The 231,510-nt window shown below is 34.8% G+C and overlaps 1 protein-coding gene and 2 long non-coding RNA genes across 4 annotated transcripts; 1 reads left to right on the top strand and 2 right to left on the bottom strand.

The window, feature by feature from the left end:
- The first annotated feature begins 12,768 nt into the window (after nt 1-12,768).
- LOC145683292 (uncharacterized) lies at nt 12,769-224,612 on the top strand. Its single transcript, XR_014131004.1, has 4 exons — nt 12,769-12,850; nt 112,062-112,146; nt 140,231-140,254; nt 224,586-224,612. It is a non-coding gene; the product is annotated as an uncharacterized LOC145683292 (long non-coding RNA).
- Nucleotides 124,266-131,284, bottom strand: LOC145683581 (uncharacterized). Its single transcript, XM_081754928.1, has 5 exons — nt 131,256-131,284; nt 128,777-128,843; nt 127,659-127,845; nt 126,714-126,904; nt 124,266-125,058 (listed from the first exon to the last, which is right to left on the bottom strand). The coding sequence occupies exons 1-5, from the start codon at nt 131,282-131,284 to the stop codon at nt 124,867-124,869; spliced, it is 666 nt and encodes a 221-aa protein (XP_081611054.1). The 3' UTR covers nt 124,266-124,866.
- Nucleotides 131,638-138,892, bottom strand: LOC145683291 (uncharacterized). Of its 2 annotated transcripts, none has more exons than XR_014131003.1 (3): nt 138,244-138,321; nt 132,266-132,458; nt 131,638-131,835 (listed from the first exon to the last, which is right to left on the bottom strand). It is a non-coding gene; the product is annotated as an uncharacterized LOC145683291 (long non-coding RNA). The 2 variants fall into 2 exon arrangements; XR_014131002.1 differs by lacking the exon at nt 138,244-138,321 and adding an exon at nt 138,817-138,892 and having other exon boundaries at nt 131,639-131,835.
- Nucleotides 224,613-231,510: the final 6,898 nt, after the last annotated feature.

Here is a 231,510-nt window from a genome sequence, read left to right as displayed (position 1 = left end):
CGAGTATGGGTTGTTTCTAAAGTGGACGCATAATGTTACCTGAATCGTTGATATTTTCATAGTTTGGTAGACAGTTCCCGTCAACATACGAAAATTCGTGATACATTCCCAAGAAGTCTGATTTCCTAAAATGGTTTTCTATATATACGCATCTTTTCCATTTTACCTCCTCGCTCTACTACTGTATCATATTTATTACTATAGATGGATGGCTTACGTCTTCTGGAATTAGAGATCGTCGTTGTCTACTGATTTCTTTATTACTTATATTAGATAGAATCAGATCTAATGTACGATTATTTTCCTTCGTCATATGAATCAGTTATTTTACATTATAATAAGACGTAAATTCAAATAAATGCTTTGATTCAGAGAAACGTGTTTCCAAATTAAATCCTGTATTATTGACTTTCCCGTGTAGAGTAGGTTCCTATCACCACGGCATGGCGCGTCCTCAGGTGGCGGATCGAGGAGAAGGCCTCTAGATACAGAGGTTAGCTGCGAATATACTGAATAAGCAGTCGCGGACAGCCGACTAGGAGTGGTCCTCCAGCTTTTGCGTTTGGGTAAGACAAACAACCTCATCCTGTAAAAGAGCACTTGTTAAGAAATATTCACACAAAAAGCCTCGGACAAGGACTGATAACTTTGAACGGCCTCAGCAAAAGAAAATGGTCATGAGATTTGGAACATAGCATATTAGAAGTCTTTGTAGGGCAGGCGCGTTAAAATCCGTAACGAGTGAGTAAGAGAAATACAAGATAGACCTAGTAGGAATTCAAGAATTTAGGTGGGAAGGAAATGGATCTGTAAATTCCGGAAATTTAACGTTCTTTTACGGGAAAGGAAATAAAAATCACCAGTTAGGAACAGAATTTCTTGTTCACAAACGAATATTACCAGCAATTAAATGGGTTGAATTTGTTACTGACAGACTTTCTTTTATTACTCTTTGCGACGGTAGTTTGAATTATTGTTTTGAATGTACATGTATAAGGATGACGATACCATATGAAAATTCTATTAGGGGATTTCGTTTTTCTCATTGTAGGAATTGTTGGGGGATGTGAAATTTTTTTGTTGGTTTTAGTGAGAGTAGTAGGTGTCATACATGTAGTAAACATATCCCTATGTACTCTAGTATGAATAATAAGGCACCGGGGTAAAAATTTGGCGGGACAGCTTTACCCCCCTTGTGTTTCTCATTGTTGGATTTATGGGGAGGTGAAATTATATTGTTGGTTTTAGTGTGGGATGTAGGTATCATATATGTAGTAAACTTTTACCTATGTAAGGTAGTATGAATTATATTGCACGGGGTAAAAGTTTCCCGGAACAGTTTACCCCCCTTGTTTTTCTCATTGTTGGAATTTTTCGGGGAGGTGAAATTTTGTTGTTTGTTTTAGTGAGGAATGTAGGTGTCATATATGTGCTAAACTTTTACCTGTCTACGCTAGTATGAATAATAACTCAGGGGGTAAAAATTTCAAGGGACAGTTGTACCTCCTTTGTGTTTCTCATTGTTAGAATTCTTGGGGGAGTTGAAATTTTGTTGCTGGTTTTAGTGTGGGATGTAGGTGTTATATATGTATTAAACTTGTACCTATGTATGCTAATATGAATAATATGGCACCGGGGTAAACATTTGCCGGGACAGCTCTACCCATTCTTTCTCATTGTTGGAATTTTCGGGGCAGGTGAAATTATATTGCTGGTTTTAGTGAGGGATGTAGGTGTCATATATTTAATTAACTTTTACCTACGAACGATAGTATGAATAATAACTCAGGGGCTAAAAATTTCTCGGGTCAGTTTCACCCCTTTGCGTTTCTCAATTTCGGAATTTTGGGAGGAGCTGATATTTTGTTGTTGGTTTTAGTGAGGGATGTATGTGTCATATATGTGGTAAACTTTTACCTATGTACGATAGTATGAATAATATGGAAAGGGGTAAAAATTTCCAGGAACAATTTACACACCTTTGTGTTTCTTATTGTAGAAATAGTTGGCGGATATGAATTTTTTTGTTGGTTTTAGTGAGTGATGTAGGTGTCATGTATGTAGTAAACATGTATCTATGTACGCTAGTATGAATAATATGGCACCGGGGTAAAAATTTGCCGGGACAGCTCTACCCCATTTTTTTCTCATTGTTGGAATTTTTTGGGCAGGTGAAATTATATTGCTGGTTTTAGTGAGGGATGTTGGTGTCATATATTTAACTAACTTTTACCTACGAACGATAGTATGAATAATATGGCAGGGGGTACAAAATTCCCGGTACAGTTTTACCCCCCTTGAGTTTCTCATTGGAGGAATTTTTGGGGCAGGTGAAATTATATTGTTGGTTTTAGTGTGGTATGTAGGTATCATATAGGTAGTAAACTTTTACCTGGGTACGATAGTATGAATAATATGGTGGGGGGGTAAAAATTCCACGGCACAGTTTAAGCCCCTTGTGTTTCTCATTGTAGTAATTGTTGGTTGAGGTAAAATTTTGCTGTTGGTTTTAGTGAGGGATGTTGGTTTCATATATGTAGTAAACTTTCCCCTATGGACTCTAGTATGAATAAGATGGCGGGGGTAAAAATTTCACGGGTCAGCTTTACCCCCCTTGTGTTTACCATTGTTGGAGTTGATGGAAGAAGTTAAATTTTGTTGTTGCTTATAGTGTTCGATGTAGGTGTCATATAAGTAGTAAACTTTTACTTATATACGCTAGTATGAATTATATCGCAAGGGGTAAAAATTTGCCGGGACAGTTTTACCCCTCTTGTGTTTTTCATTGCAGGTATTGTTGGGGGAGGCGAAATTTTGTTTTTGGTTGTAGCGAGAGATGTTTGTGTCATATATGTAGTAAACGATAACCTATGGACGCTAGTATGAATAATATGGTAGGGGGGAAAATTTCTAGTGACCGATTACCCCCCTTGTGTTTATCATTGTTGGAATTGTAGGGGGAGGTGAAATTTGGTTGTTGCATTTAGTGATTGATGTAGGTGTCATGTATATAGTAAACCTTTACCTTTCTATGTTAGTATGAATTATATCGCAAGGGGTAAAATTTTCCTCTACACTTTTACCCCATTGTTTTTTTTTTCATTGTTGGAATTGTTGGGTAAGGTGAAATTTTGTTGTTTCTTTTAGTGAGGGATGCAGGTTTTACTTACGTACGCTAGTGTGAATAATATGGCATGGGGTAAAAATTTCCAGGGGCAGTTTTATCCACCTGAGTTCCTCAATGTTGGAATTTTGGGGAGGTGAAATCTTGTTGTTGGTCTTAGTGAGGAATGTAGGTGTCACATATGTGGTTAATTTTACCTGTGGACGCTAGTGTGTGGTAGGGGGTAAAAATTTCAAAGAACAGTTTTACCTCACTTGTGTTTCTCATTTTTGGAATTCTTGGAGGAGTTGAAATTTTGTTTTTGGTTTTAGTGTGGGATGCAAGTGTCATATATGTAATGAACTTTTACCTATTTTCGCTAGTATTAATGATATGGCAGGGAGTAAAAATTTACCGGGACAGATTTCCACCCTTGTGTTTCTCATTGTAGGAATGGTTGGGGGAGCTGAAATTTTGTTGTTGGTTTTAGTGAGGGATGTAGATGTCATATATGTAGTAAACTTTTAGCTATGTACGCTAGTATGGATAATATGGAAAGGGATAAAACATTCCCGGTACAAATTTACTCCCTTTTGTCTCTCGTTGTTGAAATTGTAGGGGGATCTGAAATTTTGTTGTTGATTTTAGTGGTGATCTAGATGTCATATATGTAGTATCCTTTAACTATGTACACTAGTATGAATAATATAGCAAAGGGTAGAAATTTCCCGGGACAGTTTCACCCTTTTGCGTTTCTCATTTTTGGAATTGTTGGGGGATATAACATTTTTTGCTGGTTTTAGTGAGGGATGTAAATGTCATATTTGTAGTGAACTTTTACGTATGTACGCTAGTATGAATAATATGACAAGGGGTAAAAATTTCCCTGCACAGTTTTACCCCCTTGTTTTTTTATTGGTGGAATTTTTGGAGCAGGTGAATTTTTTTTGTTTGTTTTAGTGAGGGATGCAAGTGTCATATATGTAGTAAAGTTCCTCAATGTTGGAATTTTGGGGAGGTGAAATCTTGTTGTTGGTCTTAGTGAGGAATGTAGGTGTCATATATGTGGTTAATTTTACCTATGTATGCTAGTATGAAAAATATGGGCAAGGGGGTAAAAATTTCCAGGGACAGTTTTCACACCTTTCATGTTTCTCATTGTAAGAATTGTTGTGTGATGTGAAATTTTGTTGTTGCTTTTAGTGATTAATGTAGGTGTCATATATGTAGTAAACTTTCTTACCTATGTACGTTAGTATGAATTATACCGCAAGGGGTAAAAATTTCACTGGACATTTCTACCCCATTGTGTTTCTCATTGTTGGAATTGTTGGGTAAGGTGAAATTTTTTGTGAGTGATGCAGGTGTGATATATGTAGTAAGATTGTACTTATGTACGCTAGTATGAAAAATATGGGCAAGGGGGTAAAAATTTACCGGGACAGATTTCCCCCCTTGTCTTTCTCATTGTAGGAATGGGTGAGGGAAGTGAAATTTTGTTGTTGGTTTTAGTGAGGGATGTAGGTGTCATATATGTAGTAAACTTTTGCCTATGTACGCTAGTATGAATAATATGGAAAGGGGTAAAAATTTGGCGGGACAGCTTTACCCCCTTGTGTTTCTCATTGTGGGAATTTTTGGGGGATGTGAAATTATATTGGTGGTTTTAGTGAGGGATGTAGTTATAATATTACTAGTAAACTTTTACCTATGTACGATAGTATGAATAATATGGCAGGGGGCAAAAATTCCCCGGGAGAGATTCACCCCCTTGTGTTTCTCATTGTACGAATTGTTGAGGGAGGTGAAATTTTGCTGTTGGTTTTCGTGAGGGATGTTGTTGTCATATACGTAGTAAACTTTCACCTATGGACTCGAGTATTAATAATATGGCGGGGGTAAAAATTTCTCGGCACAGCTTTACCCCCTTGTGATTATCATTGTTGGAATTGATGGGGGAAGTAAAATGTTGTTGTTGCTTTTAGTGTTTGATGTAGGTGTCATATACGTAGTAAACTTTCTTACCTATGTACGTTAGTATGAATTATACCGCAAGGGGTAAAAGTTTCCCGGGACAGTTTTACTTCCATTGATTTTCTCATTGTAGGTATTGTTGGGTAAGTGAATTTTTTTTAGTTTCGTTTACTGAGGGATGCAGGTTTCATATATGTAGTAAACTTTTACTTATGTACGCCAGTATGTGCTCCCGCCGGATATCGAACCCTGTTCTCCCACGAGAGAGACGCGTGCGCTAACCGCTTTTCCACGACAAAGTTCTATCTAACTTTTGGGTAAGAGCAGTGAGTGGTATAGCACTTTGCACACTTCTATTCATATGTCACGATTTCAAATAGGTTTGTTATAAGACTATTTTCAGGAAAAGTGTTAATTTTCGAATTTGTGATTAATTTCTTCACAAGTTTCCTCTCTTACCGAATACAGTGCCTCGGCATGTCTTCATTTACTTTAAGACAGTTGTACTAAAATTCTTAGATGCTGATAAGACAACACAATTCATTCAAATCTACTACTGACTTCAATTAGGATTTATAATCCGTCCGGCATTTGTACCTGACGACACACCCGAGTCGAAAAGAAAAGCATTCAACAAAAAATATCTTCCATGAACTTATCCTTTATTATTATTATTATTATTATTATTATTATTATTATTATTATTATTATTATTATTATTATTATTGAAGAATCACATACATTTTCTTATTTATCCTTCAGCTACACCTAAGGTAGTATAACTTCTTTTAACAGTGCGGGTAATTTTTTAATGTGCTGTATGTTATTAAATTTTGATATATGGTTTTCGGTGTACGAATTAAATCTTTTTGTTTTTTGTCCAAATCCAAGTTAACCTAGAAGCTTGAGAATAATTAGGAAAAAAAAAATATATCCCGAGAAATAGTTTCAATTTTTATTTATTATTTTTACGTAAATTTCTGTATATGGTTACCTCAATTGGACGATTATTGAAATTATGCATTTAATTCAATGCAAATCATAGGTTAGCAATTTTGTAGAATTTTCTGTATTTCTTCTTCACTCTAATATTGGGTAGAATATTTTGAACCCCCTTTGTTCTTCTGAGATGCCTATATGCTGCTAAAATTCGGTTTGATCCAGTTTTCACTACTTTTCATTCGCTATATTTTTTCCGCGAAAATCCCCTTGCTGTGATTGGGAACTATGTTCTGCCTTAGTATACTGGCGCGATTTACCACGTCTTTGTTCTAGTAGCGGCCGTCGGAAAAACCTCGTAGATTGCCGAAATGCAGTGAAATTCATTAAAAAGACATGATTTTATGAAATGAGCAGGTAAAATTAGTTACAGTTAAGAAAGTAATAATTTGGAAGCTGATTGGAGTCCTGGAACATTGGAATTATATCGGAAAACAGCAAAATATGGAATTTGATTCAGTGGACGCCATTTTTTGAATACAGATAGCTATGGATGCTTTATGGTCATATATTGTACTCTTAAATTTAAATCTTGAAACTCATTATATGCAAAATAGTTTTGTAAGTGTTCCTCTCCGTTCCGGAAAGGGATCTTTAACCTTAATACTTTCGATATGTCCCTTTTGTGATATAAACAATATTCTGATAATTGCAACGAATAGATTAGTTTGAGTGCAAGTGATACCTTACATGGCTATTTCTCTTCAATCTTTTTTTTTTCCAGAGCCGTATGAAAACGAGGTGAATTTAGGGATTTGATAGCATGGATATGTAGAATTTAGATTTCAGTACTGATATGTATTAGTGTGTGTAGTTTTGACTTTTTGTGATGTAGTATGTATGTGTGTACTGATGTATGTGTGAAAGTGTTATTAACTTGCTTAAGGATAGTGTATTGATGATTCGAAACTATTCATTTCTTCTGGCCTAACATAATAAGTAAATTTGTCTGGTAATTAAAGCTATCGTGATTTTATATCGTTATTTCATAATATACAATTTGTAGTTAGCTTCTAATACCTAGGTAGAGTACAAAGTAAGATATTCCAAAAGAAAATCTATTGAAGCGTCCTCTCATTTCCAGCGAAGATTCGCGCATCTAGAACCGTTTGTTATGAACATAGTTAAGACGATTAGTAAAGTAAGAATTGCTTATTTTTCGTCAATATTTGAAATGAAATGAAATGAAATCTTTAAGTTTTTGTCCCATCGTTATGCCGGTTAGGATAATGAGAGATGAGTGAAATGGTGGAATGACGAAAGCGGGAGGAAACAGGAGAACCCGGAGAAAACAATCCTCTCTGGGCTCCCTTATGGAAAATGAGAGTGTAAAATTTGCTACAATTAACGTCGTACAATTTTTATCGTAGAATCAATAGTGTGAATGAAATAGTCCTTGGAAATTGATATTTCTACTTCTTCCGTATCTACAGAAATTCTGTTCTTTAAGTTTATATGTCATTTATTTTCTGTATCTGCGAGATAGTACCACTTTCCTTTCTGCATACAACTTCAACTTAATATTTGTCACATTTTGCAATAATCCTGTGATAGCTTGTTGCAATAATCTTATTTCCACACCACTCTTTGAGGTAAAGATTGCGGCGTTTATTGTTTGTTCTGCTTTTTTTGTCTTTTTTACGTGGTATCCCCATTAGGCCTGCTCCTTAGTAAAAATACAGATCAATTCTTTTCCAAAACATCTTGTTTTTATTACAGATGATGACGGAATATAATCGTTAAAATCATAAGAATTCCGGTAAAACGACTGGAGCCTAGGAGAACTTACAAACAGAAGAAAAATATGAAAATGTTTTTGTAGAAAAGGTACTTGACAATATATATTATAGTGATTATTGTTTACACAACATTGGCTTCAAAGCTCTAAATTATAAAAAGTGCAATTTTAGTCCCTCTACACTGAAAATGTGAAATTTTAAGAAAGTGACTTAACCTTTTACGTGATTTGAGTTTATTCTTGTTTGTTCGTTTCTAAGCATATTGAATCTGAAAAGTTTTAAGATGCTTTTTATATTTATTTATAGAAAATATACTTATTTCTCTCATAATGGGTCTGAGGAAGGCTTTGTTACATAGCCGAAACTGTAAAACATATTATTAATATATATACAAGGGTCGTTCTCTTAATATATACTCTTAATATATATAGGTATTCTTAATATATCTAGAAGGTTGACCTGGACTTTAATTTCTTCAGAGGAAACAGATAGCAATAAACTATGTCAGCTTCTCAAAGTATTCTCCGTGCGCGTCGAGACGCCCTGCCTTTGTTGTGGCAGCTCCCTGATTCTTTTGGAGCAGAAAAAACTTGGTTGTTGTGGTAACCACAGGAGGACATCGTTCGGCAGTGCTGCATGTGTCATGAATTTCGTCCCTCCAAAATGGTCTTTGAGTGGTGCAAAGAAATGATAATGTAACTAACTAACTAACTAACTAACTCTATGGCCTATGGAACCCGGAGGTTCAGTGCCGCGTTCACAAAAGCTCTCCACTGACTTGTATCCTTAGCTAATTGGATCCAGTTTCTACTTTGTATTCCTATCTCTGCAAGATCCATCTAAATATTATCCTCCCATCTGCGCCTAGGTCTTCCTAATGGTCGTTTTCCTATGGGTCTACCAGTCAAGACTTTGAAAGCGTTTCTACTTTCTTCCATTCTAGCTACATGACCTGCCCACCTAAGCCTCCTAGACTTGACGACCCTAACAATGTTGGGTAAACCGTATAAACTATGTAGTTCCTCGTTATGAAGCTTCCGCCATTCTCCATTCTCGTTCCTCTTGGGTCCGAATATTCTTCTCAGGATCCTGTTCTCAAATACTTTCAGTCTATGTTCTTTCCTCAGAGTAAGCGACCATGTTTCGCAACCATACAGAACAAATGGCATGATTATCGTTTTATACATGATAATCACTGGGGCTAAATATGGATTGTATGGGTGATGGACAGAACTTCCCAGCGTATTGCGGATAGAGTAGTTGTTGTCACATTGGCAGCGTCAGGACGGGCATTATCACGGAGAAGAATGACAGTTCCAGACCACATACCATTTTATTCATGAGAATGGATTTCCGTCCACTACCACTTAACAATGTGGAGGAACACTGGATAGTAATTTTGCTCGTTTTGTCCATGAAATCCACATGATAACACTTTTAATGTTCCAGAACTCTCATGACATGATCTGCCCAGCGGACACCTGCGTTTTCGTTTTCTTGGGCGGTAGGGAACCTTTATCTCTCCACTCCATCCAGGAGAACACTACGCCAACAGGTCTTCGGATAATTAAGAAAGGATTGATTTATCAATCAGTGTGATATAAAAAGCAAATTAAGAACGTCGAAAAGCAGCTGACGTGGGATAACATAAGAAGGAGAATTAAAGGGGTGGAAGACAGGGAGAAAGAGACTAAAAAAAAGGGAAAATTAAAGACAAGATATCTACATTTGTGAGAGAAGTGATGAGACATCTGGACCATTGGCAAAAGAAATTTGATGTGAAATAGAGAGAAAGTTTGAAGAAAACGAAAAGAAACTAGGATGGACTGAGCAGAAACAAAAGTGCAAATAGCGTAACAGCAGAAGGAAATGTAAAATTAGCAGACAAAATAAAGACATGTTTGGAATTAACCTAGAGGTTTAAGCTATCGGTGGAAACAGAAGAGAAAGAACCATATTGTTCAGTGTTGTTGAAAAGGGAATGTTCTCGATCATTAAAAGATAGTGCATCTTTAAACAATAGAAGAAAAAGTGGAAAATAACATTAAAAGAAAATGGAAAAAGCAGAAAGTGTTGAAGTCCCTAAAGCTGATATGGGAGAATATGTATGCATGATTGGTGAGTATAAAAGAGCTGCTAAGCATAGCTTACAGACTGAGCCCGGTACTAACAGAGGTTGTAATGAACAGGTAGGAACAGAAAGTATAAGGAGGAGGAAAAATCTAACAACATTTTGAATAATATTGAAATATTGCCTTGGAATATTGAAATTGTCTATGAGACAGCTGGAGAAATTTTCAAAAACAACTAAGGACGAAAAAAGAGATTTGGCTAGAAATGAAAATAGACGGAGAAAGAAAAATCAACTTCATGGACATGGCATTAGAGAAAGTTGGAGGAAAGTTCGAGAACAGGTAGTACAGGAAAGAACCCGACGCAAGGATATACTTCATAAGACGTAGACATAAGGACCGAGAAGAATGTTATACTGAACATGAGAAAGAGAAGAAATATTATAGATAGCGACGAAGATAGAAACAAACAAAGAAAGTAGACATATAAATACTGTGCCAGCTATTAAAGAGAAACAGATACAGAAGAAAAGCTTTAAAAGAAGAAACGTTGAAGATGCGAAGAAAGACGGAAAGAATGGTTTAGAATTGAAAGTTTAGGCGAGAAGGAAGAAAAAAGGAGAAAAACGTCGAAAAAGTAAGAGATTAAAACTTATATAAAAGAAGAAAAGAGGATAATATAATTAGTGAGAGAAAAAGGAAAGACGAAAGAAAGGAAGGCAACATCAAAAGAGGAAGGAGTATTGTACCAAGTTAATTGTAACTAGTGCTAGATGAAGTACGTAGGAAAAAGAGGAAAGAGATTAGAACAAAGGACTAGATGATGCTAGACTAAAAAGAAAAAATGAAATGATTTTTTTTAAATTTTACATCGCACGAATATCGAGGCTAGGCTAATCATGAGAAATGAATCGAGTTGTGCAATGAATAGTTGGAAGAAACGGGAGAACTCAAAGAAAACCGACTCACACGGCTCTTCTCCACAACAAAGTCCACTACGCCCAACCTCGGGTGAAACGAGGGACGCCAAACACCAAATGTGAACGCTCTATCACGGAGTTAATACTACAAAGACGGAAGAACGCAATATGTAAACACATTAAAGAAACGGGACATGATATAAATTGGGAAGGAGTAAAGAATTAGAAAGGGAAAAAGGAATTTGATAAGGAAATGGAAAATAACCTAGTATATTAAGACATATGGGAAGGAGAAAATTTATGACAAAAACACTAAAAATTATCTTATTGTATTTACGGAAGAAGAATTTTCGGATTCCTAGGGATGTTTCATTTAAGCTATTGATTCTACGAAAAAGTATAGGACCTTGTTGCGTTTAGTAAAATAATAAAAATTTTTGTTAGAAAATATTGTTAATAAAATCTCCACTTTAAATGACAATAAGAGAAATAGCTTTAAATGTTTTACCAGATGTCCTTGATTCATCTATCCCTGGCAGTTCTCATACTTTCCGCTGCATGCCGCTGGTTCCGATTCTGGCAAAATCTAACCACTAAATTAGTATTATTTTTAAATCAAATTTTTGAGATAAAAAGCGAAAAAGGAAAGAAAAGAAAATGATTGATTTGTGCTGCTTTGTATGGTAGATTTAAGTCTCTCTAGAATACTATTAGACTTATGTTTCCTACTTCATATGATATTGCCTTGACAAGAAAGAAAAATTATGAGAATTAATTTTGAATTAGGTCATATCGTTTGACTTAACAGCTATTTAAGTGCCGGGGTTGCTGCTTGCTAACGTATGTGACGTAACCAGTTAATTTTAACTACTAAAAGAAGCAAAAAACACATAAAGAAATTAATTGCTTTAAATATATTATTTTATGAGTTTAACAACCCTTATTGTTCTTTGGTCTGGGGATTTTATACTCCTTTCGTTCTTTGTCAAACAAAACCTTAAAGAAAGAGCTGAAAACTACTTGTTACCTACTGTTGAGATGTATTTAAAATATTTAAGTGAAGTCGAATATTATTTCAATTTCATATGTATTTCTTGTTATTGAATTTGTTCGTATTACAATAAAGTTTGTAATCTGTTTTGGGAAATAGGTGGTTGTAATTGCCACTATAACAGGTAACCTTCTATACCGCTTACAATCATAAGACGTCACTGTTGTCATTAATTTTCTGTTTTTTTTATGTGTGTGTATGATAGTTTTGGATTTATCTCTTTAATACCAAATAATTCAGTACTGAGAATTTCCGGTGGCATATAATTATATGTGTGTGTTTATTCAGCAACAACCTTATGTACAGCAAATTTTAATAATTTCTTTTTTTCGATAATAATCTATTTTTTTATTTATTTTAAGCTAGAATGTAAGGGAGTCGAGTTTTTCAAAAACATTATAACGCTATTTTAAGAGAATTCTGCATTAGGTACCATTTTACCAAGATTGTGGCACCAGCGGAAATCTGACTAGGGTACAAATTTAGTATGCTATTTAGATTATCGTAATACACAGGTTTATCAAGTTTTTAAAACTACCTCACTTAATGCAACCAAAACCTAATTATTCACTGAACTACTCGTTTTAAATCCTTGTTCTTGGGAGAAAAGAAGCATGCCAAGGATGACTTTTGTTTTCTAAATCTTTGATTTGCATTTTAAGTTTTCTTAATACTGAATGTAACATTTTCTGTTTTATGGATTTCTCGTTTACAGAGAAGAGTTACCAAATATTTTTTTCTAATTAAACAAGATTTGCAAAGTAATCACAAAATATAATTTACATTAGAGAAATGTAAATTACAATATATGTAACAATAGAATTGAATTGAAGTTTTGTTTCGTATTTTCAAAATATTTGTGTTTGAACTGAGCTTGTTTGTAATTTCCTTTTGTAACACCATTGAATGCCTTACAGAAACACATCACTTGCTTAGTTGGAACATAGATTGGAAGAAACTTTGTGTATAATTTACAGCGTTTCGTGATTTTGGTAAAGCAATTTTTATATTTCTTTTCGTAGAAAACTTGAATATTATTGAAAATATTTATAAGTTCCATTACGTCATCACTAGGATTACTTTATGTTGAAATTATGTATAGTAATTATAATCCACTGAAACTTTGTTCCATATCAGGAAAATTTGATTAACATGCTTTACTGAATTTAGCTATTAGTCTTTTAACTTTTGCCTAGGTTTACTTTATTCTTAGGATTTTATCCATACATTCTTTACGTTTTACCCTTTAGAAAAGTCATCTCACCATTGTTTCGCTTCTCAAAATTTAGTAAAAGAACTCTAATATTCCTTAGAGTACCCAAGGTTGGAAATCCTAAAATGTAAATATGTCATACTGTAAAATATGTGCTAAGATGTGCTATTGAAAAGATATTTACCCTACGTGATAAATTCACATAATTTTGTCAGAAGGGCTAAGTGAAGAAACACCATTTCGTGATAGAACTTGAGGTTAAATATAACTTCCATTCCAGCGGTGGAAGGTTGCCAAGCACTCTCGTTTATCCCTCAGCAAAGAAGGATATTTTTTTCTAACTCATGTTCTGTAGATGTAGACAGTCTTGATCTTTTGCTTGCTTTGATGTTTTGCTTGTTAGAAGGAATTATTCTGACTTTTTGTTAAACAATAATTGCTCTGAAGGAGGCTGACTATTTGAACCTATAGTTTTCTGAATATTCATTAAGTGATTGTTCAAAAGAATGGCAATAATGCATGGAACACTAGTAAGATTGTCACTTGATTCAATATCAATGTTTTCTTCAATTACTCGTTCTTTAGTATGTTTCATGTTTAATTATCCTACGTAATTTGGCGGTCTTATTTTCAGATTTTATTACGCGTGATGAGTAATATCGTGGTTTTGCCAATTTAAGTCTTTTTATAGCTTATATAGTACCCTGTCATGTTACTTGGTAACTCTACTCTCTTATATGATAAATTTGAAGACCTTAGATAAATTTGAAGTTTTTACTAGAAACTTTTATTTTTATAGCTATCCAAGATTTGTTCTTTGTTATTGAAATTGGGCGAAGTTCTCTAGGAAGTGCCTAATTGAAGTAACGAGTGTATGTGTCATGTAAAATGTTAGAAGCCTCTTTTAAAGATTTTTTGTCGTATATTTCATCCGAGCTTTCATGACTAGGTATAAAATTGAAATGGGAGATATTCGATTCATTAAAAATTCTTGGGTATGCGAATTTGACATTCGAGTGTGTTTTGATTAGCTTTTTGTACAATGAAAATATTTAAATGATATAATTGAGCTTCGTGATCCGAGAAACCACTCTTTATGACTGTAATTGTGCTGTTTTATATATTTGTTATAAAGTAATTCATTACGCTACGACTATGATAAGTTATTCTTGTAGGTACATTGACCATTCGTGTTAAATTATACGTAATTAGGAATAGCTTGAGTAAATCGTCGATATCAGTTACAAGGAAATTTACATTCAGACCACCTACTAGAGCAGGATGTTTATTAGACTGAGCAAAATAGTCCATAGTTAATTCAATGTTTCAGATCGCTGTAAGGAGTTCTATAGACACATATTAAAAACAGATCATGAGTCTTATTGAATACATAATTATAACGTAATTCGAAACTAAGGTATCTATACAGGTAAGAATGTGCTTTCTTCTTGATTTCATCTTCGTAGCTGATAGAACAATGGAAGCAGGTACAACGAACAAATGAAATGATCCATCCATGCTGGATCGAGAAAAAATAAAAATAAAACGGAGTTGAATGCCATTGTCTTTGAAAGTCAGTTATATTCCAACAGATTTAACTCTCAACGAGTGCTCATATTAGCTTGTAGGTTAACCACTAGACTTCTAATCGTAATATGGTCATTTCGATTACAACATCGTTTATTCTTTTTAGTTTTTAATGATATTATCCTTAGTGCATAGCTATTTCCTTTAAATAATTATAATTCAAGAACTCAATTGTATATGTATATATATTCAACGAATCAGTCGCAGATATAAGTTTGTTTTAATAATAACATTTTAAATGGGGCGTGTAGACGGAACGTCGGTAAATTATATATGAATGTTAAATACTAATTAAGCAAAACTTCAAATTGCAATACAACTCGTTTCATGTAGCTTACAGGCTATAAAGGGCGCTGAACTCCAGAATAATCAACCAAATAAGATTCAAACTGTTTAACTAACGACGATTTATTAGCTTTTCTATTATTAGTTTGTGTTTCGAGTACAAATTGGAACTGTTTAGCTTTTCCATTAAAAATAACCTGCAGTATATACTTGTAAATTCGTAACTATGATGAAAATTCCGCACATTCTTGTACCATTTAGAATAAGACTGATACTGTCATAGAAAGATAAAGTGATAACATTCCTTATTGTTTTATGAAAAACGAGAACACATTTTCAAATACCTCATTCAACATTTTCAAATAATTTCAATACGTAGTGGATATGACGTAGTCACTACCATACGCCTATTAATATATAGGTACTAACATCAAAATGAGATGACGACCCTCTTGAAACAAGGTCGAGTAGAAGGGACTATACTGTTAGCCGAGGAATGTTCCGGAATTCTTACCAGATTCGCAGCTTTTGTATTACGATTAATTTATATAGAAACATAGTATTCATAAATAGTTATCGTTCATTTTATCATAATGTACTGCAATCTTTACTTAAGATAACAAAAAGCATACAGCCTTTATAAAAGACTGTGGCCTCTTTTCTCAAACCCGTTATATATATATTTATTTAACTTAGACTATATTACATTCTATAGAGCCTCTTTTGGACATGAACTGTTTTTGTCGGAAGTCAAAGGACGAATATTTAACCCTGCATAACTTGTGCAATAGATTAAAATTAAGAACTAAATTGAACCTTGACCTCAAAAATCAAATATCAAACCAGTTGTGAAGGACGAAACATATTAAAATTCAGTTTATATATTTAGTGTAGAGGTCTAAAGTGAAGTATTTTACTGTGACAATTTCCTATACGGTACAACACTTTAAAATATGTTTTCACATTAGTCAATATATCATCGACTACTATATAACACAAAAGTTGTGACCTCGATGTCAAAGGTCAAATATTTAATTATGTATAGCCCATAAAACTATATACATATTAAAATTCTGTATCCAGACAAAGAAATTGTCATTGAGTATTATATACGGCAGAAATTGTGAAAGATCAAATATCTAACCTTGTATAACTCGAAATTGTTACGATATATTATATTATATTTTCTAACTTAGCAATGTTACATTGACTACTATATACACCAAAAGTTGTGAACCTCGAGGTAAAAGGTTAAATATTTACTTGTTACAACATGTTAAAATTTTGTTTGCTGTTTCATTGTAAGGACCGCATAGATTTGATATGAAAAAAGCTGAGATCTCAAGTCAACTCTTATGGACAAGATAAATTTGTCAAACCCTATTTAACATACCGGGAATTTCTTCTTTAAAGTTTCTATGTCAGTGTATATTTCTCTCTTTTTTCATCCTCTTTCAAGACTCTTTTTATCCCATGTTCGTGAAGTAGATCTATGTAGAAGCAAGTAGTTCAACCATTAAATTTAAAAATTTCTTTCCTTTATTTCCTTCTAAATTTTCTTCCTTTTAGGCGGCATTTAGATTTGATGATAAATCATCAGGGGTAGAGATTTTTTTATCATATGCAAGAGAGATAGTTTCTATTCACACACGGCGATATCGTTCAGAGATATCTCTCGCAGAGGTCAATAGATTCTGACATCTTTGGGAGGTTATGCGAATTATTTCAGAAAAAAACATCTTTAGATACTATGACGTAAGTGTTGTCTTTGACCGCTTATTTAGGTTCTATAACAGGTATTTAGATGGTCAACTTGGTGACACCAGATGGTCAACTTGGTGACGCCAAGTGGGGACGGAGGGAAGTGACTTATCCTTAAGGAAATTTCAAAACTTTTTCAAACCTTTAGTTTCCAACATACCAGATTGAAACCTTGCATACGGATTGTGTGCACCTTTGAGTATTTCTCATTTTTTTAAAATCCCTATGTGTACTCGGGCCCGAGCCTGAGGGTCGCAACTATTCCAAGAAGGTTATTTTTTTCTTTTTTTTAAATTTCCAATTTTTCCCATTTTTTCTTCTTTAGGTATACGATACGCACATGTGAGTCATACCATTGGAAAGGGCCTGTTATATTGAAGAAAATAGTGTTTGAGCCATGACTCTAGGGCAATTAGTAACGACTTTAGTATATGACTTTATATAATATGACTTTAGTATAAACTTTCAAACATATATAAATAATAAATATTTTTTTCACTCAAAAAACTGGGGTCCTAGGCAGGGCTGGATTTAGAGGGGTGCAAAGGTGCACGTGCACCCCCGCTTCGTTGTAAATATATCGGCCGCGGTGGCTCAGTGGTAGAGTGTTCACCTATACTGCATGGGGTTCCGAGTTCAAACCCTGCTCTCGGCAAGTGAACTTTGTGGTGGACAAACACCGTGTGCCACCCACTTTCTTTATTCCACCATTTCATTCATTTCTCATTCTCACCGTCTCCTTTAGCCTAGCCGGCATAACCGTGGGACTTAAAACTCAAAAATGTCATCTTATTTCGTTGTAAATATACACTATCTAAAGTGAGAAGCTGGCAGTGAGTTTTGCAAAATAAATAGTTTAAGTCAATTTTCTGAAGCTCGAAGGAAAAGAATTCATCGAGACCAGACACTTAGCATATCCAAAGGTATTTCTCATTCACATCACAGATGCCTAAAGTATTTTTAAAAAACTCAAATTTAATTCAAATGTACTGGTAGTTATTGGTGCACCCCCTCAGAGAATCCTGGACCTAGGTCTCCCGGCCCCGGGCTAGATCCGCCACTGGCCAAAGTGGTGAAGTGTTTCGTGGGGATTCTTTTAAAAAATCCGGGTTTTCTCGAATTTTCCGGTTCAGGTGTATGATACGGGCATATGAGTGGTACCGTTGGAAAGGTTTCGTTATACTGAAGAAAATGGCGTTTGAGCCATGACTCCAGGCCAAATAGTAACGATGCAGTAAATTAAATATATAATTTAAATTTTGCACACGTACTGTGTGCATAACTCGTATTTTATTTAAAAAAATCATATCCCTACGTGAACCCATGCCCGGATCAAAGGGACGCAAAAATTTCGAAAAATCGTAAAATCTCCCGGTTTTCTTCGATTTTCCAGTTTCTGGTATATAATACGGACAAAGGAGTGGTGCCGTTGGAAAGGATGCTTTACTCTGAAGAAAATGAGGTATAAACCACGATCCTATGATAAATGGTCCCATGATCTTTACATATTTCAGATTCTATCGAGAATCAAATTCATGGTGTATATTCAGGGGTGTAGCCAAGGGGGGGCCAACCGGGGCCGCCCCCCCAAATGGTTTCCTGGCCCCCAAATGACCAGCTTTTAAAAAATCATAGTAAAATTCTCTCTCTTCATTCATTTAAAAGTAACAAAGTTCATTGACAATTAATAATTTATGGTAACATAGTAAGGAGAAATATTGTTTTTTTCCATACCGATCGAAAAATAGTATAGTATCTCTTCCTTATTACGATCGAAAAATAAGATACTTTTTTTTTTCGTGACAGCAGATTACACAATTTACTGCGATTTATATTTGACAGTTTGAAGACAAACGTTTTAACAAGGTACTACAAAAAAGCCGTAAAACAAAGGTATTAAACTTATTTGTAAATACTGTATAATTTTATATGCTTTAACAAGTGTTTTAAAAGACATAAGAGGATGGAAAATTTGGCGAGAAACAATGGTTTTATTCAATTTGGATTCCATTCGTTCTCTTTTATTTCTATTCAGTGTAATAAAATAATTATGTTTTTTTTTGTCACGAATAATAAATATTTTTGTCAGGAAACTGTAAAGAAATTAAGTGAAATTTCAAAGAAAATCAATCTTGTGTAGATAGGTTCTGTATACAAGGTCTTAAATTTAAATATAAAGGCAACCAAGAAAAGTTTTGTTGCTCTTTCTCCCACCACCTTCGAACATTGATATGTCACCTAACCTGGAAGATCAAAAATAGTCCCCATCAGCATCGAAGACCTTCTGAAAACGTTCTGGAAGGCCAGGGAATCCATCGCGGTAGAACGTGGTGGGCCGTGAAATGAAGAAAGTATCAGGTGCATTTTGGACTTTTACTAGGGATTGACGTCCTCTAAGGTGATTGTTCAAAGAATGGAACATGTAATAATCGGACGGTGCAATATCCGGGGAAATATAGTAGTTGCAATATTGTTTCCCATCCAAGGCAGAAAATGGTGTCCTGAGTCATCCTAGCCACGTGGGACTTAGCGTTCTCCCGTAAACGAGGACCCATTTGCAATTCAGAAGTGATGGCTCCAGAGTTTTGAGTTTTTTCTTGAGCACAGCTCAACTGCTGACACTACAGAGTTGCATTGATATTCTGACTAGCTGGTAGCAGTTTCCGATGTACGATGAACCAAACACACAGAAGGACCTTCTTATGGTACAGTGCTGGTTTCGGCTGTTTTGAAATCGGTTCATGGGATGCTAACCAATGATGACGGCACCATGGAACTTCGTATAGGACACACTTTTTATCACATGTCAACGCCCTGTCCAGAAATGGCTCCGAAACAGAAAATAAACACAGGCGACTGCCGCGTTGCCTTCTGGCCCGGAGTCAAAATATGTGAGACCCATTGACCCAACTTGTAGTGCTTCACAAGTTGATGGATGTGCTGCCGAATGGTTTCTCCACACACTGAATTGTAGTCCCAGTTCCTTTTGTACATGTGTTGGTCTTCTGGCACGTGGTGTTTTCGGCTGTTTTGTCATCGTCCTTAAACTTGTTAAACCATCGCTGCAATGTCCGCGTCGTCACGACACAATCACCAAAGGCCTGGCATATCGTCTGTCCCGCTACAGCGGCGTTTGACCTCCATTTGAACTCGTTCAGCATACATGCTCTTATGACGCTCTGTGGATGTACCATGTTCCCTCTGTCTTTACGCAAGTTCACGGTGTGTCTGAATTGCCACAACCAGGTAGTATGTTGGATATACCCACACCAACAGCTGACGTTCGCCTTATCTCCACTCGCATTCAAATCACGGTGTGCGGTCCAATTGAACACAGACTTCCACGAAAAGGGACAGAACTTTCTTGGTTACCTTTATAGTTATGCACAAAAGTATAGCGTTTGGTCCCGGGCAGTAGTTCTTGATTAAGCATAATAAAAAGTATCTTGAATATAATTTATGGATAATAATAATAATAATAATAATAATAATAATAATAATAATAATAATAATAATAATAATAATAATAATAAGCTAAAATAGAGTTTTTAGTTTTCCACTAGAAAACCAAAATTTTCTTTTCTTTCAGACCTCAAAAACACTAGCAGCAACACTTTTTTGGCTTTGTACATTGTAGCTGCCCCCCCTCAAGAACGACGCCCCCGCTACACTAACCTGCTGGCTACACCCCTGTGTATATTTTAAAGTGAAGTTTCCCTATCTATTCAAGAAATTTGTATTTCAGCATATAGAGGCAAATATTTTTGCTAACTTCATATACCCTGCATTTAATTGCAGTTTATTTCATTGCTTAATTCTATTATGGAATTTCTCATAATATTTGTCAAATTATTTTCGACATTTTCAAATATAAATGTATTATTTTTTCATTTCTTTATATAACGAAATGTAATGCCATAGTGACATTTTGCACTATGCTCTTTGTTTTCTTAAAAGCTAAAGGTGACTTATTTCTAAACGAAAAATAACATTAGTTATATTTAGTTCCCGAATTAAAGATGATGGAAGCCAATGTGCTGACCACACACAAAACAACTTAAATCCATCTTCTTGACCATAGCTAATTATGGACTACAATTGAAGAGAATTCAATTTATTTTTGAGCTGTAAACTTATTCATAGTTTTTAATAATAGGAAAATCTAGAACAGTTTTATGCTTGTAAAATTCTACTTCATTTTGTTCGCTTGACAATAAATATATAAATAAATACTAGTAGAATATCGAATCACACCTTCTACTGTAACAATATTTCCTCTTTACTGGAGTCCTATCTGATTGATGAAAAAATAAAAATAAAAAAAAGTAGTAAAAAGAGACTCGAATACCGGTCGCGGGAATGGGAATTTTGTACGGATCCAATGAGCTACGGAATAAGACACACAAGTCATTTACTATTTATATGGTAATAACCCTAAGCTTCACGCTGTGAAAGAACGTTGTGTCGCTTTTTTTTAAGAAGAAATTCAAACCTTATAAATCGTTATGACAAGTGCCTCAATTTGAATGGTGAATATGTTGAAAAGTAATGTAATGTGATATTTTTCCCATGTGTCTAATAAACATTTTGTATCTGCGAGTGTGTGCCATTGATATCAAACGGCAGTCCTTTTCCGAAATGACCTCATAGTATTTAGTACATTGATCTTAATATCAATGTGATTGATTACTCAAGCGACTCTCCGAAATCAGGAGTGGAAATCAAATTTATCATGACATAAATTTGATTTCTCCAGCCATACAAACAAATGGCACAACCGAACAGTGGCGTAACTAAAAGCTTGGGCTCTCCCGCAGACAGCGTGGAGTGGGACCCCTTCTCTACGTCCCACTTTACAATTTTGTGCTCCGTGCTGGTGTGGGGCCCCCACACTGCAGGGTCCGCGGGGCCCTTATTTACGCCCCTGCAACCAAGTACTGGAACTACGATAAGCGCATTAATTAGATTAATAATCTTGTAATTTATAATGTAGATAGATATAGATATAATATATTTAAAACAAAACAGTTTGCTTGCTTTTTCATTTCCGAAGTTTAGAATTTTGCAGTATTAGGTTCTCAATGAATAACTGCAAATTAGAACATTAACTTTTAGCATAGAAATGAACTATGACTATTCATTTCTATGAACTATGAACTATGTAAAGCTTCAAACGTTGTGAAATAAAGTTGTAAAATAACCATCAGCAGTGTTTTGTCTAATTTTGTTAATTTTGAGGAGAATCTAACACTCTAGAGGATATTCATGACTTTTTAACTTTTGTTGCAGGTATTTTCAAAAATCTTTGGAGGAATTCTACAACTTTGGGGGGTCGTCTAGAAAACACTGTACTGTAATATATTTGCAAATTAGGTAGGCTATAAGCAATGGCAATAGATTTTTATTCATAGGTTATTTTATACTAGATGGAAAATTAATCTAACAACTCTGTTTAATTTGAATTATCTGTATTATCTGGGGAATCAAAAATATATAAAATCATGATAACTATTGTTTGCAAGCGTTGTCAGTCAATCCAATGTTTGATAAAGATCTTTCAACATTTCTGCAGAACATTCCCTCTTGGGTAACCCTCTTTCAAATCATTCCTCAGTGTTTTTTAATTTTACCATACCATATAAGGGCCTCTTCTAGGTCACTTCTTATCATTTACACAGTAAATAACAGAACATATTATTGAAAGTGGTCAAAAGAGCAGGAAATATTTCAGACCAAACTAATGGAGGAAGTGGCTAGTGGACATGTTGACAGAGGATGAAATGGCAGATGGATATAATGCTGGGTTTATAATTACAAATGCATTGCTATTTAATTGAATTTTACATTATAAAATTTCTAATTTATTGTATGCGCACATTTAATTATATATATATATATATATATATATATATATATATATATATATATATATATATATGTGTGTGTGTGTGTGTGTGTATGTGTGTATGTTATTACATATAATCTTAGAAGTTCTAGGGAGAAGATTAACTCGACTAACATAATGGTTTGTCACCGTCCTGCAGCTCATTTTTTGCGATTTAAAAGAAACATTGAGAAAATAGATTTATTCTGAACTTTATTAACCAACCCTCGTATAAATCCAAATGTTCTAGAAACTCTTTTGTCATCGCTTTGGTACGTCTCTTCGTCTGTGTTGGTGAACCCGAACAAGATTTTGTAACCATATATGGGCATACGTTGCAGAGACAGTGATTTCCTTTGTGAACGTTCTCTAACTCCGGAAGATCGGGAAAGTCGCAAAAACACTTTACTTCTTGTCATTGCTCAACGCTGATTTGATTATTTAAAATGTCCGCACTTTTTCAGCCAAAGAGTGTGAGTTTGTTATTATACGTCATCACCAGAGAGCTCCACACCCGAAAACATGTATATGATAGTGAATTCAAAAGGGCAGTCAGTCTGCAGTGGACAGTTTGAGGGAGTCTTCTTACTCCCAGTTTTCGCGTCGTAGCGCGCCCTCCTCCGAAGAGCAGCGTACCTTGCTGCTTAGAATGTAGCCCGTTCGTTTTGAGTTGTAGCTCGTTTGTGATGAAGAGGCCTGAACTATCAGTTTAATAATTCATACATTAGTGTTGAAAGTTAAACGTAATAGGTATTTACGAAAACATTGTCATATCACTAATCAAGTGGAATATCCTTTATTATTGTGAATGTAAGCGGAGCTTTAAAACACAATTTGATTGAGGTCATAAAGTTGACAAAACACGCATAGCGTCATTCGGAATAATTAGTGGAGAAGACACGATTCGGACTCAACCTTGGAACTTCAGTTTCAGAAGTAGTGCATATGCTCGAGTACAGGTCATCAAAGACGCAGCATCAACAGGCTAGCCGAAGACACACGTGAGTCTACTAACATTTTAAGCCACCACTTTATTCATTATTAAAGCCACGCCACCATAGTGTTGTTAGTACTAAATTGTTAATTGTGCATATTGGAAGTGTGAATGCATGTAATATTTGTGCTAATATAATAATATTATATTTCTTTTATCGGAAAGTGATTTTATAATTTGTCTTCTATTTAATATTAAATTTTCTTTATACGTTTAGCTTAACAACAAACATTACGTTGCTTACATTTTCATTTGCCATGCCCCCAGTCATCGTGAGTGGAAACTGTAGGCATGGGCAGTAGTCGTATATGTCATGGCGTAACTGGGGATCACAACTAAGAAACGGGGAAGATATGAGAAATAAAAAATTACTCCGAACCAGGACGTAAATAACGATTACAGGTTAACGCGGTGACTTTTTGTCCAAATATTTTAATACGATATTTTAAATTAAGATACAATTTATATAGAAGTAAAGTAAGTATGAAATAACTATAGAATAAATTCAAAATTCGAAATTTTAATTATGAAGTATCTATATACAATTTTGGAATTCGAAATTGATTATAATAACATGAGATAAGCACTAAAGCGCTTGATTGACAAACCAGAGTAAGAACTGAAAATATTGAATAGGTTTACAACAGGGGTGGCTAGGCTTTCTTAGGTTTGAGGTCTACTTCTCATTTCTGAAATCTCTAGTGATCTACTAATCAAAATATAGATTAATAATGAGGACGTGATGGACAGTAAAGAACAAGTAAATACGAACAATAAAATTAAGATTAATTAAATATTTTTTAAAAAAACTAATTAATTCATTTTTATTTTCTCAGAAACGTTCATTCGTTATCAGAAACTAGAAAACAGTCCATCGAGACTGATTGATACAGATAGTGTGACACAGACCACCGCGGGCTACCTCTCACGATTGCCGGTAGGCTCGTAGAGACTATGGTTGATGTGTTGGCCATCTCTGGTCGGTTATAATGAGTTGTTTCGAAGACATGAAAAGGGTTTCAATCAAGGAAGCGTCGCTTCTGATGAATGTGGTACAGGTTTCAATTCCCGGTGTTAGTCGGTTTTATCTCATTTTAAACAATGGATCTACCTTTGCTTTAGCCGAGGTTAAACTTCAGATATCAAAGCAAACCAAATTGAACCGGTTAGTTTGTTGTAGCTTTCGTAGTTTGGAAGGCTCCTCGCATTTCATGAACAGAAACTGGGGAAAAGATATTTCTTTCCTTTTTGTCAACAGAACAAACCACTGGGCGACAGGTATAAACAAATTCTTAACAAAACCTGTTTTTAACCAGATATTTCCCGCTTTCCTTCCAAGAAACTGGCAGTCAAGAAGGGTTGGAAGAGGTGACCTATTCATTCCTTTGTTTCTCTACGGGGGGCTATACCTGGCTTGCATGCGATAAGTTGAACATGTCAAACTTATCGCACCGTATCATATGCAGGAGAGATATTATGAGATAAACTAATTTAGACACGATTATTTCTTAAATTTATCTCTACCCTTGATGATTTATCATAACGTCTAAAAAGGGCCTTACTTATTTAATATCTTGATTTTTTAAATATTTTTGTACCTTACACAATTACAAGCATTAACATTACCACTAAATCTACTAGTTCCAAGTTCCTTTGATATTGACACATTTAGTTTCTTTGCAGCATCTTGGAACTTCGTACTAGTTCGTACATTTTTGTCCTACCAGACAAAATAATATATCACTCAAATAAACCAAGAGGGGTCATTTCAGAATGTTCAAAAATTTTCAATTTGTACAAAAAAAATTAAATTCATTTTAAATATTTTAAATTTTTAACACTTCAATTGCCTGTATTGCGACAGTTTCTAATTTGAAATTTAATTAGCTCATAATTCTGTATTTTTCTACTCCGAAGACATATTTTACCAATTTAAGAAACGAAGGATGATCATCTAAAATTTGAATTGCTTATTCACTTGCGCTGCTAAATCTTCAATTTTGTATTTTAACTAACACAGAATTTTTTACAATTGTCTGATATGTCAGTAGCATAGAGGACAAATGTACTATTCGAATTAGAGAGGAAGAGTCATTACAAAATTTGCGTATCAATTTTGTATTCCAAATTTTAATATCAAAATTTAACTAGCTTAAAATTGTTTACCAGTATCATATCTTTTTATACATATAATGAAAAGAAAATGTACCATTTAAATAGGTGAAGAAGAGCAATATTAAACTTTGTAGTTTCATTTAGTTTAGTGTGATCTTTTCAAATTCAAACTTTAAGTAACTAACTCAGTACCTTCATACTGAATACGTTTGTTCTATGAATTTCTAATTACACATATTTAATAATCTATATAAAGCGTATCCAAAATAGGGCCCTTAGAATGTATTTTATACAGAGTAAATCTATTTTGTAAGGTTTAAAAATCAGATTATTATATTTTATAATGGATGTATAATTTCTGCTATGATAAATATTCGAAAAATATTGTAATAAAATAAAGCAATCTGCTATGCAAAATAAGCGTTAAAATGTGTGGTTTATCCTTTCGTAACAGAGTCTGCATTTAACATAATTGGTACTATGTCATTTAGGAGTTGAAAACGTGTTGTACTCCTTCATAAAAACTTAACCACAAATCTATAGTTATAGTGTAAACTCTGCTATGGTAAAAATTGGTTGACGAAATGTTTTAGTAATTTCTATTATTATTAATAGGGTTATTTAAGACAGTTTTCTTAGCCTGTACAAATTCCTTGCCTTTAAATAGTGGTTGAAAACGTGCTCGTGCACTTGCCTAAGTTTATGTTGGTAACATGGGGTTGAAATTATGCTCGTGCTTTTGCGAAACATTGGTAAAGATATTCTTGTACCATTTCATAATATCGAGTAGGGAAATGCGCTTAATTCCTTTTACTGTTATTATGCTCAATTTTTGAATGTAAACGGATGAAAGGTGCTCATAATATTTTATTAGATTCTTATATAATTTTTGTTATACTAAAATAATAGGTTGGTATATGTGTTTATATTCTCTGACTATCATTTCTGCTGTGTTAAGTGTTTAAAAATGTGCTTAGGGATGAAAAACAAGCCGTAATCCTTTGTCAACATATCAGGAAGTACAACGGCCCATTTTAGCATACATTATGATGGGTAAATTCCCAGGAAGATATCTTTCGGGAATATTCACGGGAAAATTCCCCACAATGGGAATTTTCCGGGAGTTTATGTACACTCACGTCCAAGATTATTGTCGAATGTCTATAAATATTTTGTTATAGAAATATAATCTGATAACGAATTCGCCCGGTATTTCTTATAATGTTAGTATGTGTATAATCGGCGAAAACATGTACGTGGAAAATTTAATGTAAAAAGAGCAGTAAATAAGAACAATAAAATGAAAATAAAACTTTCTTGAACATTAGCAACATTTTGTTTTACTCATTCTAATTTTCGTATTTATATTTTTTTCTTATGAAATTCATCACAAATATACATTTTCTGATTATACACATACTATCAGTATTAAAAGTACCCTGCAAAATCATTATCGAATTATATTTTTACAAGAAAACAGTTATAGATATGAGCCAATCATTTTGGACATGAGTCCACAAAGAAAATTGCATTCTATTACTATATTATGATTTCAAAGTTAAATATCGCTTTCATATCACAGTATTACTGTTGTCCCCATAGGAGTCTTCTAAATGTATATTCTAAACGGTATTGTGTTATTTTATTAACACTTTATTATATTTAGAGAGTACGCATAAATGTAAATTTACTTACAATATGTTCTATTGAAGTAAACATGTGTGAAAAATGGTATACTTAGTACACATACATAACCAATAAAAAGTATAAATTTATATTAACTGGATTTTCTAAACTTGACCCTACTACTGATATAAACATGTTAAATTTTTAAATGTTATAAAAAATTAAGTTGGTTAACTGCCAGAAGACACATGTCTCAAAATTAATCAACATTTGCGAATACATATTTATATTCACAATATTTCCAAGGCACTGATATATCTTTATAATTTTGCACACACACTGCCACACACAACCTTTATTCCTACCAATTTCTCAAAATTTTATGGTGTATTTCACATGTAAGGGATATCTGAGTTTTTTTCAGACATTCGAGTCAGCAACAAGAGACACGCCAAGGTCTATTTCAAACAGTGGTTCTGGTGTATTAATAGTACCTATTTCATATCTATTTCTACATAATTTCTACATTACTTTAAAAAGTAGTTCCTTTTCAACATTTGTAAGTTAGTACTTTGCTACTTTTTAGTACAAATGGACATACAACTTAGAAGATCATTATTAGTTATATAAAGTACAAGCAACGAATTTAGTTTTTTTTAACCTCCAAATTATTTATTTAAAACCTACAAGTAAATCATAATAAATGAAAATAAAGCAATTAGTCACATGGATCTTATAATTTGGAAGACAAAGTAAAGAAATCGAAATAAATTCCTTCCCGGAAATTTATATGCCAGGGGAAAAACCCGAGAGTATTCCCGCTGCCCGTAACTAGGCATACCTGGTCGATACTTGTGGGCGAACAGGTCTCGCCTCCGAAAACCAAAACCCCCACACTCAGAAAATGTCAAAACGCAAATACAAACGGTCATAATCCGCACACAAATGGACAAATCTCCTAAATCCACTAACGATCATAACTTCCATAGCCAAAACTCCCTCACAGGTAAGATGTCATAACCCTCAACGGTCGTAACTTCCACAGAAATGGACAACACTCCAACACATAATAACGGTCACAATCACCACATAAATGGATAAAACTATTACAAAAATGAACAAAACTCCCACATAGTCGGACAAATACCCAACAATTTAAAATGGTACTAGTAGTACTTCTTTTATGTTTACACGCTGAAAATAATAAAACGAATTCGAAAAAATGCATCAAACTGATAACAATTATCTTAACTATAATAGAAATTTATGAATCCATGTTACATTGGTCGATTTCGATATTTTACGGTCACAAATCGACACAACTGAGTGCAAATAATAGCTTATATGGTTGTAACAGCACAGATTTACGCGACCCCGAAAACAATGCATTCCACTCTAGTATCGAAAGTTTTCCATCGCTTTTATATGTTGCTCCCTTCTGATACCAATTGGTGTGCTAGGAAAATTACCCAAGCAACACTCCTTTCCAAATTGTACTCCTTTCGAAATCCAATGTGTACGATTTACGGTTGAAACAACTTAAATCATACCAAATGTAAGTAGGAACGCACGCACACACACACAGCACACACACACACAAACACACACAAACGCACACACACACACACACACACATACATACATACATACTGTTCCATAACTCGTGTAATTTTCTACAGAACTGGGAGAAGATGAAGTTTTCACACTATTAATATAACATTTGGCACTCTTATTGCGAAATTTCTACATTTTTCGATTTTCTAAATGTAATAGGAGAAAATTGCAGTTTAGCGCCCCTTTTGGCAGGGCCGGATTTCCCGATAGGCCCCCTAGGCCCGCGCCTATGGGCGCAAGCTCCCAGGGGGCGCACGGCTGAGAGAAAAAAATAAAAAATATCTAGAAATAAAAATAAATAGACATAACTTAACATATTTTTTGAATTATTTAAAAAAATCAAGCTAATAAAGCATTCTGATTTTGAAGTTCATTGGAACAAATAATTGTTGGTAAAGTTCACCAATCTTTTGTTAATACATTAACGGTATTTTGTTAAGCCCAGAACCAAGTAAATTCCTCAAAAAACTTGCAATGATAAAATTGCATCGTGGATTGGTGTTTAAGCAATTAACATATAGGTCTGATATATTTTTTTAATAAAGGGTTTTTAGGAAAGTAACTTTACCAGACTAGGGGGCGGAAAAAATTATTGGGCCTAGGGGCGCCAAAATGCTAAATCCGGCCCTGCTTTTAGGGGTGTAACACAAAAGTTCATTTTCCTTATGGGAGATTCAATGTTTAATTTTGGGAGCAGTTTTCTCAAATAGTTATTCTTAAAGATTTTGGAGCAAATGAGATGTACTTGTTACAAAATGCAAAAATACACATTCACAAAGCTAGTAAAGCCGTCTCAAACTTTAATTTGGGAAGGCCCTCCTTTTGGGGGCCAAGGGGCGAAAAAAGGTAGGTGATGTGTTACCAAATTCCCAAAATTTATTTTCGGAGTGCCAGTAAACATCACATTAGTCACGAATGTCACAGAATTAACGCCTCAATGCTTTTTACATGTAAAAGTGACTGATAATGGGGCTAGAACCCTCTTTCAAAAATAAGAAAATCACAATATATATCCTGAGTAGGGACATACGATAAGAATTTATTTTTTATTTTTTTATTGTGAACTTTGGCGTCATTTTAGCAAAGGAGTATGCGTTTTTGAAATCTGGAATGCTATTTTGGTAACGCAGCGCCTTAGGGGGCACAGGGAGCAAAGCATTAGATGATGGATATTTATAAAAGTTCAAAATTTGTTCCCGAAATGCCAGTGAGCTTCAGATTTTTCGCAAATATCACTGAATTAATATTCTAATGCTCCGTGCGTGGGCAGTGTCTTATGTAGGGCTATAGTCTCCTTTGAAAAATAAAAAAGGACGATAAATGTCCTTAGTAGGGACATACGAGAAGAAGGTATTTTTTTGTCAATTAATGTGAAATTTTGCGTCAATGAAGCAAAAGAGTATGTGCTTTTCATAGCTGGAATATTATTTCGTTAATGTACTGGCTTAGGGGGGCACAGGGGGTGAAGCATAAGTTATTGGATCTTTATAAAACTTTCAAATTTTATTTTGGAAAATCCGATGTGTGTCAGATTATTCACGATGTCACAGAACTAATATTCTAATGCTCCTTGCATGTGCCAGTGACTGATATTGGGCTACAGCCACCCTTCCAAAAACAAATAATTTACGGAAGATATATTTAACAGGGACATACGGGAAGGAGATAAATATGCTTTACGATTAATGTGCAATTTGCCATTATTGTAGAAGAATGTTTTGATTTTTTAAAAAAAATTTCGAATCTAGTGTAAATGAATATCGTCTGTCAGTGTAACAAATTGAGGATATAGCTTTGTTGTTTGGCATCACTGGAATACAAATTGTGTGTGTGTGTGTGTGTTTTAATCTCCGCTTCGTTCTTTTAGTCGTAGAAGAGAATGACTAAAACGAATTGACTTTTTATGTTATTTGTGCGCTGCTTCTGCATTTCTGCATGCTGTCACAGCTTTTATAGATTTGCAGTTGGAATATATGTTCATTGTATTCCTCTCTATAGTTGCGAAATATACCATAGGTTTCTGCATGTTGTCAAGCGGCTGATGCTACTGTGTTCAACTGGAATCGTAACTGGGAGTTGGAACTGCAATTTTTCTGCGCACTCGTGTAATTTCTAATAAACTGAAAGCGCGCATTCGTCAGCAAGTGTTCCGTAAACCATGCGTCAGTGTGTGTGTGAGAGAGAGACGAAATGCAATCTTTAAATTTTACGTCCCACCAAATGCCGGATAAGCTGAAAAATACATTCGAAGTGAGAGCGAACCACTGAGAAACCGTAGTTTTACTCTAAGGCCTAGATAAAAGCGAAGACTATATTCGTATTTAACATGTCCAAAAACACCTACTTACCGAGTTCCATCCAAATCGTTTAAAATTGTCATAAAAAGGGTGTATCCCACATAAACCGTAAGGCCTCGGTAAAATAATATAGTATTCGTAATCAGCATGTCTGAAAAACTCTATATGTCGAGTTTTATTCCAATCGTTTAAATTGTCCTTTAAAGGGCGCATCCCATATAAACTATAAGAGCTAGAAAAATTGATGGCAGTCGGAATCAGCATGTTCGAAAATCCCTATTTACGAAGATTAATACAAATCGGCTGAAATTGTCATAAAAAGGGCGTATCTCACATAAACCACTTGGCTGAAGTAAAACTAAATATGATATTTGTAATCAGCATGTTCGTAAACACATATATACCGAGTTTCATCCGAATCGGTTAAAATTGCCATACAAAGTGCGTATCCCACATAACTGTAAGACCTAGGTCAAAAACATATATATGATATTTGTAATCAGCATGTTCGGAAACCCCAATACACTGAATTTCATTCAAATTGGTTAAAATTGTTACAAAAGGGCGTACCCGACATAAACTGTAAGGTAATAACTTCACTATACACCATAGTCATATAAAAACGCAAAAACACCGCCGTCAATGTCATACTCGTGCTGCTCCTGTGTGTTATCGAAACCGGAACTGGAACAGTAGTCCGAATCGGAATTGTAATGTTTCTGTGCATGGTTGTTATTTCCACAAAATTGGAACTGCAATTTTATTTTGGCCATTTTCCGGTACCATCAGTTTTTAAGCCTGCAGGAACTTCGTTGAAACCACCTAGGCCTCCTGGCCGAATTTTTGGAAAGATCCCAACAATTATAGAAAAATACGAGAATGTGTGTATACCGTGTGTATGCTCTTCCGAATTAGCTGCCTCCTTATGGTCTCACACTTTAATAAAAAAACGTACGGCGCATAAAGCATCTATTGGTACTGCCCTGTATACGGGATATAGAAACTAAGGTAAGTAGAAAGAGGTGGTGATATGTGCGGGGGAATAAACACACAAGTAAATGTGCACAGTGCTTGTTGGTACAGATACAGCCTTGGAATTTTCATTTGCGCAGTCGTGTCGACTCTCTGTATCCTTCCTGTCACATGACATAAGTAAAGGAGAAGGTGTATTGATATCAGGGGAGGTGTTGATCGCAATTGGAGTAACGTGTATGCATATGTATAAAACTCATACTTCAAGGAACGATGGGAAGACAAACAAAGATTGTGATATCTGCATGGAACGGAGCCTAGCCTAAAACATATACACAGCACATGATCGTATCGGGATACGATTATTGTTTCTATATGCACACGAATTTCGACTTTCTGTTCCACCAGATAAAAAGGTCTGCGACCAGTGTCTGGAAGAAAAGTTTATTCATTTTGACAAGCCTAAGACTGAATATATGCTTGGGGGCAGCGGTGGCTCAGTGGTAGAGCGTTCACCTCTGGTGCTTGGGGTCCCGGGTTCGATCCCAGCCCCCGCCAAGTGAACTTTATGGTGGACAAACACCGTGTGCGTGGGTTTTCTCGGTGTTCTCCCGTTTCCTCCCACTTTCTTCATTCCACCATTTCATTCATTACTCATCATCACCGTCTCCTTTAGCCTCACCGGCATAATCGTGGGACGTAAAACTCACAAATTTCGTTTCATTTCATTTTGAATATATGCTTAGATGTATGCTATAATGGTCTTAGATTGAAGACATACAAGTATACCAGCAAATCACAGATTCATACATATCTACATACGGTGTTCCAACTTTCACACTATTTTATTTCCTTCTTTTGTGAAACAACTCATTAGTTTAAAGATAATAATATTCTAAATATTCATTTTAACCTTTAACAAATAAAAAGCTCAAAAACGTAGTTTACCAATTAGCAATATACGGATTTGTTCATTAATTGAAACATGTAATTGGAAACACGTAAGATATCTGTGTTGGCAAGGGACATGCAGCGACTGGAGCTCGTGATTGTTGCTGGGGATGATAGGGCTGAATACGTATTCTGTGAGTCTCAGTAGAATAGCAGTGTGCTTGTATCGAGCAAACGGTTATAAAGTAACATACGTTAAGTCGAATTTCGATAGAGGAAATATTAAATCTCGGCTCTATGGTGTGAGCGTGGTGAAGGTGGTAAGTGTGTTGAGTGTCGTGAGTAACAACATTCAGGTGACTTTCAAAGTGATGAAATCCTACAAAATTTACGGGGAAACCACATCCTCGAAGACAAAAAGTGGTCAAAAGAAAATCCATGGTGACACGTCCCACCTACAGCTGTGCGATATTTCGATATGTGGATACATAGATATTTTTAAGTATCGAAAACTTTTAAAATGGATGTATTTAATATTTCGTTATTTCAAAATTTTTCAATATTTCGGTTTTTTTCACTATCAAGATATTACGATTCTTCTATAATTTTATTGCTTTAATATGTTCATGTTTAGCAGTATTTCGATATTTTCAAGTTAACCTCTTTAATCCCAGATACTTATCTGCAATCGTACAAATTTATATAGTTGTGGATTTGTATCGTAGAAAAATGATATTTGTATATTTTTAAATTGGAGTGCTATAAAACATACATATGACGCTTTTTGCTACGTATATTTATGTTTATAACTCCAAGCTGCATAATGGAAAAAATGAAGAAAACCTGTGAATTTCAGTATATTTATTATCTAGTGCACTATATATATTAGTATCCTTCAACTATCACAATATGACTAAAATATGTTAAAGGTGTCAACCAAATGCGGTTCGTAAGGTAAATTATGACAGTTAAGAATAAGTGTTATTGCTTCAAAGAAACAGACGTAAAATTTTCTCTTGTTCTGACTGTTGAGAACATAAACAAAAACAGTTAGTAAGATTTCTTCTCTCAGTTTGATATCACAAAACTTTTAACTTTAAGGACATGACTTACCTCCCGAGAGGGGTCCGGTGTCTAAATGGTAATATTTATTATGTCCCTTCTTTCTCCTGCATATTATATCTGTTTCAGTTAGTATGCAAATCATCAGGACGGTTTCTTTTTTTCTCAATACAGAAAAACATCCTTCACTTAGCTCATTTGAAACGTTTTGATTTCGAACACCCAACTTAACTTCATCTCTGGTAGTTTTTGTCTTCAGCTTTCCTTTCTTTCTTTACATAATTGCATCATATTCATCCTTTTCTTCAGATCCTTACGTAAGATTTGTTGGTTGATTTTTGTGTTAGCATCCAGCACAGTGCCGTGGCTATAGTTGTTTTAGCAGACAGACACGGGAGATGATATATTTTCTTGATACTTAATCCATTCTACAAAGCCACTTGCCTTATATATTACCGCTTTTATTCTATAGCGAGTAATCTTGAAACTGCTGACGGTTGACTTCTACCACTTCCGGTTTGAATAGAGAGTTATCAGAGCGAATTAAATATATTCTTCAGCAGCATAACAGATTCCAGAAATCGCTTCTTTCTCTTACTTTCGCTCTCTCTATCTCTCTTTATATATATATAAACTGTAGTAAGATATTACAATTTCGTTTTGTAATAAAGAAATACAGATACTTTTTGACACACTGAGTCGATTTGTGGAAACTATTTATCAATATGTCGTACAGATTTCTTTTATGTTAATCAATGACACCAGAAACGTATAATTTCAACAATTTCTGTTTGAACAGGATATTAACGGAGTAAAAAGGAATCTATCTTCGGAGGTTGAATCGATTAAAAACTCATTTTCGATATATCTTACCGTTTTTTTTCTATGGATATCAATATTGCGACCGGAAGTAATAGTAAATTTATAATGCCTTCGGTTTTAATACCATGTGGATGAAGATTCTGTAATCGTTCAAACAGTGAATTGATTCCTGAAAACAGCAACGTGTTCTACAGCTCTTTTGAAGTGAGAAGTTACATGAGTTGTAGCCAACGATGCTAGATGTTTTAAGGTAGCTCATCTGGCATTGACAATAATCATAGTAGTGCGAAAAGTCTTTATGTCTATATATCTGCCCCAAAATGATAACAACGCTTCACTGTTATTGGGTGCAGCATAAAGTCCGCTCAAGACCACGTAACTTATCATTTGGAAAGATTTTTGATTATTACTGTTATTACTGTGTTAGTTTTAATGCGATGAAAGCTGAGACTTCATAAGGTTGACTATTACCACGTAAGACTCGACTAGCGGTATAACGGGGGATTAAATGGTGCCTACTGTTGAGACGCTGAATATATTTTCGGAAACCACTGATCGATATATCTCACCATTTTTGCTCTAATCCCCGTCGACAAACGGAAGGACAGTTATAGGCGTTTTGTAAGGCTTCCGATACTTATGTATAGCATAGTTTAAAAGTCTGAAAAATTGAAACTCACTAATTTTTATCTCAAATAGCCATCATACCATTTATCATAAATTTAGTTAAGCCGACAAGCATTATAATTCTTTTATTGTATACAACAATTATAACGTTCAGTAGAGGCCCCTTATTGTATCGACTTATCCAGTAAACTTTTGTTTCTTTTGAGGAGTTATTTTTATTTTATTTTTTATACATTTACATATTTCTTGTCTGAGTAGTCTAGAGCTTCAGCGGAACCCGTGTCACGACGCGCTAACACGTTCCCTCATTTTAGTGTTTACAGGAATGCTTCCCTATATAATAAAATGTTAGTCCATTATGAATAATTCAATTATTTTGAAACATAAGAATACCTAAGGAAAAGGTATTTAAAACTTTTGTTGGTCATTTCGTTTTGGATAAAATTTCAGTTGTCTCTTTATCATAACTTTATGAAGTGAGGTATCAGCATATTTATCTTCGTATCATGAATAAAAGTATTCTATAAATATTTCTCGCTCTATGTTGTCCTATATTTTTAAAAGGAGACTAAGGCTACTCTCATCATTAATAACATGTAAACGAGAATAATAATAAATGTTATCTATTAAGAATGTCAAATGTTTAAGTAACTTTATTAAAATTTAAGTTTCCTAAAAAAACGAAGATTTAGAAGGCAAAAATCCTCACCATCAGGAACGACGTTTTGGGAGAGTATAGAGGGTATTTGTCACTCCTAGTTTTTTACAAATATAGACCATTTAATAAATCGTATACTGATATACTATATAAAACATGAAATTCTAATGTCGATGAACGATCTTACTCAACCTCTGCCCGCTAAAATCTAACATGATCTGAAATGTCGCCCGCTGCTCACAAGATGTGAATATATCGATGTATAGGAAAAGAGAGGTAAGCCTAGTTCCTAATTTTACAAAGGATGGCGATTTGGTGTATTGCAGTGACACTCCATCGCTTATGGGACAACTGAAGTAGAACTACGACACTGAAGATTTGAGGCTATTCGTAGATTTCTCTATGATAAATCTCTAGGCAGTGTTATTACACATTGACAATGAAAAGAGAGTCACTACTCCTTATTGCTCATGCTGTACATGTGAAAGAAATAGACGAGAACATGCGAAACCTGTTGCAAATAATAAAGTACGAACCGTTCCAGTGGTCTGTAGGCGCTGACCTTAAGATTATTGCCATCCTTACCGTTTTACAAGGAGGTTACACAACGCAGTGCTGCTTCTGGTGTAATTGGGATAGGCGAGCCAAAGATCAGTACACCATCAAAAAATGGCCGCCAAGGAACCAACTGGTCCCAGGGGAGATGAACGTGACTAATGAACGTCTTGTGGATCCGAACCAAATATTCTTACCACACCTTCATATCAAATTATTGCTCATGAAGTTGTTCTTCCAGGCTCTGAACAGGGATGGTGAAGCATTTAATAGTCTCAGAAAACTTTCCCGAGACTCAGCGAGCTAAAGCTGAAATAAGGTGTTTTTACGGCACCTCAAATGAGAGACGTTTTTAAGGATACTACATTTTCTTCTAAGCTTAATGAAGTGGAAAGTGAGGCTTGAGAGGCCTTTCTAGAAGTGTGCAGTAACTTCTATGGAATCATAAGTCACCTGATTACAAAGACATTGTGGGCAGGTTAGTTACTTCATTCCGTAACATGGGATGTAATATGTCCCTTAAGTTACACTTCCTGCATTGCCACCTGGACTTCTTCCCTGAAATGTAAAGCTTGGGGGAGGTCTCTGACGAACACGGGGAAAGGTTTCACCAGCAAATAGCTACCAAGGAGAGGCGATACAGTGGTAAATGGAGTTTGAATATGCAGGCAGACTTCTATTGGAATGCGACAGGCGAGGCACCCTGTAGCAATTTCAAGAGGAGTAGGAAAGCTAACTGCAACGTAAGTGTTTAATTTCTTATGCAATTTTATCTGCATAATTTATGTTGATATTTAAATTATAACGTGCAGATTATTATGAGGGGAGAATAGCATCTTTGGGCGAATATTGAAACATCCCTCTCCTCCCTGATAATTGTATCGGATCTAGTTAGATAGAACGGTGAGAATCAAAATCGGGATGCCATAATGGTTCTCTGTTGTGTTTCTTGATAAGAACTGCTTTTTAACTCAGTGGTGCCCACCCCCTTATGTTCATGAGGCACCCTCCAATTGTCTATCCGTAGGTGTCCTTCCATGAAATCTTTTTTTCGATTAATTTTTACACCCTTCAAACTTATTTATATAGATTTTTAACCCCCCACATATTTCAATGACGCACTTTGCGTCATATCTCCCCTTTGTGGGCACCCCTGTCGTAGCTGTTATATAATGGCCCAACCTTTTTTTAATCCACAATGTTTTTAATTCGATAAATTTGTGTTCTTCTATCGCAAGCATGCATACTATTAAGTGAGCCGACAGTGCTAATAATATTATTAAGCAAGCAGATGATCGTGCAGACCCCTGGAGGAGAGGTGTATTTCGAAACTTTTGCACCGGGCTTGGGTGTTATTCCAGTGATGATAAAACTTATTTAGGAATTGGCAAAAATAAAAAATAAAAACACTTTGGCGGGACAATATTTAAACAAAAACAATTAGGTGGCCTATACATTCTCTTTAAAAAACTTCTTGTAATACTAAGCTCTATGATTGAAAGACTATAAACTGGAAGTGGTAAATGAAATTTGTACAGCATTTCTACAAGTTTCTCACAATATTGCTTAAGTGGAATTCATGGATTTTCTGAAGCGAAGCTAATTCTGTAGATAAGGACTAATATTGCGGACCTGATAGAATTCATCAGCCTCGGGCATCTGGTCCGTGGGCCGTAGTTTGCTAGTCTGTCTATACTATATCACTGTTCTAGTCTATAGCTGGAAAAGACTAAACAGGCCCGGCACTAGTAAGCCAAGATGATGGATAATTAATATAGTAAGACACAAATGACGTTGTGTATGAACACTAATATTTACGTGGCGCTAGGGTCAGTTAGGCATTCCGAATACTCCCCGCTTTCTCTCTGACAAACAGGTGTTGCCATGTTCTCACCCTACCCTCCCTCTCCAACCTTCGTTCTTCCTTTTACCCAAACGCTATAAATTAGAAGGGCGAAAGATGTTGTTCACTCAGGATCATTTCACATTGTGTTTGTAGTGAATACAAAATTTAATTTCAGTTTGTTTTGTAAAACTCTTTGCAAATTGCATGTGTCTGTTAGTATTTAGGAGCTGTATGAGTTTTTTGCACGTTAAGTATATATACCGAAACATTTAGTTATATATTCTGCTATTTTTTATTATAATAATGAATTTAAATTCTTGTGCACTTTCATTTCTTAACACAATAATCACTGTAGATAAAATACTACGAAAGACGTACTAATGATACAATAAACTGAGCTTTCTCATCTCATTTTAAATCACGACTCCTTTTATCACATCCTCTTGTCAGTAATCCCCATAATTAATTTCCGATTTCCAATAAGTTTTTCATTATTGCTGCCAATCGGTTACCGTTGTAAGTTGTATTTTTTGCTTCTGGTATTTCATTGCAGTTTTTCATCAGTTTTTCCTTCTTTTAGTCCAAATGTTTTTAAGTTATCTTTATTTGTTTAATATTCTTTGCTGTATTTGGTAACAAATTATAGAAATAAAAATATGTCTATCAAAACAAGAAGTTTAAAATATATAAAAAACATATGCCCTTTAGGCTAAAACAAATAGATGATTGATTAAAATAAATATTAGACAAATTATTTTTTTGCTGTCCCCCGGAAATGGAATCAGGGGCTACGTGCACCAAAGCCATACGCGCTAACCACTAGACCAGCGGGAAGGGCTAATTTATGATATAAAGTAAAACGAATTATGTTTGCAAGATAACTTTCAAAAGGTATAGCCTTATTTGTTTAGTTTCTGTAGTGGTGATAAAGAATCAATCTGAGGAAGGAATGGAGAAATTGTTACTCTAGGGCAACACAATATGGATGCCGATTTTCTTCATACAATACAATATGATTGCACGACATGATTTTTATTAATATTAACGTGTTACAAGAGAAATGCAGTAGAGCAATGTTTTTGTAAAAAAAGTTATGTTTTCAAATAAAATAGTAGTAGTAGTTACATACGGAAAACAAATGTTATAATACTACGACCCCACGATAAAAACAAATATTACGAAAACGCTTCTATCTAACTTTTCTAACCTCAATTTTCACACTGGTCTGTCTAGACCAAAATTCAAGTGGGAAGTCCTGAGGAATTTTCTCTGTAGAAGCAAAGTTCTGGACTATAATTTGAACACTGAAATTAATAATACGGAAGAAATAATACATATATACATGAAAAACCTTATCTTGCTCGAGGAAAAAATGTTTCAATGATTTTGTGATTGGTTTTAGATACAACTGCCAACTGACGTACACAGAATTTCGTTAACGGCATCCAATCTTAAATAGTTTCAAATTTCAGTATACGCTTGTTTTTGTATGACTAAGTACATATCTTGATATGGTATATATTTTTTCATATGACCTTATTGAGGTGGGTATTAAAATTGGAGAATCACCTTAATCAACTATATGCGACTGTGCAAGAACATTGAAAATCACGCGTATGATCAATCTGTATTTCAAATCAGAGTTTTGTTACAAGGATGGAATGTAAATATTGCGATCCTTTGTCCTCTCCAACCATAAAATTCACTTTATTGCTACAAAGATATGAAAATATGAACATGAAATCAAATCATGACTTATCTTGGTTGATGTTATTCCTTCGGTAAAGGTCGGCTTCAAACCCTGCTCCCGCCAAGTGAACTTTGTGGTGGACAAACACCGTGTGCGTGGGTTTTCTCGGGGTTCTCCCGTTTCCTCCCACTTTCTTCATTCCACCATTTCATTCATTACTCAATATCACCGTCTCCTTTAGCCTAACCGGCATAACCGTGGGACGTAAAACTCAAAATTTCATTTCATTTTCCTTCGGTAAAGGGCTGATACCTGACAAGTCACATCCTGAGTCATCTTCTCCATCATCTTCTGTGGATCTCGCCCTCACTCCCGAATCAGCACCAAGTTCAATTACAATATTTTCGACGGCTTCTTCAACCAGTCTGTCTCGTTCCCAGTATTCGTCTTCAAGTCTCCTCACGTGGCTGCATTGTTTTCTCCACTCATTTGGCGTAATGGACTTAAACACATTTTCTGTTATATCTTTAACATTTGCACCCGATTGTTCAACGTTTCTTTCCGCCGCTCGTTTTTTCACCGAACTCCAAATTAATTCGATTGGTGACAAGTCACAGTGGTACGATGGCAATCGAACAACAGTATGTCCGTGGTATTTTAAGACATTATCATTCACATATTCTGGTTCCCGGCGGTAACACTTCACTAAAGTCAATAGTTTATTTTTCGAAAATGACTTCCAAAGGTAATGTTATTTGTACGTAACCAATTTTGAATATCAGTTTTAAGAGCAGATGATGTTGGAGGTTTGTTTGTTTGCACTGAGTGGTATGACGCATTGTTAAAGCAGACTATACTGTGAGGTGGTAAGCCTGGAATTAACTGCTCACGAACCCATCTAAACAAATCTGTCCATTCGTTTCGTCGTGGTAGTCGCTGGATTTAGTTCTTGCTTTGAATATGCAAAGAGCACCCGGCACAAATCCGCTTTCTCCTCCAGCATGTACAATGACCCACCTTTGTCCAACACATTCAGTGGTTTGAATGCCATCTACATCATCTGATTGCCAGCATGTCTTAACTCTGTAATTTGGATGAATGTATGTCTCATCCAAATACACAACTGGCTTTCCGATTGCTCTATTAGCACCCATTTGCGTAAGAAAGTATGCTCTTTTGGCAACTATGTCCTCCCTTTCTATAAGCAAGTGCCTGTTCTTTTTGCACTAAGCGAAGCGAAATACTATCTCTTTGAGAAGTCTTCGTAGGGTTTCATTGCTTCCAGTAAACCCAATAGCTTCTCGAACAAGGGGAAGCAATGATCGTAAGGTCGGTACAGTTTTACGGAAACAAAAACTCGTTCATTTTTCTTCTTATGATGCATTTGTCTACATCATCTAATTGGAATTTTTCAGGCTTACCTGTGCTTGAGTTTCGCGGATTTAATATCTATTCACCGCTTACTTCGGCTCTTCGTCCTTCCGCTCTTATTCCTTGAATTGTTCCTTCTCATTTTCCAGTCGCTGCTGCATCACGTTTCGTAGCCTGATATATTGGGAAAAGCAAGTGTCCCGCTTTTTTCTCCTCCTTACAAAATTTAATTAAGTTATTAATCATTTTTCTTCCTTTGGAAAGAATTACAGGCTTTTTCATACTTGCTATTACAAGTGCCTCTGGTGCTTGGGGTCCTGGGTTCGATCCCACCTCCCGCCAAGTGAACTTTGTAGTGGACAAACACCGTGTGCGTGGATTTTCTCGGGGTTCTCCCGTTTCCTCGCACTTTCTTCATTCCAACATTTAATTCATTACTCATCATCACCGTCTCCTTTAGCCTAACCGGCATAACCGCGGGACGTGAAACTCAAAGATTTCATTTGCTATTACATGTAGTGAACGCACACATACACACACAGACAAGAAACAACACTTAGCACTTACACAAACAAAATAAACTCCTTCAACATCAGTTGTTAAACTACTGTACTAAAGCAGGCCAAAGAGCAAACATCGGAACTGTTTCCAGAGGTCATGAGCCATGAGTCGGTTTTAAGCGAATAGAATGTCCAGAAACAGCGGAGGTTATCGAAATGCCCCGTGTGTTTTCTAGACGAATATATATGGTGGGGGTTACCAAAACGTCAAAAAATTGAAGGGGAGAAGAATCATAGAAGAGGACATAGGGTAGGTAAATAGGGAAAAATAGTTACATAAAATTAGAAAGCAGAGATGTCCCGATGATGTTGATAAATACACGGCAAGCTTTGTTCACCTAATGTATTTAGGTCATTTACGTTTCTTAGACAAATCATAAATAAAGATAGATCAGTATTTTGTATTTTCTTAATTTCATGGAGAAGTTATTAGAACCCTTCTGCGTTATAAGAGGTCACCAAAGAGTTGAGTTGATTTTAGTTTATCGTCCCTTTCATCAACGAGGCTATATGAGACGTGGACCTATTGATTAACGTGGAATCCGAAGCACATGAGCTCCCGCCGGGAATCGAACCCGGGCCTCCCACGCCAAAGATGCGGACGCTAACCGCTTAGCCACGAAGGAGCTCTTAGGTCAACAAAGAGTGTAATATAACAACATTTCTTCTTTTAGTATATTGTTTAACACATTGACTGCCATGTGTATGCTATTTCATACACATGGCGTCTTGCTTTTGCGCCGCGTGTATGCTATTCCATACACAAGGAATATCTTCATTCTAGGCCTTGTGTATAAAAATGTATACACAGTTCAAGTAAAACTATATGATCGTTAAACAGTTATGGCGTACAGCTAAGACGGGGCAGTAAGAATTTTAAGTTCTTTCCTTTCGCAAGAGATAAAAAATGTTGAAAACTTTATTTACTATTACAAATTGTTGTATTTACTATTGACAATTGAAAGAGATATTTTGGTCGCAAAACACAATGTGTTTCAAGTTCGATTTCACAAGTTTATACATTATGTACCTCATCAATCATACATCTAAACTCCTCTTCAATATATAATCATTTTGGCACTTTAGTCTTCGGTTTTTTTCTAAATAACCTATAATGATTTATGATTTATTGGGTAAGTACTTTTGAAACTTCAGTGATTTTTATTAAAATACTCTCGGCACATAAAAGGTTTCTTGGGGCACTTGTCACATACTGTCTTCACCAACTTACCAATTTTTTTCCTGTCGAGTCAGATTTTCCACGTCTTCCATAAATTTTGTAGCAATGAACACAGCGTCTTTGCTTTTCTTTTTTCATTATCCCCTACTTTGTCTACCAAATAATGAGTTGGAATTTTTCTTCCTTGTTGCACAGGTGAAGAAAGGTCTTGTGCTGGAGGCAGTTGTCCTGATAATAGACTTAGAATTATACGTTCCCGGAACTCGTTTATATGTAGGTTATCGAGATGGATACACTCAGTATAGAGAATATAGGCACTCACGAGCGACGTTCCCCATATCAATTCTAGAATCACTTTCTTATATCATTTTGTAGTCTTTCGTAGAGATTTGCCATACGAAGCTCAACAATTGCAGTAGGCTTTCTAATTTCTAATTCACGTTTATCGTCACAATTACTTCTTCAGCAGAATGAGCTCTAGATAACACTAATACATCTCTACTGTCTTTCCACTTCAAAACCGTCACACCTTCCTGGATTTCCTTACCCACAATATCACCCTTCTTCAGTTTCTCTTGAACAACATCGGATGGCAAATATTTACGGTTAGACCAAATTGTACCGATTAGGTGTGTATTATTGTCAATTGCAAGGTAAGCAAGAGGAAAACTAGTGTAATAATTGTCGGTGTATATTCGCCGTCCTTCACCAAAAAGATCTTTTACAAGATCGACAACAACTGTTTCAGGAACTGACATGTTATGGACATATTTATAATTCCAACATACAGCGAAATGTTCCACGTATAGCCCTTGCTGGCACACACTTTGAAAAGTTTCACACCATATTTATTCTTTTTTGAAGGAATGTACTGCCTAAACGAAAGTCTTCCTCGCCATGGTATCATCGTTTCGTCAACACAATTTTTTTCTCCTGGTGTATATATTTCCTGGAATCGTGAATTTAATTTTTCAATCACGTCCCTAATTTTGCATAACCTATCATTTGGAACAGCACGTGAATTGTCTGCGAAGTGCCACAGTCGTAGGAGTAATTTGAATCTGTTTCTACTCATTACTCCGACTAGTGCTTCAGTAGTCGAACAATTTTGGTACTTGTACCAAGCCCAACCACCCTAACAGACCAAGGAATTTTTTCAGTTCTTCACTGGTGGTAGGCTCCCAATTGTGAATTCTAGAATGCGGGCTCACATTACTCTCCAACATAACTTGTGTTGCATAAAGGTTTGTTTGATCGACCATTACTTCTATTATGTCATATTTTATGAAGAACCGAGAAAAATCTTGAGGTTCATCTAATGATAACGTTGCTGCCAAATCTGGATTTATTCCCGCTCTTCCGTTGAATTGAATATTGGCTTGCTTACCCCTTGGAATGTCCCAGAATAAGTTACTGAATTCACGGCGAGTGTTCTGAGAAGTATCCGCTTGCTGGACTATAGCTTCTTCTTCATTATTATCACTGTCTTGATGAACACCACAAGGCGATTGACTCGAAGGTGATGTGATTTCTAGTCTCTGGTTGTAGGAAGATGAACAGTCATCACAATCCTCGCTTGGAAGATACTCAGGATCCTGATCAGAATCGTAATGTAGATCCTCACCACTCATATCACTCAATTCTTCATCGTCGTGAAGGTAAAGTCTAATCTGGTCCTCATCCATTTCTCACAGGAAATATAGAACAATAATATTCACGACTCACAAAATTCCAGCATACATATAGCATTCAGTTGTTATTATCACTGTTGCAAAGCCATGTCATACAATAGTTTTCATTGTTGGAAAATAATAAATCTTTCTATAATAATTGTCAGAGTTCGAATTTTTTAAACTTTTTTTTTTGTGACAAAGCACAGGGAGTGGGTGCGGACAACATTTATTTCACCAAAATTCGAAATTAATTTGATACAAACAAAACTGGGAAAATATGCTCAAAATAATACAAACCTTTCTGTGTATGAAATCGAATACACGTGGCATACAAGGTAAAATTTCAACCCTGCGCCGCGTGTATAAGAATGCATACACATTCAAAAACCGTCAACAATGAGCTTACCGTTCATTGATTTGAAACGTTATGTATATATAATTACTTTACATTTGGTCTGAATGAAGAAAATCGTATTGGCCCAGAAGAGGTATATTTTCAGTAACACAGTGGTAGTCAATGATTTGTATATATTTGAACGTTGATAAATGTTCTTCGCTATATTCGCACAGTCACTTTAACAATTTATAGTTTTTATACTATAACTCATGTAACACTAAAACATTTTTTGCAATCTAAGCCTAGGGTGAACTAGTTTTCCATTAGATTTGACAGATGTCTCGTCTTAATAACCATACAAGGATCATTATTTGTATGCTTCTCGCCTCGTCTTTCATTTGAAATTGCACTCGTTTCGTGCGTATCACAGGCCCCCAACCAGACTCAGATGTTTGGGGGGGCATGGATATGTTAGGGTTGGCAAGTCATTAAAATTCTCTTATACATAGGTAAATTGTGTTTTTTGTATTAATAATAGCATTTGGTGTTACGTTCTAGGGGGACACGAAACGTTTGGGGGCAGGTTCCTAACCCCCTCTAGCTTTGGGCCTGGCGCAACACTATTTACAATCGTACTTAAAACTGTCATATCGATGCAATTGATATGATAAGGGTGCATATAAAGAGTTATGTAACACGAAAGAAAACTAATTTTGCAGTAAAGAATGTCGAAAATCTTTGTTATGATGCAATAGACAAAGTTGACCATTTATTCTCGAATAATGTAATGAAACATGCATGGGACTTAATAAAAAAGGCTTGGAGAACTCGTGGAATTTTTAAAAAATGTCAACAAACGTGTCACACTGTTAGGGAAAAGTGACAGCAGGAATGATGATGATGATGATGATAATGATATCAATATTAGCTCTCCATGATAGAAAAGAAGAATGTGATTAATATGTACCAAGTGTTTCAATATAGCCAGGTCCAAATAGCATGTTAAGCGAAGTACAACCAATGTCGTAGTCAGTCACTGAGCTCTCTGTATTTCAGTGACAGTGATATTGAAATAATCATTTGTCCTCGCGGCATTTTATTTTTAATTTCTCAAAAATAAAAATGTCGTTTGTTAAAATTGCATGTTCTTTCCTATATCATTATAAGGCATTTTGTTCAAATGATGATAGTAAAAAGTTTAAATTAATATTCTTCGCGAAAGCGTATTTATAGTTACGCAGTACTTTTCTCCGCCTTTCTTCCCATTGGATGTTGTTTGGACAGCAGGATGTTCTTCACCACAAGCTTACCTGCCCGGGCATCGAACCAGGACCTCACACACTATACGTAAGCGCTCTACCACTGAGCCACCGTGCCCCCTTGTTTACTCAAAGAATTAATACAAACAAAACTTAAACAATTCTACTAACTATTTGACGCCATAGATCAGGATCAATTCCCATGGAAGGTTATGTAATATTGATTCTATGCTAAATTGTAGGTTCACGTTTCACTTATTTATGGTGCTGAAAAGGACGCTAAACTCAAATCACCACCAATAGCAATATGTAATAGATAGGTGAACATTTTGTTGAGTATGCTCTTACTTTAAAATGCGCTTTAAATAAAGTAAATTTTTGTTGACCGTAATACCTTATATCTTTTTGCATACATTAATCTTATATCGAATACTAATGTTTATTTATATAATTAATCAAGTGATTGATACATTCTGAGACGGTCATTTATTTTGGGAAAAGCAACAATCAACAGCATAAAACGACGTGGAATAAAGTTTGTCACTAGTTACAGTCAAACGTTTCATTAACTTCATCAAATGAAGTTTGAAGAAAACATCTTAAAAACCTCAGACACAAGAAACGAATTTGAAACTTCGATCATCAGATTAAGGACCAAGAATGATAATAAATATATATTCTAAATGGTGCAATATTGGAATGGTGCATGTATTGGAATGAGGCTGGAAATGAAAATAAAATCTTTCAGTTTAACGCCCCACGTTTATGCCCGGTAGGTCAGAGGAAACGGTGCTTTAGGCAAGTGAATAACGATAGAAGAATTGGTGGAATGAGAATCTAAGAGGAAGAGGAAGTAATCCGACAAAAGCTACGGACACGATGTTGTCCACCACAAATTTACTAGGCCTGGGGATCGGAAAAGAGACCCCATGATTCAGAGATAAACGCTCTACCACTGATCCACCGTGCTCCTCCTGACATAAAGCTGAAAATAAAATAATACTCTACTCAGAAGAAAATCATTATAATACACAGGTTATTTTATATCTATTAGCTGCATATTTTTTTAATTTTTAGTTTAATGGTCTCATTCCACGATAGTTTAGTGGTGGTTCCACGATTATGGCCTGACACTAAGGAAGAAATTGATAAAAATTAAGAAAATTATCAAATATAGAAAGTGGGAGGAAGCAGGATGGCATGAGAAAACCCCGCATATGTTGTTTTCAGTGTTTCCTACACAAAACAATCTTGGTGCGAATTGGAGACGAACTAGGAACGAGAGATGCGGTAACTTAAGTAATTCTTTCAGAGAAGAAGCATACTCCATCATTGTTATATGGTTGTATCTTCTCACATTTTTAATATGCCTGGGTTCGATTTCCAGTGGAAGCTTATGTTTCTACTTCTACGTTAAACTGCCTTACGTCGCAAACGCTCGCTTAGTTCCCTCTCCAGCAACTGAATTACGAATCAAGTATTGTTCAAACATACTCAGCGAAATTTGAAAAAAGTTATTAATAGATCAAGAGATATTAAATAGACAAGGAAATAATTTTATTCATAACTCGGTCCATTTATATTCCTTATATGACATATGGGTATGCACATTATTCAACCGAAAAGCAAAAGGATATATTTCTCGAGTACGACTCGAAAATGAAGGGGAAGGGTATAAAATGAACAAACAAACTGAACATTTTTTTTCTTTCTGCATTAATAGCACAATATAGTTCTTATAACAACAGTAACTACTAGACTCCATAAATTTGTAACACTGTTTTTAGTTCGCATATTTTCCTTCGAACTTGTCATCTGTGGCGCAGTACATCGGCGCCAGACCTTAGTGATGCGCTGGAAACTTTTGTTTACTTTGTAAGGTGTTGGCATGTGTGCACTCTTATTCTTTTCGGTCTTTGGTCATAGAATGTTTTGTTTCTCTAACTGCAGTCACCAAGGCACGTAGCCAAGGGAGGGGGTCCGGACCCCCCCCTTCAAGACCAGAAATGAAAAAAATTAAGTGAGGATGTAACAAAATGAAACGAGGAAAAGAAGGATCACCGTTAAAAATAAACTAAGGGAAGCTTTGGGTTTCACTTCTTATGAGGAAATTTGTATTACTTGCAATACATGGTTGCGAGGTGAATGATATATCCTGGAAGAGTCAAGGAGTTTGAAATTTCTAGACAAATTGAGGAATTCTCAGAATTTCTGCTACAGGTAGAGGAACTGTTTGAATGGCGGGACAATATATCGAAAAGGTAGGCACATCCTTCTGTTCGTTTATTAACCAATGCAGCGAGCACTGGTGGTCATTGCAAACCTCAAACTGTCTCTCGTCCCGTTTACGAAAACGTTTTTTTACCGGTAGAATTTTTTTAGATACCGACTTCTAACTCGATAAATCGAAATGGAGAACAAACCTACAGTCTCCCGGTTTAACTTCATGGCCAGATTTAAGGAGTAGTTGCTATCACTTGATGAAGGAGGTCGCGTGAATTAGCCTTGCACTACCCAATTTACGTTGTTCTTCGGGCAAATATTTCCTGGCCGTAAGAATCCAAGTGTTATAGGTGTTTGGGGTAGGGTTCCATATTCTTATTCTGGCCATGGAGTGGGAACCAATACTCTGACCATTATGTGGGTCCCATAATTGAACAAAATGATTATTACCAGTAACTAAGGACAAATATACGGTCCACGAAAGATTTCAAAGAACTTCGTGATTTCTTTCACAACAAGGCTACTCACGTTTCGTTACCGGACAAACACTAGGTCTTCCTTAACAACTAGTCTTTTTCCATGTTGGGCTTGATTCCACTTTTCATTACGTGCGGCAATCTTTCGTTTACTGCGTAAATCAGCCATGACAAGCTTATTACTGCAATTGATTGAATCCTCGGATTTAATTGCTTCCTGAACGTTTATCCCAAAATGGGTAAATATGGGTCTTGATGAATTGATATTTTAATGTAAACTGGCAGGTGAGACACCAAGACTTAGAGATGGAGTAATTGTACAAAAGTACTGCTTGGGTTAAGAATTGTGCCCACTCTTTGCGGGATGACGAACACAAAGTTGTAAGAGTTTGTAGCAAATGTTTATTGACACTTTCAACTAATGATGCCATGGGATCTTACGGAGTATTATGGCGCACAACTACGGGATGCATTGTCTTTAATAATAACTCGGAGGAATCCTAACATGGGGAAATAGAATTCTTCCAAACAACTGCCTACAGACTTTGCTGTTGAAGTGCGTAACGCAAATGCCGTACAATAACGAGTGCAAAGATCCTTTATTACTAAAGGAAATATTTTCTGAGTTTGACCGGTGGGATAACTTCCTAGGAAATCTATGCTAATTGAATCTCCAATTGCATTTACAGAGATTGTGTCCATCAATTTGGCGGGTGGACGTTTTTCAGGTTTCATACGTTGCCAGACAATACAATCACAAATGAAGTTCTTAACGTATATTCGCAAACCTTTCCAATGGTATGCTTTGGAAGTTATTGAAAATTTTCTTTCAACGCCTGGGTGATGAATGTCTGTATGGAACGCAACCAAAATATTCTGTATAAGTGTTGGGGGAAGAGAAATCTTCCACTGATCCGTTTGGTGAAATTCTCAAACTAACAAGATGTGATTATCTAGCTTGTAAAACTTTTTTCACGACTTACAATACTTAAACTCAGTTTCATTTACATTAGCCTCTAAAACGTTAATAACATTAATGTAATCAGGGCATTCACGTTGGAGTGCAGCTAACCTTTCAGGAGTTATGTTCATAATTTCTTCCTGCAATACTTGGAAGGTATGAACTTTTAGTAGGCGATGTTCATGGGTGGGGAATATCCTGTTTAAGGTGTCACTTTAAGTGTTTTCAGATCCTGGCATAAATTTTACCTCGTAATTTAAATCTTGTAACTCAACAGCCCATCTTGTAAACGGTTGTTCCAAGATTTAACTCGATCTACGTAAGATAAAGCCGTTATTGTCATGTGATCGGTGACAATAATCACATGGTTGCTCAACAACATTGATTTCCATTTTCTAATCGCAAAGATGACCCCAAGACATTCGGCTTCAGTGGTAGAATACCTGTACTCTGTAGGTGTTAACGTTCTACACTGTATTATGCGTTTCTCGTCACCGATTTTCTGCCATAAGACGCTTCCTGTTCCACATTGCGCGGTATCTGATTGAACGTAAAATGGTTTGTAAAGTCCGGGTGAGCTAACATGATATTCTTGCAAATATCCTGTTTGATTTGATTAACATCTGCTTCACATTGTTCGTTCCATTGCCATTTCTTTTTCTCTTTCAACAAATTATACCACGTAGCAGCTTTCATAGCAAAATTCGGAACAAATGATCTTGACCAAGAAAACAATCATAACACTGAACGTAAAGTTTTAACCCTTAATAGGGCGCATAAGGAAAAGTTACGTAATAGGGCGCGTGGCGTACAAAGTACCACATACACTCATTTGGTCCCTAAAGACATATTTACTGTACTTTTTCAGTCCTAAGTTGTTTTTTAAACTATTTATATGTTAAAAAATTTCAAATTTGACAATTTTTTAAACAACATTTATTTAAACATCATTTTAAGCAGTTACAGATAAAAAAAACAAAAGTTAGGAAAACTTGACTTTATTACAAAAAATTAATATAAAATGGAACGTTTGACTGACATTGTGGAACGAAAGTACTCAATTCCTAGTCCATCGTTTGCCTATATATCTTCCATACGTGTATGCGAGGACCGCAACACATCGGCAAGAAATAAGAAACTCATAACAGCATGGATTTCTAATCGGTCAGTCTCTTTAGCGTCCCTTTCAAGAGCATAATTTGCTTTATTTGTCCGTATCCAAACATTGGTGTACTCAACAATTTCGTCAATGAGCGAGTCAGGGAAAAGTAGCTTCCAAGTTTCGTATGGGGTCTTCGTTGCCAAAGCTTCACCTTTTGGTGTAGGAATACGCACTCCTATTCTTTTCGCTCGAATAATATTTTGTCTTCGCACTCTTCCACGTAAATTAGCATCGTTCATGTGAGCATTCCATTCAGTTTCCTTGTCTTTTCCAATTAACACATTCCGGTTTACTGTTCCATCACTATCATCTTCTATTGCAGTTTCTTCATTAGCAGACATTTTTGACTCCGTATCGTGACCACTGTGTTCCAATTCATCTTCGGTCTGATCAGATCCTTCCCCTTCGATGATATCTTCTTGCTCAGGTTCATTACTTCTACTATCATCTTCGTAATTTGCAGACAAATGTCTACGCAAAGTCTCTACACCAGGTTCAGCATTTCTTTCTTCTTCTTGGATTACATTTTTAACGCTATCAAGTAAAGAAAGCAAACGATTTCTTTCTTCATTTTCCATTGTAGCCAATATATCTTTACCACAAAATTCTACAAAGTAATAGGCCTATTTACAGATTCAAATTATAATACATTACAAACACACAAGACACGGCGACATGAAACGCAAAACAAGACGATTTCACTAAAACAAGTACGTAAAATGTTTGTAAAAACAATGGCGGTGTAGGGCGCGCGGCGTACAAGTGTCCGCACAAAAACTCACACAACAGGGCGCGCGGCGTACAAATGACAACACTTCTTCCTAAAACGCCTAACCTAGCCAGAGCTGAGCGTCAAACTGGTTCTCTTTCTAAGGGTCAGGTAGAGGGGTAGTGGGGGGTAGATAAGGTGGGAGGTGAGCGGCGGGGGTGCCGCATTGTGTCTCATACAATACTAAAAGTATTTGCTGCGGAACTTTGTACACCGTGCGCCCTATTACGGGTTAATATTGGTTAGTTTTGGTAAATATCGAACTACTGTAATACTACCTTCATCTTTACTTATTCCTTGCTTACTAACCACATAACCTAAAATCGGAACTTCTTTGGCGCCAAATAAGCATTTATTAATGTTTAAGATGATGCCGTATTCTTTGAATTTCTTATAAATTTATTCTAACAACTGTAAATATTCTTCAAAACTATTCGTCATTACTAAATTATCATCCACATATCGGATAACTTTGCTATGTAATTGTGGCCCCCAAACATATGCCATCATCGCATTCAAAGCAGATGATCCGTTACGATGTCCGAATGCTACTCGATGGTGTTGGTAACATAAACCCTCAAAATTAAAAGCAAAGTATGGCTGAGAATCCGAATGTAATTCGGTTTGTAGATAACTGTGTTGTAAATCAAGAACCGTAGTGAATTTCTTCCTTGTGATTTCGCAAGTAAATCCTCAATTTGCTCGGCGTTAACCTGTCGTAATACGGAGTGCTTATTCACCATACGTAAATGAATATAAAAACGAAACTGATTGTTCTCTTTAGGTACTACTAAGATTGGGTTACTGTGTATACTCTGACTCGGTTTTATGATTTGCAACTGTAACAACTTTTGAAGCTCGTTTCTGACAAATAGAATGGCCTTGTAGGGAATAGGATATTGTTTTCTTACTAACGCGTTCGAAGTATTGATTTCTGCCTTATATACGAATCATTTGCATTTCTTTGGGTAGTTAGTGAATATTCATGTACATTTAAATAACAAATATAGCAGCTAATTTTGCTGGTGCTTATTTAACCCATCTGCGTCTTGGATTGCGGCAATCATTTGCTCATCCGTGGCACACTGTTTTTGAAAAATCTCTGACTCGCTAACTCCAAAGCGATTAATATGTTGTCGTTCTATGACGTTAGTACTATCAGTTTGTTCCTCATCGCTTTCCTCCAAGGTTGATTGCACAGGGACGGAAGCAAAGATATGACGACCCTTATATTTTCATGCTCCAACGAAAACGTTCCCTGACTAAAATCAAAGATACTTTGTAATTGTGAAAGTGCATTAACACCAAGATTAGAACGCTCTTTTAAATCTTGAACAACGTATAACTCAAGCGAAAAAGTCAATACATCGATTTGGACTGGTACTATTGTTTTACCCTTGCACTTTCTTTTGAAACGAACACTATTGTCAACTAAATGGACATCGTCAGCTGATTGAGCCTAGGTGTGAAAATATCCTTACTTATTTCTTTCCAAAATTCATATGAGATTAGCGAGGCATCTGCTTCCGTATGAAGGAGTGTTTAAGTGAGATCTCATTAACTTTGGTTTCTATATACGCTTAGTAATCCCGGTCATAGGCCGTAACGAATTCTCTCACTTCGTTATCTTCCTCTACGTCACTCTTTCCATCACTATCTAGTGCATCGTCTGTGTCGGAAGTATAATTTCTGACTCGTATAAATTTCGGGGAATTTATAAATGAACTACCCTCGATGGACGCGCTCCTTCGTGCCCATCATATCTTCGTTTCCCTGCTGACTGTGTTCTGACGTGTGCCCACCCTCTCGCTCGGGCGTGCGCTTCGCCAATTCTGCCGTTTATTATAAGAGTGAAAATTGAAATGAAGTTTGTTGTTATTATTTCTGTTGTTTCCCCTTCGCCGATTATTACGATTCCCTAAACTGTGGTTATTGCTATAATTGTGTTGTCTTCTGGGGCCACTGTTCGACCGTTCACTATCTGTACGAGCATCATCCGTAAAATGCTGTACACACCTATTTTCTCGATTGTTTCTTCCGATTTTTTTGTCTTAATTTCTGCTTTGTTGAGCATTATTATTATTGTTATTATTGGTCATATCTCTTGTTGACCTAGTGTAATGTACCCTGACCGACTGATACGGTTTACTTCGATTCTCATAATTATTATCTTCCTGCCCGTAACCTTTTTCATTGGGCTTTCGTAAATACTCAAGACGTTTAACACTGGCAATAAATTGCCCGAAATCTGTGCACGGGTAAAATGCAAACATTTCTCAATGTTTATATGGCAGCGTAGGCACAATGCTGGCTAGTATTTTTGCTGGCGAACTTTCTGGATTTAAATCACGTAATGCACGATATTGAGTGGTTGCAAATTTTAAAACTGATTCGTCTACTCTCGGATCGAACGAGGTATTTCGCAAAGCGGTCAATCTGCTCACTACGATGGCTTCAGATTCAAAGGCATTAACTAAAGCGTGACTAAATTCTTTAAAAGTAGTAAACGTGCTGGCGTGCTCGGAACCACTCTGAACACGGGTTCTCTAACAAACTCGGCAATACTGGCAACACCGCATCTTCATGTACATTCAAAGGATCTAATTTGTGTTGGAGATTACGTAAATACGAACGGGCTGTCCCTTTATCTAGCATTCCACTCTACGTCGGTAAATCTCGAATTATTTGAATGGTAATACGTGGTTTGCGCGTTTTGGGAAAAGATGTATTACCCTTTAACTTAGTCTCCGAATGGTCGGATTTATAACCTTCACTGCTATGCTCGTGCTCACTGCTATCGTCAGCTTCTTACGTAAAAATATCTGAGTCGCGGTTGAATTTCTTATCACTCGTTTGCTTAATAATATTTTGTAAATTGCTCTTTACTCGTTCCAATTTAAAAACTCTACGCTTTACTTCCTGATCTACTTTCGATTTAACAGCTAATCGAGTGGGAATATTTTGCACCTGTTGGATAACGTCCTGAATCGTGTGGTTTTCTAATCTATCTACTCGCATTCTTGCCTGCCTAATGTTATCTGTGTTTTCGAAAGCTACCATTTTAATTTCCGCGATATCATCCTGCATTTGTCTTACTTTGCAACGTTGTTCCACAAACCTGTCATCGTTTCCAGTATATACGTATTTCGGGTGCCTATAGTTTCCTCGAATTCTAAAATCTGGTTATCTACTCGTGTACGATGTGTGTTGACGTTAAATTCTAACACCGCTTGCAATCCCTTTAGTCCTCTGAATTTTTCTTGGATTGTTTCACGATCCTGTGTGACTTCGGCATGGTAATTTTCGATCTGCACCTTCGCGGACTCCAAGTTCTACACTAATCCGTATATTCTTCTATTTTCCTCTATGGCCTGAACATGCGTGGTAAGGTTAGCAACATATTTATTAGTCCGCACTATATCTTTAATTGTTCTCTCTAACTTAAAATCTAATTCTTCAAATTTAGTACCCAGATCTTCCCTTAAACTAGCAATTTTATCACTATTTTCTTCCAACATTACACTTAATTGTTCTGATTCTTTTTGAGCAATGTGGTAAGCATTTCCTTTAACTCCTCAGAATCTGCCATTGTGAATGATTCTGTTAACTGACACTAAGTATTCTAATAGAAGACTCTAATAGAATTCCTCTAAAATAAACTAATATTTTCTCTAAATGCAACTAAATTCCTTTCTAGAGTAACATTAATCGAATTAACGCACATACAAAAGCACTAAAGAAAACATATATTTCACACTGGTAATGCACAAATAAAAATATATTATTATTATTTTCGTTTTAATACCGGTAACAATGATAACATTTTCGTGTTATTGTAAAGGAGTCCTGGGAATTGTGCTATCGCTTGATGAAGTAGGTCGCGTGAATTAGCCTTGCACTTCCGATTTACCTTAACCACGAAGTAAAGCTCTTCCAATCATCTCCTTCGTCAGGATGCATAAACATGCTTTGCCAACCTCAATCTAAGCTTGGAAAGACTTGAATGACAAGATTGGTTGCAATGTTGTTGGTTACGTATGGACTATTCTAATTTAAGAAGCAAAAAGAAAAAAATGAATATTAACTTTACATCCTTTCTTTACCTGCAATTGTCTACCGCGAGGAATAAGTCACTACTTCCATATCAAAGCGAAGTACATGCCGCAACCTAAACTCTCGCGTTGGAATTAGGCTTTACACTCAAAGAAAGTTAAATAACAAATCGAACACCGGGAATTTGTTTTAAACACTCTTATTTGCCCATAAATTGCCAAAAATTAGTTATAAAACAATACACTATGCGCATTAATTTTCTTGCCTCGCGGAGCATCTAATAGTCAACAGCTTAGGGTAGAAAATACAATTGTCAAATATCTGGTAATTTAAATATAAACAACTATTTAGTTTTTTCTACTTACTTCAAATTCTTGTAGATTTATTTCCACAAAACTGCGCGTACTTTTTTACTTTGTGCTATTATTTTGCAGAATAGGTGACTGAAATATTGAAACACATTAGAGGTTCTCATAACGCCTGTAATTCTGTAGAAGAATGTTAGAAGTGTTTATATGTGTAAGATTAGATAATCCAGATATATTATTCGTACCGGTACCATTCGTACCTTGCAGGTGATATTGCCAGCAGGATCCAATAAATATAGTAAAGCACCACACGCATTTTCCAAGAAACTGCCAGCAATAGCGACATAAATATTTTTTCACCTCAAATTTGAATTAAATCATGGATTTTTCATCTGACTCTTGTTTTTCTATCTCTTTTAGTTTTGTTATGCCCATTTCGTTCCAACAAGTCGGTTTTCAACTCGGAGCTAACAAGTATACAAATACGTGTATAGGTGAACCATATGCAAGCGGAGAGCGAACCACTGCTCTACTATGTTCAATAGGAGTTACAATATGTGCTCATAGTCTTATGTTGTAGCATTTAGACTCTGGTCTGCTGCTGCTGTGTTCAATCGCAAACCGGAAGTGGAAGTTGGAACTGCAATTTCTACTAAATTGGAACTGCGCATGCGTAAACAACTGTGTGTGTGTGTTTGTGTGTGTGGATGAAAAATAGATGATAGTCTTTTATATCGTTTCAAAAACAGGGATCGTAAGAGCCTAGTCGTTGCGTAGTCTGCTCGGAAACCGTCACTAGATCTTGAGAAGGAACAGGAAGGGGAACAGCTTGCGCATATAGGTGTTCGGAGCTATTCTTGTGTAGCAGCTACAATAGGTAATCGTTGCGTAGTCGGTTCCGTAACCAGAACTGGCACTGCAAGCGGGCACTGACTCATGCAGTACCAAGTGCTTCGTAAACAATATATATATATATATATATATATATATATGTGTGTGTGTGTGTGTGTGTGTGTGTGTGAACCACACGCAAACGGGCAGGGAACCAATGCTCTACTATATTCAATAGGAATTTTAATATGTGCTCATAGCCTTATATTGTACCCTTCGTAGTCTGTGGTCATAATCAGCTATGTTGTAGTCTGCTGCTAGTGGTGGTGAATTTAACTGGAACCGGAAGTAGGAGATGGAACTGTAATTTTTCTGCGCATGCGTGTAATTTCTACTAAATTAGAACTACGCTAGAGCAACCAAGTGTGTGTGTGTGTGCGTGAATAACCAAACTCTGTATAGATTGTTAAGTGCTGTTGTTATATTATAATCTCTGTTTACTCTGTTATCACTGATCAAAAACTGCTCGTAAAAGAGAACGAGCACATCCCTGATATTATGTAATGGTTGAAAAAAACACTACCGGTTACAAGCTTGTTCTACTATTTACATAGTCGTGCTGTTTGTGTAATGTTTCTGCGCATGCGTTGTCCGGTGTGGTGCTCACTGTCGTAAATGGCTACTTGTTGCGCTTAGTCTGCTTCGGGGGAACCAGAACAGATACTGGAACATCAGTCGGAAAAGGGGTCGGAACATGAATCGCAACTGCAATCGGAACCAGAACAGGAATCGGTACCGGAACTGGAACATTTGCAGTAGGTCAAAAAACACCATGAAATGCCACCAACCTACTTATATCTATCTATCTATCTATCTATCTATCTATCTATCTATCTATCTATATATCTAACTCTCTCTCTCTCTCTCTCTCTCTCTCTCTCTCTCGCTATATATATATATATATATATATATATATATATATATATATATATATATACGGTGTTTCTGATAAAAAAACAGTGCTTATAAATCAGAAATGGCTGGGAATAAAATGATAAAACAAAACCTGAGATAGTAAAATGTCATAGGGAATACCACATGGTGTAGTTGTGGTGACTCCCAAGGCCACTCCTTAAACGGAGCCCAGTGGCCAACTTCAAATTTTCAAATGAGAACATGTATTGAGTCATACCTCATTCGGTAGCCCTTTAAAAACGAAACAACTTTTGTAGGAAACAATTTTCTATTTGCGCCATCGTTTTCAAAATGGCCGCAAAATGTGGGTCTTGTATCAGATAAAACGTCCAGTGCTTATAAATCAGAAACGGCTGAGAATAAAAAGATGAAACAAAAACTGAGATAGTAAAATGTCATAGGGCACATCAGATGAACCCACAAGACCCTCTTTTTGCGGCCATTTTGGAAACGGTGGCCCAAGTCGAAAGTTGTTTCCAACAAAAGTTGTTTCGTTTTTAAAGGGCTATCGAATGAGGTATGATTCAGTAATGATACGATTTAAAAATTTGAAGTAGGACCCTGGGCCCCTTCAAGGAAGACCATGGGCGCATCACAACAACACCATCTGATGTGCCCTATAACAGTTTATATATCTCAGTTTTTGTTTCATCTTTTTATTGCCAGCCGTTTCTGATTTATAAACACTGGACGTATTATCAGAAACACCTTGTAAATATCGAATATATGAAACAAACGGTCCTTCTTCCACAAAACATATAACAGAATAACCTCATTCCACAGTGTTCGAGACACCCTTCAAACCTTGCGAAAACCTCAAATTGTGAAATTATCAAAAATATGAGACCTTTCACCTTTAATTAGGAAAGATATAACGTTTGTTGAAATAGTAAATTTTCCTGCAGCTTCTAAGGGTTGAGCCTAGAGTCAGTACTAATGTGAAAGATTGAATTCGGTTGAAGAAGACCATGTATCTACACCGGTAACAAACGCAAAGTTCATGGTGTGAGAACAAAATAATGTTTCGTTGATAGGCATCAACAATGATTGTGCAGAACATTGTTATACATTCATCAGTCACGACACACACATGAACTGTAATATACTTTCATGTACCAGTCAATATGTGGAAGAATAAAATTAGATCGGAAAAACAATTTGTATATTTGAAATTGAATTTCATGTAGAGTTTTATTTTGAGTCCAGCAGAGTCCAGCAGAGTTCTACTGTGTGCTGGATGTGATAGTAGATGATGTTAACAGTTGGAGGGAAAGACCGATTGTTACCCGTTTTTGCCTAATCTGGTTTAAAAGGCATATTTGTACGTGAGTAGTGTAATAGTTTTGCGATTAATATTTAGGTTTTTCCTTGCCATTCTCGAAATGTCGTACAAAACAGCATGAAGGAGGCTCCTACAAATAAGCGTAATGTACAAGGATACAAAGACACCAAAAGGCAACGTAGTTTGGTTTTCAAGATAAATGAACGTCCACCAAATTGATTAGTACAATATATTGCACTAGTCAATTTGTACTAGGCAATTCGGTGGACGTTTCTTTCTACATTCCGCAGAACTTGAAGAAGTCTCTTCATGTTGGTTTGTCTGACATTTCGAGACTTAGAAGGAAAATCAGTCATTAGCCTATATATTACTCGCAAAAATATTACCCTACTCACATGCAAGTATGTCTTTCAATGCAGATTGGGCAGAAACGAGCAACGATCGGTCCTTTTCTCTAACAGATAGCATTCTCTACTATCACAGTAGCAGACAGTAGAACTGGACTCTGCTGGACTCAAATTAAAACCCCAAATGAAATTCAACATCAAGTATACCAATTTTGGTTTCTGATCTAATTTAAATCTTTATTACATATAGACTGATACATGAAAGTATATTAGAATTGTATGTGCGTGTCGAGAACGATGAACGTATAACAATGCTTTGCACAATCATTGTTGATGCCTAAGAGGGAAACATTTTTTTTTGTTTTTATACCATGAACTTTGCGTCTGCTACCGGCCTAGATACATACATAGCCTTCTTTCAACGAATTGAACCTTTCACATTGGTACTAACTGTAGACCCAACCCTGAGGAGCTGCAGGAAAATCTACCTATTTCTGCAATATGGTGGAGCGTTTGCATTTTTGTTCGAAATTCGATGACGTTAATGGTGGGCGTTAGTAGTTGGGGAAAATGTGCAAATAGCGGCAACGAGCGTATTCACTTTTTTTAAAATTTTTGCGGACAACCTCTTACCTTGTCCCAACGAAATTAAAGATCTTTAAGCATTTTGTTAAGCAACACGCACAACACCAAGGACAGAAAAGAATCTTGTGGTCGTTATTAGAGTTTCCTGTTGTCTATACTACAATTATTTTATTAAAAGAAACTTGTGGCAATGCCACCAAATAATTTAAAATGTTTATGAGTCAAGTAAAGTCATATTAGCTCAGTTGTTGGAATTAAGTTCCATATTTTGTTTGGAATGCCACTTTAACGATGATTATAGGCGTAGCTCTTGATATAACACAATTTTCGTTGAGCAACTATTCGCTTATTTTGCTCTGTACGCAAAATAACACAGAACTCACTACAGCGAGGTGTGAGGCATACGTTGACATTTGATCTTAGGTCACGTATTTTTGTTTGGTCTCGAGGCGGGGCATTCATGTTCTAGACTTCAGTTTGGCTCTAACGTAGATATATCTTGTGTTAGGCCGCACTTTTTCGACGCTTCCATTTGACACCAGTTTCAGTTTGCGTTCCACACTTTGACTATGGTAAAGGAACGTTGTTGTTAGAGTAACTGAAGTTCGGATGTTTTCTTCGAGCTGCTGATCCGTTATCTTTCGTGTGATTGCCAGCTCTGTTGGTCAATTATGCCAATTAGATATGTCGTAGTAATTTTCAGTTGTAATATTTAATTTCGGAACAATGAAGTCACGTGGGCAGCTTGATCTCGGAGTCTTCTTATCCTTTTTATCCTTCTCCAGCCTAACGTTCGAATATCCGGATTTTCATCTGCTGTCATCGCTGCAAGCATGCTTTCATGATAATCGTAGTATCTGTTTGTTTGTAGAACAGAATTAACTGTATGTTGTAGATTTTCTAGCAGAAAACGTGATAGTTTAAGCTTGCTAAACAGATGCATGGTGCCAATTTCGCTTGAAGGATTTCGCCGTATTGAAAACCAGACCAAAGCGTATACTTTAACAATGTACTGGCAATATAGACACAAACTTGAACTAGGTATATCTGCACTGGTATAGGGGCGAAATATCCTACAGGCCAATGTAAGCCACGGTGAATGTTAAAATGGTCTTTTTTTTCTGTTTGCTAAATCAGTAGTACATATTCCTGTAGCAACAACCTTACAAATTTAAAAGAGATAATTCTGGTTGCTGCTTAAGCCATCTGGTTTCTCCATTTCAGACATTAATCCAACGGGAATGGGTGTCAAGGAGACTATCGGTGAACGTTCTCAATCCTTCAATTTTTTCCGATGGGGCCGGAAATGCGTTGGGTCCAGTCGTCCCACCATGTAATTCGGTAACCAGGTGTCGAAATGGCAACTCGTCGATGTGAAGAAGGCAAATGACATGCTGCAGTTCCTTTCCTAAGGATGTTTTATCTTAATTATCACGTCCTTATCCAATCCTGTGTCCGTGGCGTCACCGTCTCTGCCAACTGCCTCGAACTAGACACGTGATACTGGTTCTTTTCTAAAAGCTCCAATATAGTGTCGGCAATATTGTTGCCGCGGCCTGATAAAGATGTAGCATGATCCAAGTACTTTGAACCGGGCTCCGATAGAACTGTGATATGCATTTCTGTAAGCTCTCGCCTTTGTAGTCTGCCGTGAATTTTTTCTTGCACAAGAGTTGCATATTTTTTTCCGTCAAAGTAGATATTGTAATCGCCCGTCCTAGGTGAGTTTTCTTTGTGTATCTTCATACCCAGTATATTTTTTCTTCCTCGTATCTTAGATTGGTCAACAACAAGATTTTTGTTCTCTGGCGTTATGAGTCAAGCTTCCTGAGGTACGGCAGAAGCGTTTAAAGTACCCTGTCTGTCTAAAGCTCCAGTTGTAAAGCCGGTTCCGCGTTTTAGGCTGTGTTCCTTCTTGACCGTGCCTCGAAGTCAGATCGCTACGTGCTTCCCGATTCAACATCTTCGCTAGATTCCTCTTACGACGCCAGTATCTTTGACCTGTGTTTATGCCTAATCCTACTAGTTAATGGACTTGCTTCAACACTTTAACCGTCTTTCTTGGTTCTCTGCCCCTTAAATCTGCTCACTTTACTTGAAAACATCCTTGACAAAGATTTGCTTGTTCAGATGTCAATGTTACCAATGCTCATTTTCCCTGATGTTCTCTGGTCCAAAAGAAACTTGAATTCTCGTTTTGGAATCTTGCGTGTCACGTCACAGTTGTAGTCTTGGAATGTTTCACATTTTCAAGACGCAATATTCAAAATAGACTATTCAACTTCTATAACGAAACCTGCCTTGTAGACTGAAATGTCTTTCCTTGGTACTGCACTAATTATAGAATATTTTCAGCATGTCACAAACTCTCTTTTCTGAAACCTCAGGAATGCTTGCTTTACTCCAAAATGTACGACTCTTTGTCCAACTAATTTACAAATATCAGTCACTAGTAATTTAGTTATTCCTTTGCCAACACTTAAACCACTTCGAAACCACTGATAAAGTCACATAACGTCAGCGTACGTGGGTAACTGCAATTCAATCATTTCACTTGGAGTGCCAAAATGATCCTCGTACCACATTTTCCCGCGTTGGTCTGCTACAAGGCTTTTTCCTCGTCTTGCTTTCCATTGCTTCCGAACTTGGAAACCAAAATATACAAAATGTATCTGAATCGTATCGCACTCGAAAGACTGTAACATTAGGTACAATGCACAAACTCTCTGTCTTAACAGAAACAGCAGAGCACTAAAGAGCTTAAGTTGCAATAAACTGGCCTATTGGATTGGTTGCCGCAATATTTATACCACCGCCGAACTTGGAGCGAGAATATTCTAGAAACGTTAGCGTAGGTTCTTTAGCCAACGAGGCGAGCGGAAGGTGCGCGAATCTTCTGGACGGAGCCGGATGTTGCGACGACGGTCCGAGAGCAAGAGCAAAGTAAGCAACCACGAAGTTGTGTAGCCTGCCGCTAGATGGCATTTGCTGTCGGTGTACATAACAAGCGAAGAGTTGCCAGAAACGAATCGTGTTATATCAAGGGCTATGCCTATAATCATCGTTAACGTGACATTCCAAACAAAATCTGGACATTTATTCCAACAACTCCTCGAATATGGTTGTACTTTTTTCATTTTTATCATCAGTGAACAAATAAGCTAAATCTAACTTCTTCAATTCTATAATAAATATCCATATCGTTCAAATTTTCTGTTTCAAGACAGCGCTAATACGTTTATTATGCAATCATATATTTTATATAACCTTAGTAAATATTTTGTTTATTATTTAGAGATGAGCGACGTTGTTCTCCAGCCCAAGGTACACATGCATTTCAACGTTAATCGTCTGCGTAGCACCGTATGTTAAGGCTTCTAAATCAGGATAGGCTCTATTCGTATCATTTTCGGGAAAATATAATCCGTCTGAATTATTCTTATCAGAGCTTGTGCTTAATATTATTCTAGGAAGGACACTCAAATAAAGGTTGCAACTATGAAATGTATCGCATTATTCGATATGTAGGTATATACAAATAAAAGACAGAGGCAGAGAGAGAGAGCGAGAGAGAGAGAGAGAGAGAGAGTCGTCAATAAATGTCATCACTTTCAAGTACAAAAGAAAATTCATGTATTGAGCTGGAAACCTAGGTAAAGAAATTCTGTTCTGTCTTCCTTAATGGCGCATAATTTAGAATTTTAAAGTCACTTGGGGAAATGGTGAATTTCTTTCGGTGGTTTGGCCATGTGAATTTTTTTGTCTGAAACCACTATCCTTTTTTCTTCTGTAATTTGTTTCAATCCGCATGTTCTCTACGACTCTGATTACATTTTAAGAGGGTAGACGCATACTGTAATTCGAATATTGCGAACTAACTTTCAGTATGACAAATTGGTGCAAATGAACACACTCCACAAGTTATTCGGTACTATTACTTGATTTTTAACCTCTATTAAATATTTTTATATAATATACTGATTGTTTTATGTAGTTATCGTAAATCGAGAAAAATAAGATTACACACTGATAGCATTACACTTAAACGAGAATCCAACTCACTTATTTACGTTTTGAGGCACCGCAGTTTTGCATGAGGTGGCATGACTACTCCAAGGGATCTCCTTCAGATGGAAAATTCATTAATTTCCCTAACAATGCCATTCATTTCGTTGCAAATGTTGCTATTTGATACTTTGCCTTTTATTTTTTTCTAAAAATGCAAGAAGTATATTTGCTCTATTTAATTTCATTGAAAATGTTTTTGTAATTTTGGAGTTTGTACGGTTATGAATACATAGTTTCGAATTAGTGTATTACTAAGTATTTTTATTTATGTTGGTTTCTGAATTCTTCATTAAATTTCAACATGTCTGATTATACTTAAGAAGCGGCAAAAAACTAACATGTACATTTTTCCAGTTGGAAAGTTTCGCTTGTTGGTTTGACAATCGCGGTTTTCATTTACTGTTTTCCAAAGAAAACTGAAGTAGGACTTCGAAAATTATACGCCCAAAATAGAAATCAATAACCTCAAGTAGAGGCAAAAGTACGGACCTGGAAAATAAGAGGCCAATCCAGGTCCCACCTGGTGCGAAGTACTCGGTAGTGAAGTGTCGCACGATACGCCATGACACAGGTACCGTCCAACCATGGAAAATCGAACACCCCGAAAACTCGTTTTCTTTTATGAGCACTTTTTGGGGGTTTATTCGTTCCAATTATGACTACACTTTTCAACCTTATTTTAATATAGCCGAAACAACATAAGACTATGTAACATAGCATATGACAAACGTAATATTCAACCATGGAAAATCGATCACCTACAAAACTCGTCTCTTTTACGACACCATTATAAGGGTGTATCCGTTCCCTTTTGACAACTTTTTCAACCCCTATTTTCACATAGCAGAAATTACATAATACGATGTAACACAGCAGAAAAGCCACTAATATAATAGAGGTGTACTCGTTCCATTTTTCAACACCTATTTTAACATAGCGAACCCGATAAAAGAATATGAATACATTTTCCAACCCCTGTGTAACAGCAGAAATTACATGAGGCTACGAACACGTAGCAGAGCTAATAAAAGAGTTTGGCTTATTTTCCATGTCTATTTTAACAAAGCAAGAGTTACATAAGACTATGAGCAAGCAACTACGAAAGCATGTTTTAGCAGCACTGCTATGTAACATATAAGAGAATACTAACATAAAAGAGAATAATTGGGGGTGTATTAGTTCTCTTTCATGACCACTTTTTTCAATCCCTATTTTAACACAGAGACTACAGAAATCTATTTTCGCAGCCCTTTACATTTTACAAAAGAGTATGACATATTTTTAAACAACTATTTAACAACTCCTATTTAATACAACAGATTATATGAGTACTCGTTCCCTTCTTTCAACACCTATGTAACATAGCAGAAATTACACAAGCATTCATCTAGCACTGCATGCCCCAAAAGCATTGGACATCGAGGTCAAGCGCAAATATTTGAACTCGAATAACTCGTAAACGGAGCAACGTATTGAGAACTGTTTCCACATTTAGTAATGGGTCGTCAACTACTACATGTTCCAAAAGTTCTGACCATCGGGGTCAAATGTCAAATATTTAGCCCGAATAACTCATAAACGGAGTAACGTATTGAGGTGCTGTTTCCACATTTTGTAACGGGTCATCAACTACTATATGTTCGAAAAGTACTGGCTATCGGGGACAAAGGTCAAATATTTACACCCGAAAAACTCGTAAACGGAGCAACGTATGGGAGGACATGTTTCCACATTTTGTAATAGGTCACACACTACTACACCTCCCAAAGGTACTGACCATCGAGGTCAGAGTTCAAACGTTTAAAAGTATATAATTCGTAAATTGAACAACGGATAAAACTGTATAAGTTATTCAATTTTGTACTAAGCAGAAAAAGCGCAGAAGGCTTATTTGCTTTTGTATTAACGAGAAAAAAGCCAAGAAAGTCTATTTTAAGTAGTTGAGGCCTTTTAGGCTATTCAAATAAAGGAAAAATAAATTTATTCCAAGCTGAAAAACAAAGGTATGCCATTTTAACTAGCAGAGACTTTTATATCATCATGTACTATTTAAAGAAACGAAAGAATAAATTTGAGTGTCCTATTCAATTTTGTACTAGCGAAAAAGACTATTTTAGCAAGTTCAGAATTTATCTACTTTTTAGTACTAAACGAAAAATTCTAGGAAGGTTCATTTTAGTAGCTGAGAATGTTATATCTTCTTGTGCTATTTATATAAACAAAGTAACATATTTGAGTGGTCTCTTCAATTTCCTACCAATGAGATATATCATTTTTATGCTAGCTCAGAATTTCAAGACCATTTTGCACTATTTAAACAAACGAAGGGATAAAATTGAGTTACCTATTCAATTTTGTACCAACGAGAAATTTCATTTTAACTACCTCAGAATTTTATTGATTTTTTGCTATCCGATTTAACGAAGAAATAAATGTGGGTGCCCTACTTATTGTTATAAGAACCAGAAAATTATTATTTAAATGAACAATGAAATGCAATTTTACATAGCTGTTAATTTAAACCATTTTGTACTATTTACATAAAGTAAAGGATATATTTGTACTAACCAGAAAAAGCGAAAACGGACTCAGAATTTATATATATATATATATATATATAACTTTGTGCTGCTGAAATAAACGAAAGGTGTCCTACTTTTATACCAACGAGAAATGCCAATTATACTAACCAGAAAAAAACGAAAAAGTATCATTTTAACTAGCTAAGAATTTATGTATCTTTTGTACTATTCCAATAAACAAAAGATTAAATATATGTGCTCTACGTTCTATTCCCACGAGAAAAAAAATGTACGTCCATTTTAACTAACTGAGTATTTTATATTATTTTGTAAAATCTAAATAAACAAAAGAATAAATTTGTATTAACCAGAAAAAGCTAAGAAATACCATTTTAACTAACTCAGAATTTTATATCATTTTGTATTACTCAAACGAAGAAATAAATTTGGATGGAATATTTAGTTTTGTTCCAACCAGATAAAAGTGAATAATGGATAAACTTTGAGTGGATTATTTCCTTTAGTACCAACTGAAAAAATGAAGAGCGGTTATATATTTTGTATTATTCAAATAAACGAAGGAATAAAGATGTACTCACCGAAAAGGCGAAGGAGGAGCTATTTAACTAACTCAGCATTTTACACAATTTTGAGCTATTCAAATAATCGAAGGAACAAATTTGAGTGGTCTATTTTATTTTTGTACCAATCAGAAGAAAAGTAAAAGGTTCCATTTTAACAATCTGAGCATTTTATACCCCTTTGTACCATTTAAAAAGCTGAGGATAATTTAAGTGGGCTATTTTATTTGTGTACCAATCATAAGAAAAGCAAAGAAGGTCCCTTTTAACTATCTCACCACTTATTCCTTTGATGCTATTCAAATAAACGAAGAGATACATTTGTACCAACCAGAAGAAAAAGGGAAGAAATGCCATTTAACTAACTAATATTTTTATGCTACACAAAAAAACAAAACAATAAATTTGTACTAACCAGAAAAAGCGAACAAAGACCATTAAAATAGCTCAGCATGTTATACGTTTTTGATGTACTCAAACAAACGAAGGAATAAATTTGAGTGGTCTATTCTATTTTGTGCCAACGGGAAATGCCATTTTTAAGTAGCTCATAATTCCTAGACCACGTTGCACTATTTTAACAAACGAAGGGATATATTGAGTGATCCATTCAATTTTGTACCTATCAGAAATGCTATTATAACTAGCTCAGAATGTATATAGGTTTTGTAGTGTTTAAACAAAACAAACGAATAAATTTGTACTAACCAGAAAAAGGGAAGAAGTTTCAGTTTAACTAACTCAAAATTTTATATCATTTTGTAATAAAAACATGAAGCAATAAATTTGTGTTGTCTTTCAGTTTTTAGCAAGCTGAAAAAAGAGTATTAAAAAGTGATATACAATTTTGAGTTAGTTAAAATGAAACTTCTTCAGTTTTTCTGGTTAGAACAAGGTTATTCGTTTGTTTTGTTTAAACAATACAAGAAGTTATAAATATTATGAGCTAATTAAAATCTCATTTCTCATTGGTACAAAATTGAATGGGTCACACAATTTATCCCTTCGTTTGTTTAAAAAGTTGAACATGGTCAACAAATTCTGAGGTAGTTAAAAATGATATTTCCCGTTAGTACAAATTTGAATAGCCCAAAGAGGTAAAAAACTCTCAACGAATTAAAACTTGCTTTCTTGTTTTTTTTATCGTTAACACAAAAGTAAATAAGCTACTCTTTTATTTCTTCTTTGATTTTCTGCTTGGTCACAAAAATTTATCCGTCGCTCCGTTCACGAGCTATTTACGTTTAAATGTTTGACGTTTGACCGCGATAGTTAGTACTTTTGGGTCATATAGTAGGTAGTAGTATAACTAAACGTAGAAACACGTCCTCAATGTATTGCTCCGTTTATGAGTTTTTCGAGTTTAAATATTTTACCTTTCACCTCGATGTTCTGTACTTTTGGAAAATATAGTAGTTGATGACCCATTACTGAATGTGGAGACAGCAGCTTAATACGTTGTTCGGTTTATTAGTTATTCCGTTTTAAATATTAGACTTTGACCTCGATGGTCAGTACTTTTGGAACATGTGGTAGTTGACGACTTGTTACTAAATGAGGAAACAACACCTCAATACTTTGCTAAGTTTGCGAGTTATTCGGGTTGAAATATTTGACCTTTGACCTCGTTGGTCAGTAGTTTTGGGATATTCAACAGTTGCCGAATTTTTACTAAATTTGCAAACAGCACCTTAATACGTTGCTCCGTTTAGGAGTTATTCGGATTTAAATATTTGACCTTAGACCTGGATGGCCTGTACTTCTGCGGCATGTAGTAGTTGAGGACCTGTTACTAAACGTGGGAACAGCACCTCAATATGTGGCTCCGTTCATGAGTTATTCGAGTTTAAATATTTGACTTTGACCTCGATGTTCAATTCTTTTGGGACATGCAGTGCTATATGGATGCTTGTGTAATTTCTGCTGTGTTACATACGTGTTGATAAAAGGGAACGAGTACTCATATTCTCTGCTGTATTAAATAGGGGTTGTTAAATAGTGGTTTAAAAAATGAGTTATACTCTTTTATACATAGAGGGTTGCGAAAATAAGTTTTCATAGTCTCTGTGTTAAAATACGGGTTGATATAAGTATTCATAAAGGAGGACAAATAAACTCCCCATTATTCACTGCTATGTCAGTAGTCGTTAATAGGTAACATAGAAGTGCTTGTAAAATATGCGTTCGTAGTCTCTGTGCTGATAGTCTTATGTAACTCTTGCTATGTTGAAATAGGGGTGAAAAATAAGCCAAGCTCTTTTATTATTTCTGCTACGTGTCCGTAGTTTGCTATGTTAAAATAAGGGTTGTGAAAGAGGACTCGTGCACCTTTACTATGTTAGTATCCTTTCTGTTATGTTACGTAATCTTATGTAGTATGTGCTATGTTAAATAGGAGTTTAGGAATAAGTCATTTTTATCAGATCTGCTATGATACATAGGAGTTGAAAAAATAGGCCATACTCTTTTATACATAGGGGTTGCGTAAATATGTGTCCATAGTCTCTGTGTAATTTCTGCTTTGTTAAAATAGGTGTTGAAAAAAGTGGTCATAAAAGCGAACGAATACACGCTTAAAATGGGGTCGTCAAAAAACGAGTTTTCGAGGTGTCCGATTTTCAATGGTTGGATGGTACGTGTGTTATGGGCTACGTTACATAGTCTTATGTAATTTCTGCTATGTTAAATAGGTGTTGAAAAAAGTTGCCATAAAAGGGAACTAATATACCCCCAAAAAGAGCTCATAAAAGGGAACGATTTTTCGGGGTGTTCGATTTTGCATGGTTGGACGGTACGCGGGCATAGCGTATCGTGCGACACTGGACTATCGAGTACTTCGGATCAGGCGGCACCCAACTCTTATATTCCAGATCGGTAATTTATCCTCTACTACCTTATTAAATATTTACCTATACATTTTTCAAGAACATGGATTTAGCAAACACTAATACCTACAGATAAAATTCGAGATGAGTATTTGACGAAACAAGCCGGGAGTACTAATCGTCAATTAGAAACAAATATGTAACTTATAACTTATTTTTAGAAAGGTAATGTAACATAACATTTTACATTTGCTATGGAAGAGAATCACCGTACCAATCCAGATGAGACTATTTCTATATTGATTTCAGTTCATGTGTGAAATTTAGCTAACAAGACGATTTAATTAACGTTCCTTCCTATTACAAAAACAAATTGTGACAAGGATTATTAAATTTAATAATCGTTACACTTCAGAACAATGGAAGAAAACTCATTTTTTTATCACGATAAATGGATGTGTTATTTTTGTAATTTTTCCTGGATTGTATGCTTTTTAGTTCATTAGTGAGCACTATTTTTTCTCCAGGTTATTGAATAAATGAATTTCGGCCCGCTCTCTGCTCTAAATATCATTACAACAAGCACATTACAGGTTCATTCGAAGAATCGATTTTTGGTTGATGATTCTAAGTGGTAAAATAGAGTAGGGACAACCTACTATACTTGTCACTAATATTGCTAATCAACATAATTTCAAAAGCTTTTCAAGACAATTATTTTTACAAAGCTATCGCGAAGAATGGAAGACTGACTTCTTATGCTAAATGAACGTTCCTTAAAAGGGGTGGAAGGAAGGTATCAGAGAGGATTTTCAAATGTTGGTTGGGAAAGGACAAATATACCCCAGGATTACCAATGCAGTTCAGAACTTCATTGATCTGAAGTATCTTCTTTTTATTTTACTGTTCTTGGAACGAAACTCTGTGTTGCTATTCATGTAAACCCTGTCCCACCCGGTGAATCAGTGCTTTTATCATATATTAAGAAAATGTACTTAGTATGAGAAACAAATTACTTGAATGGTCATAGAACCTAGGTCAGATAAGGGAAGAGGATTGTTATGCGTGATCGAATAGTGGCTGAATGATTCTTTGAACGACAGTGAAATTAACCTTACAAATAATTTCTCCATTTATCATAAACGCCGCATATCTCGTGGACGTGGAGTGATGATTTGTATTAATGGTATACACCAATATTGTATACACTACACCACTAATATTGTATCTTTTTGAAAATTATTTTATATTTTAAGTCAAGCATGAAATGCGATTTACACATGAAATCTTCTAGTAAAATTTGAAAAATTCCTTTGCTTTCCGACAAATAAGAGGTCTTACTTCCCAAAAAACATCGGATAAATTAGCAAATAAAGACATAGCAGAAAACAAAACTTAATTTTACGAGATAATTTAAATCTGTTAAATAATATTATAGGCAGAAAAATAATCAATAATCCAAGAGTAAAAATTATCTTTTATAATGCAAACTTATAAACTTAAACAGCGTAAACAAGGTCAAACAGTTGAAACAAATCTAACTTTTTACTTTTTAGAAAAATTAATTTAATCACACACTCGGAATATTTTTCTCGGAATCGACATTATATAAAAATAAGAATAATAAACCGTAATTTTCAATTTTAGGAACATTAAACCTGTAAGGGAATCAAATTAACCAACAAGTAACCAATTATATTACTAAGGCTTTGGGTACAATCCTGCTGCCTTTTTCTCTCCCCTGGATTTTCAAATATTAATCGCGTCAATTCTTGCAATTTAATTCTAATCGATTGTGGAAACCAAATCACAACCCACATTAACACTTATGAACGAGGACAATACACGCTGCAGTCAAGATAAAGAAAGTTCAACTCACCTTTAATCATTTTTCTTAAAGTTTTACCTCGAGTTCGAGTAAATTACAAATAAATTACAAATAAGTAAATTACAAATTACAAATATTTATAAATAAACAAACAACACTTACAATTCAAAAACTTTATTACAATAATATTACAATTTATGAAGTTCTCTGCTCTGCAAAATTCAGGACTAAATCCCATCAGTCGCTCATAACAACTCCAAGATTGAAGTTAGTTAAAGATTTTGTCAATCCTCAGGCGAAAATTAAAAAAAATGTTCAAAGCTTTATTCCAAATAAGCAATCGTAGTTTAACTTTCAATGGCCAATCAAGGACCTTACCACTACACTACTAATATTGTATCTTTTTGCAAAGTATTTTATATTTTAAGTCAAGAATCAAATGGATGCGAATGAACTCTTCTAGTAAAATTTGAAAAATTATTTGCATTCCGACAAATAAGAGGTCTTACCTCCCAAAAACCTATCAAACATAAACAGCGCATACAAGACCAAACAGTTCAAACAAGTCTAACTTTTTTAGTTTTAGAAAAAATAATTTAATCACACGCCCGGAATATTTATCATGGAATTGACCTTATAAAAAATAAGAATAATAAACCCGAATATTCAATTTTAGGAGCATTAAACCTGTAAGGAAACAAGTAATCAATTATATTACTAAGGCTTTGGGTACAATCCTGCTGCCTTTTTCTCTCCCCTGGATTTTCAAACATTAATCGCGTCAATTCTTGCAATTTAATTCTAATCGATTGTGGAAACAAAATCACAACCCACATTAACACTTATGAACGAGGACGATACACGCTACAGTCAAAATAAAGAAAATTCAACTCACCTTTAATCATTTTTTTAAAGTTTTAACTCGAATTCCTCCAAATTCCTGGCCGTAATTTGCTCCAGACACAATAAGAAAGAAAATGAGAATAAACCAAGGTCTAGTGAGCTTCACTTTCTTCCATATTAACCGATCCCATTTTTCTCACTAACACAAAGTGAAAAATAGGACGTTAATCCTAAATTTCTCTCGTGCAAAAATTTAAAAGATCTTTTAGTTACTGCCGTTTCATACTTGAGTTTAAAAAATGTGATTTTCTTTTATTCTCTTGAAACTATTAATAACCAAAGGGAAATAATAAATCAAAACTCCCCTTCCGTCTCTTAACAAGACTTCAGTTAACTCTGAATTCACACAAACTTGAAAAATCACATATACGGAGCAAAGCACCAAACTTATTTTCTGAAGCAACATAATTCTCACTACAGTTGATTATTCTCATTTCAGTTTCTCGAGACACTCATTTGTACATGATAGCAACTCAAACATGATAGCAATCAAAAGACGAAAATTTGAACGGCTTCCATTCAAGGGCTGCCCACTTAAATCCAGCAAAACAATATTGATGCATCTAGTATCACGATTCTACCACAAGTTAGGTTGCTGATGCGAGCTGCTCCCAGTGGTCGAAAACCGAGCACGCGCAATGGCCTACCAGCGCGGACGCAAACGACTTTGGCAGAGCTTGACAGAAAGCAAAGGAAATCTTCTCGTTTTCGATATCACTATTTAATCTTTCTTTCTCTCGCTCAATTCATTTTTTATCTTTCTTTATTTTTTGACAAGTTTTTATCTTTCTTTTTTAATGATGAATTGATACATAATTGAACAGATAATATATCTAAATATACAATACTTATTATTTTTTTATAACGAGTCTATTACAATTTCCTCAAGTCCACTACTACAAAGCAGTTCACCAAAAGTAGGTCACAACTTATTTGGACGAAAGCCCCATGGGTTGACATCTGCCGGGCTGAACTGTTTCTTTGGTTTTGTTAGAGGGAGAAATTATTGACGACACTGTGAACTTATTTACATCTGTTGTCCACCACAGGTCACAGATAGAAAGGACTTTGTGCCGGTAAAAGCATATAAAATCGAACAGGTTTTCGATAGGTTAGGACAGTGAGGTACGCCATCTTCTTTAAACGAAAAAGCTTGCATGTACTATATGGAAATCACATCCGAGTGACTGCACATACAACTATTTTGCTAAAATTACAAACCTTACCAAGAAGATACAGCGGGGTAAGTATCTTGAATAGATTGATTCAATTGGTGATTTTACTTTTAGTAACACTGAAGTCTTTTGGTATGGAATTAAGTCTAGTTCAAAATCTCCGGGCATACCAAAGCCAGTTCAGAATGAGAATACCGAAGCGAGTGATGATCAAAGACCCGGCATCTTTAATAACTACTTCAGCAAAACGTTTACTTCTCATTCTAATAACTACTCCTTTCTACAACCTATCTTCCCCTTTTCCGCCCCATCTGTCTGAACACCATATCCAACCTCTCTGCCATCCGTTCGAAGTTCTGGCTCTCTTTCAATCATTATCTTCACATATATCACTTGGTGCAGACAACGTTGCTTCTCTTTTTCTCAACAAATTTGCTTCAGTTATTGCGGTTCCACTATATCTTTTTCAATAGGTACTTTAATGAATGGTATGGAATGAATGGATACTTTAATGGAAACTAGCTCCTGTGACTCCAATATATATATCATAACTTAACGATCATCTATCCTCGTATAGGAAAATATATCTTCTTTCTAAATATCAATTATCTGCGAAAATAGAATCAAAGACAGGCTAGTTAAATTCACCTCACCTTACATTAGCAGATGTTAGCACAGCTTTCTAATGAAAAGCACAAGTCCTACAAACTTAAGTACTCTTATTTCTCGTGCAGTCAAAGGTATGAATAACATACTCAATTGGATGCTATCTACTTCGATCGCTTGAAGGCCTTTGAGTCTGTCAGTCACATTTGTCTTCTTTATAAGCTTCCTAATAGGATTGAAATACGTGCTGTTAAATAAAGAAAAATATCACTCTTTATTGCTGTTTTCAGGTAAAAATTTTCTAAGTCCAACTTCTGTTATCTTCGGAAAAAATGGAACCAGGTTAGAACCTAAAAGTCAACATTTGTATTCGGGAAAAAATGTGCACATGTGTTTCTCTTATTTTAAAAATCAATAGACGTTTTACCAAATGTAGAAAAAAGCAACATTGATTTAAATACTTAAGAAGATATCTACCCATCATCAGAGGCTTCAGAATCTCCATAAGGTACCATGTAAAATTTAATTAATAATATCTCACAAAATACTGCACTTAGAAACTTACAATTTTCTATACGAATGCTAAAGAGTAATACAAAAGAAATGGTTATCACAATTTGAAACTTAATGACTTAGATTAATTGTAATAATTACTTCCATAATGAGATAATCACTATGCAGATAAATGATCAAAAGACCACTTTCATACCTCAGAAATTACTACGGGTGACATTCTTTGAAGAAAAAATGATGCAGATGAATGCATTTTGGCAATTTTCGGACCTAAACTCATATCCACCACAATTTTCATAATTATTTACGCCTTGCACAGTTTCCCTTTCCACCCCAACCTCACTTCCCTACTGAGTTATTACAACTTTTCGACCGCAGCTATCAGAATTTGCTTCTTGTGTGAAAGCTGGAGTCACTCATGTGTCAAGAAAATACTTCGTAGAATAAAGATAATCATCTTTAAAATCTCAGTATCCAACATATGATTCCGATTGTTTTTCTACATCTTTTGTTACTTGAAGGGATGGGTTCTCTTTCCAAGCAGTGGCTTTCACTTCTGCCACTCACAACTATACAACCAAGAAAAGTCTAAATGTGTCTTATTTATCTATTTTCTGTTTTCTGGATGGATATGTTTCATTTCATTTTATATTATTTATCATAGAAAACAGACAGTACAAGGTTTCTGTTGTAAGAACGGATTAATTGTATGCAGGGGTGGCAAAAACCAAGTTTTCCGTGTTTGTTTTTATAAACAGAATTTGGCTGGTTGAACAGGTTTGGTCCTTTTTGTATTTATCATGCCAGTCTTGCATGTATGTGAAAAAAAGAAAGAAAAATAAAAAAATAAAGAACCGCTTGGCAGACCGTTACTAATTTTGTTCAGAACATAGTCAAGAATTAGGATTTGAAATTGTTATTAAAACCACCTATTCAAACCGGAAGTGATTTAAACTAACCCTTTCTGCTTTGATCGTTGATCACCATAGATCAAAAATCGTAATATGTAGTGTGATCTGGTTTTCTGATTTGTAAGAACATATTTAATCTCTACTATTAACTCTCTACTAAAAAACCAAAATGGCTCAAATCAACTATAATTTATGGTTTTAAAAAATATTGATCTACATAGAGCGAAAATGGTAAATAAAACAGAAAGCAAAACAGCTCGGTTCCCTTCAATCGAGCAGCACTCAAACTTTTCAAGTGTACATTTCATATCCTTTTTTTTATCTTCAATTGAAACCGGAAGTCGTATAAGTTTCAATATTAATTTAAAAAATCGTACCACAGAAACCAAACTCCTAGGTTTGGTGTACAGTGGGCAACATAAATTCTTGATGCAAAAACTCCGAAAAGATAGGCAACTCAACTAACGCATGATCCAAGATTAATTACGCCTGGTAGTAGCTAGCACAGCTGCTTGAAGTTGCCCCCAACTGTTAAAAGCACAAATCGTAAAGAGTGTTTTTCTGTAGGAGTGAGAAAAAACGCTGAGTGACCAAATGACAAAAGGAAGTATTTGAATACTTGTGCTCACAGTAAACAGCACAATATCAGAAAAAAATATACGCACACCAGATGAGAAGATAACAGTCACGGGACTTAAATAATCATATAATTAACTCAAATGAGGGGTTATGAACAAGATGACTTACTTCAAATCTCTATACATATATGCGTATCAAATAATATACGGATTGATTATGCGGTATATGTACAAGGTTATTTTCTTTAAGTAGACACAAGGTGTTGCGCTGAATTTTGAAACTATTAACAATAGTACTACCTGCAAATCATTTAAAATATGGATCGATCATTCAGGGAAAGACCCCAGTCTCCAATGAAAATTTTGGGGGTCTAACAGCTCCTGAGCTCCTTGGTTCCGGCGCCACTGATTGTTACATAATACTATTCCGAAAGACGAACTGGTCCGATTTCATTATTCGTGAAATGAGTTTGACAATGCTAAATATTGGTACGCGCTAATTTATTTGTAAATATTAAAAACGCAAAATTCAATAACTCTCAAATGAGTTGGAAAACTTATCCGTCTTTAGGTTCCAAATATAGCTGAAGGTTCCTGAGTTGTATAATGTTTGTGAAAATCTACACATTGAGACACAAAGAAAAAGGGGGAGAATATAGTGTCAATTAAAAACAAAATTCACGAAATTAACGGATATTATCAAATATAGAACCATTAAAAGAATGACTCTGTAGATATTTCACTTCCATTATGTTGCATAAAAGGTTCTCTTCGGCATATAAAATATCACGATCTTCGTGGTACAAATTTCAATTACATCTTCTTCTAATTCGCCGTCACTTATAGGCAGACGAAACCATTGTAAGTTCGTCATTGACGTACAACACAATAAAATGTTAGAAACAAAGTTACATTCTCTTACACAATTTTATACTTCGATGCCAGATATATTGAATTATTTAAACACTAAATATCTATGCAACTTAATAAAGTATGTCTGAGAGGGCAAACTCAATACGTAGTACTATCATGAAGTTTGTAAAGCAATCTGACGCGCGTCTTTTGCGAGCGTCAGTTCGTAGCCTATTGAGTAGCGCAAGAATACACTATCAAGACAAAACAGTTCATAGAAAACACTTAATTTTCACTTCACTGCTCCACTGCTAAGGAATAATAAATCAATCGTTTCTCAATTGAACTTGTATAGGAAATATTGATGCGTCCATTAATATGAAAAAAGTTAATGATTATGAATAAAACTATATTATAACGTTGAATTTGTTGTGGTTGCTCATGTCTATTTTCCGCGGGCGTCAGTAAAGAGAGTAGCAAAATTCCTCACCGTATTTGGCCTGACGGGGGTCATTTTTGCCGATCCCAAACGTTTCAGCATTTTTGCCAATTTAATGTCGAGAACATAATCCAAACAACCCCTGCGGGGCTTCTAACCCGTTCCTACTACTACTACTACATTTGCTGTAGATCTATATAGTACAAGGGCAAACTTATTTTAACACGTCGTTACACGCACCCGCGGCAAATTGCCGCAGTTTTGCAAAAACACCTGCACTTTCGTTATTCTAAGACAATAGGGGCGGAGGGGCCGAGTTATCTCCTATCCACCCCACCTCTACCTGACACTGACCGGTTTTGCCAGTCACGCGCATGGTTCGGGGGTTGAAGGGTGTGTATTGGTCACCGTGAGCAAATTGCTAACGGCGCGTGTAACCGCGTAAAGATTGTTGTGAGCAGGGTGCTAACGGGCGTGTTCTAGTGTAAAGTGGTTTATTTTAAGGGCCGTTTGCTCATTCTTTAAACGTATTGTTTGAAAAGCAGAACAACAGGTAGCACTAGTATCGTACAAAGCTGCAAAGAACAAGTATATTGTATTACTTTCCACATGGCACGAGGACGATGAGTTTGGTGAAAGTACAGGTGATGCATGCAAACCATCAATTACCTTCTACAACAAAAACAAATGTGGTGTAGATGTCAGTGACGCCATGCAAAAAGAGTATAGCGTATCGAGTGTATCAAATTGCTGGCCACTAACAATGTTTTTCTTTGAATTGAATGTTGGTGGAATAAATTCGTTTGTTATTTGGAAAGCCAACAACATGGGAGATAACGAATTCAACAAGCCTACAAGAAAAGACTTCTTGAAATCACTTGGCCGACAGCTTATTTTGGATCATGCGCAAAGAAGAATAGCTGCAAACTATCCAATCGCAAGGTCAATAAAGGATCGGCTAGTTGAAATATTCCAACTTCAGCCAACTAGACAAGAACCTCAAGCAGCATCTGATCAGGTAGGTCACAATAGAGTTTGCGGTATCTGACCTCGTAGAAAGAACAGAAAAATTACTGTCTTATGCATCAACTGCAACACTCCGAAATGCAAGAAACATAAGACAATCATGTACAAACTGCACAGAGGGTGGCCAAGGACTAGCTGCAAACTATAAGGACGGAGAAGGTGACATGTAAATATACGTTCTAAATTTCACTGGGCAAGTTTCATAACGTCACTGTTCTAGTACATCAATGATGTTTTTGTACTTTTTTTGTATTGGTAATAATAAAACATGTGTCAATATGACGGAGAAAATTTCCTATGGCTCAAATAGCTGATGCGGCAATTTGCTCACAGCGCGTGTTCTGGCGTTACTTTGTAAATCAAAGAGTGCAGCAATATGCTAACGTGGCGTGTTCTCGTGTAGTAATAGAAAATTCAAAAACTGTGAAAACATAACAAAAATTTTCTCAAAATCTTTAGGTTAATCTTTTTTAGGTACTGAAAGTGTCTATAATAAGCTAAGAAGCCAAACTTTCATTGAATAAATTTCTCACTCTCAATAAAAATGTACAAATACTGAAATTAACTATCAAAACTTGCGTGAGCAAATTGCCGTCATGGCGTGTCCTCACGTTACAATTGGGGGGCGTGTAATGACGTGTTAATGAAAGAAGTTTAATGAAAATTTTAAAACAATGATTGTTAAATCACTTTTTGAATATTATTTTTAATCTTATTTTAACGAAAGAAATGTTATAAACATTTTTAAAAGTAGTAAAAAAAATGTCCGTAGGCAGGATTCGAACCCTAGCCAAAAGCATTTTCGTTATTAGCATGTAATGCTAGACCATTCGGCTACCCGAACCGACAACATTTCTTGTTTACTTTGTGCTATATGTAGATCATGTCTTGTGATATCGCATCTGTATCGACCAATCAGATCAGAGGATATGCTGAAACGTTTGGGATCCGCAAATATGCTGACGGGGGATGCAGGGCTGTCTGGAAAAGTGAGGCACCTTTTGGGTAAAAGATTCCTGTGCTTCGCTCTCCTCCGAATGTTTGCTGGTTGCGTTTTATTTCCAAGAATTGGCGTTAGGAAATACGAGGTTGAATTAAATTCTCCGTCTATCTATACCGTTATAATGGTTCGATCGGTAGCTTTGCTACAAAAACAATTGGATATCTTTCCGAACCTCTCATATATATAAAAGTCATTCTCTTGAGGCGGGGAACAATTTAGTGATTCGAATAGCAGGAGAGACAGTTTTGTTTTTCTCTGGTTCCATTTCAGGGGATGATAATTCTTTGGTTAAAATAGTCTAAATGATGACTGTCGTGAGGTTATTTTCAGAATTAGCCGAAAAGTTCATGTACAGTATAGCGAGTGGGCAAATGAGTCCACCGGTAGCGTAGAGCTTTGTTTGTTTTACTTCTCAATCTAAGGAAATAAATAAATATATTTTTATTTTGGATAATGTGTAGCTCGCGATTTCTCTTTAAGCACTTTAACAAGGAAATTTAGTGGTTGTAATTTACATTAGAGTGCGCCTTGGCTCCTTGCTTGGGTCTAGTGTATAGGCTTATTGCTTTTGAATTGGAGAGCTCCAGGTTCGAGTCTGGCCGACGTATTGCTATGTAAGGCCAGGCTGATAGTTTGCTTTTAAAATACACATGTAGTTCCGCTCTAGAATGCTAGGAGACTGGAATGGGTGAATTTAACCTATCTCTATAGATCTGAGTGCAGATCTAGAAAGGCCTCTTATTAGGATCTATTTATATATCCTCTCTGAACGAATTCCTAGTAAATTGTTAGATAGCATCCCTCTTGACGAAGGTCTGGTTCCGGGCTTTTCCTCGCTTATGTTGAGGCCAGGTGCTGGATAAGTGGTGAAGGCACCTTTAGTAATGTAAATTGGTTTACTTTGTCAGCTTGGAAGAGAACGTTTCCTGAGTGGACCCTGATTAATTAGAGTATTAGTTTATGTAATTTTGTCTTAAGGACTGAAGTAGGAAATTCTTAGATCTATTATAATAGAAACTAATTCCCTATTCTTTACGGATTAGGATAGAGGTATACTAAAGCCCCTCTCAGTCTCAGGAGGGCAAATAGAGACAAGTAAATATTTTATCTAGAGATCATAGACTATTCTCAGCTATAATTCGCTCTTTATAGAAATAAAGAAATCAAAAAGAGGAAATTTGATGAGTTTTCATTATAATTTGAGTCTGGTATGCTAGTGGTAGTAAGAACTACCCTAGAGTCTTGCAAACAGAGTGAATAAAAAGGTTCATCTAGAATTGGTCGACAAGAAATATTGTACTAGGATATTTAAAGAATTAAGAGATATTTAACCCATCTTTTCTCTCTGCCTCCCTTAAGTAAGTTAAAGCAAATAAGGGAAAAAGGGGATCTTTAACCGATCTGGTCCCAAAACAAACTTTGTGAAGTTAATTATTTGAAGTTAGTGGTTGTATCATTCCTCCTCCAGAGGAAATGAACTGAATTAAATGAAATCTTTGCTTTACGTCCCACGATTATGCCGGTTAGGCTAAAGGAGACGGCGATTATGAGAAATGAATGAATTGGTGAAATGAAGAAAGTGCGAGGTAACGGTAGAACCCCGAGAAAACCCACGCACAGGGTGTTTGTCCAACACAAAGTTCACTTGGCGGGGGCTAGGATCGAACCCGGGACCGCAAGCACCAGAGGTGAGCGCTCTACCCCTGAGCCACCGCGTCCCCCACCTCCAGAGGAGTATTATATTTGGAAATTTAGCTGTTAACTGGTCGGTGAGGAAATAACTTTAGATACTGGGAGTCTAGTAATAGCACTCGCACGCAGAGAGGTACGCCCATAATCGTTACAACTGAGGGCTCGTAGTTGGAGCCATTGCAAACAGTGGGCACGAAGACAGCGTTTACACTCCACCCATTTTTTCATGAAAATACGTATTCCCTCATTTTATGCCTACAATATCTGTGCACAATCTCATTCACTTCGGTCGATTTCTTCTTGCCTTTCGTCCGTCTACTTTCACACTTTTGGATGGGGGCGTCTGCAGAAAGTAAAAAAGAACGTATTCGTTTATGTGTGATATCAACCTCCTACATTTTATCAAAATTGGAGTGTTACACTTGGGAAGTGTTACATGTAAATCAATTGGTCTTCTTCCTCTGGAAAACTACCAGTAAAATATCTTACTCTATATTAAACTATATGCTCTTTTACATCCAGAAACCGGATTTACTTTCTGATTCACACTCAGATGTCTCTCACCGAAGACGAGTATGCTAATAATTTTTGACATACTTGCTCCTTGGCCTTATATTTGCTTTGATACTTCTGCCCCAGTATATACTTTTATTACAACACATTAGAAAAAAGTAATTTTAAAGATCCTCTCCACATGTCCGATTCAAACCAACAACAGTCACAGCGTGTTCTTTATCCGAAATTGTATATCGGTAGGGTTATATCAGGATATGAGTTGAATTGATTTTGAGTTTAAAGTCCATTTCAGCTGCGAGGCTATTCGTAAGAAGTGAAAGAATATTAGAAAACTTGACTATCACTGATTGTTAGTATTGCGTTTTAAATCCATATTGAGAAGTAGGAATTTGGTATTTGGAATGATTTTGTAAATTGACATAGTTATGAATTACACTTGCAACTTTTAATGGAAAACACAAGCAATATATATGTGAGTGTGTCTTCATAGTCCCGGACGATCAATTATCTCGTAAAAAAAATACAGATCAGGAAAACTAAAACAACATGTGTTAAGTAGTTTTGAAAAAGCTATCCAATGATACCAAACGCAACTTCTATCCCTATCTCCTTTTTGCATATTGGGGATAATTGTAACCACATTTCTTATTGCATATTTGGAATCTCTAGAAAAAAATATCAATGATTTGGTGGTGACAAGAATTGAAGACAGGATGTTCACGGATGGCGCTTGAATCGACACACACACAAAACCGAGCAAGAAAACGTTACAAAAATATTAGATAAGAATCCCGTATTCTGTCATCAGATGGTTAGCGTACTGGAGTCCAGCCTCAGAGGTCTTGAGTTCGATTCCCGCGCAAGGCAACCTCTTTATCTGTTTTCCCAAATATTAATTTTATACAGTTTCATGTTTCTTGCTATAAAGTATAAAATAACTAAACATTTGATGTAAATAAATGAGAAACCTAATATATTGCAGAGTACTAAAATTGCGATTTAATTCAATTCTGAGCATTATACATCTATATGATTGTCTAAGTTGCTTTACAAAGATGCAGATTATGAATTGCACTAATGTCTTCGATGAATGAATTAAACCTTTACCTAACCATGCTTATGTCGGTTAGGTAAAGGAGACGGTGATGATGAGGAATGAATGATAATTATCGAATGAAGGAACAATGAGATTCCTTAGAAACCCACGCACACGGTGTTTATCCACCACAAATCTCACTTTGGGCTATATGAGATCGAACCAAGGACCCTTTAAACCAGAGATGAACGCTCCACCGCTAAGCTAACGCGGCTCTATGAAAAATACAACCGTACTTTTCTACTCCCTTTCTGTCTCTCTCTCTATATATATTAGGAGTGTGAATAATTTTCAATTTGTACGTATGGTTTCAAGTCGGTACTTAACACACAACTATTCTCTTAATGGGTTGAGTGAAATTGCAGTTCAATGTTCCATTCAACAACAAGACTATATGAGACGTGAACGTATTGGTTAACGTAAAAACCGAACCACGTGATCTTGCGCCGGATGGTGATGATAATGATTTTGACGCAACGTTCATTAATGACAAACATGATCTTCGGAACACAGCACCCGATATTAAGGAACGTTTTGATATCAGCAATCATATGCTAAAATGTGGACGTCTACCTCTATTTGAAAACATAACACTTTGTACCAGGATGGCAACAAAGTCAAGCCAATAAGCTGAAATGTTGATTACGTCCATTCTCCATGTTCGTATAAATATATTTGCAGAGGCATAATTCCACTTATTGTAATATTCTTGTAATATTGAAGATTTCCTTTTACTTTCTCACGGTGAGCTATTGTAGGAACTCGACACGTGAACACCCTGTGAATTTTCTAGAATGTTACTTACGTATGTTTATTCAAGGGTTTCGATCCATCGTTTGTGTTTAATGTATCCTGAAGTAAAGTTGATTTCTTTTATTACTTTCAAAAAATATTTAAATAACTAACGTTGCCAAAAAGCAGAAGTAAGTACCCTCCAAGAATTTCAAATCCCAGTTACTAGAAGTGATTCTGTAGTTTGGATGCATGCAAACGTCTCATAGAAACTTACTGCTGCAAAGGAAAGCTTAATTTCCACCATAATCTATATCAAATTGTTGATCCTATTCACCAAAGTAATATTGTATTACCTCCCTTATTTTCTACTGTTGATGCATTGTTATTACAAAGAGTTGGAACTTACTAATATGAAATTAGTTGTTATCAATTATTATCTGACTAGAATTATTAGTAATTAAGAATATGACGTTCTCTAGCCGATCTTACCTTTCGCAGTATCTATCGTACAGTAAGAGCAAATATTTCAAATTGTCTTGGAAGCAAATCTTCTTCATTTGTGACGTTTACCGGAAATCTTCTGTCCGCTCTGCAGAAACGAAGGAAAGAAATGGGATTATGGTGGCACTCCTCAGCGTTCTACTACACCCATTGGAGAAGTATTTAACAGGGGGAGTGAAATCCCTACCAGTCAGTACATCTGTTTTTGAAGATCAAATTTGAACACATAATCTTCAATATATAGTCCCTTACAATTAATTTTAAAAAGTTCATCACTTTTGATCTATTTCGTTAAGTGTGAAATTGAAACAACTATTTCTTTTCTATTGCTTTTCTGTACACATAAGAAAACTTTTGAGTTGTTACGTACCATATGTTGCTAGAGAACGTAATGAAATAAAATTTACGTGTTATCTTACGAAGCCTGAGAAAACAGTGGTAAAAGGTACAACATCACATTTATAATACAATATTTCGAAACATTTTATAAACATCAGCAAGTATTTGTTTGTCATTTAGCTTTCCATACGCAATAGATCATTTACATGTTTAAATCAAAATTTCCATGTGTAAAAGGAGAATGGAGAAAGGAAATCGAACATAATAATGTGTAGTAACATAAAAGAAAAATAGAAGAAAACTGCGGTTTAAAAAGATATAAATGTAATTGTCTTGAAAAGCGCATTATACCTCGTTGGAAGATGGTAGTCAAGAGTCTACGTGTTAGCTCAGTGGTAAACTGTTGGATTCAAACCCTAATGTCGTGGGTTCGATTTCCATCAGAATCCATTCCCTTTTTCTTGTATGAAAGTTTTTTCCGCAATGCATGAAAAATTGCATAAAACAAGTACATTGAACACATCAGTTGGATATATCAGTATATAATCATTATAGAACAGAATTAATTTAATGTTTAAAATATAACGTCTAAGATAGGTTGATCATAGTACGTTTTTATTATATATGTGAATGTTAAATACAAATTAACGAAATCGTGTAATAGTAACTAATAAGGTACTGTATTTATTTGCAATTATTTCTCATAAAGAGGTTACTCCTCAGCATTCTCCTCACAGCATTTCATTTATGATCCGCGGGATAAAGTGAGGGTATGGACAGAGCCTATCCAAAGTCGGAACGCACCTAAGAAATTTCTGAACTCCACAGGTCACCTAACATACAAGAATTGTCCTTATAAAATATGCCACAACAGAAACTCTTTACATATGTTTTCAATTCAATTCCTTATATGCTTTTGCAATATAGAAATGGTGGTGCTTCTGTCACTGTCTCTCTCTTTCTCTCTCGCTCGCTCGCCCGCTTTCTCATCCCTATATATATATATATATATATATATATATATATATATATATATATATATATATTCTTTCAAATGGATGTATGTGTGTGTTTCAACATAATTCTGATATGCCTAGAGCAATTTTAACCATACTTCTTACAGTCTGGTAAAGAATGGTGTCGGGATACATACACAAAAATGTTAGAAAATTATCAATAATAGTATCGAATCCAAAGTTTGGTGGTCACTTAGGTAAACAATTCGACTTTCAGTTTCTCTTAACTGCAATTAAGTTCCCATTAGCATTCATAGTTGTTACGTACGAACGCAAAGTAACGAAATTAAGCGTATTAGTGTCGAACTGTAAGTTTTCAACGACAGTAAGAGTTCCGCATTTCTCATTACGTTAAACTAGGCCCTTATCTAAAAACTGCATTTGCGCGTTAGCGTTTTTAACAGCGCTAACTTTAAAAAATTTAATAATATCTGGGAAGAGAAAGAGAGCACAATAAACCCCCGTGAGTTTGAGGAATACATATACTTTAATCAATTGTCTATTAATATACTAGTACAAAACGTGAAACTATTATGTCGGTGATGCTCTTGCCCCCGTCATCCGAAGTCTCAAATGATGCTTCTTTCGTAGCATATATCCAGCATCACCAAAGGGGATTTTCCCCTGATATCCCTTGTACTTCGCACTTTCCACAGATATGGATACGAAGCGTCAAGAACAATCAATATACAGTGGCGTATTTAAGAATTTGTTTCGTGGAGGCACCATGCACATCACGTGAATAAGCACTTACATTTTTCCTTTTGGGTGCCGACAAATTTTCGTGAAATTGTGCATATATGAAATTTATTTCGGGGGTGCACATATAAAGTATTCATATTACAAACTGGAAGAGCGCAAAGGCCTAATATAGCAGACAAAAAGCATTGTCAAGTTTTTGTCTCGACGCATATTTCGCACGTTACACAAAGCTATAAATTGACGGTGTGGTAGATTCAGTGGTCTCGGGTGCGATTTCCGATAGAGTCAAGATATTTTGCTTCAATCAATAAAGTAACCACTTGTAGCTGCAAGCAAAATGTTCATATGCATTTAATGAATTAAAGCAATAGAAATATTCAAATCAGTTGTAAAATCTGTCAATGTTCCATCTTAACTAGAAACGAAATATAATCAATTTCCTAAATATATTGATATCATGAGTTATATTATGGATACCACAGTCATTGTGTAAAAAATATTCTTGACGCTTCTTGTCTACATCTATTGACAGTGTAAGAATTACAAGGGGTATGAGAAAAATGTCCTCTTTATTAATACTAGATGTTATTGTAATCAAAGGAGAATTCCTACTTATTCCATTTGTATTAAGCGGCGAAAATCTGTCTCCAACATTGGGGAGGATGGGTAAGATATTTCCCATATATTTAAGATGATGTTGAAAATATTTATGAAGGTGAGAAACAATACTGTGGAAGATCAGGGGAGGGAGTTATCTTCAACATCGAGAGGCGGAAAGATTTGAGTCTTCTCCCCCCACAAAAACACATTTCAAATCGAATTATTCGGAGGGACAGTACTTCAGTCCCAAGTTTGGAGGAGACAAGTCCGCTCTCATCCCCCGTGGCATTTGCGCCAGTTCTTCTAATGCAAACTCTGCCAACAGATATAGACACGAAGCGTAAGAACATTATATACACAACGACTACGGTAACCATAATATAACTCGTGATATCAATACATTTTATTTGCTAGTTAACATGGAACATTGAAAGATTTTAAACATGATTTGAATATTTCTACTGTTATAATTCATTACAAACATAATTAAATTAATATTTTACTTGTAGTTACAAGTGGCTATTTTATTGGTTGAAGCAAAAGAAGAGATAAGTTAACTCCAGCGGGAATCGAAGCCGGGACCTTTTACACGTGACTTACAGATGCTACTGATAATACCACGCTTTAACTTAATGAACTTGCGGATTGTACGATATGTTCTGCGAGTCGAACACTTTAAGATGCTTTTCTCCCCTTCAATTAGGCTAATGCGATCTGCCAGTTTTTAATATGAATACCTTAAATTTGCATTTTTCACCCTACAACAAATGGTCACGAAGTTAATTTAACAAAGTCTGCTTTCTCCTTGTGAGCTTTGAAACGCAACGAAACTAGTTGATTTTGTTTTTAAAAGCATTTCAAAAGAGAACTTTATATTTAAGGAAATGTTTCCATATATTAAAAAAAAAAACTCCCATTTAGGTTAGAGGTTGAGAGCGTTGACCACTGAACCGCGATTACTATGCGTTGATTTGTCTTTAGTTTGGGGTCGCGGTGACTCAGTGGTAGAGCGTTTTCCTCTGCTTCATGGGGTCCCGGGTTCAATGATTGCTCCCGCCAAGTGCACTTTGTGGTGGACAATCAGCGTGTGCGTGCGTTTCCTCGGTGTTCTCCCGTTTCCTCCCACTTTCTTCATTCCAAAATTTCATTCGTTTCTTATCGCCACCGTATCTTTAGCCTAACCTGCATGATCGTGGGACGTAAAACTCAAAGATTTCATTTCACTGTAGAGTTTAACGTCCCTTTCAGCAGCGAGGGTATATGAGACAGAACCTACTGATTAACGTGGAATCCGAACCACATGACCTCACGCCAGGAATGGAATACCGACGGATTCTGTAACAGGTGGTGACTATTTTCATTAATACATGTATCATATAAAATCTCCTCAAGTCTGATACTAAAATATTATTATTGTTACTATTAGTATAATAATAATAATAATAATAATAATAATAATAATAATAATTATTATTATTATTATTATTATTATTATTATTATTATTATTATTATTATTATTATTATTATTATTATTATTATTATTATTATTATTAACTATTGTGAATGGTTAACCACTTTTCTAATAACAAGAAATTGTAACCTCATAGTTTTAGGTGATTTTAACGTAGGTGGAATAGATTGGGCTACTGGAACTATAACCACATATAACTACTACACTATGAAAAAAGCTGACAAAGTAATTGAACTAAGTAACATACTTAATCTAAAACAATTGAATAGGTCGTATGATCCTAATAGAAAAGATAAAGTTCTTGACCTGTTGCTAACCAACATGGATAATAGTTCCATTGTGTATGATGTCCCACCTTTAATAAAAATTGACCGCTTCCATCCACCTTTTGTTTTTGAATGGGAAATAATTAAAAGTAGTAATAACAATCAAGACAATATCTCTAACCAAACAAAAGTTTTTGATTTTAAGAATGCTGATTTCTTAGGTGTATATCGGGGTATCAAGGCAATTAATGAATTGAATATAGATACAATTGATATTAATACTATGACCAACAGTTTTTATGATAGTATATATAATGTTCTAGATATTGTGTACCTAAGAAAGTAGTCATTAATAAACCTAAGTTTAAAGACCCCTGGATGAATAGGGAACTGAAAACTTTAATAAATAAGAAAACTAAATGTTTCGTCAAAGCAAGACAAACCAATGACAGTATGTGGTACCATAGGTATTCTGCATTACGTAAAATTGTAAAAAAGAAATATCTAGAAGCGAGAAAGGCCTATTATCTTAGTTTAGAAAACAGCATTGTTAGTGACAATAAGGTCTTTTGGAAAGTATTTAAAAACTCAGATGACAAAAAATTACCTAATGAAATGAAATATAATGATACAGTCGCTACTGCACAGACTGATGTTGTGGAGCTGTTTAAAGACATGTTCAGTGAAAATTTTAATTTGGGACTGTCATGTAAATGGCCATAACATGTATTCTACATTACCTATTTGTAGCGGAGATATAATTAATATACCTAATATTTCTGAATCGGATGTCCTTAGTGCAATTAAACAGATCAATGGAAGTACCTCTCCTGGTCCAGATAACATACCGTACTATATAATAAAAGCATGTGGTACTGAGTTGTCATCCATTCTAGCAAATATATTCAATGAATCACTCAGATGTGGAGAGTTTCCATCGACATGGAAACAAGTATATATTGTACCTGTACATAAAACAGAAGATAAAAATAATATGAAAAATTATAGGCCAATCACATTAGTTAATGCATTTAGTAAGATATTTGAAATAATAATACACAACCATATATACTTTAATGTAAAAAATAAACTAACTGAATTTCAGCATGGGTTTTATAAAGGTAGATCAATTGCTACGAATCTTGTACATTTTACAGATTTTACGTACTTAGCTCTTAAAAATAGACTACAGGTTGACACTATATATATTGATATGTCAAAGGCTTTTGACTCTATAGAACATGCACTTCTAGTTCGTAAATTATCCAATGTTGGTCTATCTTCTCAGTATATTCGATGGTTCCAAAGTTATTTATCAAACAGAACATATAGAGTGAAAATTGGTCATGTAATTTCCAGTATTGGCTGTATAAAGAATGGTATACCTCAGGGATCTCCTTTAGGACCACTTCTTTTTTCATTATTTATTAATGACCTGACGGAAAAGGTTAAATTCTCAAATATATTATTATATGCTGATGATTTGAAGTTATTTAGAATAGTGAAAAGCGAATACGATAACTACTTACTCCAAAAAGACTTGGATAGTATTAGTATATGGTGTAAAAATAATCTACTGAAAATAAACTGTAATAAAACTAAGTTTATTTCATATACCAATAAGACGCAATACTATGTTAGCAAATATGTCATAGATGGAATATCCCTGCAGAAAGTCGAAATGATTAAAGATCTAGGCATAATATTTGACATGAATATGAAATTCAATTATCATATTAATGACATAGTAAATAAAACACGAAAGACTATAGGGTTTGTTTTTAGACAGTGGCCTGAGTTTAAAAATGCAAATACATATGTCTACCTATTTAAGGTACTTGTAAGACCCAGATTAGAATTTGGTGCAATTATATGGAATAATATATCCACAACATTATGTAGCAAAATTGAATCGGTTCAAAAATGTTTCATTAGGCTATTGTGTAGAAATAAGAAAAAAGATTACTACTCTCATAGTTATGATTACTGGAACAAATATTGGAGGTTGCAAGAATTACATGTCAGAAGAAAAATGATAGAGAAAAACTTTATTCAGAAAATTTTAGATAATAGATATAGTAGTGAATACTGCCTACATAATATAGGTATAAGGGTACCAACATATAATTTTAGAAGAGCATCGAAAGTGGTTCCCATGAATAAAAATTCTATAATCTTAAGAAAACTGACAAGTTCTTTTAATATATTATCGGGATAATTGTATTTATTGAACAGACGTATAGATTTTAATAGGTATGTATATTTTTTATTGTATATTTGTATGTTTGACGGTATCCTTGTTTTAAGGACAATTTTAAGATAATTGACTAACTATTTTAAAGAAGAATGAAATAATTATGTTTGTCCAGACAGATAAAAATTCTATAATCTTAAGAAAACTGACAAAGTCCTTTTAATATATTATCGGGATAATTGTATTTATTGAACAGACGTATAGATTTTAATAGGTATGCATATTTTTTATAGTATATTTGTATGTTTGACGGTATCCTTGTTTTAAGGACAATTTTAAGATAATTGACGAGCTATTTTAATTAAGAATGAAGTAATTATGTTTGTTCAGACAAGACACAAGTCTTAAAATTATGTGTACATTATAGGATAAACAATGACCTCCTATCGTCGAAACAAATGTATTATTAATATTAAAAGGAATATAAGATGTGTGTTATAACCCTTAGTTCTATGACTAAGTGCTGTATTTTTGCTATCTGGCTGTTCATGGCACTAAAAATAAATATATTATTATTATTATTATTATTATTATTATTATTATTATTATTATTATTATTATGTTAGATTTTACTTCAGATCCAGACTATAATTGCAGTATTTTAAAGGAATATTATTTAATTGATAATGCTCATGAGAATTTTTATGTTTTTTTAATTATGGATCAGTTCTCTCCGCCCTGGGAAAGCAGAAATCACGTAAATTTATCTTCCTCTGTACAAATAAAACACTGATTAGCATAAAAAAAAGGTTTAATTTTAAACACGAAAGTAAAATTTTCCATATTTTTTTCTGTATAACAGATGATTGTTTAGCTTTAGTGGATAACCATTAAAAAAAAGAAAAAAACAGTATTGAAACGAATTAATTCCTTTATACGGAACAGGACAAAAAGCTGTCATTTTTAAAGACATCAGAAACATACCAAAAAAACATGTATCGAAACTTCTGCTGAGCTAATACTCTCAGAACAATATATTAATATTTTGATTTTGTATTATGCTTAGAAGCATTTACAATGTCACTACAATATTGTCTGCTAACGTGTAAAAATTGCCTGAAGGAAAGTGAAAGAGAATATTAAACAGTTGTGCACTGCTCACTTTTCATTCAAACAATATATATAAAAATAAAAGGAGTGGATCCCTGCTGTTAGCAAATAAATACTATCTTGTTGTGAAGAAGTAGAAGCTACTGTTAGAAACAGAAGAGATCTAATTGCTTCAGCAAAGTAAAAATATGCTTCGTAGCTATTAAATCTAGACTATGAGAAATTACAACTGCCGCGAGATTCGTACACTTAGTCCATGACTTCGTTAGTAGTCCATGACTTCACTGTCTGACCAGGGACTATTAGCTTGCTTTTGTTTGGTATATCAATACATTTCGGTCAACACTTTGGAACGTGAATATTGAAGTGAAAAAATTATTATGGTAGGATTGTCAGTTTAAACTGTCCACTATTGCAACACTAGTTGGGCATTACAACATTACGCAAACTCTATTTTATATAAATCATTATTATACATTCCATTTTCATAAACTTACTCTTATGATAACACTAACAATTTCCTAATTAAATTCATTGTATAGATAATTCTTTAGTAGAGTTAATTTTGAATTTAGTCTATATAGATAATTGTTTAGTAGAGTTAATTTTGAACTTATATGAGACGGGACCTAGTGATTAACATGAAATCCGAAGCACATGAGCTCCCGCCAGAATCGAACCAGGGTCTCCCACACCAAAGGTATAGATTGGGTTTTATATAGCAGCTAATATCTATTTTGTGGTAGACAAACACCGTGCTCGTGGGTTTTATTGGCGTTCTCCCGTTTCCTCCCACTTTCTTCATTCGACCATTTCTTCACTTCTCATCATCACCGCCTCCTTTAGCCTAAACGGTATAAACGTTGGACGTAAAACTAAAGATTTCATTTCATGTTTCTTGCTATAAGGTATAAAATAACTAAACATTTGATGTAAATAAATGAGAAACCTAATATATTGCGATTTAATTAGATTCTGAGCATTAACATCTATATGATTGTCTAAGTTGCTTTACAAAGATGCAGATTATGAATTGTACTAATTTCTTCGATGAATGAATTAAATCTTTACGTTAGACGTCCCATACTTATGTCGGTCAGGTAAAGGAGACGGTGATGATGAGCAATGAATGATAATTATCGAATGAAGAAAGTGAGTGGAAACAAGGAGATTCCTTAGAAACCCACGCACACGGTGTTTATCCACCACAAATCACACATTGGGCTATATGAGATCGAACCAAGGACCCTTTGAACCAGAGATGAACGCTCCACCGCTAAGCTAGCGCGGCTCTATGAAAAATACAACCGTATTTTTTCTACTCCCTTTCTGTCTCTCTCTGTATATATATTAGGAGTATGAATAATTTTCAATTTGTACGTATGGTTTCAAGTCGGTATTTAACACAGAAATATGTTCTTAATGGGTTGCGTGAAATTGGAGTTTAATGTTCCATTAAACAGCAAGACTATATGAGACGTGAACGTATTGGTTAACGTAAAAACCGAACCACGTGATCTTCCGCCGGATGGTGATGATAATGATTTTGACGCAGCGTTCATTAATGCCACACATGATCTTCGGAACACAGCACCCAATATTAAGGAACGTTTTGATATCAGCAATCATATGCTAAAATGTGGACGTCTATTTCTATTTAAAAATATAACACTTTCTATTAGGATGGCAACAAAGTCAAGCCAATAAGCTCAAATGTTGATTACGTTCATTCTCCATGTTCGTATAAATGTATTTTCACAGGCATAATTCCACTTATTGCAATATTCTTGTAATACTGAAGATTCCCATTTACTTTCTCACGGTGAGCTATTGTAGGAACTCGATACGTGAACACCCTGTGAATTTTCTAGAATGTTACTTACGTATGTTTATTCAAGGGTTTCGATCCATCGTTTGTGTTTAATGTATCCTGAAGTAAAGTTGATTTCTTTTATTACTTTCAAAAAATATTTAAATAACTAACGTTGCCAAAAAGCAGAAGTAAGTACCCTCCAAGAATTTCAAATCCCAGTTACTAGAAGTGATTCTGTAGTTTGGATCCATGCAAACGTCTCATAGAAACTTACTGCTGCAAAGGAAAACTTAATTTCCACCATAATCTATATCAAAATGTTGATCCTATTCACCAAAGTAATATTGTATTACTTCCACTTATTTTCTACTGTTGAGCCATTGTTATTACAGAGTTGGAACTTACTAATATGAAATTAGTTGCTATCAGTTATTATCTGACTAGAATAATTAGTAATTAAGAATATGACGTTGTCTAGCCGATCTTACCTTTCGCAGTATATATCGTACAGTAAGAGCAAACATTTCAAATTCTTTAGGAAACAAATCTTCCTTTGTGACGTTTACCGGAAATCTTCTGTCCGCTCTGCAGAAACGAAGGAAAGAAATGAGATTATGGTGGCACTCCTCAGCGTTCTACTACACCCATTGGAGAAGTATTTAACAGGGGGAGTGAAATCCCTACCTGTCAGTACGACATCTGTTTTTAAAGATCAAATTGGAACACACAATCTTCAATATATAGTCCCTTACAATTAATTTTAAAAAGTTCATCACTTTTGATCTATTTCGTTAAGTGTGAAATTGAAACAACTATTTCATTTCTATTGCTTTTCTGTACACATATGGGAAACTTTAAGTTGTTACGTACCTTATGTTGCTAGAGAACGTAATGAAATAAAATTTACGTGATATCTTACGAAGCCTGAGAAACCAGTGGCAAAAGGTACAAGATCACCTTTATAATACAGTATTTCGAAACATTTTATAAACATCAGCAAGTGTTTGTTGGTCATTTAGCTTTCCATACGCAAAAGATCATTTACATGTTTAAATCAAACTTTCCATGTGTAAAAGGAGAATGCAGAAAGGAAATCGAACATAATAATGTGTAGTAACATAAAAGAAAAAATAGAAGAAAACTGCGGTTTAAAAAGATATAAATGTAATTGTCTTGAAAAGCGCGTTATACCTCGTTGGAAGATGGTAGTCAAGAGTCTACGTGTTAGCTCAGTGGTAAACTGTTGGATTCAAACCCTAAGGTCGTGGGTTCGATTTCCATCAGAATCCATTCCCTTTTTCTTGTATGAAAGTTTTTTCCGCAATGCATGAAAAATTGCATAAAACAAATACATTGAACACATCAGTTGGATATATAAGTATATAATCATTATAGAACGTAATGAATTTAATGTTTAAAATATAACGTCTCAGATAGGTGTTCATAGTACGTTTTTATTATATATGTGAATGTTAAATACAAATTAACGAAATCGTGTAATAGTAACTAATAATGTACTGTATTTATTTGCAATTATTTCTCATAAAGAGGTTTCTTCTCAGCATTGTCCTCACAGCATTTCATTTATGATCCGCGGGATAAAGTGAGGGTGCGGACAGAGCATATCCAAAGTCGGAACGCTCCTAAGAAATTTCTGAACTCCACAGGTCACCTAACATACAAGAATTGTCCTTATAAAGCATGCCACAACAGAAACTCTTTACATATGTTTTCAATTCAATTCCTTATATACTTTTGCAATATAGAAATGGTGGTGCTTTGTGTCACTGTCTCTCTCTCCGTCTCTCTCGCTCGCTCGCCCGCTTTCTCATCCCTATATATATATATATATATATATATATATATATATATATATATATATATATATACTTACAAGTGGATTATGTGTGTGTTTCAACATAATTCTGATATGCCTAGAGCAATTTTAACCATACTTCTTACAGTCTGGTAAAGAATGGTGTCGAGATACGTACACAAAAATGTTAGAAAATTATCAATAATAGTATCGAATCCAAAGTTTGGTGGTCACTTAGGTAAACAATTCGACTTTCAGTTTCTCTTAACTACAGTTAAGTTCCCATTAGCATTCATAGTTGTTACGTACGAACGCAAAAATAACGAAATTAAGCGATATTAGTGTCGAACGGTAAGTTTACAACGATAGTAAGAGCTCCGCATTTCTCATTACGTTAAACTATTCTATTACCTAAAAACTGCATTTGCGCGTTAGCGTTTTTAACAGCGCTAACTTTAAAAAATTTAATAATATCTGGGAAGAGAAAGAGAGCACAATAAACCCCCGAGAGTTTGAGGAATACATATACTTTAATCAATTGTCTATTAATATACTAGTACAAAACGTGAAACTATTATGTCGGTGATGCTCTTGCCCCCGTCATCCGAAGTCTCAAATGATGCTTCTTTCGTAGCATATATCCAGCATCACCAAAGGGGATTTTCCCCTGATATCCCTTGTACTTCGCACTTTCCACAGATATGGATACGAAGCGTCAAGAACAATCAATATACAGTGGCGTATTTAAGAATTTGTTTCGTGGAGGCACCATGCACATCACGTGAATAAGCACTTACATTTTTCCTTTTAGGTGCCGACAAATTTTCGTGAAATTGTGCATATATGAAATTTATTTCGGGGGTGCACATATAAAGTATTCATATTACAAACTGGAAGAGCGCAAAGGCCTAATATAGCAGACAAAAAGCATTGTCAAGTTTTTGTCTCGACGCATATTTCGCACGTTACACAAAGCTATAAATTGACGGTGTCATACAGTCAGTGGTCTCGGGTGCGATTTCCGATAGAGTCAAGATATTTTGCTTCAATCAATAAAATAACCACTTGTAGCTGCAAGCAAAATGTTCATATGCATTTAATGAATTAAAGCAATAGAAATATTCAAATCAGTTGTAAAATCTGTCAATGTTCCATGTTAACTAGAAATGAAATATAATCCATTTTCTAAATATAATGATATCATGAGTTATATTATGGATACCACAGTCATTGTGCAAAAAATGTTCTTGGTCTTCGTGTCTTTATCAGTGGACAGTGCGAATTACAAGGGGTATAAGGGGAAATTCCGTTTCGTAATACTGGATGTATGCTATAACAAGGGGCGTCATTTCAGATGAAAATAGCATGGGAAACTATGAGAGTTGTAGCCAAGGGAGTCATTTGGGGGAGAAAGAGGGCACAATATACACCCGAGAGTTTGAGGAATACATATACTTTAATAAATTGTCAATTAATATACTAGTACAAAACGTGAAACTCTTATGTCGGTGATGCTCTTTCCCCCGTCATCCGAAGTCTCAAATGATGCTTCTTTCGTATCATATATCCAGCATCACCAAAGGGGATTTTCCCCTGATATCCCTTGTACTTCGCACTTTCCACAGATATGGATACGAAGCGTCAAGAACAATCAATATACAGTGGCGTATTTAAGTATTTGTTTCGCACATCACGTGAATAAGCACTTACCTTTTTCCTTTTGGGTGCCGACAAATTTTCGTGAAATTGTGCATATATGAAATTTATTTCAGGGGTGCACATATAAAGTATTCATTTACAAACTGGGAGAGCGCAAAGGCCTAATATAGCAGACAAACAGCATTCTCAAGTGTTTGCCTCGATTCATATTTCGCACGTTGCACAAAGTAATAAACTGACGGTGTGGTAGAGTCAGTTGCATGTGTGACGCAGCAGCCAAGCTTCCCGGGTGCGGCTTCCGCTAGAGTCAACATTTTTCTGCTTCAATCAATAAAGTAACCACTTGTAGCTGCAAGCAAAATGTTAATTCCCATATGTATTTAATGAATTAAAGCAATACAACTATTCAAATCAGTTTTAAAATCTGTCAATGTTCCATGTTAACTAGAAACGACTCCATTTCCTAAATATATTGATATCATTAGTTATATTATGGATACCACTGTCATTGTGTAAAAAATATTCTTGATGCTTCTTGTTTACATCTATTGACAGCGTAAGAATTACAAGGGGTATGAGAAAAAAATCCTCTTCGATAATACCAGATGATATTGTAATCAAAGGAGAATTCCTACTTATTCCGTTTGTAATAAGCGGCGAAAATCTGTCTCCAACATTGGGGCGGACGGGTAAGATATTCCCCATATTTTTAAAGCGATGTTGAAAACATTTATAAAGTTGAAAAGGAATACTGTGGAAGATCAGGGGAGGGAGTTGTCTTCAACATTGAGAGGCGGAAAGATTTGAGTCTTCTCCCCCTACAAAAAAACATTTCAAATCAAATTATTCGGAGGGACATACTTCAGTTCCAAGTTTGGAGGAGACATGTCCGCTCTCATCCCCCGTGGCATTTGCGCCAGTTCTTGTAATGCAAACACTGCCAACAGATGTAGACACGAAGCGTAAGAACATTATATACACAACGACTACGGTAACCATAATATAACTCGTGATATCAATACATTTTGTTTGCTAGTTAACATGGAACATTGAAAGATTTTACACATGATTTGAATATTTCTACTGTTATAATTCATTACAAACATAATTAAATTAATATTTTACTTGTAGTTACAAGTGGCTATTTTATTGGTTGAAGCAAAAGAAGAGATAAGTTAACTCCAGCGGGAATCGAAGCCGGGACCTTTTGCACGTGAGTCACAGATGCGACTGATCCTACCACGCTTTAACTTAATGAACTTGCGGATTGTACGATATGTTCTGCGAGTCGAAAACTTTAAGATGCTTTTTTTCCCCTTCAATTAGGCTAATGCGATCTCCCAGTTTTAATATGAATACCATAAATGTGCATTTTTCACCTTACAACAATTGGCCACGAAGTTAATTTAACAAAGTCTGCTTTCTCCTTGTGAGCTTTGAAACGCAACGAAACTAGTTGATTTTGTTTTTAAAAGCACTTCAAAAGAGAACTTTATATTTAAGGAAATGTTTCCCTTAATTGAAAAAAAAAACTCCCTGGACATTCAGATTAGAAGTTGAGAGCGTTGATCATTGAACCACGATTACTATGCGTTGATTTGTCTTTAGTTTGGTGTCGTGGTGGCTCAGTGGTAGAGCGTTCCCCTCTGCTTCATAGGGTCCCGGGTTCAATGACTACTTCCGCCAAGTTAACTTTGTGGTGGACAATCAGCGTGTGCGTGCCTAGGTGTTCTCCCGTTTCCTCCCAATTTCTTCATTCCAAAATTTCATTCGTTTCTTATCACCAAAGTATCTTTAGCCTAACCTGCATAATCGTGGGACATAAAACTCAAAGATTTCATTTCACTGTAGAGTTTAACGTCCCTTTCAGCAGCGAGGCTATATGAGACAGAACCTACTGATCAACGTGGAATACGAACAACGTGACGTCACGCCAGGAATGGAATACGACGGATTCTGTAACAAGTAGTGATTATTTTCATTAATCCATGTATCATATAAAATCTCCTCAAGTCTGATACTAAAATATTATTATTGTTACTATTATTATTATTATTATTATTATTATTATTATTATTATTATTATTATGTTAGATTTTACTTCAGATGCAAAAAATAATTGCAGTATTTTCGAAGGAATATTATTTAATTGATAATGCTCATGGGAATTTTTATGTTTTCTCTAATGGTGGATCAGTTCTCCCCGCCCTGGGAAAGAAGTAATTACGCATATTTCTCTTCCACTGTACAAATAAGGTACTGATTAGCATATAACACTTAAGAAGGATTACATTTTAAACACGAAAATAATATTTTCCATATTTTTTTTCTGTGAAAGAGATGATTGTTTAGCATTAATGGATAAACATTAAAAAGAAAAAGAAAAAAAGAAACAGTAATGTACTGTATTTATTTGCAATTATTTCTCATAAAGAGGTTACTTCTCAGCATTCTCCTAATATCATTTCATTTATGATCCGCGGGATAAAGTGAGGGTATGGACAGAGCATATCCAAAGTCGGAAAGCTCCTAAGAAATTTCTGAACTCCACAGGTCACCTAACATACTAGAATTGTCCTTATGAAGCATGCCACAACAGAAAGTCTTTACATATGTTTTCAATTCAATTCTAGTGCTTTTGCTTTTGTAATATAGAAATGGTGGTGCTTTGTTTCACTGTCTCTCTCTCCGTCTCTCTCTCTCTCTTGCTCGGTCGCCCTCTTTCTCATCCTTATATATATATATATATATATATATATATATATATATATATACTTGCAAGTGGATGTATGTGTGTGTTTCAACATAACTCTGATATTTCTAGACCAAATGAACCATACTTCTTACAGTCAGGTAAAGAGTAGTGTCAGGATACGTACACAATGTTAGAAAATGATCATTAATTGTATCGAATCCAAAGTTTGGTTGTCACTTAAGTAAGTAATTCTACTTTCAGTTTCTCTTAACTACAATTAAGTTCCCATTAGCATTCAGAGTTGTTACGTAGGAACGCTTAAATATCGAAAGTAACCGATGTTAGTGTCGAACTGTAAGTTTTCAACGACCGAAACAGTGCCTCATTTCCCATTAGGCAAACTAGGCCTGTACCTAAAAACTGCATTTGAGCGTTAGCGTTTTTGAACAGCGCAAAGTTTTAAAAAAATAATAATATCTGTATATTTTGTATGAAAAAGTTTGAAAGTCAAGAGCAAATATACTATTTCATAAACAACAATATTTTACTATTCTAGTATGTTTAATGATAGCGTAAGAAACCTAAAATTGCGAATAATTGACAATATATTTCCCTATGATCTTGAAGCTTTTCTGGCATCTACTATTAATCCAATGTTCCCGGGATTGCTGCTAGATTGAGTGTTGGTGTACTGAGCTTTCGTTACCATACAGCGGCAACATCTTCATAGTTTTTGTATTGCTGATTTTGTGCTCAGTTAGCAACACTGCATTGCATATGATGTTATTGGACATGTCTGTGGGTACAATGTTTGTTTAAAATACATCTTTGTAAATGTCATTTTGAATATTTTAATCGTTTTGAAGTTCTTTCTGCGTCAGTGCATTTCTTTTATTGCTATCCTCACATGATTCTGAATCCTTCTTTCGTCTGTATCATCCGTGTTTCTGGGTATCGGCCCATGCAACTTCGAATTTCTCAATTTCCTTTACTCCCCTATCCATTGCGCAATGTTTCATTGGATAATGTTCTGTCAATATAAGATATTAACTTGTTAGTGCGCTTTCCATAATTTTCTCGTTCGATATTGATGCACTCCATGGCGTTCAAATTCATCCCCACCTTCACAGGATGACAACTATGGAGAGTTGAAAAATACAATTTAAAAGTTACTTTAATATGTGTTAAATTCATAGTTTTCGGGGTCAAAAAGTGTTTCTAATATCTTTGCAAGATAGTTTGTACCCACTTCAAGACGGTCTTATTAACCACATTAAATTTTTACCGTGAGAAGAAATGACAATCTGAACTAATATCCAGAGTTGTCCAAAAGTATTTATATATACCTGCATCGATCAAGTATGAAATTTTAAATGATGAAGTACCAACCCTTTCTGTTCAGAGCATTGTAGAGAGCATCTTCTGAACATTGGTGAGTTTGTCTACGTTCAACTTTTACAATGTCATTTTTTCTTCTTTTTCCAATTGACTCTAATGAAAAAGAATGTTCAGGCATTTCTGAAATTTGATATTTGGAATTGTAATATTAGCAATAGAATATCACTACTTTTCGATTGATATGCAGCCTGTGAGATTTTAGAGGAGCTGACAACTTGAAAACTGACGTTTGTTGTGGCTCATAGGTCAGAGTTGATGATGATGGGGTTTAGTGTGTCGCAGTTGTTCACAATGGTTCTGAGTGCATTTTAATGAATCACTGTGTATAAGTGGGTCACGTTTTTTGGTGGTTCATTGTGCGCCACAGTGTCTCGTGGTTTAAGATGTGTCGTGGGTCAATGTGCCATGTTCCAAGTTTTAATTGACATCTTTGGTAACCATTGTTCCAACGGGGAGAGGTATCGAAAGAGAGTGATTTTCTGATTGCCTAAATTAAGACTTCAATAATTAATCCTTCTACAAGGGAGGTTTCCTTCATCGTCTCCATGGCGAAGTCGGAAAAGTACACGGGTACCTCGGGGTTTCTGACTTATTATTAGCGTTTTATAGACTCACCTGAACGTAAGTAACAGACGCAAATAGACGATTTAACTTATTTTGGGGAAGTAATATTGTGGTTTGTTGGCCTTCCGTCTAGTCTCTGCAACTGGTGGAAAAACGGGACTGGAGCCATCGGGCATCGACGTTGCGGGACCACCAATTATTAAGGAAAAGACGATAGTTGACTATCTGTGTTCCACTGACGCTTACAGCTTGGGGTAGTGAACAATGTTCTTGACTTCCAGGATTAATGACTATCGAGGTCGACAGTAAACTAAATTTAAGTATTCCGATAAAAACAGTCCATCTTTCATGGTGTTCGCATGATGTGTGTTTATATATATGGTGTTGATATAATGATAATAATAAAATAAGTTGTAGTGGTAGTACTATCATTGATAATAAAATAATGGTATTGTCTATGTGGGATACTTCAATCTACACATTGACTCGTTTTGGTTCGACTCGATCTGAAACTCGTCCCAAATCCGAGTCGAGTTGAGATTTATCACTGCTTCTGATGAATATAACTCAGTTCAAAAGTATAAGTTCCTTTCAGTATGAAAATCACAACGAAAAAACGAAGGTGTGAATACATAGCTTTGAAATATTGTATCATTAAGTGTTTCAATATATCTTACTTTTTCCTACACTTAATACCATTTTAACATGTATTATTATATTTACCAGAAGGAAAAACATATCCCGAATACTAAGCTTGGCCGGGAGGTTCCAACCAGCAGCTCGAGTTTACTGTTTTCCGAAGATACTCGAAGTTAGACATCTGTATTTGTATTTGTATTTGTATTTATTTACTCCATTTAAAACCAATATACATTTGGTATTTGGAGGGTTCAGACAGTCCTCTTTCTTACAGTAAATACACTTAGAAAAAGAAATATGTTACTACTATTTAATATACATTATTGTAAAGATAATCTGTTACGCTGTAATATACTTTATCCACCAGGAATCTCTTGAGTTTCTTTTTAAAAACATTTATATTTTCTTCATTTTTTATTTCTCTGGGCAGCTTATTGTAAATTTGTACTCCCATATGGCTTGGGCCTTCCTGAACTAATGTTAGTGTTGTAAAATATTGTCGTCTATCATTTTGTTGTCTGGTATTATATACGTGATTTATTTGGGTTCCATCTTTCAGTTTAGCTGCATAGATTGCAGTTTCATATACATAAATAGATGGTAGGGTAAGGATGTGGTGCTGTTTAAATTTTTCTTTGCATGATGTTCTCATGTGTAGACCAAATATTATCCGTATTGCTGGCTTCTGTTTCATGAAGACTGCTTTGCTGCTTGAAGATTTGCCCCAGAAAATGATGCCGTAATTTAGTATAGGGTGTATAAGCCCGTAGTATACTTGGATCAAAGCTTTAGTATTTAACGTTTCTTTTAGTATCCTGAGTGCATAAAGTCTGGAATTTAATTTTACTATTATTTCTTTAACGTGTGTTTCCCAAGTTAGATTTTCATTTATATGTAATCCTAAAAATTTAATTTCATGGGTGAAATCTAGTTTTAGATTGGTCAATTTATTTTTGGTTTCTTTTATTTTCGTGTTTTGTTTTGTGTGAAAAAGTAGGTATTTCGTTTTTGTGTTGTTTATGCATAAGCAGTTACTTTCGAACCATTTTTTGGCTTGATCCAATACTCTACATGTGTTGTTCCTTAGCTCGCTTACGGTTTTACCCTCTACAATTACGCTTGTGTCATCTGCATATAAAATTACTTCAAAATTCTTCAATATTCCAGGAAAACCATTTATATACAGTAGAAATAGGATTGGACCTAATATTGAGCCCTGAGGCACGCCGTTGCGGACTTGTCTTGGGTTTGATAAATATGTTTTTACATTCCCATTTTGTATGTGGGAGACTTCAACTGCTTGCGTCCTCCCCTGTAAATAGGTTTCCATCAGCTGTAGCACTTTTCCCCTTATGCCATAATGCTCAAGTTTTCGTAAGAGTATTTTGTGGTTAACTAGATCGAAAGCTTTGCTTAAATCATAGAAAATGCCTAAGATTAGTATTTTATCGTTTACCCCTTTTAGTATGTGTTTTATAAGCGTATATGTTGCCGTAGTTGTGTTTTTTCCAGTTACAAAACCGTGTTGTTCATGGCATAGTATCTGCTGTTTGTTCAAGAAATTTATTAGTCTCTTTTTAATTAGTTTCTCAAATATTTTATTTATTGGGTGTAAGAGTGATATCGGTCTGTAATTTTGTATCAATGTTCTGTCTCCCTGTTTAAAGATTGGTTTTATTTTAGCTTCTTTTAATTTTGTTGGATATTTTCCTGTATTGAGACTTTCATTAAATAGGTATGTAAGTATAGGTACTAAATTCTGGCTGTTCTGCTTGATTATTTCAATTGGAATTTCGTCGCTTGTAGCTTTATTTGGGTTTAATCTATTTATTTCATAAAATACCTCATGTTCTATTATCGGCATGAGGAACATAGTTTTGCATGTCCTAGGTTTAAAATTTCTTAATAGTTCAATAGCCTTTTCGCTATCTTGCGTCTTATTCGTTAATTTATCTGCAATATCGATAAAGTAATCATTAAATATTTCTGCTATTTGGTCAGGATTCGTGATCTGTATCTGATTGACGTAAAGACTAATATTGTTTTGTGTACGTTTATTTTCCCTTCGTGTATTTTGATTAACTACCTTCCACAATGTTTTTGTTTTGTTATTTGCTGTCATTATTTTGTTTGTGTAGTAACCTTGTCTAATATTACGTAATTTTCTTTTGTATTGATTTATAAATACTTTATTTAGTGTTTTATTTAGTGTAGTATTTCCTGTTTGTTGGGAGTTTTTCAGTAAACGTCTTTTTATTTTGCTGAGTTCCCTAACTTCTGGTGTCACCCAACATTTTTTAGTGTTTTTTGTATTATTTTTTATTATTATTTTCGGGAAGGATACGTCAAAATTACAGTGAATACGATCAAAAAAGGCGTTATATTTTTCGTCAGTTGTGGATTTGTTATACACGTCCACCCATGTTTCGTTTGTTACTAATCTCGTAAATTTCTCTTTATGTCTTAGCCTGTAGTTCCTGATTGTGCGTGTTTTGTGAGTATTGTCAATTTTTTGTTGTGTTTCTATGTACATCATCTGGCATGTGTGATCAGATAGCCCATCAATTATATCATATTTGATGTCATCTTTTACATTAGTAAACACATTGTCAATAGCCGTTTTTGAGTGCGTGGTTATTCTAGTGGGTTTATTTATGATGTATGTTATGTTATACATGTTTAGAAGTGTAATTGCGCGTTCTTTTTCTGAGGAGTTTTTTAGGAAATCTATATTGAAATCTCCGCATATTATAATTTTTTTCTTATGTATATTCCGTATGCCCTCTAGAAACATTTTGAGTGAATTAAAGAAGGTGTCAAGAGATCCCCGTTGGCTACGATATATTACAGCTATTATTAAATTTAACTTTTCTATAGTAATGACTGCACTTTCATAAGCGAACTCCGTACTTCGCATGTCTATTTTTTTAACATCTTGTGTCAAGTTTTCTTCGACTAGGATTACTGATCCTCCCCTGCTGTTTATTTCCCTACAGAAGTGACTAACTACTTCATAGTTTTGAATTTTTATTTGTTCAATATTTTCTTTTGTTAACCAATGTTCGGTCAGGCACACGATTTGCGGTTGTTTGTCTATTGTATGTAAGAATGCTTCAAGGTCAGTTATTTTTGATGTCAACCCTTGGATATTCTGGTGCATTAATGTCACAATGGGTTTCTGCGTGTTTCTCCTTACGTGGATATGTGGGTCGATGTCCTGTCCTCTCTGTTCTGCATTCGTTCCATCTGTTCTTCCACTCCCCCCTACTCACTTATCACTGTTGTTCACTAACACTTCACTTCCCCCTTCCGCTCCTCTTCTTTGGTTGTAGGCGGTTTTTCCTCTAGGGTCCCTCACGTTGATGCTTCTTTGATAGTCTCCGTCGCCCGTTGCTTCCTGCAATGACGTGTTCCTGTCGGCAGAGGATTTTGTTTGGTAGACCTGTTCTCCTGAATACATGCTGTTCTCATAGTCTATACACTGTTGCAAGCTGTATTTTGTACCGTTGATAATTATTTTGTCATATCTGAGATGCGCGTTGTAACCACCGTTTCTGGCTTTTATTAGATGAACTTTTAACTGTTCACGAATTTCTTTCACTCCGCGAGAATATTGCTCACTGATACTTATGCCCGCTGTGTGTAGTTTTCGCCCATTTCTAAGAATTTCTTGTTTTTTCTTGAACGAAATTAATTTCACAACAATTGGTCGTTGCCCACGGCTGCTTCCCATCCGATGTGCTCTTTCGATCATGTCACTTGTTATAGTTACGTCCGTGTTTTTCCTGATAAGTTCTATGACCTTTTGTTCTGTTGTATTCCAGTCCTCGTAGTTTTCATCTTCTTTTACACCGTATAGCACAATGTTGTTTCGTTTGGATTGCCCTTCGAGATAGTCAAGTTGGTTTTTGATATCCCGGTTTTCCTTTATGAGTCTTTGTACTGTGTCCTGTTCTTTTTGTAGCTGTTGTTCGAGCAAAGTCACTTTAGTTATCATACTTTTCATTTCTGTTCGCAATGCTTTTGTTTCCGATATAAGGTTATCTTGACCAATTTTTAATTCTTTCAAGAGTTCTTCGATGTTCGCAGTAGTAGGTCCTGGGTTCGGTTCAACTGCTTGGGCTAATAAGAGTATCAATATAAGCGTAGCACTGATAAATGCACACTTCCCATTTTTGTTATCTTTGTTCGCACATGACACAGCACTTCCCTTTCTTACGTAGTTTTTTGATCTTGTTTTCGATATGTTGAAAAGTCCGATGGCCGCTCTATACTGCACAATGTCTTGCCCCATGTTGCAACGTCGCACTGAAGAGTGTACTAGAGCGCGTCCGTCTTCTCTGAAGAACTGATCACACCAAAACAGCCATAATCATATCGTTCAATCTGTTTGGAATATGGTATATGCACTTATATCTGTAAACTCAGTTTATTTGTCTATTCATTAAACAGGGATTCGTATTATTCATATTCATATTCCGTATTATGAAAACTGTCTTTAATATTATTATTATATTTCTCGCACCATTTTAAGATTTCTTTCGCGAGTCGTTGACCAATTCCTTCCCAACAATAGGCGTGTCGTGCATGTAACCAATTTCATGTCAGATACGTACTTTTACCTATTGCTTCATTCTTACAGCTCAGAGCATTGGTAAATATGTATAGGTCTACAACAATAATTCTTTAAGGCAGTTGGAAGGCTATTCTGCAACTCGAACTAGCAGGCGAGTATATATCCCGACCTCTAGAAGGAAGGTGATGAACTCGACCCATCAGACCTGTACTTTACGATCTCTTGGTTCTCCTCATGTGTCTACTGTGGCGGAATATACGAGATTAGTTAAGGAAGCCCTGTTAGAGCCAGATACTTAAGTTAAGCTTCTCCTTTCTCTAGTAGTAAGCAGACAGCTTTGCAAGGGCTTGGTCATACTGGGTTAAGTGGCCGTGTTGCTGACATGAATCAAAGCTCACAGACGAATACAACATTTACCGTCTCATATTTGATCATGCTAATGTGCGTCGCAACTGAGAAAACGTAGGTTTTTCAGATGAACCCATATTCACAACATCAAATGAGGGTCACTATTTTGTGTTTCGTTCTAGATGCACACGTTATGACCCTGGGTATGTGACTACTTGCAATCGCAGTGACCATGTATTTATTTCTGTTACGGTTGGGTTTCTAGTCGCAGTGCATGACAGCTACACAGAATTGGAGGACATCTGGAAAGTGATCAGTACTTACTATTGTCTGAAATATCATCGTACCATCAGTATAAGTACTTCACCCCAAATGTGTAATTCATTTCCAGTAAGACCAATTGCCAATACATACTTCCCGTGATGTTCAGAAATTGTTCGCAGGACAGCCTGATATTGCTTTAATTGAATAGTCGACTCTTGGAGCATACCTCAATCCCATGCTACATATGTGGCAGAGGTGAAGCGTACTCTAAGCAACAGTTGGCGTGAGTCAGATAGACCAAAAACTCGCGATGACATGTCAGCCCTTGTTTGAGAGACATAACAGGAGGTAGGGAAAAGAGATAGATTTGTCACAAATTGAATAGTTTCCATGCCGAGAAAAAGGGAGCGTGAAATAAATTCAGAAAAGTCTTGGCCACAATAATTATATATCCACCTTAACCCGCCAAAACAACCATTTTCAGGGCTACATACAAATTTCTGAAAATATTTATAGCAGCAAACCTCACCTTGTATCCGACTTTTGTGCAATACTACTAACATAAAATTAGCTGCTGCCTCTGATCTAACATGAAAACATAAACCCAATATGAAGAAACACGACTTTGAATTTCCGGTACTCGATGACAATGATACTTATATATGTTGCAACTGTTGCACTAAACTCGGAATATTGCGAAACACTTACATACACACACACACAAAGCCAGACGGTGAGAGATGCATATAGAAAAGCATATCAGAGAATTAAACTGAAACTCTATGTAAAGACTCTCCGTTGTAAAAGAATATAAGTCTCTTTACGTGACCTTAGGGGTATCGGTAAAATTTGTTCGTCTGGAACCACTATCCGACCTTCGATTGTCTGTTTATACACCTTTTTATCCCTATAAGAATATATTTCAAGAACGTAAATAATATGCTGTTATGAGAGTGTTGTGAAGTACACTCTATATAACAGGAGCAAATAAATATACTTCACAATATATTCTTTACTATTTCAATATTTCCTTAATTTATATTTAACATTCTCATGTATAATACAGGAGTACTGTCAACACGTATCTCAGTTGTTACATTTTATGTTACAAATGTTATATATATGAACTGTAATATATATATATATATATATATATATATATATATATATATATATATATCCAACTGATGAGGTTTAATGTAATTATTTTATATAATTTTTCGTACATTACGGAAAACAGAATTTCATAAAAAAGGAATGAAGCAATTGGAAATCGAACTCTTGACATTACGATTTCGAATCCAACAGCATACTACTAAGCTCATACATGCACTTTTGGTAATCTTCTTCTAGCGATGTATAGCGTACTTACAAGGCAATGAAATTCTTATTCACTTCAAGCGATGTTTTTGTTCAATTTTGATTTTTTTTCACTACGTAGGCGAGAAATATGTTCTATGTCTTAACATTCATCAGTCATTTGCATACGGAAAGGATATTTTACATATCTAAATTATATTTCATATTTATTATTTATTATTTCTTATACGTATTAAGCATATACTGAGATTAATGTTTCGAAATAATGCATCATTGAGTACCGTATTTCAATCAATATTGCTTTTTATCTACACTTCATAACAAGCATTATTATATTTAAAAGAAAAAAATACACAACTGCAAATCTTTTCCCGATTGCAAATGTTGGTTTGTAGGTTCCAACCTGGTTCCCTTTCTTCCGAAGATACCCGATGTTGGACTTAGAATTTTTGTTCCTCAAAACAACAATAAATGAGTGCTGCTATTAATTTATGAAATAGCATGTACTTGGTAAATTTCTCTCTTTAATCCCCAGTTACGTGAAGAACAGTAAAGAGAAAGTTATTCTTTTCGGGGCGACATTAATTCGCAGCCCATGATCTCAAGGGAGTGTACTTGGGTCCATGTTATTTTTCCTATATATGGATTATCTTTGCTCGAACTTATCACTTAATCCTAGCGTCCTTCTGCTTTTCGCTGAAGACTGTAAATTATACAGAGAATCTCGTGTCTCCATGAATGAATCAATTGTGTTACAGAAAAGCATGGATTACCTTATAGGCTTATGTAAAATCTTGCACTTGAAAATGAACAGTAAGAAATTGTAATAAGAGTTGCTTCGTAAAAAAAATTTCTGTTCCCTCCACATAACGTATAATTGATTTCGCTTTTACAATTTCTTCCAGTCACAGTGATCGTGTTGTCATCTTTGATTCGAAATTCACATTCCCTAAAAACAACAACCCAATCTACAAGAATTCCATGCGCATGTTGGGGCTTCTTTATCGATTTGCTGAACTAAGCACACTTTCATCATAAGCAACTTTCCTAAAACTATAATAGCACTCAAGGTCGAACATTGCTCTCGCATATAGGCCCAAATACACATCTCGTCAAACTTGGCTCAAATCTCAATTTCTTTATTTCTGTACTCTAGTTTTGTGCTCTTGCACGTCGAATATTATCTAAGAATGAACCTTTGCGCCATCCTAATACACAGACTTCGGGAATACGCAAAAATATCTCTGACCTGAACTTTCATCGTAAAATAGTTAATGGAAACTTCTGAACGGAAACATTACTTCAGGAACTAACTTTACATGTCCCTTCCCCTATAAGCCAGAATACCTACCTTTTCCATCTTGCCCACTCTAGGTTGGCAATTGTACAGATATATTTAGTTTTACAGACTACCGAACTGTTATAATCATTTCCTAACTAATGTGGATTTTTTCCAACTACACGTTATCAGGAACAGCAATTAAGTGATTTCTGACGAAATAACATTACTCTTACATCATTTTTGACACTGTTTTTTGCTTTGATGTTATTTTAGTTGTCTTTTTTCTTTTGTCAATATTTTTCTGTATAAAATGGCAAAGTTGAGCTCTTTCTGGGAATTTGTTCAATAAATAAATTTAGTCATGGAAACATTATTCTAAGTATAGATTGATTACGATATATTCATGGAAAGAAACGTGTTAATGACACCTAAAATTTCACAGAACTTAGTATAAATATTTATGTTGAAAATATAGTCAGTCCTGCTATACCGTCTGTATCGTCGTAAAATAAGTGTGAATCAAGATAAATGTTAAGCCACAAATTTTAAATACCAGAATTTATATTATTTTATAAATTATGTTATATTATTTTAAGATATTACCCATTGATTCTTTCCTGCAGATGGAATCATTTAACCTAATAATTTCAAAAATATAGCAAATCAATTCAAGTTTAAGTTAGAAGCTAAATGTTCATACGTGTTTTACAAAATGACGATCAAATTAATAATTCTGATAAGGTAGTGTTAAATCAAGCTACTGAAAGTATTTAGATAGTTCGTTCCATAAGAAACAAATAGAACATTATATATGAAACTTTACAAATATCTTTAAAACGAATCGTAGATTTAAAAGCAATATTCTTATTATGTGTATATAGCAGTATGGATGCCATATTTTACTTCTAGGTGGCGTAACAAATGGAAATATTTAAAACAGTTGCTGTGCTCCTCATCATTTTCTACTTAACGATATGTGTTCATCATGTTGATGGTAAGTGCGTTTTTACAATCCTGTCCGTTTTTACAATCGTCATATATAGCTTTCATAATCTAAGGAACAAGTCTTCGTTAGACACAAAATAAGTTTATTTAATATCAATATATATTTTAATCAAACTTGCTGCTGCAACTACGAATACAGACCTAAATAGCTTAATGATACTTTTCAAATTTTAAGTAATTTCAAATCGATGTAACTAACATGAACACTAATCTGAAAATGAACATAAATTTACTGAAAGCTGTAATTAGGGAAGACAAGCTAAATTATATCTATTTATTTTACTTTTTTTTTGTTTTCCGTAACATAAAAGCACTTACTTGTGTATGGTTGTCCAAATAATGTTTAATGTTACAAAGTAAGTTAAATTTGAATATGGATTTTTAATTTTGAGTTACTTCAAGAACAGCCTTGACGAATTCTCTTACAGGAACAAGATTGCATGTGAAGTAATTGTAATAAATACCTTACAAAGTTTAGAGATTTTTTTAGAAAATAATTTGAGAACTTCAGTTAGGAAATGAATGATTATAATGATATTATGAATTTATAGTGATATTCTATATTTATAACTTAAATATTAGTTTAGAAAATAGTCTAATCTACTGACGTCATACAGGCTGTGGTTAAAGATTTTGTTCTTCCGTAAGAGACTTTCTTAAAGATCCCCTCCCCCGTGGTTTGATGAGGAACTAAAGTGCTTACTTGGCAACGAGAAAGTGCATTGAAGCTATGGAAGGATTTACCCAGTGAATATACTTACAAGAACTTTACAGATATTACAATACATAGTAAATATCTTATGAAAAGAAAGTACGAACAGTACACTGAGCCCATTACAATTGATACAAGTAATATTTCTAAGCGATTCTAGACACTAATAAACAAATAGTTCTCGTATACCGACTGAACTGACCTACAAAAATGCATGTGCAAATGAAAAAGGTCTAAGATTTTTAATGCATATTTTGTTAGTAGCTTTGCTTCATCGCATCCCACTTCTCCTTCTTTCCCTCTCCCTCTTCACCCTGTTTATTCTGAATCTTAGTCTTGTACCAATACCATTTTGACGTAGACCCAGCAGCGCGTCTTAGGGCCAGAAGAAATTTGCGCTTGCTTCCTACGCAGCGTTCTCAATTCACTTTCTCAAAACCTTTCGAATTTATTAAATCGCTGTTTCGTAGAAAGTGTCTTTCCCACCTGTTGGAAGAGAGCTCCATAAGTTTGTCTTCACTTTTCTTCATAAGTTTGGTAACAATATAAATGATGTTTTCTCATATCGACCTATTTCTTTATTATCACCTCTCTCACTCTTTTCTGAAAAGATAATCAAAAACAGGACATTTCAATTTGTAGCTCCATTTATAAACTCCTCACAACACGGCTTGTTGCCAGGAAATTCTTGTGTTACTTATTTAACTGTTCTTCTCTACGATGCTGTGGGCAGAATCTCAGTAAATTCTCAACTCGACATTTTGTATTTGGACCTAGCTAAGTCTTTCAATTCCTTTCTACACTATCTTCTTGTATACAAATTTAATTCTAGATTCAATTTGCTTAGCTAATTACTTAGTCTTCTTTAAACCTATCTCAGTAATAGGACAAAACGATATTTAGTTTCAGGTTACTTTTCTGATTTTATTCCCGTAACTTCTGGAGTTCCTCAAAGCAGTGCCCCGTGGACCGTTTTTCTTCCTACTATACTATACATTTCTGCCTTCTTTGTTCACAAAAAGCTCCACCAATATTCTTTTATTCGTTGATGACTGCAAACCCAAAAGACAAGTTCAGTCCGAGTACGACACGATAACTCTTCAACATGATGCTTCCATTCTTCTCATCTTGTGTAACTCTTGGAAACTTAGCTTAAACATTAAAAAATGTGCTTCTCTTACGATTTCTCTAAAAAGGAACCTATAAAACACATTTACAAAATTGGTCGTAAGATCATAAGCCCCGTCTCCTCTTTCAAAGATCTTGGTTATCATTGACAGTAAGCTTACTATTGAGGATCATATAAGCACAATATCTTGTTTTGCTGTGAGAAAACTGGGACTCCTTTATCGCTTCACTGACATAAAAATTCCTAATTCCTTAACCTTCTTCTATAAGTCATATGTTGCTCCCACTATTGACTACTGTTCTCCTACCCAGTCTATAGCCTGCCTTACTCATTAAAAAATTAAATTCCGTAATGAATTTCTTTTAAGCCATTTTATCCTACCGAGTGCCTCACCTACGAACACTTCCAAAAATTACGTTTTAAAACCCCTCAATAACAAACATCCCCTAGTGAGAAACAAAATTTCTGATCTAATATTTTTGCAAAAAAGTGCAAAGGGTCACATATCTTGTGAACAGTAGTTAAGTCAGATAAATTTAGGCGTTCCCGCTAGAACAGCACGGTCTAGTAACTCTTTTACACTCGAGCGGCGAGAGTTAATATTGTCCAAAGGTCCCTTCTAAACCGAGTTCTCAGCGCCAATTACCAGTTACCAGAAACTGTAGACGTTCTTTAAGTAAGTATACTTTCATATCATCTATTAGCCCTCGTAGCCCCAAGGTTAAAAAATTACGTTAAGCACCAAGGTGGGGTGAAGCGCACCCCATATTAAAATATTTATTTCTTATTTAACGCAGTGTCCAAGCTTCATATTTTGGGTTATGTCGGAAGAAGGGGGCCAAAACTAGTAAAAACCGAATGTTTACAGAAAGAATGAGTTCATATCATGAAAGGGTAATTGAATTGTGAGTAATTTGTGAAGTATTATTGTTGTAAACACAATTCGGAAAGTGTTATGTGTAATTAAAAATAACTTAAGACTCAAAATACCCACATATCTTGTGGCGAATAGCATATCAATGGTGAAAAATGTCATTGGTAAAACAAACTTAACCTAACCTAACCTTTCCTTAACTAACCTAATCTACTCAAAGCTACCATAAATAATCTCAACTAACGAAATCTTAACAAAATTAGCCAATATTTGTTTTAAAATTTTTTTTGGCAAACAATTCTGGCCCTCTTCTGTCCGACATATGCCCATATTTCTATTTGAAATTAACAAACACTATCATTTAGCATATTTAGTATGTTTTTATTGTATTTAGGTAATTAATTCTCCGACAAACTTGTCATAAGACCTTGTCATCTATTGTATTATGTCATCGGGCTACGAGGGTTAATTAACTATTTTTGTAATGTCGCTGTTGTGTTGTACCATCTTCACCTCAAATCGTAAATAAATTGTTATAAGATGTTTCAGTGTAAAATGGCCTAGTGCTGTATCTGAAACCTCTTGTAAATAAATAAATAAATAAATAAATAAAATAAGTAAATATTAACAATATATCTTATTCATTTCATAGATTACCGAGCGAAACGAGGGAAAATGTTAGTTTGTTATGAATAGAAAAAGTAATTTAATTAATAGAGAGGCCATTAGAATATTCATGGTTTAGTATGAAACATGAAACAAAATTTAGTGATTATAATGTTTCGCATGATTCTCTTAGGGGGGGCGCGGTGGTTCAGTGGTAGAGCGTTCACCTCCGGTGCTTGGGGTCCCTGGTTCGATCCAAGCTCGCGCCGTGTGGACTTTGTGGTGGCCAAACATCGCGCTCGTGGGTTTTCTCGGGGTTCCTCCCACTTTCTTCATTCCACCATTTCACTCATCTCTCATTATCACCGTCTCCTTTAGCCTCGCCGGCATAACCGTGGGACGTAAAGCTTACAGATTTCATTTAATTTCATTTCATGATTCTCTTACTTTGGTACTGATCTGCAAAGGAGGTTAATTTAATATGTGTATAATTGTAGCTCATGACATCGAAGGATATTAATCTTCTCATTCGAATTTAAATGATGCTAATTATCACTGAGAACGTCTATGAATGTCATTGCATGTTAACATCAATAATATTTTCCCCTATTATTTTCCAGATCTCTCATGCTTATACCTTGCTCTTGATTATGATCTATTACGAATTTCCCTAACTTTTTGAACCTATAATATTCTCTTTTGTAAAACTTGAAAGGAACTACTTATAAGGAAGACTTTTACATTAATGTTTTCCTTTACACCTCTCGTCCATGTATTATATAACAAGTGTTGATACATCCCGGTTGTATATGTTCTAATGTTAGGAATTTTGTGCCCATTCATATAATTTGTAGATTGAACGCTGTTTGTTAAGATGTATACTTTAACATGTGCCCATATCAGATATCTATGGGTTTTGAAATCTATTTCCACTGTTAATTTTCTTACCGATTTTTTTTTCTAAATGTTAATGATCCTTCAAAACATTACTCCATTCTTTTCCCACTTTATAGCCAGTTTTTTATATTCATGCATATTTGCATTATATAGTATGATGTGGTTCGCACTTTTCAATCCGCTTGTGTAAACCAGAATTTTTGTGTATTTTTCCTCGTATGATGCTAATGTTCAATATCGTATTAGTAATAGAGAAAGTCGAAAAAAATGTATTTCATACGTGGGATATCACCAGGCCAGTGCTGGCCCACAGGGACACCGGGACGTGTCCCGGTGCGCCCTCCAAAATATCACACTATAAAGAATGGTATAAGTTTTTAGTAATAAATTCTTACAGTTTTATTGGTAAAGAACCCGTGAAAGGTGCAGTGCGACCTTTACATTAGGCGCCCTTCCGAGACCAAATCAAAGATAAACAATTGTATTTACTCTTCTGTATAGCACAGTTCTGTATAATAAATACACACAGTTACTGTTGGCGAAGAACCCGTGAAAGGTACAGTGCGCCCTTTACATAAGGCGCCCTACGAAACACCACATTATAGATAAGTTGTTTTAGTTATCCTGTGTACCAGCTTTGTTTAATAAATTCAAATACTGATTATTAGTACAGAACCTGTGAAGAATACAAGGCGCCCTTTACATAAGATGCCCTGCGAAATATCACATTTTTTATTGTTATTATTATTCTGTATTTCAGTTTTGTATTATAAATTCATACAGTTGCTATTGGCAGAGAACAGGTAAAGAGTATAATCACTTACAGAAATATTATAAAGTTATATAGCTATAAAACGAAACAATGTGATACATCAAGAATAGTTCGGATAGTCAAACGTACGATGCATTTATGTAATACTATACTGACACTAGTCTCTAATTTACGATTTTTACGGCATCGAAGCTTTCACAGTCTTAATATGCATCCATATATGCGAGCATACGGATTGTTCTTGTGTGTTTTAAAGCAGTGTTCGGATAATCAGTACCTGTTGTATTTCTGAAATATAGCTGTATTAATTTCCGTAAAATGTGGTCTTCCTGTCACCATGGCACGGCGCGTCCTCAGGTTGTGGATCGAGGAGAAGGCCTCTGGGATATAGAGGTTAGCTGCGAATATACTGACAATCAGTATATTCGCAGCTAACCTCTATATCCCAGAGGCCTTCTCCTCGATCCACAACCTGAGGACGCGCCGTGCCATGGTGACAGGAAGACCACATTTTACGGAAATTAATACAGATATATTTCAGAAATACAACAGGTACTGATTATCCGAACACTGCTTTAAAACACACAAGAACAATCCGTATGCTCGCATATATGGATGCATATTAAGACTGTGAAAGCTTCGATGCCGTAAAAATCGTAAATTAGAGACTAGTGTCAGTATAGTATTACATAAATGCATCGTACGTTTGACTATCCGAACTATTCTTGATGTATCACATTGTTTCGTTTTATAACTATATAACTTTATAATATTTCTGTAAGTGATTATACTCTTTACCTGTTCTCTGCCAATAGCAACTGTATGAATTTATAATACAAAACTGAAATACAGAATAATAATAACAATAAAAAATGTGATATTTCGCAGGGCATCTTATGTAAAGGGCGCCTTGTATTCTTCACAGGTTCTGTACTAATAATCAGTATTTGAATTTATTAAACAAAGCTGGTACACAGGATAACTAAAACAACTTATCTATAATGTGGTGTTTCGTAGGGCGCCTTATGTAAAGTGCGCACTGTACCTTTCACGGGTTCTTCGCCAACAGTAACTGTGTGTATTTATTATACAGAACTGTGCTATACAGAAGAGTAAATACAATCGTTTATCTTTGATTTGGTCTCGGAAGGGCGCCTAATGTAAAGGTCGCACTGCACCTTTCACGGGTTCTTTACCAATAAAACTGTAAGAATTTATTACTAAAAACTTATACCATTCTTTATAGTGTGATAATTTGGAGGGCGCACCGGGACACGTCCCGGTGTCCCGGTGGGCCAGAACGGGCCTGTATATAACTTACTAACAAAGTTCAATGCCTCCTCTTCTAAAGCATTTTTACACTGGGCAATTGGCGCAGTAACTGTAATATCATTATTGTTGCATAATGCAGAAGATACTGATTCCTGGTTTACATGTAGTACATTTTGCATGTCTTCTTTATGAATTTTACGCTCTATAGGTACATTAAATGCGACTGATTGCTCGTGTTTTTTCACATGTTTACGGAATGAGTTTACATTATCAAACTCCCGACTACATAAAAAATCTCCACAACGATACATATTTTCATCTTAAATTTATGAACAAATCTTAAATGTAGCAGTAATGCTTTACATGTCTTGAAGTCACATTTACAAACAAAACACCTAGCCATGTTCGTTACATGGACGAACCTGTCACGTCACCTTAGACAAGTACTTAGTTCTCTAAGGTGTTTAACGTGGAAATGAGACTACTTACAGCTGTGAACCTCTTATCCCACACTGTTTCTATTCCGTGCATATGATGTTGTATAAAGGTCCACGCCTGCTCGCTCTCCTGTGGGTACTTTCCATTCAAGACGTGAAATGATTTGAAGCATATATCTACCGCCTTGAGTGCACTTTCCACTTTGTAAATATTTCCTTCTATGCTAACATAAAAATGTTCTGGTTCCAACACATTAGGCGCAATTATAATTGGTAAGGGCTGCACAGTACCTCCCAATCTTTTCATTTTCAATTGGTGTCTCTCAAGATCTGAAAGGAGATCCGAACCTTCCTGAAATTATAAATATATGAATGTTATTAGTAATCAGCGTGAAATTGCAGATAGTAATTATGTATCTTAATGCACATAATCTGTCAGTTCAGTTATAGATTAAAAAAAGGTGTATTAATAATTATTTTACTTAAGAAAACATATTATATAAGTTTAAATATTTTCGTATTGTTCTTGCAGGTATACATTCATAAGCATTTCAAATCATCCGCATGTTCCTCTTACTTACGTCATATAAATTAAATAACTTTACATATACTGTACTTCAAAGCTATATAATTAAATATCATTAAGCCAATATTGAGTAATTTCATGTCACAATAATGAACACAAGGAAAAGAGTTGTATTGCCCATACTCTCTATAAGAATGTAAGTAATATTTTCACGGAATAAAATCCCATTATTGGCTTTTAAAAAGTCTGAAAAAGGTGAAATAACTGAAAATCATATGAGAAAGGATAAAAAAGGATAAAAAATTCCTTTTTATCCTTTCAACCTCCCGCATGATTTTTACCTTTATTTCACATTTTTCATACTTTTCAAGCTAATATTGGTGCAGTTGTTCCCTGAAAATGTTACTTCACAGAGAGTGCGGTGAGTACTAAGCTATATCTTGTGTTTGTCATTGTGATTATCATAATTGATTGCAATTTGTACTTATATAATTTATGTAAGTCCAATCAATGTCCTAAGCCTGACTATCCCAAGACCGTATAAACATTTCTGTTAGTATAAATTTGTATGCTTATTTCAAAACTGCAAATTGTCTCACAATCGGTCCACTGAATCTCGAGTTACAAATTTTGACAGTTTGGCTACATTTGCGTAAACAGTTGTGATTGCCATTTTTGAGTTCGAGATCATTCGGAATCACGTCTATTAACTTCCTTTGTAATTGAGATAGAGTGTTTTTTTTCCTCGTAATCAAATTTGCTTTCAAATAAGAGAGAAATAGTGCCATTTAATCCCCCTCCAAAAAAAATAAAGTTTAAGGAAAAGCTTACATTACTAAGCACATTATCCTTTGTAGCTTTTTAGCCAATGCTTGGATTATGATGAGAATTTCTTTTTTTTTTAATTTTTTTTTATTCCTAAGTTTATAAACACGAATATGATTGAAATACTTTTGAGCATCTTTTCCCTATAGTCCGACTTCCTTTTATCACAAACGCAGTTGTTTTCATTCCAGAAAATGCAGTAAACATATTAAAAAGACATGTCGTTTTCGTTCCACAATGGGATATGTTTAAGAAGAAAAGATATCTTGGATTTAAGAGTAATTACTTTTTGAGAGTTGAAATTAATTGCTCCAATGTCCGTTTCTGCACACACACACACACATATATATAGTTACTTTCCTCTCACCATTTAGAATGAGTGGGAATGATTTTATATACATGTGTGAGAGGTTAACTTAATTTTTACATACCAATTGGGGATTAATTTTTGTAATAAAACATTTATTTTAATTATTTAATAACAATTATATTTTTTTAGATAAAAATTGTGAATGTAGGTGTTGTGATGTGGTTACGGATAATTGGAAACTTTGCCAGTTGAGTATCGCCGATCGAGTATTGAGCATTTGAGCCCTGAATAGGAGTAATACATATTTTATTTTTTTAGATGATGCTTGTTGTTGACGTAGGTGTTGTATTTAGTATTGCTAGGTTGATATTTTTTAATGGTTGCTGTAGTTGAGCATTGAGTTTGGTTTACTCCCAAATGCTAAAGAGGACTTGACGATATTCGTAGATAGAATATTGAATTTTAAGTTGACAGTTGGTTGACTGTTAGTTGACTGTTCTTCTCTGTCGCTCCAACTGATTACTTAACTAATTACTCAAAGACCGATTTTAAGGACTGATTTTAAAGACTGATTTAAGACTGTCCGAAGACTGATTATGTGAACTCCTCGAAGACTGATTCTAATCACTGCTCCCAAAGACTGATTTTAAGGACCGATTTTGAAGACCTCTCGTCTCCTGGTTTTGTTTAACCTGGTCCTTCTAGAATTTTTTTTTGTTGTCTGCTAGACAGCACGTGTGATTTTTTTTACTTGAAAGAACGAATTTTTTTATTGTGTCAAGACATAAAAACTGCAATTTTTGACACACTTCGATTTCCCGATTTTAAGCCTTTTTTTATATTTGTGAATGTGTGAAATGTTCACAAAAGCTTACAATTTTTTTTATAATGTACAGAATTTAACCTATGCAAGAATTGACGCATTGTATGCATTGTTTTCCTGCATTGGCAGATTTTCAATGAAACATTTTATTTACATTTTATTTATATCATTTTGCTGACCATTGAATAATATTTTTTTTTCAGCTTGCATTAAACTTAACTTGTAACTATTATTTACTTTTACTTTATTATTTTATAAAACGCGATATTCGCAAAATAAATAAACATTGATTGATAAAATAAAATTATTATACATAATTTTTTGATTTAAAAATGGATACTGCCATAATATATATATATATATATATATATATATATATATATATATATATATAAAACAATGAATGCGAAATATATTTCCGAAAAGTTAAACTCATTACATCTGCTGCTTTCTTTCATAAAACACAACAATCTGTAATTTGTTCTCATATCAGTGAAAAAACATACTCATAAAGTAGGAAACTCATACTCATAACTCATACATACTCATAAACATACTCATACTCATACGTAAAAACATACTCATAATTCATAGGGTCAGGTAGGGTTTTGTTGAGACGCTATACAGAGTGTACAGTCGTACAGAATTCAAACTATGTACGAAGGATACCTCTGAAAATTATTTCATTAAGTGATCTATTGAATCGAAGTATGGAAAACATTCTTGCACACAAGCTAACGGTAAAAAAAAATTCTTCTTTTCAAATCCTTCCATTTTTGTAACAAGAAAAACTTTTCTTTTCTGCCAGGAACTCTAAAACTTTCGTTAAAGCTATTGACTATAATGGTAATCCAAAATTCAAAAAAGTAGCCGGTAATAGACTTTGTGGAGTAACAGAATCACCACAAAATTGAACGTATCAAGCAGTGTGTGGAGAAGCAGGAGCTGTAAAATGCATTGGACTATCATGGGACAATATCTGGGGCTACTGTACAACAGCTTTCACAACCCTTGAAATACACTACTTTCCTCTGTATGTATATGTAACACACTAATTCTACTTTCATGCTTTTACGAAATGGTTCGCAACAAAACCTATGTTTTTTTTATCACACAGCAAAAATATTGTATCTCATATGCTAAACGAAGTATACTGTTTACCTTGTTCAAATGCTGAGAAAATAATTATTCAAGTTAAATGTTTTACTTTTATTATTTAGGATCATAAGTGCATCATTTTTAGATAAAAAAGATCATAATATAACAAATTTATTTACGTGTCGTCAATAATATGTAGCAAATCCTGTAAAACTTTGAGTGCTTATTAGCCTAATTTTCATTTTTAAACTTAGAAACTTGGCAACAACAAAGAAAACACTAAGATAAATTCGTAGTGAAACAGAACGTCATACTTTAAAAAAGTTTCAAAATCTGGATGTAATTAAAAGTTTCCATTATTTTCTGAACTGTCGTAGTACTGATTTTGAATAAATACTGTAAATAAAAACTATCCACCACAGAGTCACCAATCTTGATTTCTTAAAGAAAATGTTCGCGAATGTCTTACAGGAGCCCACACAGGTTCGTATGATCACCTGGGCCAGAGTAATAAACATGCCCCGTTATAGCCCCATCACTGTCTCATAATAGCCCCCGGGGCTATGATACGCTATTTTTATCTTTTAATGCAAAACCTTCAGATATAGGACATTAAAATGGTGGAATCCAATAGAGTTCTCAGTTCGATTATATTCTGACGTTTGTTTGTCTTCCTAGCATTAATACAGGAGTGGCAACAGATTTTTGTATCTCAAAATAGCCCTACCTGACCCTATTTATTATTATCAGTGAAAGTGGTCTTCCGATTTATTCATACTTATAAATACCTTTACATGAAAAATGAAGGACTGCTGTGACTCTATCTTCGACGGTTGTCACACGCCAATTTTGTCTTTTCGCTTCATAGACGTCAGAACAGGTAAAAAATATCTGCCCAGTAGCATAAGTAATACTAGTGTTTTGGATACTGTAAAAGATACAAACATACTATATTAAAATATATTTCAGACGTTCCAATGACACGCGCAGGAGTTCTAATCATATTACCACTTACTCTTCCATGCAACTCCCGAAGGTTTCCTACCAAGCTTTCGACTCTCCTCTGGGGTCTTGCTCACGAAGGTTATAAACATTAGTAAGAAAAATAAAAATTAAAAAAAAATCCAGGAAATAAAAGGAATTGAATTAATATAGTGGGGAGCTCTGCTGTAGACACGTTGTCAAGATCGTACGCTGACATTTCTTAATTAAGGGTCTTCAACATCTTCGACGTTACTGCCAATTGTACAGTTTTTCTGTAAGATCTTCAAAACAAATAAAATTAATCGACAGGCAAAAACACAGTGCACTACACAATATTATTTTGCACGTAGTACCGTTAGCACGACTCGTCTATCTGCTTTCACTTTATAGCTGTTTATAGATTTTGCATTCATTTGCAGGTTTATAAATACCCGCAGAGCGAAAGCAGATAGATGAGTCGTGATAACGTTATCACGTACACAATAATATTCTCTAGTGCTCTGTGTCTTTGCCTTTCAGTTACTTTTATTCCTGTTGAAAATATTCCAGAATAATTAAAATTGGCTGTAGTTAATTTTGCTAGTGTTGAAGACCCTTAATTGCATTCTTTCCATGTCTATGATCGTAACATATGACGAACGCTTATCATGTGAATGTAATATGCAAATAGTTATAAGAGATTTCATAATTACCAGATATTAAATCATTTGAAACAAATACCTTAAGTAGCCTGTGAAAGACTTTTCTAAGCTTTTATGGGTGTATAACGCAGGAGTTAGGATATATTATTTAAAGCTCTTCATTACTTGCGGTGAGATATTAAGAAATAACGTCTTTTTTTCGGTAATTATCTGTGTTTTGTGGAATGTAGATAACAGGTGCAGATAAGAAATAAAATATAAATTATTACGTTAATGTTGAATCTCAGGATCAGAGAAATAATTAACGATGTCGAATATACAACCTGAGTTAAAAAAGGCTCTTAACACCCCAATATATTACCACTCTATGTCAAATGTGGAAATGGTGTCAATGAATCATCACATCAAAAATGAATGATCAACACCCTCTTGGCTGTCAATGGCAACAGGGCGGTTGATCACGTGCATAGTACCAGCCTGTTTCCACCTTGATGTGAAGATCAATTACATTCTCCATTTCCACGTCGGACACTACAACAGAGATATACTTTAGATGCTAAAATACTTTTTGCGTCACTTTGTATAGTATAAATAATTCAGAATGTGTTATGGAATTGTAGTTAACTGCATCTTAATATACTGTAACTTAGGAAACCAGACAGGATGAAGAGAAAACGTAATTGTTTTAATCTGTGAATATACGAAACGAGCACTCCAATAATTTACATTTAGTTAGCTTGACGCTTCAATTCATACTCAATATGATCTGGTTAATATAATTTTATTTTCATTAACGTGTTTTTTCAACTGTGGATGAAAAAAAAGTTACCTGCATTTATATTTTCAAATTCCAAAGCTTGCACTAGTTCCACTGCTTCTGGAGCTGCGTGTGTGGTACTCTTAAAAATTCTTTCTAATTTTGGACTTTCTTCTGCCCATCTCGAATAGAATAGTATCTCTTTGTCAGGGTATGTATTACAGAAATCAGCATCCAACTAAAAAAAAAGTACATTATTGACCTTCATCCTAGAACGGATAAATGCGTATAAAGAGTAAATGCTATTACCATTGATTATTACAGGATCATATTTGTCTTTAACTGAATCGAAGGATCTTGTATAATACGAATGATCAAAATCATGGGTTTCATTATCCGACAAATGGTATGGTGTTATTATAGACACCACACACCTAATTTGTAGACACCAGGCAGGTACTACATAATTTCTTTCCAGGTCTACTAAACGAGGCAAATGTCGACATGATGGTAATATATTGTTCATTCATATTACGTTTTGCAGGTTTTTGTGGCCACAGGCTTATTGGCCACAGTTGCCACAAATCTCCAAGACTGCGTGCAACAATAGCAAGAGAGTGAGTTGGTCCTTTTGTTACTTGGGAGAACAAAACCTGAATTTTGTTTACTATGATTCCATACTGAGTAAAATCACTCGTTTTTAACGAAGCAGGAAAACAATAGTTTGCTCAGAAATAAAATCAACTTTTTCCTTGAATGGGCTGCTATGGATCAGTGGTAGAGCGTTCACTTCTAGAGGGTTGGATTCCCAGTTCGATCCTAGCTCACACCAAGTGGGCTCTGTGTAGGACAAACATCATGCGCTGTACCCCTTGTTTCCTTTTATAGTTTTTATTACACTATTTCATTCATTTCCCCTCACCACAGTCTCCCTCAACCCACCGTCCACCTTAGCACATACTTGGTGACATTCAAAGGAGGGAGCAGGTCAATCTTATAATTCTTACTAAGAATGGCAAGTGCCTATCCTTTTGTAATGGTGGCAACATTTCATTCGTTAATAGTTCGCAAATGATTCTAACGTCCTCGCCCTTCTGACAGTTTGTAACTGTACTTCTACTATACAGTGACCTAGCAATACTCATGAGATAACCACTTAATATCTGGTCGGCCCCCTCTGGATCTGCGGAGCGCCGCTATACGGTGTGGAACTTGGTCTGCAAGTCCCTGATGTACTTCCGGGGACAGTTGACACCATGTACAGATTTGCCTATTCGTGGGTCACGGATCCAATGCACAGAGCCTGAGTTCAACGGCATGACAGATATGCTCGATGAGGTTCATATCAGGGTTCCGGGTGGCCAGTTCAGTCATTGAACTTGCATGTTCTTCGAATGATTCGAGAACGATATTGGTAGCGATGTGGGAGCACATTGTCCTGCTGAAACATTGTAACGTCACCCGCTATGTGGCCCGTTGTAGCTAGTGACGCCTTCATCCATCAATTCTTGGTGCACTCTAGACACGGCTGCACGTGGGAAATCAAATTCCTGTACCACTTCCTAAATCCGATGCTTTATACGTCGGGCACTCAGCACTGGACTCCGTCCAAAATGTCATCAACTCACGACGACGTCGCAATTCAGATGAATCACTCTCACAGTCACTTCCAACGTCTCACACAAAACTCTAGCCATCGCGGGGCACTGCAGTGGGCGTGGAACACAGTAGTGTCCGCCCGCGAATCAGTTACCTGCTATCCTACGAATTTTATTTACTGAGTATACAATTCATTGCATTCCCTCACAAAACGAACATTATATATAAAAGACTCCAAATAAAGTAATGTGAAATACAAATTACATAGGAATGGAAATATAAGTTACAACTTACAAGCATGTATCCAAGTGGTTGCTTTAGAATCGGATACTGACTGAAGTATTCAGCAATGGATGTATCACTGTTCACGAATTCTCTCTGGCGCTGCGGAGATGTTCTTTTCCAATATTCCAAAACTTTCTCCCAGGGTTCTAAGTTGTTTCGAAGCCACAATAAGTATTCATTGTTGTTTTCTTCAGTTAAACCTATAAAATGCATATTGCAAAAGTAGCACCAAATGTTGAAATGCACTCTTTCGAATACGATAATTAGTATTGGTAATAATGTGATATCACACACACACACACTAAACTATACATACACTATTAACACCATATTCTATACATATATATATATATATATATATAGACAGATAGATAGATATAGGGTGTTAATGAACTAGACCGACAAACTGAAACAGGTAATTCCTCACATCAAAATAAGAAAAAAGTCCATATGGGTCTGTGGTCAAAAGTGCATAATTTCGGAGTCATGGGCTGCCGAATACGAGGAAGAATGAAATATCAAGGTCCTTAGCTCCACTGATATAGGAACTATTGTAGTCGGGTCAAGACATCACTTACAAAGTAGGATATGCGCTATGCAAATATCCACGTTTCACAATCGTCTAGTACATTTTAAACACGTTTTAGAGAGGCAATCGATGAGTACTCAGAAAATATGAAGTACACCCAAACTGCTTCTCAAGAATTGTCGGGCAAGTACCAGAATATTGTGAAAGATGGATGTTATGAACAAAAAAGTACTCTTCGATAAGAAGAATTAAAGTCGGTTAAGTGCAACATCCGGGACGGCTAAAATAAAGTTATATAAAAACTACAATTTAAAAAAATGCTCCTTTATATACGATATAAACAAGAAATGTATTCGACAAGCAACAATTAAAATCCTGAGAAACAGTCAGAATAATAGAAACATTTAAAGTGAATACTAACTTACCTTGAACTATTGGAATATCGTCTGAACTTAATTGATTGCTACAATTTCCTTGACTGCTTCGCCTTTTTCGACTCAGAATACCGCTTTCACGGAGTGATCTTTTCCTGTTGTTATATTTATCCCATAGTTTCCCCTTTGCTAAAATTTTCCTCCCTTGGGCCAAAGAGTAGGGAATGTAATATGTATGCTGTAAAACAGAAATGAAAATAGGAACTTCATTTCAGTCATTTTTTTAATACTGAATGATACATGTAGTTAACATATAAGCATTTACCAGAAACATGCAGAAATACATCTTTCTGTGATAACAGAAACCACATATACATATTATTATTAAATATATGATAACTATTCCTACCATCATTTAACGAAATAAAATAAATTAGTTTTATCTGAAATTCGAACAGCTGATACTCAAAAGAAAAAGAATTCAGTTAAAAACACAAGCGAATAAAGTAAGAAAAGTGAAGGAAGGACATGTGAAATGAAACAAATTTGACACACCCTTTTCTCTTACTTTTCTGGCATTTTCTGTGAGCTATTTCATGAGTGCGTCACACCTGAGACAAATGACCGCGGGAAGAAGTCACATCATGGCCATATATGTTACGATAAAAATCTCTTACTTGCCTTCTATGACTAAGGAAAATCCCCCCTCCCCCAAAAAAACTATTAAAAAGCATAACGTATTAAACATTCCCACTGAAAATGAAAGCCAGTACCGCCTGCAACGAAGGTTACATCATTAATTCTTATACTGCGCGGGGCCCGTCAAGGAATACACAAACATAAAAGATAATGCCTGGCATTGCCCTGCTTGATGAATATATGCCTCTTTCACATTTAATCTTTCAGTGTTACTGTACCACTATTGTAATATGAGAAATTACAGTAGAAAGCGTGAATTTGTTTATCGATTTGTACTATATTGGAAGAAGAGTTGTTTCATCACTGAGATCAGGCAGTTTTCAATGATGCAATATATACAGAAGAATTGGCGGAGAGAGAGGAAGGATAATGCTTACTTATTGAAAATACGCATTTGAAACAGTACAAACAACTGACTTATGCCTTGCACGTATGTTTACTTTTTTTTTTTTTTTTTTTTTTTTACAAACCTTATTTTCTGTTGGAAAAAGGTCAACAATAGCTTCACTTATTCTGGTGAAAGATTCACTCGTAATCCTGTGAAGTAAGAAATTATAAATTAACATTAATAAAATTACACTTCATGCCCCCAAAGAAAGAAGAATTGAAAAATACAAGAGCAGTAACCAAATATTCGATTAAATGAGACACCTTTTATAACATTTATAACGAAATAACATTATCATCACACAGTTACACAGTGTAAACTTTTACTTGTGTTTTATGGTGTGCCCTTTGATAAGGGACAATAATGATACCGAATACAATATCAACAGTAAAATTTAAAATTTATAATAAGCAGAACTCTTCCTGGAACAAATATGTACTTGTCGTAATAAGAGAAAAAAATCTTTATATTGTGTTTATTTGATACGGAATGACGCATTACTGTCACACCTTTAAAAGAATCAAATTAGTCCCGGGGAAAGAAGTAGCCTAAAACCTATAACTTACATATCATCTTGGAGTTCAAGTGCTTTCTCTACAAACACAGGATGGATAATCGTAAGTACAGTGTGAGTACAGCAACAGTAATTCTAACAAATGAACCTCTAAACAACTACTTTTATGTACACAAGTTTAAGAACGTTTACATGTGTTCCACCAGTAAATTGTATCCCTGTAAATGAAAAGAACTTCAGTTGATTAATTACAAAGGTAAATAATTGAAACATATTTCATTAAGAGTTTTCTATTCAAGAGAGTGCTTTCACAGTACAGGACCTGAAAATTCACTTGAGTTGATTTTGAGTTTAACGTCTCTTTCAGCAACGAGGGTATATGAGACGGGACCTACTGATTAACGTAGAATCCGAACCACACGAGTTCCAGCCGGAAATCGAACCCGGGTGTGCCACGCCAAAGGCGCGTACGCTAACCGTTTAGCCACGAAGGAGCTCAGGACCTGAAAATTGTCAGAGGTACACAACTGGAAGTTATATATATATATATATATATATATATATATATATATATATATATATATATATATATATATATATATATATATATATATCGAAAGAGGCAAGAGAAATGAATATACCTTGTATTCGGACCAACTTGGCGAATTATAACAGCAGTGAGTAACTGTCGTGTTCTTTGATTTAAACATCCTTTTGTCTTGTATATATTCAATACTTCTCTTCCTTCTAGGTAAGAGTTCAATATGCAGGACAAGTTCTGTAAGAAATAAATGCAGTGTTTACCAAAACAGCATTACACCTGGTAAGGAATACAGTTCACATATAACATTGTACAATTCCCTGTAGGATAAAGAGATGGGCAGAGTGAAATCCCCCCAAAAATTACATCTATCTTATATAAGAAACATTAAAACACTCAAAGTGCTCATGTTATGGAATATGTACACGAAATCGAACAAAAACAATAATGTGTCGGACACACATGTTCTCCGATTGTTTTGAAGCCGAACATATCAAGTATGATGTTTTTCTGAAACAGGAGCACGCTCCATGACAGTCTGTCAATCTGAAAATATTATGCTAATCCTAAAGATGCAGAAAAATAAAACACAAGTGAAAAGTAATCATTTATAGCAATAATATATCAAACTTTACAACCTACACATCTAAAAACGTTTCGAAGACTGCGATCGGAATTTAGAAAAATTAAAGCACGGTGTCATTATTCGCTTACACATGTACATCTTGTACATGTGCGAGAAGTAGGCACACAGAAGTGACAAAACGTATCATACATTTTCCGTTAACCGTATTTTCAAATAAAGTAATCACTTCCTTACTGCGTACTTCATCACATGTTTCTTGTGGTATCCCTTGTACTACTACAACACCATAATCACCTGCAAATAGTTCCTGGTGAAAGTATATGCATATAATACTTATTTCACTTATGTAATATACTTTAATAATTAACATTTTAGCAGCTGAGACTTGAATAATATATACATATAAGAAGACAAACACTCATAACCTTAGAGTTGGCCCTACTCAATAAAAAGGTCGTTGTGTGTTTCGAAACGAAATATTTTCTTCTAGGTTACAAATTCTTGATCACACTATAGTAGAACTGTAAAAACCCGTTGGAAATAGAAAAGAAAATCACCCAGTCGGAGATCTGGGATTCGAATCAAGTTCAAAATCATTAAAAAATAATAAAAGGGAAGACAACTGAAAAAATTAGTTTCACTAAATATTAAACTTCGCAGAAGCCTCTATTATCCATTATTATTTTCAAATTTTCATGCTCGAAGAGAAACTGTTTTTAAACTACAACTCTGTCTTAAAAGCACAACCACAAGTTTTCTGTTTTGTTCAAGCACCATTTTCGATCTGAAAATAATGTAACACTGAGTACCAAATAGGGATTGAATATTTCAAATATCGAAGTGTGAGCAGTGTTTGGAATGTTTGGTTACTTTCTCCTCTGAAAGCTATGTTACCAACTTGTACTTTTTAACGGACTTACAAATATTCAAACTTTGGAGGCGTGAACATAAGCTGCTTGTTTAATTCTTTTGAACGCCTTACAAACTACATCGAAAGATAAACGTTCAGTTTGAGTACTCAAGTAACCAACTTATTACATCCTAACGTGGGGGCGCGGTGGCTCAGTGGTAGAGTGTTCACCTCCGATGCTTGGTGTCCCCTGGTTCGATCCCAGCTTGCGCTGTGTGGACTTTGTGGTGGACAAACACCGTGCTCGTGAGTTTTCTCGGAGTTCTCCAGTTTCCTCCATTTTCATTCCACCATTTCATTCATTTCTCATCATCATCGTCTCCTTCAGCCTAACCGGCATGTGTGGGTCATAAAACTAAATATTTCGTTTCATTTCATTTTACATCCTAATGAAATCATATTCAACATTTAAAAAAAAAAAACCTTCACTTCTACAATAATGCTGAAAAAAGTAGAAAATAATTCTTACATGATTCTGCCACAACGTTAGAAATGTTAGTGTTTTTACTGGTTGAGCTGCTACTACTACTGGCTGTTAAGTTGTCTATTAAAGTATCCGGCTCAAAGTTTATAATTTCACTCATTACAACCTAAAAGTAAAAAGTATAAGATCGTGAGAGAAGTTTACAGTCATGTTGTAAGCATTCAATATGTGTTATTAATCTCTCTAATAATAATAAAAAAAAAAAAACTATTACACACAAAAGTAAAGAAGATATTGGTGGCGTATGCCATCGAGCCTTCGATGTGAAATTCCATGTATTTAAGGAACTATTGGACCACCTACCGTTGTATGACACTGCATGAATGAACGGGAAAAATAATGGCTTTATAGCTTAGACAAAGTTAATCTTGCGAAAGTTTTTTTTTAAAACCGTTCACTTACTAGTTTTTTTTTAGTTCTTACGATTAAAATACATTTAAAAGTAAGCAAAGCATGATTTCGATCACAATTGCGGACGCTATCACTCAAAAAGCAAAGTGAGAATTGACTGGAGATCCTAAAAAACTGTATCTTACCTCAGGTGAATTAATGTTACAACTTGCTACAGACGATGTAGGTGATGAGAACGTTGGAGAGAACTCTCTGTCCTGCTGTTCCTTATATTCTTGGTATTTTTTTTAAAATTCACTCTAGGGCCAATTTTTGGTATAATCTCCTTGACAATGTCGTCAGTTAAATATGCAAATGATTCATCATCTATTTCTTCCTCTGATAAGAAAGGAAAAGGGAACATTGTTAACATAAGCGAACTAAAATACCATCCATTAAAAAATCTGTATTGAACTGCACTTATATTGTGATATTCAGGGTGCTCCATATCTCTTCTTAGGCCCTTGTAACTTTTAAACTAATAGACAAAAACCGCTGAACTTTTTCACCATTCAAACATTGGCAGGGGAATATCGTTTGGCATACTAGCTAGTACCACCAGAATAACAGTGTTTCCAACCACACATAATCTTAAGATTTTTCAAGTAACACAACGTCAGGTTGTTACAAATTTCAAACTAAGGATGCTACACTTTCACAAAATCCAAATACGAAGCAATTTTGGAGGTCTCTACAACAGCAACAACGCAAGTCAGGCGGATAGGGCAATGCACATAGAAAGTGCCTTAGTGTAGAATACTCCGGTCAGGATATAATGTATTTCTAATAAACACAAACAAAGTTACAATGAATTCAAAATTTGGATTTTTTTTAAAAGGGCTTTATTTCGAAAAAGTGTTGAGGTAGGTATCACATCTAATTAAGTAGATTTTTTTTCCAAAAGATATAAAGATCATAATGCCGTTTGTAATAACCATTTAAATGTTAATAATGACTGTTACACTGGTGGTATTAGATATATGTTAAAGAATACCCCTCTGCCGATATTTCAAGAGTGCAAAATCAGCTGTTTCTGTCTATTAATTTCAAAGTTGCAAGGGCGTAAGAAGACAAATAGAGCATCCTGTATATCGGCTAATCTAACAGATATTCGTTACAGAAAGTGACAAATTTTCTCCCATTCTCGTTCTTTGTGAACAGTATTAAATAATGCAATCGTTCATCTTAACACGCTTAACCCAGTCTAGTGCTAAAGTATGGTATTTATTCCTCGCCAACATTCGCATGTGATTCACTTCATCCAGTGTCCATGGAGACCACTATGTAAAACCGACAATTTCTTTAACAATTAAATGAATGGATTATGTTTCTGAAACTCGGGTTATGCCGTTTTTTATTTTGATATACTTCATTCTAACAACCGCAGGACTTGGTCGCTTGGTCTAGTAGTTAGCCCGCTTGCCTTTTGGGCACGTGGTCCTGGATTCGATTCCCGGTGGGATACAGTTGAACGGAAAAAGTGGTTAGCATTCTACTATTATCAGTAGGTCCACGTCTGCTTTGGCCGCCAAGGTATAAGCGTGCGACGTTAAACCGCAACAAACCAATCCAACAACCGCAAAAAACACTCCTTTTTAAAATACAAAATATACATTTTATTATTACAGGTATCACTATTGCGTTTTAGGAAATGTATGGGAAGGAATGTATGTGCATAACAATTGGATTGGTGCACACTTGGACAGAAGCGGTTCTTGCAGCATTGTCGTCACATGAAAATATTGGACAACCTAGTGCTAGCTTGTCCTTACCTAACAACTACAAAAAAAGCTTTGTAATGTATTGTTTTGTAACGAAAACCATATATTAATGTATTAGAAGTTACGTTAATATCAGTAATGCTATCCCTGTTCTACACTTTTAGCTCACTAGCGTGAGCTACATTTCGAACTACTGCTTTTGAAGTAGGTAGGAGAAAACTCAAAGAAAATCAACAAACTTTATTACACGTTCTACGCATCAGAAATAATGTTTCCTTTGAACAAGTAGCACAATATTGAATGCTGTTCTAACGGTATACTAGACCGACGTTATTGTTTGCCACAATTGTTTTTAAACGAAATATTTAGTTAATGTTCCACGATTATGCACCGAGGCGATTAAGGAAAGTAGCGATTATGATGAATTAAATGGTGGAATGAAGAAAGTGGGAGGAAACGGGATAACCTAGAGAAAACCCACAAATATGGGTTTATCCTATACACGGCCCACTTGACATGGGCTGTGATTGAAATAAGGACCCCACGCACCAGAGGTGAACGCTCTACCACTGAGCCACCGCGGCCCCTTTTTTCCTGTTATTCAAAACAAGTAATGCTAAAAGAAACTAACTTAATCTCCCTTCGCTCGGTACTTATTACTGTATACTTTTTGGGATAAATTTTCGAAGAAGACAAACCCCTGAAATCAATCAAAATTTAAAAAAAATATATTTAGTACGATTATGATTATTTAATGCTGATTCTACAGGAATACTTATGAACCTAAAAGCAAAATAGACACATATAATAAAACCAAAAATGAATTGCAAGTCAAAAAATAAAGAGCTAAAAAAGTTGTGTCAAGGCAATTACATAATGCATCCTGCTTCCATTTCCACTCATGAACTTCGAGAAATACACACAAACATTATATTGTTAACAGTGGTGCCCACCCCCCTTATGTCCATGACGCACCCCCCCCGCAATTGTCTATCCATAGGTGTTCTTCCATTAAAAAAAAATCTTTTCGATTAATTTTTACACCCCCTCAAACATATTTATATAGATTTTTAACCCCCCCCCCAAATATTTCAATGACGCAGTTTGCGTCATAACCCCCCCTTGTGGGCACCCCTGTTGTTAATATTATAACCAATACATTCCACGAGGTCGTAGTGACTCACGCTTCCAATTCCACTTCCTTCGTTTCAACATTTAATACGTTACTCATCATTACCATCTCCCTTAACTTCGGTAAAACAAAAAGTGAATTGTTACACTAGAAATTTCATTTCATTTGATAAATTTCCACGTTAAAATTTATATTTAATACAATCGATACATTCAATTAAAAAAAACGTTCCTTTATCATTAATGTCAAGCAACACACGTCTGAAACAATACAAAAACGCCATCAAACGTGAAGTAAAAAAAAAGAAAAACGTTACAAAAATCAAGAGGCGTGATAACGCGAAAACATAAACGATAGTGCATTCAGCGAGGTACGTGAACAACCGCATTCTAAATCTTACCAACACGTTGAGTAAATAGCAATACAACCCTATTACTTCACTCTGTTTAACCGCTGAAAGTTATCCGGAAGCTAGAGATCTATATCATTTTCGACATGGGGGAAAGAAAAGCCCCTGGGAAGGTTCTAGAACGGGAAGCCTCCACATATAGTTAGTAGCTAAGTTTGTCCGTTTTTGTAACACAGCTCAATGTTTAATTCTACAGTATTGCCGAGCAGGCGACAGCGAGTGAAGGTGGTTTAATAGCCCCTCAGGACATGTTGTTTTCTAGCTTTATAACAAGTCAATAGGAAAAAGGATCAACGTTCTAGAACCGTGCCGGCACGTTGTTATTTATATTCATTACAACTCAATGGAGATGGAGGCCAAGAACCCTGCGAAAACTTGCATATTACGGAAGAACTTTCGTAGGCATGCCTTGTGTGGAAGAATACTTTTTTTTTAACCTCAGAATTAACTAATGAGATGTTAAGTTCCAAAGTTGGTCGTCCGTTCCTAGCAAAATTTTGAAACTTTACTGGGAAGAAATCAATAATATGCTAATTTGTGTGCTTGATAATGTATAAGGAGAGGAAGAGTTGTATTTATTTTCTTATATAAACGGTTATAAACATGGAACTATTTGACAAGCACAGGGAACTACTTGGCGCAAGGTTACTTCATGGTAGCATTATGCGAATGTAATCAGCATTTGTATTGAAAACATGGCTGGCGATAATCAGAAAAAATTATCAAAAGTAAGTAAAAATCATGGCTTAATAAATCTAAAATAAAATGTAGAAAATGCGGTAAGCAAGTAACTGTAAAGAAATTTGGAGGAAGTTATACTTTTCAATGTAACGGTAACATAAGGAACATGGCAGCAATGTTCTAGAACACATGTCCCCCTTCCCATTTAGCTATAATAAAGACAGAAAACAACGAGCCCTGCGGGGCTCTAACCCGCTTTAATGCGGTATAATCTATAATTACGCTTTTAGCCAATAACTAGGCGGCCGACCAATTTCGGAATAAATGCTCTAACGTGGCTCAGGCAACTACACTTGGCATTTAGTTCGAAGTTGGTCGTCCACTGGGTTTTCGGGGGCTCTAACCCACCTTCACACCCTAACGTTCACTCGGCAATACTAGATGGAGTAAAAATTAAACTTTGGTACACAAAGAAACCAATTAGAGCTCACTCGAGCAGACGGTTCTACCAAATAGAAAATGTATAGTAAAAGTACGATGCAAAACTTTTTTCGTGAAGGAATGAGAATGTGAATACAAGTAATTACTATCAGCACACAGCATATTGAAATGGATTTTGAGTGATTGTGAAAGTATTGTATGTGTAAGTGTACTCTTCCACTGTCCCAACTTATGTGTGTACCTCCTGTCGCTGACAGGCCTGTTTACTCGGATGAACCACCTCGCTACCTCTCGGCCCCCCTGCCCTGACTCGCTTAGATACAATTCATGCTTTTGTGTTTTACGCACTGTAGTTTTTATGCCATACTTCCTCACTGTATTTATACTGAGCACTCCTGAAGTGAACCTGCAAATAGTAATGGAGCTCCTCATTTAGTGCATGCTCTGCTAAAGTAAATAGAATGCTCTAATCTGACATGAAAATGTAAGAAATAGGTCAAAATTTGGTAGGACCGTCTGCTCGAGTGCAATTAATTGTTAGGCTTTTAGCCAAAACCTAGGCGGACGACCGCCTAAATAATTCACTTAGTATTGCCGAGCGAGCGTTAGCGAGGGAATGCGGGTTAGATCTCCTGAAAACCCAGTGGAGGACCAACATCGGAATAAATGCCGGCTCTCCTTACATATTATCAAGCTCACAAACAAGCAAATTAATCATTGCTTCCCGGCAAATTTTCAGGGTTAACTTTTCAACGCCCGCTCCAGCAGGCATACTCAGAAACGAGAAATTATTCTATGAATTTTATGAAAATAAATCAAAACTTACCTAACCTTAAGCTAACCCGTTCCTACCCTACTTATCTTCATCTTACTCTAATCTTCCCTACCCTACTCTAATATACCCTTATAAAGCGGCCGTACATATCGATGCGCATCTGGAGCGTGTATTGTAACATTTACCCAATTTTCAAAATTTTGCTAGAAAAGGACTACCAAATTCAGAACGTACTGCTATAATCTTCTACAGGAAGAAATAGTAGCATTACTCGGGCAGACGGTTCTATCAAATTATGATACATTTCTTACATTTTCAGGTTACGTTAGAGCTTTATATTTCTTTTAAGAGAACAGGCAATAAATAAGGAGCTCCATTACTTGAGAAGGGCTCAAAATAAACAGTGTGGACGTATGGCATAGTCCATGAAGCTCGAACCAATTTGTACTAGGTGGCCACTAAGAAGTACGAATACTATCTAACCGAGTCAGCGAAGGAGCACAGCAGGGCGGGCGAGTCGATCGCGAGGGGGTGAGTTCGTAAGGAGCAGGCGCGGAGGGAGTGACGGAGGGTATACTTATAAACGAGGATAGCGGCAGAGCACACTTACATATACTATACTTTCACTACCACCCAAAATGTATTTCAATATGCTATGCACTGACAGCAATTACGTATATTCACACTTTTATTCATTCACAAAAAAAAGTTTCACGTCGTATAACTACCTATAAATGTTATATTTGGTAGAACCGTCTGCCCGAGTGAGCCCGAAATAGTATTACCGAATTTGTTACTTCAATCGACAATATCCTAGAACACTGGCCCCTTCTCCATTGAGTTGTAATAAATTTAGTTAACACCATGTCTGTGGGGCTCCCTAGCGGTAATACGGTAATAGTATACATGAGAACCCCCTGATCTGCGTTTCTTCTGTGTTCTACTACCACTTCTACATGAAATACCATAAATTTTCTACGTAGTGCAATAGTAAGAAGTATCCATGTGCACAAGATATGCGATATGCGTTAAATTCCCCCTCCCCCACACACATAGTCATAGATAAAGTACAAGGGCAGTACACATACAGATATAAAGAACAAGTAATTTCTTTTTTATTTTCGTATGAGTCGATAAGTAAATAAAAGTCGCTTTGTTACCCCCTTTGTAAGTTCGTACATACTCAATGAATAACCCCTAAAAGTAAGAGCCTCCTGCTCCTTCGGAAACTGATGCAGCTTCATGTATACTATATCCCATTCAACTTCAATCGAATATTCCTGACAGCAATGCACGTATGAGCTTCTGTTTGTTAAGATACTCTTACTTGTTACGTAAATGTTGCAAAAAGATCCGAAAACATTTGCAGTAGCATGCAAACACTTTCTGTAATCAACTAATAGAGAACCACTTAATAGGCCTATTGCTGAGCAGTTTTAGCAAGCTCAAATCACAATTACAGAGAAATCCTATCGCATTATCCTAGAAATAATACTATATTCTTTACATAAATAAACATAGGGTACATTCATACACACCTTCAAATCTAGTAATTAAAGTATCGAATCGCATTCTTGTAGGAACACTTTTCCACGACATGACCACGGATTGTTTTGAAGTTTCACGCAATCGCCCAATCGTTGCTACGACTATGCGCATATCGTACGCATGACTATAAATATATGATTCATTTCACAATACTAAGTATTGTAAGCACTTTAATGTTACAAGAGCAATACTTATTGTTTGTGTATCCATAAAATAATTAACTATATTTTATGTTTTTCACAACTATCTCGTTCTGATTATGGTTACAATGCAAAATTCAGTATAGTAGTTACAACAAAAAAAAAATATGATTTGCACAACTTTATTCTTGTTCTTATTACAATCCAATTTTCAACTATATTTTTATTGTACGTGCAACCCAACCTGTTTTTTCAGTGTATATTACATGTAGTTTCCTTCAACAATATTATATTACTATTTTTCGTATTTACATAGTACATGTCAGTTTAACTTTTCTGTTTTTATAAGGACATAGAAAATCAATACCTACCTGGATAGAACTTGAAGCTTTTCTATTATTATTATTTTTTTTTTTTTTGTGTCGAAAGAATGGAATATTCAATTATCAAATTATAAAACCGCTGCGTGGCAGCTTTGAGGCTTATTTGCACGGCATAACTCATTTTTAACACTAATGTAACATAGCGGTTTTTCGAGGGGCAGAGTCGATATGACATACAAGTGTAATGCAAAATTTGTTCTTTTAACGTACCCATATTATGATTATAAACATTAAGTGAAACACATGGATTGTAAATATATTCTAAAATTCAGAAACATGTTTTCCCATTCGCGCTCGGAACCGGATTTTATATTAAGGCTTAAAATATGTTGACTACTACCTCAAAACTAGATTTATAATACTCAGGAAGAAAATATTAAAATAGTAATTTGGAACTTGAAATATTGATTCCAGTATATTGATTTCATTGTCAACACTACTGCACCGAGAAATCAGAGAATGACCAGAAATTTAAACACGTCGACCCTGCTTCTTAGTATGATTCACATCAAGAAATATACAGTTATGAGTGATTGTGATAGTATCATTGTTTGTTATTTATATGTGTCAAGAATGGCATTTATTACAGGAGCCTAGTATGCTTAATTCATAATGTTAAGATTTTATTGTTTGGAAAATGCTACTACCATGTTCTGTTTTGAAGATATAATGGTAGTTAATATTACTATATGCCAAAAATAAAGGAACTCACTTCACGAAAGTTAATAATACAATTAAATTTATGCAATCAACATTTATTTAAAAAATCAGCTCATCTTGTTATCGTATTTATTTTGTTATCAAAGTATTCAAATATTATATATTTGATAACTTTGATGTAACGAACAGCTGTACTAAGTGTACAATTTTCACAATTTCAGGTCGTCGACCAAGAAGAAGACAAGGTAAGAATTGTTTAAGTGCACTTTCTCTTGCATGGATATGATAACTGCACGATAAGAATATACAACGACAACTAACGCGATACTCTGTTCGACTGGCTACCGTGTACTTTCGTTTAATAAAGGTAACTAACGAAAATAGCAAAAAAAGAAAAGAAAGAAAGAAAACAAAGAAACTTCTTCATTCTTCTGAAGTTCGAATGGTTACTCAATTTGTTATTCTAAATTAAAATGCAAGGTTCTTCCTTTAAATATATTGTTTTGATTCATGTAATTCTTCTTTTATAATTTCTTACGCCTTATCATTCGGATATGGTTATATCTTGAACTTCGTACAGAATATCTAAAAGATTCTCATATTTCATTAAATATATATATATATAAAAATATTTTTTATTGTATATATAATGTTTATATTCAGTAAGACAAATAATGTCTTCAAAATTTATAAAAGGAATAAAAATTAAATCTAAGACATTTTTTTACATAACAGCGATGGCTCAGCGATTCCTCTAATCTCGCAAGGCATCTCAAGGTTTTCACAAATTATCGCTGTCGTCTTACAAACTAAAAACTTGTCACACAAAGTGTATATTCGGTCTAAGCATATTGGGTCTAAGCGGTATATCGGGTCTAAGCATATTGTTCGACCCGATATTACTACTACTAACAACAAAATCAATAATTAGAAAAGTAAGCAATAATTTCAATTTATTGTATATATATATATATATATATATATTACAATAACAGTATACAAAGAGAGAGAGAGAGAGTTCTACATATTTATATAGGATCATATTGCACTCAGGGCTGTTTGTATAATTAAAGACAGCAGAGCTTATAAAGTAGACTCACTAAATAATTTTTGTTATCCCACTTTCCTTCATACGAATATTTCTTTCGTTTAGGGACTTTTACTAATTTATACATTGTCTGTCCCTTCGAAACATCTCTTAAATTTTGAACGATATAATATATAGATTTTCTATTATCTTATATCAATTTAAATCTGATTCTATTTTGGAATAATGAACCATATTAGATATCTATAAAACTTCTAGGTCTTCATTGTTTTACGTGTTTCATGTTAGGTGTTATGATCTACCGGTATAACACAGCCTATTGGATTTCACTTTGGAATATTTACTTATGAGTCACATATACAGCTTTTATATAATTGACTCGTATATCTTGCATTATAAATTAATGTTTTCCTAGCTATAAAATAGATTATTTAACTCTGATTGAATAAAACTCAATCGCACTATAACCTGAATTTTAATTAGTAGAAGTATTTTAATAGAAGTTTGACAATGTAAGGCAAGTGAATTAGATAACTTTTGAATTCAAGGAGTCGCTCGATTTTGAGGAATGGGTAGATCGTCCAACTTTTAAGGAGAAAACTCATCAAATGTGCACTTTTTTTTAAAAAAAAAAAAAGTTGAAAATTTGTAAATAGGGAGGAGAAAACGCATGATTTGTGTTTGCGCATTTTAACTATCATTCGGACATTCCACGTAGGTATTATATGGGCATTAAAACACTACTTAAATGAACGAATTACTAGAAACATTGCTTATGTTGAATTCAACTTTGAAAAATCTGCGGATATAGAGTACGGATATAGAGTAGCATATTGACACGAGGTAATGTAATTGTTGTAAACGATTCTAGGAATATTATTCTTTTGTTGCAATAGATTGTGTGTAACAAATCTCAAAATCAAATCTTATTTGACACTTGGCACAATGAATATGCAGGATGGATCCCATAGCATTGGAGCTATGGAGTTTCGAAGCTATTTGTTTGTTTTGTTTTCGGCATCCTATAACTCCGAAAGGAAGCATATACTTTTGTCTATACTTTTGCCTTCCTTGATGTGAGAACTAATCTCAGAAACGTCTTCAGTGTTGTTTTGAAATACCCGGCATATATATGAGTTTTGCTGTTCTAACGTCGAGCTCCTTGCTTGATGTATATACCTCATGCTCATTCGCATAAGCGTAACAAGATAAGGGAGAGTGAGTAACAAATGGTGCAAGTTAAATCAACTATTAACTACCATAGGAACCTACTTGATCAGCGAGCGTTGCTGACTATAAACCTGTGCCTTCCTGAAATCGAAAATAAAGTTAACGCTAACGCTAAATGCTAACTGCTGTTACTGTCTGCACCAAAAGCCTAATAAAAACAAATAGTGTCTTCAAAATTTGTAAAAGGAATAAAAATTAAATCTAGGACATATTTTCACATAACAGCGCTTGCGCGGTGATTCCTCTAATCTGGCAAGGCATCACAGGGTTTTCACAAATCATCGCTATCGTCTTACAAACTAAACACTTAAATATACATTAATCCTGATCCGATCACACAAAGTGAGTATTCGGTTCACTTCCGAAAATGACAGAGATAAAAATGATTAAAGTTCTAAACAGTACTTCAATGAACTACAATGATTAAATTTTCTAATTTGAAATGTTAATGAAAGCTAAAAGTGTTTACACTGATAAAAGTTTACTTTAAATTTACTACCTCAAGAAAAGTTATCTTTTTTTTTTTTTGTTAGATGAGCATATTGTTCGACGCGATATTAATACCACTAACAACAAAAACAATAATAAGAAAAGTAAACAATAATTTCAATGTATTGTGTATATATATTACCCGATAATACAAACGTGGAGCAATAGGCAATAATAATACTTCGCAATCAAAGGAGATTCTTTAGAAAAAGTAAGTTGAAAATATATAAATAAATAAATAAATAAATATTAAAGGTGTACATCCACGATATCTTAATTAAAATGAATTTACTTACGAATCACGCCCTAATTTCAAATTTTAATTACGGAGAATAAAGAATATATAATAATAGGCAAAGGAAATATGATTATTCCCTCACAAGCACCTTTCATGGAACCCAAATGCTATGGTGTTATGATAATTTATGTATAGTCCAATTTCTTTCCCGCTATTATTTTAAAGCTCATAATATCCGAGTTGAATATGGAAAGGAGATGAGCTTAGAGGGCAAAAGGTAAGAATGTGCAACCACAATTAGACAAAATCAATTAACAAAGCATCAAATTCCGCAAATATATGGTCCGGTAGGCGGAATTCCACCTAATATTAGCGTGTTCCGTGTTCACAAAATACTCGATCATACTAAAAGCAAATAACTTTCCTCAATTAGCAGATAACAAAGCTAGAGAAGAGAAGTAGTAAATTGATAAATTCCAAGGATAATTTAGTGTTTTTGCAAACGAACCGTGCTAAAATTAAGTTCTATGTCTTATCTTTGAAATATGAAGACGTGCACTAACAAAATTATATAAAATATCGAACCATATATTAGGCCAATTATATCTATCCGTTCTTGTATTCAATGTTTCAGTGTTCCTTCTAAACCCCTAAAATGGTTATGTTCAACACTTACATTGTTTGCAGTAGAGTGTACGTACTTGTTTGTCTTTTGTGTACATGCTATTAGTCAATCTACAGCCCATATTTATAAAGAATCATTCATTTGACAGAGTATTACTGCAATTTGTTCAGAAAATATTGAACATTCAATACAATGAAATTGACAGTCTGAAGATGCTTTGTGTGTACTGCGTATTACATATGACCCAGGAAAAATATTTGAAGACTTAATACACAACACCTATTAGGTGATGGGAACAAATTGACAACAATTTAGAGTGTTTAATGTTTGCTAATGTAGTAACTGATTCTTGTTATGATTCTCATTTAACATAATTATTTTCAATGAGTTTTTTCGTTTAAACATAAAATGTTTATCCATAAGCGAAATATATCTACCCTTAGTAGCAAGTAAATTATTGATATGTATATATGTGTGTTGAAAAATCAAAATGATAATACAAGTTGATATAATACAAATTTCATACTGCTTTCTCATGCATATCATCAATGAATATTGAATTAAAAGAAAAGATAATATTGATTTATAGAATTTGAGATAGTAATTTTCATTGAATTTTAAAATATTTTTACTTTCATCTTTGTATTATATTTCGTGTATATATATATGTAGATGTGTTTGTAATTTTATTTATTTCAAGATTTATGACTAAGTTAGTTGGAGATAATAGTATTTCAATTTATTCGTTTGACAATGTCCTAATGGTGCGGGATGAAATCTTTTTAATGGCATGTTATGGCAAGCTCAATAACTGTACCTGTCTCGTTAGACATATTACTTACTTTGCATCTTTACATGTATAAATTCAAACCCACTGTACCAATACATGGCATTATTACAGTTTGATAGAAATATATATTAACACAATTACTTAATTGTTTAAAGTTTCTAATTCATGTCATAATTATTGATAAAAACAACCATGTTTTGCCTTTCAAGTAGGAATCAATTTCAAAAGTGTAGACAAGATGTTATTTGTTTCTTCAGTTCTGGTAGATTAATTATGTGTAATCTATTTTCTAGTTTAACTTCGTTCTCAATAATATATACATGTTGCCCTTATATCCTATGAAGCTAATAAATGATCAATAGCCATTTTTTTCATAAAGTAAATAAATTGCTACGAAACCAGTTTTATATTTTTTCCCACAAATTTTGCTTGTCACACATACATCCTATTAACACAAAGAGATTCGTATATAAAGCAGTCACAAATAATTCGTTATAGCTGATGCTTGTCCGAAGATAATTGTCGACTGAAAGTAAATGAGTACATGAACGAAACTGGATAGTCTCTTGATTTCCAGAGCACAACATAACACTCCGCCGTGAATTTTCACTCTTTAGTATGGAACTATTGGCATATTAATACCTTATGCAATACAATTGTGTGGATGTTCGCCAATAATGTCAATATGAACATATATATTTTGACTTTAAATATAAATTTGCTTTCCCGTGCATCGGAAATACTGTGCAAAATTATCACAAAACCATTGGAAGGAAAGTCGAAGAACGGCTATAAGCCGACCAGTTTGGATTAACCCTCGAGAAGTCGCGCTGAAAAAGTAACGCGAGTAGTCGCGCGCGGTCAAAAGGACCGCACGAACATAATGTGTTGCAAATATCGTTTTAAACATTTTTCTTGTATTAGAAACGTAGTTTTGTATATTTTCTGATTAGGAGGGAATAACATTTTTATTATTGTAATAAGTTTTATAGTAATAACTATTAGAGAAACCTACAATTAGACATGTCCTTTTTGTTATTTCTCATTTGGAATATTTTTTTTCGTTACATATTTCTTTAGATAGATAGCTACGCACTGGTTTTATTGAAAATTCTAAATCTGATGATGATCTTTTTGTCAACTCTGGTTCGTCTAAAATTAGAAATGCAATAGTAAATTAGTTAAAAATATACTATATAAACATAACACTAAAACAAAGCTTCACAGCGCATTTTACATTGAATTAGAGCTCACTCGTAGCTAAGCGGTTAGCATACGCCTTTGGCGTGGGACTTCCGCTTCGATTCACGGTGGGATCTCATGTGGTTCGGATCCTTCGCTAAGCAGTAGGTCCACGTGTTACATAACCTTGATGCTGAAAAGGGCGCTAAATTGAAATCGAATCAAATTTACATTGAATTATTTTACCGTCGAGTTATTTTGAAATTTCACCTATACAGCACTACATTGAATTATTTTAGGTTATATTCAAATTTACACTGTTCTACATTTCGCCGTCGCTTATTTCGTCCTCTCCTGCTCTGACTACATTCGGGGAATCACTGGTTATTTCTGGGTTTAAGATCTTCAGATTCGCTTGCATACTCCTCACTTCACCTTTCGTGTTCACTCATATATATATATTTGTTATGATCTTCCTCAGACGAAGCTTCCACGAGTCCATTCCTAACATTTCCCTCTTTTGTGTTAAGCTGTTCATTTCTAATTTTCTCTTTTTTCATACTTGGTATCAGTTTGTTAACTCTGTCGACCTCTTTTCTGTTCATGAAGTAATATTTCTGTTTATAAAGCTTAAAACATCTCCAAAACAAAGGTCACGTGCATAGCGAAACACTGAGAAAAAAACATTACACGGTTAGTCGCGCGCGGTGGAAAGCACCGCAGAATCACTAAACAATCACTAGTAGTTAAACTAAATAATGGATAACGGAGTGATTGAGCAGGAATGTTCGGGAAGGTGAGGGGGAAGATTAGCTAGACGGAGAAGTCTGTCGGACAAACAGAATGGACACACGAACGAAAATAATTTCCCTGCGGTGCTTTTGACCGCGGCACGACTACTCGAGGGTTAAGGAAGAAAACAGAATTAGGTGAAGCACAACTGAGCCTACGGTTCATCATTGAAATATGGAGAAATCTTTTGACAAGGTAGATTGAAATATTATGTTCTAAACTTTGAAAAAACTGGAGTTGGATTACAGAGACAGAAGAATGATATAACAGCTTGAAAATAACCAGGCAGCCGTTATAGGAAGAGATCAAATGGAAGCGGGAATACATAAAGAAGTAAAGCAAGGATGAGCATGTTCACCTCTCCTTTTCAACGTTTCCATTGAAGAATTTATGAATAAAACGGATAGGATCGAGAAAGGCGTAAAGGTAAATGGCCATGTTTTCATCACAGTCAGGTTTATTGTTCACATAGCACTGATAGCTGAGAACAGAAACGTTTCTTGCAGGAAACACTTTCCAACTAGAACAATGGAGTGGAAAGCAATGGAAAGGAAGATAAGTAAGAAGAAAACCTAAATGACAATGTGCACACGAACAATACAGAGAGGGACTATAAAAAGAGTAAATTTAAGAGTTTAAGACGTTCTTCTATTTAATAAGTTAAGTATTCTCGTACGGAAGTATTCAATAATACACAGGATAAAGAATAGTGCAAGCTAAATAAGCATGCAATTGGAAGAAAGAGACGCAGACATCAAGAAATGTGTTGCTGGATTATCGGAAATGATTTATCAAGGCAATGGTGTGGACGAAGGGACTTACGTATCAGACTGGTAGACACTGAGATATGGTGAATTATCCAAGCTGGAAAAAAATCAAATGTGGTTGTGGTGCAGAATCATGCGCATATAATTGGCCGAAAGGAAATATGTACGAAGAAGTACTAAAGGAAACTAACAAAGGATGAGAGATCATGAAGGTGGTAGAAAAGGAAGGAACAACGTGTTTAGGAAGCTTATTTGGTAATCCGTTTGGACAACCGTATTGAGAGAGGGAAGGGCAGAAGACAACTGGAATAATAAAACCAAGAATAGAATATCTAATAATAGGTATGAACAAGGATCTTATCAAAATTAAAACAACTCTCCCACGAGAGAGAAAAGTTTTAAAATTTCCATTTCTGCACCAACATATGACTGAAGTGAGAAAAAATATTTTACTGTACGGTCGAAAAGACGAGATATTTGACTTTCTCCAAATATTGCTGAATCTGGACAAGACGTACAAATTTGTTGGCAAGACAGGGAACACCTAAAATTGAAAATACTTACTTTCGAGATACTATTTCCATTACTGAAAGAATTAAATAGACAAGAACTGAAGGATAACAAAATGTATTTTATCCATGATATTAGTTAAAAATTGAACTATATTGAGTAGTTTCTTCTAGATAGACGAACCAATGTTTCACCTCTGAATATATTCAACTTTATACTACTGAAGTGAGAAGCTTTTTCACCCTTATGCATTTCTCTGATATATATCAGCAATAAGTTTGTGAAACATTTCATTATTAATTTAAATGTAACAATTAACTTCTTTATCCTACTTGCATATTCTTAAACATACGCATAATTTCTAATCACATTTTGCATTTACGAACAAATATAAAATAATGCAAGACTTTTCAAAATGCTTAGTATAATATCATACTACCATATTAATATTCAATCCTGGAAAGGTAATTGAAAACGTTCGTATTATATACGGTGTTACGAAAAGTATATTATCATATCTTACTCTTATTATGCATACAAGCATTACGTGAAAAATATGGATTCTAAATATATTCTAAGATAAAGAAACACGATCTTTACAATTGCTTTGGAAGGTGGATTTTATCTTATGGTATAAAATATGTTGAGTATACGTTTCACACTTAGTATCTTTGTCCCTACAATGTTTTACATTTTAAATGCATTATAACGCACGTACTCGACATTCGTCACTACTACATTGAAGAGAAGAATTTCATTAGCCATACAGCCAACATATGTCACCACTAGTACTATCCAGTGCTACTTCTTTCTAATTGAGCTCGACGTTTGTACTTTGATAAAATGGCTTACACACACATCCATGATTATATGGATGCTGAGAATATTGTAGGTGTGCTTGGTGAACTATCAGCATTTGACGTAAGTCATTGATTTAGAAGGAGATGAAGATCAAGACTTTCTGTTAGGATGGAGTGGCGGAGAAAGCGACAATAGTTCTGGGTTGGATGATGTTAATCCTTATTGCTGGATGATCCATGTGCAAGTTCATTACATAGGAATGTACAAGAAAGTGACTGAAGGTGGTCCACTCGTGATGTCCAACCGTATTTTCCTGTTTGCGAAAAAAAACTGTAGTGTTTATCGTTGGTCTTGATCCTTCATGTACTCCGTTAGATTGTTTTTCTACTTTGTTTGGAGCAGATATATTCCGGATATTGGAGCAGAATTGGAAACAAATCTTTATGCTGCTTTTTAAATGGAATTGCTGCATCGTCAAGGAAAATTTATACCACGTTCTGTATGGCACAAGTAGGTTACAGTCAAAAACTAATTCTAATTAGGACATTTTTATACTAGTGAGAAGAGAATGATATGTATTATATGTGCCAAATGTTATGATATAATTACTGACAGTACATTGGCAATTTTTTGGCAATAAGATGATACTTGTATGGTTTCAGTCATAAAATACCATTTTTGTAAAACTTTTTATAGTTTCGAGAAGGTAAAGATCCATCCTTTCAAAGACTAGTTACAGACATTTTCATGGGTCGAGAGAACTAAGATATTATATTGGGCTAAAACACCAGAAAAACCTCTACAGCCATATCATAAAACCTAAGGCCCGTCCTGCGGGCTAAAATACGAACAACGTACGGCGTACGGACATAGCACAATAAACGTTATAACTAAATTTGTAATGTTGAAGAAGGAAATATTCATAAAGTCATTTTGTAGTTGATATATCGATTGCAATACATTAATCTCATTGGCAACACTTACTGCAGTAGAAAGCAGAGAATGCCAAAAAGCTTTGACAATGCTTCTTCGTATTGATTTATTTGACTCACATGAAAAAATATACAGTTAAGGGTGATTGTGATAGTATCATAGTTTGGCATTTATAGTCTCAACAGTGACATTTATTACAGGATTCTAGTATGTTTAATTCATAATGATAACATTTTATTGTTTGGAAAATGCTGCCAGCATGTTCTGTGTTGCAGATATGATGGTGATTTATCAGATTGTATTTTAATAGTATTATATGCCCAAAATAAAGGTACTCCATTCACGATACTTAATAATAGAATTATATGGATACAATCATCTTTTTTAGAAAGAACTCCGTACCTCATTTTGTTACAGTACTTATTTTGTTATAATTATATTGAGATATTATGTATCTGATAATTTTCATTTAAGGCAAAGTGGTACTAAACGTACTATTCTCATAATATCAGGGCACGAACGAAGGGATTTGTCAGGTAAGAATTGTTAAGGTACACTTATTCTTTTTTTCATAAATCTATCCTAGCTACCCCACCAGAATTTGCGATTGTGCCCTATTGATAACCGTAAACGTTCAGCTATTAAAAATAACTGACGAACGAAACAAAAAACTTCTTCGTACTCTCAAATTAGAATATAATTTTTCATTTTAGGTTAAAATTCAATGTTCACCCCTTTAAGCCTATTTTGGTATACGAAAATCATATTTTATATTTTCTCATGTCTTGTGATTCGGATTTGTTTATATAATGAACTTCGTGGGGAAAATTTTGTAATTATGATAATTCACATCGTATATAATTTGTAGCCTATCTATATAGGATCGTTCTGCACTCAAAGTTAGGTATAATTAATTACGGTATACCTTAGACGGTGGCTTGAGAGGTAAATATATTGATGGAATACATTGACAGGTAAAACATTTGTTTGTCTACCTAGAAGAAACAACTACAATATGGTTCAATTTTTAACTAAAATCATGGATAAAATACATTTTAAGTTATACTTTAGTTCTTGTCTATTTGTTTTTTTTTCAGTAATGCAAATAGTATCTCGAAATTAAGTACTTTCAATTTTTGATGTTCCTTGTTTTGCCAACAAATTTGCAGGTCTTGTCAAGGTAAAGCAATATTTGGAGAAAGTCAAATACCTCATCTTTTACGACAGTACAGTAAAATATTTTTTCTCACTTCAATCATATATTGGTGCTCAAATTGAAATTTTAAAAATCTTCTCTCTCGTGGGAGAGTTGTTTTTATACTTTGATAAGAACTTTGTTCGTAACTGCATTTAGATAGTATATTCTTGGTTTTATTATTCTAGGTTGTCTTCTGCCCTTCTCTGTTGACAGGGGAAATGGAAAAAATGTATTCGATAGGTACATCGACGAACAGAATATGTGTCAGTTACGATTAGTAACGTAATCTTATTTGTGTGTATAAGAAATGAAATGAAATGAAATGCATCGACACGCTGTTCCTTCTTTTTCTACCAGCTTCATGATCTCACATTGTTCATTAGTTTCCTTCAGTACTTCTTCGTACATTTTTCCTTTCGGCCTATTATATGCACATGATTCTGCACCCCAACCACATTTGAATTTTTTCCAGCTTGGATAATTCACCTTATCTCAGCGTCTACGGGTCTGACACGTAAGTTCAGTTTCATTAGAAAGAGGAAAAAAGGGTGACAAAAAAGAAGCAGAGGAAAGGACGAAAAGGAGAAAGGAAAAGGATACCACATGTAAAGGATTACTGGTTAATTAAAGAAATATGGTAAGGGAACTTGAATAGTTATTAAAAGGTGATTTATGATCCCAGGTTATTACCTGAAGATCAATTCTGAATAAATCCCGAAGAGATTGTTCCCTCATACTACTCCAACCTGGGTCCAGCCAACTGCACTTGTAGGAGTTATCCTAACCCAGCCCAGGTGAAAAAAAGTTTTAATTTAATGGTTTGTCTATTATTTTGAAATGTTAAGTAACCTGTATCCAATATCTAAATATTTATAATGAAGATAGAACACATATCAGCCAAGGAAAAAATCAAAGTAATGTATATATTTCCCACAAATAAAAATTTTGAGATTTCTGAAAAGACTGTAGTTATTCAGGCTCATTATGTTATTTTGGCCTTTCTCCCAGAGAGGGTTTAAAATATTTTAACATTAGTTACCTTTCATGACATCCCTCAGATACTAATACATATAACATGCTATTGTAAACTTATTATGAACACTATCTTAGTAAATCAATATTAAATACTACCACTTAAAACTAAATTGATCATTCATTCACACACACTGACATACATACATAACAGCGTATCGGCATGGATGAAAATAATTTAAAGAAATCATCTAAGTGCATTTATTACATCTATTAAAGATTTAAACAGAATTTTATAGGCATGCTATAAACATACATGTAATTATATCAATAAATACACCAGGTTAAACAATAGCAATCCAAGGATATATAAGTACATATATTTATATATGTATTAAAAGACAGATAAAGAAGGAAGGAAAATTATATTTTTATTAAAGTTTTCTTAAATATAAGTCCTTGAGGAAGTATAGTATACAATATGATGAGTGAAAGATAAGAATTGAAATGGTTAGAAATAAGTTTTTATCTCATATATGAAAATATTTAAAGTAATTATACGAGTTCTGTCTTGTACTTTCATACGGGCTATAAAATCATACCTATTTTTGAATCATCTTTTCTGGTGTCCATGCATTTCACTTCATTTCATTTCTTATACACATATATAAGATTACGTTAGTAATCGTAACTGACACAAATTTTGTTCGTCGAAGTACCTATCGAATACATTTCTCCCATTTCTGGGATCTCGAGAGAAGGTTTTGTCACTGACATCAGGGTGACGGTTACTTATTCTGTCATTTACTTACTATCCCATTCACTTACTATTTTTCAGTTAATATAGTACATAAATGTTGTTGGACTAGATATAAGAAGGAGAATTTTTAATTTCAGAAGGATGTTTTTGCTTTTGTACCGTGAGCACGATTACTGAGGTGGAAACACTGATCAAATTTGAGGATTCGAATGGGAGGGGTGAAATTGAAATGTAGTTTCGGAGAAGAATTTCGGTTTACTAACTTGAGGGTAGATTTAGGGATACATTAGGGTGACGATGAACTGCCTTAATCCCATGCTACATGCAGTTAGTGTATTACAGACGATGTTAGTCGTTATATATGATACTTAATAATATTACAAACATTGAAGAGTATATATAACATGCGGCGGTATTTTCTAACATTCACATTTTATATTAGTTGGATATTTCGGGACTATAACAGCCAAGAACCATTCGGGGTAGGTACCAAGATTCTTTACACATATTTATTTATTCAATGCACCATTGCACATTTCACTTTAATATAATATTTATAGTCCTAAAATATTTATATATTAATATATATACTCCATGATCATTTAAACTTTCAAATCCATAACTCCAACAAAATTAATTTTAAGGTTGTAACACATTACATAAGATAATCCAATTCTATCGCAAATTTTCGCAACTGTCCGCATGTATGATGAAACTAGCATTCTCAAGCATTTAACTTAAACTGGCAGTCATTTAGTTCCCATATCAGGCATCAAAACACAGAATATGTACAAATATATGATTCTAAAAAGAGAACACTACATTTGGGCCCCTAAAGAACCATAACATTTACGTTTATGGTTACCAAGAGAAAAAAGTACAGATGGCTGATAATTCATGGGAATTCCGAATGAATAATGAAAAAAGTAAAATTTTATTGCGTACTGAACCATCGCTCACTTTTACAGTGGCTCGAAATATGATAGAGAAACGTTTCCTCAATATTCTATATCAACGAATACATCCATGAATCTTGTCTCGTCACATCTCATTTGGTAGTTTAAGTTCAAAAGATATATACTAAAGGGTGGATATTTGTCATGTTCAAAATTGGAGGGTGGGAAGGTTAAAGAATAAAAATATTGAAGATGATTATAGAGGGCTGATAAAGAACAGAAAGAAAGGAAAGAAAAGCGGCGTGCCAAAGGAATCAGTGAGGACACTAAAACTGTAAAGATTAGTGGTCGAATTTACACATAAACAATCCAAAGCCAAATATATTTCCATATGCCGAAAAAAGTTGGCCTACTAAATTGAGTGGCCTAACTGTGTCCCTGAGTTCCCAAGAACGAGTCCGTGCTTTCTAAGCAACCATCTCACAAAAATGATGGATCCCAGTGGTTTTAAATTAGTTGCCATTACCTGATGAAGAACTAGTCCGTCATGATACATTCACTTTCCTAACAGAGAGGACTGTAAACATCCTTCAATGTATGGAAATGGTTCATTCAAAAGATTCGATAAATTCGAAATCCTGTCCATCGATTAAGAGAACCTGTAAAAATGTTAGTCAATTGCCTTTAAGGATAGCTTATTATAACGTACGATTAAAGTTGAGATAATGGAATTTTTGTTTGGAGGGCCCAATATATTTGAACGTACTGTGTACTGAGGATTTTTCAATATATCATTTTTGGTCCACGTAGTAAATTCATTTGTTCTTTACTTAAATCAAAATCCATGAGAAAACTTCGGAATAATTTAGTAGGAATTACATTTTGAGGAAAAATATATTTATTTTTGCATTATTTCAATGAAATTCCTATATATGTGCATACCAAATAGATGAGTATTGAAATTATACACTTTCATGCTACATGAAAAGATAGGCCCGGCCTTGGACAAAAATTTTTGAAATTATCCACCAATCTAATGTTTGTCAGAATAATTTAAAATCACTTCGTCAATCTGTTTTGCAAATATCTTCTCAAAATCCCGGTGCACATTGTTTTTACTATTTTTCATTCGTTTTTTTATTTTCAGCCGCCAAAACTTTGTTTCGAATGGAATTATTTCCGGCGCTCTCGTAGTAAGTCGTGTTTCTTTTCACTTTTCAACTTGGGAAAAGCATCGAATAATAACACGTTGATTTGCTCCAATGATATTTTAGTTTCCTCACAAGTAGGCACAAAAATCAAATAACGATATATAAGTTAGTCAAATAGAAAATGAAATTAAATTAAATCTTTGAATTTTACTTTATGCCGGTTAGCCTAAAGGAGACGGTGATAATGAGTGGAATGAATAAAGTGGGAGGAAATTGAAGAACTCCGAGAAAACCCACGCACGCGGTGTTTGTCCACAACAAAGTTCAATTGGCGGGGGCTAGGATCGAACCCGGGACCCCAAGCACCACAAGTGATTGCTCTACCACTAAGCCACCCAGGCCCCGATTACTCAAATAAAGTCCTTCGACGCAGAAGAGAGTGTTGAACAGTAAAATTCTGCAGTGCAAGCAGTCAGCAAATAGGGAGATATGGACTTCAATGAAAGCGAAGCCATGTTCCTAAATGTTATTAGTGATGGGAAGGATTCATTCCCGTTTGTAATCTTTTCAAAACAGTTTGAAGATAAGTGTTTTCTCTTGAAGACTCCCGTTATCTTCAAAATTTTCTTGTTATTTTACGATAGGCCTGTCCTTATATAGCTTCTGTTTTAGCATGTATTAAATATGATTTTTTAAAAATTAACATGGCGGTAGGTGTAGGTTGATTTACGGTTAAATTACATTTCACAATATCCATGTAAGTTAAAACAGGAACTCTCACTTACTCCTGAGTTGATCACAGCTTCCAACGATAATTGGCTAATTCAAAATACTTAAGGGTTCTTTGCCCATCAGGAAAGGGGCCTATTTTCCGTTTTCGTTAATAATAATTGGAAACCATGATTTAGTTGATAGAAGGGCCATTGAAATCTGATTATTCTGTTTCCGTTTTCTCACTTTATAGAGCCGGGTTTAGGTGGTGACATTTGGTGATTAGTTTGATTCACGTATATTTGAATAGTGTAATAATATGGATTAATATGATAAGGGATATATATTAACCCTTTATGGACGGAATTATTTTCCTGTTGAAGAAAAAAAATGTTTTCTGTAGCAAGCTGTGATCCACACTGAAGACGCCAGGCCTCGCTACTTGTCAAATATAATCCTCGAAACGTAACGGATATGAAACGTTCGTCGTTTCCAATAAAAAAAAAAATGCTCTGGCTTGCAATACAACAATGCGTTGAAACGTTACAAATTTGTTACAATCGTCCATATCGGGTTAATATTGTTTTTTTAGGTTTTCTGGAATGTAGCATGTATGTGTGCGTGTAATTTTAGTATTTTGAGCGCAGCGATGTGGGAATGAAAATGTGATTTATTTGTTTACGGACAGTGTATTGTTGCTCATCAATTATTCGTCTTCTTTGTTCAGTTCTTTATAAGTACACAGATTCATAAAGAAATTCATAATAATTCCGTACCGTAAGTACATAATATACTGCTTATGCCTCCGATAACAGAGTGCAAAGCGTGTTTAGAACTCCAAAGTCAGTTTTTGTAATACCACTGGCATTTCGTGCCGAGTTGAGAACTATTCGAAGCTTGCTTTTGGTTACTCCGATACTTAACGAACTGGTAAACATGAAAATGACTCTCATTTTCCAATTAATGATGAGTATATATTCGTTCTGGTCCGTATGAATAGGAATCTAAATAATTAACTTTGTAAATTAAATTTTCTGAGAACAGTCATTTGCATAGTCCAGTAATTAAATAATGAATTGTAAACCTCGCTTTTCCCCTTAACTCGAAGTTTGTATATGTACCTTTATTTTTTTGTCATTCCGCAGTTTAAATTCTCTTTCCATTGCTTTCTGTGAACAATCGCATTGTTAACGTTTTCCGAAATATAACCGCATGTATTTATGGATATTGAGTTTTCCCTGCATACAAAAAGATTCGAACCTGTAAAGTGAAGTATACTATTGTTTTTTGAAAGAATCTGATATCAATTCATACTAATTCGCAAGTATTGATTAGCGTCCTATAGTAGTTTGTTGTTTTTAATATATATATAATTGTTGTTTTTAATTGTAAAGTATAGGATGTCTAAAAATAAATCGACGTCATTGGAAAATGATTAAATGTATAAGTGAGAAATGGTAATATTAATGATATATATTGTCGTAAGAGTGAATAAATAGAAGATGCCCATGCGTGTATGTGCTCAATCAATAAATTTTATTACGATGCCTTATTGTATTTATATAATGATAAATATGTAGTACATTAATCATTACGTATAAATATCGTGTGAGGAGAGTGTGTTGTGGATAACGTTGGATTGTATCTCTACTTTGTGGCTTGACATTTAATAGTAATCGGTCATACTAACTGATCATGCAGCCTAACGATACGAATAGTGGTCATATAGTAAATGATTCCTGGTATTTATCTGTTACTCACACAGCAGAATAACCGTTTGCAGAATTACCACAATTTAAAAATATGCCTTCCTTTAAATTTTTCCACGTCACCTGAATAGGCTAAGTTCACTACTGCTAGAAGAAATGACGAAATGGATAGGATCGAATAGTATAGAAAATATATTACAGCGGATTTTCGTTATTCCTTACCAAGATGTAGATCCTTCAGCTATAAAAATTTTCAGTTTCGTTAGTTTTAAAGTAGTGATTGAAATTAATTGACACCACAAGTTTGCGCCCTTATGGATGTGGGAGCAACTATTGAGATTTGGCAAAAAAAAAAAATGTACATTTTTTTTAATTTGGTAAATTTCAGTAAGAATGTTTTCTAGTTTATCGACCGTATTTTAGTTTGCATAGTTTACTTAGAGGTCTTCTCAGTTTCTATGGCGTCGGATAATTATTTTTTATTTAGAAATTATAAACTAAGAGACAATACCAACCTTCCTTTTGGACCGGTGGTAATATGAATAAATTGGTCTCAGAAACAGTTAATAGTCAATCATTCCACTGTGATTATTTCTTGTGAGACGGTTGATTAGAAAACACGGACTCGTAACCGTTTACTCAGAGGCACCTTTGGCCAACACATTTTAGTAGGCGAAATTTTTTCGGCACATGGAAATATATTTGGCTGTAGATTGTTTTATGTATAAATTAGACCACTAATCTTTACAGTTTTAGTGTCCTCGCTGATTCCTTTGGCACGCCACTTTTCTTTTTTTTCTTTCTATTCTTCATCAGCCCTCTAGAATCATCTTCAAGATTTTTTTATTCTTTAACCTTCGCACCTTCCAGTTTTGAACATGACAAATGTCCACCCTTTAGTATATATCTTTTAATCTAAACTACCAAATGAGATGTGACGAGACAAGATTCGTGGATGTATTCGTTGATATAGAATATTGAGGAAACGTTTCTCTATCATATTTCGAGCCACTGTAAAAGTGAGCGATGGTTCAGTACGCAATAAAATTTTACTCGTTATTCATTTGGAATTCCCACGAATTATCAGTCATTTCTACTCTTTTTCTCTTGGTAATCATAAACGTAAATCTTATAGTTCTTTTGGGCCCAAATGTAGTGTTCTCCTTTTAAAATCATATATTTGTATATCATATATTCTGTGTTTTCATGCCTGATGTGGAAATAAATGCCTGCCAGTTTAAATTAAATGCTTGAGAATACTAGTTTCATCATACGTGCGGTCAGTTACGAAAATTTGCGATATATCTGGATTATCTTGTGTAAAGTGTTAGAACCTAAAAGTTAATTTCTCGGAGTTATTGATTTGAAAGTTTAAATGATTATGGAGTTTGTATATATTAAGATATAAATATGTGTGTAATATAAATATTATATTAAAGTTAAATGTGTAATGGTGAATTGAATAAATAAATAAATATGTGTAAAGGGTCTTGGTACCTACCACGAATGGTTCTTGGCTGTTGTAGTCCCGAAATATCCAATGAATATAAAATGTGAATGTTAGAAGATACCGCCGCAAGTTATATATTCTCTTCAATGTTTGTTATTTTATTAACTTTATATATGTATGGACTAACATCGTCTGTAATACACTAACTGCAATTAACATGGGATTAAGGCAGGTCATCGTAACCCTAATGTATCCCCAAATCTACCCTCAAGTTAATCAACCGAAATTCTTCTCCGAAACTACATTTCATTTCCATGCCTCCCATCCGAATTTTCACACTTGATCAGTGTTTCCACCTTAGTAATAGCGCTCTCGGTATGAAAGCAAAAAATCCTTCTGAATTTAAAAAATCTCATTCGCCCTGCGAAAACAAACTAAGCGCCACTTTCATACATTTATGAAAATTACGTATAAAGGTTGATGTCCAGCATTAATGAAGCCGTAATCAAAAGTGAAATTATGTTTCTTCTTTTGGAAATTTGTTGGTTTTCCTCTCTTTTCGATTGTGCAAAACGTTCTAATGCTTATCAGGAACCAATCGTCGCATTTACGTGGATTTTCAATGTTTGGCGCTTAGTTTACTTTTGCATAAAACGGTATATATAAATATATATATATATATATATATATATATATATATATATATATATATATATATATTGTGAATCTAACTATAAATGTGTGTACGTGGTAGCACAACATTTATGTATTATATTAACTGAAAAATAGTCAGTGAGTTGGATAGTAGGTAAATGAAAGAATTTAACTGTCACCCTGATGTCTGTCACAAAACCTTTTCTCTAGATTCCGGAAATGGGAGAAGTGTATTCGATAGGTACTTCGACGAACAGTTCATGTGGTTCGGATTCCACGTTAATCAGTAGGTCCACGTCTCATATAGCCTCGCTGCTGAAAGGGACGCTAAACTAAAATCAACTCAACTCAATTCGACGAACAGTATACGCGTCAGTTACGATTAGTAACGTAATCTTACATGTGTGTATAAGAAATGAAATGAAGTGAAATGCATGAACACCAGAAAGAATGATTTGATAATAGGTGTGATATAGCTCGTATGAGAGTATAAGAGAGAACTCGTATTGTTACTTTAAATATTTTCATATATGAAACAATTACTAATTTCTAACCATTTCAATCTTTTATCTTCCACTCATCATATTGTACAATATACTTCTTCAAAGACTTATATTTAAGAAAACTTTAATAAAAATATAATTTTCCTTCCTTTTTATCTGTCTGTTAATACATATATAAATATATGTACTTATATATCCTTGGATTGCTATTGTTCAACCTCGTGTATTTATTGATATAATTATATGCATGTTTATTGCATGTCTATAAAATTCTGTATTACATCTTTAATAGATGTAATAAATGTATTTAAATAATTTCTTTAAATTATTTTCACCCATGCCGATACGCTGTTATGTATGTATGTCAGTGTGTGTGAATGAATGATCAATTTAGTTTTAAGTGGTAGTATTTTATATTGATTTACTATGATAATGTTAATAAAAAGTGTGTAATAGCATGTTGTATTTATTAGTATCTGACGGAGGTCATGAAAGATAACACATTTTAAAATATTTTAACCCTCTCTGGGACAGAAGCCAAAATAACACGATGAGTCTGAATAACTACAGTCTTTTAAGAAATCTCAAAATTTTTATTTGTTGGAAATATATACATTACTTTAATTCTTTCCGTGGCTGATATGTATTTCATCTCCAATATAAATATTTAGATACTGGATACAGGTTATCTAACATTTCAAAATAATAGACAAACCATTAAATTAAAACTATTTGTCACCTGGGCTGGGTTAGGACAACTCCCACTAGTGCAGTTGGCTGGACCCAGGTAGGAGTAGCTTGAGGGAACAATTGTCTCTTCGGGATTTATTCAGAATTGATCCTCAAGTAATAACCTTGCAATATAAATCACCTCTTAATAAGTATTCAAGTACCGTTACCATATTTCTATAATTATCCGGTAATCCTTTACATGCAGTACTATTTACTTTTCTCCTTTTTATCTTTCTCTTTTCCTCCTTTTGGTACCTTTTTTCTCACTCTTTCTTTCCCTCTTTCTAATAAAACTGAAGAGGGTTCCTGACTATTAGCTGTTTCTCTAGACACAGTCCTTAAATGTCTTTGATGTTTCCCTTCAAAAGTCTAATATGAATTATTTAAGCCTAAAACATACGTATGAAGTAATAATTCAAGAATTCGTTTATTTATTTTCATTTCATATCAGGGTGAACTATCAAGTTGAAGATTCAGTTCAAGTCAGGGAGTCCCAATCACGACGCTTTTTTTCATTATAAAAGTGAAATTACGTTTACTATGCAGAACAGTTTTTTCTTACCTCATCTACGGTTAGTCAAGTTTTCGAGCCCCGATCACGAATTTCTTTTTTGTAGACTCGCCGTATTTTATTCAAAATGAAGGTGTTATTTACTTTGTTTGTAAAAATCTCTATTTTTTGTAATTTAGGGAATAGAATGATATATTGCCCTCCGAGCTCTCAATTGCGTATTCCTGTTTTCTCGATCAATTTGACTATTAACAAGCAACTGTTGTGAACGAAAAGCCAATGCTCTTTCTTTAGGGAAACTAGAATAAATCGAGCTTTAGATGAGGGTTGGAGTTGTGGTTTCCTAACCCGGTGGTCCGGATTCGATTCTCCTTACCCATTATACATTTTAAAATCTTACATTATAAATCACAGGTCCAGTTGGATGCTGCTTAATAGAAGACAATATCCAATAGAGCAATTCAGTGATGATATAACCCTGAAAGTAACGGAAGAAAAATGAATCGAGGAAAAACGAGTGAAAGTGTTAATTGTTGCAAGGATTATTATCCGTTAATTTTGGATTTGGCATTATCCGTTAATTTCGTGAATTTTGAAATTATTGCTTATTGACCATGTATTCTACAGTTTTCTCTTTGTGTCTAAGTGCTTAATTTTTCAGAAATTTAATTACACAAATCACGAGTCATGAGTTACATTTACAACCTAGTGGGAAATACGCTTAGTACGGATAAGTTCTCTAACTCTTTTGAGTGTTATCGAATTTTTCATTTTTTATATTTACGAATAATTTACTAATTACCAATATTTAGCGTTTTCAAAATCCAGTTAACCAATAATCATATTTATTCTTTGTTCAAGTAGTATTACGTGTCAATCAGTGTCGCCGCAACCTAAGAGCTCAGGCTCTGTGGGACCCCCAAAATTTTAATTGAGGCTGGATTTTCTCCCCAAATGATCCATTCATACTTTTAATTAATTTGCAGGTAGGTTTACTGTTAATATTTATTTAAAAGTCAGCGAAAACGTTTAAGTTTACATTAAAATGGTTATATTCTACATATATCGTATAAACTATGCGTGTATTATTTGATACACAGATACGTATATTAATTTATAATAAGTAAGCTTGTTTATATAATACCTAATTTTAGTCAATGATAAAATTAACTAAATCCACAAACTGATATATACTCACCGGCGACTCTGATGAATATGTGTAATTTTACGTGTTCATTATACAAACAATTAGTACTATCAGTACAAAGGCTCGATTTTGTCATTTCGTCAGTCAGTATTTCGCTCCATCCCTGCACTGAAACACTCTTTCCGATTTGTTTTTAACATGTGGGGGGAAACTTTGTGCTGCTGTTGTAGCTACTAGAAGCTGCGTTAGTTGGATTGCCAATGTCTCGGATATTATAACTGAAAAATTTGTTTGGCTCACCGTAGTTGTATGTAGATGCTATTAACCCTTAACTAGTCGCGTGAAAAAAGTTACTTAATTAGTCGCGTGCGGAATTTTGTTCCGCATAATAACTACATAGTAAAACGCGTGTAATATTTGTTTTTTTAATTTTTTTATTTAATTGTAGGTTAAAATATTTGTTTTAATAGTCGTCTTAATTTATTTTATGCTATTGACTAATTATCCTCCTCCTGCAAGTTCAGTCCTCCTGCAAGATACAGAAGGCCCAGCAAGGCCTTTACTTCTGTTATATTAGTATTTTGAGCATTTATCTCTCTGATATAAGCGTCCCTATGTGTTTCAGTCCACTGATTTGTAAATTCGACGATTCTCTCCAGCATAGACGTACTAAGAACAAATTACAACATTCGCTCGGCGTTTTCGCTTCTTTAGTATGTCCTTTGATTCCTGGTAAATGTGTCAAAAATATTCTGACTTCTTCTTCGCATATTTTGCCGTGGAGCATGTGCGTACCATTTAGTGACATTGTCCTTTCCTAGAAGATATGGTTCCAGTGCAGTAGTATTTGAGAGTGGTTCCACATGATCTGCTTCTTGCAACACTTCACCTTCATCTGGTGATTCTTCACTGGCAGAGATATGGTCGCTTTCTTCAATGATATCTTCTTCATTGCCATCTTCCATATCAGGAATATCTAAATTGTCATCTTCAACCAGAACTTCCAACAACTCTGTCCACATCACGTTCATGATGATCCATTTTGAAAGAAAAGACTGACTCTCTTCTCTACGTATTTATTTTCAGAGCGCACAATGCACATATGAACCGCTTATAAGTTCAGTTGCTTACAAATCAACTGCACCTGAAAATATATTTTTGTAAAATAAATTTTAAAAAATAGTGGTGGTGGCGCTTTCTTGTGATATGTTTCGTAGTCACCGAATCGCTTAATTGTTGTCGGCTAAAAACAATAAACTGAAAGAAAGCGTAGAATTTGTAGGAGAAAAAAGGGTAACTTATTTAGTCGCGCGCGGAACTTTGCTCCGCAAAATGCATCACTCCAAAATAAATAACAAAATATTCACTAGTGGCTTGGGCAACAATTCAAATATGTATTGTTGTTTAATCATGAAACTTTAAAAGACAGCTAGACAAAAGTTCAAAAGCATACGATCGAAAGTAAGGAAAACAAAAAGCAAAATGTAAAAGTGCGGAACAAAATTCCGCATGCGACTAATTAAGGGTTAAATAACGAATGATTGCATTCTTTATTGCTCTTGTGAACGACCAATTCTAAAAGTACAACTTCGCGTATCTTCGAAAAATATAAACTTAGTTCGAACCTCCAAGCCAAGTTTCTCATTCGGGAAAAGTTGTGCAGATGACATGACTGAAATTAAAGCCTGGGGTTTGATCTTCAAGCCGTAAAACGCAATTATAATCCCCTGCCATAATAAATCTATCAACCTTAGGTCCTAGTGTAAGAGCTACATCCTGGGAAAAGAAGGAATTTCGATTGGTTCGAGCATGTGAGCCACTCGGAGCATAAAGGTTGACAAGATTGATATCTCATAGTTTACCACTTAGGATACGACCAGACGGGTGACACACAGGAGAAGAGAAACGAGTGGAAGACCTTAAAGCAATTGCTGTACCTGTACTACTATTGTTAAAATTATTTTCGACTATGTATGATGAACTTAGATTCAGGTCCGGTACTACAACTTCTTGGAAAAAAGCAACATCAATTCCTTCACTTCGTAGAAAATCACAGAGTGCAAATTTCTTGACGGGGCTTTGTAAGTTGTTAATATTAATTGTAGCTATTTTAAGCAACATCACATTGACAAATACACACACTGACCAATAAAAAATAATGTTCTTGAAATAAAATAGCAAAACTAGCATAGCAACTAACATAGGAATTAATTAAACAAAATTTAGAACATATGAATAGCATAGAGTAAACTTGACCTAAGTAACAAAAAATAAACTAAAATAGCTGAACCCAGTGTAAATTAATCCAATAAAAATACAACTTACAAGACAAAAAATTACAGCATGGCAGCACCTCCTTTAGACATGCTAGAAATATTTGCGTCAGTTTAAGTCTTTTGGAACAACTTTTGACTTAATTCGTTCCTTTTTGTACGTTTGCGACGAGTACGGGTTTCTTCGGTAATTGCACTTAAGTCTGTGATAGGAGAATCAACCTGTATGTCACTAGACTGAGTAGACATGGTGTGATGTGTTGCATTGTTATGACGCAAGTCAGTCCGCTCTTGGGAACCAGGGAAACTGGAAACTTGACCATCACTCTCTGTAGAATACAACTTATCAGAAGAAACTTCTTGTTCACTAGGTAGAGTCGCCATGTCATGTGCAGAATGAGATGGAGGGACTTCCGTTGAAATGTGTACCTCTTGTACGGGAGATAACGGTAGCTGAGGATCATGATCACTGTTAACTGGCTTCACAGTAAGTATACTATTAGATGTATTTATTTGAACTCCTGACGAAAGATGATTCGTACTGTTTGTCTCATACACGGAACTTGATAGTACTGGAAAATTATTTTCGTCAAAGGTAGGCAAATTGGGGTCAGGTGGGCAAGAAACTATATTTGATGCCTTCTTCCTGTTGCGAGATGGAACTGGCATGCTATCAAATTTAGGCATAAGAGTAGCTGAAGGATCACTATTTTTAATGGTAGGAGTAACTTTTCCAGCGTAACTGTTAGGATCACTGGGTACGCAAAGAGGACAATTGGAATAAATATGAGCACCACTACACCTGAGACAGGTCCGTATCTGATTAGGGTAGGTTACACAAAACTTTTGCCCTTGAATAACTACAAAAGATGGAATAGATGGTTTTTTGATGAAGATGTTTTTTTGGTTTGAAGATGGTTTGGAAAAGATTGTTTTTTAACTTCCATACGTATTAGCTTACGCCCTGTTCGTATTGGGTACACATGTTCAACAGTATACATTTCATCAGAGATGTTAGATATGTCACCATAGTCACTAAGTACTTTTTGAATGTCTGAATCTGCAAGTTCCGTTGGGGTACATAACAACTTAAGAGTCACAATTTGAAAATCAGCCCACGAAACAGGGATTGTGTGTTTTCCATTTGTATCAGTATAATACACAGTTCCATCAGAAGTACGCAAAACATTTTCACATACGTCTTACGTACGAAGTTTCACAAACAAAAATTTCCTATAAACGTCCATTTCTATGATTAATACATCATCAACAGAAAATCGAAAATTATCACTGAGCCACTGATCCAATGTCAAGCTACTTGGTCGCTCCGAAACACCATCAAAATCGTATTTTAAGGTATTTACCCTTTTCAACGACATGATGTATTCAACTAAATCAGTCACGAAGACAAACAACAAGAAAAGAAAGAAACAGCAAACGTGAGTGCTAAGGAAAGCAACGCTGAAAGTAAACACGTCAAGCCTTGTAGCAGAGAGCGAAGACACGTCTACACACTTCAACAACCAAAAACAGTATGCCTCTCGCCCACCGCGCCATTTAAACTTCCACCCAAAATAATACCTAGTTAAATTCGTTTCATGGAAAAATATAAACAAGATACTCAAATATAACAAAAAAAAACAAATATAAACAAAATATAAATAAGAAAATATAATCAACTTGTGTGAGTATCTTGATGACTTTTTCGAGATTTCTTGTTTAAGTTAAAAACAAGTTTTATATAGACTTTTCATAACTTGTGAGGCCAGCGGGCAAGTGCCCTCTCCAGAGAAGCTCCCCGCCGTTCGAGGGGGCCACATTTGAGACAGCGATTTCTTACTCCATATATGATATGAACATGAAATTAGAAATGAACCATCAAATAGGATCGCTACATTACATAACCAAGACAGCACACAAAAGGGAAATAGAAGAAAAATGAGTCTCCGACCCATTTTATTAAAAAATGTCTACTATTAGGAGCTCTAGAAATAATATGTGTTCGTATGGCTTTCAGATTTATGAATATTGTCCTCTTAATAATTTTGTCATGTGTGGAATGGGTTCAGGGAGTAACTAAGGAAACCACGGACCTTGCCCTACGGGGGAGGGGGGCACAGACTCATACAGGCCCATAAAAATTGAGAGAAAGTTGGAAAGATGGGACTTAAGAATCAGAAAAACAATTTTTTGTAGGGGAACCAAATAATGTTATTGATGCTTGCCCTCCCCCTCAGAAAAAATCTAAGTTACGGTTGCATGAATTGTCCCGATTTACATTACATTTCGTTTTTTACATAACTTCTAATTTCCAAAGGAGGAAAGACGAGAGAAATTAATTCACATTCCTTTAATGGCATAAACACGTGTTGAAATTGACACTGCTATGTTTACGTTCCATAACTACTAGTTTATTTTCTTATGCTCACATGTGGAATTTGAGGGAAGTTGAGGCGACAGTATCATAAAGCTGCTTATCATGAGGTGCAATCCACGAGGGGTTCGAATTCCTCTGACGAGCAAGGTCGGAATTTTACTGTCCTTAGTATTTCTATGCTCGCTTTCCTGTGGTGTTTGGAATACGTCGAAAAACATGTGGTGCAAGCGGCGAACAATACTCCGGTTACGGCGATTTGCTTAAAATAAATTGTGAAAGCAGGAAACTCCCATTCCAACTACTTGGGTTCTCATCCCGCCGTAGCAATTATTATTTTTTCTGAATGGAAAGGTAATGTTAATGTAATTGGTGCTGAATTTAAAATATGTCATGTATTATTATTATTACCACAGAAGGAAAGAAAGTAACATAGTCAAAGTTATTCATAGAAACAGGAAAGATACACAGTATGAAAGATATTTCTAACGTTTACACGTGAACGCAATAATATTATTACGTTTATGGATTTACCGAAAGACTTAGAATTCTATGACAACAAGGAATGGAAGATAAAGATTTGTTACCAGAAAAGAGTTGTAATGTCACTGCTCTTCAGCTTGACTAGAATTCAACTTTCAATTCGGAAAATAGCCTGGGTCGCCACCACGCTGATATAAACGTGGACAAGTTCGAATCTGACTATAGATTACACGATCAGAAGAATCAGATAAGTGCATAGGTAATAAAAGCAAGCACAGCTTGATTACGGTCACATCGCACGGGACATCAGACACCGTGACTTATTAATATATTTGGAAACTCTCATATTGACTGCGTTATTATTATTAATCTGTTTTGTGTACAAATACAAAAGTTTAAAGCAAATAGAAACATATTTATAGAATGTTTTTCCAAATCGTCCAAATTTGTGTTTTAAATACGGTATATTGAAAGTTTACTGTATTTATTATTAGCAGTACAACAAATAATCCTCTCTCTACATTCAGCTAGTTAACAAAATTATACAGATTGCTAACGATCTTCTATTATGAATAAAACAGCATATCGACTAGGTACCTAACAGTTAATCATTATTATTATTTAACTTTCCACAAGGTTCAAAATTCATTTCATATAAATAATTACTCCATTAAATTAACGTTTCATTGTATAACTACATAATCATTTTCATTCAAATTCGTAATATTCATCTTCATTAAAAGTAACCATTTTCATTCAAATTCATAATATCCATATTCATTAACATAACCTTGTGTCTTTCATATTATTATTTTAGTATTCATTATTAGATGTTTGGTACCTTATTCACAACGTTGAATATGCTGATATCCCAAAATATAACATTGAAAGAAGAATGATATTGCAAGAATTGTGTTGTGATATACTTATAGGTTACACAAGAAAATCATTGAATATATGTTGTTACTGCTAAGATACTGAAATATAGAATTTTGTTTGTATTCAAAATTTACTAGCACAAGAATTTTGACATTATGTATGAATCAGATTATATATACATTTTAAGCTATTATTCGGTGGCTGACGACAGAAAGAAGGGCCTAAGCCCCTAGAATGAACTGTCTAGCTTGACATATTAAATAGTATCATTTCACCGTCAAGATTCAATCTTAATCCTTAAAATAGTTGTTATAGTAATAATTACGTGGTACTTCTCCGATTTACTTAATTTTTTAAATATTTTTCAGATATTTAGAAATTTTGTTAAATATTTTCCCTTTCTTTAAAATTAACTTCAAGTATTACAATTAGTTGTTCACAATATATATCTTAAAACTTTCTTTTAATTTGAAAATGTTCTTCTTCTTCTAGTAACGTAATTACTTTTCTTTCTAAATCGGAAGTTTGAATAATTAATAAAACAATTAGGTACAGATCAATAACCTAACCATTTAACATAATAAAGTTAGAACTTGAGGAATTAAACATTAAATATAACGAATAATTAAACATATTAACATGTTAAATATCATAAATAAGTAACTACATAATTACAGTTTACAAATTCGAGAGCCACTGTTAGACCCAATGCTGGGCATAACAGCTTTCCCTCCTGCCGCCAAAAAAATTTTGGTAAAACAATTTTTTTTACACTTCACGTTCTTTAGCTTTCTCTGATTGCTTTGGAGGTGCTAAATAATCCTTGTTGTATTTTCTTAAAAGATTTCTTCTCTCTTCGGAAGAGCAATTGTAATACTTTAAATTACGAATATTGTTCGCACCTTTAGACTTATTATCAAGAGTAGTTAATAATGCACAATTTCGCAATACCTTGGTAACAATGTAAGGTCCTATGTAGCAATGTAAATATTTTGCTGCTTCACTTTTAAAAGCTGACGAGAGGTAATGGGTTTTCTTCATCACTAAGTCTCCAGCTTTTAAGTCTACTTCTTTAGCTTTATATGTCGTAGAATTGTCCGTTGTCAGAACAGGGTTACGCAACATTAGAATTCTATCATACAAATCAAGAGGATATAGTTCTTCCGGCCAGTTATATCTTCTTTTGTAGTTATCCACTGCCGAATATCCAATGAATATTTCCGCTGGTATTTGTCTGGTGGTGGTGTTTATGGAGTGGTTCAAAAGATCTTGGATTAATTTAAGCATCTCACTCCATTTTGTTTGATTTTCAGCGCAATATGTTTGTAATATTCGATTCAAATCTCTGTTTTCTTTCAATGATGCCATTTCCTCTTGGATTATAAGGTGACGTCTTACAATGTTTAATATTCCGTTCCTGACAGAATCGTTTCCATTGGCTAGAGTTGAACTGTGGTCCTTGATCGCTTACTATGAATATAGGATATGGGAAAACATAGAAATAATATCTTTCCAATATTCGTATTATTTCGGCTGTATTAGCTTTTCTCAGCGGATAAACACAAACAAAGCGAGAATAAACATCAACTATTGACAGAATATATTGAAAACCATGGCTAATCGGAAGCTTCCCTTCTAAGTCCAGACAAATCTTTTCATGTAGGAAATTTGCATTAATGTGATACTTTCCAAGTTTTATACGCTGGTTCGTGGGTTTAGATTTCGCAGAAACTAAACAATTTTGAATATAGCTTATCATATCCCTTTTCAATGTTTTCCAGTAGAATAACGATCGACAGAAAGAAAGACATTTCTTTTGTCCAAAATGACCTTTTTGGTGTATTCGTTGAACTATTTCATTGGCCATAACTTGTGGTACCACTAAAAGCCAACTTCCCCTTTTAACATTCTTTACAAATAGTAACGAATTATATAGCTTAATGTATTCGGACGAATTTCCAGCTATTTTCTGTTTCAAATTTTGACAATAACTATCTTGCAATTGTTTTTCCATCATTTCCTTTGGATCGTAAAGGATAGGATCTTCTTTAAAGATAAAATTACCGTATAGTTGATAAATATCTTTCACCTGTTGTCTCGAACTTGAATCAATACTGTGTGCATGCTTTGCGTTCGGGGATAATTTCCGGTCGCAGATCCCTACCCTTGATTCCGTATACTGCGGTGTTTCTATTTCACTCGGTTCCCTTGATTCCGTATACTGCGGTGTTTCTATTTCAGGCGGGTATCTACTGAGGATATCCGCTACGAAGTTATCTTTTCCAGAAACATGTTCAAATTTCAAATCATATTTCAGCAGCTTGAGTATTATGCGTGATGTTCTTGAATCAAGATTTTTTATAGAAAATGCATAACTAACAGCACGATTGTCGCAATGAACGATGGTCGTTCTTCCTAGTATATAGGCTGAAAATCTCTCACACAAAAATAGAACGGATAAAAGTTCAATTTGGAAAATTGACATAGACATTTCGTGTAATTTTAAACGTCGACTAGCATACGCTATTACATTGATATCGTTTCCTTCCTTTGGGTATTGTCCAAGATATCCAGCTAGATTTTCGGTGCAGGCATCACTGTAAAGATGGAATTGTAATTCGAAATTTGGTTGACTTAAGGCGGGAGGTGTACTAGCTAATATTCTCAATTTATTAAATTTCTCCAAAAGATCTTCAGTTAACTTAAACGGTACATCTTTCTTTAACAATTGATAGAAAGGAGCAGTAACTTCCGCATAATTTGGTATATGGCGGTGTATCCATCCTAGGATTCCAAAGAAAGATTTTAGATGCTTTCTATCTCGTGGAATGGGAAAACAACGTATTGCCTCCGTATTCTTAGGATCTACTTTTATTTCGACACCATTTACCACATGACCCAGAAATTTAATTTCTTTTAATATCCAATTACATTTACGGAAGTTTAAAGAAAAATTTCCTGTGTCGAATATTTTCATGATCTTCTCTAGATGATGAAAATGGGTGTCTAAATCTTTCGTAAAACACAAAATGTCGTCGAGATAGACAGTTACGTAGGAGGCAGTGTCCATTCCGAAAAAAATTGTTCATCATACTCTGGAAAATAGCTGGCGATGACTTCAAGCCCATGGGAAGAATTTTCATACAATATTGCCGCCTAAGATATACAAAACTGGTATATTTGTAGGAATCTTGATGCAAAGGTAAACCATAATATCCGGAAGCACAATCGAAGGAAGAAAAATAAGTTGCTCCAGATAACTTGGCTAATATATCAAAGATGGGTTCTACCTGTACTTTCGGAGATATTACTTTTGTATTCAAACCGCGTAGATCCACAACTGGCCGTACTCCTCCTGACGACTTCCGAACACAGTGCATAGGATTTTGGTACGGTGACGGTCTTTCCTCAACGATTTCATGCTTTACCCACTGATTTAATTCCTTTTCAAATTCAGTTCTCATTAAGTGCGGTATACTATATAGTTTTCCCACTACTGGTTCTTCGTCTGTCAATTGAATTTGATAAGGATCTGTTTTAATTTTCCTCGGGTATTCCGTAAACAGGTATCTATAACGTTTTAACAAACTTAATAATTGAGATTTTGTCTCATTATTTAGATCATTTCTAGAATTTACCATCTTCTCAAGTTCTTCCTCTGTTACATTTATATTCGGATTGTTTTCTTTGAATTCAGATTCTTCATTTATTTCATTTATACCCATCGCATTTTCAACATCAATCGAATCCACAGACGGAAGAGAGAGTTGTATTACATTTGGTTTTGAGATATCAATTTGTACTCTGATATTATTATTATCCGTCAACACAATTTTCTGTTTATCATTGTCAATAACACATCGAAATTTTCTTAGAAACGGGGATCCTAACAATAGATCAGGCTTTACATTTTTCACCACCAATAAAGGGGTTTCAAATAGGTTATTCTTTAGTCTGAGATTTATTATTTGGAGTCCTTTCACTTGGAAACGTTCCGAACCAGCAAATGCTCCTAAGGTCATAGAAGAATAAGGGCGTAACTTTGCATTTGGAAACTTTTCTACTATTTGATTCCAGATTCTATCACTCAAAATGTTCACCTCAGCTCCGGAATCAATAACGCATGTAAGAGAAATATCACCAATTTTACCTTGTATCATGGGAGACGGATAACAGTAGGATTCCAGAGGAGGATCAGAATTGTCCACCTCCTCTTCAAGAACAAAAGTCACTTGATATTGTAGGCTTTCTGCAGAGGATTGAGATAACTGTGGATTGGTTTCGTACAAAACGTTGTAATAAGATTTTGATGCAGGGGAACATTTTCCATCGCAGTCTTCTACCCCTGATTCTGCAGACTGCGGTATTAGTTTACCGATTCAGGAGTCTGGGTGGAATCTTGCACCACCGTCGCGTTTACTGTAGGACTATTATTCTCCGTTTCAGAGTGTTTCGTTGTTTTATTACTGGATCTGGCAGAGTTGTTTCCACGACCTCGATAATCTTGACGTTTATTCCACCAGGGTGGTGGAGGACCATATGGACGCTGGTACCATCCTCGGTAATTTGTTCCAGTATTATAATATCGGTTATTCCAACTAGGTGTCCTGAATTGATTTCCTCTCGGAAAAGTTTCAGACGGTTGTTCCTTACTCTCATTTTCCTCCGTTTGGGAGGACGAATCTATTTTTATGAGTTTAGCATAATTCACTCTAGGCGGTCTTGGAAATGTACGGCGATGTCCATAATTCTTCCAATGAGATGAGTCAGTATTGTTCCAAGGCTCATGGAAATCTTGCATATCCGTTATACGAAGCAGAAGATCATCGACATTTCGGCTCGGATTTGCACGGAATATTTTGGCGTCCTTTGTCGGAATGCTATCTAATATTATGTTCATAAGTTCCTGTTCATGGTGTTTCGTTGTTACGGACTGGTACCGTTCCACTAATGCCCATACTAAATCAGTGAGCGATGGATATTTGTCTCTGTCAAATTTCATGAAATGGATACGTCGCTTCTGTGCCCGTTCTAGTCTTTGAGATCGACGCTTGAAACTCTTAATGAAGTCTTGAAATGTACGTAGCTCAGGTAATACACTTCGAAACCATGCGCCAGCTCCTTTCATCATACATCTTTGGGCGATGACCAGTTTTTCTTTGTCCGTTAAACTAAAGAGATCAATGGTTTGGATAAGTTCTTCAAGAAACGTCTTCGCTGAACCGTTTAACTGTCCACCAAATCTAGGAAAATGACTTAAATCATTTAATGTGATGTGACCTATAGTTCCCAAAGAAGTATTTATCGGCTTTTCGTCAACCGGGCATACAGATTTTTGCACTGGTAGCTCATTAGTGTTTCCCCAAATATTATTATGAGAGATATTTCCATTATGATTCAGGGCAACTTCCACTCCACAGGATGAATCGACACTTGCTCTGCTTGTCATTAACGTGTCACTCTTTGATAGTTTGGACGATTACTAGTAACGGTTGTTACAGTAGTACTGCACACGGTTGCAGAGCTCAAGGCTATCGGTACTATCGGGGAATTGCACTGTCCGCTTCCTATCCTATTGCCGTCCTTAGGAATAGGATCCGGTACCCGAATTCTTATTTCCTTCTCTAACTTCTTTACTTGGTTCTTCAGATTTTCTATTCTGCGGCTATTCTTTTCTATTTTCTGTTCGTTCTCTTCTTGTTCACTCCGAATAGTGACGATGTTTATATTCATCTCATCACAGGCCTTCACTACAGATTCCACGGAGTTTTCAATTTTGTCCAGTCGATTTTCTGTTTCTTCTTCCCGCTTGTGTATTCTTTCAACTTCTCTTTTCATGTCTTCAGCAAACATATTCAGATCTTGTCTTATTTCCGCCTTAAATTCTTTCGCAAAATTATCCATACGATTTGATAGGGCGTTCATATTATTATTAACCTCTAGTTTAAATTGTGACAATTGCTGCATTATCATTATCAACATTTCTTGGTTCTTTATTTCAATTGGTATATTAGATTCCGTCGTGATATTTGTGGCTTCTTCAGAATCCTGGGTTAACACTGATTCCATTAATATACATACGTCTTCAGTTTTTGCTTTATCCGGACTGTTTGGTCTCATAAATAACAGTTCTCCGCGAGTTGCACTTGCTCCTTCTTTTCTCCCATCCCTTTCATCATGGGTTTTTGTTTCCACTGTTTGTTCTTCCTCATCACTTTTGTTACTTTCTTTCTCATCCAATTCATTTATTGGTTCAATACATTCACCTACTCTTTGTTTGGGCGCTTTCGAGGAACACTCGTCACATGTCCATTTACCATCATTATCACTCACACTTTCACACTGTTCCTCGTCACGATTCAGGCACCGGTAATGGAAAACATTTTTACATTCATCGCAAATAATTGTCTTGTCGCGAGAGTTCAATTTTCGTTTACCACTTTTCTTCATGGCAACTACTAGTTCATTACAACATTTAAAGAGTTCCTTTTCCTTATTCTCCATTTCTTTTACAGTTTCTAAAGACTTCAGCACCTCTCTTTTCAACATCGCAGCACACCAATATTTTCCCACTAAAATAATAAGATTTCAATATATAGCTTATTGACACAATTCTTCGTAGTTTTTTAGTATCGATTTAATACACAGAAGAGATTTATATATTTTTCTTCGCTGCACTTACTTCGTATAACCTCATACATAAATCCTGGCTTGGTCGCCAAAATTTGTAATGCCACAGCTCTTCAACTTGACTAGAATTCAACTTTCAATTCGGAAAATAGCCTGGGTCGCCACCACGCTGATATAAACGTGGACAAGTTCGAATCTGACTATAGATTACACGATCAGAAGAATCAGATAAGTGCATAGGTAATAAAAGCAAGCACAGCTTGATTACGGTCACATCGCACGGGACATCAGACACCGTGACTTATTAATTTATATGGAAACTCTCATATTGACTGCGTTATTATTATTAATCTGTTTTGTGTACAAATACAAAAGTTTAAAGCAAATAGAAACATATTTATAGAATGTTTTTCCAAATCGTCCAAATTTGTGTTTTAAATACGGTATATTGAAAGTTTACTGTATTTATTATTAGCAGTACAACAAATAATCCTCTCTCTACATTCAGCTAGTTAACAAAATTATACAGATTGCTAACGATCTTCTATTATGAATAAAACAGCATATCGACTAGGTACCTAACAGTTAATCATTATTATTATTTAACTTTCCACAAGGTTCAAAATTCATTTCATATAAATAATTACTCCATTAAATTAACGTTTCATTGTATAACTACATAATCATTTTCATTCAAATTCGTAATATTCATCTTCATTAAAAGTAACCATTTTCATTCAAATTCATAATATTCATATTCATTAACATAACCTTGTGTCTTTCATATTATTATTTTAGTATTCATTATTAGATGTTTGGTACCTTATTCACAATGTTGAATATGCTGATATCCCAAAATATAACATTGAAAGAAGAATGATATTGCAAGAATTGTGTTGTGATATACTTATCGGTTACACAAGAAAATCATTGAATATATGTTGTTACTGCTAAGATACTGAAATATAGAATTTTGTTTGTATTCAAAATTTACTAGCACAAGAATTTTGACATTATGTATGAATCAGATTATATATACATTTTAAGCTATTATTCGGTGGCTGACGACAGAAAGAAGGGCCTAAGCCCCTAGAATGAACTGTCTAGCTTGACATATTAAATAGTATCATTTCACCGTCAAGATTCAATCTTAATCCTTAAAATAGTTGTTATTAGTAATAATTACGTGGTACTTCTCCGATTTACTTAATTTTTTAAATATTATTCAGATATTTAGAAATTTTGTTAAATATTTTCCCTTTCTTTAAAATTAACTTCAAGTATTACAATTAGTTGTTCACAATATATATCTTAAAACTTTCTTTTAATTTGAAAATGTTCTTCTTCTTCTAGTAACGTAATTACTTTTCTTTCTAAATCGGAAGATTGAATAATTAATAAAACAATTAGGTACAGATCAATAACCTAAGCATTTAACATAATAAAGTTAGAACTTGAGGAATTAAACATTAAATATAACGAACAATTAAACATATTAACATGTTAAATATCATAAATAAGTAACTACATAATTACAGTTTACAAATTCGAGAGACACTGTTAGACCCAATGCTGGGGCATAACAGAGTAATGCATTTTGTTTTGCCTTTCTTTTAGGTACAAAAGTGAGGTGATATCTTAAAAAGGATCATTTCTGTGAGTAGCGTTGTAAGTTGGATCACAGCTTGCTATTTGTGCACAGCTACGAACAATTCTTTGGAACTCATTTTTGGCCCATACTACAGCAGTAAGGACGTGTTTATCCCTTATCTGTTCATCAATTCTTGTTCAAACACGTTACTTGCCAGACGGTCAAAATAAAGTTGATACGCATGATGTAATTTTTGCTGTTGATATTTCACCTGTATTTCAACTCTTAGACCAGAGAAATTGAATATTTTTCATGTTACTATATATCAGAAGTATCAGTTTTGTAGATTGTAAAAAAATACAGAATTGCCACACCCGGAATCGTTTGCAACATTACGAAACTAACGCTTAAGTTACTACTATAAGACATCACTGTCCTGGGAGAAGGAAAAAATTGAGTTGTAGTGAATTCGGTAATTACACACTTTTACGAATCCAGTAATGCTGAAACTTTCTGATTTCAGCCATGATAAAATAGTAAAGTATTAGGCAGAAAGAATGGTCCAGAGAGGTAAATTTTAAGTAACATCTCATATGTACGGAGGCGCTCCCATATGCTCTCGCCTCGGGCTTTGTTTTATTACGGCACAGCATTGGGCAGATATTTATATAGATTGAAAACTGGTGTTTCAGTGCACTGGAATATTTTTCGTAAGTTAATTTATTTACCGAACCTTCCTCAGTAATTTGTTTTTTTATTTTTACGCGTTTTACTCACTTTTACAGTTTTTCCACTAATTCTTTAAGAAGGGGGACAAAACCACAGCAACATGGAGGAGAGTAAAAATCACGAAAACTATTCGCGCGTTCTTCGCTTGCCTGAAGTAAAACAATAAAATATGGAGAATATGCAATTTTTGGTCTTCCAACGTCTATGTGTTGTCAAATCTGTAACCCAAACTAAACAAAGAGCAATACTACTACACAAAACGCTCGAAAAGTTAGCTATTCATAACATAACTATTGTATGATCCGAATAACTCCAGAATATAAACAAATCATTTGCCTTATTTTACTGAAATACGTCATGCCTTTTCTGACAACCTAAGTCCATTGATCACAGCACTTACGCACTTACTCTTTTATGATCATTACAACATTTAGGGTAATTCCCGTAGGTATGGAAAGGTGATACTACAGGTGATAAATGATAATACAGATGGTTGAAAGGCGAGAAATGTAGTATCTAGAATTGGTGTAGCATGCACGTAAACAAATAAAAAGCCAGAGGGTGATATTTCCCTCCGCCAAGTCCCCTTCAATGGAGTGTGTTCTTCATTCAACAAAAAGACGTGAAATATAATTCAGAAAATTCAAAAAATATAAAATATGTTGCTAAGTCTAAGTTCGCAATAATAATAATAATAATAATAATAATAATAATAATAATAATAATAATAATAATAATAATAAAGGAATATCGTAATTACAATATCAATTACGTAAACAATACCTTCCAATTAAGAAAAAATAATAAATTCCAGACCGGGAATCGAAATCGGATGAGTGTAATGGTAGTTCTCTACTCTCGCACTTTGCCATCAATTCCCCAGACAACATACGAAAATAAAATTGTAGTTATATTAGATAATCATAACACACACTATTTCTACACCTGTTGTTTTAATTTCGAGAATGTGAAAGTAATTTTTACCATCTTTTCTTCTTTGGAAAGTAAAAGGAAAAGAGGAATTTTAGAGTTGGCCGCGAGCGAGTTTTCACTCAAACTGAACTGGACTGTGTAACGCCCCCTTCCACCTAGCTCCGCCTTATCGAATCCACATTGAGAGTTTATTAAAAAAAACCAACAAAAATTAAACAAACTGTCAATGTGGGCTCAGATATTAAAGCCTGGCAGAGAGAGCTTGGGAGAGGAGAGTCGAGTAGTAACGCGTAATGAACTTAACTAGTATTAGCAGGAATTGCAGGTCCAATATTTCTATTTTGGAAAAGGAAACATAACAAACATAAACTTAATGAACAGGTACAACAGTGTTTCAATTTCAAAGATACCAACTTTATTGCCAATGTAAGGTGGTGTATATGAACTAAAACGTTTGAATAGCTCATACACACTCGGATGAAAAGTTCAACATACAACTATCCTAACAATTAATTATCTGTCGATTGAATATGATTAAATCTTAGAAATTTCAATTTTTACTTTACTAACAGATTCTAATATCCTTTTAATTCAGATTCAATAATATTTCAATAGAATTTACAGCCTAAAACTACTATTCTCATCAAAACTTGACTTTAACAGTATCGAAACTCCTGTTGACTTTTACGAACATCAACTACTCATTATCCTGTCGACTTTTACGAAAATCAACTACTCATAGATAAATTCTTTCAAAAATGAAACTATTTCTATATATAATTCTGACAATCTTTTCAGTTCTGAAATTGTTACTTCATTCAAATAATAACAGCCAAATTTAGTTCTGAACCAAAATTTTATACTTTTCTATGCTTATGACAACTGTCGAGAAAACTAGTATCTAAAATGGTCTGGTTTTAACATATGGCTAAACAGCTGAAAAAGAAAATATTTAATTCAAGTAAAATATCGGATCTGCAGGTGGTTCAAATCTGACGTCAACGATTACGGTCAAAGTAGAAAGATAAATCGCCACAATTTTTGGGAGGAAAATAACTATGATTCGAAAGCAAAGGTCCTCGCAAATTTTAAACCCTTTGGAAAAACAACTACAGACGACCTCACAATCCACACCTTTAACGAACACAGTTACTATAGGTAAAAATAATAGTATTAACTCACCAAGTGTCGATAAAACTCAATGGTTTACCTACTGTCGTCATTCCTCTCGTCTGGTATTTGGCCTCTTTGACTTTCGGTTGACTAGCCACGTAAGCAATTCTTTGCTCTGTGCCAGAAATTATGGTATCACTTTGTTACAGAGATTAAGGACAGGCACAAAACGCACTGTAACTTCACTCACTGACTAACAATTGATAGAGTGAAAAGAGGTTCACTTTAACATACACACTTTCCCTCTCTGACTCTGTAACTTTACAGACGCAAAAACAGCCTATATCTTTGCCAACCTTTTTTAGTAACTCTGTGAACGTATTCCACAAATTGTGATACTTTACTTCACTTAACTCGCAAAGAATAAATAATAGCAAAAGCCTTTCCGGCACGGAACTTAGATTTGCCCACGTATTCGCACTCAATAACATGTCCTACTTAACACACAAGCAAGCAACGAACACGCAACCACCAAACAACTCCATCCTCTCTGGGGTTAACCAAGGAACAAGATAACGAGTCCTTGGGTCACCGAGCCAGATAGAAACGGCGAGACAAACCACGCCCACCGTACAAACACGCGCAAAAACATTTTTTCCTTCGAGTTGTCATAGCATAGCATTTATAAGTCGATTCTTCCTTACATTATTTCTTTCAAACATTTTTACATACCTTTTTCTTTATTTTCTAAAAAGGAAGACTTTTTACAAAGTGAAAAATAATCGTTTTAAATACTGAAATTGATTAACAATAGGAGTCTTAATAGAAAATATAACGCTCCATATACAATTTCCTTCATGTAACCATCCATTCTTCTTCTTCCCAGATCCAGAAGGATGGTATGGTACATCCGCCACACCTTAGAATTAAAAAAAATATACAAAGCTATTTTTTGCAGGAAATCTACAAAAATAGAAAAACAAACTATTAGTCCAACAACATATATACAAACATAATAAATAAAATACCTATATACAATTCTTTGAATGCAAAACATTAATTTAAAATTTAAATCAACAAATTACTATTTACAATCTATTTACAAAGTTTAGAGATCTCTAGGTGCATTTAGTATTATCAGAAATGTTCTTAATTCCATGGCCATGGTCAATAAATGCAAATAAATTAAGCAATAACAAAGCTATATACAAGTATACAAGATCAAATAACAATAATAAAAATTCTGACTAATAGTTGTAAATATTCAATATTTCCTTACCAAAAATGAATTAATTTCATTTCTCTTCCATTTCTATTATTAGTTCAAAACTCTAGGTTCTCTATATACTTTTAATTCCGATACATGACTTCTACGGAAGGAATTTAATCTATTGTCTTCATCCGATACTAATACTGTACTTGGGGTCAGGAAACGACGGACTACAAATGGACCAAGCCATTGGTCACTAAGAGACTTTGCTATTTTGTCTTTAAGAGATGACATTACATGGGATCGAATAAGAACCTTATCTCCTATTCCAAAGGATACTTCCCTTCTCCTCTGAGCCATTAACTTCTTTCTTTTACTCCACGATTTCTCCATATTCTGCATGGCATTAAGCCCGAGCTCTTGGGTTGATTTACCCCAAATATCTGACTCTGTGATGTTCCATCGGTTCTCCAAAGGTGTGTTGGTAGTACGTCCGTAAAATATCTCGATCGGAGACATCTTTAAGCCAGAATGCTCACTAATATTTAACGTATATTGCAAATCGGGAATAAGATTAGACCCGAGGTTAAGGTATGACCAAAGGATAAGATTAGACCAAATGAATAAGAGTAAACAAATCAAATATTTGATGCATCCAACTCTTTCAGTTATAACATCTGCATAATCTTTATTAATCGAATCTATGAATGAATTAACATCCTGATTGCGATACTTCCAGTTTTCTTCATCAGATTTTTCACACTGTGTGTTCGATGGGTTTTCCACCTGTGGAGATCGTTTATTTTTGGTTTCTTCCTGGTGAGAATCTTTATTCATATACTTCTTATTTCTATTGACAAGCTTATGGAAGTTTTCAGCCTGTTCAATATCCACATCTGACGCTTCAGATGAACTGTGATGATGTCCAGTCCTTATTTTCGAAGCAGAAGAAATTTCAACATTGGATTCATTAACTTTGGATCTCTGAGTATCGTCCTTATTCACCAGATCTGTACTATTCTTCCTCTTTGTCCTCCTCTTTCTTGACTTCTTTGAAAGAATCTTCTTTTTCACACAACCCGAAGAACGATCCATCTCATCAATTCTCCTATCAACTTCATTGTTCTTCTTCATGCCTATTTGCTCTTCATCATCTGGATGAGTTTGACTTAAATCTCTACCATCAACATCAGTCGAGATCATAGCCATGTCGACACATGTTGCTCTACTAGGTGTTTCCTTCGAATGGATGGTTGGAAATCTTCCTAATTCCAATTCTTCACCATTTCCACTAGGAGATCTTGATGCATCATTATCTGTATTCGCTGGAGTTCCCTTGGCGTTGGAAGTCCTCAAAAGATCACACTCAATCCAATTCCTCATCTCAAGTAATTGTGATGAATTAGGAACTTCAATGGTAAATAATTGATCTTCTAAATTATTCAGTTCAAGTTCGCATTGAATTCCCCTATCACAATATCCCGAAGAATTGTAATCCGCTCTAATAAATTTCGACGAGACACTCGGTGAAGTCTGATTAATTGCTTTCTTTCCCGATGGTCTTCTAATAAATTGTCTCTGGTCTTGAGGATCAACAGATCTGAATCCACCTTTAAACACATTCTTCTGAAATGTTAGACGAACTCTCTTTCTTCCTCCATTCAAAACTAAACTATGATTCTCATAGTCCAAAACAGCAGATGTAGATTTAAGGAAAGGCATTCCTAACAAACACTCACATGGTAACTGTTCCACAACTCGAAAATTCACAACTTGGAAATATCCGGATAAGTTAACGTTCAATGTAATCTCTTGTCCCGTGGAGAAATGTAAACCCGAAGGGGCATTCACCGTTTTTCTTCCACAGAACGTATATGTTTTTCGGCACCACTGCGACGAACTAACGATCTAGTAACAAGATTAAAACTAGAACCTCCGTCTACACAGACACTAGTTAAGATATTATTAATCTTGCCAACAACAAAAGTTGCTACTAATCCGTCCATCTCCGAAGGAATTTTCTGGTTTACTATCTTCCCCATAACTTTTGAACGATCTCTATTGTTATTAAATTTCGAGAATCCTGAATGTATAGAAACCTTGGAATTTTCATTCATTCGATACGATTTTACATTAGTATTCGAAAAATTATTATATTTCTGATTATGGTCACTGACTTTCAACTTACTATTAGAAAGAACCATTTGATTTTTACATTTGAATCCCATTGCTCTATTATATTCAATTTGTTCGCGAGTACTCATTATAAATTTTTCAGCTATGTCTAGTAGCTCTAATCGGCTATTAGGAAAGTTACTTCCTAGCATCCTATTCCTTTGGTTTGGGATCATTCCCATTAATATTATTCTTACTAATTCACATTCTTCCATGTTTAATCCTAATACATTCATTGAAATAGTTACTGATTTCACATATTCATTCATGAGTTCCGATAACTTCTGCTTTCTATAAATTCTGTCACTCACTAATGAATGAACAGTTGTTGGAGTAACAAACCTAGATAGTAAGTTATTCTTAAATACATTCCAATCTAAATGATCATTCAATGCCGAAATAACTATTTTTAAAACAACCCCATTATATTTGGAATCAGAACAGATAGTATCATGTTAAATGAATAGCTGCTCTGCATTAGAATTTCTTCAATCTTGAACAATAGTTCAAAACTCTGCAAGCTATCATTACCATTCAGGTTCTTAGAATTCATAAATCTATTCTCCAAATAAGTTAAAGATCTAGTATGGGTATACTTCAACATTAATTTATCTTCATAATTAGCATCTGAATGATGATCATACACATTTACCTGAGATTGTACTCCCCTATCAATGTTTCTAGCATCTAGATTTCTCATACTTGGACCAAAGTTAGAATTACCAACATGTAACTTATTTATTCCCACTCTAGGAGTCGAACTCAGAATATTCGAAACTCTACTATAGTAATTACCTAATTCTAAGTATCTATTTCGAAATCTATTTTCATTGGAAGAATTTCACTCAGGAGGAAAAGTCCCCATCTCTCTTGTTATAGGCGGTTCATTAAATGTAACCCTATGTTCTGGTCTAGAAATATTCAAACTAGGAGGATTAGCTATCCTACTAAAACCAAAAGTCCCCGCTGAACTACTAACTGAAAAATTCAAATTATTCCTATCTGGAGTAGGAAAGAACCTAACATCTGTATTATTTTGCATCGGCGGCGTTAAACACATACTCAATGAGCCGAAATTAGAATTTAAACTCTGATGACCAGTTGCATCAATAATAACAAATTCGGAGTCTGGCATGTCTATGCTGACATAATCACGTTCGCTTTGTATGTTATCCATAGCACAAAAATAAACAAAGTTAAATAGCACAATATATAAACAATAATTATAAATAGTCATATACAGATACTAAATTTCTAATACTACAAGGAACACAAACTAGAAATTGATACGAGAAACCTTGGAAGAGATCTGAAGTTATTCATAAAGAACAAAAATGTTCGACCAATTAACGATCTTCAAATTCAAACAATACAATACGGAGTGGTCATATATTTTTATCAATATAATTGGAAAAATAATACTCAAAATATCAGAATTTATATTCATAAACAATCTAGAATTCAATTTCATTCAAATTATATAGGTTAGATACTATTATCAACTCTAAGTAGAATGATAAGGTTGGAGAAAAATGAGAAATTTGACATTTATCTAAACACAATTGAAAGTTATTCTCAATAATCATCCAATGATTTATCAACATTCACAAATTTTATAAAAATGCAAAAAAAATATATTGGTGGAATTAAAATGTAGGAGGAAAAGACTATAAATCTTAAATAAGACAAATTTCTTTATCAGAATTCAATTCCAAATAAATATTATTAATTATCTTTCTATTTATCAAAGTCCAGTCAATATAACAAAGTTTGCAGAATGGGAATGTTGAAGGAAAGTATCAAGTATTTGTTTAAAAATGTGAAAACTTACTAACAAATATAATTTAAAGCAGTTAATACTCCAATTCATTCACAATATTATCTTTACTTTCTATATTAACTTTAAGTGGAATGAGAACGTTGGAGGAATATAACTATTCAACTGTTTTTATCAAGAATATTAATGGCAAAATAATTTACTATAATACAATTTAGGATTTTCCACTTCAATAATATTTCCTACTCTTTTTACTTTATCACTATTGGTGGAATGATTAAGTTGACGATCTCCTAAACATAACACAAACATTAAGTTACTCCTTTTAAAGATCTAGAGAATGATCTAAAAATGTCGAGATCTTGTTCCTTGGCTTTGTAACGCCCCCTTCCACCTAGCTCCGCCTTATCGAATCCACATTGAGAGTTTATTAAAAAAAACAAACAAAAATTAAACAAACTGTCAATGTGGGCTCAGATATTAAAGCCTGGCAGAGAGAGCTTGGGAGAGGAGAGTCGAGTAGTAACGCGTAATGAACTTAACTAGTATTAGCTGGAATTGCAGGTCCAATATTTCTATTTTGGAAAAGGAAACATATCAAACATAAACTTAATGAACAGGTACAACAGTGTTTCAATTTTAAAGATACCAACTTTATTGCCAATGTAAGGTGGTGTATATGAACTAAAACGATTGAATAGCTCATATACACTCGGATGAGAAGTTCAACATACAACTATCCTAACAATTAATTATCTGTCGATTGAATATGATTAAATCTTAGAAATTTCAATTTTTACTTTACTAACAGATTCTAATATCCTTTTAATTCAGATTCAATAATATTTCAATAGAATTTACAGCCTAAAACTACTATTCTCATCAAAACTTGACTTTAACAGTATCGAAACTCCTGTTGACTTTTACGAACATCAACTACTCATTATCCTGTCGACTTTTACGAACATCAACTACTCATAGATAAATTCTTTCAAAAATGAAACTAATTCTATATATAATTCTGACAATCTTTTCAGTTCTGAAATTGTTACTTCATTCAAATAATAACAGTCAAATTTAGTTCTGAACCAAAATTTTATACTTTTCTATGCTTATGACAACTGTCGAGAAAACTAGTATCTAAAATGGTCTGGTTTTAACATATGGCTAAACAGCTGAAAAAGAAAATATTTAATTCAAGTGAAATATCGGATCTATAGGTGGTTCAAATCTGACGTCAACGATTACGGTCAAAGTAGAAAGATTAATCGCCACAATTTTTGGGAGGAAAATAACTATGATTGGAAAGCAAAGGTCCTCGAAATTTTAAACCCTTTGGAAAAACAACTACAGACAACCTCACAATCCACACCTTTAACGAACACAATTACTATAGGTAAAAATAATAGTATTAACTCACCAAGTATCGATAAAACTCAATGGTTTACCTACTGTCGTCATTCCTCTCGTCTGGTATTTGGCCTCTTTGACTTTCGGTTGACTAGCCACGTACGCAATTCTTTGCTCTGTGCCAGAAATTATGGTATCACTTTGTTACAGAGATTAAGGACAGGCACAAAACGCACTGTAACTTCACTCACTGACTAACAATTGATAGAGTGAAAAGAGTTTCACTTTAACATACACACTTTCCCTCTCTGACTCTGTAATTTTACAGACGCAAAAACAGCCTATTTCTTTGCCAACCTTTTTTAGTAACTCTGTGAACTTATTCCACAAATCGTGATACTTTACTTCACTTAACTCGCAAAAAATAAATAATAGCAAAAGTCTTTCCGGCACGGAACTTAGATTTGCCCACGTATTCGCACTCAATAACATGTCCTACTTAACACACAAGCAAGCAACGAACACGCAACCACCAAACAACTCCATCCTCTCTGGGGTTAACCAAGGAACAAGATAACGAGTCCTTGGGTCACCGAGCCAGGTAGAAACGGCGAGACAAACCACGCCCACCGTACAAACACGCGCAAAAACATTTTTTCCTTCGAGTTGTCATAGCATAGCATTTATAAGTCGATTCCTCCTTACATTATTTCTTTCAAACATTTTTACATACCTTTTTCTTTCTTTTCTAAAAAAGAAGACTTTTTACAAAGTGAAAAATAATCGTTTTAAATACTGAAATTGATTAACAATAGGAGTCTTAATAGAAAATATAACACTCCATATACAATTTTCCTTCATGTAACCATCCATTCTTCTTCTTCCCAGATCCAGAAGGATGGTATGTTACAACTGAAAACCAACATCTTTGAGTTCTGCTCGAGAACTCATCTCAAGAAATTTCTTCCAACTTGACTCGAATTCGAATCGAGTTTCGATTCGATTCGTTTCGAAACGAAGAAAATCGGGCCAAATGCTATGTGTAGTTTCAAGTACTTTCTTCAAGTATCATACATAAACAATACAATTCTTACCAATGATGCTATTACTATTAAGAGCACTACTTCTACTTATTATTGACCTACCTATTATTATTATTATTATTATTATTATTATTATTATTATTATTATTATTATTATTATTATTATTATTATTATTATTACAAAGACGAGACTTGGCTACATTATTTTATATTTTATGAATTTTCTGATTGAATTTTAAGTCTTTTGTTGAATAATCAATACACTCCACTTCAGGGTTTGGAGGAGGGAACTAACATCCTGTTGCTTTTCGTTGCTTTATTTGCACGCTACAAGCCTGTATACTACATATAACCTTTTCATATCTACGGAAAGTACCCTAAAGGTTGTGATGATCATAGAGAATAAGTGAATAAGTTATGAGTTGTATGAGCTTATCTTATTAAAACATTTCAAATACCAGGTTGTCAGAAAAGTCATGACGTATTTCAGTAAAATTTGACAAATGGTGGTTTTTGAATATACTAGAGTTATTCGGATCATGCAATAGTTTGTCATGAATAGCTAAGATGTTGAGTGTTTTGAGTAGTAGTATTGCTCTTGGTTTGGTTTGGTTTTACAGATTTGATCAGAGATGGCGTGGGTCAAAGAAAACTTGTCCACCAAAACACATCGTCATCCACTCTGACAGATGATTCACGTCCTCTTTTCTACCGACTAGAGAGTTTATACTTGTAATAAAATAAGGTTATCAAATTCTAACTAATCAGAGTTTGAATTTCTACGGTCAATCTTTCAAGTACCACTCTGTGACAATAATGATGGATCTGAACTTTAAGATGGTAAAGTGTTTGTCATGGGCAAACTTACGATGAATTTAAACTACATTATCATGGTCTATGATTTCCTTGTTGAATTATCGATACTTCTCACTGGAAAGCAGATGAAATATGAAACTCCCAAATTAAGGTACGTAGACCAACATACAGAAGCTTACATTACAAATTTTATGTCTATTTTTCTCACAACTTTATGGGTTGATTGCCCTGTGCTCTAAGCGTTCCATATAATAAACAACTTTTACCAATTATTATAAAGCGCATTTAAGTATATATGAATATATGATGCGAAGCACTATATTTTTTATTGAGTTGGTGAGGTTGGTGAGTATTAACTCACCAAGTATCGATAAAACTCAATGGTTTACCAACTGTCGTCATTCCTCTCGTCTGGTATTTGGCTTCTTTGACTTTCGGTTGACTAGCCACGTACGCGATTCTTTGCTCTGTTCCAGAAATTATGGTATCACTTTGTTACAGAGATTAAGGACAGGCACAAAACACACTGTAACTTCACTCACTGACTAACAATTGATAGAGTGAAAAGAGGTTCACTTTAACATACACACTTTCCCTCTCTGACTCTGTAACTTTACACACGCAAAAACAGCCTATTTCTTTGCCAACCTTTTTTAGTAACTCTGTGAACTTATTCCACAAATCGTGATACTTTACTTCACTTAACTCGCAAAAAATAAATAATAGCAAAAGCCTTTCCGGCACGGAACTTAGATTTGCCCACGTATTCGCTCTCAATAACATGTCCTACTTAACACACAAGCAAGCAACGAACACGCAACCACCAAACAACTCCATCCTCTCTGGGGTTAACCAAGGAACAAAATAACGAGTCCTTGGGTCACCGAGCCAGGTAGAAACGGCGAGACAAACCACGCCCACCGTACAAACACGCGCAAAAACCTTTTTTCCTTCGAGTTGTCATAGCATAGCATTTATAAGTCGATTCCTCCTTACATTATTTCTTTCAAACATTTTTACATACCTTTTTCTTTATTTTCTAAAAAGGAAGACTTTTTACAAAGTGAAAAGTAATCGTTTTAAATACTGAAATTGATTAACAATAGGAGTCTTAATAGAAAATATAACGCTCCATATACAATTTTCCTTCATGTAACCATCCATTCTTCTTCTTCCCAGATCCAGAAGGATGGTATGTTACAACTGAAAACCAACATCTTTGAGTTCTGCTCGAGAACTCATCTCAAGAAATTTCTTCCAACTTGACTCGAATTCGAATCGAGTTTCGATTCGATTCGTTTCAAAACGAAGAAAATCGGGCCAAATGCTATGTGTAGTTTCAAGTACTTTCTTCAAGTATCATACATAAACAATACAATTCTTACCAATGATGCTATTACTATTACCAGCACTACTTCTACTTATTATTGACCTACCTATTATTATTATTATTATTATTATTATTATTATTATTATTATTATTATTATTATTATTATTATTATTATTATTATTATTACAAAGACGAGACTTGGCTACATTATTTTATATTTTATGAATTTTCTGATTGAATTTTAAGTCTTTTGTTGAATAATCAATACACTCCACTTCAGGGTTTGGAGGAGGGAACTAACATCCTGTTGCTTTTCATCGCTTTATTTGCACGCTACAAGCCTGTATACTACATATAACCTTTTCATATCTACGGAAAGTACCCTAAAGGTTGTGATGATCATAGAGAATAAGTGAATAAGTTAAGAGTTGTATGAGCTTATCTTATTAAAACATTTCAAATACCAGGTTGTCAGAAAAGTCATGACGTATTTCGGTAAAATTTGACAAATGGTGGTTTTTGAATATACTAGAGTTATTCGGATCATGCAATAGTTTGTCATGAATAGCTAAGATGTTGAGTGTTTTGAGTAGTAGTATTGCTCTTGGTTTGGTTTGGTTTTACAGATTTGATCAGAGATGGCGTGGGTCAAAGAAAACTTGTCCATCAAAACACATCGTCATCCACTCTGACAGATGATTCACGTCCTCTTTTCTACCGACTAGAGAGTTTATACTTGTAATAAAATAAGGTTATCAAATTCTAACTAATCGGAGTTTGAATTTCTACGGTCAATCTTTCAAGTACCAGTCTGTGACAATAATGATGGATCTGACCTTTAAGATGGTAAAGTGTTTGTCATGGGCAAACTTACGATGAATTTAAACTACATTATCATGGTCTATGATTTCCTTGTTGAATTATCGATACTTCTCACTGGAAAGCAGATGAAATATGAAACTCCCAAATTAAGGTACGTAGACCAACATACAGAAGCTTACATTACAAATTTTATGTATATTTTTCTCACAACTTTATGGGTTGATTGCCCTGTGCTCTAAGCGTTCCATATAATAAACAACTTTTACCAATTATTATAAAGCGCATTTAAGTATATATGAATATATGATGCGAAGCACTATATTTTTTATTGAGTTGAGTTGATTTTATTTTGAGTTTAACGTCCCTTTCAGCAGCAAGGCTATATAAAAATGGACTTACCCCGCGGAGTAAACGACGAAAACGCCTAGTGCCCCACTTGCGGGTTAACATCGATCGTCAATATAGATACGAGTCGAAGGATTCCCGCTAATGTTCCACTGCAGGATTCTCGTCGAGTGGAAGCAGATATCTCGCGTCGAGTTGTTGAGATTGTCACCGCATTTCAGCAAGGACTTCCTTCTCGTCCGCGCTTCTTCAATTCGTCGGAGAGAATCGCGAAGAGACCAACACGAACTATCGCCAGTCATGTGCATGCGGTTATTATTATATATTATTTTTGCTCCTAAATTGAGCTCCGGAGGTCAAGAATATCCTCTGCCTCAACATCATGAAGTGAAAAATCTAAGTGCGATAATTCTATGAATTTAGATGGCAACTGTCGTCGATCATTGGAAAGTGAGTGTGGGAGTTCTATGAAATAAAGTAAATAAAAACGCATCATTTTGTTACAAAATTACATGGCGAACGCATTTTATCTGATCCCAAACAGTTATCGTCTCATATATTCAGATTAAAAGAATACTCTGATTGACCAAATTAAAACGATCTCAACGATTTATCCATTTACAAGCGACAATTCCTTCATCGCCTGCGTGGCGAAATCGGAAAAACACCCGTCCTGTAATGATAAGGTTAGTGTTTCTCCGGTGTAATTTTCTGGTACTATTTTAGTGTTTTTTAGACTCACCTTAAAGTAGCCAAATCACACGTATAAATGATTTAACATATTTTGTGGTTCATTGGCTTTTTGCCGCTTCAGAAGATGCTGTCTACAATGCAGTGAGCAAGGATGGTCGGTGGGTCAAAGTGCGTCAAAGCGAGTGGTGGGTAGAGATGCAAGGGCTCGAAAAAAACAGGCTTTTTTGAAAAACTCGATTTTATCTGCTTCGCTTTTTTGCTTGGGAAATTTTCGGCTTTTTTGAAAATTTTGCTTTAAGCTGATAAAGCAGACTTTGTTTCGCTTCTCTACAACAAAAAACTAGTTTAATTAGTGGTTGATGCAGATAATAATATAAAAACTCGAAAGTAAACCATGAATAAAAAAAAAGATTTTTTTTTAAATTCTTAACATATATACAGTATGAATTCCAAAGGATTCACCAATATATGTAATAATAATTTAAACTCTTATATACAATAAGTACTTTAAAATGATACACAAATAACTAACAAAATTTTATGTAGCATTTTTACTTCAAAATATCACAACCCTCTTCTTCGCAAAATAAAGAAAAACATTAAAGAAATCTGCACATCAAGAGCTTTGTTTCGGGTAGTTCTGTATATTCTTGAAATTTTTCAGTTAAATATTAATTTTCATATACATGGTATGAATATTTCGGACAAATGTTTCACTGATTGATCACATACGTAATAATCTGTTACCACCTATCAGGTGCTTCGGATCTCCAAAATCGGTAAAGTTCCAAATTATATAATGCACTGACTGTTCCTTAAGCTTGTTCAGGATCGGGAAAGTATCGAATTTTCTGTTCATGGATGATTTAAGTAATAAACGGTTCATCTGAGCGTATGGTTTCCTAAGCTGTAGAATATAAAACGACCATCACGGTTTACCCAGTCCTGAAGATATCTGAATTTTTAACCAGAAAATTCAACATATCGTTACGAAACTTTTATTTATTTATTTTATTTTATTTTATTTTTACAAAAAAATAAAAACTATGGAATATATTTAAAAAGAGTGGAAGAATCACTCACTGTTCCAGTTCACAAGAAAGACGGAAAACTTGACTGTAATAATTATCGAGGCATTTCTCTTAACATTCTATTAATAAGATTGTCCCCATACGCAGGTGAAATTATTGGAGATTGTCAGTGTGGATTTAGGCAAAATCGACCAGATATTTACCATTCGACAAATACTCGAAAAGAAATGGGAATACGGTGAAACATGGTCGCTTACGCTGAGGGAAGAACGCAGACTGAAATTATTTGAGAATAAAATTCCGGGACGAATATTTGGACCCAAGAGGAACGGGAATGAGGAATGGCGAAATCTTCATAAGGAACAAATACAATATTTATACGGTTTACCAAACACCGTTAGAGTCATCAAGTCTAGGAGGCTAAGGTGGGCAGGTCATGTAGCCAGAATGGAAGAAATTATGAACGCTTTCAAAGTTTTAACTGGAATTCCAATCGGGAAAGATCCATTAGGAAAACCTAGGCCCAGATAGGAGGACAATATTACGATGGATCTAGCAGAAATAAGAATGCAGAGCAGAAACTGGATTCAATTGGATAAAGGGAATACGGACAAAATCTCGCGGCCGAAACTTCGGATGTAAAAATTCAGATATTATTTCATACTTTCATAAATATTATTAGATTTTGTTAGAATTTCCTAAGGTCAGCGTCAAAATGAAGTAAAAACCGTCCCAGGTTCAAACCACATATATGTTGCAAATTTGATCGAGACTAATCAAGTAGTTCAAGAGTTATTAAGTCACAAACGCAGCCACTTTCATTTTTATGTATTTTTATATGTCTCCGCCTTCCCCTCCCTGTACCCGTCAAAGTGGAATAATAAAAACCATCCAAGGTTTAACTTAATTTGTGTGGCAAATTAGATCAAGATTGGTCTCGTGGTTCAAGAGTTATTAAGTTCTATTTATATTTAAACATATCACCCTCCATTTCGTTGTGCCGCCAAATGAAATTTTAAAATAAATCCCAGGCAAGAAACCTCATCTATATTGAAAAAGTTCATCGACATTGGTCGAGTGGCTCAAGAGATATGATGTCAAAAAAAATAGTAATTTTCATTTCTATATAGGATAGATTTTCAAAGCACGCGTTAGAATTTTTCTTCTCATTATTTAAAATGCAATTATGTGTTATTCCAAAATATATACAAACAGCAATAGAGCACTCAACATCGAAGAAATCGTCGTGACGAAGTTTTATACTGACGACATTTCCTCTACGCGAGATTACGTCCTGAGTAGTTTAGAACAGGCGAGATTCTGTGTCCCGAGATCAGGACCGCGAGGTTTTGGCCAGGCGAGATTTTGGGTATGGCGAGATTTTGGGACGCGAGGTTTTGGCCGGCAAGATTTTCACCCGCGGGTTTTGGATAGGCCAGGTTTTGGACCGCGAGGTTTTGGGCCGCGAGGTTTTGTACCGAAACCTGAATATGGACAGAAGTCAATGGAGAGCTTTTGTCCTAGAGAGAAAGAGAGAGAGAGAGAGAGAGAGAGAACGAGAGAGAGACAGAGACAGAATACATTTAAGTTAAGCACAACTGCACAACAAACATGAGTGGGTGATTAGCTTTGGCGCTTCTATCGTGAAGTAAGGGATTCCACCCCGCATTGGACCATTTTGAAAAAAGTTTTTCTTAATTCCTTCTGAGAATGTAGAGATAATGCGTGTATTGTGAATCCTGGCCGACTTCCTTCCTAATCGTTTTTAAATCTTTGTTGTTACTAATTACCAGCAGTGATGGATTTGCGAAGAGGGTTAGGGTGGGATATCTTTCGGATTGAAGCCTCTGCCCCGAAATTACGGAATTTCAAAAACAAACGAAATATTAGTTTTGCCTTTATTCATAAACTTCTAGCTGTCCTCAAATAAAAAATTAGGAATTTTTAGAAAAACTAAGCATTAATAAGAAAAACTCCTCCCAAAATTCTTTTCTAAACCCGCCACTGATTATTAGTATAAAATGGTCTTCAAGGTTGTGTCTGGAAGATTATAGTTGAATATACAAACGATACGAAATATTTGTTATGTCTGTACTCATAAACTTAAGCCCCTCTTAATTAGAAGTTAGGAATTTTTAAAAAAAAAACAAACATTATTCAGAAAATCCCCTATAAAACCCCTCTAAACCCCTCTAATATTTTTCTAAATCCGATACTGATTATTTCTATCAAATGGTATTCAAGCTTGTTTCAGGAAGATTATTGTTAAATCATTGCACAGCTACAGTGTAACGGAATTGTGGATGTACGCTTTTACGAATATATTGAAAAACGTTCGCTCTGACAGATATATCAAGAAACATTAGTTTTATTATGTGCTAGAAGCTTGAGCACTAAGCTCTAAGAAGTGAAAGACGGATGACTAAAAAGAAATACTCTAGAGAAGAAAAATGTCGATAATTCAGAAGTTAAAATCAAGTTAAATAGCTTTTAAAATTGCCCTCTAATACTACATATTTTATTTTTACTTTAATTCATAAACCATGTGCTCTATCCATCATGATGGTGAATTCCAGAGCGAAATATGGCATTCAGGTCATGGAATCTTACTTAACTTTAGATTATACTATAAGAAAGCTATTTAAACAGAAAAATCATGAAAATAAAAGAAGCCAAAATTTTCAAAATTCCCGTTTTTTTTTTCAAAAAGCCGGCTTTTTATGTACAAAAACCATCGATTCAAAAAAGCCGAATTTTTGCATCTCTAGTGGTGGGTGACGGTGGGTTGTGTGTCGCAGTGGGACACGGTGGATCATGGCTCGCAGTGGGTCACATGTTGATGACCCACGCCCAAAGACCCACTTCAACTCTGGATTTTGCACCACATAGAAAATGGAAGACCAAAAATTGCATGTTTACCATATTTTGTTCTTTTAAATCAGGCAACGGAAGAACACGCGAATAATGTTTGTGATTTTTACTTTCCTCCATGTTTCTGTATTTTTCTAACTCTTCTTAAAGAGTTAGTGGAAAAACTGTAAAACTGAGTAAAACGCGTAAAAATAGGAAACAAATTACTGATGAAGGTTCGGTAAATTAATTAGGTTGAAAAGATATTAAAGTGCCCTGAAACACCAGATTCCAATCAATATAAGTATCTATCCAAAGCCGTACCGTGAAAAATCAGAGCCCGATGCGAGGGCATATGAGAGCGCCTCCGTACATATGAGTTGTAAATTTAAAATTTACTTCTCTGGACTATTCTTTCTGCATAATACTTTACTATTTTATCATGATTGAAATCAGAAAGTTTGAGTATTATTACACTGGAATCGTAAAAGTGTGTAATTGCTGAATTCACTACAGCTACATTTTTCCTTCTCCCAGAACAGTGATGTCTTAGAGTAGTAGCTTAAGCGTTAGTTTCGTAACGTTGGGGACGATCCCGGGTGTGGCAATTCAGTAAATTTTTACAATCTATGAAACTGATATTTCTGACCTATAGTAACATGAAAAATATTCAATTTTTCTGGGTCTAAGATTTGAGACAACTTCCTTTACAGGTAAAACGCCAAGAACACAAAATCACATCATCTGTATCAACCTTCGTAACTGTTTGGCAAGCAACGTGTTTGGACAACAATTGATGAACACATAAGGACTAAACACGTATTCACTGTTGTAGTAGAGCCCAAAATAAGTGCTGTCTGAAGCTGTGCACAAATTGCTAATAGTGATCTAACATAAAATAGGGATCGCTGGTCATAAGAATGATCCTATTTAAGATGTCACATCACCTTTCTACCTAGAAGAAGGGCGAAACGAAATGCATTACAGTTATCAGCTATCAAATATTTATATCCCATTTCTTGACATAAAATGATAATTCTATCTGTAAATTCGTAAACGTAATAATATTATTCCGTTGATGTGTAAATCTAAGAAACATCTGACATACTCTATATCTTTTCTGTTCCCATGTATACCATCAACTGTTACTTTTTCTTTCCATTGCGGTAGTAGCAATAATAATAATAATAATAATAATAATAATAATAATAATAATAATAATAATAATAATAATAATAATAATAATAAAGGAATAACATAATTACAATACAAATTTATAATCATTATCTTCGAATTCAGAATAAATACTAATTACCACGAAGGGATTTCAACCCAAGTAGCTGCAATGAGAGTTTCCTCCTTTCACCATTTTTTTAAAAAAATCACCCCAACCGGAGTATTGTTCGCCACTGGCATCTCATATGCTTTCGACATATTCCAAAAAAGTACAGGAACACGAACACAGAAACACTGAGAACAATTAAAATTCCGACCTTGCTCTTCAAAGATATTCGAACTCCTAGTAGATTGTTTTTCGTGATCAGAAGCCGAATGCCCGGGATCACTTAGGCAGTGCCATCGGTTCAATTTGCCACAAACTCCTCATATGAATATAAAAAAATAATATAGTAGTTGTCGAACACAAACATAGGACTGTTTTTTGGAAATTAAACGTTGTGGTAAAAACGAAATGTAATGCATATTATGACTATCCCTGCAACTGATGACCAGCGCCGTAACTTAGATCCTTTTCTGGGGGGTTTTGACGTGGGAGAGCCGAGTTCAATTCCCGGCGGGAGCACAATTGGAGTAGTAATGGCGTTACTATAGGACACTTTTTGGCCCCTGGGTCCCTGCCTCAGGACCCATGGTCCCTGGCCTGGGTCAATGACCTAGGGGTACCTAGGACCACCCCCTCTAAATTTTGGCAGGGGTACCTTGGCCCACCCACTAAATTTTGGCAGGGGTACATAGGACCACCCCCCTTAAATTTTGGAAATTGCCAAATCTAAAAATTTGGTATGGTAGCCTAGGACCATAGTATGTACCTCTATCAGTATTGGGTGTCTATGTCGTTCCCTTTCATGGGTAAAAAATTGCCAAAAATTCAAATTTCGGAGGTTTTTGACCTAATTTATCCCCTTTGATGAGGTGTTATTATCCTATATGGTTATATGGGCGTATACAGGGGTTCATTACCTTTCATAAGACATGGGTATATTAATGCACCCCTTTAAATTTTTGGGAGGGGTATCTTGGCCCACCCCTTCAGTTTTGGAAATTGCCCAATTTCAACATTGGGTATTATAGTATAGGACCCTAATATGTATTATGATAAATTTGGGTGGTCCACCTCATTCCCTTTTTGGGGTACATAGGACCATCTCCCTTAAATTTTGGAAATTGCCAAATCTAAAAATTTGGTGTGGTAGCCTAGGACCATAGTATGTACCTCTATCAGTATTGGGTGTCTATGTCGTTCCCTTTCATGGGTAAAAAATTGCCAAAAATTCAAATTTCGGAGGTTTTTGACCTAATTTATCCCCTTTGATGAGGTGTTATTATCCTATATGGTTATATGGGCGTATACAGGGGTTCATTACCTTTCATAAGACATGGGTATATTAATGCACCCCTTTAAATTTTTGGGAGGGGTATCTTAGCCCACCCCTTCAGTTTTGGAAATTGCCCAATTTCAACATTGGGTATTATAGTATAGGACCCTAATATGTATTATGATAAATTTGGGTGGTCCACCTCATTCCCTTTTTGGGGTACATAGGACCACCCCCCTTAAATTTTGGAAATTGCCAAATCTAAAAATTTGGTGTGGTAGCCTAGGACCATAGTATGTACCTCTATCAGTATTGGGTGTCTATGTCGTTCCCTTTCATGGGTAAAAAATTGCCAAAAATTTAAATTTCGGGTTTTTTTTACCTAATTTATCCCCTTTGATGAGATGTTATTACCCTATATAGTTATATGGACGTATACAGGGGCCATTACTTTTCATAAGATATCGGTATATTAATGCACCCCTTGAAAAATTTGGGAGGGGTACCTTGGCCCACCCCTTAAATTTTGGAAATTGCCCAATTTAAACATTTGGTATTATAGTACCGGACCTTAACATGTATCATGATAAATTTGGGTGTTCCACCTCGTTCCTTTCTAGGGGTACAAAATTGCCAAAATATAAACGTAAGCAATACGTTATACCACGTGTTTGGTCTTTTGGCCCAATTTATCCCCTTTGATGAGATGTTATTACCTTATATGGTTATATGGTCATGTATAGGGGTCCATTACCTTTCATAAGATATCGGTATATGTGTACACTCCTTTAAAAATTTGGGAGGGGTACTTTGGCCCACTCCTTAAATTTTGGAAATTGCCCAATTTAAACATTTGGTATCATAGTACCGGACCTTAACATGTATTATGATAAATTTGGGTGTTCCACCTCGTTCCCTTTTAGGGGTACAAAATTGTCAAAATATAAACGTAAGCAATACGTAGTACCACGTGTTTGGTCTTTTGGCCCAATTTATCCTCTTGGATGAGGTTCTATTACCTTATATGGTTATATGGTTATGTATAGGGGTCTATTCCCTATCATAAGACATAGGTACATTTGTGCACTCCTTTAAAAATTTGGGAGGGGTACTTTGGCCCACCCCTTAAATTTTGGAAATTGCCCAATTTAAACATTTGGTATTATAGTACTGGACCCTAACATGTATTATTATGATAAATTTGAGTGGTTCACCTCGTTCCCTTTTAGGGGTACGAAATTGCCAAATTTTAGTACAACCAAGTGTTTGGTCTTTTGGCCCAATTTATCCTCTTGGATGAGGTCCTATTACCTTATATGGTTATATGATCATGTATAGGGGTCCATTACCTATCATAAGACATAGGTACATTTGTGCACTCTTTAAATTTTTTGGGAGGGGTACTTTGGCGCACCCCTTAAATTTTGGAAATTGCCCCTTTTTACATGTTTGGTATTATAGTATAGAACCCTAATATATATTACTATAAATTTGGGTGGTTCACCACGTTTCCTTTGATGGGTACGAAATTGCCAAATTTTAGTACAACCACGTGTTTGGTTTTGGCTCAATTTATCCCCTTGGATGAGGTCCTATTACCTTATATGGTTATATGATCATGTATAGGGGTCCATTCCATATCCCCTTAAATTTTGGAAATTTTTCCAATTTAAGCATTCGGTATCATAGTACATGACATCAACATGTATCATGATAAATTTGGGTGGTCCATCTTGTTCCGTTTCATGGGTAAAAATTACTAAAATATAAACATAAGCAATATGTTGTACCATGCGTTTCGTATTTGGTCCAATTTCTTCTCTTTGATGGGGTTCTATTACCTTATATGGTTATATGGTCATGTATATGGGTTCATTTCCTATCATAAGACATGGGTACATTGACGCACCCCTTGAAAAATTTGGGAGGGGTATCTTGGCTCATCCACTCGGTTTTAGAAATTGTTTTAATATAAGCATTTGGTATCATAGTACAGGACTTCAATATGTACCACTATAAATTTGGATGGTCCACATCGTTCCCTTTCATGGGTAAAGAACTACCAAAAATCGAATTTCGGAGGTTATTGACACCTATTTAGCACGTTATATGGTTTATTACCTTTATATGTTTATGTTTCCTTTTAAATTTGGGAATTATCAAATAACAAAATTCGGTAAACGTTTTCTAGGACCCATTGGTGTTCCTCTTATGGCCAAATATTCAAAATTTAAATGTTATTGACCGGCTTTATTATTGAATAAGTACAGGATTTATTACTTTTTTCATAAGACACAGGTGTATTTGTGTACCAATCTTAAATTTTGGGAGGGGGTACATTTCTTATTGTCATATCAATAATTGGTAAATGTTCTTTGGGTAAATCATTGTGATCACGTGATCAGTTATTGACCTATGATGGGATTAGGAGTCCAGGACATTGGTACATTGAAACTTTGTAGGATATTTTGAGAATGCGTCATTGGTATTGATTATTCCCGCCAAATATAAACGTAAGCAAGACGTTGTACCACGTGATTGACCTTGATGAGGTAGTGTACAGGGATACATAGCTAACCTTATTGAAACTTATGACTCATAGTCTTAAGGGAATACATGCTACAACACTGGCAAAGTTATTGTTGATGCAATTTGATTGGCTGATCACTATCTTTCGTGCAATCTGATTGGCTGATCACTATCTTTCGTGCAATCTGATTGGTTGATGAGTTTTAAATCTTTGCTGTATTCAGTTTTGTTTTACATTTAAAAATCTTGTTTTCGTTCAACATTTTGCACTCAATGATAAATATGATCAAAACAGTTTATTTGTTAATCGAATAGTTAAAAACCGGATAAAGTTTGACGGTTAACCGTGAAACGTAAAAATTTTTTAGTTTGCAATTTTTTTTTGCTTGAAACATTTTGTTTGAAAATTCTTGCTTTCAAATTTTTTGTTTGAATTTTTTGTTTCAGAATTTTGTTTGAAATTTCTTTTGACAACTTTTGTTTCAAAATTTTTTCTTTAAAATTTTTTTGTTTGAAATTTTTTTCGTTTCAAATTTTTGTTTAAAATTTTTGTTTGAAATTTTTCGTTTCCAAATTTTTTGTTTGAAATTTTTTGTTTCAAAATTTTCTTTGAATTTTTTTTTCGTTTGAAAATTTTGTTTGATTTTTTTTCGTTTGAAATTTTTTGTTTGAATTTTTTTCGTTTCAAAATTTTGTTTCAAAGATTTTTGTTTGAAATTTTTTGTTTCAAAGTTTGGTTTGACATTTTTAAAGTTTGTGCACTCATTAGTAAAGAACCGGAACTGTTTAGAACTAAAACCTCTGGCAACATTGTCGTGCAATAGTACACGTCAGAACATGATAATGCAACGTCATCAGTTTTGCATCATATATAAGTATCGTTCGCGTTAGTATTCATGATAACATCATCATGGCTACTTGTCTGCAGTTTCTAAACACACGTGATATGATGAAATCATTTACCAAGATTACTGATTTACAACAGAATGTACCTTATAGAATCTTAGCTAGCCAAATGATACCTACAAAGTTTGGATTAAGAATCGTAGTTAAGCTTGAAAATGATAAGAATATAATTTTACCAGCAAGATATTTACCCATGGAAGCATCAAAACAAGAAGAACTGCTGCGTTTCTTAAATACTGGATCTGTATCTTTATGTTACAAAGGATTCTTGGGTCGAAGTCATCAATTTGAATTTAGTACACAGCCGGATTCGTCAGCAATTGTGATGAAATCATGAATTCAAACATCAACACGTCAGACGTAGTTGTATGAATGTGGTTGGTCAGCATGATGTCAGCAACTGTGATGAAACCATGAATTCAAACGTCAGCACATTCCTTTACAATGACGTCAGCCGTAGTTCTATAAATCAACCAATACAGTGTTATCCCACGAAATCATTTGAGCAAGTGCTTTTCAGGAGGAAAGATGTGTACTTCTAACGATAAAGAATTCATCTTCGCAAGCTATTATCCAATAAATATATTTCAAACAAAACATGTGATAATTGGTATCAGTGCTAGAACATTTGAACCAGTGATTCGATTGGGCAAAGCAGAACAATTTGGTGAAAAACTGACCTGTGATGAATGGCACGAATCGACCAAATGAACGATTATTTTCATGATGAGCTAAATGTGACCATAGTCAAATCATTAGGCTCAAATCATGAAGTGGTGCTGCGTACAGTCCTCGAAGAGAAGATGGTGCTGTTACGTAAAAAGAGTACATTTCATGTCCCTCGCAACATGGTGTATCTAACGGAAACAGAATGGAACAAATTTATCAAAGTATTCCAGTGTGTTAAACATGCAGTGGAAGTGTGCAACAAAACAAGTATATTCCTGAAAAAGTACTATTTTGAAAAATGTGTTATGCATATTGTACAACATGTATCTAGATATTGTGATGGTTGTCAACATCGTTCGTGGGTGCATACCTGTATTGATAAACAGTTTATTTGTGATCAAATGGACATTGAGTTTCCACCAATTGATATTGCATTAGACCTTAAAAGACTTCAACTGGAATTAAAATTATATGCTAAAGACAAACTAGTGCAAGAAGTTCAAAATACATTGTATCGACAATATCCAGAACCACTATCTGGTATGGATGGATGTGGAGTGTAATAAAATGATCCATTTCAATGATTTGTGTTTTTTCATTTCAAGTACAATCCCATGTTCTGACGTGTACTATTGCACCACAATGTTGCCAGAGGTTTTAGTTCTAAACAGTTCCGGTTCTTTACTAATGAGTGCACAAACTTTAAAAATGTCAAACCAAACTTTGAAACAAAAAATTTCAAACAAAAATCTTTGAAACAAAATTTTGAAACGAAAAAAATTCAAACAAAAAATTTCAAACGAAAAAAAATCAAACAAAATTTTGAAACGAAAAAAAAATTCAAAGAAAATTTTGAAACAAAAAATTTCAAACAAAAAATTTGGAAACGAAAAATTTCAAACAAAAATTTTAAACAAAAATTTGAAACGAAAAAAAATTTCAAACAAAAAAAATTTAAACAAAAAATTTTGAAACAAAAGTTGTCAAAAAAAATTTCATACAAAATTCTGAAACAAAAAATTCAAACAAAAAATTTGAAAGCAAGAATTTTCAAACAAAATGTTTCAAGCAAAAAAAAATTTCAAACTAAAAAATTTTTACGTTTCACGGTTAACCGTCAAACTTTATCCGGTTTTTAACTATTCGATTAACAAATAAACTGTTTTGATCATATTTATCATTGAGTGCAAAATGTTGAACGAAAACAAGATTTTTAAATGTAAAACAAAACTGAATACAGCAAAGATTTAAAACTCATCAACCAATCAGATTGCACGAAAGATAATGATCAGCCAATCAGATTGCACGAAAGATAGTGATCAGCCAATCAAATTGCATCAACAATAACTTTGCCAGTGTTGTAGCATGTATTCCCTTAAGACTATGAGTCATAAGTTTCAATAAGGTTAGCTATGTATCCCTGTACACTACCTCATCAAGGTCAATCACGTGGTACAACGTCTTGCTTACGTTTATATTTGGCGGGAATAATCAATACCAATGACGCATTCTCAAATTATCCTACAAAGTTTCAATGTACCAATGTCCTGGACTCCTAATCCCATCATAGGTCAATAACTGATCACGTGATCACAATGATTTACCCAAAGAACATTTACCAATTATTGATATGACAATAAGAAATGTACCCCCTCCCAAAATTTAAGATTGGTACACAAATACACCTGTGTCTTATGAAAAAAGTAATAAATCCTGTACTTATTCAATAATAAAGCCGGTCAATAACATTTAAATTTTGAATATTTGGCCATAAGAGGAACACCAATGGGTCCTAGAAAACGTTTACCAAATTTTGTTATTTGATAATTCCCAAATTTAAAAGGGAACATAAACATATAAAGGTAATAAACCATATAACGTGCTAAATAGGTGTCAATAACCTCCGAAATTCGATTTTTGGTAGTTCTTTACCCATGAAAGGGAACGATGTGGACCATCCAAATTTATAGTGGTACATATTGAAGTCCTGTACTATGATACCAAATGCTTATATTAAAACAATTTCTAAAACCGAGTGGATGAGCCAAGATACCCCTCCCAAATTTTTCAAGGGGTGCGTCAATGTACCCATGTCTTATGATAGGAAATGAACCCATATACATGACCATATAACCATATAAGGTAATAGAACCCCATCAAAGGGAAGAAATTGGGCCAAAAACCAAACGCATGGTACAACATATTGCTTATGTTTATATTTTAGTAATTTTTACCCATGAAAGAGAACAAGATGGACCACCCAAATTTATCATGATACATGTTGATGTCATGTACTATGATACCGAATGCTTAAATTGAAAAAATTTCCAAAATTTAAGGGGATATGGAATGGACCCCTATACATGATCATATAACCATATAAGGTAATAGGACCTCATCCAAGGGGATAAATTGAGCCAAAACCAAACACGTGGTTGTACTAAAATTTGGCAATTTCGTACCCATCAAAGGAAACGTGGTGAACCACCCAAATTTATAGTAATATATATTAGGGTTCTATACTATAATACCAAGCATGTAAAAAGGGGCAATTTCCAAAATTTAAGGGGTGGGCCAAAGTACCCCTCCCAAAAAATTTAAAGAGTGCACAAATGTACCTATGTCTTATGATAGGTAATGGACCCCTATACATGACCATATAACCATATAAAATAATAGGACCTCATCCAAGAGGATAAATTGGGCCAAAAGACCAAACACGTGGTTGTACTAAAATTTGGCAATTTCGTACCCCTAAAAGTGAACGAGGTGAACCACTCAAATTTATCATAATAATACATGTTAGGGTCCAGTACTATAATACCAAATGTTTAAATTGGGCAATTTCCAAAATTTAAGGGGTGGGCCAAAGTACCCCTCCCAAATTTTTAAAGGAGTGCACAAATGTACCTATGTCTTATGATAGGGAATAGACCCCTATACATAACCATATAACCATATAAGGTAATAGAACCTCATCCAAGAGGATAAATTGGGCCAAAAGACCAAACACGTGGTACTACGTATTGCTTACGTTTATATTTTGACAATTTTGTACCCCTAAAAGGGAACGAGGTGGAACACCCAAATTTATCATAATACATGTTAAGGTCCGGTACTATGATACCAAATGTTTAAATTGGGCAATTTCCAAAATTTAAGGAGTGGGCCAAAGTACCCCTCCCAAATTTTTAAAGGAGTGTAGAAATATACCGATATCTTATGAAAGGTAATGGACCCCTATACATGACCATATAACCATATAAGGTAATAACATCTCATCAAAGGGGATAAATTGGGCCAAAAGACCAAACACGTGGTATAACGTATTGCTTACGTTTATATTTTGGCAATTTTGTACCCCTAGAAAGGAACGAGGTGGAACACCCAAATTTATCATGATACATGTTAAGGTCCGGTACTATAATACCAAATGTTTAAATTGGGCAATTTCCAAAATTTAAGGGGTGGGCCAAGGTACCCCTCCCAAATTTTTCAAGGGGTGCATTAATATACCGATATCTTATGAAAAGTAATGGACCCCTGTATACGTCCATATAACTATATAGGGTAATAACATCTCATCAAAGGGGATAAATTAGGTAAAAAAAACCCGAAATTTAAATTTTTGGCAATTTTTTACCCATGAAAGGGAACTACATAGACACCCAATACTGATAGAGGTACATACTATGGTCCTAGGCTACCACACCAAATTTTTAGATTTGGCAATTTCCAAAATTTAAGGGGGGTGGTCCTATGTACCCCTAAAAGGGAATGAGGTGGACCACCCAAATTTATCATAATACATAATAGGGTCCTATACTATAACATCCAATGTTGAAATTGGGCAATTTCCAAAACTGAAGGGGTGGGCCAAGATACCCCTCCCAAAAATTTAAAGGGGTGCATTAATATACCCATGTCTTATGAAAGGTAATGAACCCCTGTATACGCCCATATAACCATATAGGGTAATAACACCTCATCAAAGGGGATAAATTAGGTCAAAAACCTCCGAAATTTGAATTTTTGGCAATTTTTTACCCATGAAAGGGAACGACATAGACACCCAATACTGATAGAGGTACATACTATGGTCCTAGGCTACCATACCAAATTTTTAGATTTGGCAATTTCCAAAATTTAAGGGGGTTGGTCCTATGTACCCCTGCCAAAATTTAGGGGGTGGGCCAAGGTACCCCTGCCAAAATTTAGAGGGGGTGGTCCTAGGTACCCCTAGGTCATTGACCCCGGTCAGGGACCATGGGTCCTGAGGCAGGGACCCAGGGGCCTAAAAGTGTCCTATAGTAACGCCATTACTACTATTGGTTCGGATTCCACGTTAATCAATAGGTCCAGGTCTTTATGGCCTCGCTGCCGAACGGGACTTTAAACTCAAAATTAACTCAACTCTTTTCTGGAGTGGTAAGCATTAATGAGATTATTTAGCACCCTAGAAAAAGTTGATTTCTAATTATTGGGTCTCCTCTTCAACTTTTTCTTAATATTTATGGGCCTACCGGAGCCTGTAGGCCCTCCCGCACGGCAAGGTCCGCGATTCCGTTAGTTACTCTCGGGGCCCATTCCATAAATTGCATAATTATTAAAGGGACAGTATTGATAAATCTCAAAGCCATACGAATAAATATTACTGAAATGGGTCCAAGGCTAATTTTTGTTCTTTTTACCTTTTGTGTGCTCGTTCCTTTATATAATGTAGCTACCCTATTTCATCCTTCATTTTTTATTTCATGTTCGTTTCGTTCATGTTCGTTCATGTTCATAAGTTACTGCACTGCCGATGACGTAGTCTCAACTTGACGAACATTTCGTGATACTTTCTTCATTGAGCAACGTCTATATAACTTGTTGTTTTTTTTTTTGAGTTAAACAAGGAAATCGAGTAAGTCATTAAGACACTGACACAAGTTGCTTATATTTTCTTATTTTTAATTGGGTTATATATGTTTGTTTTTATTATATTTGAATATCTTGTTTCTAGAATTTTAACTAGTTATTAGTTTTGGTGTAAGGTTAAGTGGCGCGGTAGGTGAGTGGTTAGCACATTGCACTTCTGTTCGGTATACCCGCGTTCGAATACCGGTGAGGCTGGAACCTTTTCAAGTTTTCCTGTCACAAATTTCAATTTCAATGAATACAGAGTGTGATAAACAAGATCTTCTCTTCCTTAAAAAGAATAATATGTTTGAATGAGGATAATTGGAGGTCTCTCAATGGAGGCAATCATTTCCAAAGTTACTTACAGTAGCTCTTCTAGATTTGATATTTTCAGTTACTTTGAAGCATTTTCTGATTCATATGTAAACAGTGCTTTTATTTCTTTGATTATACAGTATATAATGAAAAAATACATTACATACACATCATTATTGAGATTAAAATATGATGTTCATTGGACAACACGCTAGGAACCAACGGTTCACTATACCACCTCATAGATCTGGAGAGAGAAGGGTTTGTTTCATTGGCTAAATGAAGAGCTTAACAATTTATGCTTCTAAGAGCGAGGTTTTCCACGTCGTTTCCGTAATTGCTCTCCACGCTGATCTATTGACTAGCAAGTCCGCCTTTGATGTATGTGGTCCTCGGTTCTTTTCTCGATGCGGAAACCTTTATAATTTTAGTAGTCGTGGATACGTAAGCATTAGTGTCCCTGTTAAAAGTTGTAGAAGTCGAAGAGACCTTGCATACGAGAAAACTCTGGGTGTTCAAGAAACTGACATATGATAATTTCGTTAACAACGTGACGAAGTCTTAGGAATGTGCGGTTAGTAAACTTAAGGTTGAATATTCGCGCCCACCTCAAGCTGATGTCCTTTTGACCCACAATCCAATAGCCCACCCTCAAATCTTGACCCATTTTACCCACTGACCAACCGACCCATTGATCCACTCGATTTCTGATTTTAACTTGTCTTATTTCATTCAAAAGAAGAAACGTACATCCACACAATTTTTTATCGATTGGGAAGGTTGCCTTGTTACATGTAATAGTCGAAATGGTTATTTCTTCTCACGGTGAGATATTAATATGCTTAAGAATTCCAGCATAAAGTGGCTACAAATTATTATCCAAAGTTATTAGCAACGTTTTCGCGACTCCGTAAACTATGAACTCGACAACTATTTCAGTAATATTTGAAATTTTATTTTCAACTCCCCAGGCCCTCAGCTGTGAAGATTATAACGAATTTGGTGTAAATAACATTAGCTGCAGAAAAACCCATCTCAACAACCGCGAGAATTATGGATAATACACTGAGACCAGTCGTTTTACATCACTTTTAGATGTCATACGTCCCAACTTTCATAATTTGGGATATTATACTAACACAATATTTCCCTCTTAGATTGAATGTAATATGTCCCGACGTTTGGAAAAGGTTGACCCAGACATTTCGGAGTTACACTCGAACAAATATTTATGCAGAAACATTAAATTTTAGAGTTGTATGTGCAACGTCTTCGATGTTGTAACTGTAAAGTCAATATCCAACTGAATTATTCTTTCAAAATTGAAATTATTTATCTCCGTCATAACGAAACTATGGACTATATACTAATATCAGTCGTTCGGAATCATTGTATATGTTACTCCATTCGACTCTCCTTAATATATGTGCTAGACGATCTTACCCCTACCGGAAGCTGAACGTGTAGGGCTACTTAAGGGTCATCAGAACTGCTCCCAATGAACTTATGGATACTCAAATGTGTGGATTTCACACTCACATTGGTCATTTTCATTCTTTTACATGTCACATTTTAAAACAGCCCTTCTGGGTGCTAATAAAAACATAACTTATATGACATCCGGAGTGCCACACTTGATGTAAGCGACATCCTAAATTATGGATTGGTCACAAATGTCGTTTTTTATATAATTTTTATGTCAGATTATTTCATTCCTCCTAGGAGCTAGATATTGCCAGAGGTAGACCTGAATTTGGTCTTAAATCACAAAAAAAAACTTCTACCAATTATTTTAGCGACATGTGTTGCATTTAGAATATCGGCGTCCCTACGCACTTTTTCTCTCGGCGGACCCAACAATTACATATTTCTCTACCCCATCATTTCTAACATAAAAATAAAACTTAATGCGATTATGCTTAATTAGTGAAGTAACAATTTATTGCAGTTGAATACCACTCACAAGATGCTACATCTACAACTATGTAACACAAACTAACAGTTGAAAAAGATGTTCATAATTATTTTTTGATTTTTGAGCTATCAGTAAATATATTGGATTAGTAAAATTTACTGTTCATGAAATAGTAAATTTGTTCTTGATTTGTTGACTGTTTTATATAAAAAAAAATATTTAATTTTATACTTTGCGCTCTTCAAACATGTTGTACTGTAGACACGGGCCTAGTTGGTCTAATGAAAAATGCGGCACTAAAAACTTACGGTATGACTCTAATATCGTTTGATTTCGGTTTTTTTATGTCACTACGTCACCACATGGGATACTAATGGGAACATAGTTGGACTTAAGTGGAATCGAAAGTACAACTATTTACATAAGAGACAACGAAATTATGGATCCGATACTAATATCAATCATTTTGTAGCATTTTTAATATGTATCCCGACAGTACTCTTTTCCTGACAGTAAGGAATAAAGTTGGGTTTGCTCTAGACATCAGAATTATAGCAAATCTAGACGTTCACAGGCAGCTGTTGATCAATAATTTGGAGAACAGACCCTATTATCGGGCAAGGACTAGATATAGCACTATTGTAACTTCGCATATAATTAAGAATAGTTTCTTTTCTCCACGAAGTATTAGGCTTCGGTTTAATTACACTACTATGGGAAGGGGCATTATACAATATAGAAGATACCTCCTCTAAGTGTTTTAGTATGGAATTTTTAAACCAATGCTCGAAAATTTCTGCATTTATTGTCCCATGATAATCGACAGGGCGAGCATCCGACATTTTCTTGTGAGTTATAAATAAAAAAACAATCCACAAAAGCAAATCGGCTACCAAAGTGCATAATAAAGATCCTTTCCCCTTTTTGTCCGAAGTTTCAACTGAGCAATTGTCAAGAGTCGTCGGACCAATTTTTGATTTGGCACGTATTGCTATCGTACGAAGTTTCGTTTAGGTATATGTCACAGTATCCCGCGGAACGATAAGCTTTAATTTCTTCGAGATAACGCTATCTCTAAGTAATAACTTCATTGGACTCACATTTTGAGCTTTTTTTACTTTTCTTTTTCTTTCTCTTGATTTTTTCTTTGCTAAAAATAATTCATTTTTCTAGACTCAACCAACTGATGTTGTCATCTTGCGGTTCCGAAACCTAAATATCGAGGTGCAGGTACAGTAATAGTATAATACTCACAATAGATCAAAAGGGAGCAAAAAGTAATGGAGTACTGTAAGAAAGGGCAGAGTTTTATTAGGATTACACAGTGCGGTTTATAATAATGTAATGTTAGAACGTCTGTCCGTCCGTTACTCTGTAGGATAACTATTGAACGAAAGCGAATTTTTGAATGTTTTCTGTTATCGATAGGTAGAGTAAATATCTCGGAAGATTTCGTTAATGCAGGTAATTGACAAAACGGAAGGGGTTGAAATCAATCTTTTCGGTTTTAACGTTGATCGCTGTAGAGCAAACACGGTAATAAACAGCGAGGCGATCGATTAAGCGTCTCAAGGATGCATTTCATCTTTATCCTTACGTCTCCACTGAAACCAGAAGTGATAGAAATTCACTGCAACATCTGGTTTCAATATTGATCAATATAAGCAGGAATAGGGAGACCATTTCGTTCAAAATTGATTTAGCGTTTTAAAAATGGACATTATCTTCCTTTTAACCCACTATTCAAACTGGAAGTGGCAGAAATGAACCATTTTGTTTTAGCATTTATTGCTATTGTGTAAGAACGGTAATAAATAGAGAGGAGTTATGTTCTTACAATCAACTAAGCATCCCAATAATATATTCCATCTTCACTCCAATCATTCTGCTAAAACCGAAAGAGGTACATGTTTTAATTGAAGAAAATATTACGTGATTATCTTTACATCCTTACCGTTTTTTTCTTGGTCTTAGAAAATATGTGTGCTTCCTGTTCATTGTAGACATATTTTGCCTGTATCAATTAGAATCATAAATAAGGTCTTGTAAAGAGAGTATAGAGATTTAAGAAATATTTTCTCAATTATAATGGAACGCGGACTTCTAATGCTTCCGCTTATAAATAGAGATATTAGAGCTTAGATGAAATATATTCTTTGGGCACCTAATCGATTACAGAAATACACTTCTCTCGCTATCTTATCGTTTTTGTTCTATTTAAATCAATATTAAAGCCGGAAATTGTAGTTGATTTTTATCACTTTAGATTCTAGCAGAATGTCAAGAATGGATTGAAAAGTATTCGTGGGACGCTTTATCGATGCTGAAACCACTTTTTGGTATCTGTTGCCGTTTTTGCTCTATAGCGATCAAAGTTAAAACATAAATTGCTTGATTTCTACAACTTCCGGTGAATGGATCACTTCCATTAACGAAGTCCCCGAGATAATTTACCTATCGCCTGCAAATGACAGAATTCAAAAATTCGCTTCGTTTGAAGAGATACCGTGAGGACGGACGGATGGAGGGAGTAACTACGGGCAGACAGACATGATAACATTACAATAATATAAGTCCCACTTACTTGATCCAAATAAACACTGTTATTGAACAAGATATACGGAAGTTTATTAGGATACCGCTACCAGGACTTATAAGATTGGAAGTTTAGTACTGCCGTCCGTCCGTTACTTCGCACGGTAACTCTTGGGCGGAAGCCAATTTTTTTCTGCAATTGCTAGAAAGAGTAAATATCTCGGAGTTAGTTCATGGAGTAACTCTGATAAAACAGAAGTTTTAAAAATCAACAGTTTCCGGTTTTAACGTAGATCACTATAGAGCAAAAATAGTAACAGACAGCGAGAACTGGTTTTCGGCAATCGATTAAGCGTCCCAAAATATCTTTTATGGTGTCCTTCCATCTCGCCTAATCCAATCTTACTTAACGACGTATCAGCCACTGATATCTACAAGATAAGAATGTCCGCCATTTTAGGCAAGATGAGAGTTCCCATCTTGCCTAATCCCATCTCGCCTAAAATGGTGGTAAGATGCAAGGAGGGAATTTCTGCACTAAAAAGGGAAATCCTGCATCATAATTTTAACCACTAACACTAAGAAATCATGAATCATATGTACCCAGAAAAGAAATACTCTATGTATTAATCTTTCGTACATAAGAAAATCAATAACCTTTTCAACATATTTCAATCAATATTGAAAATCTCTTGTTTCTATCGCTTTAAATTCTTACCGCCTATACTCTGCAAATAAGTCACAGCCATCTCATAAAGAGAATCTGCTACTTTCATATATCAGCAGCACATTTCATTAAAACTATATAGGGTGTTTTAAAACAATACCAACAATGTTTAGGAAATAGTCCCTGACACTAAGATAAAACAAAAAGTATAGATCAACCTGGTTGCACAAATGCTTCCTTCGGAAAAATGGAAAAATATCCATAACCCGAGAACAAAATGTCGGATCGAAGTGTGGTAAAAGGAATTGTTCATTATTTTTAGTCATAGATTCCATTAGTGCACAAATCGATGTGGTGCAGGGGCGGCGCAAGGGTGATCCCCAATGAAACTGAAGAATTCCTGGGATATTTTATCAGAAGTTGACTGAAGAAAATTGGCTAAAATCAATGAACTTACGTCATTGAACAAAAATCATGCTACATTGTTCAAATTAGAACAACACTAAGAAAAGATACCCATGTTTCATTAACATAGTTTGCCTCAGAGCAGAATAAATTTTCCGATGGGGAAGTGCCCTTGCGATAGACATATTCCCTGAGTTTATGACTTACCCAGATAGCACAGAAAAATTTTTAAAAATGTTTAAAAATTTGCAAAGGCAAACTAAAAAGTTTGCAAAAAAATTGCCTTTTCAAATGACAAAATTTCCCGAAAGTTCAATGCAAAGAACGAAGTTGACGCTGGCTGAGTTTGCAGAAAGTTGCCTCAGAAAATGAAAACATCTGCCAATACAAACGAAATGTTTGCGACTGCAAAGCAAGAAAGTTTGCCAGGACTTTGATGCAAACATTTTGTGCAAATTTTCTTTGACAGAATTTCCGAAAATGAGCTGATAAATTTGGAAAAATATTAAAAGGTTTGCAGCAACATTTCAGAAAGAGTTTTCACGATCGCAATTTCATGTTTGCTGCAAATGTATCAGGTAATGCTTGCTGCAAATTTATAAAGCAAAACCTAACTTTATTTAACATAAGAATTTTTATAATATGGGTCCGTCTTTTCTTAGTGGCAAGCATTTCTTAGTGGCCACAGACAAAGGATATGGCAATTTATCTACTTACTCAACGATCATATCCCTGTACTTACTCTCACACACATTCACAAAATAACGTCAGGCTGCCTTGGTCAATAAAAACATCTGATAAGAGACCAGTGAGTTTATTCTGGAGTCCTCTGGTGTATTGTTTTTTCTAGATTCTCATTTCCCGCTTGTTTTGTCACAGTTGATGTAGCGCAGTGAATCGGTAATATTATCACATATTTGCTTTCAGCAAGTTTATCAAAACAACTTTTATACATAGTTGCAAACTGTTTGCGACGGCAAATTTTCAACGCTGTATTTTCAAAAAAGATGCAAGTTAATTGCACTGATGAATTTATTTTTACAAACCAGCGAAAATTTGCAGATCATATTGACAGCTTTTAATAAATATTAAGAAATTTTGCCTTCGCAAACTTTCAGATTGTTTGCTCCACTAAACGAAGCAAAAATTTGCCGCAACTATTCGTGCTATCTGGGTATTGTTTTTGGAAGATACTGAAATATGTATGTTACATGTGAGAGCACAGCTTTCGTAATGGTATTAATGCATTGTATTTTATAACCAATCTGTTACCTTAATCTCTCCCTTATCTTTATTTTTCCTTTTCTTTCATTTTTTCTAAATTTCAGAATATATCCTTAGTGTGTTTACATTCGTGAACTAATTCACTATTCTTACTATCATACGAACTTACTATCATACGAACTTCTAACTTTATTATATACAGTATGTTACCTCACTGTCTTTTCCGTCTTACTCTTCTAAGTTCTCCTAGTAGAAGTTTCGTTTGTGGTGTCCTTCCACTTTTCATGGCTTAATACGTCTGAGATATCCCAAATTATGTAAAAGTTAAGAATCACTGACAACACCACAGGGAAATAGAAGGAAGAGCGTCCATCCCCGGAGTCGACGCCTACCCTCTGCAGAAACTTGTATTATGATACAGGTGAAGTAATATAAAGTTACCGTTTTCGTATATAAATATTTCCAGTCTCCTAGTTTTTTTTCTGTCCCTTAGCTTACACCAACAAATTAATTAAAACTGGCGTCGTCACTGTTAAGAATCTTTCAGTAAGTTCCTGTGTCAATTTCACCCGAATTTAAAATACTTCTCACTGATTATTTTATAGGTTAAGAAATAGTTACTGACTCAATGAATCAATCGGTGCAATTTAGCTCACTATTGTTGACTACGTAGGTCTTGTAGAAACTACCTTAAACCGTCTATTTAACCGTAAATCCTAATATGAAGAGTGCTCGATAAACTGTATATCCTCGCTTATTAATGTTTAGACCTTACCAAATTATGAATTGAAGTAACCGTTGCTATTTTTCGACGCACTATCCTGCCACTACTTTTTTTTTTACCTGGCTATGAACCTCTTTACTCAGTCATTGTAGAATTATTTTCCCGTTCCTCCATCAATAGAAAATTATCTGAACTATTTCTTGTCCATAATACAACTAATAATGCTAAAAGACTCACAAATCGTATTTAGTTCATACCTGTAGCATTTCTTGCAATCAACCTACAACTGTAGTCTTTCGAAAATTATAAGCCCCATAGACTCTTTCTTCCTTACAAATAATAGAAATAATAATTCAACGTATTAAAACCTACCATAACGGTGAACCATTGACAAAGTGTAAGCAACCTCTAAAAAATGAAATAAAATACTTCAGTTTAACGATCTACGATTATGCTCTTTAGGCTAAAGGAGACAATGATTAAGGCAATTGAATGATGAAGGAAGATAGGGTGGTAAAAGAATGTGGAAGGTAATTGGAGTATCCCAAGAAGATTCACAGACACGATACCATGGTGTCCATCACAAAGTTACTTCGCTCGCGATCGAACCAAGGACACCACGTACCCGAGGAAAGCTGTTTACCACTGAGTCACTCTGTCCTCAGCCCTTGAGAGATGCGGGCAACCAGTTAAGAATAACTGACTTAGAGAAACGTACTTACCTTTCTCGAACGAAGGAAACTCTACGAATTAAATATTCTGACCGTTTATACTTCTTGTAAGTTATATTGGTTTATCACTCACATATTTTCTAGACCAAATACTTCTGTCATAATCATAGTGCTTTCTCCAAAGTAGGAGCATGGTGGCTTAGTGATAGAGCGCTTACTTCTAACGCAAGATGAGCCTCGTTCGATCCTAGACTATAAAAGTTCGTGGTGGATACTATCGTACCCGTAAATCTTCTCGGGATTATATGTTTTCACCTATATTCTCATTTTATGAATTATTTCCCAATAATTAGCCTTCTGTTATCTGTCTCTATTATTGGATCGAATTTGAGTTTAGCATTCCTTCTGCAGCATAGTTGTATGAGACATGGAGCTACGGATGAACGTGAAAGTCGAACCGCTTGCGCTCCCGCCGAGAATCGGAGCCGGGTCTCCTATGCCGAAATCCCGTACGCTACCCACATAGCCATGAGTGATTTCTCTGTCTTTATTAGCCTAGAAGGCACAACATTTAAACGTTATAGATTTCATATAATCCCAGTTCTTCCTCGATTGGCAATTCGATACTGAGGCAATGTAGTTCAATCAAATATACTTATCTATTTTTTTTTCGAATTATAACGATGATTTTGTAACTTGGACCACGGTCTAAGACATTTGTTAGTTGAAATATAGTGTTTAATTGTAGTGAATTTAATCGTATATAATTGTAGTCAACATTTAATAAAATATCCCAGGATTTCCTGAATTTTATGGGGTTGACCCTTGCGCCGCCCCTGTACCACATCGAGTTGTGCATTAATGAAAGCTACGACTAAAAATAATAATCATTCTCTTGGCTCCAACATCGATCGGACATTTTGTTCTCGAGTTATTCGACTTTAATGTTATATTCCATCACTTTTAAAATGGAACACTTCCCAACTCCTCAGGGATGACCATAGAACGGCATTTAAACTTTCATCATACATCTAAGCGACTAACTATGAATTCAACACGAATATCGAACTTTGAAATAATTTTTAAAGTGTCACCCCCTCCCCAATCCATAGGGTGCTAGGGATTCGTTAGCTTCACGAGTATTTCTTTTCAGATTGTAAGTTATAAATATGTATGAAATTTAGTTGGAATTTACTTTAAAGTTAATAAAGGCGACTCTTGAGCCGGAAGTGCCAGAAATCTACCTCGTCCGTTATAAGATTGAACACTATAGAGCTAAGCCAATAACAGATAGCTAATAACGGTTTTGCCAATCGATTAAGCGCTCTAAGAATGCCTATCATCTCTATTCTTAACATATAACTAAAACAGGAAATAGTAGGGATTATACATTTCATGTTTTTTAACATTATCATTTAATCATAGCAGGAATATAATTATGTCAACAATCCAATCTCTCTGCTAACATCGGAATGGTATAAATCTACTATCAATTGCGATTTCATTATTAATTGAGAAAATATTGCGTGAGCGTCCTTAGTATCTTTCAACATTTCAATATATTGATTTCAATAAATTTATTCAATAATAAACTTCTGCTGGTCGTGGATTTATTCTCAGGCTTTGCATCTCAAACCTTCAATCATATTTGCTCTGCCTACAGTCTTGCACTTCAAATACCTCCAAGTATACTGACTTTTGTTTCTAATATTTGTGTGCTTCCCTCCCAGGCCACAACGATTGTTCGGCTTATGTCCTTGCACTTTATAAATATGCAAGCATACCAATTTCACTTCGAATACCTGTCTCCAACATTTACGGTATCCCAAGATATATATATATATATATATATATACATGTTAGTATAATCACCACCTCTTTTCTGTTCCAGACCCTTTTCTTCCTTTCTAGATCACAATCAAAAAGGCTGAAATATGTATCTAATTAATACGATTACGCAGTAAGATTTATAATAATATTGCACAGTTAGAACGTTCTTCCGACTGTCCATTACACAGCCCGAAAACTCTTGAAAAAATCCGAATTTACTTCTGTTTTTTTGCAGTTGACAGCTAGAGTAATTATCTTCAAAGACTTCGTTAATAGAGGTGGATAAAAACCAGGACTGTTAGAAATAAACCGTTTTTGCTTTCATCGTTGATCACTGTAGTTCAGGAAGGTTGATAGATAGAAAGAAACGGTTTTCGGCAGTCGATTTTGCATCCCATGAATACCTCTCTTCTCCATCCTTAATACTGTATTCAAACCGAAAGAGGTAGAAATACAATCTTGGGGTTTAATGTAAAGTAAGGAACGTGTTACTTTTAAGTAATGTTTCCTAGTAACACATTATATTTTTCCAACTAACTGTAACGGTAACACGTTACAAATTTTATGTAATGTAACTAGTCTGAAAAACTTTCTTCGTTACATTTCGATTTCTCGAAAACAAATATTTCTTTCCTGTAAATGATTTTTTTAAAGAATAGAATAATGGAACATGAACTACGTAGCCCCATGTCAGTAACCGATAGTCAACCACACAGAGAGAAACAGATAAGATCATTGTACATCTTACTGTTTTTGGAAGATGAGGACAACATCAGGGAAATCACGTGTACTGATTGCAAGCACCTGGAAGATTCGGTCATAGATTTACCAACTGCAAATCAACAATCAGTGTGTGAGCTACTACTTCAATTGTACCGGAAATCTATTTTACTTTGAATTGTGTTATTTTTGTAAAAATGGAGAAGGAAAATATTTTACCGTTCTAACATTTGAAAGAATACTTTTCCTTAAAACCATAGGATAATGATGAATAGATACATAATTAGTTTAACAGAAAAATAATAATCAGCCATTTTTTCTGAAGCATAGGGATAAGCAAGAGAAGAGCTAAAGCAGGACTGGACTCGAATTCAAGTTAAGTTCAATTCAACTAGAGCCTAATGTAATTTTCTCGAGTCGAGTTCGGAACCGATTCAGTTTTTGACTTCGAGTTTCGACTCGACCGGAGTTTGAAAATGGGTCGCTCGTTCAGCTCGTTTTAGCCTGATTACGGTGGTAAGTGAAAGTCATGAGAAATGAAAGCAATAATACTGAATACTCTTAGGGTTGCTCACATCTCGTCTCGTCCCGTTAACAAGACCCCAAAAGATTTTTATAACGAGCTAACTTCGGTTAGAGTCAACTGAGCGGTGGCTTGACCCACCTTGCGTCGGGTGAACCATCGGCTCGAGCTGGCTTGGGTGGAATGAGCAATCTGCTCGGTTCAGCTCAACTGAGCCGAACGTTCTCGCAGGCTTTGTTGGCTTAGCTGTTGGTTCGGATGATTTCTCGGTTCAGCTCGATAATGAATGTGCTGCTTAAGTTGTCAATTTAAAACCTGGGCCGAGCAGTTTTGAACATATTTGGCTGGCGCCCTATAACTTTCAACGTTCTCATCATCCGACAATAGTATGCCATCATTGTGATATTACATCTGCTTTGATATCTGATCTTCATTTCAGAAATATATTTGTGAAATCTTTCCCCTTGCTCTTCACTCTCCTCGCTAATTTTAACAAGACAAAAGTAGAGATGAGAGTGTAGAAAATTTATCTCGCTGTTTATGTTACACCCAAATGCGCGAAAATGCGACAACATATGTTCTAGAATTGTTACATAGGGATTTTATTGTTGGCAAGAAAGTTACGTACATTTTTGAAACTTATCCATTCGTTCTTTTAAAATTTGATCATTTAATTTTCAAATGGTTCATCTACTAACCAATTTCTAATTTGTTGCCTTCCAAAAGTTTTGCTGCACTCAGTGATGGAAACGTTTAAACTATATATTGAACAGACTGTCCATTCTTGTCCACAACCTGCACAAATTGCTTCATAATTCCTAGTTTCAAATGAAGTAATGGAAGTAGAATTTTATTGCGATCAATTAGTGGAAAGTGCATTGTACTTTTCTTCCCTGCTAACAAACCACAGTACTGAGGTCTCTCTCTCACATTTCAGTGCTTGTTTCGGGCCCTGCTATGCCATTCACATAAAAAGCATGGGTATTTTTTATATCCTGGCTGCATTCCTATTAGAAGACCTATGACTTTAAAGTCCCCGAAAACAGAAAAACCGTGTTCTCAGTATTTTAATTTAGAAAGTACTAATTTCAAGTTATTGTGCGTTTCTTTCAATTTAAGAGAGTATGGTACAGGAATTGATCCAAGTTTGTTTCCATTATGCAGAGGAACTCCTTTTAGGCCGGATTTGGAAGCATCTGTAAAGAGTCTCCAAACGGATGCATCATAAGATGCACCCAATGCATCCACAACAGCTGGAATGTTGTTGCAGAACACTAACCCGTGTTCTTCAGAGAAATAAGGAAGAAAGTCTTTCTTTCGACGATGTCTATACTATGAGTAATGTGTCCCACTAGCCAAAAGGTTTCTCGATCGAAGTCTAGACTCAAGAACTTCTGTAGCCTTTTCTCTTAGATTTAAATCTCGAAGATGTTAATTTTGTAAACGGCAGTGGAATTGTGCTAGGATAGTTGCTACGGTCCTCGCATTGGAACACATGTTTCACTAATACTAGATGATGATAAAATATCCATAAATGCTAGTGGATTGGGAATCGGTAGATTTTCACAATGAGTAACGGTCCGAATTTCTGAAGCTACGTTATCCGGATACATAATACCCTTATTGTTCTTTGCATTGTATCCTTCATCATTTATTGCACAGAAATAACAGTCATCAGGATGGTTTAGAAGCTGCCTCCACACCATAGGTATTCCGATCTGCATTAATTTCTTTTTACGTTGCTCAGGATCTCAGTATCTCTATACATATTCCACACACACTATGAGCTGCCCACGATTTATCTTGACCACCTAATTTGATACCAATGAAAAAATATTTTTTTTATGAAACTTGTAATAGAGAGTCTCTATTAGAACATAGCGTAACTGCCACACACCATTAACAGAAAATATCTGGGTCATTCAATCATTTACGGGATGTCATTTTCTAACAATTGAGTCAGTGCTCTAACCAGGAACACAGAACACTACCAAAATAAGGACCAGCATATTAAAATATTTTTAAACATATTTGTTAACTAGTTTAAGTCACTACACATTAACTAGAACAACACTGGCAAAGTAACCACAATAGGATTTTTTAAATTAGCTATCTTCAGTCAATGCCCTTCAACCAGAAACACAAAGCACTGCAGAAATAAATATTTTCTATTTCTTCAGCCAATCAAAGAACAACGCAGAACTCGCAAAATTACTACACGTACCGCGATAACTCATACAGCAACAAATATTCAATACTACTATGGATATTTGTAAGTATATAGGCGTGTAGATATCAAAGTCAAAGTATGTTAACAACAGCATGTCAACACAATGCAAAATAATTGTTTATATTACTTTTATTTACATTCAGTTGCAAAATGCAAGATTTGTAACGTAAAAGTACATGTATGTTGATATATTTAATTAGTGCCATATTTTGACAACAATTGAAAAAACATTTTCTTCTAAATTAAATAAAGTAATAGCTTTGTGCAAAAACTGTACGTGATAGAAACAGTCTTCATTTTCGGAAAGAGTTTATCAAAATTATTGAGAAACAGCTATTACCTTCCAGACAACCAAACCCATGCTGACCAGTGTTATTAAATTAATAGGCAAAGATCTTATCACTGTAAGATTATTTACTTGATGGCAAATTTAAAATATCTCAGTTCACTGTGAAAGAAGTTCATGTTCCTAATTTAATACTAGCTTAGTATCTACTTATGTCCTGGTGTTAAACAAATGTGTCATTGATTTTCCCTTAAGATATTTCCTAAGTTTAAATTTAGATGAAAGTGACTGAGATTATTAAATGCTAAAAACAAGATGAATAATTAAATTTTTTATATTTGAGCACTTAAGTATTTGTGCATATCAGGTGTTTTCATAAACAGATCATAGACATTAAACTTAATAAGCTATTAAAACAATATACTTAGCATAAAAACAAAACAGTGTCTTATATATATAATATACGTATAGGAAATATACAGGCATATGTTACATACAAGTATACAGTCAATATATAATAAAAAATTACAATATAAATCATACAATATGAAACACTTTTATATTTGCATTCAAAATCCATTCAAAATCTCGATAAATTGAGACTGAAATAAGTAAGTGACTTGTAGTGTTCCGGAATATCTATCTTGAACTTTGAGCCCTATGGATTCATTTACTTTCAAATTCTCCCTTCTCTCTACTCTACATTTGTGACGATATTTTTTTCCAGACCAATATTGAACACTTTCTTTTATAACAAATATTGAATGTACCTCCAAGAAAGTTCTATCAACTCCTTTTGGCGTCAATACCTTGATGCCAAATTAGTTAATCAATTGATGTCAGCAGTTCCAGTCAATTGACTTAATGCATTCGACATTGCATCTGCTGTACGAGCTGATAGGTAACCTCTGACTCTAATACTGTACCTAACAAGAACAATTATTTCTCTCTATTTGAGACAAGCTGAGTATGATACTGTTTTCAGCAGGAAATACTGTAGTTGCAATACCGCTGTACAAAGCACATTAACATACAAAACGAAGTGTGGAATGCTTCATCTTATAATCACTTTCCTCACTTCAAGCTCTATTTTTTTTATGGAGAAGGACCCAGAGGCGGTTGATATTTACGAAAACACTCCTGCAAGTTCTGAACCACACGCAAAGTTCCCATTTACCAGCGGGTAAACTCATATCCACACTAAGGATTGGGCAACAAACAAGCCAGTATTGCTTCATGTTTCATGGAGTTAACGTCACAAACCATTTCGATGTCGTTCCAACAACACGTTTAATAGATGCCAACACTCAGCAAATATATCTAGCTAGGCTTGGTGCCGCACTTGAACGGAAGGCATTTGCATAAAGGACACTAATAAATAAAAGTTAACGTTGTTATAGTGTAACATTTCGATAACAGATTCCTAAATTTAAAAGAAAACAATTATCATATCGCTCCCCTCAATCTCTCTTGCTCTGGAGATATGCTTTCCATTGCCCTGTATTCATTTTCCATAATATTACAGCAAATGGTCTTCTAATTAGGTTTTGATTCTAAATTCCGTGCTACTTTAACTTATGGTGCTGCCAAAAACCCATATAATTGAAAAATGTGATAAAAATATAAATTTTTTAACGAAACGTAATATTGATTTTCATTTTTAACAGAGCTACCTTCTAATGTCGTTAAAGATTAAGTGCTGGAAGATCAAGCAACAGTGGAAATGAAAGCAGTCGTACGTAAACCTGTGCCAACGGCTGTCCGATGGTTATTTTGTCTCCTGAACGTGAGTAATTCCCCTGCTTATTCATCTATAAAGAAATAAGGATTTCGCCACAAGTGCAACTCTGCTTGGCGAACGTACTACATATGACGAGGACTACATTCATATGTCTTCTCGTTTCCCTTTCGGACTTTCTGCCTCTCATCGTATTCACAACGCTAATTACGAGTGACATGCAGCCGATTTACTTGAATCCGGCCTCCATGCATTAGATGTGGACCTCAACATTATGACCTCACATATTAAGGCTCGGAACTGTGGCATTAACATACGAAAACTGTTTCTCTGGTCTGCTGGGTGACAATTGCAAGATTGACCTGGAGAATGTGTTGCTATATGCCATGAGTTCTGTAGTGTCCCTATCCACCTGCCTCCTGAAACGAACCCAAACCAATCTGTCAAAAAAAAAAAAAATTAAAATCACCTGATTGCTTGAGACTCACTCGAAGAGAACTTTTGGTTGAGGGACCTAAGGAGGAAGCAGGGTAACTGCCGAGTCCTCTTTAAACAGTCATCTTTGATCCTATATGGTCATACTCAATTAAATATTCAACAATAAACAAAAAAATAAGATTTTCATACAATAATATTATTAAAACCAAATGTGCGAAGTTGAATATTCAGTTGTGCATTCACTGTCAGCAAAACACAACATAGTCAAAATAGTCCAAAGAATAACTACCTCGTCAAATCAAAAAAAAAAATATATATATATATATATATATATATATATATATATATATATATATATATATATATATATATATCTTTAATTTACTATCAGCAGTTCAATCTTCCTCTCAAGTTTCAAACTCTGATATTAATTATAAATCTCACGTCTAAACAGAAATTATATTAAGGTGTTGGTAAAATTCTCATTTGAAACTATTATTGTATTTGTAATTGGATTATATTAATAATAATAGCTTTGTACTATATCGTAAGTTATTAATTATGGTTGAGAATTTTTAGTTTTTCACGAACGTTATAGTCATTTTCAAATAAGATTTGTCTTCATAATTTTCCCGGGTATTTCACTTGAATTGTCGATCATTTCCATGACTATTTATTTGATAGACGTTTAGAATATTACAATGGTTTTCTATTGATTCTGGAACATTTATTAAAAACTAGAGTTATGCGTGATTGCTTCTAGGTTTAGAAAGTAATTGATTTGTCGTTTGAGAGATTCTCAATGTTAACAGAATTTTAATAATACATGATCTGAGCCAGGACTTTAACAGATAAGTTGAAATTTACGGATAACATGTCCTTTGCTGGGAAATAAAGCATTTTATGTATGAATTTCAATTTTTATGTTCGTATGTGAATATATGGTCATTTAACGAACAGCCACATATTCGCCACCTCGATATCGTCTTTTCAAAATTTTAATATAAATTGTCTTTTTATGTCTAATGTATTATTGACTTATATATATATATATATACATACGCAGACACACACACAGACACACACACACACATACATATATATGTGTGTGTGTGTGTGTGTGTGTGTGTGTATGTGTACATGGTGAGTACAGAAACAGTACCTGATTTTAAAGTGTCATATAATTAACATTTAATTGAATATTTACATGAAATAAAAGTACAGAGCTCAGTAAACTCAAAATATTTTCCGATCTATCTTATCAGAATCCTAGTTCTGACCAGGTCAGCTAGAGGGCAGTATCATCAAAAATGGCGTTCACCCCACAGCAACGAAGCTGGTGCGTTTTAGATTTTGCAAAAACAAGCAGTTTTGTGAGAGTGCAGCGTGATTTCCAACGAAAATTTAATGCTGATCCACCCACACATGACTACATTGTGAAGTGGCATAGAACGTTTATTGAGACGGGGTGCATTTGTGATCAAAGGAAAGGACATTTAAGGCGACGTCCAGTCTCCAAGAAAACTGTGGAGCGCGTAAGAGCAGCCTTCGTACACAGCCCACAGAAGTCTACACGTGAAGCTAGCAGAGATTTGCAGATACCACAAACAACAGTAAGTGTATGCACCTCCACTACCAGCAACTCTGAACGATCTCCAAGAACGTATCAGTGATGCTGTCAACTCCATCATTCCGGATATGCTTCACAAGGTGTGGTTGGAGCTAGATTACCGCCTCGATATTCCTCGCGTTACAGGTGGTGTGCACATCGAGTGTTTCTGATTTGAATTATTGTTTCAAAAACTTTTGAGTTTATGAATCACTGTTCAAAATTTCAGCAAAATATTCCTTCGCATATTAAATTTACACTAATTTGAAACCTGGGACTGTGCTCACCCTGTATATATATATATACACAAGGTGAGCACAGTCCCAGGTTGCTACGTGCTATATAAAATTTTGTTGTGCTACGTGCGAACCATACACACTTGCTGCGTTCCTCTGAGTCTCGGCTGCCAGGGTTATCTGAATGAGTACGAATCAAACAGATCTATTGTTTGTTGTATGACTTTTTGGGTTCGTGTGGGGAATTACAGGAGACAAAGCACTGGCGATTACCAGGATTGAACCGCCAAGCCAATCTGAATAGCACATCCCGCTGCAATGCTCTCTATCAAATCATCTAGAGGTACCCTGTAGTCACGCAAACTTAGATGAACTAAACATATATTACTCGTACTTTTCCGCTAAGTACACTAGAATCATGAGACTTTGGTTCTGGATCTGACCCAGACGAATTTTGGTTGCATAAAGCTCATTTCAAACTTATGCAGTCAACAATATGTATAACTAAATACCTACCCCTCTCTCGGCACGCATGTACAGATTGCGCTAACAACGAAGAGGGTCACACTCAAGATAATGCTTCACTTATTCACCACCACTTCTGAAAATCTTTGTAAGTATTTATATTCTCTGATCGCCCTATAATTATGTTGCTGCATATGTTTTTTAAAGAAGCTTATATTTTTTCTCTTTATGTTACAGATTGTGTCTGCCGACATGACATTGAAGGTAAGTACTTATAGACATTTATTGATGAGGACGAGCTATAAATCTAGTAGTCAAATGTGGGACATTCTAGCACATACTTAAAAGTGTATTAGTTAGAGTTAATGAAATTTGTACCCACTCACCAATATCGTTTGTTTTGTTTCTGTCCACTTTTTCAATACAGAGTGGCAAAGTGTAGCGTTCGTATGACACTATAGACAAAATTTTCTATTCACTATCTTGCTTTCTTTATCTGGAAAGATTTTACAGCTTTGCGTGTTTTCACGCTGTTCCGTGCCTTATGTAGATGTAAATCAAGGGTTTAATACTCGAACTTGAATCGTACTAAGGACTCTTTTAAGTGCCTACATAGAACGAACGGAAAATATGAAATTAAAATCGCACACAAATATGGTACCTAAATTTTCTAAGAAAGTACATAAAAGCCTACTTTGAAAGTGACTTCCATACTTTTTTCGATACTGTCATTTATCGATGTTTAGTGGCTTACACCGTTTTGGTTCTTTGCCTGTTATTTTCATTTCCATTTATGTCATATTATTGACGAGACCTAAGATGTCAGAACATTTGTTCTCTTATTTCATGGTTGTCTGCACCAGTATTCATTTTTTTAAACTCCTTAATCTTATGGACACTTCCTTCTACGCCGTGTTTTCTACCGTTTTTCGACGGGAACACTTTCTTGATTTTTTTCCATTCGTTTAGCCGCGTTACTGTCAGCCGGTAACTTGAGCATTCAAAACTGGCGAAGTATCACCATTGCGAATGATTTCTCTTTTGGGTTTATTTATTTCATAATTTTGAAGAAGGAAAGGGAAGGAAAAAAGGACGTGAAACTAAAACAAGGGATTGAACAAAAAATAAAAGATAAAACGAACAAACAAAAAAACAAGAATAACTAAACTTAATATTTTCTTAACTCTACTCTCATTTCTAGTCTCGTGAGATTTTTTTTATTGAGTTTGAGTTTGTTGCATGTGTGTTGTTTTGAATGTGATATGTTTTGTGTTTTGGTGGTTTTCACTCTGTATGTGTGTGTCTGGTTTCTGCCTGCATTTCTCTCCTGTGTGTTCTATTTCATGTTTTCCCTGTTTACACTGGCTTTTCACCTGTATATATTTCCTCTTCTCACTATTCTACATCAACACTACACTACACTCACTACAGACATTAACACTGACTCCTTCTGATGAAATCACTACTATCAGCAACCAATACTTACATTAAAAAACACAAACACTACACTTACTTTTATCCAAATTTTCACATTTTAAAAGTTTTAATTTGCTTATCCTTCTATGTAAGCGTTTCCTGTTACTTTTGCTTTGATGCTTTAGTGTTCTCAGTTGCGTATCATTGTCAGTTTCCACCCATTTGTGCTGGCTTGAGGTCCAGGGCCCACTCAGAGCACTTAGTGCAGGTCCTGGTCCGTTTTATCCTTCGGCCGGCACGCCCGGAATGGGCCGTCTTATTGGAGAGAGTTGCTCTATGTTTTCTTTCTGAAATACTATCCTCGCTTCCCCTCCACTCGTGCACTGACGCAACATTCACTCTTCCACCATAGTTCATTTCCAAACTGAGAGGCTGGAGGTGCAGCACGCATTCTGGTCCTCTGCGAAAGCGCGGTAATCCAGTGCTTAGTTTCCAGGAGTCTTTTCTCCGGTCCGAGGACTTCTTCACATATTCTTCCACTTGCACTCATCCTTCTATTCTTCTTCTGTAAGGTTTTCCTCTTAGTTTGGAGTATTCGTTTGTCAAAATTTTCAATTTTTTGCAGCCTTCCTATACTTTACTATTTCATTCAGCGGTTTTTCTCTTATTTTAGTTCTTTTCTAAAATTTCTTCTAATAATGGACACCACATGACATGGTGCTCAGGAGTTCCTTTTTCTCCGCATTCACACATTTTGCAGGGCTTTAACTTGATTCTGTGGATGTTTTGTTCGTATGGTCTGAACCAGGGCCTGAAAGGTAACGGACCAATCCATATATTGGATTTAAATGTTTTACTTTTAGTCTGTCGACGATGCTAGAAAAGATTCTATGTAATTGTTGCGCTCCACTGTATTCCTGCCATTCTTTAACTCATACTTGTAATATGTTGTCATTAATTTCTTTTTCATCTTTTAGATCCTTGTTAAAACTTTCTTTTCTCTTCTTTTCTTAATCAGTAGTTAGTTGCCCTTTGCAACAATACATGAATCATTGGTTGGATAGCAAGGATTATACAAAGTGCGCTATGTGAAGTAGTGTTAAAAGCTCCAGACATTCTGATTAATAGGTTTCATTGTGGTCCATTGATTTGGTTTCTGTAGGTCGTATTTCTTAATAGTGTATCCATCCGAACGCTGGATGCGTACGCCATGGTAGCTGACAAAATAGTTTCTTGGTATAGTCTTAGTATTTTTAATGGAGCCTGTATCTGTTTCTTGCAATAGTGATCAAATTATCGCTACACTGTTTCTCCTTTTCACTATATATTTCAAATGTTCATCAAATTTTAGTCTATCGTCTAGCATTATGCCAAGGTATTTTATACTTTGCACTCGTTCTACTCCTACCCCATTTAATTTTATGGTCCGATTTCTTTGTAGTTTAGTGCCGAAAATAAGATATTTGGTTTTCTATAATGATATCCTTAATGTACTCTCCATATTCCATTGTTCAAGTGTTTCTATTATCTTTTTAATTTTTTTCTTCTAATTCTCTTCGGCTGTTTCGTGATGTTTTAATACAACGTCATCGGCGAATGCCACTATTTTATCGACTTCTTTATTGTTGTTTATTTTTTCCAAGCATTGTTGTAATTCTATGTCCCATAGTGGGGGTCCTAATATTGATCCTTCCGGCATCCTTTGTCTGTTTTAATTACTATATCGCCCTCTTCATTAGGTATTATTCTTTTTCTGTTTTCTAGATAGTTCCTTATCGGATTCAGTAAGTATTCAGGCATTTCCATTTTTTTTTTTTTTACATTTTCAATCAAGGATGGAAATCATAAATTATCAAATACTCCTTCTATTTCAATGAAGAGCGTTAATACATATTTCTTTTCGTATATCTTATTTTGGACTTAATCTAGAAGAGTATTTATGGCATCTTCTGTTGATAGTCCTACTCTGAATCCAAATTCTAGTTTGTCTTCAGTTATATTTCTGTATTTTTGGATTCTGTTAAATATAACTGTTTAATATAATCGCTTGAAAATGTATTATTACATAATCTTTATATATTAATTAGCTTTTTTCAAGGTTCTCGTTGTACGCATCAATATTACGCCTTGCATTTTCTTGGCCTTCATCCTGTCTCGTTAGAGTTCAAATTCAACAGTTATTACTAATTTATGGTTAGCCTCTAGTAATATCCTTACCATAAAGTCTGTGAATATTCCTTACCTATTTTTAATAACAGCATTTTACCTTTTTCGTTCATACACACCCTCTATGTATAGCATATGACATAAGTGATTGCGACATAATTATTCAGGGTATAGGATTTTAATTAAGAAATCGGGGCGGGTTTGACTTATTCGGTTCGTTTTTCTTCGATCATTATTTTATCTGCATCTTACAGTACACTCCCTTTGGGATCTATCGTTGTAACTCCGTGGTGACAGGTCTTGTCTTTCTTCTTCCGTGCACAAAGAGCTTCAGAACATGGTAGTTGAGTCGTAGCTGTATTCTGGACACCTATACTTCATCCCGCATGACATTCATCACTTCGCTAGCTTGGTTTCGTTACTGTACAATTTAATATTTCCTATTTGTACGAAAAATTGTAATATCTCATAGATTTTTCGTCTGAAATGTAAAAAAAAAGCAAATAGATTTTTTTAACATTTGATAGAATACCATGCAGTTCGAATCTATTAAGAAAGTATAAATCTGAAATAAATTCAGAACGTTCCTTATTTTTTATTTATATTACGTAGTTGTAGCTTTATGATCTAGTGACTGCTTTTTAACTGTAGTTAATTGTTAATTTACTAATTTTACATAATTTAGTCAAGTTTAGTTTTACCCTAGGGATTAAGGGGTGAACAAACTATTATTTAGGCGCCAACAAGCAAGTGCCTAGAGACGCAAAACTCCTAAATGCGGGATTGTTCCGGATGATAATCACTGTATGTCCACCAGTGTTAATGAGTTGCAACATACAGGAGCTTCCATGTTTTCCGTCCATCCTCCTGGACCACATAAGACCATTTATTTACATTTTTCTGCGGCAGGCACTTTCCATGCTGTGGAATGTTTTAACCTTCGGTCTATGTTTTTCACTATTTTTCTCACTATTTCTTTTTCCGACTGTCTGTTTCACTATGTTTTCCTCAAACAAACGTTTCATATTTTGAGCATACAATTGTTGTTTTGACAAGTTTTTTTTTAATTGAATGTTTTTTTTCATTTGGCTTCTTGGCAAAAAGGAACATATCTTCCTATTTCTGTTTTTGGTTCTTTCACTTCCATAACACATTTCGTCACTTTATGTCCAAAAACAGTCAATTGCCGTATATTGCCGTATATAGTGCGGCCAATGCACGTACTATAATCTTCTCAGACGAACAAACAACACATCTAGAATGATTCGAAAACCTACCACTTGCAGAATATAATTACGCATAACTTCCATTACTAACACATTTCTAAAATGGCAGATAAGTGCATTGGATCTAAGCCCCAAAAATGAGATTTCCTTCATCTTTCTTAGAAACGGTCATTTGAAATCAATTAGGTCTCTAAGATGCTGCATTATCAGTCTTACAACAAATAGTATTCTTTCTCGACCACACAATAGTCATGGTGCCCATAATTACAGTACTCGTCGGATATTTTATAGCCTTACTTCTACCAATAATTAACCTAAAGCTTCTAGCAGAAACCTTAGAAACTATGTGAACAATTCTGCCCGCTTTAACGCTAATTTTCTTTCCTCTACACTAACTTCGATTTCTGTATCTTTTAGATGAATTTCGTCAACCAGCCATAAGCCTTAAAGAATTGAACATCAACGATATTGAAGCTACGAATATTCGAATATCTTTCTTACAGAATTTGCCTCTTAACTAATCCCTGCCAATGATATAAATCTCAATTATTATATCTATTAGACGTCGGCAATCCCATTGTACAACCTATTAATATCGATATCCGTATTGTAGTTACTGCAGCGGACGTACTCCACTCAGGAGCTATACCAGCGTTTGGTATTAAAGCCTAAATCAAGTTTCTGCTAACATCAGTCACACAGGGCTATTTTTCGGTCAATGTTCAGAAATTTGTGGTGCAAGCCATAGAGTAATATAAATTGTTGTTGAAAAATGCCCTCACTCTGTTTCATTAACTGAATAATGAAAATAGTACAAGAACTTTCTTTGGATGGCTGAAAGTAAGGAATGGTCTAAAAATACAATAACATCCAATAGGATATTTTAACTAACTTATAAATATGTAAAGCTCAAGTCAGTAATTAGCAGTATTTTTCTATTCCTCATATATCACCTTTAAAATGAATCACAATATTCCTTATATTCTCCTTGCGCTATCTGTTATTTGCATCCATTATGCATTTTAACTCAAAGACCCCGGAGCCCTCAAGAATATATAAACATTTAAAAAATAACTATAAACCGGAGATGATAACAACTTTTTTCAACTTTTGATCTCTGTACTTCAATCATAAATATATCATTTAACTTACTTAGAATAGTAACTGTTCTACTAATCTTTTCTATGTCATTCTGGTTCCTCTTAGGACGAAGAAACATCAAATGACATAAGATTACTCTATAATCTTCACATAACCATATAATCTTCACACTAAAATTAACCTTCCTCCTATGATTAAGCTTCATAATATACGCCTGAGTTAGAATTGATCATACTCAACACATACTGTATATGCCTCCCATATCTTTCATAGCACGTATTGAAATAATTACTAATTTTATCCATCCGGGAACTATAGTTGTAAATTAGAATTGCAGGACAGCTCCTTCTAACAATCTTAGGTATCACAGAACCATACTTTCAATATTAATAATTGACCAAATTACGCTACAAATTATAGAATCCAGTCTTGCAGCTACTTAATGCTATGTATTTCCAGTCCTAATTGGATTATGTTCAAGAGAAAATACATATCTCAGCACCACAAAACCATTATTACCACCCAGTTGATAACGACTTTTACTGAGCTCCTAGGAACCTTCATTACAACTTCAGGCCTGACAAAATCACTTCAACAATATTGCCCTTTTCTATTTTTTCTTAGTGTCCTATTCATGTTAATAATTATAATTCAATGATGTCGAGATGTAACGCAAAAATGAACTTATCAAGAACTTCATACTATTTAAGTAAGATTAGGTATTGGATGAAGTATAATTTTATTTATTATTTCCAAAGTATTTTTTTTCTTTATTTCATTCTTCTAACAAGGGAACGTCTTGTATTGATACCAGCATTTCGCGCTCAAAGAGTGCGCAATCGATAGAGGACTGTAAAAAGGTAGAAATACAAATTTATACCTGCGAAAACCCAAAAAACAGGAGATAGAGGAAAGAAGGAGCAATAATAATGTGCAGATAGCAATGTAAAATAGATATTCACATAGAAATACCTACAAAAGGAGCAAAGTCATCAAAAGGAGACTTTCACAACAGTATCGTATGCAATCATTGTACCCACAGATCTGTTCAATAACATAAGAGGTAACGCAGTGCTGCCAACTGAGCACAAACTAATCTTTTGTGCAATGGTACGGGGTACGAATGAAAACATATATAAAATCTAATTATAATAAGTAATATACCTGTGAATTCTGGATGGACATTGTTGCCAACTTGTGAAGATAGCCCTGTATGAAGTCGAAATATTTAACATCGCAGATGTAGAAGAGTA

This window comes from Thermobia domestica, chromosome 4 (assembly GCF_964235325.1).
Source record: "Thermobia domestica chromosome 4, izTheDome1.hap1.1, whole genome shotgun sequence".
Lineage (NCBI taxonomy): Eukaryota > Metazoa > Arthropoda > Insecta > Zygentoma > Lepismatidae > Thermobia > Thermobia domestica.
Note: the sequence above shows the minus strand (reverse complement) of the source record. Positions and strands in the feature narration are given on the sequence as shown.

What these genes read in the sequence shown, in the direction of transcription:
- LOC145683581 (XM_081754928.1), bottom strand. Translation starts at nt 131,284, where the DNA reads ATGTTCACGCCTCCAAAGTTTGAATATTT. An exon ending in CCTCCAAAGTTTGAATATTT is followed by an intron (nt 128,844 to 131,255) that starts GTAAGTCCGTTA and finishes CTTACTTCACAG; the next exon opens with GATTACGAGTGAATCTTTCA. An exon ending in CGATATTCCAATAGTTCAAG is followed by an intron (nt 126,905 to 127,658) that starts GTAAGTTAGTAT and finishes TGCATTTTATAG; the next exon opens with GTTTAACTGAAGAAAACAAC.